General features: G+C 41.6%; 4 protein-coding genes across 6 annotated transcripts; 3 read left to right on the top strand and 1 right to left on the bottom strand.

Annotated features, from left to right (window-relative positions):
- The first annotated feature begins 46,786 nt into the window (after positions 1-46,786).
- LOC118784532 (protein Jumonji-like) lies at positions 46,787-146,170 on the top strand. Of its 2 annotated transcripts, none has more exons than XM_036538808.1 (18): positions 46,787-47,323; positions 96,826-96,961; positions 103,087-103,231; positions 117,779-117,948; positions 126,594-126,776; positions 131,654-131,871; positions 135,710-137,036; positions 138,056-138,555; positions 139,212-139,304; positions 139,837-139,955; positions 140,445-140,515; positions 141,232-141,346; positions 142,066-142,171; positions 142,851-143,033; positions 143,487-143,617; positions 144,297-144,477; positions 145,131-145,238; positions 145,959-146,170. In XM_036538808.1, the coding sequence occupies exons 1-18, from the start codon at positions 47,279-47,281 to the stop codon at positions 146,145-146,147; spliced, it is 4,020 nt and encodes a 1,339-aa protein (XP_036394701.1). In that variant the 5' UTR covers positions 46,787-47,278; the 3' UTR covers positions 146,148-146,170. The 2 variants fall into 2 exon arrangements, with proteins under 2 accessions (XP_036394701.1, XP_036394700.1); XM_036538807.1 differs by having other exon boundaries at positions 140,445-140,632.
- Positions 146,171-148,533: 2,363 nt separating this feature from the next.
- Positions 148,534-203,752, bottom strand: dtnbp1a (dystrobrevin binding protein 1a). 2 transcript variants are annotated; one of them, XM_036538809.1, is made up of 10 exons: positions 203,419-203,752; positions 201,829-201,882; positions 201,636-201,686; positions 196,197-196,257; positions 195,333-195,465; positions 190,275-190,407; positions 183,955-183,977; positions 152,480-152,635; positions 149,071-149,214; positions 148,534-148,805 (listed from the first exon to the last, which is right to left on the bottom strand). In XM_036538809.1, exons 1-10 carry the CDS (start codon positions 203,472-203,474, stop codon positions 148,552-148,554), a joined length of 1,065 nt encoding a protein of 354 aa, XP_036394702.1. In that variant the 5' UTR covers positions 203,475-203,752; the 3' UTR covers positions 148,534-148,551. The 2 variants fall into 2 exon arrangements, with proteins under 2 accessions (XP_036394702.1, XP_036394703.1); XM_036538810.1 differs by having other exon boundaries at positions 149,071-149,205.
- A 7,821-nt stretch (positions 203,753-211,573) lies between these two features.
- LOC118785112 (E3 ubiquitin-protein ligase MYLIP-A-like) lies at positions 211,574-229,276 on the top strand. Its single transcript, XM_036539650.1, has 7 exons — positions 211,574-211,753; positions 213,334-213,524; positions 224,738-224,923; positions 226,251-226,448; positions 226,861-227,025; positions 227,323-227,731; positions 228,995-229,276. The coding sequence occupies exons 1-7, from the start codon at positions 211,667-211,669 to the stop codon at positions 229,172-229,174; spliced, it is 1,416 nt and encodes a 471-aa protein (XP_036395543.1). The 5' UTR covers positions 211,574-211,666; the 3' UTR covers positions 229,175-229,276.
- Positions 229,277-234,478: 5,202 nt separating this feature from the next.
- On the top strand, positions 234,479-245,779 carry LOC118784660 (GMP reductase 1-like). The gene is made up of 9 exons (XM_036539018.1): positions 234,479-234,669; positions 238,517-238,636; positions 239,376-239,459; positions 239,862-240,035; positions 240,327-240,408; positions 241,154-241,260; positions 241,842-241,884; positions 243,090-243,249; positions 243,853-245,779. Exons 1-9 carry the CDS (start codon positions 234,583-234,585, stop codon positions 244,031-244,033), a joined length of 1,038 nt encoding a protein of 345 aa, XP_036394911.1. The 5' UTR covers positions 234,479-234,582; the 3' UTR covers positions 244,034-245,779.
- Positions 245,780-251,631: the final 5,852 nt, after the last annotated feature.

The following is a 251,631-nucleotide window of genomic DNA, read 5'->3' as shown; positions in this document are numbered from 1 at the left end:
ATGAAGCAGAGACATATTGATATAATAAACAGTGCATTGTAAGACTATTTGTAGGGCTTATAATTTTGCAGTGAGTGTAAAATTAATGTCAGTAGAATAACTGCAACAAGCAAAAACGTTATAAAATGATGACTATCCCCTAAGAGCAGGGCCCTATGCTTGAAAGGAAATGGGCAGGACTAGTCACCCTTGTCCTGGTGGGTCACTGTGTCTGCAAGTCTAGCTATTCATTGTCTTGGAGGGCTGCTGTGTCTTTAAGGCTACTCCACCCTGGTCCTGGAGGACTTAGTGTCTGCAAGGCTACTCAACCTTGGACCTGGAGAGCTGCAGTGTAGGGGTAGGGGTACTCAGCCATTATGCTGGGGGGCTATAGTGTCTACAGGGCTGGTCAGAGGTTGTTGTGGAGGGCTGCAGTATCTACAGAGCTAATTAACTCTGATTCTTGAGGGCCACATTGTCTGCAAGGCTGCTCAGCCCTGGGAAAATGGTAGTTGATTTTATGAGCTTTAAAATGATATTTAGCACACAAATTATATAATACAATCTTACAATCTTTCTATAAATTATTTAACAGCCCTACAAGTTCAGCTGATAGTGGGTAGGGTTAACCCTTCGCCTACAATGTCAAACCAATGGTCATAGTACCTTCATTCAGTACTTATTATGGCCAGCAGAGGGAGAGCATGTTACACAGAACAGAGCATGCTCTTAAAACAGGGGGTCCCAAATTGGTGTTTTCTGAAAGGCGCTAAAATGGGCTACAAGGTGCCTGTGAGAAGCACATATGTTACATATTCTACATACAGTTATTATTGAAGAGTAAACATCAAATGTGTAGGATTTATACTACATTATGGTGTAATTTTGCTATGTATACATAAAACAAAACATGAATGAGGGATCTGAAGTGTTACTGTATGACAGAAGGTGGGAAGGGGGGTGGGGTGGCTGGGCAACATTTTTGTTTGTCTATTAATGATTGAAATATCTTTTTCAAGCAGGTAGGTCAGGGATTTGCTGGTGTGGTTGGTTTGCCCAATAATGCAGCAACTTGGTACTGAAATTAAAACCAGCATGTCATAGGTCATAAATTCCAGTTTGGAGTACTACCATTATTATACAGAAGGCACTCAACCTGAACTGCCTCAGTAAATATTCAGGTGTACAAATGGATCATTTGGTAAGTTGCTAAGTCATCCAGGATTAGTGCGTCTGCTCTGCAAATCAATGTACACAATGTCAGTGTACAGCTGAGCAGCATTGGAAATGACATTATTAACTGAGAACAGTCCTTCAGCAAGAACATTGCAGTCTGAATTCCTGAGGTTCTCATTAGACAAAAGTCTCACAGAGCAATTGTTCTGTAACTGTAAGATTCTCCTTTTTATTTATTATTATTTTTTTTTTTTGGAAACTGAAAGATTAACTTCTCAGGTTACAGAAAAAAATATAAGTAATCAGCCCTGGGGGGATCTTAAATGAACATCCTGAAATATTTATTGGACTCTTACACCGAGCTGGTGCCAGAGACGTCAGGAGCACTTGGAAAAAAAGAAAAGTCAAAATTAGGCCTGTACTTTTGCTGATTAAAGAGGTCTTGGCATGAAATTTCAACTTTAAGTCAAACAGATGTTCTCAGGGAGAATAAACAGGAATTCCACAACACAAACTGAGCTATACTCTTATTACAGACATCTGTTATTGAGACCATATTTGTCAGGAGTTTGTGCTGGCTGCTGTTCAGCTTTGCTCACCAGCTATCTGCCAGGTTTGGCTGAGAGAGGTAGACTTGACACTTAGCTGACCAGTGATGCTATCTGCTGTGTGTTTCCACATTCCCATGGTGTGGTCTGCTGTTCCTGGCAGGGTGCACTGTGTTGTCCTTTCTCACTCACTCACAGGTAATGCTGAATGTTCTCAAGATGGGCACATGGCCAAACCTTTTATCCTTTTATTTGGTTTTGTCTGGGCAGATGGACCGACATGGCGAAGTTGTGCGATATCGGATTAGCAGTGTGCAGTACTGTATATAGCCTGAGCGGTTCTATTTGAAATCCTGACCCTCCCTCTTTCAGGCAGACCCTTACTATACCTCTATGGTGCTTTTAAGTACAGTCTTTATTTCATTTGTATTAATCATAGCTCAGCAGTGTTTATTCCAGTTAATATGCATAAAAATATGTATGGTTAATATGTGAATTAGTGTCCTGTTATTCTTATCATCATATGAACCTGAACATATTATTTGTGTGTTGCAGGCAGCTGAGCTAACATAAAACAACAAATGACGCGGTCCATTTTGCTTAGGTGTGGCGTACTCTATGTAGGTGTTGACAGTTTTCACATTTAGCAAACCTATGCCAGACCTTGATCTATATATTGTATAGCATAAGGCAGAGGTCTTACATTTAAATGGATACTGTCCAAAAAAAAAACAAATTTCGTTGTCCTGAACAATGACAATAAAGCTCTCTTATTGTATCTTATCTTTTTCAATCTTATTTTTTGTTAAAAAGCAGCATATGTGTAAGATGTGAGATACACAAATGTGAGATACACAAAGGCAGAGCTACCACAAACAAGTGAAAATCATCTTTAATAATAATTTCAGGGGCATAAAAGCTTTGTCCCTCACCCACCCTTTGCAGCCCTCCATCACTATTCTCCCCAGTGTAATCCCCTCCCCCTAGCTCACACTTGTCACCCCACTCAGTGGTCACTGAGTTCAATAGCTGTCAGCAGGCCCCGCCTCCCAGCCACTTGCTCTGTCTGTGCCCTTGGGCCACCAGTGATTGGGTCTTGAACTCCCTAGCACTAGGCCCCTAACTAATTCAATAGCAAGTTTTTTGTAACTTGCCATTAGCCCCTATAGCCTATAGACCCTGAGTCTTTGGAGTGGTCCTGAAATAGTTCTGCTTTCAGGGGCTTAGTTGTTTGGGGTCAGAATGGACATTTGAAGAGCTTTAAGAAGCGGGGTGGGGGTCTGCAGATGTAGGTTCTAAAGGGCTCAGAGGCTTGCCTCAGAGAGGGGTTTTATATATGCAGGAAAAAAAGCTTCTGGAACAAGACTGTCTCATTGACACTAAAATGTTTGTCAACACAAAAGAGTACAACATGGTTTCATGATGTCCTAGAAACATGTATCCAGCTGAGCATTAGTGAAAAGGCAAATGATTTATTATATAATAAACGCAAGCAGTTTTGTGTGCAGTATTCCCAGTAAACCTTTTCTATGTCTACACTAGCACTGTCACTTGACCACAAGTTTTTAATTTTTCCCTGCACGTGTCTGAGTTATCCCTTCTGTTGTCAGACATTATTTTTATAGAAAATGAATACATCGTGAACAGAGGAGGGGTAAGAGATTTTAACAAAGTGTTATTACTGCTACAGTCCAGAGGAATATAAGTGACACCAACCAGGGTTTCCATTAAACACAAAGTCCTTGACAGCACACCCAAAGGAATGGCCTCCTGTCTGCTCTTCATGCAGTCAGATCCCCGAGGTCCGGTCTGACTTTGATGAAGGGACCAGCGTTAACTGTCCATCCCCCTGGCCAGACCTAATGTATGCTAGGATTAGGGCCACACACACACCTCACAGTCACACACCTTTGGTTTTGTTTGTTTATCGTTTGTTTCTTTGAGTTGGTGTGCGCTCCTCACATCATTGCACAGCAAGGCAGAGCCCCCCGCCAATGATAAAAGTAGACATATGATGACAACTTTGAATGAAAGGAGCAAAAGGAGGAAAAATCTGAAATTCTGGCCTATTGTATTCTGGGTTTCTTTTTTTTTTTTTTTTGCTATGCGGAATATTGGTGCAGATTTGGTACAAGACCAAGTTTTGGAGCCATGACTTATTTATTATTTAACCCAGCTTTATGTCATTCAGGCACTCCATAGGTTGCTGTGGTCTCAATGTGGAAGCACCAGCCCAGCAGCACCTCCTCTATCTTCCCCAATATGGACACTCTTGGGGCAGTATGCCATCACTTTTTTCCATTTCCCATCCATGAGACTGGTGAGTCACCTGTTCAACTGTCTGTCTCAGCAAACATGCCATTTTTCTTCTTTTTTTTTGCATTTACACCACATGCACACAACATACATGTAGGTTAGGCCTTTTCCCTCTACTGCCAGCTTACTGGTTAGCTTCCTTAGGCTATATAAGGACCAGGACCAGGCACTCACTTTGAGGGAATAGGGCTGTAACAAGCGCAAACATCTTCTTCCAAAGACAGTAGACATCCTGCCATGATTGATCCCTGAAATAGGTTGTTCTGTCCTTTCTCCAGCCGAAGTCCTTGACAGCCTCATACTCCTAGCCCCAATGGAGTATGATAAAAGCTCTCTCTTGCCTTCACCACCCCTTTCACCTCCTTATTCTGCTGCTGCACATATAATCAACACCAAACTGCAGCCTCTCCTGTCTCATGCTGTACTGCTCCAATCATTTGGGTGCTGTGCAGTTTTTACGGCGGCATAAAAAAGCAGAAGGAATCATTTACAGAGGGGAAGAGCTGTGCCAGACTTGCTAGGACGTGAGGGTGCATTCCAGCTTCGCGGCTCTTAAATCTTACCCAGGCAAAAGTGCAGCTAAAAGCTACTGTCAGGAAAGTTAACAAGGGACAGCCAGTGTAACCACTGAGTGCACCCTAAGCCGCAGAGCAGACGCAAGAGGCATGGATCACTTCAGGTTCTAACTCTTACAATATTTGCCATGTAAGCAAAGGTGCTTTCAGCCAGAAAGTGAAGGATCAGTGAAGGCAAAAGCATTGCATATCCATTGAAAATTTAAAAGGAGTTGAAAGGAATTAATTCTTTCTCAAGCTTTGACACGTTCGACACGCTTTGACGACTCAATCAGCAGCTCCTAGTGCATTGTGGTCTTTTGACACACCTCCATGATAAAGGGTTATGCATGTCACCAGCCCTGGAGGAGATAATTCTAACTGCTGTTCTGACAAGGCATGGAAACACAGAGAGAACAGGTGTAAACAAGTTTGCCTCTCATGTTTCCTCTTCCCTCCTTTCCATTGTCTTCCATCAGGTCCCTTTCTCTCCTCCTTTCTTCTCTTTGGTTGTGGTGGTAACACTTTTTAGCTATACAGTATCAGTTATCACAGAGATGCTCAAAAATAATTAACATGGTCTAAATTATTTTATACTTGAATTTAGTTAAGGATATTGACCACACCATATCACTGTAGTCCAAACAGGTGCTGCAGTTTGCACAGTGACATTAACATAGTAATGCAACATTATTATTTCAACTTCATCAAATAAATTAATGAATGTAATATTGTGCATTCAGATATGTTTGCTGTAGTTTTTTGGTTGAAGAATTTAGTTTAGGACATTTCTCCGGCGAAAAAATGGATGTGATTCTTTGCATGCAATTTGTCAGGACATGCCTTCGTCCTGCTACATCCTTAACGGATGCTATCAAAATCTCTTCCAGTTTCATGGTTAATTATTGAATATAAGACGTGTTATTCTGTTATTGTTATCTTATTACTGCAACTGGTTTTGATTAGACAGCTCAGAAAACATCCTTCTGAAATTGTTCTCAGATGGACAAGGTTAACATAGCCCCAAAAACGTGGGCACACTGGGTCATTGGGTATGAAAAATGAAACAGAATCCACATTTCAACCACAAATGTATATTCTCCCAAAGACAAATTCATGACCAACAGAAAACAATATGTTACGCTCATTTAAAATCATGTTTTTTTTTTTTTTGCTATGAAATATAATTCCAAACAGACATTTTTAGTGACACAGTTTGAGATTTGAGGTAATCGATATATACTGCAGATTATGACCAAGATACAAAGTACCTTCAGGACCCACATTCAAATCAAAAGCAGCCACACTGGCACCTAGCCATACACTGAACAACAACTTACAGATGTACTAACAATGGACATAATTTGCAAAATATGTCATTTTTAAAAAGAGATTTACAACATGCACCCAATTAGTTGTGCATCATCTAAAACAAGTCATCATCTGGCATTTTAGCAGTAGGTCTACTTCTACTGCTTAAAATATTACAGTCTAATCTATTGTCTGCAGTTGTTGCATTTATTGGCCAGCAATCCATTTATCATCATACATGCCCATAGTAATTTGCTTTAGTGTTAGTGTTTAATTTATGTTCTGCCATGACATTTTACACAATGCACTTGCAAAGCAATCTGCAATTGCATCAATTTATACAAATCATTGTATTCAGTTTGTAAGGGCTGGGCCCTGCAGAGACTGCATATGAAATCCATCAATCCTCATTTAATACCCCTAGTAATCATATCATGTTCATGTATTCACTTTGTAATTTTTATTAATGTTTGTTTTATCTACGCATGTATTATATAAAGCAGCAGGAATTTACCTATAATCCATCCACTGTGGGCCTGTGATCTTGACAACGCTCCCCTGTGAACGATTTGAGAGCTTGAGAGAGGTCTATGGTTAGAAATCATTAGGTGTCATTAATAATTCCCTCTAAATAGCATTTCTTCTAAATGATAAGATTAGCTGCATACAACTACAGTAACTGTACTCCTATGTCTGAACAGATGTTATCAACAAAACTCTCACTTGCTGAAGCTGACGCTTATCTGTTTCAGTAGATTACTGAAATTGATCGTTAGTTCATATTTGTTTCAGTCAAACTGACCAGCTCTTTGTCCCTCTTTTTTTAACAAATGACATAGACAGATTCAAGTATATAAGCTTTGTTATCTATGGTATTTGATATCATTTGACACTTTCTAGACTCTTGTGGTTTTTATACCCTGTCCATGGTGTAACATCAGAAGTCCATGTGTATTGCGCTGACCTCATTACCAGTAACCAAACACAAACTCCCAAAGTTTCCTCAAACACGCTGTGACATCCAAAAACACGAAGCAATAGCAGGACAAGGAAAATCACATCAGCGGAAATAACAAGATGTGTGATCTTTTAAATTGAACGAAATTACACCCTTAGAGTTCTGACACCTAACATGGAGCATGCAATTTCCATATTTTCAGCCTGACTACCTTCAATGCGCATTCACAGTGACACAATGAGACTGTGATTTACAGATCCTGTGTTTTCCCCATACCCTAACCTATGGAGGAAAGCAATAAATTATGTGTCTTATTCACTGAGTATTTGCATGCCCAGGATGGTGGCTTAACCATTCCTGGCACACTGCAGCACATAACATTCTTAGGTAATAAATTTCACAGCCACCAAGGTGTTACAGGAGTTAGAGAAGGGCTCACTGATCCCCTTGCATCGCATTTTACACCCGCTTGAAACCTGCCCCACACATCCAGATCGCATTATGGGAAATAGGGGATAGAGGAAACTTTGTTTCACTGTCTAAATGTTTCCATAGATAGGAGGAAAAAAAGGCCCAGCACTGAATGTTTTCATGACACAAGTAGTCCCAACTGAATAGCCCTCAAAATATTTACCTTACTTCAAAATACATTTTAATAACCAATATTTGTTATAATGGTAATTAGTAATATTGTTATTATTTGAAAATATTTTAACTAAATAATTAACACATTCTGCTGAAAGAAATATTTAAAGAAAAGAAAAATGGGGCAGAATAAGAAGAACTACAGTATGAAGCCGAGGTTAGTAGACTAAACTCAAGGCCAAAAGGTTATGTGTTTAAATCCCAGATTTCCTAGATTATCCCAAATCTTACATTCAACATTAATTGTTTTGGCAGTGCCTGTCCTAAGGAGAATCTACTTAGCATTTATAAATAAACCCCTTATATTCATGTCAGCAGCTTAATTAAACTCCAGATGGATTCAGACATTGGTCTTCTCTCTGTCCCTCCCACAACTGGTCTCTCCTACCAATCCCCTTCTGTTATTTAGCTCCAGTGCATGATTTGGGAAACAGCTTTGTATATTACAGGTAAAAGTCCCAATGTCCTGACAACACTGTGATGACGTTCACCACTAGGATAAAGCACAGTGGAGGTTGGTCCAGCTGGTTCAGAAAATCACGTGCTGTAGATGACACACAATACCATGCTTCAGAACTGACAAGTTTTACTGAGAATTGATTTAACAGTAGTGGGGAGCAGAAGCTGACTTCACACTGGGCAAGAAAAGGATCAGGGTGCTGGCAGACCTGTCCAAAGAAGTATTGTCCATGGATATGGCCTAGCCATAAAATTAACCCCAGCTCAAAGTTAATCTGCTGAGGCTCCCCGCAAGGACATTTCAGGCATGGATGGGATTGTTACCAGGACAAGGTTACATTTACAGACAGGTCTAGTAATGGGCTTTGCAGCCAGCACCTCTTAAATGGGACCTATTAATCCCTTTTTGAGCCAGGTGGTCTCAAACAGCAAACCTCTAGTCTAATCCAAGGGATTGAGCTAAACCTGAGAACAATACTAAAGGACTCTGGCAGGAACCGCCACACAGAGGACACACAGACAGTGACACACCAAAGGAATATCAGACTGATGCTATTCTGACCAGCTGGGTTCAACACAATATCAAGCAGAATAGCCAAAACCACACAGAACACCCCAACATTAATATGATGCTTGACACTGCTGACACAAATACTGTTCAAAGGAGAAGTCTTCCAGCCAGAAAGTGTGAAGTGTAAACTTTGCCTGTAAAGACATAAATCTCTGGTAATAACACAACTGTGACTGTTTTCTCCCCTGAAGTAGCAGATTATAGAGTACACATTGCTGGAGGCTTTGTCCCCTTTCATCTACTTTAGGGAAGGTTATACCTACATGGGTATAAATGGTTTCCATGAGAGTAAGGTTACCGAAGCACCACTCACCAACCACCACTTAAGTCATATACTGTATGACTCTGTTCTGTGTCAAGGTGAAAGAGTCACCAATAATGTAAACATGAGAACATCTTATCAAAAAAGTGCAGCAGTGACTCTGCATTGAAACTTGTAATAATCAAAGTGTAAATACAATGAGGAATCAAAATTTGAGATTTTCCTTTTATAGCAAAGTACGGCAAATGGCGTCATTGTGGTAGGACTGAATTTGGGCCTGCAATTTGAAATCTGTCTTTTTGCAGATGCCAGCACTGAATTTTTTAAAACTTAAATACAAGTTTTCATGGCATTCAGCCATCTGGAATCTAAAAATGAATGATCAAATTGTCACATACTTATGTTGTATATTATAGTGTGCCCCATAATGCCAAGATAAGGAAATTTTCAGAATACCAGTTTCAGTCTCTCCAGAACCTGTGCTGGGCAACAGCAAAGGCAGCATTCAAACTGAGAAATATAAATAAAAATCCCACTCACAGCCACTGCTGTGCGTGTGTGTGTGTGTGTGTGTGTGTGTGTGCACGCATTAGGTCCTTCATTTTGTTGTCAAAAGCAGGGACATGCAGGGCCAAGCTGTCAGACCCTTCAGATCAGTTGCTAATGCCCTGTACTGTTGCTCATCCTATTGCCCTCTCTGTGCCTAACGAGTGCCCATCTCCATGGCAACAGAATAGCAACACTGCACACCTCTCCATAATTTTCCCTTTCTGACAAAGCTTGACAAATCCCATGTAACATGCAGAGACTTTAGCACCGGGAACAGCGTCAGTCTCCATGCAATTCTCACATGGACCTGCACCTCAAAACCCGACCCAAAACACAGTGCCTTTTTATAAGGCAGTGTTGCAGAGGTCCTGTTGGTTTGTTGGTGTTGGATCACACGTGTGCCCTAGGAAGACAGGGTGCCAATAACATGTGGGAGCAGGGAGGGTGTGTGGATGGTTTTTAGCGCTTGCTTTTGCGTCCACATTCCAAATGCCTGCTTGAAACCTCAGAGATGGAAAATGTGAAATGGAAATAACATTTGAGGCCATGTATGAAACCAACATACCAAACATGTAGACACGTGTGTGGAAAGGAATGTTAGGTCATCTATTCATAGAAACTCTAAATACTGTCTCAGGCAGTTTCAAAGATCATGTTCTGAGTTTGTTCTGTACAGATCAACACAAAAGACACATAAGGCTGTTCTCTAAAAAACTTTTTTGAGTGAAGCAAGGTTTGACTTCAGCAGACTCCCTAATACCAATGTGTTAAGATTGTGATGAAAGATATGTTCTGTAATGGGAAAAGGTCTTTCCTGGAATTTTCTACTAATATGCAATAAAATATATATATATATTTTTTTTTACTCAGCCAGGAATCTGAAAGGTAAAATGAGTTTAGGTTACTAACCCCTATCTTTTCAAATTACAATAACACATCAGTATAGGGATCTGTAGCAGTTGCTAAGGATGTTTCTTTGAAAGTTACATTCCATATGAAAACCCCCATTATATACCTTAATCATTTTGTAAATAAAGACTCTTTCTTTCCAAGATCATTTCAAGAAAAGCCAGTGGTATGCAGATACAAATACTGTGCAAGATAACCCTGGTATTTGGTACCAAGACATCCATCATCAGCATCATCATCATAACCATCAATGTTTCCAGCAATCTACATTCAGTGAAAACATGTATACTACAAGATTTTGGAACACCCAAGAATATTTTTGTTGTGTTTTTGCACCTCGTTGCATGTTATGAACTGTACAGACAGCACTGCTATTTGTCTTTCTCTCTCTCTCAAAAGTCTCAAGCTTTCAAATGTAAACTTGAAATGAACTTGGCCTTTATCTTATGATAAAAAGGTTGGGTGATTAAAGATACGGGTAATTCTTCTGTAAAAATCTAGGTCTAACAAATTTAGTAGGATTTTGCTGGATAAGCCTGGCTCCAGGCCTCTTTCCCAACCTGTTAAAATAAATGCCAGACAGACACTGTTGACAGACTCATACTCTGCCAAGTATAACTGACCTCTCACTGCTTCTAGCACAATTATTTCACGCACATGATGAAGAGACCCAAAAAAAAAACTTCCATCTTACCAAGGCATGCAGGGCATCCTTTGAGTGCCTTTCATCAAACAAAGAGTGTCTATAATCACAAGATTTGGACTCCCCAGCAGACTTACAACCCTGTAACTCTCTCCTGTCTGATGGCTGAAGCAAAATTGGGCTCAGCTTGGTTAGTTCTTGGACAGGAGGCCTCCTGTGTGTAATGTCCTTTAACGTGAGATACCCAGAGGCTAAAATTTTGTTTGTAATTGCTATTCATTGAAGGAACAAAACAAAATCTCCCAGTCAGAGTTACCCATTCTAAGGTTCCTGTGTGCCAACGATTTTACACCACTGTGGGAAAACCAGATAGCTGTTGGAAGTAGTTTTAATAGGTGCAGGGGCAGTCTTCCTTCTGTACAAAGCAGAAGAGCAATGCTACAGCCCAGTGATGGGGCCATTAAAAAAGACATTGCCTTCCAGAAGATCCCTTAATGGGAGGTCCTGCCTCAACGCACATGATAAAGACTCTATGCCGCTTATTGCAAACAAACAGAGGGTGTCCCGGTCAATTCTCCAAAAATTTCTCAATGTGCCCATCTAATAATCCTCCAGTGTAAGTAGCTAAATAAATCTCTCCCTCTTCACCTCAGGTGATGTGTGATGAGTCACCCACCAACACGTGAAAGGTGCAATTTAAATTCCATTCCTCATCATTCATCATTCTTCTTCTTCTTCTTCTTCTTTCTCTCCTTTTTCTTGTTCTTGTTCTTGTTCTTGTTCTTCTTCTTTTTATTATTATTATTATTATGGGAACAAGCACTTCAGGTTGTACAGAATTTTTACTTTTCTCTTTTTGTATCTACAAAACCCAGACTGTTTATCAAAAGCTTGGCAGACTTGGCAAATACCAAAAATTTGGCAGATATGTAGAGCCCTCCAGGTTCTGAGTCTTACATGCCTGAATTAGTGAATCCCAAACAGGCTTAAACAGGGTGGCAGAATTTCTTTACACAGTTCAAAGAGCACTATTTCTCTGTGGCTGTGCAAGTGTTGACACAAACACACACAAGCAAGAAAATGAGATATGTCAATCAAGAGTAGCCCACTTCAGAAATGTACAGATAGAAATAGATCTGTTAATATAGCACTGTGTAGGTTCTTGTTCTTGGCATCAGATCCCTGTTGGTCTAATCCAAGCTTAATGACTGAAATATTTGATTCAAGACCCCCCATTCAGCATGTTCAGAAAACAGTGGGTATCTCAGTTGAACATATCCACACACTGCGGATTCTGGCATCCCAGCCCTTATCTCAAAGAAGAAACATCCAAAAATAAAGTGATAATTGAAAGGATACAAATGACAAGCACCTAAGCTTCTTTGTTTCCTGCTCAGAAGTAAATAACTTTGAATCAGTTGTCTTCCAATTCTTAATCTGCTTATTTGTACAGTCCCAGGGTAGCAGCAATGTCAAGAGAGCTTTGGTACATACCTGCAAGGCTGAATTAGTGTTTTCTTTCAGTGAATCAGTGGGAAATTAGCCTGAATTATGGCTAAAAATAAAGTATGGTTAAGTATGGTAAAGTATTTTATATATTTAAAGTATTTGACTGCGCCACATAATTTCAACTGTATTTTTTCCTTTTTTATGAATCTCAGTTCTCTCCAACAATGAACATACTACACTTAATATATAAACCAACAAAGATACAAAATATGAAAATATTACTTGAGTGAAACCAGATTTTATGTATCAAGATTAAAAATGTAGGAAAGGATCAGTGTGTCTCCAGCTCCAACTGGCAGGAATTGCAAAAGAGGAATTCTGAGTTGAAAAGTTCAAATCAAACCTGTGTGTGAAGGCTTTCACCACTCATATGAGGAGAACTGGAGAGTCACCAACATCTTTGATCCCTGTGGGCTTGTGAACTGAACTCCACAGAAGTGCGTAACTGCACAGATGGAGTGTAGATTCGCTTAAAATGTTACAAGGAAACGGATTTAACAAAGAGATAAAAAGGAATTGACTCACATAACTGTAAAATATTAAAAATTTGGCCCTTGACAGAGCTTAAAGAGAAATAGTGTTCTCAGTCATGTGCCATCAATATTAAATTGATATTCATAAGCCATGATTGCTGAGAGCTGAGAGTGAAAATGGCCTTTTACGCTCCACAGAGTAAAAATCCAACATCTGAATTCTCAGGAGTTACAGGAAATATCTGTACTACCCCAATGAAGGAAAGCTAGTGAGGCTAACATAAAGGAGAGAAGTGGTCTATTTTAGCAAAGCGTACAGTTAAATGTCCTTTTGGGGAGAGGTACTGTATGTGTGTGCATGTGTGTGTGTGTACACATATGAGCTTTTACATGTGGTCTGAGGGTCTTGAAAATGGACCTCTCAGCAGAGCAGAGGAATTTACTGGACACTCTAATGAGCTGCAGGAGGGCTACACTAGAGTTAACTTCATTCTGACATCGCTCAAGACAAAAGTTCAACACTTGTAGCACCCCCCCCCCGAGTACAAGTCCAGCTCCCCCCTGGCTTAAAATTTCAGTGAAACTGTATAGTGCAGTTTCTTTATAACAGTGACAAGAAAAGACTTTATAACAGAACAGTGACAAGCACATCACTGTTAATTTATAACACCTGCTATTACAGTAATATCTAGATGACTTTCCAAGGGTAAAATCTGTCTTTATTTTAAAACAAGTTCAACTCACACCATTATGAGATAGGACTGTTGTTTGTGTGTGGATGGTGGTGTCTTTGCTTTGGAAATATGATGTGTCGTTTTGTTAAAAGCCCTTTGTGCTTAACTTTTAGTGTTTCTCTACATAAGAGCATCTGCTAGATGTTGGCAATGTACTGTAAATGGTAAATGTAATGTTAAATGTACTCACATCTGGTATGTTTGTTTAGATAAGAGCATCTGCTGGATGTCAGAAATATAAATAATATGTGAAATTTACTCATCTTGTAAGTCGCTCTAGATAAGAGCGTCTGCTAAATGAGAAATGTAATGTGATGTAATGCTGCCATCGTTCATATTTGACTGGTCCTTGCAGAAAGAGGTTAAAAGAATAAAAAGAATATTCCGTACAAGGCAGGTTGAGGTGCCACAGGACGGCCTAGGTGGTGAAATAAAGTCCTGTATAAACCAGTATCATGTGCATCCTACTCAACTTAGCAGATGAGACATGGAAATACTATGGACAGCATCATTATACTTAATATAATAGATGCTCCCACAGTTGTGGGGTGCTAAGATTGGCCCCAAAACCTTCCTAAATAGTATAAAATAAATTTGATACCAATCTTGCTATTTTTATAAAACTATACTTGGCATTGTTGTTTAGCATCCTCTCCACTCATTTTGGCACACTCTTATGATATGAGATCATTTTGGGCATCACAAAAGTGGAGTCTCTCAGTTTTATTGGAGAGAGCAAAGCATTGTGACTTTTTTCAAGAGATTATTGTCATTGTTAGCTCACAAGATGCATTGGTTGCTAGCTTTTTAGTCTGATAGTCATGTTTCATTTTTTGTTCAAACCTGATAAGTTACCAAGCATCCCTCTAGCTTCCACACCATATAAAAATAAATTGCAAAATCTTCAGCTGATCGAGTGATCAAGATGTCAGTCTCTGTATACATCATATTGAAAGTTCAGTCTGTTGTTGAACATGAAGTTCCATCAGCAATCTAAATGCAACCCATAGGAACTCACTGTGTGGTCTCCATAGTGATAAAAGGTCTCTGATCGTTTGTGAAAGGCAGTTCGTTTTCTCTGCCTGTATTCTGGAATGTGGGCTGTGAGCGTTCCTCTGCTGCCTTTCATGTGTCTGGCATGTGGATCAAGTCTTTCTCCCTACTCTGTGGTTCCCAAAGGGAACAAAAGGAAATTTGGCAGAGTGCGGCTGTCTATCGCCACAATCTGGCACAACTTAACAGGAGCCAGAACTTCAGATTGAATGTATAAAGAGGCAGTGTAGGATGGTAGCTTGGGTACTTGGTGTGTAACCAGATGGATTGCAGGTATGATTCTCAGGTGGGGAACGAGCACTGCACCATAAAGCACTATGTTTTACCTGCATTGCTTCAGAAAACATCCCCCTGAAAATAAATGGACGATATGTAAAAATGTAATTTATGTAATTCATCATGAATAGGGACAATTGCTGAGAACATAAAAATGACTCAAAGACTAGTGAACTGCTGTTTTTTGGATCAAACTTTGTCCTTTTTAAACAACCTGACGCAACAATTCTGATGAATCACCATGATGGTTATTGGCCTTGTACAATCAATTGCTTTTCTGATCAGTGCAATGACTTTGGAGAAATAAATCATGCATTTTTTTTTATGTAGGCATGCAGTAAATGGGAATTTTAGTGCCAGCATGTGCATGTAAATGTTGTTCGTAAATGTTGTAGTATGGTAAAAGCAGAGTTGTGAGGTTTTTTTCTAAAGTTCTCATAAACTTGGAAAGAAGAATTCTACAGAAGAATTGTCTGTTACAATTGCTTCATCTTGTTGCTATGTAATTACTAGTTTGACTACATTGACAAAATGAAGAGCCGTAGTTTGAGTTCACTGAATATTGAAGGACAGGGTGTAAAATAAGGGTAATAGGACAGAGACCAGGAGAAGTGCTATCGTTCTAGGCACTCTCTGGCTGACAAGTTGGCTCGCTTCTTATGGCAGTATTTCTGCCATCATAAATGAGGAAAATGTGTTCACTGAGATAATAAACAAGACAAAAAACCTTTGAAATGTCACATGTTTCAGCCACTCTTGGCACCTTCCACCAGGAAAATTGGGGTAATGTAGTCACAATTGGTGTTATTGTGCACTTTAGACAGCAAAACACCACATGCTCATCCTTTACCCTTATATTCATCAATAAAAAGGGTGCACATATGCTTTTGGTGTTAAATATGAAGATGATAATTCAGTTCAATGGTGTTGTAAATTTAGGAGCACCCATGTCCTGGTTCACAGGTGACAGCTGTGTAGGCCAATCAAAGCATTGTGTAGGCTTCAACACTACTGAAGCAATTCAATTCTATGAGGCAATGTAGAGCACACTGTTTACCTGTCTAGATGTACTGGCAATCTGCCACACTGAGACTCCCTTGTAGTCATTTTTAATAAAGTGCTGTAATCAGCACAGCAAATCAATGAATGTGTTTTTTAATCATTGAACATAATGAAATACTGAATATATGTAAGCTATATATAATACTGACATATATATAAGTTGTGAAATTGTGTCTCTTCTTTTAAATACAGTCTTGAGGTGCATAATGTCACCCTCACAATAAAATGGGGATTAATCATGCACCTCATAATGGCCCATCAGTGCACCACTCTTAACCAGTAAATAGTCAGATGGTATCAATCATTTGGTGACCAAAAATTCGTTTCAGGCAGCTGAAATTTCAGTATTTACTTTCTACTGCAAATACAAGTAGGGAATCCTTAAATGTATGTTACCTTGAACATCACTCAAAATCCTTTCTCTAGCAGGTGTTTGATAAAACATTTACATATATAATTGATTAAATGTTAAATTAATTCTTCTGAACTAGCTATCCATATAATGTGAAAAAATGGAATTTATAATTCTGATAGTATATGGATTTCAGATTATTTGGAATGACTCATGTTTTAATGCTTTAACCAAAAACCAAAAAAGTGTTACAAAACAGTTATGTCTTCCATGGTGGCTGAGTGGCCTTATTAAAGATACCTGGGAGGTATTAGAGCCTGAATGAGCCATAAAATATAATGAGATAAGCAACAGACAAACATAACGGACAGCTGGAACTGAGATGTCAGGCATGTTGGGGAATTAAGCTTCCACAAGACAGAAGGGGATCACTAACTTCCAGTCTTTGAGCCCTTTGGGTCAAAGGTCATCATGTGGATTCTGTTTCATCTTTTTTAAGTGCCTGTTGCATTGATGAAGGGCTTGGAAGAAGTACAAAGCTGCAACCTTCAACCCTCTTCAGGTTGTTTGGTCATGCTAGCTTTCAAACAGCCTTAGGTGCTTTTTTGACACTAAACTTTTGAACTTTTTCTTCCTTTCTGGTAAAACCGAGGCTCAATGAGTGTGCACCATAATAATCACGAAAGCATTATGACTTTACAAGGAGAATTTCTTGTTCTTTTTTCCCTTTCAGAATGGACAGCTCCAATGAAGCGCAAACGGCACCCCAGAGTTGGCAAGGTGTTCAAACTGTGAGTGCTGAGGGTGGTCTGTAGGCCTGTGAAACACATTAAAACCTGCAGTCTGTCAATGATGGGTTTGCTTTGGCCTAGTACTTCATCCTGTAGATGCCTCCTCACCAGACTTACAATAGGAACAATGTAGAGGCCAAGAGAGAGGTGTTATCCCTGACGTTACAAAACTGATGATAAGACAACACTGCCAGAATGGCCAGTTGTTTCAGTATTCTAATTGCTCACATTTTGTCTGGCAAACAAACCCTTTACCTGTACATTAAATTACATTACATTACATTATTTAGCAGACGCTCTTACCCAGAGTGACTTACATAGGTTACAGGTCTTTAAAATGTTATCCATTTATACAGCTGGATATTTGCCTGTGCCACAGAAAACAAAACACTTTGAACCTTTGAACCATTGAACCTTTCTCTTTGGTTTGTTGTGTTACCTTAACTGTGTGTGACAAGTGCAAGCATTGGGAATGAACAATGACTTCTTGACATCTGATCATCTCTCCAGCACATTTCAATGAGTTGTGAGTAAAATGTTGGCCATGCTTTAATTTGGCATACAGAATTTATGTTCTAAATGAGCTCTTATTTTTTATTGTTTTGTCTTTGTATGGGATGAGTTCAATATATCTTGACATACTGTACTTTGGAACTTGCTTTTGGCAAGTTTATAGAACTTCGTGTATATAGACACTGGTTTAAAAGAATGGTTTGGACAGGAAAAGTATTGCATTCATTACAAAGTAATACAATTTTTAATATTTTCTATTAAAATTAATCCAAAGTTTGTAATATATTTATCAAGTCCTTTTTCACAGGAATGACAAAATAAGAGGAAAATGGGAAGGGTCCTTATTAAGGAGATTACCATGTGGGCTGTAAAATTTCTGGACAGCACTTTTCAGGTGCATAAAAGGGGAGCATTAAAATTCATGACTCAGATGAAAAACAGGATTTTACCAACCCAATCGTTTTAGTCAATGCTCCAGATCATTTTTATAATAGTTCTGACATCAACTCATACACACCCACCACTGTACAGTTTGTATGAACCCTTAATGGAGCAGAATTTCTATATGAAACACACTGTGGTCTGAGGAGACAGTGCTCCTCACTGGAAAAGATCATAAGTATCAGGGAAAGATCTGGGATGGGAGTTTTGTATTTGCAACCAAATGGGTTTTGTACACTGTGATTCAGGACAGCAAGAGCCAGAGGCCACACTGGATTATGTCTAAATACAATAGCTGGCAGTCCAGGGAGGCCCTTCTGTTCTTGTTTTTACAGAAGGGTCATGTCTGACTTGTAGCTGCTTTTGGGAGGGGAAGATCACTTTGAGGAGAGTGCACTGGGGCACTGATGGCTTTTATTTAATTTTTCTTAAGAGTTCAATGGGAAGTAGATGGGCTGCCACCAGCTGAGTTAGAGTTAGAGCACACACACACACACACACACACACACACACACCTCGTGTTTGTATGCGTCCTGCTCATAGAGCCACCTTTAATTTAGTTAATAGAATCTAATTAAACATTTAAAGGAATTTGGCTTAGTTCCAATTTTAACCATTTTCCAAGTTCAATTTTGCCATGAAGAATTTTGCTTGACTTTAGTAACCCATCCCACCTGGTGTAGCCAGTCTCCCGTGGGCAATACTTGGTTTTACACAGATGTGAGGGGTGTACACCATTTCTCTTCAGACTCTACCTCTGTGGAGACATAGGGCAATGGCACAGCTGGCCAGTTTTAGGCAATATATTCTTATTCCCAATCCTGCATATAAGGTAGACACAGACAGCACAGGCAGTCCTTCTATCCTATCCAGCTCTTCCCATTTTGAAAGATTTTCCAAGATGTGCCATAAAAAACATCTGTAATAAAAAAAATGACGTGGATGCTTGTTCATAAAACATAAAAGCTCAATACAGGCACTAAAGTGAAATAAAAGAGCCTTAGGTCTTAAGACTGTGTTTGACATCATCTGTTTCATCATCTGTTTGTCTACCTATTATACGTAATCTATAATTATTTGGTATAAAACGTATGCTTCTGTGTATACTTATCTGCTTTCATGCTATTTCTATGTCAGGCTTAGTCTAGAAATTTACATGTTCCTCCATAAAATCAACTTCCTTCTGAGATAAAAAGTGGGGACTCAAAGAAGTGATTTTTTCTGTATTTATGAGCTGTGGGGTTCCTCCAAATTGGAGAGAAGTTATTGATGAACTCTGTTGCTATCACTATGCTGATCTTCAGAGGACCCAACCTGCAGGAGTACTCCAGGATTTGTAGGGGAGCAGTGTGCTGGATGATGCATTAAAACCCCATGCCGCAATTCCTACTTCATTACCAAACTCTACATGAACCCAGCAGCCGCCAGACACAGCCCAAGGAGCAGAGCGCATGAGAGACAGCTCACTGCCTGCTCGGATACCATCTCTAATTAGAAAAATACAAAGCTAATAAAATTGGAACATCAAAAACACCAGGAACTCTTCCCACTCTCAATGCTTCCAATGTCTGAGTCTTATACTACTGTCGGAGTATATATATATACATTTTTTTTACAGTAATTGGTGCCAGTAAAGTACAAGCCCTGTAATCTACACAGTCAGAACCTCTCATAAAAATGTATTAGTTCTCTTCTAAAATGTGTGTCAGAACGAATTGATGGCTTTATTTGTAAACCATACTGAGCTTTGAAAATCTTTACTAGCTCACAAGCAGGAACAACAGAATGGAGTGAAAGACAACAGAGAACAACTGAGTCTCATTAACTGCAGATTACTTAAAATACCTTTCTTCTTCCCTCATCATATTAAAGCATTTTGTATGCTTGTGTGTAAACAAGGATGCTTTGTCAAAAGCTTTCTAGAGCATTTGAAAAAGCAAGCTATTTCAAATGCTTAAATAAACCAGCAATAAAAATATTCTTTATTTTCTCTTCACTGTTTATAGTGAAAGATGAGAGTTAATAAAAACTTGTTTTCTGGTTACAGAGAATACTGAATATCCCCAGAGAGTTACTAAACAAATTCAGTTTTGTTGATGGTTTCAGCTGGACAATGGCTCACATTTCTATTTTACATCATAAAACAAATTCACCTCTTTGATGTAAGAACAGTTTAGATTCATTTGCAGTACCATAGTTGCACAGCAATTTTATTCCTCTTTGACAGAAGGAAAGAATAGAATCCAAAAACTAGATGGATATGTGGTGCACTCTAAGGGTTAAAGGGGACATTGTAAATCAGAATGTCATATAAAGTACATTGCTTAAAAACATGCAATACAGCGCATTTTTATCATTGTCTTAGTTTTAACACTATGGACTAAGTCAAATCTTTGACTCATCAGCTGATAATAGGATCATCCCAATAAAATATTAGTTTCAGAACAATCATCTGTCAGGAACCGCTAATGTTTGATTTGAAATTACATATTAATGCAAGGGTCAAACATTAAATATAACTCCTTCTTTTATGTACTACCACTTTAAGCAACTGTAACAAGTGGTGTATACAGGTCTAATGGTGAGCAGACGAACTTGTTTAGGGCAGACAGGGAGCTAGTGTGACACATTCAAATCCAGCTGTCTTAGTAATTAAAATAGATCTAGACCGTTTATTGCTGTGGTTGAACTGTTGGACTCAACAGGCCATTCATACTTGCAGGTAAATGAATTGCACAACAGGAATTAATGATGTACTAATATTGTATATGCCAGCCTACGAAAATTCTTCAAGCTTTTCACATTTTTCTGGGTTTTTTCATTTTTCACATTTTGAAATGGCTGCAATGTGGTATCAGTAGTGAAGTCCCAAAACACACAGCTGATGAAAATACCACGATGGATGGGGGAAAAAAATCAGACAAATGTTCTTAAAAGCAAGACATTAGAAAGCGGTGACTGCTCTTCGCTGACATACGCAGTCAACGCCTGTACATGCTCATATGATGTTGTATATGGCTGTCTGGACTGATCGCTTCATATTTCTCACCGAATAAAGGTTGCTGCATTGGACAGTGCCTCCTGTTCTGAAGACAGAACAGACCAAGAAATGCCCTTGTCTCCCAGCTCAACTGCTGGAACCCCCCACTGCCAGACAGATTATGCATAAAACAGGAAACTAATGTTGGCTAATAATGGCCCCAAAGCCTCTTAGCCAGTCTAATGAAAAGCCGGCACTCAGATTCCAGCTCCGCAGGATATAAATGCAAATCATGTGTCACCCGCTATCCCCTTCAAAAAAACCAGCTTGCCGCTCTGAATAAGAACAAATAATGACATCTGAAGATGTTGATATTATCCAGAAAATCGGAATGACATGTTGATTAGTTCTCAATTAAGCCACACCGTTTGTTCTCTACGATATGGTGCTGGAATTTAGCTCAAAGATGTCCTTCTCAAAAGGCATTTTTGTTACGTTGGATTCGGAAGTATTTAAGGCCACACATTAAAGACAGACGTCCATATTGTAAACTACTGCATTTTACAGGAATAAAACAGGCATGCCAAACAAAAATGTATTTCACGTGTTTAAATGTTAAAATTACAATTCCTTGTCATTTATATTTGTCATAAGCCTGAGGGAGGTGTTGACCTCCAGTATACTGCCAACTCATGTAGCAGCATTGGATCATAAGTGGAATGTAGTTTACAAAGGAACGCACGGCAAGAACTGAGGAAAGACAAAGACATATCTTTCAAATTGCTTGATTCACACTTTGTATTTCTTCCCAACTGCAGTTAGAGCTACAGATCATGAGATAGCAATAAAAATAAACTGCATTCATCTCAAAATGCAGTGTAATTAAGCTTGTATAAAACATTGTTGGACTATTACACATATATGACATCTATACATATCTGACCGTAACATATAAGGTGATTTTCCTCTTATGAATCATTGGTAGATGATGGCTACTATGGAGATGAATCCTCAAGCCCTGAGGTAGCACACCTGTCTACTGGCAACTTGACCCCAGGTGGTTGGCTAATTGATCCTAAATTGGCCATTGACTGCTATTTACATGCAGTGATTCACTTCCCACAGCAGACCTAATGTGTCATTTTTCACTGGTATCCCTGATGAAACCCATCCCCTCCTAGTGGTTTTCCCTGTGTGTGTGGTGTAAGTGAATATGTGCCTTATCATGTTGTAGGGTGCTGGAACACAGGGGCTGTGATTATATCTCTCCTCACGTGTGTGTGTGTGTGTGTGTGTGTGTGTGTGTGTGTGTGTGTGTGTGTACTTGCTGGGAGAGCAGGAGAGCAGCTGTGACAGCGCATGGAGATGTTCTGCTCTGATTCTATGCATGGCCCTGAATTTCTTTTCTCTTAGTCTGGACAAGCAGGTCAGAGGGCACCCAAGGTCAAGCACAACACAACAAAGATAGGGTAAACATGTGATGCTCCAGGAAAATTTCTCCCCTAATACACGTTTTTTCCAAACATGTTGTCTATATTTTCCACTGGATGTAAAAGTGTCCAACCTGGGAATGAAACCTCTGCACAAATCAATGTACTGTAACAACAGTTATAACTCTGTAAAACCACAAAAGCTTCTCCTTTCAAACCCATTTGAAAAACAGTAAATTTGACACATTGGTGCCATTGGCACTGGTAAGTCCTTTACCCTGCTTTCTCTCTCTCTCTCTCTCTCTCTCTCTCTTTCCTGTCTTTCTTTCTCTCTCTCTCTCTGAATCACAGGATTTTTCCACACATGGCAATCATCGTTCTGGCGAGGTGATCCCACTGTAATGAATTGGACGCTCTAGCAGCATTTCACCCCTGATACCTATTCAGTTTATTTATAACCCTGTCCCAATTAAAGCTGGCCCATCTGCCCCCCAGCCCCATGCTAAATGGTGAGAGATAACATTACTTCTGCGTGTTGCCCCAGGCGATACAAAAATCAGGCAATAACCAACACAATGAGGTACGAATCTCCAAGGGGAACCTCCTACAACTGAACAGAACATGAGATTGTCTGCCAGTCCTACTCAACACAAAAGAAGGTAATACATGTGCAGGTTGTGCAGAGAATTAAGAGCCAATAAGATATTGTTGACAAACAACCTATTTTGAGAGATGATTTGCCATGCATTGAATGAAAGAATAATAATAATTATTCCAGGATAAATGTTTTGGGACAGGGTGAAGTCTAGCCCTTTCTGTTCTGTGTGGTGATTGCTGTCCCAGGAGAGGGAGATTGTGACCTTGTGTTAAAAGACCTTGGTTGTAGTTTCAGTGTGCTAACCAGCAGCAGACCCATACAACCAATAATAACAATTTACCCAAGCTGCATTGTGCTTTGGTTAAAAGTATCATGTTACTAATCTTTTTAGACTGTTCTCTGAACTACTACTGGTTAGTTCCATTACAATGATAATTTTACACATCTGTCTAATAACTTCATGTCATATTTGCAGAGAAAAACAAGTATTCAAAAATTCACCCCAGTGACCCACCAAGTGCACACCAAGATAAGTACAATGCTGATTCATTTATGCGTGGTACATTCAACCACCTACATTTAACCGTCCCATGTACCACTGACATCAGGAAAAAAGGTACTGTCAATCATATACATTCTGTAAAACCTATTCTGTATAAGCACCGAATGCCTTATAGGATATTAATTCATTCGTGCACAGTGATTAATTACAAATAAAGGCACCCTTTCTCTGGATAGAATATATTTGGCCAATAATCTCACATGGGTTGTTACAGACATGACTGTTCGCTAACAGACATCTCATTGTCCAATGCCTCTAAGAGCTAAATCCTCCCTTTAAATGCATTCCTTTGCATTTAATGTGCACAATGCATTTTGTGTACGCATCATTTGTGAACTATCACATTCTATCACATTTGTTATCTGACCAAATGCAGCAGTAGCTCCAGGGTTTGACTCAGGGATGTGATTCAGGGATGGACCTGATTTTAACATTGGTAAAAAGAGCCTTCTATGTAGGCACGCTGCCTCTCAGGCTGTCATAGGACTCCTCAGCCTCTCCCCATTCCTTTGGTGCACTTAGATGTACCAAGTGGGCAAGCGTAATGACAGAAAACATACACAGAAGCAGAGCCACTCAGTGAATGGGGTACAATAGCAACCATATACAATCATCTGGATGATAGGAGACATTTTTCGGGTTATTGAATATTATAAACTGGACCCCCCCAACCATAGATTGTTGAGTTAATGCTCAAATTATCACAGGTAGGGGCTAGAGATGCCACCCTAGGGGGTTGGGGGGTCAGTTAGTGTTATAATGTGTTATTTCTACTCATGCTCTTATATTGTGAAGGAGATTAAACACCTATTAAGTCTCTTGAGTCCTACAAGCACAAAATTGTTCTTTACTGCTTTTGTGTGCTAAGCAGGAACATCACACGACATGGTACATCAGGATTAACGGTGGGATTAGTGCACGTTTTGCTTATCTGATGGTATTTGCGGATCATGAGAGCTGGACATATGGCTTTCTAGCTCTTTGTCTTACAACTCCCATCACTGGCCACCGCAGCCTAAGATGGAAAATTCAAATGATACTACGACTTGAGGAGTTGGTAAACATTCATTCATTTGGCAGCCATTCGTATGCAGAACAATTTACAGAAAGTGCATTTGATCCGGTTAGGGAAGCAGCCATATACACTCTGACTCATTAGTTCTGTTCTTGATATATAGGGCTGTTTTTGGAAACATTGCCATAAAGGGAATGAGTGCTGCCATTAGGTGTACAAATGTATACCACCACCAATTTCAAATAACATAGACTATCCGTTTGTCGAATAAACATTACTGTATGGAATGACACTGACAGTTGCATATCATACTGTTAATGAAATGGCTGTGTACTTATTTGCTTGTAATAGTGGTACCATGGCAGTATCCCAAAAGACATCTGAATATACAAACCCTTTGACCGCAACTTCAGTGCCGTAACTGTCGCTTTGGTCAGGTTTAATGGAAGCCCAAGTAATAAACGGTATAAATACAGTGTATCACATAGTTTTGGTGTGACTGTGATCCTGCCATGGCAATTGAACCAGAACATTTCGTCCTTCCTTTTTCTCCCAGCACAAAAAGGCAAAGAGGACTGTGCAAAATTCCACAGTAACGTGCTTAATTACAGGGCGAACACGACAGCACACACAATGGCAAAACTAAATAAATCTTTTTCAGCTCCCCCCTCAGGTTTAGTGAATGAAAACAACAAACTAAACAACAGACGTGTCTTTCTGGGGGCCCTTACCATTCCCTTCTTTTAGCCTATATCATGTAATAGCTGTGGCAAGACTCACAGAGACACAGTGAGGAGTTTGATCATCCATCCATACTCCTAGGATCCTCTGTTTCTGCAAGAAGATCAAAATCCTGATGTATGCTGCATGACATATGCTGTATGACAAATGTATGCTGTATGGATAGTTGCCTCCCACTTAAATTCCAATATCTTGTTTTTATCTTCTAATACCCTCTTCATAGTGGTATCAGCCATCAGCAAGTTTTGTGCAGTTTCAGTGTTTGACCTGCCATTGTCTAATTTAATTATTGTATGTTTTAATTCAAAACATACATGCTTCCTATTATATTTCATTGTAAAAACAATGCCATTTTAATGACTTTAAATGCAAAGCTAATGAAATATACATAACATTGAGAATGACTCTGTGAGGCAAGTCCAGGCTAACCTCAATATTCAAAGATTTAATTCCTTTGATAGTTTCACGAGATGAAACAGTTGGCTGGAAACTGTGGGTGGACAGCTAACGTATCACTGTTTAACAACTAGATTAATACACTAAATTGCAATATGATGTAATACAAGACAGCCAAATGTAATGTCTTAGGAAAGATATATTGAAATTCTAACAGAAAAGAGGAATGCACTTTTCTATGAATGTTTGGCTGTTGAGAGAATTATCAAATGAGCCACAGACCTGCCTTATGAGGAATATTTTTCATTTGAGCCCACAGACAGATCCTTACCAGTTACCAGAGCAGCTTATACAGAAAAGTCTTGTCAGACTATGGGTTACACAAAGAGAGGTACTATACTTAATTGAATTTCCCCACGTTTTTTGTTTTCTCTGTCATTTAATTGCAGCTTTTTAGGGTTAAGATGTTTTTTTATTGGCAGTTTATTGACAGGCCCTTTACAATGAAGTGTGAACGACATTCCACGGTCACTACTTACTGCTGGAAACCCATCATTTTATTAGAGTAAAAACAACCCTCTCTGAGACTATACATATTAAAGGTTATCTGCATTAAGTAGCCAGTAACTGAGATGAATTCTGTCATGTAATGCTAGATGTACTGCTCATGAGCACATGAATGCAAACACTTTGCACATTCGTCAAATCAGATTGTAACAGGATTCTGGATTATGTTCTCATCTGAATAAAAAGGGGTGGTACTGTATTTCAATTGGTCTGTTTTCCAATTAATTAATCATTCCCAAATAAAAATTAACCTCAAATTTGGCATCCCTTCTCTGTTATACTTTAGCAACCAACTGTCACATGAGTGTTCATCCTTCAGAAGTGGATCCCTTGCTGAAAAAAAAACCCTAGCACAAACCATTCTACCATTATATCAAGCATAAATGAAAAAGGGGCAAAAGCCTTAGTTGCATCCTGAATTTGTCATCCTGGCTGTTCACTGCCTGGTGAGCCAGGGAGGTGTGCTCATGTGCTACCTCCACCCATAATGCCCCAAAGTGTTTCCACACCCCTTTCCTACCTCCATCAGCTCTCTGTCCTTGTGAATTGGGGGGTCTGGTATCAGCTGCTCCCTACACCCAGCTGCTGCTGGGCAGGTATATTGCTCAGATCAGCATTCTAACTGATAAGGACCCTTGAAGAGTTTGGTGAATACCACAGGTCTAGAATTAAAGAAGAGTTTCATATTTACTGGTTGAGTTGTCAATGATGATTTGTTTGTATGGAGTTAAATTAATCTGCTAGACGACAAGCTTTAAATACAAAAATAGGTTGAGTACCATCATATATAAACTTGAGGGCACTTTAATTTTTACACTAGAAAAAAGGAAAGAAAATTATATATCAGACCCTCTTACAAGGATTTTTTTTTTATTCTGAAAGAGCAGTTTGAACAGAAATGGCCAGTCAGGTTTGTATGCAATGTGTTCACTGAAAATGACCTCATTTATTGGGTGTGATACGATGCCAGTTGTGCCTGCATCAGATGTTCTGGCACTTAAATCACAGCCCATGATCCCTGCCATTGAAACTGCAGCATGTCTTCCTCCACATCTCTCTCCAAATCTACCAAGGTTGGAGTAATCCTCACACTGATGGGCTGGCCATAATTATTCTTAATCTTGATGACAGAAATCCCCCTGAAGCGATTTGATGTATTTTTTTTCCAAGCAGCCAGGAGAGCATATGCTCAATGAGCAGAGTGACAGAGACCTGTTCCTCTCTCCAGCGCTACATTAATCATGTATGAAGAGAAATGCCTCGAGTTGTGGTGGAGTTCCCTCCAGACAGCCGTCTACCTTTAAATTCTAACTGCTGCTGGCGCCTTATAGGCCAATGTGAAATTAATCCCCCAATGAAATATAAACCTGCTGTCACATGATGAATTACAGGTATAGCACTTTATGTATTGTCCTCTCTTGAAACATGTTTTTAAAAGGGTCACTCTTATGCACCCTGCAATACTTGCATCCATAATCTATTTATAAGTGTCCATAAGTGTTTTTATCAGGGAGATTGTGGTGTCTGGTTATCTTACTTGATTAGTTTTCTTTGCGTGGCCCACACTCATGTGAAAATGGCCAGGAGTGTTGTTGCTAGATGATACTATTCAACATTCATTGTTATCAAACTCTAGAAAGGGATTTGTTTAATCCAAACCTTACCAACATGCTAAAACTGCAGTTGCACTTAGTCCTTACTGAAGCGTTCTTTTGTACCACCAAAGTAGTGAGTTCCTTCTTTAAATGAGGATTTTCAGGCCTTTGTACACATTATCATGGACCTCAGCTCCAAGTTAATAATATCAGAGGCTGGAACAATATCTAAGACACTCCGCTTAATCATTCATTCAATTTGTTTACATTATCTCTGACATAAGTCTCTCCTGGCTCTCTCCGTCAACACTGCAAACACTAAACTAAACCCTTCAGAGAGATCGGCAAGAATCAAAAACATCCCCTTTCATTTACGTTTCCTTGCTGGGCAAATTTAAAATAGCATATCTAAATCCAGTATATCTAAAGAGATTTTTAATCTAAAATAGCGAGCCTGGTTTATATGGTGTTAATCACTGGTTGTACACCCATTTGCTGGTGTGATCTACTTCAGTGGCCCAAAGCCTGCTAAATGCTAAGCTGCCGTTTTTAATGGTAAAATGCACATGCATAAAGTGCATCAGACACAAGAACTGTTTATATGATGACTCAGCCATTGTATTCATAGGACGGCCAGTATCTTTTGCTGGCTGTAAATGTACTGTCATATCTGTATCATGAAATAATGATATGACCCTGAATGAAATGACCCTGTAAATGGGTTCATCCAAACAAAATGTAGAATTGTTAACTGTGGATCTCTTCCCTATAAAAGCTAATTTGTTTCACTAACAGCAGACTGTGTATTTGGCCAATACTGTGTGAATACATACATAACCAGTACATTTAAATTACCCAATTTTTGATTGACCAAGGTACCCATAAGTCCTACGCAGAATATTAGTCTCCCAGTGAGAAGGGTATAGCCTCAGGACAGAGTTGAAAGCCAAGGCTACTGGCTACTACACACACAGCATGTGTGAACATACAACCATCAGTGTTGACCATCACTGTGTCCCGAACAGTTCAAAACTATGGGTTGCCCCCCTCACGTGATCTTGATTTGGTCTGAACACAATGAAGACATTTATAGAAGCTCTGCAAGCAAGAGCCTGGCAAGAGCTCAGCCTCCACCCTGCAGCCAGATATACTCCTTTCACACAGATGAAAACGTGGGGAGGGCAGATTTTAGGCCATTATGCTGCCGGATTCTCCAGTTTTGTCATCCTGCTGATCGGCTGCTCGTAGTTTAACAAGTGCTCTTTCATCCACTGCCAGTGCAAGCGGACATTAAAGGGAAAATCAGCCCACATCTCTGTATCCTGTTTGGGACTAGGAAGGGAAAACCACAACCAGACATCCTGATAAGATCAAACGGTAAACTACAGCACCAGACTGTGTGTATGTGTGCGTATGTGTGTGTCTGTGTTTGTGTGTGGTGGGGCGGGGGTGGGAGCTGGGGGGACAGGTAAAGCTGCAAGTAAATGACAACTCATGACTTGAAAGTACCCAGATCCATTACAGATCCATTCTATAACTCAATATTGCTGAGCGAAGACATGGTTCTTCAAGGATACACTGTGTACTGGATGTGTACTTTGATCTGAGATCAGAGGTAGTGTTGTGTTTTAGCTTTCTGGCTGGTCTTTAAGACTCCCCCCCTACACATACACCTCCTTTCCATCACCTACCCAACCCTTCCCTCTCTTCTGCTATTAAGCGGAGAAAGAAGAGGCACTCCTAATCGCCCATGACCTCATGCACAAAGACACAGGAATGATTACTTTAATACCACATTAAAAAATCCACTTAGTTCCGCTTATAAAAATATGCCCTTGTTATGTTTTTTTTAACAACCACTTAAAAACTCTGTAAAACCCTTGCTGCTTCACCACAGACTAATTGTTTACCTGTATCTAAAATATACTATACAACTATACTCCAGCAGCCAGGAGAAGAAGAGTGGATATTCAAAAGAACATCAACCATTGGCTCAAACACTTTCAGGATGCATTTGAGTAAAACCTTAACGAGCTCTGGCATAGGTCTTTTCTGACATATTCTGTGTATTGGAGGCAAGATTTGGCTGATGTTTTTGTTACAACCCCTATAAGCCCTATAAAGACAAGGGTACAGTATTTAATGATGTTTTCAGAGTCTGTTTGGTATTTTCCCTTCAGAGGAAAGTTAGTGTTGAAACAGACTGATGGATGGATTGGTGGACTTCTGAACAAAGGCCTGGATTCAATCAACATCTGCCCTTAACTCCACAATGAACCACAATGAGATGCAAGTATTATTTTTCAATACAAAGACATTTTTTTGTTCACTATGGTGATTTCTGAACTTGCTGAACTGTGTTTGTGAATGAAAAACAAGTAACACTTGCATTTAATTGTGTGCCAAAGTTAAGCACACAAGCTGATCGAATCCAGGCCAGTAACTCCTGCTCGGGCTGTTTTATCAAATCATAAAGTATAACAAGCATCTGCTGTAGATCATCCAACATGCCATTCATTATATTTACTGTACTGGGCATTTATCAAAGTAAGAACACTGTGCTGTATCTGTACATCAGTAAAGAGACAGTAAGTCTTCATGAGCCCCAGAATGAGTGGTCCATTATGGAGTTCATGAAGCCCCACTCTAGTTGTTTCAATGTCATTCTAAGAACAATGAGCCCATGTCAAAAATGGAATGGTTTCTTCAGCAGTGTAAGCCCTTCTGGTCAAGCTTCCATGTATGCATCACAGTGATCGAGGAGGAAATAACAGAGACCTTATGCTGCCGTTTTAGATAACAGTTGTCCTGAAGGCATTGAATGATTTTCACTATTACAATTTTTCTTAATGAAGCAAGAATCAACCAACATCCACTATTTTCTATTTTCGCTAATGGTTTCTAATTTGTAATCATACACTTGAATTACATCGCCTTTGTACTCAATTTTTTCTAAATACAACAAAGAGATTGCAGTTTACTTTGAACCCAAGGCTTCAAAGCTCCCTTTTTGTAGATTACTGACCATTATATCACCTTTTATTTCCACTTAAATTCTGTGAGCACCCCTGTAAATGTTCATTAATTAACACATTTTAGCCCAAAACACAAGATAAAGCCATTGGTTTATAAGATAAAGCTCATTTTCCTTATTTTTTGCCTCGTAAATAGAATAAAACACTAAAAAAAACAACATTTAAAAAATGCTTGTATACTGGAAGGTCATTGTGCTGTATACCTAACAGAAAAATGCAACGTGATATTTGAGAGAGGTCATTATAAAAACATTAGTGGTTGTGCTTCTGTGTTTCTCTGGATCTTTTGTGTGACATAATTTGATTCCATTGAAGAAGACAGAATATCTCTCATGGTGAAAGAGGAGTGTGTAACACTGATGCAGAGAATCAGAACAGGTTTTTCAGGTTTCCAGCAATGACACTGGTTACTGTTTCAAACTCACTGAGGTTTCTGCTTTGCATTACGTCCCAGTAGGGAAATTAAAAGCAAAGTGTATTGACAATGCTTGAGCATAACCACATACGATAGCTACATGTAAGCTAATTGTTCTAATATGCCTTTTAAGTATAAATTAGAGGCAGTTAAGCAGGAGTGCTGTTCCTAAAAATCACACTTATCTTACACTTAATTGGATACATAGTGAATTCCACCTGCACAGACATCAGTGCATGTGAGCGTGCTGTCAGGAACATCTGTGAGTTTATTTCACTGAATCTACAGGAACACAAACACAGCTGGGGAGCGAAGCGATCCAGTATTAATCAAAACATGACACACTGTGTGTTTTCAGCAATGCACCACTTCTGAGCAGTTACAGAAAAGCAGAATGTTTGCAGTGTAACTGGGTCTCTAGCAGGCATTAGGGATGAAACCAAACATCCAAACAATCCACCTTGAGATCACTAATTGATTACTTTGATCAATATTCAAATTCTTGTTAATTAACAAATAATGAAGGAGTTTTATTCTTACTCATCAATATTCATGAGGAGGAGTCCACAAACCGTGCATGTGAAATAGGATTATTCATTGATATCATTAGCGTCTCTGCCTGAAAATGAGTGTGAATAAAGATCTCTTTGCAGAAAATCATTATTTACACAGAAAGAGCTGAAGTTTTGTGGATTGTTTGGGAACAAAGAGAAGGCTTGGGGAATTTGAATATTCAGTTCTGGAAGCCTTCCAGCTTTGAAAAGTAAGACTGTTTGAAGCCCACCTCCTTAGCAGACAAACTAATATTGCTAATATTTCAATAACCTAGAACACAGCAGTAGCCACACTGATGTCACTTAAAAATGCTGCACCCTTCACAGCTAAAACCTTGATGGCATAATTATAGAAGGACACTTATGCATGTCTTTATATTGTGGTTATAAGTCTGTCAGAATACAATAAATTACAAATTACACAGCACCATAAAAATGACACGCAGGCAAAAAAATTTGGTGATGTAATATAGTTTTGGTTTCTAAGAACTAACAAAACATTTTTTTAAAGAAGCTGAAAACCATTAAATAGAAAACAAATAACCCTAACAATAAATATTGGAGAACTGCAAAATTAATATGATATACATATTTGTGTATTTGAAAAGCTTCATGTCGAAAATAATTAGGATAATTCAAAAATGGTTTCTTCTCATGTGGCAAACATATTCCTTTTGATGAAAAATGAACAAAATGATGAGACACACCTCCCAGTACAGCAGACCTTTGAGATGAAAAAGTGCTGCCTTTATAAACCACCCACCCATATTATCATCAGCAGTTGGAAGGTAAACGACACACTGCTCTTTCATGCTGGCTGTGCAATTTTTGATAGAACTACATAGTGTAGTCCCATTGTATCTCTGAGTTGGTTGTATCACACCTTAGAGTTCAGTTCGGACAGAGATAAGGAAAAAGTACTTCCAATATCAAATTAGTACTCTCTATACATATACATTTGTATACATATATATACAATTGAAATGAATGAATATAATTATACAAGACAATTTCTTTAGTGTGCACAACAAGCGCACACACCCCCCCACCACACTGTATTGTGAATTGTCTAGATAATTCATTGTCAAGTACCATTTACCAAGTATCATTGTCAAGTTCCTAGATACCAGTAAACTGATATCACAGACCACCTGCTCCAGTAAAATTAATAAAAAGAAACCATCGTAAGCATAGGTCAAAGGACTCACCAGTTGCCCCTCTTCTCCAGAGGGCCCTCTAACCAGCAAGATACAGAGATGTAAAATCTTTTTTTCCCTGGAACAAATTCAATGGTGTGCATTAAACATCATGCTAATCACCCCGATTGGTGCTGCACTGCCAGTTGCCTCTCCTGGTCCCGGCAACTTTTTTGATGCATGGCCAGCGTGGGATTTTCCTCTGTGAAACCTTATCTAAATCCTGGCTCAAGAGCTAGTGGAGAAAGTGTCCGGTCAAGTGCTGTAAAACAACGTAACAGCCAATCTCATTCTGTAGAGTGGCATCCTGTTCCATCATTCACCAGAGGCCTGTTTCACAGAGATCTCAGGCTCCCTGTATGTTTCCAATCACCCCTTCAATTCTAACAACCCTGGTATAAATCTTTGACAATATTGTCCAGAATCCCTGTCCTGATTGCTATCTCCTAGGCTCAAATGCTTGAAGAAGGGATATTTAAGCAGCTTGTAACAGGGCCAAAGTGATTTTCCACAGGTTTCATGCTGTACACTAACTGCATGGCATTTTGTATAATACTCTGTGCCACTACTGATAATAGCTTTGGTTGCGCTATGTGGACTACTTCTTGTCTCCTCTCTGTATGGCTAATGAGATGAATAGCCTCTGCAGAAAGAATAAACTGAGCATAGCGTTCAGTTGATGTCTTACTCTCCTGCAACATCATTGTAAGCAAAAAAAAAAACTTGTTTACATTTTTTTAAATGTAGTAGTTATCTCAAAATCACCAATATCACACCTGTTAGTGATGATAAGAAATCAATTGAGTGTGGTATGTTGCTGTGGAATTAGCAGGCTAACTAATGACAATGATAACAAAATGACAAAAAGTGAAAGTGAAGTTCGTGTTTTGCCGTAGACTGAACGCTTTCTATGGTGCTGTGAACCTCTGCTGCATACAAAGGTATGAACAGCACAGTGCACCACAGGTTAAGTTCATGCATACGGTATGGAACACACAGCAGCACATTGCATTTGACCTTGAGGACCATTCCACCGTGCTTCTCCAACAGACGCAGGCATTGACTCTGACACACTTCAGCCTTCGCCCGCACCCCTCTTTGGGGACATGCCGCAAGAGAGGCGACGTAATTAAAAGTAAAAACGCCCCTGCTGCACGCAAGATTAAACGCTGTGTGTTTTCTCTTCTCTGGCCTATTTCTGGCAGTCGTATAGCCAGAGAAGCTCCAGCCAGCATTGGCCGTCTTACTGTTCCACATTTTCAGTGTATTCCCTGTATGCTTATTCCCCAAATTTTACAGTCATGTTAAAATTATTGCATGAGCTCCATAACATTAATCCTCCAAGAAGTATAACTTGGATGTGGAGCTTCACTAGTTATTTGTAATCAGAGCAGGCATCTAAAAAAAAATGCAAAAAGCTGTCAGCACTGCTCATTCTCACTATCTCAATAAGGTGTCAAGTTTCACTTCTCCTTGGATACAACCTTGCAGGAACGTGCCTGCTGAATTACATTAGATGATAAATGTGGGGTAAGGTTCGATTTATTTTAGTTAGAACATCTTGATATAAAAAAAACACATTCATGTGCATCCCCCGATTCACACACACACACACACAAACACCTCCTCAGCCCAGCCTTCACAAGTATGCTTTTAATTTGGAAATAAAAACTAAAGGGCTCATTTTGATGGGCTTTGAGGCCCTGCCAAACATTTGCTCGCATTGTGCGTGTGCAGCTGGGTTTGCTTTCCTGAGCCTTCCTTTCTCTCTCGTCTCCCCTCTCTCTCTTTCTGCGATTTCTTTAAGGCACGACTGTGAGGAGGGGTGAGGTTGGTACTTTCGCTGCACCTGTCGACAGGCGAGAGTTTTCATGCTTCTAGCACGTTACCTTGTACAAGGACAGACCGAAATGAAAAAACCTCTCGCGCTCTCCCGGTCTTTGGGTCTGCGCCCCGTTGGCTTAACCATTTCCTTCCAAGTTCTCGTGTGTTGCTGGAGGAACACAGGCAGCGTGTGGTGAGTGTGGTCTGGTCCAACTCCACAAAGGAACAGTTCTGACAGAAACTGAATTGTTAGAGGAAAAATCTCAGATAGTCTCTGTGTAATGGAAAGTCTAGCTCTAGCTCTTTACAAAATACCCATGGTGACCTGATGTTTTTGCACGTATCAGATCACTCGTCTGATCTTTTCAAATAAAGAAATAAATGTTTCAATCCCAGAATGTCAAAATACTTGCATACTTGCATGCAAATATGTTTTTTTTTTCCAGAGCTTTCTAAACTCCCTCAATAAAAGCCATCTTTAACTTTAACCAGACTTTAACCAGACTCACACTCGTGGCAACAATCTCAATATCAATGAGCTATATTAACACATTTATTTAGTTAATCTGGCACTATAGAATTTTAAATCAATATTATATTCTTATTTATGAATATAATGTTCTCTCCATTCTTGTATGGGTAGCATTATGGAATTTCAGTCATGCCTGCAATTATTGGTGAACATCTGATGTATTTAAATTTGAAGCTCATAACTGATATGACTTTGGAATAAGTGACATTTGCATTCATCTAAATTCAAGGTAAAAGATATTTTAAGACAAACTGATACTGTACTCAACATTTTTGATGTAATGTTTTTGTTGTTTCCTCAATAATTTAGTTTTTGGTTTCAAAAAGAAGAGACTCTTCCTAGCAGCCATTTGTTGCTTCATTATGATAAAAAAATGCACTCTATGTTGCTGCATTCATGATAGTTAATGCAAAGCACCTCTGTTCAAATTTTCATAATTAATTTGAATAACAAATTTATTCTTTTTGTTAGGAGCTCCTCAATTTTTCAAATGTGTCTTCATAATGAATTGAATGCCAAGAGAGCACTTTGCTTGGATAAAGGTCACATCTCCATGACAACTTAAAAAGCTCAGGGAAAGAAGGTTGATTCAGAACTCAGGCAGGGAAAACGATGGGTGTACTGCTATTGATGGATTGACCAATAAGGAGATAAATGAATCATATTACATCATTGTGGGCTGGTTTAAATGTATAGATTGCTGCTATTTGACAGGGACACATCCATTTAAACTGAAAAAAAGGAGTGGGTAATGGTGATTCTGGGATCCTCACAACCCTCACTGTCCCAGAAATTATGGCTGTATCGAATCTCTGGGCTTCAATACATGGCTGACTTAATGCCTCATGCAGCTAAATCGAGCAAAACATTTACATGACACCATGATGCGTAACATGGGAGTAACTAAACCAATATGTGTCCCTAAACCACCGAAACAGAGGCAGAGCACGTCCGGATTATAAATCCTGGAGGAGGAGTGACCTCTTAGCTGCTTACACCAGCTTCTGCGCCATCACCTGATCATTTGAGAAAACAGGAAACTGCGGCTGGGAAAACGTAATGTCTACGGTTCGGGACAATTCACTGAGATCCGGCCTTCTTTCCACCCCATTGATTGAGCATGCTCAGCGATGATGCTTTGGCCCTCATTCGCTAAGGAAAACCTGTTGTCAATTTGTCTGTCTGCCCTCTTCGTGGACTCTAAGAAATAATGGTTATGTGATCAAAGGGAAAGTCCATAAATGATACTACCCTGTTCAGCAGAGAACTGAAGGCAGTTTTGACGGGGGCAGCACATACTGAGTTTGGTCTGAGTATGAGTGTCATGATAAGAGCATTTTTCAGTTACTCACTAGTTTGTTTCCCTTAAATGCTCAGGGTCTCTTTTTTGGACTCTCTTTCTCAGAAATGTTGAACAAAACCTGAACAACTAGGAACTTCATGTCATTCATAATGCAGTTGCCATATTGGATTCATTGAGGTGACATGTCAATAGCTACAGTGATAAAAAAGTCTCTTATCCTGATGATGCATGTGACAGTGGCATGGCATAAAAGCTGCAAGATATTACAGGTAAAAGCTACCTACAAACTTTGCAACTGACTGCGTCAGCCCACTTATATGTATGCATGTATGTGTGTAAGCACTTTGGAAACATCCCTGTGGGAACACAAAAAATGTAACATGATAATCATTTAAATCTGGAATCCTCTGGTCATTTAGTCATTTGAAAATGTACAGAGCTTTAGACATTACAGTGGAGAATGCAAATGACAATACACTATATCCTGTAGCATGCAGCTACACAGTGCCATCTTATGCAATTTAAATGCTAATACTTAAGTGTAATTCCAGTATGAGTCATGATCAATGTAAAAAAAATAACATCACTGTACCACTTCACTTTGGACGTGGATGGTGCTATACCTGTAGCACACCTTATGACAGTCTCTGTTGGTTTGCATAAGTGTTGTAAATATATATGTGCATATGCAAGGGCAATACGTTGTTGCTTATGTGCAGGATCACTAAGTAGTATTAAAGATTAAATGTTCATAACATTTACACCTGAAAGTAGAAATTATTTATTTGGTATCATTGACATTTGTATTTTTGTCCATTGATGTCACTTTCTGATTGATGAAGAATTCAGAGTTCTACAAACCAGTTCTAGGCCACTGATCTTTCTACACTTTCTCATTTTTTTAAGTCAACACACCAGAGATAAGATGATCTAGGTTGCTACCCCCTAGGGACCTCTCAGCAAAAGATTTTTCTTATTATTCTATTTCAAAAAACAAACATTCTACATGAATAAATGGGTATCTTGTTTCTTTGTGCATACAGGTTGTCTCATTGTTATCATTTGACAGAGTAACCTGTGATAAGCCTTGTACTCTTGGACAAACTCTTACAGTGGTATTTTTTCTCCTTTTTGTGTCTGCAGACAGCTGTGATGGGAAGACCTTATCTCTTCCACTGAAAAAAACGGACAGGAATGTTGAGGATGTCTCCTTGCAGCTGGTCCTTTTGACATGGGTTTGATGCTTTATGTGTTCATGCAGCATTATTGACCAAACAAAAGGATGCACACCAGTTTTAATGAGGTTCAGCATTAAAACACGTGACATATCTTGAAAAAGTAACCTTCTGTACCTTCTATACCACTACACATATTGAAACACAAAGGAATCTTCTGATAACTTTTCAGATGCACACAGGAGGTAAGTCCAGGGATGAGTCCATTTCACAACTGCTCCATCTTTTTCCAGTATATTCAGTGGGTATTTTTTCCAGGGAAATTCAGGGATATTCTGCTTTGGATCAGAATGGCTTCTCTTTCCAAATGAAACTGCCCTTCTGCCCCAGCTAACTGTCAGACCATCAGATGTGGTTGTAGGTTTACATTACTCACCCTTATGTAGGGCATCTGAAGTATTGCCCATTTATACAAATGGATATTTCCTGAAACAAGTTACAGGTGCTTTTCTCAATGGCACAATGGCACAACCCAATACAAGCTTAGGCCTGCAAACTTCTGGTAATAAACTCTGCTCCTTCACACCTATGCCACCCACTAACAAACCAAGTGTACCACAGTAGCTGCCACTCGGCCTGAGCAAACCCCAACGTGGCATGCTGTGTGAGACTCGGCCAGCGCAGATGTGATGATAACATGGCCTCTGCAATTACAAAAATATTCCACTGGAAAAGGTTCAGACACATGATTGATCTTTGGAAAAGGCAGGCTCGGTCATGCTGTGTTTTACAGAAAGTTACAAATCCAATACGTACTGTGCTTTCAAAAATAACCAAGCATAAAACAAAATAGGGCTTCAGTAATATGACACAGTAGTTTTATTAGGTGAATTATTTGCCTACTAGATGGCCAGTTGGGTGTATAACATCACTTATTTTGTACATTATATCCACTAAAACTGGACATGTTGCAGAAGCAATTCAGGTTAAGAACTGTACATAAGGGCATAAGAGCAGTACCCATTTTTGAGGGAGCAACTTTCTGGTAATAAGTTAATGTTCATAACCACTATGTCAAAGGGTTATGAGAAACAACCCTCAAGGAATGCAGGGCACTGACATAATGCAGCATAGCGACCTTAATGGTAAATGGTATGTGATATTCTCAAATGAAAGTCCCTCTGTGTTTGCAGCTTATCTACAGTCAGTGCATGTTTATCACTGTTATTAGATTAGTGTAGACTTGGCCAGAGATGCAGAGTAGTGGGGAAGATTGGATTGTATGTTATATTGGATTGTACTGGATTTATATATTTTTGGATTTTAAACTAGAAGGTTGCAGGTTTGAATCCTGGCTGTGACACTGCTGTTGCACCCTTCAGCTGAATTGCACCAATAAATATCCAGCCGTACTGGAGAGTATATTGAATGTCATGCATCTTGTGCTAATTTGTGCGTCTTATGTTACCTTAAACCCGTGCTAATTTTCCCAGTGAATGCATGCACAAATCCTCAGAAAGGTATTTCACCACTTGCATTAGCACTGTGGGGAGTGTGAAACTAAGAAGCGTTACAGTTGGTGTTCATAATAGAAAAGGGCTCTTGGTTGCTCATAAGGACTGTAATGTGTCCTCTGAACAGGCGGTGTTGAGTTGCACAGACGGCTTAAGCATGTCTGTGGGCGGGGGAAACTGAGCCTTCGTTTCACTGACAGGAAACCAAATACCCATTTCATAGCATCACATATACACCATGGCGTGACACTATAAAGATCCCCAGGAACAGAGTATCGGTATATATGGTGTTCTGCAGGGTGCCATTTATTCTGGTACAGATGATGCTGTCAGCACGGCAGAGAGGTGTCACTACTCAGAATTGCAGACAGGAGTGACCACATTATTTCTCTCAGCTGTCTTGGAGTTGAGCACAGAGCTCCCTGGGTCTCACACCTGTCTTCACGTCTCTCGGCTGCATTAAGAGAAGCTCAGGGATTAGTATTCTCTTACTCTGCTTTTGTGCTCAATTCAAGAGCTGATGCACACTGTGCCCTATGCCTTCATTAATCTCAATAAACTCTACTGCGCCATACCTGTGGCCCTTGAGGAGGGTGCATTTTAAACAGCTTGTACTATCTCCAAATATTTTTAAATGTCTTTTCTGTGGATATGAATTTTCCACTAAGCTACTAAGGGAAATATTAAACAGTTTGCATTATTTGTTTGCACTGCTGATTTGGTTGCTGTTACTGTTTCATGAGCAACATGTCATACATGCTTAAGGGACCAATGGGCAATTCCAGTCTAGCAAATTAGCAACTATGGTGCTTTTGCTTTAACACTGCGTAAACAAATTTGGACAAGTGTTAGCCCAGTTTTTTTTTTTTTCCAAATTTTCCACATAATTGTAAAATTAAACAATCTCATTTCATCAGCCACTGAAGTCAACAAAAATATAAAAAATATTGTGGAAAAAAATACAAAAATGTACTACTTGCTTAAATGAATTGCTCAAAACTAAAGACAAATTGCTAAAGCCGTAAAATTAAATACTTCATCATTTTATTCAACTGACCGCATTTCAATTTTCAAATAACATTTATAACACAAGCTTAAGAATACGGAGCATTCTAATATAGTAATTATATTGCACATGCCACGAGTTTTTACATAACAATAATAACACGTAAATTACATTTACATTGGAATGTGCACACGCGCGTAAAACGTAACCACAAGCGTTTGAGAACATGTTCATTAACAAAGTCTTTAAGAGTGCATATTTCCCGCATGCCATATGATTTTACTCAAAAAAAGAGTCATTTAGTGTACATTGCGAACCGGTCGTCAAAGCAGCTCCAAGTTTTCCTTTCTCTTTTCATTTAATGTGACATTATGTAGACTATATTTATTAATCCTACTAGGAAAAGCTTTTCTCTGAAAACACTGCGGTCGAGGTATATCACCTCGGTCAAGTGGTCGCAGTTTAAAATGTGTGTGCCCTGTTGAATGAATTAATTCTGCAGTCGCCACCTAACAACGACTACCATTCGGTCTTCTGTCATTTTGTTTTAGATAGAATCTGCATGATTTTTTGACATTTACAGGAGTAGAGCTATCTCTCACGCTCACCAGCAGAATCCAGACCCGATCGTCAGGCTAATTTAAGATCATAAACGCACCACATCTCTCTCCCTACTGCCCACCTAGCGATTATTCAATTAGCCCAAACACAGACACGTCTCTTTTCATGTGGAACTAAACAGCTAACAAAGACAAAAAAAAAAAAAAAAAGTTAAGAAAGGGGCGCGTGCAACTAAATTACAAAGTCTTAGGGGAAATGTAAATCGGATGAACCTCAGCAATTTCACAAAACAGCGATTCTTTTCTAATTTTGCAAACCACACGGATTAGGTAAGCACCTTCAAAAAATTATCACGCTTAAAAATATTTCACTTGTGAGGTTAAGTGAGTGTTCTGAATTGTGTTCAGTGAAAAACAGATTTAGCCACCTTTAATAAACCTAAAGAAATTTGGTCTTAAGATAAAACTTTCTGAACTGCCAATGTTTTTAATAACAGGGCTTTACAATTGTCTTTCAATAAATGGAAGCATCCTCTAAGTCTTAACTCTCTGTAAGGCATAAAGCAGAATTTTCAGATGGCTAAAGTCTTCAAACACTAATGATGTACCAACTGTCGAAGTTAAAAACAATAATTACAGGGGAGCTTAGTTGGTGTTGACTAGTGAGGGCTTTAGACCCTTTTAGGATGACAGTAGGTACTCTCTGAAACACTTCCCAGCAGCCAAAACAATCACAGCAATCTACTGGCATCCCCACTCTGTCTACTACGCTCAAGTTCATCTACTGTTAATTCAAAAGTTGCTATAGAGGTTCAGCTAAAGAGCTGTAACTGTTGAGGTGTTAAGTGGTTTTCAGTGATTAAACTTCTCATTCAACAATAGGATTGAGAGAAATTTCCATGTGAAGCACATAGAGTTGTATATTCTGCTGCAATAGAAACTTTCATAAAAGTTGCCTCTCTCTCTACCTCACACCCATGCTAAAATTAAGGCATGGGTATTGTGTCTGCTGCATGTGTTTTCCTCCATGAAAGGGTCATTGGTCAAAGGTCAGTCTCTGAGAAGTTAATCCCACCATGCCAGTAGTTTGCACCATACCACCAACAAGGTCGCTGAAATACACCTCTCTTATCTTCTTTCATACTGCTGTTGTCTTGTGCTTTAATTCAGATGTCGAGGGATTTGCTTTGTAAAATACATGGGAAAAGAAGAAGTTTAACCAAAGGTATGGTACATGGGAGCCTCCTTTCTGGATCTGAACCCACATCCAGGCTGATAAATGTCTAGTGGGACTCCCAAGCTTTTGGATCTGTCCTTTTGTCTCACCCCCTTTATGGCGAATGAGTACTGACCTTCCACTTATACCCATACTTTATGAGTGTGGGATTGTGGAATTGTTTTTGGAATAAACACATTGCACTGTGTCTGGTTTCAGCACTGGGTTAGTCTGATGCAATTACAAAATGTGCTTTTTATTTCACAAAGGACTTTTATTCTCAAGATACTCAGTCATTTGTGGTGTCATACTTATATGAGACCCCCACAGTTCCCACTGTAGATGGGAAGTGTGATATAATGAACAGTGCTTGTGATCTTTTCTGAATTCTAGGCAGAGCATGGCCAAAATAATCAGCATAAGCAAAATAAGCAAAATAAATAACACAAGGTTTTGCATCACTCGGGTCATTTAATGACAGTGAAGGCTCTGCATACTTCCAGATGTGCATGTGTGTATCTATCTGTGTCTATTTGTGTATTGTGAATATTTTGTTTTCATGTGTTTTCTGGGCATTTAAGTTTTTCATCCATTTGTGAAACACTACTCATCACACTGGCCTCACTGATATATGGCAGATTCACTTTGATCACTTACTTTTGACTGCCAACCTTCAGGGTTGTGCTTTGAAAAAATAAACCTAAGGAAAGTGATCAAGTTTTGCAATGGCCACCCACTTTGTTTGGACTTGGTGCATCTAATGAAATACTTTTCCCTGGTTTAAGAACTTTTTGCCTTTTCCAGATAATTTACAATAAAGTTTACATCACTAATTAGATATTCATGTTAAAGATTAGTAGTGGGGTCATATATTCCTGATGTTTGCCGTATATTTAACTTAAGAATGTGACCTAAACCCAACCTTAAGCCCAAATCTTAAACACACTGTTTTATAAATAGAGCTACAAAAATAAGCACTATAAATATGATTCATGTGAGAAAGTGTTTATGCGGTTAAGGAGTACACAAATAAATGGTAAAAGGAAAAAAGTCATTTTTGGATGAGCGATATAACTCACTATGAGTCAGCTAGGATGGTGCATCCAAGCTGGTCAAAAAAACCCCAAGATAATCAAAACCACAACACTACTAACACATGGAAAAAGTAAATACAACGAGTGATTAAGGATTCAATTTTTTTGTTTTGTTTTAGAATGGCAGCTACAATGACAGATATATTAATGAATAGTCAAACTTGAAATGAGGACATGAAGATGGAAAAATACTTTTTGCATTCAACATGAATTGCTATGAAGACTAGGAAATACAACAATTTTTTCTTTTAAGTTAAAGCAAAGCTCTCTCTAAGAGTCATAAGAGTGACTATTCAAAAACAGTTTCTAAATGTGTAGACCTTGTGTAAAGAGAGTAAAGGTATATGTTGTGGTTACGGTGTGGAAGTCTTTCACCATGTTTTCTACGGCACTAATGGGCATACTCTGGCCATAATTAACTTATAATTTCATCAATACTGTTAGAAATTCATCAATTCCCAAATGAACACATGCTGTATGGTATAAAATAAAAAAAACACTGAAACACAAAAATGGCATAACTTACATTAAATAAAATTATAAAATTTTACATTCGAGATAACAGTAGAGTAATGTACTTTATCAATTAGAAGACACATAACACATATCACAATGGAAGAAAGACCAACCATAAGGAAAGCTCCTTTCACATAACCTAGCCAGATTGCTAAACATTTTATCATCAAATGGACAGGAGTGGCTTTCTATGTGATGGACAGATTTGCCTATCATGTTGTATACTGCAGTGTGTTCACAGAATTGTTGTCCGCAATTCACTAGTTTCAATATGCTGCTGTAGATCAACAATGAAAGGCACAACAAAGAGTGTTACATTAAATGAATGACCTTTCCCTCAGGAAATAAATTTCAGGTCTCGTACTTGTCAGTAGGGGAAGGAAGGGGATAGTCGGCCAGCGGTAATAACCATTTGGCTGCACGAATCATCTATCAGGACAGATAGGGATCTATCAGAACAAGAGATGATGAAAACTCCTTTTTACTGCCAAGCCAAAGACATTCTATTGATTATTTTGCTATCTCACAGAACACAGATGAATTACCTACTCTAACAGATAGAAGTGACAACATTTCAATGGCCAGCTGTGGGTAAAAAACAAGAATGTCTGCTTGACTTTGATGTGCTGAATCACTAAAGTGTCATTTATACAAGCAATACAAGAAAGGCCGTTAAAGTGATCAGTGGTAAGCCTCTACTTAGGCTCATGTATCAGCCAAGTGTCAGACCTGCCTTACATACATCTGGTGACAATTGTGCACTTAAGTATGCATGGACTGCCCCTAATTGCAGGGAGGAGCATTGCTTGTTATCCACTTGTCTTGAGAAATGCTGACTACATGCTGATTGAGTGGGTGAAGTACCCATTGCCTCTGATTGTTCAGCCGTCGTGCATACATTTTCAGTTTAGAGCATGCTGTCACCAGTCATGCGTAAGACATAGCTGGTAAGCGAGGGAAGCTGTACTGACCCATTTAAACTGAACATTGATTTCTATCATCTGAAATTCAGAAGACATGTCTGTGAGACCCAAGTGTGACCGTCTATACTACCATATTGCCACTCTCCTCTCTTTGGAAGTGTGCCCATTGTGTTATTCAGAGAACTTGGGGAGGGGGGAGTATCTGGTGGTGTAGGCTAAAACCGTCTGTCTTGGAAGCTTTGGATTATGATTTGTTGTACAAGTAGAGATCTTCAGGATACACACATTAATACTTGGGAAGACCTGTGGGTCAGAGGGATGAGTGGAGAAAAAGTTAGGTGTCAGTGTTATGTTTTAGAATACCTCCTCACTGCTCCCTTGGCAGCTGACTTTCCGCAATGGACCTTTTCCCCTCTGCATGTCCTCACAGCACAGACATTTTTTGGAGTCTATTCACAATTTCAGTATAGACACCACTCTGTTGCTGCACTAACACATTCTGTGGCCAAACCATCATGCGTTTTTCCCCTCTGCTTCAGCCTCTGTCCACCTCAGCCTTGGCTTGGCCTCTTAAAGATAAGTATGCAACTCCCTTCCCATACGTTGCCCAGATTGGGATCCCAGGTGCTCCCCCACACTGAGATTACACTGCACTGCAAAGCCAATGAACCCGTTACACAGTCTTCGATATCACTGTTAACAGTGGTTACACCTATTTTAAATGGTACAACTGAAACATATATAATTCATATAATAATAATATATATAATTTATATAAACTTCGGTCAAATATAATTTTGTAAAAATCAACATTATTCAAGTAATCTATATAGAATACATTTTTTACCCATAAATCTTTTACCCATAAATTTTATATTTTCTGCCCTGTCACATCAGGCATGTTACATATGCCTAGCCTAGTGAGAAGTCACTGTCTCAAGTCAACAGTCTAAGCTAATAGCTGAGCTCTGACCAGAAAATTCACGAAGAATTGTGGAAAACAGAGATATACCACACCTGCACCTGGCTGCAAAAATTGTTTTAAAAGGCAAACTTGTATACCACTGCTTACCTTTTAAAGTGCCTGTTTCTTGGTCACTACAACACACACTAGGAAGTAGGTATGGCATCCACCAAGTTACGCGTTGGTTGGGCACAATGAGCACGACACAGTATCAAGAGTAAGGCCCGTTTTGGACTGTCCCATAGAAATAATCACAATGACCCTGACGTCTAACACCTTACAAACATTTACTTCTGTACCATTTAACCTATTGTTAACACACAGAATTCAGATACAACTTCGTATTGGCTCACAAAAAGTGGTCAACTTCCAGCCATTTTGCAGTTCTGTTCTTTTATGGCTTCTTCTGAATACTGAGACATAAGCTATCACTTTTCACTGAAACTGAGGTAGGCGTCTCCACATCACAGGGACCAGTGTCTAAACAGCCCAGCCACTGTTTCATAATTGCCACCACAGTGGTTTTGTGTCTTGGACCACCTGGTGTCCTATGAAATTAAAGCATAACTTTCATTGCCTGGTGTTCTGGAACACTTGGGCACATGTCTCAGAACAGGCAGGTTGGTGTCTCAGAACAGCCCAGCCCAGTGGAAATGACACTTCTGTTGTGCCTAGTGTTTCAGAATACGTCATGCTACAGCTCCTGCTATTTAATGTTGAAAGTGGGATCTTGAATACTGCAATCTTTGTGTTACAATTCTAGTTCCTTAACTACTATGCCACACCACTGTGTATCATTTCCAACCAATTTTTCTACATGGTGCGACACCTGAGTGCGGATTTGCTCACGGCAAAGAAAACGGTTTTGTATTGTTACCCGGTCCCTAAAGCAGAAGTCCTTTTAAAGTTACCGCTGAACATGGTCTCGACTGTGATTGGCCAAGGGTGTAGAAGAAAGAAGCCTGCTGAGTGCAGTTTATTAGCGGCGCTGGAGAGTTCAATCATCTACTGGTAGCTCCAGCCAAAACGTGACTCCAGACCTTTTATTTATTTTGTTAGCTAGCTACCTTTGAATTCATTTCTCGCACAAGATGTAACTTCCCACAGTGCACAGAAAAACGCTTCATAATACTCCTCGGTTTTATTGGATCCAGGAGAGTAGATGACGTGCTGTTTTTGCCACTAATGGAAGATATTGTTATGCACTACTATGAATACGTTATGCCGAGGTGATTTTTGTTTTGATTAATTTTCTTCTCTATTTTGTTAGTGAATCTCAATTTTTGGATTTACCATCACATCGTGGAGAAGGAAATACATTAGAGGAATAAAACATTTTATTTAGCGAGCTAGCTATCTTGCTAGTTAGCTATCGCCGGGGATTTAAATAATCTGACGTGTTCCAAGAAAATAGGAAGGAGAAAATACCGAAAAAGATTGATGTGGCGATTCTTTCTTTGCCAAATATAACTGGGATTGCAGAATGAGCAAGGAAAGACCCAAGAGGAATATTATTCAAAAGAAATACGTAAGTGAATCTTTACTTCATCTTCCGTAACGCTGACCTTAGGTTTAGCCAGCCAGCTCGCTAGCAAGTTTGTAGCTATGTCTGATTTGCTTGTTTAATGAAAATGCATTGCCTATCGCGTTCATCTTGGGCTTTAATGGGTAGTCTTTAATAACGTCCCCATTTCTGTTTTTATGTCTGACCCATGAAAAGTTGTTTTCTGCAGCTGTACATAATCATGTCCTTGTTTTAATGGGCACTGATTTGGGGTACGCGTGCCTTTCACATCATATCGAACCAGAAAGCTAGGTAGTTTAGTTGATCACTTACTGATCTTCCTTGCAAATAAAATGACCATGTTTAAGAATAATGTTACAATGCACGATGTTTGTTTATTTCGGTTTATTAGTCAACATAACAAGTGTTTTAAATACCCCGAATTCTCCCAATATTTGTTTCCAGAAATGGCTTTGTTTGCTATTCATGGGTCTAGTTCACAGGCGTGCAGACAGCCATATATCGCCTCTGGCTTTTTCCGGGTTTCCTTTCCAAATGCAAAACATTTTCTGTCCTCTAACTATAACAGCCTAACACAGTCATCGATATTTCAGCCACTGTTGATGATGATTGGAATGCATGTGTGTGTTGTGGTTAGAATTCACTTACAGGTTTGCAGAAATCGACAGGCTAATTGCAGCGAGCGTGTAGTATTTGATCTTTATTTTTCTCACTGCACGGGAAGGGGAAGGGCCCGATCTTTAATTCTTCTTTTTTAATTTACCAGACTTGTAGGTGTAATCCTTAATGTGCAATATGTGTTTAATAGCACAGGCTGTGAAGCAGTTAAAATATCGGGATGCGTGATGCAAGTTTTTTTTCGTGTCTCTGTGTGACCTCCGTCTGGACTGATGGGAGATATTGAGGCAGCTGGGTTGGTTAGCTACATATTTGGGCATTCTCTGTACTGTTCAAACACATGAGCTGAGGGATTATTCGTTTAGGAATGCCCTCGTATGCTTGCCGCACAAAATATCCAATGGTACCCACCTTTGATTAGGCACAAGGACACGGGGGATCGTTTTAAGAAGGCACTCGTTCCAGTCGCATTGCAGAGGTTCGGTACACGTTGTGTGAACGAACAGCAACCATTTTTTTTCTTTAGAAGAAAGAATAAAAGTCTGCCATATGAGAGAAGCCGGGGTTATGCACGCTGTCATCCTTCACATAAACAATGTTTACTCGCTTTTTGTGAGTACTTAAAGCTACGTGAGGGGATTTCAAGAATGTGTAACCTAAACAAAGAGTCGGTGCTGTTTCACTGCACAGTTCTGTATAACCTTATTTAGCATTTAACCCTTACTAGCCATGCCCTCGTGCATTTGTGTTTATTAGTTGTATCCACTTATTTGCCTGGAGCTAGCTGTATTTCGTAAACCAGTAGGAATATGCAAATAATATGTATATTATCTGGCTAATTAAGATAGATGAACCTAAACTATGGTCTTTATCAGCCGTGATCTCGCTGGACATCTATCTTTTGCAATGCCATCAATGGTCTTCCTGCATCGTGAGCTAAGGGTCGGCTAGCACAAAGCTAAAGATCTGGGGATGCCGCACGATGTCTCCTAGACGGAATTTGGCCTACTAAGCCATTTGGCGACACAAATAACGCGTTATTTTGTTAATGGAATCCGCTGTGTAGCTGCTTCGCTAGCCTGATCAATTTTGCTTTCAACTGATTAGAATTCCAAAGCAACAGGTTAAATTCTAACAATGGAGTACCCCGGGTAGCACATCAGCCCATCTATTCACCATGATGTCACTAAGGGCGAGATTCTTAAATATTAATGAAGTGCTTTAAAAGTGTGGCGTGGACCATTATATTTCTATAGAATGAATGGATAAACCCCTAGTTACTCTGGTGGAAAAATATGTCCTTGGCTTTTTAATACTTAAGAATGACGTAATAGGGTGGCCCATGTGGACATTTTTATAGCAGTAGTAATAATATAGGCTGGAGTATAATGTAATCCAGTCTAGAGTTTTTCCACATCTCTATAACATATTGGGTCAAACAGGGAACTCAGTTAACATCAGGAGAATTTTACCGAGGTTCACAGGGGAGAGAGGGCATTTAAGAAACAATAATAATCAGCTCGTTCACTCAGGATCTTGCTTTTTATGTTTTCTGTAAACTGGTGCAGATATTAATGAGTTGTTGTAGATAAGATGAGCTGTTGCTGAAGCACTGTCAGCACAGCATCAAGTCTTTATCAAATGTGTTTTTGTTGCTGTAGATTTTGACTTGAATGGTACTTTCAGATTTCAGATTGTCCAGCTGAGTTAACACTTACGGCAGGTTGAAGTTTCTTTGTGGATAAGTTGCTTTTTGGGATCATAACTTGACATGTCTCAATTGACATTGAGGTTTGCCAGAGAAAAATATGATTGCAGACATTTTAGGGCCTTTTTTGCGGCACCAGAAACACAGGATCAGCGTTCCTATGTGGGAATTGAACAGGGTGTCTCTTCCAATCCCTAATTAGATTGCTAAACATACAATGCTGTGTGGGCTGAGGCTGTCATTAAAACCTCCTCAGGACTTCACATGGGATTTGGCAAGAGCTGAGACAGGCTTGAGCTGCTGTCACAGATTCTCAAGGCTTGTTGGATGGCATTGGTGTATGCTGAAACAGGTTAGGAATTGGGCTTATAACTGGAATGTTACAGGTTTGATTTCCAGTGTGCTACCGTAACCTTGGTCATGGTACTTAGACTGAATTGTTGCAGTATATGTCCAACTGTGTAAGTGGATAAGTTTTGTTGTGTTTTTTTTTTGTTTGTTTTTTAAATTTATGCTATGTAAACCTCCCTCTTTTTCTGTTTCTCTTGTGTGAAAGGATACTCTTACAGATTCATGTGTATGTATATCTAGGGATTTATTTACTGAAAGTATTTTTCTGAAAAGCTGCTGTATTCAAGGAGCTGCTTCTTACTGTACTTTATATGAATAAGTGTATTTGAATGTGTAAGTGCACTTAAACATTATTAATATTCTGTAGGTATTTAACTCAGTCACAAATTTATCTTGCTTTTTGTGGAATATACAATTTCTAGCCCAATCTTGGAAACATACCCCCGCTTATAACATCTGTGGGAAGATAGGATTCAATTCATAGTATTCACTTCATGATCATCTGGTTTATGACAGGGTTTTCAGGAATGTGATGTTTGGTAGAAGGGGAGACCACATTTAATTATTGTGCACACACATTATTATAACTTAATTTGTTTTTTATTGGCTTGATTTTGTTTGATTTGGCTCCCAGTTCAGTTCAGGGCCAAATGGGAATCATGTAGGCCTACTTTATGATACATTTGGCCCAGTTAAAGTACATGCATTTGTTAAACAGTGGTTATTATAACAAAGCACTTAGTACCCTTGGATTTAACAGAATTCAAAGTGCAACTATGGACTCAGTCTGTCAAAACAAAGGTGTGGTATGGAGGGAAGATATACTTTCTTTGAGAAAAGATGGGCTTTGGGTAGGAATGGGAATTTATTGTTGTCTTGGGGCGCTTTATGGATGTGGGCCTCTTTGTTTCTGTTCTCCTTCTTACCACACTCCATCTTGCATAATTCTTCTGTCTAAACTAAACATAAACTTAACATCTGCATCTGAGTGAAATCAGAATGTTTGCAGAGCCGGGTGAGGGTGATTGTGCTAGCATGTTTGTTTCAGTATTATTTTGAAATATTGAAACGGGAGAAAAATGTGTGCCTTTTAAAGTCAATTATTTGCCATGGTTTTGTATTTTTGTGCAGAGTAGACTTTACATTTTTAAAAAATTTAAATTCAGTACAGTGTCTTTTCTCCTTCTTGGAAGTTTTTTCAGAACAAGATGGTAAGAAGGATCTTTGGGGTTATCACATCTGTTGAGGTTTGGCAGCAATTTGGTGAAATATCGTTGACACAAACTACACTGGAGAAGATGTAGCCCACACACTGAGCAGAACCCCTGCCCCTCTAATTCAACCTTTCCTCAATTAGTATAGGACAATTATACAAGCTTGGTGCTGGAACAAGGTTTCAGCATCCTTTTCCTGCTTGCAGCAGGGGTTTGTCGTAATTCATCTTTGGAATAAAACAATGAATAAATAAACGCAAGGAAATGAAACTACGGGGCCATGATTGATATAATGGGGACTGCATAAAGGGAGGAGAAGTTGACCTTTTAATAGATTGTTTCTGTTGATGTAGTTTTAGATATGATTGGGATGGTTGCATGTTGAATATGTCAGCACCGCTGCCTCTTTCTGACTCTTGTGATGGCCAGCTATGTTAGGACCTTTCACATTTCCAGTGTCCTTAAATGCCACAGTCCCCTCAATACTTCAGACCTAAGTCCTCTACAGACTTTAGGCTACTGTGTATATGAGACCATGATGTTGGCCTTGATAATTTCCTTGTTTGTAGCTGTGGTGAATTGTTTTTGAGCTGGAGTACAGAGTGAAGACAGTTAATGCTACTAGTCTGAGGAAGTAGATGTGAGAACAAACATAAAAGTTCTCCTCAGGGTGAAAATGTGCTCTTGTCCCTGTCTGACAGCAGCACTTGAATTCTACAGGTTTTTGTGAGTCAACAATGACATCTCTAATAATTATAGTTCAGTGTTAATTTTAAGAATTATATCTTCTGTGTTAATCATTCATGTTCCAGTAATTTCTGTAAAATGAATTGGCTTGTTGTTTTTATTTGCACTGCGGACTCAGGTGCCATAAAATTCCTAATACAAAGTGCAATATAAAATATTTCAAACAGAGCCAGAGTATGGCTGTTTAGATGAATTGGCACCAGTGATCTTTGCCAGTCATTTGTCATCAATAACTTTAGAGGCACAGAAAGTGGCACAGTTGCAGTTTCAGTCATTTAATATTTTTGTGTCTATGTGACACAAACATATGTTGTGGAGTGACAAATATGAGGACGGTGCCAGGCACAGTAACGGAGAACACATTTCTATGTAGAAAATGACAGCGAGGGCAGTGTTGGCTTTTTATGAAAAACAGGCCTCTGTTAAGGCTCAGCTGGTCCTGGACTCTAATTCATGGCTCTGTGTGTGTGTGTGTGTGTGTGTGTGTGTGTGTTGAAGGGAGGGGGGGGGGGGGGGTCAGCACAGCTGCTGTGGAGGTCTTTACAAATGTAAAGAGGCTGTCAGTGTTTGTTTCATCAGGCGTACAACTGATGAGGCCAAGCTGAAGAATCCACTTCAGTGTGCGGCACACAGAAAAGAAAGAAAACAGACCATGGCTGGAGCCTGCAAAGGCCGCCTGAGCCCTGCAGCTTTAACATTTAAATACAGGCCCTAGACAGACCCCTCCAGGTTGCTTATGTTTTGTGCTCGAGCCCAAATGGGCTTCGTTTAACCTTATGTTTTCATGCAGAAAGTTCTGTAATATGCTAATGTCGACATTCCAGCGCTCACTGCTTCATCTCCTGGAGGCGTGGCGTCATCGCAGTGGGGCAGATGTGATTGCCTTTGAGGTGTTAAAGTACAAGAACTATGTGAATTAATTTCATACATCATTCGTTTTCTGTTTCCCTACTCAAGAGGAAGTGCATTGGGATTGCAATGGTGTCTCCCCTCTGGAGAAATGTTTGATTTTTGTTCATGACTAATGTTTACCTCACGGTTCAGTGCATAATGGTACATTCCTCCGTCACAAGGACGTGGTTGAATCTTCTGATCTTTCTTTTTTTTCCCAGGATCTTTATAAACCTAAACCTGAGCAGGCTGAATTATCTCTGAATGCTTTATTGAATGCTGCCTTGGTTTTTTGTATACTGCTATTCTCCATGTGTTTTAATGCTTGTCAACATAGTTGCCTCTTTGGTAACTTATTTGAATGGAAGATATACTGTAAACAGTGTCTTCCTGAATATAATGGGTTCAGTGTCAACTTATTTGGCATTCTGTGAGTCTGTCCTTACTTTTCAATATGTTTTAAATCTGTAACAATAAACTAAGTTCAGACAGATAACATCAATTGACATTCTGTAAGTTATTAACATATTTCCATTTCTACATATGATTCCTTTACAGCTGGATTTACTGAAGCAGTTAAGATTAATTACCTTGTTAAGGGTACAAATCTGCTGGCAACTGAACCTGCAACCTTTGGGTTACAAGCCCAGCTCCTTATCCACATTTTAATGTCTTGCATTTAAAATGCCACAAACTGCACATTATCACTGAGAGGCTACCTTTTAGTGTAATAAATAACAGTGTTCAAAATTTGATTAAGTTGAGTTTGATGTTTCCAAAGCAGCAGTTTCACAACGGGTGAAAATGACAGGAGTTTTCGGAAAAATTTCTTTGATGGGGTAAAGTTTTGTGTTGTCTCTTTGACAGCAGATTAATTGCACCCTGTTTGGCTGGTGCACTGTTAAGTGAGGATCGATATTATACCACTTAGTCAACACATGAATTTGCCATTATTGGATGTTTCAGCAAAATGTACATGCATTTACTTAAACACTTCATTTTGTACCCATTATGTGTTCATCCTACAGAATTAAGTAGAAGCAGTAATAAAAGGCCTTTTAAGTTTATGCAGTGGGTAATTTGTAGTGGCGGTGAGAGAATTGCACAGGCAAGTGCCGTGTTCGCCCAGACTGTTCGGGATCTGAATGTGGCTCTGGCCCCAGGTCAGCAGAATCGTTCAGGGTGTTCTGTGTGCAGTGAACAAGGTCTCTTGGAAGGCAGCGAGAAAGACAGACGGGTCTTTGAACAAGGCCGAGATGCTAGAGGAGCTTTTCTTTCCCCTTTTGAACAGCTTATTGCATCTGCCAACAGGCAATGTCCCTCTCCGCTGGTGCCTGAGCAGGAGCTGCACTCAGCGAGACCTGCAGTAGACTGATCTTTCTGTGTATCTCTTTTGTTTACTTTGGTTTATTGCCCAGCAGTAACACAACTGCGGCCTGTTATGTAATCTGCCCTTCGGATGTTGTCCTTAATTATGGCGTTAACCTCGGTGCATGATCATAGTTCTGAGTGATGCTGACAATAACCTGACACACTGCATACTAACAGTTGCCGTGTATGTGGCAATGTGCTTCTATTTTAGTTTAGCAGGCGTCCTTAAATGGCTTAAATATTAGTTTGAACAGCTAAGTTTACTGAAGCAATTCAATTGAAGTGCCTCGCTCAAGGTTAAATCAGCAGAGTACCACCTCTTTGAACTTGAACTGAAAGCCTTCTGGCTGCAAGTGTGGTACCTCAGTCACTACCACTATAGTGCTGCCTTGAGGTAGCCTTGGAGTGGGCTGCAGTGATATCTCTGAAATGTCATTCAACGGTGCTCGATTCGGCATGATCAGTAGACTGACTATGACCAGGAAAGAGCAGGATTTTTAACTTGCCGAGGGTTATGTGACACACTTTTGGTTGACTGTTCAGATAATGCTCCAGCTTACCAAAAACGTTAACTTGAACAATCGTGAGGCAGAATTGTCAATGTTAGGCTCACACTTGCAAGTTTAATTCTAAATGAGCTCAATGAGGAGAGTCCAGAACCCCCCCCCCCTGCTATTTTCCTGTTTCTTCTGTGTTACGGTAGGTACAGGCAGAAAATGCAACTAAAGTCCTGTGCAGACCTGGGGTTGACGTGTGGATAGCAGGCATGTTGCAGTCTCTTTTGTGACAAAGAACAGCATCTACTGACCATGTGCCTCCTAGTGTGTGTTCCACAAAGCAGGCGCTCTCTCAGATGCAGCATTCTGAAAGATCCCCTTGGGTATTTTGAAGGGAAAGGACTCGCACACTGGCCCATATTTCTCTGCAAGGAGCTGAGAGTCTGCCTCTCCCTCTCACTGTAATTTACAGTCTCTGCCCTCCTGCTGTGGCGCAGACATGGCCTGCTCCGTCCAGGATCCCCATGGCGCTGAATCAACACCTTTCACTTCTCCTCCGGCTGGGCTACCCATGGGATTAAGGCTGAAGCTGTTCTGGAGAGGAAGAGGGAGGACTCGAAATTCCTCCGGAGCATGTGAAAGACATTTGCTTCTGCCCTGAAAGGGACCAGAGCCAAATCGTTCCTCAGCCCACAGAACCTGGGGTGGCTTTTTCTTCAGCACAGTCGGGCCTTCAAATATTGGTCGCACAGCTATACTGTGCTCTTCTATGGCTGACCTCTGACAGACAGGAGGGAGCTCTTGTGTCATCTTCTAATGTTTTGGGAATTTGAGGGAATCAGCCAGTCCCAAAAATTGAATAGCACACATCTGTAATTTTTTTTCAGGACTGAGAAATGAAGCAGATTCTAGAAACCTCCTAGAAATGTAATGATTAATAATTCAAGGAATTTATTGTAACAGCCTGTTATGTTCATATGCAGTTGTGTCCTTACCACTGAAGGTTTCGGGCTGAGGATCCAGCCAAGTCACACCAAAGCTTTTTAGGCTCAGCCAGCAAAGCATTCTTTTTTGCACAGGCTGAGCCCTATTGCCTGGGTTCTGATGTAGACATGTAATTTACCGACATTACTGACTGAGATCCTACAGAGGAGGAACAAATTGTCTTTGTTTTACCACGGACAGGGGATGCTCGTTTCTCCTCTTTCTGACACTGTCTCTCTCTGCAGCTCATCAGGCAGAACGGCACCTATGATCCATGGAGCACCTTCTCCACTATTGTGCGTTGTGTGAACTGTAGTGCAATAAATAGCCATTTGCTGCACACAAATATGGGAGGTTCGCATTTGTCGCTTTGGTGCTCCCACTCAAGTACAGAGGTTGTTGTGGTGCCACATGCCTAATGTACAGTTCCAAAACAGGGTTGGAAAAATTGGTAATAGCTGTTACATGCGAAAGAAGTCATGATGACCTTAAAGCCTTTCACCCTGGTCTTGAACATGGCATACAGAGATCATTAGAGCATCACTGACATGTATCATCTCTCTGAGAATAATTATGTTGCAGTTTCACTCCCAAAGCTACTTTAGTGTCTGAAAAAGAGAGAAGCTGGAATTTTGGAATTCTGCCCTACCTGTACGGTCTTCTATTCAAACAGGCTTAGTGGTGTGTCTAGCTTTCAGTGTGTGACAGTTTTTATAAATAGATATGGTGTGATTACACTTGCGAAGTGTCAGCAGAAAGACACTTCACTCAGCCCTCTGGTCATCTACAACAGGTTCATGCCAATTTTTGTCAGTTTATTCTCAGGAAACCTTTGTTTCTAGATGTCTTTTGCTCTGTACTATAGAATAGTAATTTGTTTTGTGCAATTTCAGAGCAGCTGACCCCTTGTTTTACCAAGTCTACATGTCCATTTACACACATCTAGCCATTTGTAATGCACTGTATTAGCTTTCTAAGCAGAAGGACTTAATTCTGTCTAGCAGTTGTCTTTGGTTTTACAAAGTAATGAAGTCATGGGTGGTGATGGTTCTTAACAGCAGTGTTTGTTGTGTTATTAATCTGAAGCAGGAACTGCATGTGTGCAGTGTGTGAACAGCATTACAGATGAGAGGGGTGCTTTCTTAAAACGCTGTTTTATTTTGTCATTAATTCAGAAGCTGTGTTACCGTATTTTATTTCGTCATTAATTCAGACGGGTTAATCGGCTCAATTGGCACAGAACGGAATCTGCTGCAAGAAAAGTATTGATTTCCTGCTCTGTCTTTGTGGCTTGTCATGAGCTAAAAGAGCAGCAGTGTGTTTTGTACACGATCAATGGAACATTATTCAGCGGCTGACAAGACAGGCCCAGATATGAGGGTTATGAACCGCCCTTTAGTAATGGGTGGAACCAGAGCCTTTTTCTGATACAGTTGATAGGCCGGAGGATTGTTTATGTCACAGACAGGATGGTGATTTCAGCATGCTCTTTGCTCTTGTGTCACAAGTCTATTTATCACAACATTCCTCTTGAAAGAACAGATTCTTTTCAGGAAATGTGCTCTTATTGTTATGCTGTTCAGATTGTGCGTGCTGCTGTCAGTGGTGGTAGTGCTGTAGTTTTTGTTAAGGGTTGCCAAAGGGAATGTTAGCCTCCAGTTGTCTCCAAACTGTGAGGTTTACTTTCTCCTTTGTGCGTTTGCTTCTCAAGTGCCACATTCCAAGACCGGAAAAGGATCTCCCTAAATAGATGGGGTCTATACAGTACTTCATATTGCTTTACACTGATCTTTGTTTTATCATAGGGCTGTTTTGTGAATAACCCAGTGTGTGCCATGTACAAGTCTATTGTTACACCTGAGTTTTATGTCATTTTCATGCAGTGCCACCATGCGGCATAGTGCCTTGATTGGTACATTTATGTTCCCTTTCTGGTGTATTACTGGGTGAAGTTGTGGCCTACACTTAAGATGCATGGCTTTGTAGGTTGACGAGATATGTGTTTGTTGGACTACATTTTGTTTTCTCATACAAAGATCCCACTAGACTGCAGTAGGGGAGTTTAGTGTGGACAATATTTAGGGTGGGGTGAGCTGAAGTCAGGCGTGAAAGGCTAGCCAGACCCGGTATCGCATGACAGTCCTCAGTGAAACCTTCAGCAAACTGGACTGATATATTTTATGCCTGTTTTGAGCTTTATGCTGTGATTGTGTCATGTATTTTAAAATAGTTTTTTTTTTAATTGAAAAATTGACTGTTTGTTTTTTTTATCTTGTATTGTGTTTGCTCTACCCTTGCAGAATAGTTGTCCCTATTAAACTAATTGAAATAATGCTAATCATTCAATCAAGTAATAATATGTCTGTGACTATCATGGGTGTACTCAGGCTACTTTGCAAGGAATAATTAAGTGAAACGTATTGGCCTCGGTTCCATATCACATCTGATGATGCACCAGGTTTTGTAAGATAAATGGATATATATATATATGTTGCTATAAAAATCAGGTATTTGTGGATCATGGCCTATTAATCTTGAACATTTTGAGATTGGACTTTCCTAATAAAGTGGAGGAAGTGTTATGTGTGTGTAACATATGAGCAATTCATTTCCCTTATATATAAATTCATTTGTTTTCACTCCAGTGCTTGTTGGAAATCACATTTCATTTAAGAAGTCACCTCAAAGAAAAGGGTTGCCATAGTGAGCAAAAAAGTGCTTCAACAGTGGGGCCAAGCCACCCCATTTCCATGGCAACTGCAGTGGCCCCAGAACTGAGTTTCTTTCAGCCTTCTCAGAATCTGCACTCAAGTTCTCCAGTCGAGCGAAGTCCTGAAGTGGTACTAAAATCAGAAGAATAAAAAACAGTAGTTGCTCACTTATCAGGGATACTTACAATGGAACTATGCACGCAAAGTACAAAATACAAGGTTTGTTGTCACTAACAGTTTTGCTTAGAGACAGATGCACAAGAAACATGTCAAGTGGGTCAAAGCATGCTGTAATGATGCCAGTATGATATTTTATTCCACCAACACTCTGACATAAGCACTCTTTCATAAGATGTGGCTGTAGCACATGCTACTTTTCAAGCTTTTTGACACAAGAGCTTGTTCAGCGTGAAACGGCTTGAACACGTACCTTATGCACTAGTGTCACTGTAGGAGATTCTTGTGTTCGCTGAATGTGAACTGAATCACTCAACTAGGATTACAGTGGGGGGAAAAAAGTGCTGGAATTGGAAGGAGGAGCTGCTCGAAAAAGTTCACAAGCCACCTCTTGAGATAACCTGTATAGAGATGATCTACTTGCCCTTCATCAATGTTAAGGAGAAACCTTTTCATGGCCCACAAGGATTTTGTGTAAAACCAAATTATTAAAAATATCTGCGTTATCCATGGTGTATTTCAGTACTAATTACTATTCATTTTTACCATCAGTCTTGTAAAGAGTAGCCACCCTAAAAACAAGACTCCACATCGAAAACTTGATTCTCTTTGATAAGGCAGGCTATCAGCAAGATAATCTGCTTGATAGCTGTGTCATGCTCCACAACTGCTTTTGCGTCTACCAGACATTGAGTTACGCAACATTATTGTCAACATCAGGGTTCCCTGATATTGCAGCTGCTCCTAGATGGAGATGCAGCATGTTTTCAGGGCTCCGGGTCAGACAGACTGAGGAATGTCACAGTTGCGGGCTCCTGAGAAAGAAACAGTGCCAAGATCAGATTAGATGAGATGATTTGTGGTGTAAAGCAGAGCCATAACAATGATAAATAACTTGGTTTGGAACGGCACTGTTCGGGGCTGGAGTCACTTTTGTGACTCAAAAGTTACAAATGTCACTTGTTGTTCTCTGTCTATCAGTGCAACCTAGGACCCATTGCCTGCCTGTACATAATGCAATCTGTGGTAGGATTCTGTTAGAGTCTGTATGTGTTTGTGGACATGTGTGTTGCTGTTGTTTCTGTGTGCTTTTGTTCAGAAAGGAATTGAAGAATTTCATTGAAGTGAGATGTTACTACAGCTGTGCTAGGGCTATGTGAGTGAAGAACCACATAAGGTAGAATAAAAAAATATCTAATACATTTTGGTGGCTAAAATTGTTTAAATAGCTGAAAGGCTTGGCAATGTCACCAGGTGCCAGAGTATAGGAGTTGGTGAGTGATAGGGATATCAGGGGCGTGGTTTACTGTTTCTATGAATGCTGAAGTCATCCTCAGCTTTAGTATGTGTGCTGTCAGTATTCAGCTCACATTGCACTGTAACATGTAATCTTATCTCCTTGTCCCTTCACTTTGCACTCAGTGATCCCTCTTACCTCAGTTAACTCCCTAGATTCCACAGCTCAGCTTAAATATTGCCTATGTGTGTTGGATTATTGTGAGAGAAAAGGTGCATGCTGGGAAAATAAATCTAGTACCATAAGAAACACACACGGGAAGCTAGTTCTGGGGGCCTGAGTAGACCGTTTCCTGATGAGATTTACGTGGTTTTGGTAATGGAAACAGAATGATTTTTTTCATGCATTTAATTGTCGATTATACCAAACTATAGTACCACTTGGACAACAAGGTCTCAGGTCTATTAGTGGTGATTCCTACACTGACCCTGATCCCCAGTAAAAAGCACTGTACAAAAGCCTGGCCAGGTTAGCCCTGCCCCAGAAATAACAATGACCTTTCTCTCCCCACAGGGTTTGTAGGCTCTGCACACAAACTGCAGTTAATGCACACATCTTGACTGTGAGGTATAGCTTCATTTTGATCCCCAGACCTCTGAGAGTATGCTTAGTCTAAGAAGAAAATATGTAAAATATTTAATATATGTAAAATATGTAATCCATTTTACATATATTAAATATTTTACATATTTTCTTAGCAGACACCCATATCAAAAATTATTTACATAGTGGTTTACCCATTTACAGCTGGAACTTTCTTGAAGCAATCCAGGGAGGCACCCTTATCTAGTGGGTAAATATGAAGCCCAGATGGGGCATTCATAACCTTTCTGGTAGGGCGGTTTCTGAAAGCACTGCACCATACTTCTCCACTGATGAGGGTGGGGCGTGTCCTGAAGTCCTGTATTCAGTATTTCTTTGAGCAGGTCTGAGAACAGCCTGTTGTTGGCACCCGCCTCCTGTGCCACTGAAATCAGTCATGGGGTGTAGTTGTAATTATGGGCTGTGAGCTCTCTGTGTGTGCAGAATGCCCCTCTGTTTGGGTGTGTGGGGATGGAGGCCAGCTTTTCCACAGCAGGAGCCAAGCTCTAATAGACTGGCCAGAGCGCCTTCCCTGGGCTGTCAATCTCTCTGTTTCAGCACTGAGTGGCAGGTACTCAGCCAGCCCTGTCGTCGGACGGCAGGAGAAATCGTCACCAGGATGGTATCTAAATATTCATATCTGTGTTTGTATTAATTTCACCACTCAATTTTTTAAGCCTCTGCAAGGTACGGGTGATGAACAATTTAATTAAAGTTCATGCTAGCTGTTCTCTGTCTCACAAGAAAAAAAAAACACAGCATAACAATTGATTTGTTAGAGTTAATGGTTTTATGAAACAAACTAATGGAAAATATAAGGTTTTTTTCTCTCTCCCGAGCACAAATTCCTGAGAGACATTTCCCAAAGTGAGCTTATTAATATTTAAATAACCTGTCAAAAGACTGATTGATTCTAAAAGCTCCCAGCGTGTCTGGTTCTACTCTGCTGAAGCACACTGAGGTTCTCAGAGCCTACGCTGATTGTTGGTGAAATGGAGGAAATTGAGTTTGGACATTTTAACATTCAGGTTTCGGTGTTCACTGGGGCAGTACAGGGGATAGTTGTTTTCAACAGTCAGTTGCTGTTATGTGAAACGAGCAAATATTGGATTTAATGTACACTCAGGCAAAAAGTACTTGGAGATCTCTGTTTCAACCAGAAACACTGTGAAGGTTTTCTTTAGGCTATATTTTCTCAAAGCTACAGCTGCTCTTCATTTCTCTAATGCTGGCTGTTTCTTTGTCCAGTCTCCCTGCAGTCTGCATAAGGCACAGGTCATCATTAGTTAAGTGTGATGATACCAGTAATACTCTTAATTTATAAAGGTCACATTAAACCTTTTTACCTAAAAGGATTTAATGTAAAAGGACAACTTGCAACATTTTAGCTTAATAGCTTAATCAATTAAAAACTGGACAGCTATTCTACTCTGGTGATATCCTGACGGCAGTATGCAAGTAACTTCCACAACTTGACTAAAATGGATTTATGAATGCTTTTTCCACTAGTTTGGAACCATCGGTTGTATACAGTGGTAGGATTGTCTCATCGTGACAACCTCTGCACTCATGTAGGAGTACTTATGCAAATCTGCAGTCACCTGATGAGTATCAAGGTCCCTGAGAGCAGTGAAACAAATAACCTCTGCTGACATACCCCTACCGCCCCTTTCCTGGCAGAACTAAGCCAGTTTGTTCTGCAACTGTGGGCTCCCAGCCATCATCACATGATGCCATAGCTTAACCGCTGAGCTTCTCAAGAGCCCTAAAATCATCAATTAAAAAAAAAATGCATATGATGTTTGTTTCATTGTCTATCCCCCAGAGGTAATTCTTCTGAGTCCATGAGTCCAGCACCCATTTGCAGAAGCAGAGGTAGCTCTCCACTGAGCTAGGGCTGGGCGATATAGCCGTCGCCATATATATCGAATAGCTATTTTTAGCGCAATAACAGCTATCCCTGGTATGTGGCGTTAGGTTTCTTCCCGTATTTTTTTTCCTCTTAAGTCATACCTGATGCGGGAGCACACCTCCAGTTTTCCGAGGCCATGTGAAATGCTTCTGGGGGAAAAAACGCCACTCGTATCTATTCAATGTTGATATCACAGCAACAGCACTACGCTGCTTCCATGTGGTAGATAGAAACACATGGCTATAAAGATAAAGAGTGAAAACATATGCTATGTGTTTTTCAAAGCTAATAGGTAAGTTAACCAACATATAGATACAAGCGATATTTTTCTATCCCGGAAGCACTTCACTGAAGTTTAGAGGTGTGCTTCTGCATCAGGTATGACTAAAGGGAAAAAATACAGGAAGAAACCTAACGCCACATACCGGGGATAGCTGTTATTGCGCTAAAAATAGCTTTTCGATATATCGCGACAGCTATATCATGCAGTCCTACACTGAGCTGTACAGCAGTTTGTTCCACATCACTAACAGCAATTGGAGAGAGCAATTATCAGTGTGAGACATGAAAACATTTGAGCTGTGTTCTTTTTTCATGTGCCTGAAAGACAAACTCTGGTGGCAGCCATTTACCCTCTGTTCACAGAAACCCAAACTGATCTGCCCAGTAGAGCTGTGGGATGATCTTGGATCTAAAAATTTATGTTAGCTATGCCTTAGGAGGCTAATGCCCTGGATTAATCTTTGCTTGAGGATCCTAGTGGATCTACTGGATTTCCACTTGATCTGATCTAACACTGGAATGGGCAGTGAGATGGGCAGAAATTCCTGATCACTTTTCCTCCTGACTCCTTGCTTGCACAGCTTCACTCTGCAGTGATATATAAAAACTCTGTCGAGGTGTGCTTGCCCGGAGTTGGTATATAAAACAAACATTGAGCTATTTCTTTGCAGCTCTTCCTCTAGCTACAGTGAATGATTCGGGGTTGAAGTGATCTGATGGAGTCCTGCAGATAAGAAAGCTGTTTTTCTCTGAAGAGAGCTGTTTTTCTCTGAAAGGCATATTGTAGTAAGGCAAATGCTCTTGACTGACAGCCCAGTTTGTTGTATGTATTGGTGGTTTTGCAGGGTAATTTTGCCATTAGATGACAATTGTAACTGTGGGGTGAGGGGAAGGAGGAATTGAGTTGGCAAATAAGGAGATTTGTTCCGGTCAATGCTGACCGCTTTTGAGTATCGGAAACCTCAGTCTGAAGCAGCTGACAATTGTGAAGGGAATTCCATAGACCTGACTCAAGAAATATTCAGTTGTTCTGTTTAAACAAAGATAGATTGCTGAGCATGTCAACTGACATGAAGAGGTCAACAATGCAGTAATTGCAAGTTTGCACTTTCAGAGAACTGTGTGGCATGAGGTTTTCTTCCATACTAAAATGAGTAACATTTGCGTGGGGAGTTTGCACTTAGTATGTTTCATTTTGAGTGCACTGTTATGCATGACAAATTTTTTGATCTGGTAATTGAAAAACTGATAAATGTGAATCCTGAACGAATCTTAGAGACCCCTGAAACTGGAGGACATAGGAACAGCAACTTGCTCTGCGTCACATGGAGATCAAAAGTTGAGATGTCTGAAAGTAAGCCTGGCAAGGCACAGAAATGCCAAAAGAAAATTACTTAATAGAATCATATTTGTGCTTTAATATAACACATATTACATTTCACCATAGCCTTAACCACAATAGGAGAAGTGTGCAAGCTTTGAAGACAATGTGAGAATTGAGGTGAAATGAAGTTCATGTGAAATGAAACGACCTCTTGTGTTTGATAGCTTATAATAGTCATTCTTTCTGTACAGTATATTAGAAAATGGTGTCTCAGTCCTGGTGGACCACTGTTAATGGTGTTTACCGCTGTTCTACTTTTGCTCAGTTTGGGTGGCAGTGTAGTATAGTAGTAAGGAACAGGGCTTGTAATCGAAAGGTTGCTGGCTCAATTCCCTGCTGGGGCACTGTTGCTGTGCCCTTGAGCAAGGTACTTAACCCAGAATTGCCTCAGGAAACATCCAGCTGTGTAAACGGATAACATGTAAAAATTCTAACCTGTGTACATTGCTCTAAGTGTGCCTGATGAATGACATTAATGTAATTTATCTAGGTTGACTTAGCCTTTACTGATTCTGGTCATTTGGATATTTCATCATTTCACTTATTGTCACTTTGGAAGACATTTGTTGTTGGAGGTTTTTATGATACTACAATGGTACAGCCTATAGGATACAGTGAAATAGGATATAGGATTTTTGTCTGTAACTGCAGAACAGATTACATTCAAAGGAAATAATCATGATTAATTAACTGCTCAATTGATTTCTATAGAGGGTTGAACAATTACAGCTGAAATAAGTGTGTTGAACATTGACCACTGCTGTCGTACTCAAGTAGATATAAAAAAAAAAAAAAACATTTTTCTTTCAGTTCACACACCTCTAACCGTCCATTTCTTTCACTGTTAACAGATAACTGTCAAGAGATGTAAAATTCAGATCACTACTCAATTCAAAACCGATCAATCTAGCCCAACTTGAGCAGCAGCTGGCATACATAACATGTTCAGAAGTGGGAACAACCTCTTTAAGTTAAGTGCAACTTCTGTGGATGTATAAATGCTGATATGCCACATGTAATTGCATTAAATTTAGCAAACCCACATTAATTGGGCATCCCCCTCCCACCTTCAACAGCCAATATTTTCAATGACTAATTTCCTGAAATGTATACTGTCAAATTGTGTTAAGTTGCTGTAGGCCTTTTGGGTGAAGAGTCCGTTTAGGAGGCAACTACCATTTTAAGTTCCTCAAGACCAATAGAGTGATATATGTGAATCGCATATATCTGATTAATGGATACTAGTTGGCCAGATAAGAACATTAATAAATTCTTGAAGGGATGGTTGAATACATTGCGAATGTCACACTAAGCAGTGACTGCCTGGACAGTCTTCTAAAATTTGTGCATTGTATGAGGACTGTGTTTACAATCAAGCAACAAAAGTGATTTGTTCCACACTTCTGTACACCTGCAACAACTTGTTTGTCATTGAGAAAATCTGCTTGTTGATGTAGGCGACAGGACTTACAGATATCACACCCACATGAATGTTAAGCACTTTGTTTTTTTTGTTTGCTTTGTGCTTCTTAAATCTTTGTATTCAAATGTAGACTAGTTCTCAAAGCTCATCTTTATTTTTTTTTTCAGTGTTTTTTTTTTCTGCATTAAGGGATTTTTGCTGTAGCGACATGTCACACACTGAAAAGCCCAGAGAAGGCTCTGGCATAGCTCCTGACTGCTGAGCTTTTTTAGTGTGCTGTGAACACCTCTCCTTTTCGAAGGGGGCCTCCTTGTTGTCATGCAGATTGACAAGGAGAAAGGGCTGAAGCTGTGAGTGGAAAGGGTATGAAAACTCAACGACCCCCACCGCCCTGCCCCATATGGAAGCAGAGGGTCAATCCCCTTTACTTTGAGAGAGACTGTACAGGTATTAGTCAGATTTTTTTTTTTCCTGTCTCTTCTCATTCTCCTTCCTAAGAAGATGTTTGAAAAGTAGGTCAGAGCGGGGTCCTCGTGCAACTGTCTGCTGAGAGAACTGACTGCGGTGGTGTGCTGCCTGTTCAGCGCACAGCTGAGTGACGGCATGGAGTTGCCGTCGAGTCTGGCTGGCTCGTAGATTATCCTCACTTCTGTGGAGGGGAAGCAGCTTGATATACAATCGCACTTCTTGGACAGGAAGCCGGTCTACTGCAGGACACTTAACCCCAGTCTGTCTCTCTCAATGCAGAGGGCCAAACAAAGGGCATTAGGCACCAAGATTTATGTATGATCTAGCTGAGGATTGAACTCATAAACTTCCATGTCTGCGGACCCACAGTGTGCCATGACCTACCGTTAAAGCTGTCCCATCATTGGTTTTTGGGGCCTAGTTAAAGGTAGTCTGTGGGGTGTTATTCAGTAGGGGGAGTGGGGGCAGGGAGGCTGTTGTTCTACCACAGTCACAAGGCATTCGTTAAAACGGACAGCAAATGGGTACGATGAGGTCTGCAGTGCCTTGGCCTCCCAGTGCAGGGAAAGAGTTAACCATGCATGTTGGGGACAGAGAGAGAGAGGGAGAAGAGAGAGGGGGAGATGAGCGAGCAGCATGCTGCTGTTGTTAGGGAGAGGGGGGAGAAGGGGTGGAGCTTTGTACTGCTTTGGCCCAGTCCGCTGGCCTGTTATAGCTCCGAGGCCCCTGATTGGATGGAGCTGTTCTTAGAGAACAAAGTGCTTTTGATAAGCAAACTGCAAATCCCTTAGCGGTGTAATTGGACTCGTAGGGAGTCCCCTGAGCGTTGTCTATTGTGTTTATATGGCTAATAACGGCAGGATCCGGAGCTAGGGGTTGCATTGCACTGCTCCATAACTCTGCGGGTTTGCTTTACAGGCAGCTTGACAGGAAAGGAGGAGAAAATGTGTCCATCTGTTTCTTTCATTTAACAAAAAAATACATTTGTCTATCACAGTATTGCTTTCTCTAAGAGCCCTAGCGTCCTTAACAAATTAAGATGAATAGAGGTCAGAATCTAATAAAACAATCTACTATGCTTCCAGTGGAAATGGAGTTTAAATAATGACCCATCAAAAATGCATTTACATGGGTGCTTCCTGGGGTGGAGTTTTACATTTTCTATTACTTGAATCAGCTCCTGAGTGCATTCAAACTGTTATTCCTTGCAAGCTGATATTGAATTCATTCTTTCCCATGTTCTTGTATACCCTTTATGGAGGCTGTCACCTCAGCCTGTCTCAACAAATGTCACCTGTAGTAGAAGTGTGCCAGTCCTGTGTGTGAGGTACTTACATGAAGTTCTATGACGGTTTATTTGAAAGCCCCTTTTCAGATGATTTCACATATGTTTGATTAGGGAAAATGCAAGTCAGTCAAATTGACAGCTAACGTTTATCAAATTACCCAGTGATTTTTTTTTAAGTAACCAAGAGGGAGATGCAGCTCCACTCACGTTGCCGAACCATTGGCTGCCTGATGAAAATTTGCATATTGTTAAAGTATTTGCTTGGCAGGCATCCTCATCTGGGGTGGTTTGCATACTTCATGTAGTTATATATGAGTAATTTCTGTAGCTGGATAGTGAAACTATTCAGGCTAAGTACCTCTCTTCAAAGGTGCAAGAGTGCTACGTCACCTGCAAAATGAATCTGCAGCTTTGCAGCACTGCTGCTCTGTGGTGTTTCCAGGATACACACGGCTGAAAGAGAGCCAATTGAGCATGTCTGTTGGGTTTGGTGAGTCTCAATGTGACTTTTGCAGGCCCTGTGGCGACTGTGTGTATGTGTTTTTTTTTTTTTGTCTCTTAACTGACAGTCTGAATTCATCAGGCTCGCAGCGGTATTTGTAACCGTCAGAGCAGAATCAGCTAAACGCTCCCCGTGTTACATGTTTGACAAGATGGGGATCAAAAGCATGACGGCGCAAAAAAAAAAAAAAAACGAAGCACTAAACCTGATAAAAAAAAAAAAAAAAATTCACTGAAGCAGAACCAGGGAAAATGTTGCGAAAAGTGTAGGCTAAATGACTTTCAATAACCCACTGAAAAAGCAACTTGAATTATTCATAGCCTTTTAGAGACCTCAGAGCTGAGATAGGAGTGGTACATCTCCAAGATGGTTTACTTTAATGTCATGTAATGAAATATATCACCTCTTTGAAAATGAGGCAGTGCAGGGCACTCAGACTTTTTATAGAGAGCTACAGCTCCACAGCTGCTCAACTGCTTACTTACTCATCTGCTTCTTCTTGACTATTTTTGCTCATAGATGTTTAGTGGTGTTTTTGACATGTGGTCATTTACTTTGTATTTCAGATTAGTTTATAGTGTATCCGTGTTACATACAAGTACTGTGAGGATCACAAAAGTATGAAGTTATGTTATACATATTGTAAAAGGCAAAATGCAAATTTTTGGTTTAAAAGGGAACAGTTTAATAGTGATGGTGTAGACTTTCAATTTACACATTTTAAAAAATACCCTAGAAATAGTCCATTTAGTAGGCAATTATCAATAAAGACCTCAATGAAGAACTTTTTTCTTTTATCAATAAAGACCTTTGTGCCTTTTTTAAATGGACCTGGATTTAAATGGAGCTCAAAATGTGTCAATGTGCCATGAGCCTTCTCTTCTGACAGTCATTTACAGTGAAGCACCTGAAATCTGGGTCATTCCATATCAAATCACTCTCAGACTCCCCTGAAAAAATTCACAGGTGCTCCTATACCAAACTTATGGAGAAATCCCAAATATTAGGTCTGTATTTCAATAGTTTTGAAACTACAGCCCTTTGCAATTTTAATTAATTTTATGCATTTTGCCGAACGAGCCATTCAGTACAAATTCCGACATTCATAGCTCCTTTGATATGGCATGTACAGCTTTGAAACTTTGAGACTGGGTAGCTCTTCCATGAATTGTGTAAAAATATTGGCCTAGTGTGATTAAAGCATGTTGTGAAATATGATGGTAAATGTTTTTTTTTTTTTTGAAATGACAGGTTGTGGAAGAAAAGAGAACCACATGCAGTCTTCCAAATGGCCCTTTGTATGGATATTCTGCTGTTAAAGAACTGTACACACTTTCCTATGCATGTTGAGAGATTTGGATAGAAAATATGGCTACCATGTCTCTATTCTCTCTCCCTCACACTCTCTCCCTAAGTCTAACCCGAACTCACACATACTTATAAAGCCCCAGAACCCCGAGCAGTTTAATTGTGCTTTTCTTTAAAAATAAAAATAAAAAAACGCATCTGACTGCTTTGGCACAAAAGTGAGATCAATGTAACTGCTAAATATGTATAGTGGTTGTTTAGGCCTGGCTTTCTCTCGCCTGTTTCCTGTGTATGCAGAGAGTTAACGCATGTTTATTCAGCTCAAAGTGCCGGTGTTTGCAGTGTTCGCTCAAGATGCATCCACACGTGCAGTCAGTAGGAGTGAACCTGCATGGCACGTTGACTCTGCCCCCGTAACTTGTCTCTGATGTCCCGCCGGTGTTACTGCTTTCACAGCACTGCATTTGTGAATGAGGCCAGCAGAGAGGGTGTGTGGTTAGTCATCCTGTGTCTGAGTGGCGGTTTACCCAGAACGCACTGCTCTCATCACGCTGCTCTGCTTCCAACCCACACCATTGAGCTGTCACCTTTATCACAGAGCGGTTTCTCACTCCTGGTGTGTCTGTCTGTGTAGTACGTGTGAGTGAGTGTACACAGGTGTTAAATGCTTGTTTAGACTGACTATTAAGGGGGAAATTTATTTTCAATGTGAAGCAATGATTATGGTTACATTAATCCCGTAGTTTTACATATGACTATGAACTTGAGTTATTGCCATGGAGGCAGAGATATTGTGGAATACAAGTGATACATTACATATTTGAATGCAAATCTGCTGTAGCAACACTGTGGTTCTAAGCTGTCTTGTTCCTGGACCATCTCAACGCGTAGTCCAGACAGCACTGTGCTGGTTTATAACATTATTTTTAACCGCATTTAATGCTAAATGACAAAAATGTCAAGAACATAAAATTAAATTTAAGTCAATTTCTATTGCATAGTTTCCTTAATTAATTCATTTTTCCTGTTGTCGTATTATGGCATGGGAGACATTGCCTTTAGGTTGATTTTTTTGGTCCGAGCTTGCACCCAGTCATGCTCCTGCGAATAGCCACATTCTCATCAACCACACAGCTCATCAACAAGAGAAGAGTTTGTCTTCCTCATAAATCTTCTCTGCTGGCTTACTGCTGTGGTGTGAAATGTTTGTGTTAAACTCAGCAGAGGTGTTTAGAAGGAGGAACATAAGTAGCTATGGCCATGAGGAACAGCTTGATTTCAGATAAGCAATTTTGTACTTGTATTAGCACATGTAACAGCAATATTTAAATTGCTTTACAGGACTAAAAATATGTTGTCTGCATTGCTTAAGTTGCCTGGTTAAAATAAGGTTCTTTTTCAGTGGGAAAATGTTTATCTTGGTCCTTTAATTTATTAATACAAAGGTTTGGATGCTGTACCCATTACTGTACATATATTTGGACCTCTTAATCAGATTATGACAGAAATGGGATTACTTCAGGCAGCAGAATTTGGCTGAACAGCTTCAGAGCCATATTTTCTGTAGGTACAGATGGTACTGTTTTTGAAAAGCTTTTTATAGAATACAAAAAGCCATTAATCAAACCAGTTGGCTTTCAGGTCATAACATTATGAAATATTTCAGCAGTGTATTTCAGCAATAGTTCAGGTTCACATTCAAGTTCCAGTCATAATTTGGGGGGGGGGGGGGGGTGTTCTCTCTGGAGTACATTGAAGAAATTGCATTGCATTCAACATTGTATGAGTGATTGAATGACATTACATCCGCTCAGGTGAAGAGAACCTCTCTTTTGAATGTGATCCTTGGAATGTAATTTGAACATCATTTTTTTGTTTACCTCATTTTTTCTTATTTCAGAGGTACGCCTGCATCATATAGGTCCTGTGGGTACAAGTTAATTGGTTTCAAAACCTTTTGAACTTCTGCACACTGATCACTGTTGACGCTGAGTGCTAAGCTTTATTCAGTCATCTATAGGAGAGCATGGTAAACCAAGGCCAGTGGTCTAGTAAGTATTATGAGCTCAGGGGCTTTTATTGCCCCTGTTGATCTAAAGAATGAAGGGTAAGTGATTTGGCACTTTGGTCAAAATCTGTCACTATATATGTTGGATTATATTCATAACACACGGATGACTGAGAATGATGCTTCCGAAGTTCAAGGCTCCATCCCAAATGCTGAAGGCATAACGGGGAATAAAGGCAGTTCAGAACTGCTGCTCTTACCCGAGGAAGCTGAAATATTTGAAAACCAATATTTGACAGATGTCTTAACCAGCCGTCAAGGTTTCATATTATTCAGCATTAAATGATTTTGAATGGAGTGGAGTGCCCTGTTAAATTTGTTCATAATTGTCCTCATTCTGGGCCACAGAAACAGGCACAGTTGCTTTGTGGGATGCTTGCTGACATCTATTCTAGAAAAAACCATTGTTTGTTCATATTTAACAAGAATCTTTAGGAAGCTACAAATATATGTCTAGTTCTGTGTATTTAATTAATAGGCCTGTATAAAAGTACAGTTTTGAGACATGGCGAATATACACCGATGAGCCAAAACATTATGGCCACTCACAGGTGAACCAAATAACATTGATCATCTCCAAACAAGGGCACATGTCAAGGTCGGTAGATTATATGGTAAGCGAACAATAAGTTCTCGTAGTCAATGTGTTGGATGCAGGAGAAATGGGCAGGAGTAAAGCCCTGAGTGACTTTGAGGGGCCACATTGTTATGGCCAGACGACTGGGTCAGAGCATTTCTGAAACGGCAAGGCTTGTGGGGTGCTCCCAGTCAGCAGTGGTGAGTACCTACAGACAGTGGTCCGAGGAGGGACAAACCACAAACCGACGACAGGGTGTTGGGTGCCCAAGGCTCATCGATGCACAAGGGCAATGAAGGCTATTCCGTCTGGTCCAAACCGACAGAAGGTCTACTGTGGCACAAGTCACAGAAAATTTTAATGATGGTTACAGGATGAATGTGTCACAATGCACAGTGCATCACACCCTGCAGTGTATGGGGCTGCGTAGCTGCAGACCAGTCAGAGTGCTTTTAGATCATGTGGATGGCTGTGTACGTGTGCGCCGTTTAACTGGGGAACTGATTGCACCAAGATGCACTGTGGGAAGACGACAAGCTGGTGGAGGGAGTGTGATGCTCTGGGCAATGTTCTGCTGGGAAACCCTGGGTCCGGCCATTCATGTGGACATCAATTTGACATGTGCCACCTCTCTAAACATTGTTGCAGACCAGGTACACCCCTTCATAGCAATGGTATTCCCTGATGGCAGTGGCCTCTTTCAGCTGGATAATGCACCCTGCCACACTGCAGACGTTGCTCGGGAATGGTTTGAGGAATATGATAAAGTGTGCAAGGTGTTGCCCTGGCCTCCAAATTCTCCAGATCTCAATCCGATTGAGCATCTGTGGGATGTGCTGGACTGACAAGTCTGATCCACAGCGGCTCTACCTCTCAACCTACAGGACTTGAAGGATCTGCTGCTAATGTTTTGGTGCCGGATACCACAGGACACCTTCAGGGGTCTTGTAGAGTTCATGCCGCGGCGGGTCAGCGCTGTTTTGGCTGCACACGGAGGACTAACCACATATTAGGCAGGTGGTCATAATGTTTTGGCTCATCGGTGTACAGGGGCCTGCACCACACCCTTTGCCTTTAGAGATAAGTACAGTATGCACTGTGGAATTTGGATCCTTCACGTGTCATTGAGTAAAATCTCCAAGGATGCCTCTAAGCTCATGAATAACTCAGGGACTCTGGCAGTCCTCCAAAACCTGCAAAAGAAGGCAGGTGATTTTAAAAAAATGACAGAAGGAAGAGCCTTCTGTTTTGACAAGGAAGTGTCTGGGACTAGTCAGATTTCTGAATGTTCCCAAAGAGCTCAGGTACAAGGCTCCTTTCCATGTGTCTAGGTTCATGTCGGGTACTTCTGAATTTCTATGGTCAAAATGTTAACCATGTCAACTGTACTGTTATGGCACTGTAGATAAGGAGGTCCAGGAATGGAATGTTTTATAAGCAGTGTGATGATTGTGATGAAAGATTGTGGATGTGCATCTCTGGTGTAAATAAGTGACAGGCTATCTTTGAATTCTCAAACACCTTCACAGCTTAATGATCCTCAAATTCTTTTTTTACGACTTGTCAAGCAGGAATGTGTGATCCTGTGTGAACCAACCCTGTTCAGGATGAGGGAAGTATTTTTATATGAGCTGCAGCTGGTGGTTTTGTGATGTTTTGGGAGACTCTGTGGAGAGGAAGCTACATTCTGTGATCAAGGACTGCATACTCTCTTGTGCTCATACTCTGGCATCGGGCACCCTCCTGGAATTTCCCTGCCCACCCTGAATACGTGGTCACAGCAGGAAATTTATAGTGTGCATAGTCTGAAGTATGCTGAGGTGATTATGGTATGTACATTACAAACAAAAGATTGTGCTTTTGAGTCCTGTGTGGGATTGTGTCCTTGACCAGGGTACTGAGCCTGAATAACTTCAGTGAATTCTCAACTTTACGAAGTCGGTGACATGAAAAATGTGAGCAATGTAAGTCTTTCAGGATATGAGTGTCTGCTAATCTGCTTAATCAAATAATAAGGATAGCAACAGGATAGAAAATGCTGATTTATCTCAAACATACTACCACAGAAGCGGTCAGGAAATTAGGATTAAATTATATCTTTAATTTTAAGAGATGGGTCATTTTTCTCCAAGGAGGAAATATGCAATTTGCTGAAATGTCTTTGAATGACCCAAGTGCTTTATGAGTAAAAGGGGATCTTAATGATGGTGACTTTGAGGGGCAGAGAGAGAAGCTCTGGGAAGCCGGGCAGACTGTGGTCAATATAGATTTTGGATATAAATTAACCACCTCTTTGGCAGCTTTTGAAAAACAATACACAGGCCACATGCTGGTGACAGAATGCTGACTTATGTTTTGAATCAGTGGACTACAGGCCTAAAACACCTCAGAGAATCCAAAGGAAGAACTCTAAGCAGGTTTGTTATTTGCCTTCTGCCTTCTGCTTCTAAAGAAGGATTTACAAGAGAGGGGTACTTACTACCCCCACCATAGCACTAGTCCTTCAGAGAAGGAATTTGATCTTGCTCACATGTGATTAGCCCTTTAGCGTGTATGCTGAAACCAGTGCGATTAGAAAACTAGATTGGAAAAATTGTAGCAAATTTTAGCTTGGAGGAAACAACGATTTAACATTAAAAAACATAGCAAACGCTTACTGAAAACTATGAGAAGCTTGATAACGCTCATGAAAACATAGCGAACCATGTAACGTAACACACATGCTACATAGCAATATAAGTTGCATGCGAAAGGGTTAGGCGAACTAAACTTTAGCAACTTTGAGCGAATTATAATTCCTTTGTTATTCTAAATACTCACATTTAAACTTTTGCACAAAGTTGCACTTTAAATTTCATTTTGAATGTTTGAATGGTGCTGACCAATCAAAAATTCTGCTAAAAGTTCTGTGTGTGAAAAAGTTTAAATAAAAAGAAGCAGCAGTATTGCATAACTGAGTCATGTTGTGGGCTATGTATTTCTTCCTTTAGGGGAGTAGAATATTTGTTTCACAGTTTGAGCATGATGTTTTTTAGATGGCTAGGTTAAGCAAAGTGCATTCAAACAAATGTGTTATTAACAGCTTAGTTGTTTAAGAGAGGGAAAAAGACGGTATTGGATTGGTATCGGTATCGGCAGATACTCAAGGTTGCGGTATCGGTATTGGTATTGGACATGAAAAATTGGTATCGAGCCATCCCTAATTTACATGGTTGGACATTTACCGAAGCAGTTCAGGTGAAGGTCAACAGCAGTGCCCCACCACCTCACCCAGTAAATTAAGCTAGCAGTGTCTGTTGTTTGACTTTGTATTAAGGTCAATATCTCCCTTTCCTCAGACTGACCTGTAGGTATGCTTGACCTTTATGTTTAATGCAAAGTAAGAGACTGTGAGAGATAAAACGTTTGACATCATACAGTGTCAGTAAAAACTACTGTAATAGACTTGCATCTGGGTTTGCACCACTGGCTAGAAATGAGCAAATCTGGAAATGTTGTCGGCCCTGTTCGGCGGTCTGGCTGGTCTGTTTCCTGCGTGTAAGTGGCTTTGGAACGGACACCAGCGTAGAGTGATTGCAGATGCCAAGGGCAGTCAGAATCATCTTCAGGCAAACCCAGGCCTGTGTTTTTGAGGCTTCCGGACAGTGATGACACACTTCTGCCAAATTTTGCCCTAATAATTATGTCATTTCCTCTCATTCCCATGTGCACTGTAATTTTGGGGTGACCTTGCATGTTTTGACTGCCGATTGGAGCTTCCGTTGGGCAAAGCTTGGGAATTAGCTCAAGTAATGTGCCCTGCCCATCTCTTGGGCGACACAGATGCCATTCTTAGGATTTAACCCTCAGAGTGCTCTCTGCTGACTTTTGTAGTGACTCAGCTGAGAGACAGATTTTATTTCTGTGTTTTTATTTTACCAGCTAGAATTAAAGGACTCTGCTGAGCTCTGCCAAGCTATAGACAACTATGCCACTTCAAGGGCTTGGCAGGTTGCCATGTGACTTTGCCATCATACTATGTGTGGCTGTGTTCTTGATGGAGCAACACAACAGAATTGCAGTTTGGATCTACTGAAAGTTATTAAGGCATCTCTAAGGCATTAAGGGTGTGAAATGTAAATACTGCAGTAAATGGGAATGTGTAACCTCACAATGTCCACAGTCATGTCACAATGTGACACCATTATGCTGTGTTACCCCCACACTGAAACCTTTGTCTAAGTAGCAGAGCTGTCTACCCATATACAGAATTTAAGTATTGAAATATTTTTTTTTTTTCCTTGTGGTGCTCCTTTCTGTTTCCTGTCAATCAGCAGACCGTGATTTAACAGCCCAAATTTCAGAGATACAACATTCCCATGTAGACCCCACCTCCCATGTCAGGATGTCTTGTGTTATCGGCTGCAGCTGGAGGAAGCAGACCTAAATGGACTCACTCACTGACTGTCGACATGTCAACTCCTACTTCACTAATGCTCATGGCTCGCTCACTCATTTCAGTTTTGGTAATGAACATAAATCTCTCCTCTCTGCTGGTCTCAGTATCCTTTGCCCACTGAACCAGCAGTTCACATTTGGCAATGGCATTATGTTGGAACTGAGGCCTGTGGAATGTCAGCTGTTGCTAGTGTTCAGTTTATCCTGGCTAAGTAAATCACCAGGAATTAAAAAAAATCCAAGTAAGTGTTCATTACCATTAGCACTTATTTTGTTCTCCAAATCTACCGTCTTTGAGTAACTGCTTGAATTAGCTTTAAAAAGCCGTCATCTTAATTGAAGCTCATTAGTCATGATTAAAACATAAATTTGTGTTTGCACATTAGACACTCATAAACAGCTAATTACCATTCCTAGTCATTCTCTAGGAGATGTATGGCGTTTTGTCGAGGGAAGGTTTCCAGCCGTCTGCAGTGTGGCCTGTTGCCACTATGTAATGCTGTCACACAGCAATTTCACCATATGTGGTTAAAATAGAAGTAACTCTATGAAACTTAAAGTGAACCCTACCATAAAAGTCAGCTGGATGTGTAAGTGAGGAATTGGCAGAATATCATGTAAACCAGGAGACAATTGTAATGGGCTGCCTCATATATTATTTACAACCTTTCAGCGTTGTAGACAATGATGCGTGATGCAATAAGGAAGTCTTAAGCGGCCAGCGATCAGTGATGCTTTTCAGAGACTGATCTCAAAAAGGAGTTCATTGCTGCATAATGCTGTTTCAGACCTTTTGATATATCTCAGGAACTTGTGATAATATGAGCTTTGCTGTTGATTTCCTGTGGATCGGGTCGCTGTTTGGTCACATAATTGACACATTCTTTAATGACGGTGTCTGGGTTTCGGGTAGGCAGTGTAATCCTCTCATCAGGGACAGCTGTTTGTTGAGATTGTTGTACAGTTCAGATTAATGTAATTGAGAAAAGCTGAGATACTTGGTCTGTTGAGAGAATTCGTTGCATTGAGTTACATTGATAAAATTTCCATATGATTTTGCATTACACTGAGATAGCAGAATAGTTGTTGGAACGATATTGGTGTGGAGTTTGTCAGCTGGACACAAGCGCCACAGGTATATCTGATATATTGTCATCCATCACTCTTTTCTTACGACATGAGTTAGGCTACAGACTGAGCACAGTATGAGATGGAGCCTTGTCTTGGGGTTTTGCCCATGTCTAACATCAAGAGTGGTGTGCGTGTCTGTGTGGGTGTGGGTGTGTGTGTGTGTGTGTGTGTGTGTGTGGGGGGGGGGGGGGGGGGGGAGGGTTTCTATTTCTTTTTTTTCTTGAAGTGTTGTATATTCTTGGCTTACTGTAGGTTTGTCATTGGACATTATTGCACATTCAACAGAAGAGATGTAATGATTGTGAATATGGACCAGAAGTTTATGCTATTTTCTCCTTTTTGTTCAAGACCTAATACTCTAGAGGCCAGTTTGATTAAATCACTAGGAGACATTTTAGGAACAGTGCTTTAAAGAAATGGGCAGTTCTCTGGACTGCCCTCATACATGATTACTGCTGTTTCTAGTAATTATAATTTCTAGTGATGAAAGTTTTCACAAATGATTGGGTTGTCAAATATTCATTGATCTATTTATAATAATGAATAATTTTTACTATATAAGCACCTGTACATGCAAATAAACTTGCATGAAGTACAGTATAAATATTCTGTATTATGATTTGGCATGACATGGCATGATTGTTCAGGGATGACATGTGTCATAATGCTCATCTATTATATTTCCCCATGATGTCCATTCTTGAGAGTTTGTGCTACCCACCCTCTGAACTGACACACAATGCTTTCTGCTAGCTTGGCCAGCATTGTCTCTTTCCCCCCTGACGGGGATTTTCCTTTTCACTTTTGCATTTTATAGTGCTCTGTAAACCTGTTTTTCCTCATGGTCTTTCCTCATGGCTGTATGACTTTTTCTGGCTTCCCCGAAGGGTCAGATCAGCAAACGCTGCTGCTTAATGAGAAGTCCTCTGTTCTGACAGGCGCTGTGTACCTTATTGGCTGGCCTGATTTTGGACAGGAAATCAGGAGATCTAGATTTTGTAGCCACTCCCAAGGCAGCAGGGTGCTAGAGGAGGGCAAAGCAGATCAGGCTTCAGTCAGGTAGGGGCCAGAGATGTGAGGTCCCAGTGGAAATGGGTGGTCAGAGTATTGAGACCTAAGGTCCCTTCTGCTAATGCATTACGACCGCAATGTGGTGTAATATTTAGTGAACTTGATTTATTTGTAGGTCTGAGGCCCTGTGTTGCTGTACCTCCTGGGCAGGGTAGTCACCTGAATTGTATCAGTAAATATCCTGTCGTAGGTGAACAAAACATAAAAACGAGTAACCCTTGTATCAAGTAAGTGTTCCCTAAATTCATGTTTCAAACATGCATTCTTATACACTAAACTCAATTCACCAGTACAATGTTAAGTACTAAAAATGACAGATCACAGATTGAAAAGTAATTCAAGTACATTGTGATGTATTACAAATTGATTAAATATTTTGTCTGTAATAATATGTTGCTGTCAGTAATAGTAAGGAACTTGGATGATTTCGCATAAAAGATGTGATAAAGTGGTTGCAGTGACTGAGTGATTGGGTAGTCCTAGTGAACAGTTACAGAAAATGTCAGGGGAGTCTGTCATCTTTCATTGTGCTTGAATGTGCGTGAAATGTTGAATTAAGGATGTACAATTGGTGATTCCACAAGGAAATATTAGGTGGCTTGACTTTAAAACAGTTTTGATGTACTGCCCTGCTTACCTGTAAGTGTTCTTTTAAGGAAAAACAATTATAATGAAAGCTATTAAAAAATAATAAAAAGTACAGACACTGTACATCAAGTAAAGCTATCAGTTTATGTTAAGAGTCCATTAGGATCTCTGTCAGCTGTTTTACAAGTAGACATTAATATACTTCAAATGGACATCAAGGCCTGATGAAATGGATAGATTATCTCCTATGCACAGAGGTACTTGGCTCCAGTCCTAGTGGGCCGTAATGCAGTTTTCAACTCTCTTTAAACCATTAGCAGTCTGAGAACTGAGGAGAGAAGCAAAGCCGGTTCAATCAACACAATTGTTAGTTGAAGCTGCTTAAGTGGTGTGCTGGAACAAGAGGTCGCAAACATTGGGGCCCGTCTGGACCAGTGTTGAGTATGTTTGCCATAGTGCAGCAAATGGCCTTTTAAACATTTTTTTTCTCTTGACAAATTCATGTCGGGCCTCATTAAACAGGATTGTTTTCAGAAATGTGAAGAAGGCATTTGGTATGTTTGCTTTAATGACTTTCTTTTCTTTGAGACAAATAGGCCTATATGTACTGCCTTCTGTGCTACCCGGCAAAGAGTCTCTGCCATAAGAAATGAATGAATAAAAGATAATACATGAGGAATACATTAAATACATACTACTGAGTGGGAAATCCATGCTGAAGTGAATGGCAGTTTCACCTCTAGAGGTCGGTTCCACTGTTCTTTCTGATTCCATTTAAAGAATCCCATGTATGGTCATTTCTGTAAGAGCAGGATTCAATCATAAGCTCCCACCAGTGCAACAGACATCCAGCACATAAATTGGCAGCACCTGTCTCTACTGCATGTACTCACAACAGACAGGGAGACACAGACAGTTGCACAGAGACAAAAAACATGTTTTTTTTTACACAGATGCAGAGGGAGGGAAACACAAGGGGAGGCACAGTGCAAAGACAAAGGAACATCGGGTCCACCCTGGTCCCAGTGGCAGTGTTATAGAAACACACCAGTCTGTGGTCAGCCTGCTCAGTCTAAATCAGAACTTTAGCAATGCTTTATTTGTCTTTTTTTTTCAAACTTTGCATTTGAAAGGGGATTTTATACCTGCATGTTACTGTGAAGAGCTGTAATGTCTGTGCTGTGTGTGTGGACAGGTTTTTGTTTCCAGCAATTGGAAGTAAATAATACAGATAACTAAAGAGGTAAAAAAAGAGCTGGCCCTTTTCAGATGTTGATGTTCATAAGAGTATTTGACTGGCGGAGATTGAGAGTTGTAGCTGTCACAATCTCTTCTTTCCCTACGGTGGAATCTTAATGTATCTCCAGCAGCTCTTTTTTTTTTTTTTTAGCTCTCTATGGACAACTGCCGCTCAAGGCTGAGAAGGGAGCTAAACTGAAGTGATCAAGGGTGGTTTTAAATGCAGGGGTTAGGTGCCTCACTACACAACAGTGTCAGATCCTGGTCTTTAATGGGTTAAAGCAAAAGACAAGGGGGAGGACACCACACAGCACTTAAGTCCAACAGAGGTCTGTGTTTTCCTGTTCATCCAGTCAGCCATTAAACCAGAACAACTAACTATTGATTTTGGAAGGGTGAGTGGGGAATAAACCAGTGGGAAATGAAGTGGTGAGAGAGAAACGCACAGTCTCCGTCTGCATTTTCTCAGCGGAGCCAGGATCTCCAGGGCACAGTTTCACATTCACACTTGGATATTTGTGAGTGTTGTGTCTCCCAGACGGCCCTATCCAAACTGACAGTTTTGATGCAGTCTCCTCCACTTCCGTGGAGCGTCGTGTCTGATCAGACTGTGCCTCTCTGCCAGCGTATGACGTATCCTGCTAGCTGTGTCTGTGAGCACAGTTAATCACGCGCAAACCAAGCCCCTTTGTTTGAATGTTGCAGACATATCGGCCTTACATACTTCTTTAGAAATGATCTTTGGCAGTTTAATTCAGCCTTCTCCAAGTCATTTCTTTAATGCATCATTTTGCAGAGACATAAAAAATCAACTCCGAGCAATGTGCCAAATGAGGCTAACTGATTGATTGCAGTCTAGTTTCTGTGGTATGAGAGGTGTTTGTGGTGGAGATTAATAGTCAGAAGTACAGCGGTTATAATTCAGCGGTTCATAATGAGGTGTCTACTGATTAGTGCTCACACAGATACACATCACCAAGGGTATCCTTCCACCTCAATGTCTTATAGGCCAATGCTGTCAAGGCAGGAAATGCTGGTTATCAGTCGATTGACTGGTTGATATTAATTTTCCTACCCAAAAGTGAGAGTGAAAGCCGATCTCTTAGAAGTAAGTTCTTTATTCAGAGAAAACTGAAGTTTCTAGAACTTTCATCACTAGCTGAGGGTCAGGTCAAATGTCATCCATTGCAAACTTTAACATACACTACTGTCTCTAGATTCACCCTCAAGGAAGAGCATGATGGGGAAAAAAATAGAAAGAGGAGACAAGCAGTGCATGCCATTCTTGTCCTTCTTTTCTGCTTTGTGTCCCTCTTTGTGGCGCTGCACAGTCCCGTGGTATCGCGGCATTATCTTCACGGGGCGGGGCGCTGTCAGGGGAGCCCCGGCCTCTCTGTGTTTTTGGAGTGCGGAATAATGAAAACCTTCCCGCAGACTGGCGGGCCTCCAAGGTGATTATGAGGTAGGGTACAGCTGGGGAGGAGTGGTACACAGAGAGGTGAGCACGCCTGTGCAGACGGACACACAGGCAGTGTGGGAGAGTGCCCGTGTGCTCCAGCCAGCGCCCAGCTGCGCTTGAGGCCCTGCGCCTTGGTGCAGGACAAACCTTTTTAAACTCCGCACCGTTGCATTGTGGGAGATGACCCCTGAAACACTCCTTTGTGGGAGAAGCTGTGCCGGCTAAACGGCTTCATGTCAATAGGCACAAAATTGATCAGCTGCTTCAGCTGCACACGGGATGTAGTAACGCATTGCTATGTGTGTTGTTAGAGGCAATCAGTAGATTAACACTCTAGGAAGGTTTTTCGATCAAATTAATCAAGCCATCCCCTGAAATAAGGCCATGTCTTAGATGCACATTTTTAAAGGAAACCAAATCCGGAATATGTGCCAACCATATACACACAACAAATCTATTACAGTGGGTCATGTGGGTATTGAGGTGCTTTGTACATTTTCACAATGTGATGACTCTGGTTTTGTTCTGCAAATCAGACACATGAAAGTATCAGTATTACCACAAGACCAGTAAAATGCAACACCTACTGAGCATGCTGCTTCACCACCTCTCCGCTCTCTTTGTCCGTTAAAAGCTGCCAGTTTACATAAATGCAGTGCTGCAGTTCCCAACAGCAGCATTTTAGAATAGACATTATCAAAGGGTTGGGGGTTTTACTGTAATGGTGTCAAATCAACAAGTTACAACTACCATTTTCTTTTCTTTTTTCAATTTAATGGGTACATCCTGTTTTATGTGAAGGACAGATGTTGAAAGGGTGAATGAAAAAGAAATGCTGCATGTTGTGAGATCTATAAATCTAAATGCATTTACAGTGTAATATACTGACAGCTGATTTGCAGTTGGAAATGATGTCTGTTTTCTGTTGGAGAACTCAGAGCAAGTCTTTGATTGGACATAGACTCTGAAAATATAAGTGTGCCTCTGGCTTCTCACTTGTATGAGTTGTTTGGACTGTATTTTGTTATATTGATGCAATACTGAGAGTAAATAAAATTGAAAATTGGTGCCAAATTGACCTTTTAATTGCTTGTGAGAATTTTAGCTTTGCTACAAATGACTTCTCTGGTTGTGTAACTCTTTCAGTTCTGTGGTTTTCAAATCTTTCTGCTTTCATTACTTTCATATCTCTTGTTCCCCGCTTAATATTAAATTCTCTGCTTTTGAGTCTGACTGTGTGAATAAATCTTATTTTGTTATACTAACGCCCATGAACTGTAACATTAAAATAATTGCATGCGATAATGAAATTCAAATTTGTTTCAGAGAAGTTTTAAATTGCCCTCTTTTTCAGGAGGACTCCACATGAGGATTTGTAGTGACTAGTTAGATTCACATTGGTGTCATAACACAGCATTAACTATAGGGTGCCAGTTTCTGTGAAAGTATGTGATAAGTGTGACACAGTTTCTGGTTTAGGTAGATTGTACTCACACTCTGGATCAGTTAGAATTCCGCTATTGAACAAGCTGATCCAGGATTTATTGTTAGGGGAAGAAGAGTGCTGAAGGCTTCTCTGTCTTCCTGGCAAACATCCTAACAGACAGACCCTCTGTGGTCAGCGCTAAGTGTGTCCTCCTTCAGTAAGGACAGTACTGTGTAAGGCAACAAAGGCCTTAAATCTCTTCATTCTTGGCATTTTGTGGATAGCTTTTGCTTTCTCGTGGTGAAATACATCAGAGCCATGTAATGGGTAATGGATAATGGTAATTGTTGCTGACAAGCAATTACATTCTGTACTTTTGCTAATTGGTGCTGAATGATTTTATAGATTTGAGATGTACCAAACATCTTTTTGCTAGTGTGAAGGAAAATCGCATAGCACAGCTGAGTTTTTTGCAAATCTGGGTTGTGACTGAGAGCAGCCTGGGTGAGGTCTGCTGTGCAGTGTCCCCGTTTTCTTTGTCAGTGTTTCTTCCTTTTTAGTGTGTGTGCGTGTCTGTGTGAAAGAGTGGGTGCATGTATGCATGCATGTGCGTATGTACGCACACATGCAGACGGTTACATATGTATGCATGCCAGATCATGCAAGAGTGTAGTGAGCTCTTGTTCAGATGTTGTCATAACTAGCTGTAATCTTCTGGTTGGTTTTGATGTAGGCTTTCCGAAAGCTTTGCCAAAGGCTGCTGAATACTTCAGTACCTGTGAACAAACTTGAGCCATCTGCCGCTCACCAGGGGATTAGTTCAACTGTCTGCCTCAGCCACACTGGGTTGCCCTTTTGTAATAGAAAAAATAAAGTTAAGTTAATAAGTTTAAAAGCCAGGTTTTGAAGTTGGGACCATTTAACCAAGTGCCTTTAAATGTGCAGTGCCTGCTTGGTCAAGTGAAGCAAACAGCACTGGATATGTGCTTATTGTGGAGTGCGTCTGCCTTAATGAAGATCCTACTTATGTGCTTTCACCACTTCCTTTATTAACCACAAAGAATGGCTATGAGCCAAATCGTAACAAGCTTGTTATACAGCACTGATTACTTTATTTTAAGCATGCACACTTAAATATAACTTCATTGTATAGATTGGCTACCATCTGAAGTTACTGACAAGGGGCACATAAAAAGATTTGAATGGTCAGTAGAATGCTGGCCACATGGCTTCTGCTACTTTGGACAATCCCTGTTCAGTCACTGGGGTTGGCTGGCTGTGTGGAACATTCTATGTCTTTTATGACTACAGTTCTGACAGGTAAAATGAAATTGCAAGTGTTCTCACAGTTCATTTAGTTTTAAAGTATGAAAATGCACATTGCTTAATGGCACTCCTGGCATTCTTCCATTCTGGGAGACCAGCACTATAAACTAAGACGGAAAAGTTCCTGAGTGCTGCTGAAGCAGTCGAGTAATGATAATGTGTAGAAATCATGCATGCGAAAAATGCAAATCTGTGAAAGTGTCGCCATCACCGTATGTTGGCTGTGACCCACAATTCTCTCTGTTCAGTCACCTTCTAGTCTTTCGCAGCATGGAAACGATTCATTTGTTGTACAGTGTAGCTTGCAAAACACATTGGAGGTGATTATTCAGAGTTACAGTTTTTCATAATGAGTGCAAAAATGCAGTGATAAACGTTTCTGATAGCATTTTTTTTCTGAATGTATAGTCACATTTTTATACTTTTTTCATACAACTTTTGAGCAGAAACGCACTAGTAGAGTTTGTATTTTGAACCACAATATAGAAGAATGTGCCATTTTGTCTCTGAGACTTTTTTTTTTTTTAATGCATTATGTTCCTCTGGTGCACAAAAGCATCATTTTTCATTGCCATTCACAGATGCTACATTAAGTGTACCCTGAAGAGGCTTTTTTTCCTGGATGCCGTAAATTGGAGGACCTCTATCTTCCTGGTACCTTGGTGATTGACTCAGACATAAATTCCCATGAATTAATTTTTGTCCTCCAAACCATCTTACAGTTTCTCCTAGCTGTATCCATTTAATAGCAGTCTGTTCAGGTTCAGTTGACGAGTGAAAGCCTCATCCCGTTGAATGCTACACAGTGAACGGCCTGGTAGCTAGTGGTTTAGCTCTGCATAGTTCCACTGAAACAGTGCCCCACTCTGAATGGGTTTTTTGGCTCCATAAAACAAAATGGCCTTAGTGTGCTATTGCCCTGTGTCAGTCATAAGGAACGTGAGAGCGACCATTAGGGTCGTCTGACTGACAGTCAGCAATGGTCGACATTCTAAAACTGTCAAAGTCGAGTGGAACGCATGAGGGGGGACGTGTTGCACAGTTGTGTGAAAAGAGCAATAAGCCAATTTTTTTTAATTGTTTTTAAAAATGACAGGCCTGAGATGTTTTTTATTCCTTGTCAAACGATTCTATTTGTCAAACAGTTGTAACGTGTGCCACACAAGAGTTTGTGAAACTATTTTCGGCATCTGGTATTTTCAGAAACCTAGGTCGCCTGGTTGACATCATGACCGTATTTTGAGAAGACAATAATCCTGTCACCCCCAAAGCACAAGTATGTCCTGTCATTTTGAGAAGCTGTGGTGAATGACATGCTGTCCTTTTTCTTCCTTCTTAAGAGTGCGGGATAAGCATGAAACAGACATTGTTTATGCTATTATGTGTCAGGAGTGTGTTTCAGAGCTGTTTTAATTGACAGGTTGATGCAAAACTAATCATCGCGCGCATGGTGTACAATGGACATCCGCGGTAATCACCTTTAATCCATGAAGGAGTCTGCTGTGAAACAGCTGCCTTTTATCTTCTGTCTTTACTCTGTATTTCATTGCTCTGTTTTCCCTTCATGACGTGATCTTAAATGCCACACAAGATGTATAATGGAGGCTGGAGAGGGATCCAAACCGCAGCCGAGAGTTTCCAAATCTCTGAGTCAAGCTCGATAATTTCTGCATCCCTCAGAGATGACGAGGGTAAAATGTCTGTGGTGAGGCAAACTGAAACAGTGATTGTGTTGGGTAAACTGCTGCGGGCCACGGTCTTATTTAATCCCAGCCTTCAGAGGTCCGAGAGCTCCAGAAGGCATATGCGTATGTACTTGCTTTTGTCTAAACACAGTTGAGTCATTTCCGCAACGAAGGAGCAAAAAGAGAGAGCTTTTCACCCAATCAAAATATTTTGGAATTTTGTGAGGTGACCCAAAATTGACAGCTGAGTCATTGTGTCAGACTGGTCCAAAGGACTTCTGGTTTGGATTGATCTCCCTCCAGGACAGCAACAGTTGCTCTAATTTATCTGCTCTTATTTTGTGATGACATAATTTACAATGCTGGCAACCAGACATTTTGCACACACACGCACACCCACACACCCGCACACACACATACACACATGCACACAAAGGTGAGCATCTTCAGTGCAAGAGCCTGGATCTTAGTACCACAGGGGGATTTCATGACTGTGTTGTGATTCCCATGCCCCCACCCATACCCCGCCTCCATTGGATTAAGTCAGAATGGGTTTCTGTACCTCATCTTAATTTTCATAGATGAATCCCTCCAGGCATCTTTTCCAGGCCGCCATGTGGACCGGACCTACCTGCTCTTCAGGGAGACATTTATTAGGTTTGCTATCAGGCCTTTTCTCTTGTGATTGATTAAAGCAATCACAAGCTAACAAGATTGTGTTTTGGCCAGGCTCCTGCCTGCCATCTGAACGGTTTTGGGCTGAATAGCGCTAAGGCGTTATCGTAAGGCTCACATTGGCACCGCTGCTGCAGTTCAGGTTTTGTTTCCCCTGCTGGAGGATGGCTTTACTCTTGGAAGAGGCAGGTGGAATGGAACATGCAGCATGTTAGGCTTGCTGTGACTGCCCCTGTAAATGCCAGTAGAATGACGGTGAATTTTTTCATTTGTCTCTGGTTAAATATTGGAGAGTGAGACTTTTTTTCTGAGATTAAACGTGTGGTTTAAATTGTGGACGTCACCTCTCACTCTCATTTTTCATCAGGATCAAAAGGATGTGGCTCCTTCGACCTTTTGGAATTATCTGCACGATAAATCCGCAAATCCCTCTGTACCTGGATTATCATCTACCTCATATCGTATTGCGAATAGAGAGCTGTTTTTGCTGTCATAAAATGAAAACATATTTTATCTCCTTTTTTTAATTCACTGTGAAAGACATCAAGCATGTGTATGTAGAAAAGGGTCATTTTTAGATGATGTTTTCTCAGATTAATGTTTTGATTTAAATGAAGAATAAGCAGTGGATGGTTACAGTTGGCTGATTGGCTGTCCTGTCACATTCACACAAACAATTCACAACCCACTTCCAACTGGCAGTATGTGAAGTGACAAGTTACTCTAAGTTTGTGTGTGGGGGGGGGGGTAGTAAGAGGGGGAGAGAAAGAAAGAGATCAGACCGGCCTTAGTTGAAGCCAACATTACATTGCAACTGATTCATTAAAGTTCCACCTGATTTTCATATACTTAAAATCCAAGAGGGTCCATCAGAGCCTTTGTATGAATTTATTAACTTATCAATGAAAAACACGGGCAATTATTTTGACTGCACGGGGACTTTCAATAATACATATTTTATGCCATCAACTGCTGCACAAAAGAAGATGTGCTGTCCACCTCTTCAAAGCGCAGACATTAATTATAATGCAGGCATTAGTATTCTCTGTCCTTCTTTTCTAGACAGCAGAGTTTTAGATGATTCTCGAGCAATGAAGAGGCAAGCCTGGTGGGTTTGCATGAAAACCACTTAGACTCTTCTGTGAGTGCTGATTCATTCAGCTATTTACAGAAGCAACCTCAGAAGACCCTGGATCAGTCAGCCGCTGGCAGTTGCCTCAGCACATGGGCTGAATTCAAGCACAACAACTTTCCTCTGTGTGGGCTGAGCTCTCACAGCTGAAAGGATGAATGTGGTGCTCAAAGACGTTTTATCATCCTTGTCATGACTCAAAATGGCAATACCTTTTTTGTCAATATTGGTATTTTTTTTTCCCTCGTGTAGGTACCTTTATGCAGGGCAACTGACAATCTTAGACAACACATATTATCCATTTATGCATGTGAAGCTTACCCACAATGCCGTTCTGTCTGAGCATCCTGTGGCACTCACAATGCCTTTATGTCAACACTGGTTTTGCTTGTACTCAGTGGAGGAGGATTCATTGCTGAGAAGCCTACAGATACATAGGAAGGTTGATGGGACCACTGTGCTTGTGCTCCACAGTCCTGTTTTGGATCATTTGTCTAAAATGACAGATGGGAAAGACACCAGCTCATGTCTTTGAGTCTTTGTCCAGGAAGAGACGTGTGGAATAATTTTTACTGACTGTTACTGAAGTTTTTGTCATAGTTAGTTTGTGTTTCTGGCATTCGTCCGAACTGTAACTGAGGGCTGAACACAGATCTAAAGCCTGCAGGTTTTCATGCTCAGCTGCGCATGTTAGCTTCCCTGCTATGGACAAAAGAAACCTTCACTTTGCAGTCTTGCCAGTGAGCTGTTATGGTTTGATGACAAACACAAGGATCACATCGATGTACTGTTTATTCAGTGGAGCAGCAGTACTCTTGCTGTGTGGTGTTTTCAGTTAGCCAGCCTTTAAACAACAAAGTGAATTGAACAAACTAGAGTTTTCTTGTCTGGTTAACTATTGTTTTTGGCAGTGTGCAGAATCCAGCAGTTTCTCTTAGTCAGGGCATCTGGTAATAATGAAGGAATGACCTTTTACTTCCTGTTGGTCTCCAGCCATTTCCTGTCGCCCCCTGGGCCATACTGGGGCCCTTTGTGCGAGTGTCCTTACTCCTTGTGCTGTGATGATGCTAGGTGAGCAGAAAGAATAATGCTTATCTTTTCCTTGGTTCCAAGTTATTATAATTCTGGGACCCCCCCCCCTCCCCCCCAGCTGACAAGTTGCTAGGAGGTGTGGAACCCTGACTGGTAAACCCAGGCTACACAGGACAAAGCTAATTATGTCCTGCTGTAGAGGACTGCTGGTCATAGTTGGCTAATAGCATAGTCCAGTAGTTCAAAGTAGTGATGTCTGGGCTTTAGGGCTCAGCCTGTGCTCAAAAAGACTGCCTTCACAGAGTGAACCACTCTTGCTGCTCCCTTGTGGCTGTTCTGAACCTATTCAGTTGCTCTTGTTATTCTTGAATTAAATGTATCATGTTCTGTTAGCCCCAGGAGTCACTGTGGGGTATGATAGAACTAGTATGATAAGAACATCAACTATAAGTTAATTAGTTGCGATTAGATGTATGAAAAATATTTGCTCTATTTGCAATTAGATGTATGAAAAATATTTGCTCTATTTATAAATGTCACAAGTTAGCTGTGGATAAATATGATCTTTTTTTTGCCTCAGGTTTTGGTAACACTATCCCTTGAATGGGTGAGAAGTGCCACAGCGTGTGGGTAATGTGATGAAGAGTACAGAGGGAATGTAACTTGTTAGTGAAGATGCATGTGGCCAGTGTACACTTTACACTGTACATTCAGTTTCTCTGCTTTTGTGACCTGAGTAAGATTCTGAAATGTAGTTTGTGCTTAAGAGGGGGAATGAAATGAGCTACTAAAGCCCTCAGGCAAAATAATAGACTTTATCAGTGATGCAGTGAGAAAAAGTGGCTGCCATTTCCAACGAGGTCATTTTTACTGGGTTGAGGACATTAATTGCTTTATCTATAAAGCCAGGGATATTTTATTCCCTAAAAAGCCACTTGTTGAAGTTACAGGGATGTAAAACATTGCCAATTAAAAGTATTATAAATAACAGCTTTTGCTGGCCTTCATAAGTTGTTACAGGAAATTGAAATGAACTTTTAATTTCATTCTGAACTGTTTCGTGATATACTTGGATATTTATATCAAACAACGTGACATAAAACAAACCTCGTTGGGCTTTCTAATTGCTTTGGCTTCGGTCAACCTAGTTTCATATTGTAAATTCTGGGTGGATGGTCAGAGCTGATTCCACATTGTATGGAGGGTGGGGATCTCAATGGTCTGGGGTCAGCTGCGGTCTGTTAGACAGCATGGAGCATGTGTCTTAGCCGCATTGCTATGGAGACTGGGAGTACGAGTGTAGATGTAATGGAGTTAGTCTTTTATTTATTTTTATGGAAGAAAACATCCCTTTAAAAGTTATACTGGCTCTCCAAGTTATTGACGTAATCCAATTATTTGACAGTGCTAAATTCCGCTGCCATACAGGCATATTGTGCAGTTAGCCTTGGGCAGGATATGCGCTTTAAATGCAGTTACACAGAGCACTGCTTTACACAGTGTTGACCCAGAGGATGAGTACGAACAGAATATGAACTGTGATGTGATGGCTGTGAAGACTTTGCTCAAGGGGCCTTTCCAGTCCTTTGACATGACTGAAATTACCTAGAGGGAAACTTTTGACCTGAGAGCTATGTTAAGGCCAGCATAATTTGGATCGCTGTAGCAGAAAGAGTATTAAGTGTGCTGCTCTGGTGGTCCAGGTTTCAGCACCACCTCACTGTTTTTTGTAGACTTTATTTTTATGGGGGAAAATAATCTATCCAGAGGTCTGTTGGACCTCAGTGGAAGAAAAGGTTCGGTTTATTTTTTAGGCAGTGGTGCATTGGCTTTATTATATCCGCTTTAATATAATATTTTGTTCCTTATTTTAAGGTTGGTCAGCTTGCATATTGGCAAAAGCAAAGAGCACAACAGAGAAATTTCTGTCCCTTCACCCAAGATGCAATATATGAGTGGACACTTGATTTTTTCTTCACCATCTCCATATAAGCCTTAAAAGTATGTTCAGATGTCTGCCTGGAATCATGTAGGCCATTCACCTATTGAAACAGCACATGGTCCTACTGTGTCCTTTTTTTGCTTCAGGTCTCCAGCATGCATGAGGTTATGGTAGCATACTGTAAAAATGGATTTCCGCACAATGACAAACAAACAAGCAAACAGTAGACTATAAGCTATATAAACTTCAGCATTATATAAAGCATATATAAAGCTCAGCATTTTTTCATGCAGTTATTGTAGTGATTCAAAATTTTTAAACGAGTAAAAACTCCATTAGCTAATGAAATTTTTTATACTCCATGCAGAACAGGTGATGCATTCTGGGTTTTTTATGAACGCGAGAGAGCCTGATGTAGGTTGCAGAGATTTTCATTACAAGGAAAGACTTACAATTGTAGACATATGGTGAAGTTACCCTTTAACCTCCAAGTTGTGATCTTAAAATGAAGTTGATATAGAACGTCTTCACCCATGTCCATAACAAACACAGTGGAACCTATTGGTGTGTAAGCTGTGTCTGAAGTATCATTGAGATTGGAATTGTTTACTTGGCTGTTCTGTGTGTGTGTTTGTGCCACAGACTCGTATGAACTAGCTCTGGGGGTAGACTGTACAGCTGGGAGACATGTGTTAAGCCAGGGGCGGGGGTGACCCAAACCCGAACCGCTTCTGGAAGAGGAATGTGTTCCGTAAAAACAACACAGTTCATTTTCAGGGAATGTGTGCTATAATAACACAGCTCAGCATGTTAAAGTCTTTTGACACGTGCCTGCATTTTTCACAGATGAAATCCAGGCAATCGCCCCAACCGCTCTATTTATAGCCAGGCCGTGTGAGTGCCTTTGTTCCTCTGTTTTTCATCTCAAGCCTTCCTTCTTCACTCCTGTGAATTTTACCTCATCTCCACTGAATTAATTGTTGTGGATATTACTGAAAGAATTAAATTAAAAATGACTTATTCAAAAAAAAAAAATTACTTGTTGGTTTCTTCCCTAACCTGTAGTTATTAAATAACCCCTTCTGGTCTTATCATCGTACACTGCGAGGAAGGCAATGCGGTTGCATGGGTGACGGTAAGGAACCTATTGCTTATTGATGACAAAGCTTCTCTAATGAAGATCATCCTGCTGTCGCTCTGATTTGTAAGATGGTGGCATATGTTCCATTAGCGACACGTTTGCACCCCCGCTGTCATTGGTTGTGTCCACTTCTGCTGTCATTTGCCTCAGTATGGCATAGCTGAACCTTGCATCTAGACCCTTAAGATATGTTTGCTCCTTATGTAGGGGAACAATTGATCTGTGTGAAGGGACCTGAGAGAACATTTGATAAAGGATATGAGGTTTGATGGGTAGGGTAGAAATACAGTGGTAGAATGTAGAAATAAGGTGGTAGCTGGTCACTCACTGAGTCAGTCAGTCAGTCAGCCAGTCAGACAGTGACACTACCATTGCTAGGGCTGCATCCTTTGGTCCCAGCTGGAAATATCCCAGTAGATTTGTGGTCAGCTCCCTGACTTAGCACAGAAGCCAGTATAACATGACTCACTACTACTCCCCTTCGCTGTGGGGCTGGTGGAGCACTGAGCCATGTGGAGAACCGATAGCAGTGTTCACTTAATTGCACAGCATGTGCCATTAGGTCCCCCACTGTCTTTCTCTCCATTTCCTGGAGGTTCTGTGGAATGTCTCTGTGACCGAATGCTGTCACTACTACGGCTGAGTATGAGTCTGACTGCCATACCAACAAGCCTGGCTCTTTGGCGTTGCGGTCAAGCTGCAGGTATAGTACCCCATAGACCCGGGTTTGAGGCCGGGTGGGGTGACTGCTCTCGCCCTTCGCTACAGTCTCTGTCGAATGTAATTCTCTCTCCAGCCCTGTTCATTGACGAACATTCATTCTGTCTTACCCTCTGCTACCATCAGTGCCTCCAGCCTTGTCTTGTTAATCATTTTTCTGTGAATTTGAACCCCCATCCCCGCTCCCCCGGACAGTGTACAATATGTGTAACTTTTGTGCGAACAGCTCTGTTGAATTCCTCCTTGTAGTGTTCTGCGGAGTGTGGCAGATTACAGAAGGTGAAATGTGCTCTAATGATTGAATGAGTGAAACTCAGGAGGTGTTACAGTCTACACACTTAGCAGCAGCACCATGCTGTCAGTGTTAATGGCGCTGATACGTACTGACTATGCACTGAGACATGAGGCTGCGTACCAAACGGTCATGTCCAAAGCACTTCTTCATTAGAAATCCAGGGTGTTATACAGGTTATTACTTTTGCTGTAAAGATTGTTTTCAAATGAGGTACTATAGCTGCAGAAGGTTGCTGTTTGTTTTAGTGAACTCATGAAAAATGTCTCAATTTTTTTTTTTTAAATTTTGTTTAAATATGCGTTGCTCATTCATTGAAAATATGCACTGGTAGGCAATCACAGGTTGGTTACAACTTTTCCCTAAAACATTAAGTGCCAGACTGTCATGATTTCATCAACTTTGTTTGTGACAGCAATGACTGACACTGCTTACAGTGGAAGAATTTAATTTCTAATAGACTTCTACTTTCCATCTTGGTCTCTGTTTGAGGTGTCAATCATTAGTTTTCTGATCACCATACTGTCTGCAAATATTTCAATTTGTGCTTCCATTTTCATGGATTTGTGGTCATTTTACACTCAATGGTTCAGCTGTGATGCACTAGCTTACACATTTGTAATGCTCTGTTAAATGATATTCTGTTAAATGGTATATTGATCTTTCTAAATATGTAATCAATAAACATCAATTACTTTCTGCATATTATACATGTGCAGTGTCTTTGTGCAATGTGAAAAATGTCCCTGTACATATGGAGAGCATTTTATGCTGATGTAGACACTATGACCAACAAGTGAGACAAATTATACTCCACATAGGCAATACAGCCAATGGATACACAGAAAATTATGTTTCTCAACAAATAAATTACTAAGAATAGTAAATTCTAATTTTCCAGTAATTATGATCATTTTAGTATGATTAGCAAATTAGCATAAAATGTGTGGCATGATTTAATAGGCACTAGTACACTTCAGTTATTTAAATGGATTCACTTAGTCATGAAAAGCTGTTGCATCAGGACAGATAGCAGTTTAACATTCCATTTTTCTCCATCCACAGTTTCACACTCAAAAGCCTTAATTGATCTGCTGGTGTAGAGCTTTTAAAACATGTCTTTTTTGTGGTTCCTCTTGGATTTTTTTTAGAACTGATGAGGCCTTGGCTGCACTTCAACACTATAGCATGTCACATGTGCGTCCCTCTTCAGAAGAAGCTCAAAGCTCTCCTGTCTGTCTCTTGTTCCATAGCATAGATAGATGTATAATATGTAATGCAGTACTCATAGCCTATTATGACAAACTACGGACAGAGCCTTCAGAAAGTCTTAGAACAGTCAAGCCTAAAGGCTTGTGCTTACAGGGCACACTGCAGGCATCCAGCAGGAAGGCCCAGAAAATCTGCCATGTCTGCACCTTCAGCATTCACTATCCAGAAATGAAGAAAAGTAACTGAATATTTGAAGCATCAGTTGAATTTTTGTAAATTTCCAGGGCTATACATAGCAGCTCGAGTACAGACTCAAACTCATGGTTAGAGATTTACATTAGAAATGTCAGTTAGCCTCACTTTAACACATTTCACCCATGAACAGTGAATTATCTTGTTGTGGCTCCTTTATTACTTGTTATGATATGAATTGTTGTGGCTGTTATCTGATATCTGGTATTGTCCAAGATAGTTGTGTTGTGCATTTTAAGCAATAATTTTAGCTATATGGTGGTACCTGACCTAGGATAGGTTTCAGCCCATCCTCCTATCCTATCTCCTATCCTCCTATGGGCTGAAAGAAAAAGCAACTGGCAAACGTGTGGAAAATGGTAGACAATTCAGAATTGTTGTAATTTCACAGTTACTGAAACAAATTCAGTATGGCAGAGCTGTCAGTGCAGCACAGATGAATTTGTGGTCAATTTACAGACACACTCTATAATGGTGCACTCTGAGATTTTCTGTCCAGTTGTACAGTTTCAAAACTGATATTCATTATCATTATTATACAGCATGAGTTTCCTGCCTGGGAATAAGCCCTGTAACCTTCTGGTTACAAATGCTTCAAATCACCTTATTCACTGCATTTTACACAGATGGTGTGACTGTTCTCCAGGAGTGAGGAGGAGAGGAGGGATGTGGTGGGGGAGAGAGGGAGATAAGTGAAAAGTCTGAATGCAGCTTTCTGCGTAAATAATTGGATTTGGGCAGATTATGGTAAAGGTCACTATTGTTGTGTATGTCTCTAGGTGGTAATACTCTCCTCTCTAGATGCACAATGGATAGTAGACAACCAAAACAGACCCCACTCTCTTATCCAGTCATCACAAATGAGTGATCAGAGTCATCAGCTGGTCCTTTGCAATCGTTTATGTTTGAGGGTAAAATATCTTTAGTGACTTAATCAGGATGCAGTGTAATAAACAGTGTCCTGCAAACTGCCGAATATTAGCAGTGCAAGAGAGGAAACGCTGCCAATATCCTGTAGACATTAACTGTCAAGCCAGCCTGCTTGTCCAGGCCTGTATGTTTAAGTATAATGGCAAATGCTAATTTCCTACTGTGATGTAGCTATGGTTTATTAAATATTGAACACACTAGCAGCAGGGATTTTACGCTGTGATATATAAAACAATGAGAAGCTCTTCTGTCAGGCTTTTTGAAAAGGGAAAAAGAAATGAGCTGATTTTAGTGAGTGTAAGTAAACTTTTTCTATTTAAAGGGTTGTCTGACTCTGATGGAATAAAATCTGATCTGTTTGCCCTCTATACTGTTTAGATGTAGCTTCACGCTGGCAGCCCTCTGTTAGTTTTTGTAAAAGATGTTTATGTAAGTCCAAGATAACAGATGGGGGGGAAAGGATGCTGAGTACAGTGTGTGAAATGGTTCTATAACTCGCTGGAACAATAACATCCTCTCCATCTCCCCCGTCGGAAATGGAACCTTATGGATTGTTCGTGGGAGTTCCCCTCATGGTGTCCGGAGCCAGAAATCTGCTTCCCAGGATTTCATTAGATGCGTTTTACTGGTTCAGTTCTGTGTCCAGCGAGCTGGGTGTTACGTGCCAGAGCAGCCTTATGTCCTTATTGAAGGTTTCATTCCACTTACTAATTTATTCTGCAGAAATGTGTACGTTGTGATTCCACCTATCTCGCTCCCTCCCTTTCCCCCCCTCTTTATTTCTCACCTTCATCTCCCTTACCTCTCTCCCTCTCCCCTTTCCTTGCCAGTGATGCCTTGGTTGTTGTTGCTTAGTGTGCTGTGCTCGGAGCTGGCCACTCCGTGCTAAGCATTACATTATGTTACACTACATGCATTTACTACAGCACTACAGCATACACTACAACATTGGTTACTGGTGTATATGTCCTAAATGATGAAGAGAGAGTGGAGCTGAATTTTTTGAACACAGTTAAAAAGAATGTTCTACTCTGCAGCTGATTTTGTTTCAAGTGGCTGTGGTGCTTTTGCATGTTTTTCTGTCAAAGTGAATAGATTGTTAATTAACTATGGCTGTGCTTAGCCTTCTGTTGTTTCCCAATGATAGTTCCCACACTCAAGACTATGTGTTGTGTTATGTTGTAGATAAAACAAATCACTCAGGTTAGCCTCTTGAAAGGGTGGTTCTAGTCTTGCTTTTCAAGTGATATGCCCTTAATATCCACACTATAAGAGCCTGTCTTTGGCTGCCCTGTCCCTGATTGATTTGTATTGATTGTACCTTCTATATGGACATAAGGACATAAGGCTACTCTGCTTTGCTCTGACCACATTGACCCCTCTCTGGTGACTGTTCATGCTGACCGCTCTGGCTGATCCAGGCTGACTGTGCTTCCCCTGTGCTCTTGATTGCAGGACGACAGCGATGGGATCCCTTGGTCAGAGGAGCGAGTTGTGCGCAAGGTGCTGTATCTCTCCTTGAAGGAGTTTAAGAGCGCACAGAAGAGACAGCTGGGAGATGGCCTGGACTCAGGAATCAAAAACCCAAATGGTGAGTGAGCTTCCCCTATAGACAAGGGCAGTACAGTTTAATTTTATCTTTGTGTCCATCTTTAATTTTAACTAACACTGCGTGACAAATCAGCTACATCTGCTTTCAGGTCAAAAGGAGCTCCTGTATATACTTGTTATAAATGAGTGACAGACTTTTAAAAATTGAAGTGAACGGTGAGTTTATTGTATGATACATCTAGAAGAACGAGGAGGAGGAGAGTTCATGTCATTCTGCTGTGGTTTAACACACTCGTTAGCTTTACCTACTAGTTTGTACCTTGCCTGGCCAACCTTTGGAACTTTGTCATGCAGTGCTTCTAATATTGTTGACTCTGTGTGGTTTTTTGCTTGTGTTGTATTCTACCTCACTTGTAAGTTGCTTTGGATAAAAGCATCTGCCAAATAAATAAATGTAAATGTAAATGTTAATTTAGGTGAGCACAAACAGCTCAAGTCAATCTAACTGTAGGGCCACAGGACCATCTCCCTGCCCTCTCTGTCCCATTAGAATGGCGACCGTATCAGGAGAGAAATAAGCCGATGTTGTCCCATCCTTATTGTTTTTAGCTCTATTGTGTATACTCTGCCACTCCTGAAATATAGCAAAATAATGATATACAATTTGATGTATTTAACCCCAAAGTGCACAAAACATCAAAACATGTTTGTTCATATGATCTGCTAGTATGTGCATGAACAAATTGAGTTTCTTTATATATTCACACAGTGTATGATTCTAAGTATATTGCTTGATCGTTTCAGCATTTGGCCATGATGTTGTATTGAGTTTGGATCTGCCACAGTTTCATGAAATGGAGGCTGTTAAGCTCAGTGCCCACTGGGAAAAGGGTCAGTGTGGGCTCAAGGTCTCCATATGGTAACATGTGATGACATGCTAGTCCATTTTGGATTGTATTTGATAATTTTCTGGTGTTTTGGCTGAATGCAAAAAAAAAAAAAAAATCACATTCAGAGGTTCATGCCTACATACTGACATTTATTTTTAAGTACCTCTTTTGTAACATTATGGATTTACTTGGAATATTTGGAATGAAGGAATCATCTATAATGCTGTAATGGAGTTACCCCTTATTTTCCACAATAGAGTTCCTCTTCATTTTTTCTACTTGGGATTCTCACAAAAGCTAAAAAAATACAGTTAAACATATTTGCCTGAAAATGAAAATGATTGGTTAAAATTTTATTATTTTGCAAGTAGTTTTTTTGTGATATCCCTAGATTGCCAGTCTAGGCAGGTCCGTGGGTTGGTCCGTGCAACCCAACTGAAGAACCTGATATGGTAGAAATCGCCTAGCAATAGACTGGACTGGATATCAACCAGCACCACATAGCAGGTTGATGGCGTGAATAGTATGGAAGACAACATTGACTATAATTGGATGAGACTTAAAACCAGAAATTTCCCCTCATCATGGAAGGCCTGTTAGTCAGGTTTCCTCTTTGATAGAATAGAATACAGTCAATGGCAGTTGGTGTGTGTAGAGATTTACACAAAATATAGTCTCTTCAGCACTCTGAGATTGCTTTTTTTCCCATTTTATTGGGCAGACTGTTTGGTGAAAAAGAGATCGGTAACAGAAGGCAGTCAATTTATTTGTGTTAGTTGGTGCTGTCACAGAAACATTGCGTTTCTCATGAAAGGACTAGAATTGGCTCTTTTGAAACGCAACGGGAATCATGTCTTGCAAGTCTAAAATTTCCACTGTGTGAGTGCCTTGTCTCAGATGGAAAAGTTGGAGGATGTGTTCCTGTGAAAGAGACCTGCTGGGCTGTCACCACGCAGACAGGCAGACAGGCTGTGTCTGTTCAGTTGGGACACACTGTACTGTGTGCAGCAGACACTCAGCGCACAATGAGGGGGGTGGGGTGGGGGAGAGAGAGGAAAAAAAAAACCCTCTAGACTGCAGCATGCATCAGTCTGAAGTCTCTTTCCCATTACATAACCATTGATCACAGCATCCCCTTGCGTTTTCTTAGTAATTTGATGTATATTGGTTATTACTTATTTATTATCTAGATATTTGCTGATGAAATTCAGGCCAAGAGCCTCCTCTACGATATCAACAGCAGTGATTCATCCGAGTGGTTATACCTGCAGTTGTCTGATAACCGCTCCTCGCTTTCTCTGTCTCTGCTCATCCTGCCGTCAGGTTGCCCTCCTCTCTGTCCTCTCTCTCTTTGTTCTCTCCATTACAGCTCTCAGCTTCCTCTCTCTTTCTGGTTCTCTCTCCCTCCCCTCTGTCCAGCTTCCCATCCCTCTGTCCCTCTCAGTCTCAGTTTGCTTTTTTGGCATGGACCAACACACACTTGTGTTGCCAAAACACATACCATATGAAACAGATGAAGCAGTAGTAATTCAAGTATTGCCATAGATGATCAGGAGAAATGTTTTCAGCAATATTTTATTTGGCATTTTGATTTGGTGTGTTAGGAGTGTTGCGTCATATGGTGTAGAAACGGCTTCATGCTCTCGCATTCAGTTTGATCACTGCCCAGATTTGAAGGTGCTTGTAGAGATTATTATTAGCCACAGATGTAGTGTTTACAGCAATCTAGTGTTTTACATCCCTGTGTGAGTATGAGTCTGATTCCCTGATATCTGGTTCATTTTAGGAGTAGCCTATCCAAGGCTGAGGCCAGGCTGTAGTTCAGCCTCCTATGAATTGGGTCATTTGCATTAAGTATTAATTTTCTCTCTTTGTCATGAAGAATGAAGTCAGGGGCTGTAGATTGTTCCAACATCCTGGCTAGTTCCTGTAAATGGTGAACAGTGTTGGACTTGAGCTGTGGGCTGGTCCCGTTCCATGTGTGTAGTGTAGCGTCTGTTGAATACATGATATTAATGATACCGCAGACTTAGCCCAATATATCTTTGTAAATTTGTAATTTGCAAATCCGTCAGGCCAAATTGATTCTCTTTCTTCTTTTTAAGTTCCATTTCTCAGTCAGCAGTTAGTTGGGCAAAGAGGCCACTCTCCTGACAGACTCTCAGCATGTGTTAATCCAGCACAGGAAACTGAGGGCAACAGGAACACGGGTCACACCTGCACCACACCAGAGAAGTCGATGGAAGGTGGGCGGGGGGCCTCTTTTCCATGTAGCCCCAGGGGTTTCTGTGCAGCCCACTGATGGATGTGTTGACCTGCAGACGGGGCTCTTTGATGGATGGCCAGCCCAGTGACAGGGTTGATGTGCCTCGTAGCCCTGTGGCTGCAGCCAGGCCCAACAGCCATTACAAAAATCTGAGACAAAGAGGCTGTTTTGCTGATACAGCTATGAAATGTTCAACAATTTCAAGCTTCCACAATTTTGTGTGAGTCTTGAGAACCTAGTGCTGCTAGTGATTGATAGAATTCAGTCTCCACAGACCTTATTTACATGTGTTGTTTTATTTTAAATCAGTTTTAACTTTTAAAATGAATTTGATTTGTGTAAGCTGTGTTTTATATTCTTGCTTGCCAAAATCACTTCACTTCTTTTCTTTTGAATTCTTTGTCAGTGATGTTTTGTCTTATAGAATTTTAGAAGATATTTAGGGTCCTGCTGGCAATGTAATTGTTTCCCATACTGAATTTTGAAATGTGTGAATTTTGAAATGACTTACTGATGTTGTTACTCTGTACTAAATTTTAATTTGTAAAAGAGTTGGGTAAGCTCCCACTTTCTCATGCCAGACAGGAGCTTGGTAAGTTGTTCTTTGCTTACTGTGCAATGGCAGGACAGCCCTGGAGAATGCAGGGTACCGAGTTCTGTTATTTGTGTGGACAGCTGAGTGGTCCAATAGGAATGTTGCAATTCAGTGTGATTCATCTGGAAATTTTTATTTTGGAACCAAAAAATAATAATCATAATGCGACACTTGCTAGGATTAGCAACTCTGTCCATAAATGGGTAGAGTGTCCTTAACCGAGTGGCTAATTTCAGCATCACATTAGTGTCACATTATTACTTTTTTGGTTCTCACACAAGTTTTCTTTCATTTCAGTGCCTGCCAAACTAATAATGCTCTGCAAGTGTGTGAGTAAGTGAGTAAGTACATCTTACTCATCTTACTCATTACTCAGATTAAAGCAGAAGCATATGGCAGTTGGATTGAATAGAGGACTGAATAATAACTGTTTGCTTTGGTTTTCTTGCTCCCAGTCACTTGTGTCCTGATGTCCTGACATTTCTGCTGCACAGTCTGTCTGTTTAGCCACGGTCCACGTCCTGTTCACTGTCTGCCAGCTATCTGGAGAGCAGGAATGGAACAGGAACGTGGCCATTGGCTTAGTTAAACACACATAAATCTCACAGGGGACCAAAAGGACATTATTGTGATAAATCACTCTTACATGTAACACAACGGGCCCAGGAGGTATCAGTAGTCTGGGTAGTGCAGTACGCCTCTCCCCTGAAAGCCACTCGCATGAAACCAACTCGCAGTACATAAAATGGAGCAGGGGAGCGACCGTGGATGAAAATGCCTTCATAAAGCTGGACTGGGGGTGTTTGCTGAGTATGATTTATGCTGACCGTGTGTGAAATTGAAGCGAATAAAATATGAATCATTGTTGTAGCTGCAAAATGAAGGACACTGATCAGCGACGCTAAACTTTATAGTCTATGATTCGCTTTATCGTAAAGGATCATACATCTGGGGTCTGAAATGCACAATTAACCATATACTTTGTTCATATTCTCGCAGTGATTGCATGTATCCTTTACTCATTAAATTTAACTTTTCAGTGGTTCTAATTGTTCAAAGCACATTCTGCATGTATACCTCTGAAAAAAATGCTCGCTAGTCCACCATATTTGTCAGTATTTGCCATTATTTTACAATGTTTGAGAGCAATTTACTGAAATATGTTAAATGATACTCAGGGAAAGGATTTAGTTGGACATACCGAAGAAGCAGCGCATTATCGGCAGATTGTGGTACTGTACAGCCAACCGAGTTTCATTATTTCAGAAAGGAATGCTTGATGCCCTGTATGATCAGGCATTTTGTTATTGGTTGCTTTAAAGGTGTGTATTTCTGCAGTACGCTGTATGTGGGTCTGTGCGCATGGGTCTGTACAGAACAGTACAGTTCAGTTCAGATTCAAAATTAGGGTGAAGATGAGCCATTTGTAGGCACCACAATGATGTGAAGTTTGTATTTCACAACTATAAAGCTGTTGGAGCTACAATTATATCTGTCCTAAGTGTGCTTGTGTTTGTGTGTGCGTGCGTGCCTGTTTGTGTTTTTGTTTGTGTGTCTCTGCTGTTGTGAGCTTAGCTGTACAATGAGCATTGGCGAGCCTGCGTGGATTGCACTCAGTATTTACTCAGAGGTTCAGTATAGCTGACTGTCTATATTGTAAACTGGTATAATGAGTCAAATTAATGTTCTTAACAATAAACTGCTTCCTTAAGTAATGGATTACCCTGAGTGCTGTAACCCACACAATCTGAAGGTGAAGTGCACATTTTCTTGTGCAGCAGGTGTTTCCAGTGACATGCATTTGCTTCATTATTTCAATGCTAAATATGAATCAGATGGTCTGGACTTGCCTTCTAAGAGGTTTCCAGATGAGTCAAACTGCTCCTTTTGCCACTTGTGGTTTGTGGCCCATAATTTCAAGCGGTCCATTTCTGAGCGCATGACGGTTGATGTAATAGGTTATTGTAACACATGGTTGACAGGTATGAAAAGGTTGTGGCTGCTTGTTATTAAAAAGATTTCTATTAAAATGAATCAATCCAGTGAATGCAGCCTCATTGTTTTGGCAGTTTTCCTGCCTTGTTATTTGTGCCTGATTAGTGTGCGGACCTCTACGGGTCAGTACATTTGAAATTGGACCGGGTCCAGCACAAAAATTTGAAAGTGAAAATGAGCCCTTTTTGAAGACCTTAGTGATGCAAAGTGTGTTTTTTCTGCTCACACCTATTAAGCTCACTCTGCCAAATTCTCATCTGTGTGTGAGAGTGTGGGTGTGCGTACAGTGCGTGTGTGCATACTGTGTGTGTGCGCCCATGTGGGTCATGTTCTGAGAGGAGTGTAGCTGAGTGTAGCTCTCAGTCCTCCACATGTTTATTCTGGCTGCCTGAACAAAATGTCCCCTCTTCCATCTGCAGGGTCTTTGTCAAATGGCCAGCTGAAAGGATCGGGGCTGAAGGCAGGGTCGCTGGCTGGACACGGTAAAGACGATGGGTCAGGGGGGTCATCGCAAAGCACAGACGGCAGCAGCGACTACTCTGAGGACGCGCCTGTCAGGAAGAGGTGAGTGTCTGCGGCCTGCTCCAACTGTGACAGATGGATCGGCAGGCGAGCGCATCCCCGGTGTCGCAAGTGGGAATGAGAGGAAGAAATGACATTACGCTGCACACAAAAGATGTGTTTTTTTTTTTAATGGGATTGCTTTGCAGTGCTGAGTTCAGAGTGTGCTTTTGTCTCTGTAAATCCGTCAGTAGCCTGGGTGTGAGTATCTGTGATTACGTTGACAGTGGGTGGTAGCCAAAGCGTAAGACTGCTCTGTATTGTGCAGTACTCTTGTTGTATGTACTCCCCAGCCCTGACCGTTATGAGTCCAGTCCAGGCCCGGCACTTTGGGGGATGCTTAAGGGTGTATTGCATCCCCAGGCGGACCTCAGCACACCCCCAGTTGTCTCCTTATATCCCTGATGTCTACATAGTATTTATGACTTTTTGTGCACCCCCGTGGATTGCAGTTGCACCCTTCTGTATTTTCTGCTGGTGCCAAGCCTAGTCCAGTCCCCAGCAGTGTCATAACAAATGCACCCACTGCCTCTCTGCTTGGTAACTCAGCATTAGAAAGATGGATCATGGGCAATGGCCCTGTGAGAGAACAGTGTCCTTTCTAGGGGATTCACCTGCACCCCAGCTGCCTACCTCAGCAGAAATGTGGACACACACTGCCTCATTGAGCTATTCAGGTGTGGATGCAGCTTCCATTGTAAACAAGGCATGACAGTGAGGCGGAAGAGTGGACTAACATGTTGGTTTGATGTGGGTTGCATCAAAACTTGTTTATTCAGTGTTTAAAATCCAAGAGCTTTGGAAATGAAGAACTGCTGAGCCATTTTGTGTGGACACAAGTGGTTTGTTATAAAGCTGCCAAAATTCATATTTGAACTGAGCACATACACCCAGTTGGTCACATCATAATCATATTGCTTATGTGGTTTCTGAAATAACAGTGAACATTTCTGGATGGGAGTAGATGTTTATGAAGAGGGAAATAAAACAGAGTCCTGTCTGACATTGTGGAAGAAATTCTCTCATTGCATTGTGAAGGCAGTAATATGTATAAGTCAGTCATTTCTAATCAGTGAATTTCCAGGAAAGCAATCCTATGAATAATTCAAAGAAATGTTCATGCAGTCAAGCACAAGATGCAATTAACTTGTTGCTGTATAATGTAAACAAGTGATTTGTAAACTGTATGTAAATGTAAATAAATAATGTAAATAATATTTAAGGAAATATTAAAGGCTTTGTTTGTCAAGACATTTCCACATTTATACTATTCTGCCTACGAAGCCATGAAGCAGACACCCCAGGAAAAGAATTGTCTTTGGCAAAGTGATAGGGTGAGCATTCTGCAAACTTTTTTATGTGCCATATTAAGTACAAGTAATTGTTCATCTGTATGATTAAATTGCAGAGGTTTTTGAATGGTCCTCTCACCCAGTTAATCCTCTCGGGTGTCTTGAGCAATGTTTGGGTCAAGCTTCGGGGTGATGTGGTGTAGACGTGTGGGAAGTTGAACGTGGAGCTCGTTCCTAGTGTTCTTGATGTCTCTAGCTCTGATTCTGGCTGGTGTTGGGATGCAGGTAAAAGCACTGTCTGTTCACTCATGAGCAGAGGCCTAAGAAGGAAAAAATGCCACTCGTATCTATTCAGTGTTGATATCACAGCAACAGCACTACGCTGCTTCCATGTGGTAGATAGAAACACATGGCTACAAAGATAAAGAATGAAAACATATGCTATGTGTTTTTCAAAGCTAATAGATAAGTTAACCAACATATAGATACAAGTGATATTTTTCTGCCCCGGAAGCATTTCACTGAAGTTTAGAGGTGTGCTCCTGCATCAAGTATGACTAAAGCGAAAAAAATACAGGAAGAAACCTAACGCCACATACCGGGGATAGCTGTTATTGCGCTAAAAATAGCTATTCAATATATCGCGACAGCTATATAGCCCAGCCCCAGGCATGATGTGGCTAGACATATCTGGCTTGCCTCCATCCAAGCCTTGAGCAGAGAGGCCTCAGGGAGTACAACGCTGTGAGTGCTGTGTTTGGGCCACAGTCAGATTTATCCCATATAACACCCAAAATCTTGTGCTCAGTTCGTCCATGGAATAAAATACAAATAGACAAATTTTGAGGCTGTTATCATAATTCCCTCTTCCTTTAAAAAAGATTCTATACTGACACACTTTTTCCTTGTATATCCTCTTTAAAAAAAGCAAAAGTACAGTTGAACAGACTCTGTGGGACCAATAGCCAAACTGTTATCCAGGAGTCATAGTGTAGCCTGGTCATTAATTTCTGTCAAAAGCTCTGCCTTGCTCTACACTTGTAATAAATACGTTCTCATTGCATAAGGTTGGAGGGCAAGTGAACACAGGAGCTCTCAGTAGAAAGAACAAGACTGTAATATAGGCACAGGCAGCAGTGGAAACTCGCTGGAGAAGCTGAAAATGAGCCCTTTTCCTCCAGCCCCCCCCTTACCTGCCATGGTCTCTGTGCAGGTCTTTGATTGCTCATTAAATGGGAGATGTCACGTTAATTGTGCGACTGGTACAACTGTTCTCCTACTTCCGAAATATCACTTGCTCCCTCTGTGCTCTGCCTCTCAATGATTAATGCCCAATGAAAAGGACAGATTCTCTCTGTACTGAACTCCATGGCACTCACACTGCAGAAAAGAACTGGACCCAAAAAGAGCAGAGTCTCCTGTTTTAGCACCTCCTGCTGTCCCTGTTGGGCCAGAGGCCATTTTTTAAACCTGCCTCAATGCAAGGACAGCGTGTGTGAAAAGAGTAGTGGAATCTGGATCTGGTTGTGGGTTTCAGTGCCAGGTCTGACACTCCTGTACCCTGAGTAAAGTTTCTAAGCTATTAAAAACAATGCTATGCTCATGTTTTGAAAGCCCTGTGACTGCTGTAGTTATGCTCACACTATGTTTATTTTCCTCAAGCGGTTTAGACCTTGTTCTGATATCTCAATAAGAAATTCTACATCAAGTATTTGCATCATCAAGCTGTTTTAATGAACTTTAGTATAATTTCAGTTACAAGTGGCAGATCTCGGTGGGGTAGGTGAACCAATAGCGCAAGTTCCATATAGCATAACACTCAGTGAAGGAAACATGGGAGTAGAAGGGTCAAAGGGTTTGATTTCTACATGTAAACAAATACCATCTCATGTACTGTAACATAGCAGAGGGAAAGGGAGATTCGTAATTAAAGCTTCTTTTGTTTATAGAACTTCCTCGGGAATCGTCTTTGTTCTAAAGATGATAAAGAAGAATGAAAATCATATGTTTCCCTGGGGAACCTCTTAAAACGTATTTTCTTGTATAGAATTTTAGGTTCCCATTAGCTGGCTTGTTTTTGGTCCTCCCGCTTCACACAGACGTCTCTGTGAAGGCGCATTTGTCCTTGTTATTCTGGTACTCTGGGATTAAAGATGGCTTTTCCCCCCACTCACATCTTTTGTTAACCGTAAAAGATAAGTTATTTTCTCTAATAAAAGAGGTATAGTTGCAATGGATAGGAAGCCATAGAGTTCCATTAAACACATAGTTATTGGTTCTAGTCCTGGGCTGGGCAATGCTGTTTTATTATTAAGTCAAAGTATCTCAAGTTATGTAACATTAAATTATTGTCATTTAGCAGACGCTCTTATGCAGAGTGACTTACAATTTAATCCATTTATATAGCTGGATATTTACTGAGGACATTGTGGGTCAAGTTCCTTGCCCAAGGGTGCAACAGCAATGCCCCAGAGGGGACTCGAACTGACATCCTTTTGGTTGTGAGCACTACCCCTTACCACTATGCTACACTGCTGCTGCAGGGAAAGTACAGAATTGCCTTTGTAAATTTCCACTTGTATCAATGAATCAGATGTCATCGTGGATGAGGAGTAATGCAAATAATGTATTCTGATTTCTTTCTGTTCCAGCATATTTTTGTACTACCTGAATTTAACTAATTTCATATTTTACTGTGTGCTCCAATACAAATGTATGTGTATGCTTGAAAAGATAAAATAAACACCTGCGACTGTTCCAGGATCACATCACCAAATTCTGCTCCTGACCCTTACTATTTCCATGAACAATGTGAAAACTGACTCACAGTCAGCTCCTGAAGGGTAGAATCTACAGTTATACCTTTGTGTGGGGGGAAGAGTAGGGGAGGCGCCAGGGAGGCTTGGAGGTGTTATGGGTTTTGGTCAGAGAGTTGTGAAGTAGCGTTCACTCAGAGGATATTAGTCAGAGGTTGCCCATGGGCAGCTGCAGAGCCTTGAGATCACCTGGATATTTTTGCTCTGCCGTAACTCTTTTCAGCGCATCACTAGTAACACAGCTCATGTGCTGTGAACAGTCATTTTCACCCAGTGTGTGAAATTGAATCCCACCCGTAGCTGTTAATACCCAATTCAGCGTGTCACTCCAGATAGCATTTACTTAAAACTTAACATCTAGTTTCAACTGGTGGGCGATGGTGACCTAATGTTGAGTTTTCTATAGCCTTTGGCTTTGTTGTTACATCATAGAGAGTGGTGTAGTGTTAATAAGCGTGTAACCTGTGGGAAACGTGAAGGTGTTGGCTTGAATCCTGGGTGCATTGTTGCTATTGAACCCTTGACCAAGGTACTTAACCTGAATTGCCTCAGTAAAATATTCCACTGTAAAAATGGATAGAGCATAAAAATGTGAGCCATGTAAATATGTCTGGATAAGTGGATCAGGCCATCTGCTGAGCAAATAAATAATAATTTAATCTGTGTCTTGGCAAGAATGACAGGCTAATCAGAGCGGTACTGCAGTGCCTTTCTCTTATGGGACACGTTTCATGATTCAGTCGTTGGGGTATGTGTGTTGTGTGTATCAGTCACAGGAGAGCTGTGACCTCTATTATTTCAGGAAGTTCTAATATTTGAAAGAGTCTCAACCAGGCACTATCTGTTCTAAAAATAGTAGGGGGTGTGAGAAAGGAAGCCTTTCACTGTTTTCTTCTGTGTTGGTGTGATTTCGGCTGTACTATCCGGCAGCTACAGCAACTCTCATGAGTCAATAATTGTTTAAGTGCATGGCCAAACCAGATAACGGATATAAGGCACACAGTCTTTCTACTCTATTTCATTTACAGTTCACGGATGATACAGTGCAAATGAATTGAGAGTTGAGGTCATGTGTAAATTTCATTGAAACATGAAATTTGAATTCTGCCATTCAGACCCCTCTGACAAAGTGTGAATATGCATTACAGCCTGGATGTACCAAATTCTTCTTGAGTTCTGTTTCACAGTTGCCTTTTGGTTTGACCTTATTGTAACCACAGTTATCATTTTCATTTCAGTAGTGTATTGTATCACTTGTATTGTATCTGGACTTGTATTTGTATTGCAGATGGGCAAAAGGTCAATAATGCCTTAGTAGCAAAAATAATTTGAGATTGAAGCAAGTAGGGCATGAACAGTGATGTTGTGAATACATTATGCATTATATTATTATAATGATGAAGATTGTTTTTGTCCTTGTTGTTATTATTCTTTCTCATCTTCTCATTATTATTTAATATTATTCACATCATTTAAAATAGTTTTGTTTCACAGATCCCTTGATGAAGATGAATTGCATAGCTCACATAGTATGCATTTATACAGCTGGGTTTATTTAGTGTAGTGTTTTGGGTGAAGTCCCTTGTTTAAAAGTACATTAAACAACAGTGCTGCACTGGGGAGATGAATCTGCTACTTTCCAGATATTAAGAGAAGGGACATTGACTAGGTTAAGGCCTTCTCTGGACATCTTTCATGGTTTGAAAGCCCAGTTATGAACCAGCGCTTTACAGACTCTGCTGTTGTGCATTTAGGGTGTGTAATTAGTTGTATTTTTTCAGTTGCTTTATATTAGTAATGGGTATGTACTGTAACAGGAACAAATTTTACATAAGCAGGGCTGCTGTTAATTGAATATTAATGCAATGCAAATCTGTTTTGGACACTGCCAGACTCATTCACAGTATACCAAAGATATCCCTCTTTTGATATCCTTACAGGAATGTTCAGATATAGTGGTGAGTGATGTGTACCCAGCTTTTAAATTATATAAGTACACACTCACACACACACACACACACACACATACATATTTAATTTAAAAGCTGGGTAATGACAGATCTCTATGTCTGTCTCCATTAAAAGGAGATCTGGACTCACTATGGACATGAAAGACCCATGGTGCTTATCAAAGTGTAGATGTTAACCCCAGTATACTGGGCAAGCTCCCAAACTTGTATTTTATCCCATGGGTTCTAATCAGAAATGAGAAATGAGTTCTTAATTGTCCTTTATCTTTATATAAAGGTTAAATAAAAAAAAAACAAGACCTGAAGGTGAAAAATGGAAGCGGTTTATCTCCATTGTGCAGCTTCCTGCTGTTTGATACTGAGATTTGGACGTGTGGTAGGTTTGTTTCAGACATGCCCAGATGGCTTTCGCAGTCAGAGTGCTGCTCGCCCAGGTGGGTGCTTTAAGCCAGGCATGACCCTCAGTTGAAAGAATCATGACATTGAACAAGGCAGCGTAACTGCTGCTACCTCTGTCAAATGCCCTTAGCCCTGTCTTGAAGAGAACCATATATATACCCACCAGCACCAGCCCCACCCCCCACCACCCCCAACCACCCCCCATGCCCCAACTTGCTGATGAATCAAAAGATCTCTTTGGAGTTGCTCTGCTCGTGAAGGGGGATGGGGGTGTTGGTCATTTTACCTGGGTTTCTGGAATTAAGTTTAGTTAGGAGGTCAGGCAATACCGGCTACCTCTGGGAAGGTCTGATAAATGACCAGCAAAGTCAGGCGTCAGCAGAGAGGGGGGAGGGATCGTGTGACCCCAGCTGACCCCACAGACAACACCATTTCATTCCAAAAGACTGAAAGCTATAAAGTCACTGTGCTAAAAAGGCAGTGATGGATAGCCTATGTAACAACGGAGGACAAACCCGACACTGCTTTAAGGCAGTTCTTTATACAGGATTCAGTGATGTTTGGATTGATCATGATGCTTTGTCAACACAAAAGTATCTCATCTTCTACTGCTTTATTATACAGCAGAAAGGTGTACATTTCCCACTGATGAAACAGTATGAATGTAGTGCTAGCAACATGGCCTAGGTGTCATTTGAATGGTGTTCTTATATCCCAGAAAGTTCTGTTAACCTCTTCCCCGAATTCCTTTTATAAGAAGTCTAACACATAGCATCCAGGTTGACTAGTTCAGAATCATTTGAAATCTACTGGGGGCAGTTTGGATGCCAAATCAGTGTCTTAAATTATTGGCATGCAGAGAAAAGCAGAGGGGGCTTTTAAATAATTGGACAAAGCAGTGTGAAGGAGCAAGAAGATAGCTGCTGCACTGTAGTACAGTGTATATCTGTTACAGTAAGAATTAGTATGATATTAGTCATGAAACTGAGATATTGTGTTGATTTTCTGAGAAGAGCAATGTCCTCTACAGTGTCCCAAATTATAATCTCCTTATATTCATCTTTTATTCATTATTCCATGCAACCTTGGCTCCTTCAACTTGCTGCACATAGAGTGTGTGGAGGGGGTGGACTTGGCAAGATCAAATCAGGTTTAAGGGTCAATTCAAGGACACAGATCTGTCAAGGAGCTAGACACAGTCAGACTGAAAGGAAATGCACCACTCGAGCTGTGCTGATAATGGCAGGTATCGGGTTCAAATCCTGTCATGAGTACTGGTCATATAATTTTAACTGGAATTAAACCTTAACTGTTTACGTAAATATCTGGCTGTATAAATGGAAAATGTGTTTAATGATAGCTATGTTAAGTTGCTGAGGATAAACATACCTGAGAATAATGTAAAGACAGAGGTCCATCCCAAATTTTTTAGCCAAGCAGATTCCTGAGGAATATTAATGGCACTGTATATTAGCTGACTGTTCATAACTTAACATTACATTATTATCATTTAGCAAATGCTCTCATCCACAGTGACTTACATAACCTACAGTATTGACATGTTATCCATTTATGTAACTGGATATTTACTGAGGCAATTGAGGGTTAAGTACCTTGCCCAAGGATATAACGGCAGTGCCTCAGTGGAAAATCGACCCAACAACCTTTTGGTTAGGATCCGCTCCTTTCCACTATACTACATTGCCGTCCCTTACAGCAATTTTTAATGACACATAGCCTTATTCCTCCATATGCCACATGAGCCCTGCTAACTTACCTGTTTCTTAGAGGTTTTTCTGAATATGAATGGAATGTGGGCCATTCTTTTCCATAGATGATGGGTGTGTTCATAAGACTGAGTCGGGATCGGAGAGTTCCCATCAGAGTGCATCAGAGCGAGGAATTATATCATTATTTTCGAATGACCTAAATGTGTTGGTAGGTGGCAGGATTCAAGAAAACAGCTGTCACATTATACAGAGACCAGGTTTCAGTAAGGGTTTCTGTAAAAGCACCGATGGCCCTGTTTCCGTCCACTTTAAACTTGCTAAAAGCTGAGCTTGCATATGTAAAAAATGTAAAAAAGCATGGTTTATTTGAATAATCATATATTATGTATTGTAACATTGTATTTATATTTTAATCTCATTCCCATGTATGTTTATTTTACTGAAGTTCCTACAGCACTATGTGTGTGGTCATCACACATATTGTCATTTAATATAAGTAAGCATTGTACTGACATTAAAAATAAGCATTTTAATGACGTTTTTCTCATTTTCTTGTGATGGAAAGTATGTCTAGGGGCCATATTCACGATACAGAAGTGTGAGATAATCATTTTAGGCATGTATTGTACAGCATTTGGATTTGGACTGACTTGCACTTACTCCTATTGGTTGCAGATTATGTCCTTTTCACAGTTGCATATGTACATACATTATGGACACTTACTCTCAATGTTGAACCAGTAGCTTTGCATTCAGACTCATGTTGCTGTAGGGATAGAAGTTAACCAACAACATATGGGTCATCTGGAATTGTTTAAGCCAGAGGAAAGTTGTGAATGTATGATTGTACTGTATGTTGACAGCATCTATCCCATAACTCTTTGCTCTGTAGGATATCGAATGCCAAGCATACCCAAATGTATGCTTTCCCATTAACGTTATTAAAATAAATGACATTTAAATGATTACTTTTTTGCCTACAGCATGAAATGAAGGAGCCATGACTTTTTGACCCAAAAAAAGAAGTAACGTACATCTGAACAGCAGCTGGTTTGCTGGACATCATTTTTAGTAAGGTACAGGTCTTCATTCTGGCTGCTGGAATTAGGAATTAGGAATTAGGCTGAGGCAGCCAGGATCAAAAATGTATGTTTCAGTGAATCATTTTCAGAATATGTAGTTTTGTTACATGTCTGCCCGGCCTTTGTACAGAGCCCATCCATTTCTCACAGTACAAAACTGAAAAATACACATTTGGTGTAAAGGTTTCGCCTTTAATCCAGCCAGCAGCAAAAGACATTCAGCAGATAACGTGTGGATTGAAGCTAGATTAAAACCAACAGTGGTGAATCATTATGATTTACTGTCATTCCCGAGGATTAAAAGTTATGGTCAAATGTGTCAGTGTAGATTGCTATTTTTGAAATACTATTAATTGGGCAGTACATTTGTTCTTAAACTGAGGGGTGTCTAGAGCTTTTATGATACCTTACTCTTATTGTAAGGTGTTTCATTTAGACATCTCCCTGCCTCAAGCATGGTGTAATCACATTGTTTTTTTTTGCTGTTGCCAGTCTAGGTGATTTCTGTTGTCAAAGCATCGTTGCTCTTCTTTTCATTGCTCCTCTTTGTATCTTATGCAGTTCAGAATGTTTTGTGAAATGTTCTCTGAGGATTCATTGATTGAGAGCACTATGTCAAGGCAAATAACAGTTGTGGACCACATACATTTCACGAATATCTTGCTGTAAGTAATAACACTGCAAAGGCCTCAGTAGTATTGCTGCAATACCCACACTGTATTCACACAAAGACCATACCCTTTCTCCCCTTCTAATTCAGAGCTGGAGCCAGTCTGACTAATTATACCTCTTTACCATAATAAATCTGGGACCAGTCTGACTTATACACCTTTAACATTGTAGAGCTGGGACCAGCCTGGCTAATTTCATTTCCTACCACAGCCTGGCTTGTCAAAGACCTTTACTGTAGTAGAACTGGGACAAGGCTGGCTCAATCAGTTCAGCTTTGGGGTGGTTTTTCTTGATCTTTATCATACTAATTTGTATGATATGAATGTTACTAGGGCTCCCTGTACAGTTGAGCTGTAGGCAGAAATCGCAAGCTGCATCTGTGTTGCGTCCATTGGTGTCTGAGGAGATTAGCACAGGCAGTTGGTGATGCCCACCTTCCCGATCACTGCAGTCAGATGTAGGTGGAACTACTACAGAGTCAGAAGTCAGAATCAAGGTGGTCATTTCAATCTGAGCACACACCAGCATCCAGTGTGATGTCATGTGTCACAGCTCTAGTTGTGGGTGGTACAATGGGGGGAACAATGGGCAGTTTTGTGTGTCATTGTGAAAGAGGCTAACCTGGAGTAATTTGACTATGGAAATAAACCTGCAGTGGCTGCACTGCCCTCTGTGTCCCCTCAGTTTTGGCTATTGGATTAGGAGGCTTGGGCAGGGGTCAGGGAGGGGTTAGGGGAGACTCCAGTCCAGCTCTTCAGAAATGCCTTTGATTCTGGAGGGGGCACTGACCCAAGGACAGGGGGACACCTCTAATGTGTACAATCAGTACCCAATGTCATTTCTGAACAGAAGATAGGATCTGCGTGGTTTTGCAGGACCACGGTGATGTGTTTCATACATTTAACTGACCCCAAAAGCCTATATTTGGTTCTATTTCAGGTGATTACAGTACGTACCTATTACATAAGACTTTAAAGGTAATTGCCCAAGCCTTCATTACCTAAAATGTAACAAGTTAAATCATTTTTTCATCTGGATGGTAGTGTGGTATGGTGCTTTAGGAACTGGGTTTCGTTGTCAGTACATTGCTGAACTGATTCCTGGTTGGGGTACTGTTGAGCAAGGTTCCCTACTTGAATTGCTTCAGTAAATACTCAGTTGTACCAGTGGATATGGTGGCTCAGCATGGAGAGGCTATCTCATGCTGAGCAAATAAAGTACATATGTTAAATATTATCATTATTTTTGACAAAGTATTGAGAAGTCTGTTCCCAGAGAAATCGAGCTTGACAATTTTGTGTGTTCTGCATCTGTATTTACTTATCGCCCTGTGTGTTTCTAATGAAGGGTTGCATTATGTAGACAGATGTTTATGGATTCACATCTAAAGGCTAAAATATATAGGGAATATGCAGGTTTTGAAGTTTGACATACACCTGTACATGTCTTTTGGCTCAAAATGCATACAAATTTTCGATAGATTTGCATGTTAAATTGTAATTTTTAGGTACTTTGTTGGCAATATTTCGGTGCCCTTTAAATGGGGCACTTCTTGATGAGTGTCACATGAATTTCCCAATAAAATTTAGTGGTCATCAGAGTACATCTGTCTAGACAGGAACTTAGCCCTCCCAATCGCACGCCCCCCGCCACCTTGTGTCAATGGCCCACTTCTCTGTTGAACATTGCCCAGCCTTATTACACGTTATCTTTTATTGAACAAGCTTTGGCTCTCTCATAAGGCCTGTGCCTCTTTTTCATGTCCCCTGGAAGTGAAAATCATAGCGATGATGTTTGTGCTAATCAGAAGCGAACATCTTGCAGTATTCCTTAAGGATGGAGAGAATGGGGAAGTCAGTTGTTTTATCTCCACCAGAAAAAAAAAGTTTGGGGAAAGAAAAAGGTTTACCAAAGGCAAACAAACCACAAATGTACTGTATAGTGCTGCTATACGATAGCTTTAAACAGAGTATGGAATCTTTCCAGTTTGTAATGACTGTCACAGGCTGTTATGTGACATAGGCACACTACATGATCATTTGTGTGGCCCCACCTACTACAGCTGACCTTAGAGTTCACTTGATTGAGCTTATTTTACAAGAATAAGATTGCAGGTAGACAACAACAATGTAGATGATACAGCATCAAGGGATGTATGTTATCCATGACATTTAAATTTAGGGGTTTTGAGCTATCGGGAGTGAGTTGTAGTGAACATCATGCTACTTGGAACCAGGTTTTTACAGCTGAACAGCTGGGTTTTAAATTGGCGGCAGAAGACTGTGTGATTATGAAGTTATAATGATGACAGAGTGCAGATATTGTGTTTATGTGTCTGTGTGTGTGTGTGTCTGTGTGTCTGTGTGTCTGTGTGTCTGTGTGTCTGTGTGTCTGTGTGTGTGTGTGTGTGTGTGTGTGTGTCTGTGTGTGTCTGTGTGTGTCTGTGTGTGTCTGTGTCTGTGTCTGTGTGTGTGTGTGTGTGTGTGTGTGTGTTGGGGGGTTCCAATGGACTGACTGTTTGGAGGAGTTGTACATGTGGTTTACATTTTGTCATGTAACAGATTTATCCAGAACAATTACAATGTGGGTATAGCAATATTAACGCACGTTAATATTGTCACAGGCTGCACATGTCAGCCTATCACAGTGCCCTGATAACGAATGTGATTGTAAACATCTAAGCGCTACAGTAAATTCACAAGTGCAATACAGCATTCCCTACAGTAATAGTACTGTACCTTTGCCTTTGTACATTTTTATGCATATACCCCACTGTGCATAAATTGGTTGCCAGTGTTACCTGTGTGTTATTTTTAACCTTCCCCCAAATGAAAGTAATCTTGTGAGTGAACGCCTGGGCAGACAACTGGATAGAATCAGGATTATGGAGTAATGGAGCTATAGCTGGAGGATATGTGACAAAACCACTGAAAAATAATTCTCAAATCTAAAGTCACGCTTTGGCACATAGATAAAGCTGGAGGCATGGAATGCAGGGAGAGGACGCAGTCTTCGGCAGAGGTCCAGCGCTCATCTCGAGACACAAAGTCTTTAGTATTCCTGGAATGTCAGCCAGGCAACCTCCATGAAATCTAAAAAATTAATCTCACCGTGGGGATAGAGAGAGATCTTAAAACGGAACAGGCCCTGTGTGTCTGCTTAAGAAGGCGGCCTTGAAAGTCAGTCTGCAAACAGACACATCCTTGGGGCTCTTTATACTTTTATCAGCTGTCAGCTGCTTCAGAGGCCTTGGCTGTGTTTAATAGAGAGCTTAATTACATTTTATAGACTCGACATGAATCAAAAGTTGGCGATGGAGGCATTCGCCGGACAGCTGCTGGCAGGGGCTGCCGGGTTGTGCCGTAGAAAACAAATGTTTCACATCATGTTATTGTTTCAGCAGCGCGCCATCATTTCAGTGAGAATTATGTAGAGATGGATAAAAGTATGTCAGATTGTATGTCTGGATTCAGTATAGAATGTCACTAGATAAATGAAAGTGTTGAAAAAGATGCTGGATTTTTTTTTATTATTATTATTACATGACAGTGACTGGGGCTGATTTAGAGCTTGAAACTGAATATCTGAGCAGAAGAAAAAGAATGAAAAGAGTCAGATCCATCAAATAGCCTACTTGTATTCTTGCATGGTAAAGAATACCAGTAAGTGAAACTTTGACGTTCGAAAAGATTTCCAGGTAATTCATAAATGCATGTTTGCAAAACTTGGCAATGCAATAATTTGGTGAGTAATTCATTTGTGACATTGTACTATTGGTGAGGTTTAATGATATTATGATATGGAAACATGATCTTTTCAATTAAATTAGTTTCATATGAATGAGGGGAAGAAAGAAGCTGTGAGTGTGCATGTGTTTAATAGCGATCAAATTGGATTTGCTGGATTACTATTTCATCCATCTGATGTAAGGTGACTATGAAAAAAAATACAGGTGAAAATGATGGGTTTTATAAAATACAAAAAATCATTGTATAATATCAGCAAGGATAATTAACTGAGGTTGGTAATGAGCACTAGCTGTCTCCACATGGGCTGCACAAAGTAAAGTTTTTACTTTGTTAACCAGAGCCGCATTGTAAATGTGGAGGGTATTGCTGAAGGTCTACAACATTCTAAAAGGAACTAAATTGCCATCAGTTACATAAATGCCCTTTGAAAACGTGGTGCACAAATCTGAAGTGGTTTAACTGCACAACTCCAGAAACACAGTAATACACTTAAACCCTTGAGAATAAAAGAGTTGTGTAATTTTTCCAATTGTACACACTTTATACACACTTTAATCACTTATACATCATAATGGTTTGGCTCACTGGTAGCCTCGGTCCAGCACCGAGCTTTTTGGAGTGTCATTTCGTTTGAGTTCAGTTCTGAATCTAAATTCTCCAGTACTTTTGTAGACCATGATTGAAATCAATATTTGTTTTGAAAACAGACCTCAAATGAAGGCAGTGATAATGTCATATTTCCATTGCACAATGGTGCTTTTTTCCATTATTCATCAAGAAGGGTTCAGTGAAATGCTTATCTTGCTGACTGATTTTCTTCTCCCTTCTGTGTTCTCATAGGCCAAGGCTGCAAGCACAAAGGAAGTTCGCTCAGTCTCAGCCCAACTCGCCCAGCAGCACCCCGGTGAAGTTGTCAGAGGTGGTACTGCCCACCCCCACGTCCCAGATCAGTGACCTCTCCAAGCGCAAGCCCAGGACTGAGGACTTCCTGACATTTCTTTGTCTGCGAGGTGGGTTATTAATGCACCCAGAACTGAGCATTGCCTAGCCCCCCCTCCCCCCCAAGCACTTATTTGATAGTCTAAATTTGTACAGTTTAGATGGAGCATCTCATGCAAATATAGACTTGTATGAGATTCTCCAGATTTTTTCTGCACTACAGAATGGTCACAATGCAGCAAGAAGCATGCTGTAGTTGTTGAGTGTTTGTTTGTCAGAACAGTTCAGCAGCCGGGGATACTGAAAGGGCCAGGAAATACTAGAAGACTTAGAATTTGAAACTCATTGGAGCCAAACATAGATTTTCCTGCTCAGAAACCGTTATGCCTTTTTCTCATGTTTGGCCGCATGTAGGAAATGGTTTAATTGATGTGTTAGAGGGGGGTCTGAAGGTAAGCATTTTTGATTAAATAATGCCAGCCTATAGGAAAGGATATGTGATCCTGCCTGCTATGGTGGTGATTTGTGTACCTTTGGGACTGTAAAGTTAAGATGAACATTTTGTTGGGAATCCTAGTACTTTCCAAGATTGATCTTTCAGGGGATTAGGTGACAGCCGTTATATCCGGGTGCTGGTTCATTACATTACATTGGCTTAGCAGGTGCTCTTATGCAGAACAGTTCATATAGCTTACATTTTTTCTTGGTAACCGTTTATGTAGGTGGATATTTACTAAAAGCAGATAAGCACCTCACCCAAGGGTGCAATAGCAGTGCCTCACCTTGGAATTGAACCGGCAACCTTGAGTTACAAGTCCTACACCTACACCATCACTGCACTTTACCAGAACACCTGCAGTATGCTATGGAACTGCCCACCACAGTTGTTCTCTCAGGCCTAGATTCAGTCTGTCCTTTTGTAAGCTTTGTCTGAATTGAAATAAAGAAATATGGGCATGTTTCACCTTATTCAAGCGAGGCTGACCTGTGACCTTAAATTTTTTTTCTAAAATTTTGGTGATTCATTAAAAAAAAAAAAAACACTTGCATAAATTTGCAATTCAGTGGTAAAGACAAAGTACTATGCAGTTAAATTTAATTGGAGGGCCTTTGAGATTAGAGCACTTGAATCAGTCCTTCTCTTGCATATTTCTTCAAGAATGGTAATTAGAAAATAAGTAATTATCTTCTTTCCCAGCTGTCAATCACACTATTTAATTTAGTGCTGTTGTCAAGATTAACAGATTGCAGGTTATAATAGATGTATGAAAAATACTATCACACTAATAATTTGGAGCAAATCATCTGAAACAATACCATTAAAAACAAAGAGATGTGGTCAAGCCATGCAGAGTTATGTTCAAAGCCGTGTCCTGACCTTACGCTACGTTTCTCTTTCAGAAGCTGAGCTTAGTGGTTTTTGCAGTAATATTGCCCTGCTATCTAATACATTTCCAAAAACACTGGGACAAGATCCCAAGCAATACTGCAGCTACAAACTATGTTTCAGCTGGACTGATGCAGTGCTTCCATTAACACTGGCCTATATGATTGGACCAGTCACAGAATGAAGGCATTCCATGTAATAAAGAGCACTCAGAGTCAAAGCTCAGCATTAACAGTGGGAGCAAACAGATGGAAATAGTACATTGAAGCAGTCTTCCAAATAAAGTGCACCTTGTCCTTGGCTGGAAAGCTTGAGATTGACTCTTCAGGCCATTGTAACATGCTGAAAGCATCAGAGCTCTGTGATTATATCCATGACAAAGAAGGTGCCGAGTATTGTTTAGATTTTGACGTATTCCTGGTGGCTCTCCCAGTGCACAGCAAGATTACAGGGGAAACGCAGTGGTGGTTTGGTTTGCCATAAGCCTCGATCTTATTTTTGCTAAATTAAAAACACAAACGAGGGCTTTTTTTCCCCTCATCCATTCCAGGAGCAGCGCTAGCTGTCAGTGTGTGTCTTTTTTTGGCTTATTTGATTATGTTGGTGTTAAAGGGCTTGGAATGTCCATTCCTCCCACCTCGTCTCTGTCCTGTGGCCTCCTGTGCCAGCAGTGTGCTCAGAATGCTCCCCTGCACACATAGTCGTAAAGACATTCTCATTCGCTGAGGGTGCTCCTTTTTATCCAGTTTTACTGAATGACTTTAGAAGGAAACTGTGGGAAGAAAGCCATGACAGAATAATGGGAGGTAGTGTTAGGCCCTAGATCTAAGAATTTACAACTTTTTAACTTTAACGTTCTGTATCTCAAAGGATGTGCAGCCTTGATTTCCACTAAAGGTTTCTCCAGTGGAGTGTGTGTGTGTGTGTGTGTGTGTGTGTGTGTGTGTGTGTGTGTGTGAGAAATAAAGGAAAACAATGAAAATAATGAGGGTCATAACTGAATTTAGGAGATCAAAAATGAACAGGACTTTCTGTTGCCTCCAGCGTAAAGATCACCTCTTTTGATTGATCAAACAGGCTCATTGAGTGATTATGGCTGAGCTTAATTTGTTTTCACTGAATTTTCCCTTGAGATGGTTTGGTGGTGTTGATTGAATCCCGCCCTCTGTGTTTATCTCTCCAGACAGACACATATCACACATTCCTCTCAAAGTCGTGAAATGAATCTTAAGGTTTTGTTATACAGCTGTTGTTTTATTTAGCTGAGATTTAAAAATGCATTATAAATTTGTAGATGTTTCTCCTTTATCACAATAGATATGATTTAATACCCTAGAAGAGCACTTCTTTCTCTGATGCAACTTGTTGTAATGTGCGTTGCCCACAAAAAGGATCACAACACAGTATTACAGTACTTTGTTAATACCACATAAGCCCATTTAAATCCTTTTTTAATATCAGTGTTTTTCCCAGTGGATTTTGACTGACAACATCATCAGACTGACCTGAGCAGTGAGTGGATGGCTGTGAATGTCATTTTTGACGTGTCACCATGACGACTGTAGAACCTTTGATGGCAAGAGAGTAAAATGCAAAAGATCCACTGTGTTCTGAATGCTCTGCAGCTGATAATAATGAAAGGAGTTTCCTTGGAGCAAACTGAGCTTCTCAGGGCAAAAAATGAAGCTGTACAATTTATATCTTTCATAAAACTCAGATAACTTATTGAAGTAACTTATTGTTACTTCCAGGAGTCCTCTGGAGGGTTACTATGGTACCTTAGAGGGCCTAATGTACTAGTCTGAGGTTAGTTGTAAGATTCTGGGTTTTTCATTGTTGCTGACATGCAGGAAAGAATCCCAAGGACTCTTGTAGAATCAGGTTTTTACAATATTCTTTCAGAAGATTTTACTTCTTTTTAATTCATCTGTTCCTGTTTTACTGAGAGTTGATTGGTCTCTGTCTCTGTGTTTTCCAACATTACGGGAACAACAGGCATTAAAACACATATATGTATACACTGACTTACACGCGCATAATACAAGTAACAAAATGACACAGACAGTATGCTATGTGTAAAGGTGTCAGAGAAAGATGTGTGGCTCCTTCACTGCACTAGTGGATCCTACTGTAAATAACCACTGTATTTGGACGTTTGGCAAGGATTTGTTCTGAAAGTAAGATGTTCAGGTTTAATGTAGTCTGAGGGGAGGATTCCAAAAAGCTGGCCTGCTGTTTGTGACTAGTCCGAAGCTATTTTATCTGTTTTGGTATGACCGAGATGGAAATAAAACAGGCCATTCCCAGCCAATGCTTTTGGCAGCAGTTTTAATTGCTCTGTCGGTAATTTTCACTTTTCTCACTGAGTGCTTTTAGCCTATCAAATAGTGATGGAGGAGGTGAGAACATGTTCCAGAACAAACCTGTAAAGCTGGGTCTCACCTTATCGGCCTCTCTGAATGTTGTAATCCTTCTACGAAAGCACACCCTTTGCATAACCTTTTGAATTATCACCTTTATGTTTGTCACTCACTTTAGTGTGCACACCAGTGAACCTTGTCCCTGGATTGTACTATTTTTAAAATGATTTTTTCTGTAGCAGACGCCCTTCTCCAGGATTATCTGCATTGCTCTACATACATTTCTGCAGCTGGGGGCATGCAGAAGCAGTTCAGGTTGCTGAAGGATGCAACTGCTGTAGCTCACCTGGGAGTCCAGTCTGTGGCCTTGGGGGAAGCTTAAGGCCTTAACCAGTACACCACGCTGCCCCCTGTATACAGTTTCATCCATGTGTTACCACCCAGCATGCCTTGCTCTCTCCATCTGCCATCCACATCTGCCACCATCCTATTAGGGGAGCGTTACGACACTGAAACGAGACGGCCGATTCAAATCAAATTAACTCCGCTTGTGGCTGGTGTGGAGGCAGGAGAATGACTGATTAAATTTGCTGCTGACTCTGTGACCGAAGTCAGACTGGGTTAATGGATTTCTGGTATTAAGAATGTAAATCAGGGAGTAGTTTTTGTTAAAGCTTTGTGGCCCATTCCTTGTCGTAATCTGCAGTTGTCTTGCGTTATTTCTTGCATTTGCTTCCCATTCACTCTGGACTCTAAGTGATTGGCATGTGGGGCAGCAGTTGCTTTACTTCTGTTGCTCCTGGTGTAAATGAACTTGACAGGAGTAGTACACCACATTAAGTAGTGTCATTGATGGTTTTGCCAGGAGAGCGCCAGTCTCATCGTTAAAGCTGGGCACACCAGGTTTGCATGGTTGCGGAACTGGACTACAAAGGCGGTTGCAGATTCAAATTGTTCAACTGCTTCTGTGCCTCAGTGCTCCTTGTTTACCAACATGTAGGAGAGAGCCATTATGTTGTCAAAGGAAAAATGGCACAGGGCTCCCATTTTTGTGCTGGCATCAAAAGGCATAGGCATTTGGCTCACCAGTCTGAGGATGAGGTGTGGTATATTTGAATATCTCTCCAGTTCAGAGTTAGATTACATAGTGCAGACATGGACCCTCCCGTATTAGAGCATCTATTCATTGAGATGCATAAGGTTTTCCCGCAGAAATCTGAATGCAGAATGAATGGTTACAGCACTAGATCCCCAGTTTGGGGTTCACACACCCACTGCACCCCCAGCAAACCCCCCCCCCACACCGTTTTAACTACTGCCCCAGGACCTGCCAGTGATTTTCCCTTGACCCTTTTCCTGTCATATGACCCCTCTAAATGGCACGGTGATTAAAGTCGTTTTCTCAATTAACTGGGTCATTTAAAGTAAGGACCTTTTTGGTGACCTTTTTCTTGCTTGTTTTTTCTGTAATTCACTCCTGTTGCACTCATCATTAGAGCCCTGTGTAGCTGTTGGCAGCACAGAAATGGCTGCTGCTGATGAGTGCTGGGGGGTGCTTTCCTCTTTAATCAATCCTCAGACTGTGAAGTGCTGCAGGAGGGCATTGCCCAGGAGATCTAGGGCATACCTGAACAGCAATATCAGTGCACTAATCAACTTGGTGTAAAAAGAAATGTGCAATTAGAAGGAAATGTTTGTATAAGTGTGATTAACTACCTTGGTTTCTGTGTGGCTTATGTACCTCTCTGGTTTATGTGATTGTTTCATTCCCCATGCTTTCCATTATGTGGAGATGTTTTTGACTGCCCCAAGATCTTCTTACACTTACATTTTTAACATCAGGTCTCATTTTGGTATGCCATAAGCAAGCTGCCTCACAGTTGCATTGAGCCTGAGCGAAAAATGCACAACATTCCGGGTGAAGTACTCATACACGCTCACTCTTTCACATACACATAGAGCTGACATGCTGGCTAAAGACATGTTGCACTGGACATTTAACTCTGATGGTTTTTAAAATCTATAATGCGTCGTCTCTCTGGCTCTGTTGAGTGTCCTGAATAAGTAAGAGATGACAGGAGGATCAAGAGTGTGTGTTCAGTCATCTGATTCTACAATGCCTGTCCGATTCTACAGTGATTCTAACCATGATTTAAATGTGAAGATTTCCATCACTGTTTTCTTCAGTCCGTTGTCTGTGGAACTAATGCTAGCACTACTGTACATTTAATTGCAGGATACTGTACCTGGCACAATGAAGGTTAGTCACATTTTAAGACTTTTGTATTTAGATTGAAAAGTAGATAGATGCCTAACTGCACATTGCACAACTAATAGTTACACTTTTAATTTTTAATCTTTAAATTCTTATAAATGTAATACATTTTTGCTGTACATATTTTATATATGTATCATCCTTGTGAAGTTGTTATTAAGGAAACAAATGGGTAGAATTTGTAATAATGCATTTTGTGACTTTTGTTCCATTTATGTTTTATTTCTTAGTTTTAGAAAGGGTATGACTGCTGAACTAAAAATTAGCATACTAAGATTTAAGAGTGCCATTTTCAGCTGACAGCAGTGGGTGTTTTTTTTTTTTTTTTTTTTTTTTTTAACCATTTGACTTTCAGACCAGTTCAGTAGCCCTGTGGGTTACAGTCATAATGCTGAACCTAGAATGCTGTGGGTTCAATGCCCAGCAGACTCACCAAAGATGCCCTGAGATGGATTCTGGATAGTAGCCCTGCAATACACAGATACATGTATACCTACATGTCCCCTTCCTGGCTAACGTCCCAGTCCGTCTGTCTAAACTGTCTGTCAAATCATTCCCCAGTTTAATTGGCTAAATGAATCCCACCACATCAGCTGATAAGTTGTGGTGAAAATGTCTGCCTTTCATCACCCAGGGGGGAGATGCATATTGGTGGTAGTTGAAGTGAGACACCCCCATACCTTTCACTGTAAAAAGCTCTCAGATCTTTGAAAGGGATGAGAGGCACTATATTAAACCACTTCGACATTATTACTTATTGTTATCATTGTAATAGTACAACAATCTACTTCACTTTAGTGAAGGAGGGATAAGCTCCAGCTGTGTTAGCAGCCTAGCCTCAGATACAGCCGTCCGTCACAGTAGCTTCAAGTCACAGGGCCAAGTCTCTCCCCTGGCTCTCCAGTCAGAACACCTCCCAGTTGTTGGAGATAAACCTGATCCCCGTGTTCCAGCCTCCGCCAGGCTCCCACTGAAATGTGCCCGTCACACTGATGCAGGCAGTGCCTCGTGCTCGAAGAACATGAATGTCAGTCCTAGCTTTGAGCAGCGAGTCTCAAACAGGCCTTCCATTGTGAGCGTGAGGGTCTCTGGTGTGTGCTGAGGCAGAGAAGTAGCTGTGTTGTCTTTGCGGAGCACTGTGGTTGCCTGATCTACCCACTGGGCAACTGCAACATGAAGACTGCAACTACAGCCAATGTAGATTCCTGAAGAATTTCAAAATGTAAAAGGCTTTGATGTTTTTTCTTTGAGTTTAGGCCTTTTTTAAGACTGTATGTGTAAAACTATTTGGTCTTTATCTATATCACTTGTCCTTTTCAACAAAGCAATTACATTATTCATATCTGATTTCTCTCTGGTGGGACAGAGTTTGCAGGTGAATCTTAGTCTACATAGTGAGGTGGTCTGTGTGCAGTTGAACAGTCCTCTGCACAGTCATGTCATCAGCTGTGTTCTCTATAAGCTTTTACCACAGAGAACATCATCAGCAACAGCCAGGAAAATAGAAACAAGAACTATTTAGCTGGGTAATGAGTCCACAATTCTTTTCTTTTGCCAGTGAATTTAATGTGGTTATGCTTAATTTATGAGAGCGTTCCGACATGCAGGCACCTAATCATAATTGTTACCCACATAAAAGCACTGAGGGTGTTTTTCCTGCAGAGTGGAGCGATGAGGGGAAAGAGAGACATTCAGTGCGAGATTAGATTTTGCACCACATCCAAGCGTTTAATGAGCACTGGTGTTTTTACGGGTTGGCTTCTGAGTGGTTTGTGAGAAAGACTGAGCTGTAGATTGTGTTGTTTTTGTTGTTTCCGATTACGTGTAATTTGTCAAATTGTTTGAAATACTGCTCCATCTATCTTGTTAGAAATATCTATTCAGTCTGAATGCGCTCTGTCATCAAATTTCAGCAAATTTCGGTGTTGCTGTTTGTTTTTCCCGTTTGTGACACTCCATTATGGGTTTGGCAGTCATTGAAATGAATGAAAATGGGTACAAAAAAGACAAATAACAAAACTGGTGCTTAACTTGTTACTCCAATATCTTGGATTATAGAGCTCATTGCAGTTTGAGTAGATTCTCTCAGGTGAATTTAGTACTGCATTCCTTTCAAACAAGCCTTGTTGTCAAAGACCCCAGTGCCATTCGTGTTGACACAAAGTGAGTATTTCGAAATGTGCCGCTAAAGTCAAGTCTATTGTGGGAATAAAACAGAAAAGGGTGATCCGATGTTTAAAATCGCTGCCCTTCAGGAGGAAGAATGCTAATCCAGTTTAAATTTTAAAGCTGCAGATTTGGGGGGATTTACTTTTGCAGCTTGTGGAGCCAGTCTGAGTTATGAACACTTAGGTAAGCCAGTCCCTTTTGCCTGAGCTGGCCTGTTCACACAGTTTTTTCAGCTTTTAACAGCAGTCAACCCTTTTCCTCTTTTCTTTCCTCTCTCCCCCTCCCTCTTCCTCCATCTCACCTTCACTCCCTTTCTCTGTCTTCTCTGGTCTCCTCTCCCATCTCTTTGTACTTTCTCACTCCATCATAACCCCTATCATTCTCTTCCTCTCTCTCTATTCCCGTGACTTCTCTGTATTCTCTGTTTCTTTCTCCCTTTCTTTCTCTTTTTCTCTCCCACTCTTTCCCCTCCCTTCCACTCCACTCTGTCTGTCTCTACTTCTCTCTCACTCCCTCCATTTTCAGGCTCTGCAGCGTTGCCCAGCAACATGGCGTACTTCGGGAGCTCCCAGGATGAAGATGACCTCGAAGATGATGATGAGGAGGAGTGTGAGGACGTGAAGCCAGCTGCCAATGTAGCATCGTCATCCTGCCAGTCCACGCCACGGAAAGGCAAACCGCCCATGAAGCACATAGTCAATGGACACGGTACACCACCCTCCTCCACCTGCCACACACTCTCGTGTGCATGCTCACATGCGCTCACACACACACACACACACACACACACACACACACACACACACACACACACATTTTCAGCACGTGATGTGGTGTGTTACACAAGCAAGCTCGTGGCCACTTGGTCTCTTTGTTTTCACACCTTTTGTTGGGATTATTTGTTCTACCAAAATGGCTATTTGGAAAAACTTCACCCATGGCAAATGCACACTGAAAGCCCCATAGTACACCACAGAGAGATAACACCAATTTTTAGGGTGAGGATAACAACATGTACCTGATGAGGTGCTGAAGAGAAGTGAGTTGAGGAACACTGGCAGACCGTAACCCTTCCCCCGCAGTGGCACCAACCCAACGATGTCCCACCATCATGGACTGCCAATCGATCAAAGGCAGTCTGTGACGTTGCAATCCGACAATCCGACTTGCAACGGCGAGTCTATATGTGTCAGCCTGTGCTCAAAGCAAGTGCTTTAATTGGCTGAGCCACTCTGTACCTCCTATTTTGTAACACTTTACATTAACAGCATTTTCATAATGCAGGCATAACATATTCACATGTATAACATAAAAAGTGACATTATAGCTGTATAAAATATGTGTCATGTATCATTACATGTTTGCTGGAGCACATCAGACATAATGATTGGTAAAATCTCAAAATGCACAATGTGTGTTGTAGTCATGATCCAGATTGTTTAAATCATTTACCAAATCATTATTTATGGTATGTTCTGCAAAGTGTGTAATAAGGCAATAGTTTATTTGGCTGTTATGTCTGTTTTCTCTTTTTTTCCCTTGTTGATCTGTGTCTGCTCAGCCCACTTGTGCTACTGGTGCTGGGCCTTACAAGCACTTTGTAGGTGAAGTTGGCAAGAGGCATGGCTGTGGTGCTTCTGTCGGCTCTAAAAGCTGGTAAAGGCAGATGAAAGAATGGCCTCTTTTCATTATCAGTGATCACAGGAAATAACCAGACCCACACAGAAGTAACATGAGGCTTTTTATAGAGAAATGCCTTAGCCTTGGATTGCGATCTAAATCCAGACAGTCCTCTCAACGTAGGCAGACTCCAGCTTTCAGCATGATGTTGCGCTGCAGCTGCGGGGGCACAGTGGAAAAGCAGTTGTGCTGATTTAGGTCGGTCAGTTTTTCGGCTCCAGCTGGGTCCCGGCTCCGCTGTGGAAAGGCCTGTAAAGATTGACACAGACAGAAACACTGTAATTCAGCCGTGGGTCTCTCGTTCTGTAGCCCCTCTCTGTGAGGCTGGGTAGAGCATGCCTTATGGACATTAAAAAAAGGCACAGGGATTTGCTCCACTGTTGGTCTGGTCGATCAAATGGAGCAATGGGAGGATTAGCGTTTCCCTGACTAGGATGACTCTCTGTGCCAGCGAGTTTATGCGCTAACGTGATGATAGTGGAATGTGACTCACAGTTCCTTTTCTAAAGGATGCTTGGCTGTTCAGAAGCGTCACAAGTAGCTCAGTAGGATTGCCTACGAAATGCTCTGCATCCTTGCAAGCACACCTGCTGTGTTGTCTGCTTTCCCACAATCTTCTCTGCTCTCCCAGAGTCCTCTCTGCTCAGCAACTGCTTCCTGTTTTTAACTTCCCAGGCCAGGCTAAAACCTTGCCTTATGAGGGCTGAAAGTGAGGGTTGCATTTATTGTACTTGTATATGTGTTTAGTTCGGTTTTCATTCCCATGTCTCATTTGCACATATAAAGCATTTTTAACAGTAGTAAAAATTCAGGGGAATTGTAAAACTGCTGATAAATGTATGAAAGCTGATGGTAAACAGAGAAATTTTGTTTAAAGCTTGGACTTTCACTTATGTTGATAATAATTTAAATTTAGAAGAAGAGATTTTGATATAGATTCCTGAGCATTACACATGTACTCTAGGGAAGGTATTTCAGGGTGTATTTATACTTCCTGTTTTTTTTTTCTTCTTCATTACACCTATGTCCTCATCCTGGGTTGCACGATACATTAAATTGTAAAGGCTCAGGTACAGATACAGACACTGTGCATAAACAGGTATAATACAGACAAGGAGGACATAACTGAAGCAAAATGTTCTTTTGAGGTAAATATAATGGCCTTCATGAAAGCATGATTTATATCAACATGTTGCCATTGAGTTAATGTGCTGTTTATATGTAAAGCAGAATCTCAGGCTTTTGATTTTTGAGAGATAGATTAATAAAAAGTACCATAATTCTTGCTATTGTGTAGTATGGTATGAATTACACTCAACTAGAAATTGAATAATCGTTGAAGTACTGTCGGAAGGATTTTGTGTATCTTGTATGGCAAGCGGCAGAAAGCATCCGAGATGCTTTCTTTTTGAGTTTACCAGCAGTTTTGCCTCTGCAACAAAATTTTCTCGGGTTTCCTGAAGTTGGATTTTACATCTGCCAGCGAGTTGTTTTGAGTTCAAGCAGCCGTACATTTACAGGCAAAATTTAAAATGTTTGCAGGCAGTTGGACATTACATTTGCATGCCTACAAATAGAGAGCAGAGTTCTGTCCTGAGTCTCGCCCACAGAGCACAGCAGAGCGGTCCTTTGGCCTACAGTAGTGACCCTGTCAGGTCTGCTGAATAAGTGAAGAGTTATGGCCCTGCCGTTCTCCACAGTAAGCTGCTAATGACCCAGGTCCATAAACAGTGCTCTCTCATTCCGCCCGCACAAACCCTACTATTCAGCTCAGCTGAAGGGAATTGTGCATACACTGCATTCCCACAGGGGAGGCAAAAGTTTTCTCAGCTATGTGGATATTCGATACGCAGATTGAGCCATATAGATCGCATACGCAGAGATGCAGTATTTAAACCCCACATTGCTGAGAGAAGTATTGTTTATTCATATTCTTTTCATTGCAGATGTCAGTATCCAAGTTACTTGAGAACATTAGCTCATATTTTGTGTTGTCGATCGATAAGGCTGGATTTTCACAGACTTAATTTAAATTGAGTATGAAAAATACAACAGGAGGTCCCCATCCAAGACCCTAAAACCTAACACATGGAGTTTGGTAATCTGTGCACCACAGTACCACGATTTCAGGGTTTTTATGCTTTCAATGTTTAAAGTACTGTAAAACTTTTAAAATCCCACATGATTGGGGGAGCTTCTCTTGACATTTATCACACCAGAAGAATGTCCATCAGACATTCTCTCTCTCTCTTGCTCTCTCTGCGTTTGCTTTATAGACATTGTTCAAGCACATTAAGGAACAGGGCTTCTAAACAGAAGTTTGCCGGTTTGACTCCCAGGTACATCCAGGGCTGCACCCTCGATCTGCATACTTCATTTGAATTGAACCTGAGCTGAAGTGACTCGTGTGAACTGCAGTGAAAGTGCAGTCTTCTTCCTCAGTCCCTGAACTCTGTCTCCTCTTTGCAACTTATCAATAAATACCTGCTAATCTACAACTAAACCACAGAGCTGTGCATTGCAACAGAGCAAGAGAGCCTCATACTCCATGCTGTTGTCATTGGATGTGCATGCACGCACACACGTACGCATGCACGCACACACGTACGCATGCACAGAAACACAGACAATCTTGGGTTTGACCCAGTTTTAAAATGCCAGCCACCCACCTTGAGAACACAACTGGCTGCAGGCAGGGGCTTCCTGTCCCTTTGGCTCAGCATACAGATGGAAGGAGTGCCCAGCTGCTGGAAAGCAGTGACCCGGCTCTGGCACAGGCACCCCTTTTTATTCCATTTTAATTTGTTTAATTTAACCTTCATTTACCAAGGCAGGTAAGCTGAGAACTCACTGCCTTTTTACAGTGATGAGTGTGGAAAGAGGGCAGGCTGTGGAATGCAAGGAATTGAGCCCCCCACACAAAAATCCTGGGGGAAACATTGCACTGAGACCCTGATGGTTGTGTGAATTCAGTGTTTCCCAGTGAGCCTTGGTGCTGAGAGAGAGACCAGGGGGAAGCAGCTGACTGAGCCTGCATACAAACCCATGTAGAACAGCCTGAAACCGCAGACCTCTCTCAATATTAGTCTATGTCAAACGAGACAAGTTCATATGCCCTGCTGGCTGGAAACCAACTGGTGTATGTGACCTTATTTGTGGTGTATGTGGCCCTTGGTGCGGCTGTAAAATATAGTTGTCATTAAAAATGAACCTGGAGAGTACTTCAGTAATGTGAAATATTTCTCTTTTTAAAAAAGTAACGCTTTCATTGACTTTAGTCGTGGGTAACTTTTAAGAGGGTGGCCTCACTTTGAAAGCTGTCGCTGTGCTTCTTTGTTTTTTCACGGTCAATGTGGGTGGTGATTTTGAGGAAATCTTGGTGCCTGCTGCTATAAAAACATAGTAAAAATGAAACTGACCTTTGACAAAACCATTACTGTGAAAATAAATAGGTGTTAAAGAACATTACATGGCTGAGATGAACTTCCTATTCAAATTAATATTTTTGGCTGTAATTCTCGTTATTGGAATTAGTGAATCAAATATTTTACAAATATTTCCATGTTATTCCTGTTGGTAGAACCAGCAGCATCACACAGTTTGTGACCATAGGCTAGACTCAGTCTAACCACAGAGCTTCTTTTACTTTATGCTGGATCGTAGAATCACACTTATATTTGTGAATTTTCTTATTGTGGTCACCTATTTTTTGTTCATTTGTAAATCAACCACCATATTTACAATGTGACTTGTTTGGCATCATTATTCAAAGTTTGGGGCGAAGCACACTACAGTAAAATAGAATCTTGTGCAAGGCCTGGCCCTGTCACTAGAAGCTTGTTTTACTGGTCATTGTATGCCAGTTCGTCAGTGGTCATTTTTTACCCTCCGTCTCCCTTATGCAGTTTGTAACGGTCATGCGAAGGTAACGGGGGACAAGGACTCTGCTCTCAAACACAAAAGCAAGGAGGCCACGCCCGGGAGGGAGAGGGCTGAGCGTGCCGAGGGCCGACGGGAGCATTCCTCACCCCCAGCTGCCGCTGACTCTCCAGCGGCCCCGCCCAGGGGCCCTGCGGCCAACGGCCTCCGTCACAGCAGGCCTGCCCAGGAGCTCCGCAAGCAGGTAACCTGCCTCCCCCAACATTGCTTTCATTTAGCATATAAATGGATAACAGGTTACAGTTTTTACCTGTTATCCATTTATATAGCTGGATATTTGCTGGGGCAATTGTGGATTAAGTACCTTGCCCAAGGGTTACACCAGCAGTGCCCTTGCGGGGAATTGACCCAGCAAACTTTCAGTTACCAGCCATGCTTCGAACAACTTCTAACCACTATGCTACGCTACCACATCCTGAGGTATCACCACCTGGTCCCTCCTACTGTTAGGTGTGTCACAGCTTTGCCCCACCATTACCCTGGCCGTTTGCTTCAGGGAGTGAATTGGTCACATTTATATCAGTGAGCAAAAGGCAGCCTGCAGCCATCAAATCAATTTAGCCATAACATGTAGAAAATGCTAACAGTACACTGGGCATATGATTGAGCACCTCATTTGCTTTGACCCTCAGTTAGCCTTCACGTCGCATATTACAAATTCATACATATTTACTGAAGCAGAGTAAGTGCCGTACTCAAGGGAAAATATTTGTGTTCCACATGAGATCTGAACCCATAACCTTCTGTGTAACTGGAGTTCTCAACCCAGCAATTACCTTGCTGCCCAATTGCAAGTGCCATTGCAAAGAAAGACAGTTAACTGTAAGTGTTGGATAACAGTGTTTGCTGTAGTTATACTTGAATAGCAGGGACTTCATCTAGCCTCATTATTTGTGAAACAAGAACTGGTGTGCAACCTCGCTTCCCCGTCAGCAGTCAGAATGCAGGATGATTATGAGAAACAAGTAAACTGCAGTTCAGTGTTCGGATGCATTCAGTGGTAGTGCACCATACTCAGTGTTTAGAGCAGCAACTGATTATACATAACCCAGCTGTCTTTTTGTTGTGAAGGTTGTGGTTTTATGTCTTATCTGGGTGGATATCAACAAAACCATGAATGCTGTGGGATTTTGGTGTCCAAATACAATGCAGCAGTTGTGGTTATCATACGTTGTTTCAAACTAACTTTGTTGTTGAAATCCTGTTAGCATCACTCAATAAACATTGTCAAGGTCTGCCTCAGCGCCCAGATGGTGAACCTGCCGTCATCATTGGGTAGGGATTTTCCTTGATAATGATCGATTTTGGCAAGAAGTCTCCTGTCACTTTCAGGAGCTTAACGTTTTCCAGCTGTTGATGTTATTTTAACTGTATGCAACAGGAAGTCCATTGTGGAATGGAATTGCAGACTCATTGCTCTAGTATCCTACAGCTCTTAAAGGCATTAGCCAAATGATTGATCTAGTGATTGAAAAATAGCTGACTCCATAAAAATAAACAAGCTTTTCCTTTTATCTTTGGAGAAGCCCTTGTGTAATTTGAGACTCATGTTCCTCAAGGTTATCAAGCCTTTGTTAAAGTAGGCAGACATGAGTGCCTTCGTTCAAACGCATAGCATTCATGTAATACTTGCTGTCATCTGCCTTGAAATGTGTAACAGCACATAGATGGGTGCTGACGTCAGATGACAATTATTTTTCTCTCAGTAAAAAATGCGTAGAGATTATGGTTGAAGGGCCCAGGGCACAGGAGAAATAAACAGCAAATTAAAATGAATTGCAGTACAATTCTGAGCAGTGAGTTTGGGGGGCAGGGCAGTGGAGTAGACCCCCGTGGCTCGGTTCGCTCTCAGGCTGGTCTCCTTTGTGCCAAACTGCAGTGTAGGCTGTCCATGCGCTGGGCTGCAGTGTTCAGCAGTGAAATGGTTACTATATGTTTTCTCTTCCTCTCCCAGATCTTCCTGTGAGCTGCGGCGATGCAGATGTTTGTTTTTAATCTTCCTGCCCTACCGCAGCTGGGCTATAGCAACACATGATGTCATCTCAGCTGATCCCCCCAACCCCCCCCCCCCCCAATCCACTCCCTACCTCCTCCTCCCTTTCGGTGCTCACGTGTATCCAAATGAAATTCAGAGTCCTGCCTGTTTTTTTTTTTTTTTTTTTTGTTGTTGACTTAAATGCTTCCCTAATCACAGCGCAGGGCTCCCAGGCTGTCCCAGGCATGCGTTTGTCTGCGTGTGCTCGCTTCAACGGGCACACGCTGGTGCCAGGCACCACAGCTGGGAGGGTCCCCACCACCCCCCACCCCCACCCCACCTTCTCAGACTGAACAATCGTGGTACGAGACTGGGCTCACGTGCGCCAGCTCTCCCCGGCAGAGATATGGCTTGGTGGCAGTGAGTCATCTTGTGGCCAGACAGAGTACTGTAGCTTCCTGAAAAGCCTGAAGCGCTTTCGAATAAAAAAAAAAAAAAATGCAGACGTGGTGGTCGATGGAACAAGTGATAATGAATGCAGTTACAAAGGTGAAGTAGTGAAGGGGTAAGAGAGGGGATTGGGGTGGTGCTGATGGGGGTTGGAAGAGCAGAGCAGCAGAAAGAGTGAAGGGTCTCACAGTGCAGGGTCCTGTCCTTTCTGCCCGGACGTGTGTTTTGAAGCCGGCGACTGCTTCGCATAATGCGATCTTCCTCTGATAATTAGCAGAATACAGTGGGTTTGATTAATGCATGCAGGCCTTCACAGGGTATGCGGGGGAAATGAGGAAGGTGAGGGGCGGGGGCAGGAGAAGGGACGGTGTGTGCTGCGATTGGCCGCGGATTCAGAGAGAACAGTGGGGCTTTTGGCTGAGGCGTGTTCCTTGCCAGACCTCCTCGTGAGACTGGTCTCCTCACCTGCCGAGCAGGGTAATTAATGTGCAGCGCTCCGCCCCTTGCTCGCTGTCCGCTCTCGTGTCCTGCGACAGGAGATGATGGCGTGATTGAGGTCATGTTTTCCATCCCCCCTCCCCTTTTCTTTTGAACAGTTTGTCTTTGTGCTCACGGTGAGCTACGCTGAACACACAGTACCGCAACAACAGTGCCAAGTCACTTTTTATGGTGAAATTGCTTTAAAACAGATGACAGGTGGTTTGTAAAATTTTTATCTGCTCTCCTACCCTACCTGCTTCAATAAAGGTAAGCTCCCTCCCACCTCATCGTTCAAAACAAAGCAATTATGAACAATATGATGACTTCGATGCACATTTTTTTCGCAATGCAGGCAGCACTCAGTGGCACAGAAGAGAATTTATGATAGAGGAGAATGGGATGGGTAGGGATGGAGCAGAGGACTGATGAAAAGTAAATCAATAAAACAGATGCTGCATAACCTGTGTGGTCTGAGGAGGGCTTGAACACGCAACCTTCAGCGAACTCCAGTGAAAATCCCAGATCCAGCTCAGGGGGGGACTAGCTGAGCTATTGTCTTGATCCGTCCATACAAACACAGCAAGCTCTGTTATAGTGTTGTAATCAGACATGGCGGTCTTCACATTGTCGTGTTATGTAACAATAACAGAGAGTGAATTGAAAATGCTTTTGAGACTGTGTTTCAAATCGTCAAATTGAATAGTGACAAAGAGGCTAAATTCATGTGAAAACAGATGTCTTGTACGCCAACTGAGACAGGTGTGTGCCAATGTAAAGACATTTCCTACAAAAGGGTTCTTAAGCTGTGTAAGCCATCAGCCACCTGCCATGTTACGTTCCCTGTGCTTTTGTATTGATTGCAATCTGTTGTGCAGCTGCATGTACCGTAGTTTGCACAGAGGAAAGTGTATGCATTTATGCAGACTCTAAGACTGTCTGTGCATCAGTGTGTTTTTGGGGTGAAGACACTTGAAACAAGATTCAGCTTTTTTCCTACTGTACATTAAAAACATAAAGTTTAATTGCTAGAACAAGCCATCCAGCCCCTAATATAGGCCTACCACTTGTACTGCCTCATTTTGGGAAAAACTCACTCTGGTTTTCTTTCCTCTGGCAGATTTCGAAAGTGAATGGAGTGACACGGGCCTCCTCCGTCAGAGCGCGCCCGCCCAGTGCCAAGAGGGCGCGGGGGTTCCGCCCACTGCCATCCAAAACTGTGAAGTACACAGCCACCGTGACCAAGGGCCACGTCACCTACACCAAAGCAAAACGAGAGCTGGTCAAGGAAGCCAAACTCAGCCGCGGGAAGGCCGCTGTCACTCACTCGCCCCGCCCCAGCAGTCATCGCCGTAACCACAGCAACCGGCTCCACCACGCCAATGGCGCCGCCCATCCTCGCCTCCACCACTCCAACTCAGGAAAAGCCCGGAGCAGCAATGCAAAAACCCGCAAACAGGTGCTATTACCCAACGGGCTGCACAAGGTGGCCAACGGGGGCTGCGCGCCGCCCAGGGGGCGGCTCAACGGGCAGCTGTGCGCCAGGGCAGAGTGCCGCCCCGGCCGCGAGGGCCTCCGCACTTCCAGGAGGCGTCTCGAGGCAGCAGGGGGCGCTGCTGTGACTGAGAAACCAGCCCCAGCTGACGTCGGAAAGGTCAAAGTACAGGTCAGCGGCACTCTGGAGACGCGCAGGAAGAGGGCCACTCAGGAGAAGGCTGAACCCAGCAGCCACGTCACCAAGGAGGCCGCACCCCCCAGCTCTGAGCAGCCGAGCCCGGCTCCACTTGGCCCGGCTCAGCCCAGCTTGACTCAGCCCAGCCTGACTCAGCCCAGCCCAGCTCCGCCCGCTTTGACTCAGCCCAGCCCCGAGCGCCAGCGGCCCAAGCGGGCGTCGGCTGGCAGGCTGATGTTCACCAGACAAGCACAGCACAAGGTGCAGGCCGCCCCCGCCGAAAAAAACTCCTCTACCTCAGCCAGCGAGCCCTCCCCCACGCCAGTGAAACCAGCAGAGTCTAAAGCCGAGACGGAGCAGGAGAGGGAGAGAGAAAGGGAGAGGGAGAGGGAGAGGGAGCGAGAGCGTGAGCGTGAGCGAGAGCGTGAGCGGGAGAGAGAGAGGGAGAGGGAGAGGGAGCGGGAGCGGAGCCGGATGGTCTGGGGCTCCATGACAGAGGTGCCGGTGTTCAGGCCCAGCCAGCGGGAGTTCCAGGACCCGCTGGTGTACGTGGAGTCGGTGCGGGAGCAGGTGGAGCCGTACGGGCTGTGCCGGGTCATCCCGCCCTCGGACTGGCGGCCCGAGTGCAAGCTGAACGAGGACATGCGCTTTGTCACACAGGTGCAGCACATTCACAAGCTGGGCCGGCGCTGGGGCCCCAATGTGCAGCGCCTGGCCTGCATCAGGAAGCACCTCAAATCTCAGGGCATCACCATGGACGAGGCCCCGCTAATAGGTCTGTCGACAGGCGGCTTCTTCTTGTTGCCTTTTTTCTTTGAGTAGGATTTATCAGTGCAAAACAGGTCCAGTGAGTGTTTTTCAAGATTTCTGGCATTTCCTCATGCAGGTTTCACAGGGTTTGTGCAAGAACAGCCCCCACACAGCTCCTCTTCCATAAGCCACTGTTTTATTTTCACGGAAATGGCTAATGTTCCAGCCACACAGACCTCCATCAGGGCAGTGGTGTGTCATGCAGGAAGCTGTGGCGTATTATCATTAACTGCAAGGATATTCTCAGGGTATTTTCTCCCACACGCTGACCAAAAGCCGCCCGTGTGTAAATGTTATGTAAAATGAAACTGCCATTTCCCTGCTGTCTGCTGGGGATTAGGTCAGAGACATGGGGTGCTTTGTTTTAAACAGACACACGTCATTCCAGAACTCTGCTACACCCAGGTCTGAGACTTTACTTTCAGTGTGCGTCCAGCTCCCTCAGTGTGATGTATGTGGCCCGATCAATGACCTGGTCCAGCTGTGTGAGCCTGTGTGCAGGGCTGTGACCAGATCATAACCTGGTCTGGCTGTGTCACAGTGGCATCCCTTACTTGTGCAGGTCCTGTGAATGTATCTGGCAAACCACAGTGATGCAGGATGGAGGTAAAAAGAGAGAAAAACAAGAGTAGAGCAGAGTTTGCATTTTTTTCCCCATCTTTGCTCCCTTCATCTTTGGGTTCATAAATGCACAGAACACGCACACATTCACTGACACACAAATGCACACAGAAACCCACAGTCAGCCCCCATGCACATATTCAGTGTAACACTCATTCACAAATATGTAGTCAGTGTTAGTCATTCACTATGCGTGAACTCTCACTTATATACTTCATGCGTACATGTTTCACTCTCTCTCTCTCTATCTCTCTCTCTCTCTCTATGACACACGCGCACACACACACTCACATACACCCACAGTTATGCCTCACACTCCCTGTCTCTCTCACACATGTGCTTCCTGTGACATGCCCCCCTCAGGTGGCTGCGAGCTGGACCTGGCACGCTTCTTCCAGCTCATCAACGACATGGGCGGCATGCAGCAGGTGACGGACCTCAAGAAGTGGAGCAAGCTGGCGGACCTGCTGCGCGTGCCCAAGTCGGCCCAGGACCGGCTGGCCAAGCTGCAGGAGGCCTACTGCCAGTACCTGCTGTCTTACGACTCGCTGTCGCCTGAGGAGCGCCGGCGGCTGGAGGAGGAGGTGCTGGCTGAGAAGGAGAACCTGGAGCGACGGAGAGGGCCCCTGGAGGGCCACTCGGAGAGCGCCCAGCGGACCCTGCTGCTGCCTCGCTACGAGCCCAAGAACGGCCTGGTCAACGGCCTGCAGCACAGCAATGGCGTCCGCGGCAACCTGAGGGAGCTGGATGCCCCGGTCAAGAGCTACCGGCGGCGACCCTTCGCTCAGGAAAAGAAGGGCGATGGGGAAGAGGAAGAGGACGCGGAGGGTGTTCTTGGCGACCAGCACAAGTGCATATACAAGGTATGGGTTTCGCCCCGCTCTCTGACCTTTTTCACCATCGGTTTTTTCTATGTGCCGTTTGCTGTGAATGAAATTTCTACCTGTGTGTTTGTGACAGGTGGAAATAAAGCTAACGGATTTGTTGCTATTTGTGAACTTTGTGTGTGTCTGTGTGTACGCGTGTGCATGGATGCAGGTTCTCATGCTTATTGTTTGTCTCTCACTTACTGAGAGGTTCCTGTAGTAGCAGAGTTTTACCACTAGGGGTCAAATTAAGCAAGCAAGGTAGTCTCCTGGTTGCTCTGCCTCCCTGTCTAGATGGTGTACACTGGTTTACAATACAGGGAAATCTGCTGTAGACAACCTGACTGACTCCAGAGTAATTTCAGTGTACCAAAAGTGTTATTATATAGCCCAGTCTGTCTGTTTTGCTTGGCAGCAGTGTGTGACAGCTAAGATAGCAGAATTAGAGTGTGCGTATGCTCTCAGTCAGCGGGTTCAGGGCTGTCCATCTGCTAAACACAGACTTGGGTCAGCATTAGCTTAGCAGTCCATTGTGGTGACTGTAATAAAGGTCACTGCACAGCTGTGATCTGCATGACCACACACATGGACATATGTGTATTTTGTTGTTGTGTTGGCCGACTCTAATGATCTCCTGTCTCTCTCTCTTTCAGGGCAGGTCGGTGTCTTTAACCACCTTCTACAGGACAGCGAGGAACACCATGAACATGTGCTTTAACAAGGAGCCAGGGGCAGCTGAAGTAGAGGTACAGGGCACTTCTTCTCTGTCTGTATTCTAAGGGAAACAAAACACCCAGAGGATTGCGCTTTCATATCCTAGGCGGGGTACTGCTGCTTAATCTAAGTCTTTAAACTGATTGTTTCAGTCAACATGCAGCTCTGTGTGTGTGTGTGCTTGTGTGTGTTCATATGCACATATATACGTACAAGTATATGTACATGTATGTATGTGTGTGTGTATGTGTATGTGTGTATATTTGAAGTTAAATTTAAATTAATATGTTGCTCTGAATTGAGGATGTTTTGGTAACAAATACAAAATGTAATTAACGGCATTCAGAACTGTTCATAGTCTTATTGCCCCACAATGTTATAGTAATAAAGGTCTGTGTATGTTTCTTAATGACTTTAAATTATTTAAGGAGTTGCATAAATCCAAATGAATGGTTATGGATGCTGTGTATGGCTATGTGCTATGAAGCTTTTAGTAAGGCACTATGAAACTGTACCTTACTGTGTGGAAACTTGATGCTAATACCCCCCTTTCCATCATTACAGCAAGAGTACTGGAGGATAGTGGAGCAGAAGGAATGCCATGTTGCAGTGCATTATGGGAAAGCAGACACCAACACACATGGAAGTGGTTTCCCTGTGGGAAAATCAGAGCCATTTTCAAAGTGAGGAGGGGTGCTGTGATTCTGTCCAGGTGGTTCTGTGTCTGAATAAAACCTAGGGAGAGAGTGTGTGTGTATGTGTGTGTGTGTGTGTGTGTGTGTGTGGACATAGTGTACCTTTAAAAAGAAGCCTCTTAGGGGCTCTTTTGGTGCATAAACAGTATGTTCGCTTAGATGCTTTCACTAGGTTTTCATTGTAGCATACTTATTGACCTTTTTCTTGAAACCTTACAATTAATTTGAAACCTTAATGGGACGTACATGTTATATGATCATGTGAAGATAAGCAAATGATGTCAGAAGTCATCACTAGATGTCTTTTTTCTGATTAGTTTAAAATGAACAATTGACAAAAATGAAAATAAAAAAGTAGGTAGCAGAATGGATTATTCTCCCACCATTGTTCCCCATTGGCTGAGAACTAAAGATTTGAGTTGACCTGGGGACCCTGTGTGTTGTCTCATCGAAGGTTCTGCTCTCTCCCCTCTCCAGGCACGGATGGAACCTCACTGTCCTTCCCAATAATTCAGCGTCCATCCTGCGACACCTCGGGGCTGTACCTGGTATGTCCCTCACCCAGCCAGGACCTACCTTTGTCAGTGATGCGCAGAAAGCCTACCCTGACCTCACCTTCTTCTGTTGCAGTCTGAGAATAAAACAACTTAGTTCATTAACATTCAGTAAGCAATTAGATGACTTTCTCATGGACTTGCATTGGTTTTGTTCCTGTGAGAAAAAGTAAAACAGTAATTTGCTGTGAATGTATGAAGTATTTTTCCTTCAGCTGTGTGGTAGGACTTTTGAAATGTATGGTGACTGATGTTGGTGTTAGCAAGCGCATGTAGCTCCATAGAACTATTGACTGTCTTTACAGTAATTGTGGTTCTCTTTATTCCTACTCTGTCTTTCTCTCCCTCGTTCCTCATCCTTCTCTCTGACTTGCCCCCCTCTCCTGGAGTTTTCTCAATTAAATTCAGGGTGTACAAACCCCTTGCTCATATTGTGTCTTTAAATAAATGTGGACAACACGCAGCTCTCCCCTGGGCTGTGTGTAGGGTTATTAGGCACCTGCATTGCAATGAGGCAAAAAAAAATTAAAACTGTTTAATTAAAATGTCCCTTACACTCCAATTTTAAATATCTACATGTTACTTTACTGCACCATTTTATTGTTGCCTGCCTTATTTCTTACAAGTTATGGAGAGAATGTCCTCATTAGAGAACAAAGCGATGTCATTTTTTTCTTCTGTCTTCCTCTCCTATCTGTCTCTCTCCCCAGGAGTGACCATTCCCTGGCTGAATATCGGCATGGTATTTTCTACCTCCTGCTGGTTTCGAGACCATAATGGCCTTCCATACATAGATTACTTACACACTGGTGCTGACTGTATTTGGTAAGTGTTCCTTCCTTTTTGTCATTCATTATTCTCACACAGTTTCAAAGCCTGTTGGCACAAATCGGAAGTCTGATCAAGTCGGTCATTCAGTTTTACATGCTTTAAATAGAAATAGTGAATATCCTGTACAAAAACTGAAAAGCTACAAAGTTTTTCCAACAGTCTGTTGTGTCTTTGATTGGCCTCACTAATATTGTGCATGTAATTTATTATAGTTCTGAAACTGATTACCTTAACTGGAAGTGTCACAGTATGAGACTGAAAATGTTTTGATATCTTGAAGCAAAAATGTTTTCTTTTGAATAGAGCCAGATTAGCTGAAATCTCAGACTGCCGGATGACTGTTCAGTTTATCTCAGCCTGTCCCCTAAAGACTTATTAGCGCTATAGCTTCCCACACAGTCTGCTCCACTAATACATACGGTTGACTCCAGCGTTGATTCTTCATTCTTCATTTTATTGTCTCCTTGTACCAGGATGTGCATGGTGCTTTGAGATTAAGACTGGCAGTGAAAAGCATGTTGGGTTATGTAGGCAACAGGTCAAAATGTACAAAAGAAACAAAACCAGTGGATTATCATGTATGAGATTGTGCAGGGTTGCCTGGGAAACCAAAACTATTGTTCACACCGGCGGGTGAAGGTGGTGCCGTCGGCTGCTGTCTGTGTTCCTCGGTTTGAGGCTTGGTTGACCCCCGCTCCTACCCCACCCCACAGGTACTGCATTCCTGCTGAGGAGAAGGCGAAACTGGACAAAGTGGTGCATACATTGCTGCAGGCCAATGGGACTCCAGGGCTGGAGATGCTGGAGAAGAACATCATGGTGAGAACTGACAGACAAACGCCCACATGCGTACTCTTGCACACACCCACACACAGATACGCGTACACCCGGTTAAAAAGAGGCGCTTGGTAATTATCAGAAGTGAGTTGTCTGCCTCCTGCTCTGTGTGCCGCTCTGCGGTCACCGCTGCCCACACTGTGCCCCTTTAACCCCGGACTGTCCCAGCTCTCTGAAGTGCTGTTCACTCAGTGCAAGTGAGGCTGGGCAGAGGTACCAGCTGAGCCCATCAGTGGTAATGGGGATTAGAATAGAGCATAGAAATCTGGATCTCCTGATGTTGGAGTGCAAGAGACAGCCCTGCGGCCATCATTCCTGCTCCACAGGGTAGGTGCACAGAAAGCACTTACTCACAGTCAATCAGAATGTATTTTCAGTTGAGGTCATTTCGCTTGGACTGTTTTTAGTGAACTGTATGTTGGTTGTAGGTCCTTACCTCACTTTTTATCATTTGCACTATTTTTTCCCCACTTGGGTTTTGAAGAGTAACTGAATTAGGCATTTAAATCTAAAGTTAACCCACTCTGCCAGTACAAATCCAGGTGTAAATAGGTAAACACTGAGCAAATGCAAGTTGCTCTGGTTCAGAGTGAGCGCCTCCAATAAGGATCTAATGTGAGAACTTTATCACACCCTAATTTCTGCCCCCCCCATTGCCTAGATCTCTCCGGAGGTTCTCCATCGGGAGGGGATCAAGGTCCACCGAACCGTCCAGCGAAGCGGCCAGTTCATCGTCTGTTTCCCGGGCGCCTTCGTGTCCAGGGTCTGCTGCGGGTACAGTGTCTCGGAGACCGTGAACTTTGCCACCCCCCAGTGGATGAACCTGGGATATCAGGCTGCCAAGGTGAGGGTCGAAATGCCGATACCCTTCAGAAGCCCGGTGTTTTGGCGGCCGCTTCATCCCAGAATTCCACAGTGCACCTGACAGATTGTGGGGGGATGTGCCGCATGCCAGCTCTCGCTGTGTCACTGGCACCGCGTGTGCAGAGAGCCGCAGCAACACAGTAGCTGTAATCTGTCTCTCACACACTCTCACACATAAGAGCTGCCATCCCTGCCCACCTTACCCAAACAAGAGCAGCCTTTCTCTTCTGCTCCTCCTCCTCCAGGAGGGAAACATACCTGACACTGCTGCCAAGGATGCTTGGGCTTGGAATGCAAATTTTTAAAATAATAATAAAAAAAACATTTATTTTTCAGCTAGAGCACATCCATGTTAATATCTAAAAGTGATCTGGAGTTTCCTTTTGTGTCGTATAATACTCTGCTGTGGTTATTACTCTATATTGTTTCGCAGGACCTGAAGTGTCGGCGGATCGAAAAACCGTTTTCCATGGAGAAGTTGCTGTACCAGATTGCGACGTCAGAGTCCAAACGAGAGAACGGACACATTCTGAGTACAATCTCCACACTCATCAAAGATCTCAGGTTGGTCACTAGATGACAAACTATTGATACTGTGCCATCATGAGTGGAAGTTCATTCACACATGAATTTATCTGAAGCAGGTTTGATGGCTGTTGTCACACCTGCTGTCCCAGTTACATCTGTGAAGTAAGAGGTTGGTGGGATATACCCCATTCTCTTGTTACAAAAGTTCGACCCTGTTTGGGATTTCCTACAGCAATAACCACAATGACCCTGAAGTCTGACTCATTACAAACATTACCTTCAAAACTGGCCATGTCATCCGCTGACCAGAAAACCACAGCAGTGGAACAAATTGGCTTCATTTGGCCATGGCTGCGGTTTCCTAATCTCACCAACCTCAGACACCCTGTGATTTGTCAAGTAGAATGGCTTGCATAGGACCACACTGAAAGGGTTTTCTGTGTTCAATTTAGTAGATGTGACTGTATAATAAAGTTTTCCTTTGACAGTTTATCCTAGCCACATTTGTACCTTGTTACCATGTTGTGCCTGTATATAATACAGTGTTTGTGCATAATTGCGTAGTACATGCAGTTTTGGGGATGGTCTGTAGGTTGATCAGCTGGGCTACAGATAGATTCCTACCTTGGTACGGTTGAGGAAAACCAAGCCGTGTGATCACAGAGGTAGCAATGTGGTACACCTAGGCAGTGCTCGGTTTCTTCTGTTCTCACAGGGATATAGAGATGAAACAACGGCAGGAACTGTACAGGGCGGGGCTGCTGTGCTCCGCCCGCTACGGCACACACGACACCCAGACGCCCGCCGAGGGGAAGAAGAAGCCCCGCAAGTGGCTGGCGCTGGAGACGTCGGAGAGGCGGTGCCAGGTCTGCCAACACCTCTGTTACCTCTCCATGGTGAGTCTGTTCGCGGGCTGTACGGAGTGCTGACGTGTCAGGAAAAGGATTATGGATTCTTGTCGGCGCAGGTCACAGCTGTTAGGACTTTAAGCTCAAATGGGAAACGAATTTGACACGGGGGCTGTGATTACTAGGCAGCCATATATATATTTTTTGCGCTCAGGATCATGCACCAACGCCCTCTACTGTACAGTACAGCAAAGGCTGCACTCATGAGAAAACTGCAGCCTTTTAATGTTGACAGCACCATTTTTCTGTTTTATAGCAGTTTTTTGCACAGCACCGTAATCTTTTGTGCACAGATCAGGGGTGGGACATTGTCCATCCAAAACAAGAATAAACTCATTAGTCATGTCTGCAAGGTTTCCTCTTTCCAGTTCCCAAACATCACAGCTCCAAGTGAAAAATTCTCACAGAGGACCTCACATCCTGTTCTCTCAATACACTCAGCTGCCATGCAGCCACAAGTAACTGGAAACTATCTGCCCATGCTATTTTTCTAGTTTCATTTCGGTTTCATTACACTTTTGCCATTAAATGGTAGGGAATTTACTTTGCGGGTGGTCCTCATATCAGCAATGTCAGCATAATGTTAATGTAGATCAAATAAATGTTTTAATGTTGTTTGCATGTGTTCCTCTTCCTTGCAGGTGGTCCAGGAGAATGAGAATGTGGTCTTCTGTTTGGAGTGTGCACTGCGCCATGTAGAGAAACACAAGTCCTGTCGCGGGCTCAAGATGATGTACCGCTACGATGAGGTGAGCCGCCCTGATCTTCTGATGGTATTGTGCTACTGAGATAAACTGCCCCATTCTGTTGATGCACCTCTGTGATGAGGTAAGCTGCCCCATTCCGTTGATGTGAAACTATGTGACGGGTAAGCAGAGCTATCCTTCTACTACCCAGTCAATAGACAATAGCAACACAGTGCACTGAGCGGCCCAGGTCTAGGTAAGCAGAGGGCTTTGGTTTGATTTGGTTCTGCATGGGATGATGCAGATGTGGCTGGGTATGAGTGTCCGATGGCTTGGGTCTCAGGAATGCAGTCTCTCTAAAGTAAGGACAGTACTGAAGTTACCATGAACTAAAGACTACCAGTTTTTTCTACATTAAATCATAATAAATAAAATGAAATAGAAAATATCTTCCTATTCGCAATTCTGAAGTGCTTTTTTAAGACATCTCTCATTTCTTTGTTGATTTTACTCTTATTTTAATAGTTTAACTGAAATGGGTTCTTTTAAGTGCATTGTAACACCCTTAAAAATGGATTTTCACATCAAATAAAATTTGACTTACTGAGTCCTGATAGGTTTGGAAATGAGGCTGCTCAGAACATCGTTGCTGTCTTTCCCTGCAGTTACATAATGTTACTGGTCTTTATACTGTTCAGTGTAATGAATCAGTAAGCAAGTCTTATCTAAAGTGCTTTGGTTTTTTCCCCCTTATTTACACATGTGGCATGTTGGACACATCAGGACCAAATCAACAATTTGGTGAATCAGGTGTGTGGGAAAGCGACCATAAAGAACGGAGAGAACTGCAACGGCGCGGCTCTCGGCCGAACGTTGACCCGGCGCGGGCCCCGAAAACGTGCCACGGTCCAGGTGTCACTCTCCCGCCTCTCCTCCTCTCACCTCTCCACTAGCGTCTCCAGTTCCTCCTGAAGGCGTTGACTCAGCGCGCCTGGAATCACATTGTTTGGTTTTTATATGTTTGTTTCTCTTCCTTCCTCTCTCTTCCTGTAGTATGGATAACTTGCTATAGAGAGCAAGATGTCTTTTGCACTAGCTGGAAAGAAACTTGTTTGGTTTTTAGAGAAGTATTTTTTTGGTTGTTTTTAGCATTAAATAAATGTACAAACAGACACACGTACATGCCCACACACAGACACACACATACACTCTTATATAGCCTTCACCTAATGTAGCGGCTGTTTGCCATCTTTGCCGCTGTACACACACAGGCTAAAGGGCTGACCTCTCCAGATTTATTAATGTTTCTGTCCATACCCATCAGCCCATGGACTGCACTCTCACTTGTCCTGGATTGTGAACAAGTTCAACGGCAGAAGTGAAACCTTGGCTATTTTAAACAACATGAATCAGTAACACAGTTTTCACCTGCAAAGATGATTTAGCTCGAATTTGTTTTGTCTGCAAGCAGCTATTTCGGGAGAACACTTTGTAACTTAAACTTGAAAGGCTTGCCTGCCTTTGCTTTATGAGTTAATTTTTTACATTTTTATTTTATCCACAACATCATTCTTTGACATGATGAACATAAGGAGGTGACCATGAGAAAAGGTAAATATGACAGGTCCAAAACATGGACCTGCAGGGCGGGGGAGGGGGGTTGTTGAGGGCTGCTTTTTTATGTGTGAAAATACCTGATTTTAACAGGAAATACACACCATTGTTTTTTTGTTTGTTCTTGGTGCTGTTGGTTAAAACAAACAAAAGAGAAGTCAGATTCTGGCATTGTTTTGAACCAGAAAAAAAGTCCACATGCTGCTTTTTTCTGGTTCTACATGTGCAATCTTATGAACATTCCATTCTGCTAGTTGTTTCATCTGTATCAGACATCAATAAGCATTATGTTATTATATTTTTGTTTTATTGTTTATTTTATAATTTGTTCGAATGATATATGTAGAGCCACTAGTCAGAGAGTAAAATGTGAAAAATGAATCCTTGTTTTCCGGTTATTTTTCCCCACTTTTTCCCAGGTGTATTATGAAATATGGAAAACAAAATATCTCAACATAGGAAAAAACAAAACACAAAAAAACCTTTGTAAATACATCTGTAAATTTCTTTAAATACTTGAGCCTTTTGGAGGGGGGTGGGGGGTGGGGGGAGGAGTAGCAGGAAGAAGAAACAGCCTTACATTTGAGTTTCTTCATCTGTGCAAGAGCAATGCTTACAGGGTTCTCTTGTAACATTTATAAATAAGTGCTGCTTACATCACTGAAGAAATATGGAGTAGCAGTGGCCCCTTAGTTTTTTTAGCTTTACTTTTTTAATGAAAAGGGAAGATATGGTGACAAAAAAAGGTTTTTACATTTTCATTACTGAAAATTGGACAATGTAGTAGCCACTCATGTTGCACTGAGCATGGCAGTTGGTCCTAGATGGCATCTATAATCCAGTTGGTTGGTTGGTTGGTTGTCCCTTACAGAAGACTAAACTGTTTCAGGCGTATTTAATGAAAACAAAGTTGTGTTTTCAAACAAAAATGTGGTTGTCGAGTTTTTAATGGCCTTATGATGTATTTTATTATGATTTTTGTTGTGATTTTTCTAGTTGAAACTTGCTTACAGTCTGATTTAATTTATTAGCCCTGATTTGGAAAGGATCATGTTGGTTATTGCCAGTTTTGTTCTTTTGTTTTTTACTTTACACATTTGTACTTTTAAGGTTTAATAAAAACTTAAGGACAATTCACTGTCACTTTTTTCCAAAATGCCAGTGTCAGTTGGTCTTTGTGTTTGCTGCTGGGTGCTGAGTCATATGGAGAGCGCTCTGTGTCCACTTTACTGTGGGGCAGGAATGGGCATTCCCTGTCCAGGAGGGCAACAGGGTCTGCTGATTTTCATTTTGATGGCACATCTCCTTGTGTTCGCTGTATTTCTCTAAGCTACACCAGCAACAAATGATATTTGATTGAAGGAGGCAGTGGGTGGCTGGACCCATAGACTACATGACTTAAGGGATCTTGTATTCGTGTGGATTATGTTCCAGGTGCCTTGCTGCCATCTTACTCCTTTACTCCTTACTACGTCTCTCAGTGTGGATGCCAAGTTACTGGTAATGTACTTGTCCAGCATTTGTCTAAGGCTCGAGTTCTAGTGAATGACAGCTGCAGTACACAGAAAGTGAACCTGGGGAAAAGATTGTTTATTGTTACAAGGGCTGTTTCCACACAATGCTAAAGTGCCACATGAGGGGTTTCCTTAAAAAAAGCATGAAACGCAAAGATGATTGAAGATTATTTCCTCTGTCTCCCAGGCGCAGTTGGTCGTTTCTAAAATATGTCACCTATCCAGTCCTTTCCAGCGGCCCCGCGGCTCTATGTGGCCTGAGAGTCGCTGTCGTCAGAGTTCTTGAGCGGCTCGGGCTCGGGCAGCGCCGTCAGCACGGTGTCGGCCTGCACCTCCTCCTCGTCGGACTGCACCACTGGCGAGTCCCCGCTCTCCTCGCTGGTCTCCTGGCTGGCCGAGTCGGTGCAGGTGGAGGAGACGGAGGAGAGCTTGTGCCGGAGCTCCGCCTGTGTGGGCACCTGGAGCGTGATCTCCGAAGGGAAGGGCTCCAGACCTGATCCGGCTGGGGGTTCGAGATCGGTCAGTCAGTCTTTTGACAGCCCATCAGCTCATACTTACTTAAGATTTACATGGGGTCACATTAGTCAAGGATGGATCTGACAGGCAGACCTCTGTCCAGAAAGAAAGTCTTTCTTACAAAGAAATTTAAGGCATCCTGTCCCTGAGGTATTCCTAACTTAACCACATTTTTAGGGACTACAGTGTTACAAATCTGCACTGGATTGCCTGGATGAGGTTGCCTTTTCTAGAGAGATTTGATAACCTACCCTGCACTGGGGATGCTGCGCTGTTATCCTCTCCCCCGGAGTTCAGGAAGACATCCAGGGCCTCCTGGTCGGACACGTCCATCAAATCCATCTGCTCCAGCATGTCCACGTTCACTTCCATTGAAGACATGCTTCCTATAGGCTCTGATGACGAGGAAGACACGGCTAGAGTCAGTGTGGTCATGGGACTCCATTACCCATGCTGCAACAGTGAGCATCTGAATCCAGGCAGGGCACTTCAGAGGTCTTACTCCCCGGCTGCTGAGAAGAGCATTCTGCCAGGCACCGCTGCATTCCCTGTCCCCCTGTGACCTGCTGCAGCACAGCTCTGTTTATCAGCCGTGTGTCAGGCCTGCCTCCTTCACTCAGCCTTCCACGGGTCTCCTCACAGCTGTGCATGGGCTGTCCTAGCTGCCAAAAGGAATGGTGCTCATTACCCATTCCTTTCTTTATTCAAAAGCCAAGCAGAATTCAACTGAAAACGTGGTTTCAGGGCTTGTGGAACACCCAGCCAGAGGTAAACCAGGGTACAGTTCATAACATCCACATACAGGAGTTGGGTGATACCGCTTTCACAGCTGCTGAATGCAGTGTCAGAAAACGTATGCTGCTTTCTGGTCTAGTTAGTGCAGTTTCACAGTTAGCACAGCTCACCATTTCCTATTAAAATGTGCATACTGAAATTCATTAAAGCACTTTCTGAAATCGGTTACAGAACCAATGATATTTTGAGATACCACAGCTATTGGCGTAACCCTTCTGCATACCTATACAGACTGTATATAACGTGGGCTTTGCTAGCAATATTGAGTTTATTAGTGCAGGTGAAAGAGCAAATAGCTGGAAGGACTGCATATATCCTGTGCAGCAACTTCAACAACACTGTCCTGGATCTTTGTGGTGCACAGGTTGGTTGGCAGAAAATTAAGGTGGACAACTAACAGGTAAACAGGAGAACTCATGGGTTGGGATTAAGGCAGATCTGCCTGTCAGTCAAACCAAAGTTGAATGTTATTGAGACATGCACCCTGCACAGTGACTGAGCAGGTTAAGCACTGCTGATGCTTGCTCAGCCTTTGTGAAGGCTTTGAAATGCATACAGGTCCAGCAGGATGCTCCTCCAGCATTCATCTCTCAGGTTCCACCTGTGACTTGAAACAGCTTTATAATAATAACCACATGTGGTCTGACTAGGTTGGTTTATCTAGATTAACTACCCCACCTTCTACCCAAAGGAGCAAAATGCTGTCTGATTTAAAGCTGGCCACGATGTATAGACCTCATTACTGACCTTGTTGCCTGGAAACATTGCCTTACAGCTTTTACTGTGGTCATTTATGCACAGACAATGCTCACAGTTTTGAGGACTCAGTTACACCTTTAACAGCACCATCACCTTCACAATTTACATCTCCACTCTTCATTACGATAGTGCTGACAATAGTGCTGAAGAATCAGCAGAATCCTTGTTGAAACCCCCCATGAATGAATACTGGACAGAAAGTAAGACTGCTGTGCCTCAATAACATTTACCAATGTGTAAAGATACATGGGTATTAACAGTATCAATCCCACATCATGCACTCACCTCTAAGAAAAGGCAGTATTAGTGCAGGCACTTGCAAATAATGGTCAACTATGACATGTAAAGTAACGGCTAATGCTACAGCATTTATACTGGTAGGTAAGTGGGAGGGCCTAAGTCATAAGTAACAATATCACAGGGTTGGGGGCATTCCATCTGAGCACCATGGCACTTTTTCCCTCAACACTAAATGAAGTTTAAAGTCGAGGTTTAGAGTTAAGTGGTACTAGTGTTCCTTCTTCTGCCATTCGTGCACAGTATTTCTCACGCATATTTGTGACTGCTGAACTTTCATGCCATGATGTATGATAATCAAATGTCATACTTGTTCGGATGCATTTCTCAAAGTGCCAATAGCAGCTTGATTGAATCCCCCCCTCAGACAGGATTAATATGTATATGAGTGAGTGCACTTTGACTCACTGAAACAGAGATTTGGGGAAGACAGGTGTGCCCCAGCATACCTCAGGAATAGTGAAGGCAGGGCAGCACAGTGATGCGCAATTAAGAGAGAGAGGAGGCTGTTAGATATACAGGTTAGAGTCACCTCTCCACACACACACACACACGCAAAAAAATACTGAAATACATGTTGAACGTTATTAAAAGTCACTAAAAGCTCTCACATAAACCCAGGACGAGCACACGACAAACCCAAAGAGAGCACAATAGTGTGGTACACAACACACACACACACGTTGTTTCACGCCTTACACGGAGTACGCAGGGAGAAAAATGACGTGGACCACATAATTCCAAGGCCATTCACAGTTCACTTTTCACTGCGAGGTCCCCAGCCTGACACCCCATTATTAAAGGGGGCTATGTGCAGACACAGTGCAGGGCCATGTTTTTGGTGCCTGCTCTCATTTTCAGACATAGTTTGCAGCTGTGCTGTGGTTTCAGTTCATGCAGAGGGGGAGTGCACATAGCCAAGACAGTATAGTACAATGGTACCCACAATGCAGTGCAACAAGGACAGCTTCGCCACATCAGCAGACAGGGAGGCTAATATTTTCTCAAAACAATCAACATTAGAATAACCAACATTTACTACATGATGCTATATATATTGGCTATATTATATATAATCTACAACAGTTTGGAACATTACTTTTCCACAATAAGAGTGGCTCAATACGATATATGGGGGGAACAGCTGACTTTTGGACCTCCGTTGCCCCCCGACCCTGCCTTCTCAAGAGAGTGGATTAGTCTTTTTATGGAACATCCCTAGGGATTTGTGCAATTCCGACAACTTGGGTCAGCAATTCAAGGGATTTGTCATGGTAACGTATTAAGGGGTATGTGAGTACTTGAAGCACCAAAGTTGGTTCAACTATTAAGTTAACATCACACATTAGGAAGAAACAACTACACTATCTACGAATTACACAGAAAGAGCTCAGTGCATTGGATTAATTCTCCCGGTGTGTGGAAATTAAAGGAAAATGATGTAGCTCAGAGCACTGGATTAATTCCATGACCCTGAAAATGAACCAAGTTTCTATCTTATTCAGTTTTTTCCTCAATTTCTGCATACTTCACGAACTAATTTACTTTTACTATCAAATGATGTTTCCAGCGGCAGAGAAAGAAAGCATGAGAATGGCATAAAATTATCATAGTATATGCTGTTGTCTGCTCCACTGCATACAACTACAATACAGTTAATATATAAGAATGATATATGATAGAGCAGTGTGATTTGAGAGATGGGGGTAGTCCTAACTGTTCTACACTGTCATTCCCCCTAGCTTCTCCCCCAATTTCGCTGCCTGCCCCACTCAGCCCTCCCCAGCCAGCACCGGCTGCTGGACTCACCTCTCCTCTCGGCGATCTGTAGGTACCCCGTGGACAGGTACTGCTCCATGTCCTGCTGGAACGCCTCCTCGAAAAACTTCTGCCGCTCCTTCAGCTTCACCTGCTGAGCGTGCTCCATCTCCAGCACCTTCTGAGCATGCTCAGCATCCAGCTCCGCTACGGGGGAACAGGCAGACAGTCAGCACCGCGCTTACAAATGGACTCAACTGTCTCTCAAGGATTTTTCTCAGAAGACAAATTATGAAACAATCTTATTACATTGCAAAAGATACACCCTCCTCCAAATTAATTCAGAGATGCCATTAAAAATATTTTGGAAAGGCCTAGGCAAGATTTTGTGTATACACACCGCACGTAATGAGAGTAATCATGCAATATAAGCTGTATGGTGATAACTGCTGAAGGAGAATTATCTTAACTGCCATTGTTCTGTAGAAGGTCTAGATTAAAGTTGTGCACATACATCATGAAACAAGGGTACGCTTTGATCCTTAATTTCAGAATGCAGCCCCCTTTACAGCTATAACTGTTCACATTTCCTGTACTAAAGACTACATCTGATTTCTTTTTTCCTCAGTGAAAACGCTGTCTTTAAATTTGAGGAAGCAACACACCAGTACCCCATGGGGCAGAGGACTGAACAGTGCCAAGGTTCAAGGACAGGAAGATGCAAGGCACAAAATAAAAACACATGTATAAGCAGAACAGTCCGTTTGTGTTCCAGCATACGAAGACAAAGGCCTCAATCTTCACCGCAAAAAATAACCCACAGGTGTTGGCAGTAATCATTGTTCTGCATTTCCTGTCTCTTTCTCACTCTGGAAAGGAAACACTTATTCCCTCTCTTTACTGTGAGAATCTCAGTCTTAGATTCTTTGTTCGACCATTTCGGCACATTGATGGTGATATTTAATCTTCCTGCTCTGTTGTAAGGAATACTTCTTGATTGGTTTTCTTAAAAATTCTTGTATCAGTTTTGTATGATATACCAAAGTCACTTACATTTAAACATACAGTCAATTGCCCATATCTGATCAGTAATGTTTACATCGAAACATTTCCCTTAAGGCATATTATCATGTGTTACATTTTGCTTAGCAGACACTCTAATCCAGACTGACTAAAACATGTTTACGATTTTTGTTTTCCATTTATGCAGCTGGATGTTTATCCAGGAAATTCAGGTTAAGTACCTTCCTAAGGTACACTTGGGAATAAAAACAGCAACCTCTGGGATGTGAGTCCTTCTCTTTCCCACTGCTGCCCCACGTTAAGCAATCATAAGTAAGTAAATTGTGCAGTCATGTAGTAGTGAGTCCTGACCCTACGTCCACCCGAGTCATCCTCTGCTTGCTGCTGTATGATGGTGAATCTTCTGATACTGGCATTTGAAAACCAGCAAGGAGTGTGAGGCCACGTGGAATCACTGGCGAGGGAATGTCTCGAGGTGTGATCCCACAAGCCTCGGACACAGCCTCCTGTGGACTCACCTACTCCACGCTAGTGTCGCTTGTCTGCTGCGTTCAGGGCAACATCAGCGGAACAGCAGCAGCGAACAGCAGTGACTGATGATGCCATTAACAGTCTTTCTTTACCACACAGAAAAACAGCTGCCACTATTCTCTTGATTTCTGAATAATTAAATATTTTGTGCTGTTTTTTTTTTTTTTTTTTTTACTTCATTCTGTTAACCAAAATGAAAAACACATTTGTAAAGAGCATAAATCCATTACTTATTCAGCCCTGAGCATAATGGATCTGCTTAAAATTAAACTGCATAATTACAGAGAAACTAGACCAAGGAAGTGCATCAAATACACACAGTCAAAATGCAAATGAAGACACCAGGGAGGAAAAGATCACCATTGTGAGGCCTTGTTTGCTGTAATGATTTCTACTCTACGTCCTTAAAAAGGCAACAAATTCACAATGATTACAGAGGTGACTAGCAGTACATGTACAGTGAGCACCGTTCTTTAGCCAAACTGCAGTACCACAGTTGCAATGTCTCAACATTAACTTTACAGAACTCCACAGCAGATGGCTGTAGCTATCACTGAGATAGCTTTCCATTGACCACCAAAAATAGCATTTTGTCTAACCGATAATCAATAAGCGTCACAAGAGATGAGGTCATGATGGAGACAAACTTCTTGATTATATGGTGTGATGGGGGAAAAAATGAACTCAATCAATGCCCTATGTAGGTGATAACAACCAGGAGAAGTAACACCACTGACATCCTACAGTCCAAGTTATCCAGTTGTCTGAGTGGAAATGAAAGACAGTCAAAAGAACAATAGACACACCATCTGAACTTAACTCTTGAGTTCAATTTTGCCCCCAGCCTTCAGGCCTGAAATATCCACATACTGAACTATGTGAAAAAATGACATTATTTATTGACTTATCACACACCCTTTCACATATTGTACATGATATCAGCATGGGCACTGCAATGCTGGTTAAATAATCTTGCCAAAGTGTACAACATGAGTAGCTAATCAGGGTTTCAAAACATGGATATTCTGGTTATATGTATAGGTCTCAATCCAATTCAGTTCCAGCCACCTATTAGTAATGTAGTCCACAAAGACACAGATGTAGAAGAGATTTTTCAAATCTCAGACATTGCTTCCCTTTCTAATCCTGTCTCAATCCACGGCTAACATTACAGAAATGTGCTTAATCTCATGACCCCCAACCTATTCAAGTAACAAAAACCAATAAACAATTTACCAAAACCAATAAAAACCCCAAAAAACAAAGACCCACTCTTAAAACGCGCCTGCAGGAAAAAAATGAGCCTAGTGTGCTGACACCCCAAAACTGTTCTCACAAAGTAGACAAGGACAGCTCGGCCACACTGTGCTTCCCCGCCTACCGTTTGCCACGACCCGGCTTGTGTCCTCTCCCTAAAACAGCTCAGTGATTGGTGAGAATGTTTCAGGATGGGGTCTGCTGGACTTACCTGTCAGATCAGAAAATACTCCGTGCCTTCCCCTTGTGTGTGCAGGCCTGCAATCTGACCCACACACCTCTGATCGACTAAGACAGGAAGAACACGCCACTGAGCAGCAGGAAGTGGCTTTGTTTTGAGTGAGTGTGCATGGTGTGCGTGTGTGTGTGTGTGCATGTGTGTGAGGAGGAAAGACATGTCTGCAAGTACTACTTCCTGTTTCATTCTCACACAAAAAATAAATGTCTTACCATGGCTACATTTGTACTAGTTACAGCCTTGATTTTATTTCATAGTGAAAATTGAGACTGAACATAGAATATTAAAATTTCATATTCTGTTCAGTGTTTACTTAAAAAACTAAACCAAAAAAGCAAAGAAATGGACTTTTAGCAAGTAAATCTCAATGAAGCAGATTGGTAATCTCTGTGACATTATTATCCATTTCCTTCAGATAGTATCAGTACAAAAGGGAGAGCCCCTGTTTGTAACAAGAACAGTCATACCGCAAAAAGCTCCTGAGACAATAAAGGTTCCTGTTTGACTCTAGCGATGCCATCACATGCTATCATATCCAGAGAGACCCCCTTGCCTGGATATAGTATGGATCCCAGGTTTTAGAAGCAATGTCACAATGGTGGTGGATGGAGACAATGCATGAGGTGAGAGAGGTACAGGACATACTGTAGCATCTTATTGCATACTTTGTATACCCACAGATGCCCTCCTTAGTGTGCAGATATTCAGCAATGTATGCTTAACAAAGAAAACAGCAATTTCTGTGCAATTTTTTTTCTGAACTGCTCTCATAAATACGCACGAAGGAGCCAGAACAAAGACCAATCATCCATATCTGGTACACATGAAGGTTAGGACCAGAACATCCTAGACACGAACGTTACGAGAAGGAACAAAAGGAACACAGCTGACAGTCTCCTGTTTTACAGTCTGATGCAGCTGCTGAAGTAACGAGGATACACAGCTGACCCGTTCTGCCTCCTGCCCTCCTACGGGCTGCTCATTATGCCACCCAGAAGGCCCGGAGTCTCCCTCTCCCTTAACCCCGTTTCACAGGAAGGATGTGGATCACTCCCTCTGATGGGTTCCATTCATTACATTCATTTCCTAGCCGGTTACAAGTTTTGAACAACAGCCTATTAAGCCGGAGACACACACTCCGCTGAGCCTCGGTGGGCCCAAGTCAGTGCACTGACCCTGGACCAGTACAAAGACAGCCAACCTTGGGTTCCGTGACTGCTGGGAGCGGAGGTTCTGGACAGATCTGGCTGCATGGCAGAGTGGATAGGGAACTGAAGTGCAGCCAGAGGGGATATTATCATCACTGGGGAACTGTTTTTCTACCTTTACTCAAGTTGCTGACCCTGAAATGCATCAGTGAATACTGAGCAGTAATAATAGATAATATGTAAAAATGTGAGGCATGGAAGCCATCCTGGGAAAGGGCGAAGGTTGGCTCTTCTGCCAGTGAGAACAGATTGTGCGATGCCCTCAGGTCACAGAAACACACACAATCCAATGCTTACAGTGCTCAGCCAACAGAGAACTGCGTAAGTCCTCTGTGTCATGACGACGGAGAAAGGATGTTGATGGGATGAGGGGAAAGATGAGAAAATGAAGTGAGAAAATATACAGGAAGAGGAGGGGGAAGTAAAGATGTGTAAGACACAAAGGGCCCAGCAGTCCTCATTAAAGGGCTCTCCGTTAGCTGTCTGCTTAAAGGGGTGTTGAGGCTGACTGATCTGGGTACAGTTTTAGAGGCCTGGTCTTCCCCCCTGAGTAGCACATAACAGACACCCTACAGTAATAGCACAAGAGCAAGAAAGCCACTTGCTTCAGCTGAATCCACCCCCGAATTTTAATGTAATCTGTTGCACTGGACTTCTTAGAAGCGGATTCAAATAATGACTCTACTTCAAACACCCACCCTGTGAATCTTCATCATCAGAAGATGGGGGGGAAGCAGCAGAGCCCATTCCTCGGTGCGGCAGAGTTCAACGGTAAGGAAAGCAGATATAGCTCCTAATTCTGACCAGAAAACTGAAGGGCTCAGGTACATACATGCACACATGAAACCTGCAAGAAATACTGGACAACTGGGTCATATTTACATCTACATTCACATTTATTCATTTGGCAGATGCCGTTATCTAAAGCTATTTACAAGTGAGGCAGAGTACAACACAAACAAAAAAAGTCAAAGTCAAAGTCAACTTTACTGTCAATTCTCCAATATGCACAGGACATACAGAGGATTGAAGCCGTGTTTCTCTCAGGCCCACGGTATCAATACAACAGTTAGACATAACACAGTGACACTGAGAGACAAGAACAAGAATTTTCACAGATATACAATAAACACAAACAGCTCAACCATAAGGAGTCAACAATATTATAAGCGCTGCATGACCAGGTTTCAATGGTTGGCCAGACAAGGTACAAGGTAGCCTGTAGAGATAACGAGTGCATTAAACCATTAGATTGTCTCCTCTTTTTTTCAATAGAGACGCAGCTTTGAGACATGAGAAATTCCTTTAGATGGTAGTGATTCAGGGGCTCAGGTGAGAGTGGAAGAGCTGTGTCTTCAGATGTTTCTTGAAGACAGAGAGTGACTCAGCAGAATAAATGAAGTGTGGAAGTTAATTCCACCAGTGGGGGACAACGGTGGAGCAAGTCCTAGATAGTGATAGTCGGGAGGGAACATAGGCTTGTAGTAGTGAGTTCAGATGGGTAGGTGCAGTTTTGTTGGTCATCCTGAACGGAAGCATCAAGGCCTTGAACTTGATGTGGGCAGCTACAGGGAGCCAGTGGGGTCAGACAAAGAGGTGTAATGTGAGCCCTTTGTGTGGCAGAAAACCAGACGTGCAGCCGCATTCTGTGTCACCTGCAGAGGCTTAAGGGTGCACGCAGGTAGGCCAGCCAAGAGAGCATTACAGTAGTCCAGCCTTGAGATAACAAGAACCTGGACAAAGAGCTGAGCAGCATACTTAAATAGGTAGGGCCTGATTTTCCTGATGTTGGGTCATATTTGCATCCTTCACACAAGTTCTAAGTCTGCCACGATTTAGCCTGTATTTGCAAAGACATAATGAACAGAACAATGAAGGTGCAATGAAAAACAATGAGTAAAGCTCGAAATAATAGAGGTTGTTATGGCGACATCAGCTCCTCTTATAAATGTCTACAGGCAGGGTGGGGCTGAAGAGTACTGCAGGAAAAACAATGCTGTCTGATACAGTACCGCTTCATAACATTTAATGCTTCACTGCATTTCTTAATGCATAGGAAAAGGAGACCCTAGCAGGCCATCAATGAATGCTTTGAAACAGGCCATTGAAACAGAGGATTGTTATGAAATGTGAGAAACCACTATGTTGTTACAGTCGGAAGCTAGTCATCTGAGGTTCTGAGAATCAAAGAATGACAAAACTGAACAAGATGATGGCATCAACTGACAGTCTGTATCGTTTGATGTCAGAATAGCATAATTAGTCTGCCTGGAGCCGCTCAAATCCAGAGACAGTGTGAAGCCTCACAGGGTCCCTTCTCCCCAAAGCAGCAGTATGTCTGACTCCTTGCTTGGGACACAGCCGTTAATACCTTTGTGCAAGGTACCTAATCTGAAGTTCTACAGCATGCATCTAGCTGTATAAATGGTTACATGTAAGCAAAGAAAACACATTTCGGAGAGAGTGTAGTTTATGCAGGACAAACTGAACCTTGCAGGCACCACCGCTGTTAGGAAGAGGCTTTCAGTCTGTTTCATTAGCAGATGAGTGCACAGCAGCAGACAGCTCTTACTGCTTTACTCTACCTGCAGCCATTTTATATATCCTCTTCTCTAAACTCCTTCTGTCTTCAGCTCTACCACCACAGCCACATCACATGCTTTATCTGCCTCTCAACAGGCAGAGGTGCATTCTCCATCACTGGACCCACCCAGTTTCAGAGGAGTTAACACAACAACATATCCACCAGAGTTAAAAATAACCTTTGAATATGCACACAAATACACATAAATATACTCACCTGTGCCTGTGCATTTTTTTTTTAATCTTGTGTGAGGTGAGATAATCAGACCCAACATTTGAACTGCAGCCTTTTAATTCATTTGTGCTAGAAGAATTCTTGATGGGGAGGACCTGGTTATTAATTATGTCAGTGCTGATGGACAGGCAGTAGAACAGAACCATACAACTAATGACCCAGTTGGCAGCTGCTGCTAGCTATGAACTTCCTGTTGGCCTTTTGATCACTGAAAAGCAAAACCATGATTCTTAAGAGGCATGAAACATTGTGATCACTCTGAACTCTGGCATAATGATATTATGTTTATAAATACAGTCACCTTATCTTATTTGTACATTGTTTCACCAATAAGAAGTGGGGGAAATACATATTTTATGTGTCCTACTAAAAAGCATAACAAGAGCAGCCCTGGCAAAAACTCTGTCTTCCATCTCTACGGGCAGTTTTCTGGCAACCGGCTTGTTTTGATTCATGCTCGGTCATTTGGAGATTTCTATTCTGTGAGGATATGAATCTGTAAGTAGCATCATGGATCAATCCCAGAGTCATGCGTACCAGGACATTCTGGTATGGAGACAATGCAGCATGTTGGTGAATTCACAAGATGCCAAAGACATTCTCCTTAAAGAAAATAATTACATACATGTGAAGGGCTGGCCCATGCCAGAGAAATGGGTGTGGTATGTTTAGAAAGTCTGACAGAAACTCTGACAGTGTCTTTTTGAATTACATTACAATTTCCCTAGCAGACTCTGTTATCCAGAGCAACACAGCTTACACTTTTACATTGATTTGTTCAGCTGGATATTTCCAGAGGCAGTTAAGGTTAAGCATCTTACCCAAGGATACAACAGCAATGCCCCATCATGCAATTGAACTGGTGACCTTTCTGTTGTGAGCCCTACTCCTTACCACACCAACACACTATTGCCTCACCACACTGTAAGCTTTGCCAGTGAGAGGAGGTAATGGAATAATATGAGTCTGACAGGAGCAGATATAAAAGGCTTATTCATCCTATATAATTACTTAAACACTATGGCATGAAATGCTTCTTTCTCCTCTCACTATTTTAAGACTCAGTGCCAGCTCCTTCACACAGTGTAGCACATCTTCCTGCTCAAGGAAGTTACTAAGGTATCCTAGCAACAGGTTACTACGTCACATTTAAAGTGGCACTTCCTGTAGCAAGCCTCAGTGTAGATAGGTCAAAACCTCATATCAGCAACCGTTATTTTAAATACTGCCCAAAAACAGGAAACGCATATTTATGGTACCGTTTTCGGATGTCGGGGAAAGAATAGACTCAGTGTTGCTATCTTGTTTAGGACTATCAGTGAGAGCTACTACTGAGCTAAGTGTCTCATTAAAAATAAACAAGACCGCAAATTTAATTACTGAGATGTGCCTGATAAGAAACCAGTTAACTACAGGTCCAAGTCAAAAGAAGTCCATGACGGCACAGTTGCATGCTGCCATTTGTCCGACGAACATCTTCATAATGTCATAGAATTTTACTGCCGTGAAAGTTTTGCGGGGTTGCATAAAGGGGAAAAACATACAAAGTGTGGAAAAAGTGTCCTCTTGCTGAGATGACTTCCTGCCCAAACAGTGACTTCAATTCAAATGATTAAGAGCTGATGTGGAAATAAATCCATTAGTCCCTGGTAATTAAGCTGGAAACTAAACATCCTCCGATGCCACTTCAGGAGTGAACAGTTGGAGTGAATGTGTCCATATGCTGGCTCTGTGACTAGCTTGTGTGAGGCTCTACAGATATATCAAAAGAACAGACTTGCACGCATTTACGGTGGGAGGCAGCTGAATCCTGAAACGTCACCCAACATCCAGCCACCTTCACACTACTCTGTTGGTTTTTCCCTACTCAAGCTATCAGCTTAGACACACTTAAACCGTTCTGCCATTTCCAATTACTGAACTCTCAGTATTACCTACTGTAATACCACACTCTCTAAGTTTAATATGGAATTACACAAATCGATACTGGGTGGTGCTGGACTGAAGGAAACTCTGTCTGGTGTGTGTGTGGGTGTGTGGGTGTGTGTGAGTGCGTGCATATGCGTGTCAATTGGGGAGGAAGAAAAAAGAAAATCTATCCCCAAATTTCCAGGATTCAGCAGATGGGTGGCCCGCGTGAGTGGGTGGGCTGTGGTTCCAGGAGAGAGACGAGGAGACACAGCGTAAGAGCTGATCTGAGCTGCATACCTTGCCACACAGATGGGGAAAACAGGTCTCCAAAGTTCCCACTTTGCATTCACAGAGTGAGAGCCAGAGAGCAGGAGAGCGGGAGAGCGGGAGCGAGACACAGAGAGTGGCGCTCTCAGTCGCGGGCCTAAATGGCAGCACACGCCTGAGGGAAATGTCTGTTTACAATGAGGAGCATTTGCATACTATACCGCTTCATTAGAAAGGGGCTGTCATTAAAGCACTGCACTTCTGGATAATGGGTGTAAAAGCACTCATGGATGGAGCGTGTCCTGAGTACTGCAACGTGAAGCCGCCGGATGTGAGAGTGCAACCCCCAGACACAATCCAAGTCCACTGTGAGGCCAGTACCCACAGTGCACCTTGGTGATGCTGAGTACCAACAGCTTACACAGGCCACAGGCCACAGTATAATACTCTGCACAAACTTACAATTCATTGTGAAATGGATTGCTAAGAATTGAAGACCCCTGTCCTACTGACACAGCACTGTAAGAGGAAGTTATGTCCCTGAACAAGGGCTAGAAAACAATTTTTGCAAAAAAATCTAAACAAAATTTAAAAAAAAAATCTGATGGAAATGTGGTATTAAGTCAAACATTCATAAAGTATTCATTCTGTGTAACAATGTTTGTACATTTAAACACAAAGTGTTGCATAAATATTTCATATTGTGAAAGATATTAAAAAATGATGCATGATGTTTATGGCCTTGATGTTTATTCACAGAGAGCACACATGCCTTAGGGACAAAGTAAATAAATCCTCTTCAGCTCCAACTCATGGGTGCAATGAAAACTACAAGCTAAAACAAAAACAACATAACACACTGGTGTGAGATAGTTATTTTCAGTCATTTCAAAAGGGTTATTACTGTAAGTTAAAAGAAAGAAAGGCAATGTCACATACAAAACAACAGTCAGGTTCAAGTGCAAGTGCATACTGACCCTAATGACCCTAATGATATGCTCCTTTAAAATTATGGTTGTGGACCATAATTTAGTGCCTTAACACAATTTTAATGGCAGCAATGCTTCTATATTTCATGTGCTCCATGTAAATGAGATCCAGAAACAGACAGGCTGTAATTCTACGAACTTTCACAAAATTTTGCCCCACAAAATTTTTTATGTTGTCTAAATGTTCCATTAACAGCACATGTGAAAGTCTCACCAATAACCTTGCTTGTCCACATTTGGAAAAATGGTGCTCACAACATTACATTTTATGCTTAAAGCCCATACCACGACCTTTGCCAGGCTGTTTCTTAATTAGCGGCAAGATGAGTGACTTCATCTTGAGAAATCCTGTGCATTTGCAAAGAGAGGGGGAGAGCACACAAGGGAAGAACAAAGAAGTATTGACCTGCAGGCCAGCTGAGTCATAGACTCGTATCACAACCAGTCAGCATCCAGAAGACTACAGCACCAAAGCACCAACACATTCTCATTCAAGGCAACTATTAGCAAACCTGCTTGTCTATTTTCAAGTAAATGCACTCTGAGTATGGATGTAGGGATGTAACGATATATCGAATTTTGCAATATCGCTATAAAAAAAAGTGTCGATGCCTTCGTGGGACTGTGACGAAATCAACCAAGATATTACATGGTTATTTCGCTAGCATAGCTGCGTTCTACTATCTCTCCTTGACACGCTGACACACACCTCTCAAACCAAAGGTCACCTGCAACCATTCATTTTCCATGATTTCCCATTCTTCTCCAATACCAAAAACACACAACCTAAGCAACTTGAGGGAGAGTCCATGGGTTGGTCACTGAGCACTGAATGGATTGTCACCCTAATGGGACAGAAACACAGAACTGCAGGATGCAGTAGAACAATGTAGGAAACTACATACAGAAATTACCGTGGCACTGCTGAAAGCATCCACACTGCTGCCCGGGAGCCGTTTTGCTGGGATTCGTTTTATTTCCCTCCCCGCGAACAGAGCTTTTAGAGGGGTTTTTAGTGCTTTTGTTGTGCTGTCAAGCCAAATGAAAAAGCACAGATAAGCCTCGGCAGGGAGCTGGGAAGAATATTATTACTGGAAATTCAACAAGTAACTAGGCAACAGGAGAATACAAACGACAGAACAGTAATAAAATTCCGCAGTTCAGCTGTGCTCCTCTGACTCATTCAGGAGCTCAGTGGAAGGTGCCTGTTAGTCAGTGTGTGCTGGGAACGGCAATTAGACTGGTCTCGTCCTCAGGCAGTGTTTGCTTGTTAGAGGGAGGGAGTATGCAAACTTCCAGCTGTACTAGAGCCTGACTGGAGGAATCATCTGAAAGTGGCAAAACACCACTGTCCAGGTTTAAGAGTGTTTCACATGACTGTGGCAGCAGTGTGGTGTAGTGGAAAGAAGCAGGACTTGTATCTACAAGATTGCCGTTCCGATTCCCTGCTGGGGCACTGCTGTTGTACCCTCAGAAAAGGTACCTAGTCCACAACTGCCTCAGTATATATCCAGCTGTAAAAATTGGAACCTAGTATGCAAGTCACTCTGGATAAGAGCATCTGCTAAATGACAATAATGTAATGTAATGTTAGCTGTGCATCTCTAGCACTGAGAATGTGATAAAACTATGTTGTGACAATCTGTCCTTTGCACTGTAAATGATCTATATCCATTACATCTCTGCTACATTGAAAATCTTAAGGAAGCACAATTTACATGCATGAAAAACACGTAGGAAAAGGTGGGCTGGTATTTAATCAGTGAGACGAATGTGTGAGTGTACTGACCTGTCAGTTAACAGCTGAAAGACCTACTCATATCAGGGGAAATCTAACCTGATACATTTGCCTTAGTGGACAATGAAGAGGACTGTCACTATCACCTTCCCCATATTCATATCATGTTTCCAGCTGTGATCGAAATGGAGACTCAGGATACGCATTCTCAACAGCTTTCAACACTCTGTTTGAAGAGTCTACTAAAGGTACAAAGATGTATTTGACATCAGGTCTTTTGTCCCCAAACCCAGTGATCTTAATGTCATATGCAACAATATAAGAAATAACACTATACTTTTCCCTCTGAGTAAACTGTAGACTTAAAATGGCATGTGTTGTCCTAGTCTATATTATCTGTAAATTTTGCATGACAAATTTCCATCTTGGAAGCAATACAATATTTTAGTCTGTACTCTGCATGTGCCTCTGAATGTATGAAAAGCCTTTCACACGAGACAGCTCCTAGAGCCTGATCCACCGAAGGCTGTTCTTGGCAACACTTTCCCTGTGGCTTTTCTGCATGTAGGAATGGGGAGTATTTTTAGACCTGACCCCCGCACTGCATCTGCTTACCATAATAGCCCTCACTCGAATCCTCCCCAACCCCTGGTTCAGAACAGTGCCGCTTCGTCAAAGAAACGAGATGAGGCAAGCTGCCTGGGGTCAGGAGGGAGAAATAGTCTGCAAAGTCATTCAGATCTGCTTCCTGTCCCACATTATTAATTGGTCCATTGCTTCTTTTTAGAGCAGGACTGTGTCATTACTTATCCTGATAATATGCAAAAAAAAAAAATCACAAAATGGCACAGTAAAATGTACATCAAAGGTTTCAGTAAAGTACTAGAGGTTTTCTGCTACATTCTGCAAGCTCCATTCCTCCATATGCAACTAGTAAAAACAGACAATGTGTTAAAACACAGCAGCCGATATTTATGCAAATTAAAAACAAAACATCTCACCAGAAATCCTTTATTAAGCACCGCGACAACAAATATAGCATCATTAAAATTCAAGCTAACAAACAAAACAGTATCCAATTAAATTTACTTTGAAATGAATAAATTCCACTAGATATGGGATGAAAAATTCTACAGCGCTTTTAAATGTCATCTCAAAGACTGAGGGCACTAAGAATTTGACAAGGTCAAGGTCAGTTTTGCTGATGGTTAAACAGGATATCAAGACATACTCAGTTCAAATGAAGAAAAGCCACAATTAACATCCTTTAGTGGCTAGTTCCACATTAGAATCACATAAAAACAAATATTTTAACAAGGTTGTCTTTCAATACCAAAACACATTTTGCTGATATTACAAATATTACAAAGATAAGCACAAAATTACCATCTGTAAGTGGAAAATTCAGGCTAATTTCATAAAAAAAGATCTACACTCAACATTTGAATTGAAATGAGGCCAAGACTAAGAAATGTCATTAATGATGGCAGTTTGCCAAAACATTTGCCTCTTTTAGCCTCTTTGAACACTGAATGTGACTCTTTGGAAAAGCAGTTTCTTAAAGTCTGTGTACCCCCATTTAATTTGAAATACATTCAATCCATTCCTTTAGAAAAAAATGCTGCTACTAGCATATACCTCCAAACAGATCTTAATGAAAAAAGCACAAGTCTCAGCAGTGTTTGAGCAGAGAGCGCTCTTACCATTCTTACCAGTCACAACAGGCCATAACTCAGTTATGCATCTATCGAGACATAAGAGCAAAGTCATCTACAGCCTCTCGAGGAAAGGCGTTTTTCATATTACTGGTACAATGCCTCTAATAATAACATCAACCTGTCAATCAGCCATCCTCCCCTGAGCCGCCCTGCCTCTGTGGTTTAGTGAGGGGAGAAACAAATGCCCGGCAGCTGAGCTCGGCCAATGGCTTCAGCGGACGGGGTAATACAGTAGGAGCCTACCACTTTAGGTCTGCGGGGAGCTCTGAGATGTTTGCTCACCTCGCCCATCTGTTTCAGTAAAACAGGGAGAGCAGACGTGTAAAAGCCACATGATGCCCTGGATGCAGTCTCTAAGCGGAGCAATGTGAGAGGAGGGTGTGAAAGTGAGTCATGGTTTGGTTTTTATAAAAGTGAAGGTAGATGAATTATGAATATTCATTGGTTGGTAGGACTGCTGTCTGCTTTGTTCTGATCCTCGCAGACATCACTGAAAAGAGGAGAGCAGAACACTCTAGCAGGGACAGGAAGACATGCAGGGCGAGGCATCTTGCGAGTGATTAGTGGTTTGTATATGCCCATCTGTGCAGTGAGTGTGGAGAGTGTGAACAGGAAAGGGGAGTTAGCACTCAGACTCAGGGGCAGGAAGTAACTTTGCCACTAGGTTTAAGCAGGGTAAAAAATTAAATAGATTTTAAACAAATTAAAATACTACGTTTGAATTCTCATCGACTAATAACTGGGAAAACATTCCCTCCTAAGTTTAGAAAGATAACTGAGATCCCAAGTGGCTCATCTGGCAAGGTGCTTGCCTTGAGTGCCAGCCAAGCACTGTCATAGCCCATAGTGGCGGAGCAAACTGGGGATAGGGGCGGGAAGGGTTTCCTCATCTCTGCTCTCAGAAGCTGTACGAGGTGCCTGTCGGTAGCTTGGATGTTGTCAGCAGAGTAGTGCATATCCTCCAATTAGCACCCAATTCACTGTGGTGCACTCTGTGACCTGCACTGTACAAAATATCCACTGCTGCTGTGTGAGTGTCATAGAACTGCATTCATCTTCAGCACTCCTGCAAAGCAGAGAGGTTGTCACGGTTTTACAGAGGTTCCTTGGCAGATGATATTCTATCACAAGTATTAACTTGTTGTTGACTACCTTCAGACAACTGTAAGTGGAGAATGGGATGCCATTCTCAACTTCTCCTTATGACACAATGTGGGCCATCACAGCAACTGAAGAACATTACCATTACTGCACAACCTGCAGCAAAAAGTACAATAGATACATATGTAGAACAATACACAAATTCCACAGGCTAAAGTCCCCAACCAAACAGCATTCCTGAGTTTGATATTCAAACATTTATGACTTTTCCACACAATTTCCAACACCTTTTAAACCACATATGTTCATGGCTATATTCAGTGAGATCCAACCCAATATATTCTGTACATTATGCAGATATTTAATGAAAAATACCAGGGAAACAAATTACAGCCAGGTCAAAGCTTGCACCTAAGAGCTCTCAAGCAAATGACAAAAATGGCTAAATTTAATTGTACTATATTGTGTATTGCTTTAAAGGAAAACAAACCCAGGGGAAGTGTTGAACAATAAATTCCAATTAGACAGTGTTAAATAAACTCTGTTTGGAACTCTATTGATGTTTCCAATAAGAGCAGTCCTTAATGTGCGTTAAGTGGGATAAATGAAAAACTGAAAATCCACAAAGTGATAAGTCTTGTCTAAAGGTCAGCTGGATCCAGGCACTCCTCATTAAAAGCAGCTTTGGCAATTGCAGGAGAGTAGAGACCTCTTCCCTTGACAGGTTTCACTCCTCAGTAAGAGGGGTTTTGGGCACTAAGGAGGGGGTTGAGACCTCTTCCCTTTTAACAGTAAAGGAGCAAATGCCGCATGTCAGTGATGCCTCTTCCCCCACCACAGCACCTCCTCATCTGTTCACTGCCAATTAACCTCCCAGAGCCTTATCTCCCAGAACAGTGAGGCCTTGGTACTAAATGCTTGACAGCTTTTCCTTCTGTCAAGCTGAAGAGACTGAAATTACAGTTAGGCTCTGCCCATGAGAGGAAGAGGAAACAAATGCTGTGTAAGGATAATCTCTCAAACAGGCTTCCCACTACTGTGCCTAACAATGCCACGCACCGTCAGAGTGTCAGTATTTAGGCTATACATAGCAAGAACTATGTGCGAGTGCTTGGAGCAACACTGTGCAAAATTCTCTAATTATAAATGCTGTCTACATTTAAGATTAAAAATATTGAATGCCAATGACTCATCTAACAGGCTCTGTAGACTATTATGACATGTATGTTGCTCTTAAGGACCACTTGAAGGCATTATGTATGAATTTATGTTGTATTAAGTTTATTATGTTAAGTATTATGTCTTTAAGCTTGACACTTACTGTATATACTGTGTTGCTTTTCATTTTGTGTTTCCTTGCTGCTTCTGTGATGTACAAAGTGTATCTTGCCATGATAACCCTGTATGTCCCACTGAATCAGAGTACCTACCAAACAAATTAATTGAAATGAATGAAAACAAAGTCCAGGAGGTCACAGACCATACACTAACAGCATGCTTGGCAATGCTCAGTTACAGTATTATCAAACAGGAGGGAGCTAATGAGAGGGCTTTTGAGCATTTCATTGCCATGGTTCTGTTCAGCGACCTGCATCCAACAGGGAAAATGAAAGCCTGCAGCCCCGTAGACAGACACTGACAATCAACTCGGTTGTCAACCCAATTTGCTCAGCTGTCGTCCTGCTCCCCCTCTCTGATCTGCGTGGTGGCGGGTCGCCGCCACGTTTGCTGTCACGCCGCCGCTCCCCCACAAACGCGCGTGGGACCGCGCAGAAGGCTGCGGACGCGTCTCCTCAGAAGGCGCGCCCCGCTCCGGCACGCCCACGTCACGCTCCGTGCGCTGCACAGGGAAGCAGGGCACATCTACACGCACAGCTCGCGCTTCTGTCAGGGTTTTCCGCCCCACCTTCGGCTTGGCCCTTCAAAGAGCAGCAAAGCCACAAGCGCAGACACACACACATACACACACCGTGTCTACAGTAACCTTACACTAACCCCAGCTGCAGCTACACCTCAGTGTGGGTTGCGGTCGCTGCAGCAGTTACAGAAGCTTGCAAACGTAGCTTTGCCTGGGCCAGAACAGAAGTAGGCTTTTTTTTCCAGATTTAACTTTCTTGAATGAGCACATAGGATGTTTTACTTTGAACGTACTTTCCATAGGCTCTCAAGTGGCTCAGACAGTAAAAATGCTTGTTTCAAGCAAAGGTTGAGCCCCATGTCCCAGGTTCGAAACCAGCTGTGTCATTTGCCAACAATACCCAAACTGGCTTTCTTCTGTCAGCGATATGGTTGGATAGGTTGGCCAGGGTCCCCTTGTTGTTCTGCCCTCGACACCCTGGGAGTCACATGGGTGCCTACGAGTCATTCAGACAGCATCAAGAAGATGCGCCTTTCCGGTTTGCCTCCTGGTGCACTTGCAGTGTGAAAAATAGATGTGGTGGGCGTGTATGTGCAATGGAGAATTGCATGCGCCTTGCACTCCTGAGTAGGTTCATTAAATTGTCATTGAGGTGGTGATGAGCTTGCATATTATTTAACGACTAGAAGTTGGATGAACAAGGGGGAAAAATGCAATAAATAAATAAACATACTTTCTCTACAGGAAAATGCAGAATAGCTAAGCATATGCCCATTGTCTAACACTAAGTACAGTGGAAACATGTGTCATCTACTAAGGACCCAAATCCAACACACAAGTGAGGTCCATACAATTCAGGATACACAGGAAGAGTGCATACTTCCAGATCCCCCTACAAAGATCAGATACAGCAATAAAGTTCAAATATAGACAATTTATAAAAACAGCTTTAGATTCCCAGAGGGGGACAGAGATGAGGCCATTTTAAGATATATGTAAAACGATGTTGCATTACGTAGACTATTTTAAAAGGTTGCGGTGTATCATGTAACTCATGCATGGACAATATGAGCACAGCAGAAGCGTAAAGACCTCCATAAAATAATTACAGTAATGAAAGGCTCAGTTTGCAGGTGACATTTTGAAAAATACAAAAACGTACTGTTCCTTGCATCTTGCCTGATGATTAATACAATCATTTCCACACCAATGAAAGACTCTGGGTTGAATCACATTCAGTAAATTACTCTGCAAGGCCTTCCAACAGAGAGGCTTGTCAGTTAATTCTGATTTTAAAGACTTACATTGAAGAACCTGCTCACTTTATGAAAAAAGAAGTCTTATTTTCAAAGCTGTCACTGTTAATAAAAAAATATTATGATGTAGGCTATTCACTAGGCTAATTACAGACCCCATGGGAGTCACTGATAGACACACTAAATTCATATGGTAATAGGACTTTATGAGATTACTGTTAGAACAGTCATTTACTTCATGAGAACTCCTCAAAGGCTATACATACATTGTCATTATTAAGTATTATTATGTGTTCTGGACTGTAATTGGTAGCCATTACATGTATGGAAAAACCATTACTGTTCTATGCTTATATGCAATATGCTATGTGTAATATAGCATGCATGTAAGCCTGAACATTGGTTTGGATAAGAGTGTCTTCAAAATAAATAATATTACATCAATACAGATAACAATAATATGGGCTGTTGTGCTGAAATAAAAACACTTACTGCATTCTAATGAACAACGGTCTTGTCCACGACAGTGGTTACCTCCTGGTGTTTAGCTCACAGCCCTGTAGTAACCAAGGCTGTGGTATTCACTCCAAGAGGAGCCTTCCATTCAAATACTCACTCTCAAAATGGTGGAATGGTGAGAGTCATCAGACAGCTCTCCTAGATTTCCATGGGGGTTTGAATCCCACACAGGACAGTGCTGCTCTACCTTGAACAGAGGTACTAAGCTTGATTGTTTTTTTTTTTTTTTGAAAAATCCAGTGGCATAAACCAGGGTTATCAAATATGCGTGAATCGGGAGCATGTACAAATGAACCTGCTCCTCGCAGGGCCATCTGCTCCTCAGATGATGGTCTGTACTGTGGCGTACCAAATGCATGTGAGGTAGCTGTGACACAGGAGCCCCAGCTGTTTTATTGGATTAAAGCAGTTATGCAACAGAGGGGTTTAATGCCAAATATATATTTAAATGACACACACACATAAGTAGCCTATACACATGTATAGGCTACTTTCTTTAACAGTACTCTGTTGCAGACTATGCAAAGTCTCTGTGAAGACTAAGAGTCTGAATGCCACCAGTAAGGAACTTGCATGTTAATGTCATTAAAAACAGTCCTGTCCATGTTCTCATGAGGCAGACAAGGTGTAACAGATGGTAAAAATGGGAGAAAGAAACAAGAAACACAGTGAGCCTGTTATCACACACCAATGAGGCCCTAGGATCTATCTGGGGGAAACATGCTTTCCCAGACAAAAAATTACATATTGGTCCCATCTCCCATATAAGCACATGGAGCTATGTGTGTAATATGCACGCACGCACACACACACACACACACACGCACACGCACACGCACACGCACACGCACACGCACACGCACACACGTTTCATATTTCCCTTTTATCACATCCTAATAAAAGCCCATATTTTGTTCACAATGCATGCATTTCTGTCGTATACCTTTATATATGGGGGAAATAAGAAAATAACATGCCATAAACCTAGACAGACTTCTTCCTAGGAAAGAAAAATCAAGTCTCAGAAAGTTCATCATTCCCTGGTATTGAGTTGCGGGAGACCTTTATCAAAAGCTTACCAGCAACATGTACCATAATACTCCTGCACTCCACAATCTTTCTCTCCAAGATTACTTTTGCAAGAGTGAATGTCTGGCAATGGAAATCCTTAGTGATGGAAATTCCTATTTCCCTTTCAGCGTTCATTGAATGCTTTTGTTTTGTCTTTCCCTCTCTCTTCCCTTCTCTGTCTACAAAATTACTGCACACACAAATAAGATTTTTGGCAAACTTCTAAACCAGGTGGCAATGTGTGATAAATTGGTAGGTTTTTTGTTGCTATGCAGAATTCTGATGAGTTTTTGTTTATCATATTTTGTGTTTTTTGTTTTTGTTCTTTCTTTTTCCATTCAGCTTATATTGTTATTATGGTCTTCATTAAATGACAGCTGTTTGTGAAATAAAGGGCTTTTAAAAGTCTCTCCTTCTTTTCTCTCTCTCCCACTCACCCACTCCCTTTCCCTGTCCTCCCACTTACTGTCCAATTCTCTTCTCATTCTCTCTCCCATTCGCCCACTCCCTTTGTGTGTTCCATGTGCGCCCAATTATTCACACACACACACACACACACACACACACACACACACACACACACACCCCCATACCCAGTCTACAACTGTGGGTTAACTAAGTTGGACAGAGATGATACAATGTAGATTGGTTCTGTTTCATCAAGATTTCCATCAGTTTTTCGATCCATACGGAATTTCCTTCCTCAGGAAAAGCCATGGTCCTACAATGGTAACAGAGATTTCAGCAGCCATTAAGACTCCAAACCGCTGTGTGGTGCATAATACTACTATTAAACTACTATCTTTATGTGAGGAAGAAGAGCTGTTTGTCCTCATCCTCATAAAAAAAGATTCTAACTTTGCTACAACATCATGCCATCTGGAAGACTACTGCTCACTACACTAGTCTTATATTCATCATAGATAATCAAAAATAGAGCCCTTATGACCTAATGCATCAAAATCCCAGCACTTGACCAGGCTGGTAAGGTAAGCAACGGTCAAAATTGAGAATTCCCTCCAGAAACATAGAAAAGGACATAAAATAGAATAAGGATTATTTCATGGATAACATTTGCTCATGAAAACTTGAAACCCCTTTATAGTGTTGTGTGAACTTTTGGGTATCTCTGCAATAGAACATGTCACATCCAAAAAAAAATTACCTTAATTTATTGCTGTAAACACTATAAGTCACCATATATTCTAATTTGTGGTATACCTAGCTAGATAGCTAATTAATCTCAGCTTGCTACTTGTTTATCTATGACACCACCATACACAGGCTTGATGGGCTTCATTCATCTTTCTTCAATGCACGGAACTGGCTAATGGCATTAATGCAATCTACATGAAGTGCCCTGAATACGCCCATCTGGAGAGCGCATTAGTCATAATTAATATAGAGACATTTATATGCAGGGCATACATTGGGTACAAATGAACACCATAATGCCATGCAAGCAGCCTAAACTCTGTCTCGATTAATGAGCATATCTGCAAATCTGCTCATTAACCAACACAAGGGAGATCACTGTGAGGAGGAGAGAAGCTGCAATCAATAATGTCAACATCATATGGCCGTTCTTAATTCTGCTGTGGGTGTTGATTATACCCCTTCCACTGCTGTGACCGTGCTTTTAACGATGCACACCCAGAGCCAGCAAGGATACAAGTCTATCCTTCCATGCCAATTGGCAGAGAGACCTTTCTCTGCCTGGCAGTTTGCAGGGTGCAAGGTTCCATTCAGGCAGAGGGAAGAACGTGAACACATTATGCTAACCTACATGCATGTGAACATAACCGACAATCTGACAATCCGATACAGGGGGGAAGAACTAGGGACATGGCAGTGCAGCAATTACCATCTACAGGATATGGATGCATATTTTACATTACATTACATTACATTAATTTAGCAGATGCTCTTATCCAGAGCGACTTCCAGCACAAAAGAACAGAAGTGTATCCATTCAGGTTGAATGAGCAACAGTGTCAGACCAGGCTAACAACACTCCCAGAGCAGTGAGTGTGAGCATAGCATTATTCAAGCCCTACCACAAGTTAACTTGACTAGACAAGTGAAGCCAAGTATACTACCATACATCAGTCACTAGATCACAGAATCCAAAACACATTGCGCTGGGGAATCAAAAACACATTGCGCTGGGGACTGAGGTGGAACCAAGATGCAGTCTGAAGAGCTAGATCTTCAGTCTACGTCAGAAGATGGCCAGTGATTCCGCCGTCCGGACCCTGTATTTGTAGCATGTATTTGTAGCTATCACACTACAGCTATCAGGAAATTGACAACTACACAATACTAAAAAAAGTACCGGCCACCGGGAATCAACAGCCTTACACATACACAGGAATGCCAACAAACGCACGCATGCAACCCTTGGAGCTGCAGAACAGATCAGCAAATGTTTCCTTTACACCTGGAGGTCATCATTCTGGCAGAGCAACAGGCGACACTATTTGTACTGTCTGCAGGCCAGAGTCATGATTCAGTATAATGAGGCTACTGTCACCATTCACATTGCCCTGATGGCAAATACCTTTCCTATTGTAACAGCAAAGGACCTACATAGGCTTTCCAGCTAACATGTCGTGCTTTAAAATGTGTAAACAACTAAACCTACCATACTGTTAATTCGTGTATGAAGCATGAATGCATGACACATTTTAATGAGCACTTAATAATTGGAGAAAAATCACACAGTGGCAGCAGTGTAGCTGTAATGACACACGAGTTATCTCAATCTGAAAGAAGGAAATTTCACAAAGTAGCACATCCTCCAATACAGTAGTGCTAAACAGCCCCCCCCCCCCCCCCCCACCTCCACCGCCCCACCTCCAACCATACACCGCTGCTTTTTAAACATACACAAACACATTTTAAAATCCCTACATTACAATGCGACTCTTCAAAGCAGCAGATGAAGACAGAATGGACATTATGGAATAATTACTGCATGATAAACGCCCTGTAATCCGGAAGAGTAAAATTCAGAGCCAACATTCATTGAGCCGTCGAATAATGCCCGTAGGATGCAGAGCAAAAGCTAATCACTTCTTCACCAGTCAGCTGTTTTCTGCATTAATATTTAATCTGAACTGAAGTAATCCCAGTTACTGAGACGAAGAGTTCCCAAGAATGCACACAGCTGCACTGCCAGCAGCAGGAGGAAAAGTAGGAAATACGTTTTCAACCAGTGAGGAACAGCACTCTCTATGCAGTATGCTGTGTTTTATTGTAATAATCATTACTAATACCAGAATGAGTTCTAATCTGATGTAGCACAGCCAGTGACCACCATCTTCAGACACAGTATCACCACAAAGAAATAATTCAAAATAAATGTATAGAGACTGAATGATCTAAAAGTACCTTACATCAGTAGTGATTTAATTTAAGCACTTTATCACTCTGAATTCAATGTTTCCATTTGATTCCTTTCCTTGGTAGCCTTGCCGACCACCGTAAGTATATGTAGCCAAAATGCACACCCATGGAATGGCTGCCATGTCCACAAGTGTCATCAACAAAATATTGAATGTGCAGTTATGTAGATGCAGCGACTCTGCAGTCATCGCCCAGGTCACACTGGGTGTATTGAAAGCTGAACAGGGAAAACTGATGATCACCTTGGTTGCTGTGGGTAAAGATTCCTTGCCAAACCTCTGCTGCATGACCAGAAACCCCCTGAGGTCACAGAGGGGTTAAACACAACCCCATAGCGGGGAGGGTGCTGTAATAATACTAACAGCAATGAAAGGCAACCTATTCCGCTAAATTCAATCAATACCGCCGCCAGTCTGAGCTCTTTCTCGCTTGGAGGTCCTGGGCCTCGTGCACTGTAATCACAGTGAGTCATATCGTTCCATCAATCATCGACACCAAGATCAGGCCGAGGTCTGCCCCAGCATCCCAGTCCTGTCCTTCTCTCTTCAGTGTAGGAATAAAATAATCTAACCCTGTGAAGACATCATGTAGTCAGAACAGGGCCACTCAACCCTGGTCCTGGGGGGCCGCAATCCCTCAGGTTTCCTCTGCTACACCCACTCAGAACTGGGAAGGGAGGTAAAAAGCGGTTCAGTCACGACACTAATGAATGTAACATGGCCCAACAAAAGCCTGCAGGAGGCTGCATCCTTCCAGGAACACAGCTGAGTAACAGGAATTCAGAGGAACGGAGAAGACAAATAGCTATTTCTTTGCATGTCGTCTCTTTCTAGCAGAGAGGAAACAGCAGTGACAATCTGAGCAGACAGAAATCACTGCAAATCCATCAGATTGGCGGAAACCACAGATACACACAGTACAAATATCACATTGCGTGTACAATATCATTGCAATAATATTCTATTATTTTCCCAGCACACATCGTTCTATGACAAAGCTCACTTTTGATATACTATCCATGTATGCATTTGGATATTTACTGAACATAACCAGGTTAAGTACCTTGAGAGCACAACAGCAATGCCTCATGGGAATCGCACCTGCAACCTCTGGGATATATACCCAGCATGCCACACTGTTGCATTTAAACACAGCAGCTACCTCTCTCAGCAACAGCGCGGTGCAGTCTCTGATTGCCTCACATGCCAGCTTGATTTGCACAGCTGTATGCAGCGCAACACAACAGCAGGAGCTCCACAGATCACAGAGAGAAAGCAATATCTGCTCAAGTAACACACTGATCCTCTAACATGCTGTCAGGTCCTCAAACATATGTTTACAGAACATACCTTTTGTAATTAAAACACAGTTTAACTCTCATTCCTAGTGAGCGGAGTGCTGGCAAAGACAACCTAGCAACCCTGTGAGGCTCATCAATGCATCTGATGTTTTACAACAGATCCCAGTGCAGAGAGACATCTCCCAGACCAAAAATGAACAGAGGCAAAGGCACAGATGTGAACGGATTGGCACCGCTGACAACAACGCCAAACTGGCACATGAAGCGAAAGACTTTAAGACGCAGTTAAGACCTACAGGAGCTTCGCTTGCTGCTATCTGTGGATCCTGGAGAAGACATCCCTGTGTGGAGAGCTGGTGGAGAGCTAGGATGTGTGGCGCGGCGCAGGGTGGTGCTGGGCGGCGTGAGACTACCGTTTACCACTCAGTCTGCCCCTCGTTCATCCTCCTCTTCCTCAGCTGGGGAAGGACAGGGCAGGAGAAGACCCCCTCTCTCTCTCTCTCTTTCCCTCACGCACGCTGCCTTACACACTAGCGGCAAGGGCTTCTCTCTGGTGCTGCCTGTGTTCTCTCTGGTGCTGCCTGTGGACTGACTGCACTGAGGAGACGCTGCCGTAGTAGCAAGGCGTGCGCCCGGAACGTACCACTCGCTTGCCTCAGACAGGGGGAGGGAGAGCGAGCTCTGATCAGGGAAAGAGGCAGGGAAAGGCGTGCCAGCCATCCAGCGATGTGATTCAGAGCAGCACAAGGCTGAGCTGTAATTCCCACCCATACAATGCTCTGGGAGTGGGACCTGCAGCTCATGTGCACTCGTTAATGATGGGCAGAACGCAGCTGCACCTCTGACCTTTACCCCGAGAGGCAAGAGCTTCATACAGGCATGAAGACTCACAGGCACGTACACATGCATGCAGCACGCACACACACGCACACACACACACACGCTAACAAACAGCTATACACATAATCAGGCAGGCTCATCAAACACCCACATCGAAAAACACATGCATGTACATACACACACAAACACACAGATGTCTCAAGCAGGGATAAAGCCCATCAGTAACCACCTCCCATATGGGTGTTTGAGTTCCCCACATTGACAATGTTGACAAGTGTCCTCAGAAAAACACCACAACAGCCTTGACCACAGTCTGTTAGACAAACCCTGGCCTACTACAGCCTTTACTTACAGGAAAAACAGCACAGCACAAGTGGCTATGGCACAATAATTACCATTAACGTGACACCAACATGTTAGATTTACAGAATGGTCACAGTGCTGCTGATTGGCCTTTAGACATAATACAAAATTCAAAGGACTGAAGTCTGAAAGTCCGCACCTTCTTAAATGAGAAACAAAACACAGCATCAAAAGATTACAGAAATAAAAAGATGACAGTCCATTAGCATTGCATCTGCCCTGTACAAGCTATTACTCCAGTTTAATTATTGTCTCTTCCCGGAGTGGCACAGCTCGAATAAACCCACACCACAAAGTTATTAAAAATGTGTCATCCTCACTGCAGGCGGAATTGAAATGGCTTCTCTCATGGTTGAGAAAAGGGAATATTTATTTATCTGTAAATCCCTCTTTTTAAATATAAGAAACCTGAAATCCCTCTGGCTAGCAATGTGAAAACGTACAAAATATTTCAGAGAAACAAAGCAGATGGAAACTGAATTGATTTAAATCTGCCTGGCTGTATAGCCAAGGATCCTTTAGCCAAGGATACAGTCTGGGACTGAGGTTTGGAGGGGGTTTTGGGGGGGGGGGGGGGGGGGTGTAGACCCACTGGGAGTGTTGGCAAGGCTAGCTTCCCTTGAGGTGCGAAAGTGGAGACAGCACTGCACAGCAGTTAAATGCAAATAATAACCCTTTTTCTAACCCTTCCTAAGTGTCCATACCAGCTTGATTTCTACAGTGCTGCCAAAGCGGAGACAACGTAAAATGTGTTATAATGAAGGTTGGCTGGAGCAGGAGCTGATTGGACCCCATGAGGTGCTACTCTGAGGCCTCCAGCTCCTTTATTCTCTGCACCTCATAATGCAAAACACTGGCACCATCTCACACTCAGCATGGAGGACTGTGCAGTGCTGCTGCCAAAACAACACTGCCGTGCCATCTGAATCATTCTAATAGAGAATGCATAACACTCAATAACAGCGGAGGCTGTCTGCATGTCTACATGAAAAAAGAGGCAACAACCTGATGTGAGCAGCCCTGATTAAGGAATTTATCATCCAGGTGTATCACAGCAACCGACAGTACGAGTTCCCTCTTCCAGCAGATACGGCCAAGGACAGCAGCTGTCAGCTGACAATTTTGATACTGAATCAACCTTTTGAACAGCTTTCATAATGACCTTTATTCTCATTACAATTTGGCCTGAAGTTCATCACCAGCTTTGTGAAAGGCATAAGTACAGTCAGAAATGCTACCAGGTCACTGTGAGGTCTATATTAAACTTCAATGCCTTTACAGTTAACTGATATGAATAAATTGCATACCATGATGGAAACTGCAAGGCTCTGTTAAATGGGTTTAATATTCTACATGGCTATTAACTTTATTTATACAGATCATTACCAGAAAGTTCCTTTGAAGTTGGTGTCATATTTCTGTTTTATGTTTTTTGCCCAAAGACATGAGAATGAACATATGATGAAAGCTGTGAATTATATCATTTTCATATCTGATATCCTTTATCCTGCATATAGATATTGCTGTAGATGACTCAGTAAAAGGACACAGGACAGTAGAGTGGTAATTACCATCTCAAAAGGAGGTTATTTTCCTCAGGAACAACTCTAGCATGGAGAATTTTAAACCGTTTTGCTCCAGGGCAAAATCCTCAGCTTCAGTCCACTGCCCTTCCTTCAAATTAAAACTGTAGGAAAATAATCCGCTGCAGAAATAAGAGCCAAATTCTAGACTTTTGACTTCAGTTGGAGCCAATGGTTCAGTCTGAACATTCAAATGTTTTCACTCCATCTCCCAAAGAAATCCCATGTTTTCAAAGACTGAACTGCACCAACTACCAACCACCTCTGCAGACATCGATTGGGTTATAATATTTATAGCCTTAGAATGCAACCCTGCATAGCAACATGTTCTGGGGGGGGAAGCTGCTCTCCAATGGGCACTTCACTATGCAATACGACTGGGCTCTAACACCTCTGTCTTCTGTCTCCACACATCACTGATTTTGCCATCCTTTCTTATTCTCTTTAAGAGTGAAAAAGGGGATCCATGGGACCTGTGGTATTTTTTAGGTGGAGGGAGTGCTAGCATGAAGACCTGACTAAAGCCCTCATGGCTATGACCTCTATGATCTCTGCACCATGTTGACAGAATGAATGTTTACCCTTATTCACAGCAGTAAGTGAATGTATCTGCATGGCAGATGTCATTTTAAAAGGTAATTTGCAGATCTTTTTTCATCTCTGTATACATTTTGATATTTACTGAAGTAATCCATCCACCTTGCCCAAGATAATAGCTTTGTTTTCCCAAGAGAGTCAAACCTGACAGATTATGATTCTGTTCTCATGGCGCATTCCTAAAACTTACACATACGACACTGTCCCTAAAGCACTTCCGACACAAATCCTCAACTGTTATTGCCTGAACACCAAAACACTGCTGACACAAACAGCAGATCCAAGCCTTTGGCAAAGCAATTTCCTTGAGGGTAGTCTGATAAATACTGCACCCTTGGGATCTTACCTCCACTGTAAAATCTACACGCAGTGAACGGTTCATCATAAACAAAATCCTTCACAAACTACCCATCATAAACACGCCATCATAAATGTTCGTAAAGGTTAATTAAGCTGTAACTGGGTGGATAAGTAATTTGTACTAATCAACTGTTCGCATTGTTTAGCCGTTAATGAGGCCGACGGGAGAAAATCCATGCAATCTATCAGAGGCAAGACACACACAGGCCCGTCTCTCCACGCCAGGCTCCTTTCTTTAATTACACAGGGTTAACACTGTGGCAGACACATGCACATACACAGACTGCCTTTTCTTACAGTGAATGGGATCTCTCTACCATCAACCCACCAAGTCTGATGCCTGATGGTCATATTAGTTTCTGTGAACAACATGTGATAAACTGCTGACAACAGCCTCATGGAAAGCTCATGTTCTAGTAGTATAAGGACACTGCAGTCTGGCTGCACTGAAACAATCAGGGCCCTTCGAGTGATTTTGCTCCGTCCATCGATAAACTTGGACTGTTCTTCAGTGAGCCTTAATGCAACAGAATTCAGAAATATGCTTCAGTTCATTTGTCTTTGTATATTGTTTGTATAAGCCAAATATCACTCATGAGCCATGATGTAGGCTGGGTTGGGAGATTTTCATGGCAAATAAAGCCAAAGCAATTTCGCTTTGTCAGTAGGCAGTGCTGCGAGACTGACTCTGCTCTACATTATTGATGCCATATAATAACACGTTCTCTAGTGAGGCTAACCTCATGCCCTGTGCCTTGCCCCATGAGACTGCTCCAAACAGCCTGGGGTGGGGGTAGAAGGCTCCATTACTCCATTCACTCAGGATATACCATTCAGAAAACTGCAATGAGGGGGATATTCTTAGCAGCCACAGGTAGACAAGTAAGACCTACTTCTCCAATAGCAATACTACATGAGAAAAAGATTTACTAATCCAGTATAACTAGAATAGTACACACCAAAACCTTTACTAATACAAGACACCAAATTCTGACCTCAGAATCCATAGGTAATGTCACCGTCTACACCATCTTAGGGTTTCCTAGTCCTATTCTGATTAAACAGTAGTTAAATTTTCAAGCTCTTGACATCAACCAGGGATTCTAAACATTGATTACTACTACAGCTTGCATGCTGTTTAACAGTTATTCAGTGGTCATAAAAAGTAAGGGAATCCCATATTTTGTTTGCAACATGGACACAAACAGTATTATAAAAATCGAAAACATCATAGCTACAAAGTCATTTTCAGCATTGATGTTTGGCTCCACTAGAAGCTGTCTAAACAGAAATGTTTTATAGATAAAATAATGTTCTTAAATTTGGTGGGAAAATGTCCATTTAATGATACTTGTCTAGAGGATAAAAAATGTAAACACAGAGTCAGAAGTGGATGACAGGAATTCACGATGCACCGTTTGTTGTTTAAATATTGATCTTTCTAACACGGCGGAAGAGCTCTTTGGTTTGCTGACGCCTTTACGTTTACCACTATGAGATACCCACATGCCCCACAGTGTAGCCGGCTAAGGGAGGCAGGCTTAAGTTAGGAAGTCTAAAACAAGCTAACGTGCTAGCTTGGTCAGCTTTCTGCGGTGAGCTCCTATTTGACATCTAGTTGGCTGTCTTGACAACTATATGAAAATAAAAAATTGCAATTAAAATTCACAAAGACTATCATTTCTTTATAGAGGAAAAACACAGCACAGCATGTTTGACTTTACTCCACCTTTACTCTGGTATAAAAAGAATAATTTAACATTATGATGTAGATTTCTAGCAAATTAATGCTACAATGGTCTTCTCAGTCCCCAGACCCCTTGTCCTTTGTATGTACATTTCATTTGTATGTACATCTCATTTTCTTTCTGCCTTTTACCCCTGTGCCTGTAGCTAAGCCCCATTTTATAGAAACTCATGTCAGTTGGGAGAGGTATATGTGGAGGTTAGGTACGCATTATGCAAAAATGCACACAAGCGGTGGGGGGGGGGGGGGGGGTGCTCACCATAGCATCTGCATTAACATGTATTCAAATTCATTGTCTGAAGGGTTATAAATGGTCTTCCTCATTTTGAACATTCTGAAGATTCCCCATTGTTCATCTTATGAGACCAACCACACGCAAGCATGCTCTGAAAGGGATCCCTCTGGCCAAAAGGAAATGTGGGCGGCAATCCACCATTCCTCACAACTCACCACAGCACTGCAGAACATATTTAATTACAAGGAAATTACAGTCAAGGACTAAATAGTTTTCACAAAAGCCACAACATCAGAACAGAAAGACGCATAATGATAACTGAAATTGGTGTGAACTTCATTTCTGTTGTACTGTCCTTTTATCACTGTCTCTTTATCCCATTATAGAACCACAGCCTGTTTTCTGTTAAAAAGACAATCATGGCTCCTGATCATTCTGACCGAAAACACCCTCAGCTGAGAGGGTCCAGTTGTAATTAGACGTCAAATACTGAGAACAGAGAAAACATAAAAGCTTGACGCAGACATATGGAATGGTTTACCAAGGCATTTGACAGCTCTAAGACTATTTATTTATTTGGAAAAATCTTTGGCTATTCCTTTGTTGCATGACTGTAACAGAATGCGTGTAAAGTATGTGGCTGTTGTGTGTGTCTCTGTATTCTTTACTTCTTGAGCAGGACCACCTGTACCAAGATGTACAGTGACAACAGGTTGTATTCTTTAGCCAAAAGTACATTAAATATGAAAGAAATGACCCATGCACTTTCCTGATTCAATGAGCTAAAATAGGAGAGACAATGAAAATACCTCATCGTAAGTGTTCAACACCTTTTGAAACCACTTTCAAATTCACTCAGTTTGCATTCATCTGAGGACCATAGCATCTTTAAGGTTGGAATATGAATTAACTGAGGGAAAATGAGTCATTTTTTTCTTTCTGGCATCAGAAGCATAGTGCATGTTTATTTATAGGTAAAGCATAAGTATCTCAAAAATGTAATTATTAATTTCCCTATATATTTTAAGTATTGATATTTTCCTATACAATACATCCTCAGTGGTACATGATCTCCATTCCTAAGTTATGAGGAAAGGAAAATTTTACAGTAACACATCAACAGAAAACATTAGACTGTTACCCATAGCTGTACTGGGCACCTCAGGTCTGAATGAATAACAGTCTCGCTAAAACTGAGAGCTTCCACCATGAATCACACAAGTCCATAATCAATCAATTTTGTGGGTGCACCACATAAGTGTGTCATTTCTCATATGGGGATATTAACTGCTGAAGAATCCTTTGTGCACAACAAATGCAGTAAGGCCTGAAGCAAAGAGCTGAGTGACATAGCTATCCCCTGCCATCTGTAGCACACCTGAGTAATAAACCTTCCTAGAGGCAAACACATTAGAGCCTTTTACTCTCCTCTTCCTTTCTGAAAGCCAACAAAGGTCTCCGATTACCATGACAGAAAGCAGGAGGACGCTCACAAAGGACAGCTGTACTGAAGAGACCTGCACATTTGTGAAATGTCAGCAGATATCAGTCATCTCCAGAGCAGAAGAAAACCTCAGACAGGTCTCTTACCTTTGAAGGACTCCAGCTCTTTCCTGTGGAAGTAGAAAGGATACGATGTTAGAATGTGAGAGAGAAATTATTCATGTCTCCCAGGTGTGTTGTATAAAGGTAATTCACCTAACATCCAAAGCTATTATTGGGGGTATGGACATTAATGTTTGGGGATGAAAAGCTTCTTCATGTTGTTTACCATACTTTAAACAAAGAACCTTCATTCAGGAATAATATCATGATGTTACATCACAGCTTGGAAAAATAACAGATGCTGATTGGTGGACAGGATGTTTATTTACTTCTAGCAACAGCATTGCAAAAACATTTAATGCACAGCTATAACATAACACTGCTGAAATTATGAGTTTGAAATGTATATACATATATATATATACATATATATATATATATATATATATATATATATATATATATATATACATATATATATATATATATACATATATATATATATATACTTTACAAGTATAAATCTAACTGACATTTCACAAAATGCTGACTTGACAGTAACTTATCTAGCCAACATCGACACATTTTAGTGGACAGCTAATGTCTGCCCCCAAATGAGTGACTTTTAAATCCAGCCTCCTTGAGAACAGATGCAGAAACATGCGTACACATCTCTGTGCACTGTCCCAACAATCCTTCCAGAGGATTCTGGAGGAGACACCACAAGGAGGTCACTGGTTCACATCAATGCAGTTAGAGCAGTAGAGTAAAGGCCCGTCCACATTTAAAGCAATTCACTCATCGCCCATCACTTTGTTGCTGACAGTTGGTCGCTAGTGGACATTCCAGGCTGTGGTTGCCTAGGTATCCCTCTTGTATATTTCCCACCCCAAATGTTTCCGAGTGAAACAAACAGTAGCTGGCTAATTCTATAAGACCATAAATATATCACTAGTGTATGCATATGGACAGAGCTACGCTTCAACAGTGACAACACACCCACGTTTAATTTCTTTTAGTTCACAGATAGTACAGTTTTTAGACCAAAGCCGTAGCGGTAGGAACCAAAGTCGTGGACGTTGTCACCTTGTGGTAAACGTTTGGGGAACTCAGTGTTGGCGTTATCTGTCACTCAAAGGTATCCTTCGTTCCCTTTGGTAGTCACCTCAATCGCGTTGCCTCAAAGTTGAGATTAGTTTAACTCGGAACCCTCCCCCTTTGCGTTGCCAACTGTCATTTCGCCTGACATCGCTGCAAGTCACCGAATTTCATTAACATTCCATGGTCTCTCGTTGCTTAGTCTCTTCTAGTGTGTACGGGGCTTAATGGAGCAGAAAAATGTAAATCTCTTTGTTAAATATGTGCATCTTTATTCCAATAACAAGTAGCCATGTCATAAGTGGAACAGCCACTCTCAGTTGTGCTGAGGTGTTGCTGGCTCTGCTTCAGTCACAGCTTGCTGTGGGTTATTCCTTACATGATTAACTGGCTGTCTATGATCCACACTGGTAAGAAAGATGTGAGAATGTTCTCTTCTTGATATTATTTTTTGTTTACTTACATGTGTCTGAATACTGATTTGTTCACTAATTAGTGATGGCTGAATATTTGATGAATTTTATTTTATGGTCACATAACGACTACAAGTGTGTACCTTTTAATGCTGTTTTAGAAGATGACAGCAAATGGAGTCATGGCCCAACAGGAGCACTGTCTAAGGGTAAACTGTGTAAACTGGAATTTTACTGAAGAATGGAATGAAAGATGGTTGCCAGGTAACAGTACACTGCAGCTTTTATTGCAAATTTATGCTTTTATTTCCACATTCAGTGAAAGCCTAAAATCCACGGGATTACAGGCTTGAATCAAAACTATGCCACGCAAACAAAACTGGAGACAGAGGGGTGGAGTTGCCCACCAGAACCTCCTTTTTTGTGCCTGTTGGTACTAATAATGAATAAGCTAGTGTTGTCACACAGCCTCCTGGAGTGGATTGTCTCACAATTTGTTGTAGAACATGGGAAAACTGAATAAGCCTCATGACTGAGGATGTCCATCTGTGCCACTTGTTTTGTTCAAACAGCTGGACAGCTTTGATTTCAACCCCTCATTTGGAACCCAAGAGCCCACCCTGTGTATCAGGTGTGCCTGTGAAGAAGCATGGAATACCCCCCACCCCTCTCTCTCGCTCAACAATGTCAAGAATGTAGGGGCAGATTCACTTTTGTCAAGGCACACTCAGGGAGACCGGCTCTCAGTATTCAAATCTCGATTTTGGTTCCAGTCAGAGGATGAGTCTCCCATAATCCTTCACTGTGGATAAAACATGAGTAACCCAGCGCCTTTTCTGCGAATCAGCCTCCAAATTCACTGGAGCGGAGAGACAACTGCCTCGCCCTGTAACAATTGAGCGTGGAGAATGAAATGGAACGACCCCAAAACCTTTTTACAAAAGCACCTCGTCTCCCCTCTCAAAATCTGAAGGGGCTCCTCGGTTCCTTCACTGTGAAGCATCACTGTTTCCGCAGGGGCAGAGTGGCATTCCTGGCTCGATTTGCACTAATTTGCAGGGATAAACACATCTGGCCCGCAGGCTGGTGTGCGAGAATATTAATAAACTCCAGGAGAGGCAAGTCAGCGGGGTCAAATGAAGCTTGTTAGATTAGAAAATGCTGGGTGCTGCTGTAGAAACACACTGTTAACACTGAGTTACACTGACCCGAGGCCATTTCAATAATAAGGCTGACATCAGCAGTGTGGAGTCTATACAACCTGCTTACTGAGCCTGATTTGGAGGGACCCACTGTGTGCTGCTTTTTACCCTAACTGAGCACTCAATTAATATTGTTTAACTCAGCTGTTAACTGTATGCTGATTTGGATTAGGCATTTCTTTGATAGCTATCTACCACTAGTTCATTACATACAAAAATAAATGTGTTTTTGGCCAAGATGTGTTAATGCTACTAAAATGTAAAAGGTTACCTTTGTGTTTTTTTTGTATTCAGCTGATTAATCCTGATGCGTCCTAAAAACAAATTAATTAGAATAATGAATGTGTCTTATCCACTAGTCTGGAATCTAAAAATGTGCATCAAATTTTTGTTCAAGTACCACACATCTCAGGCAAATCTCAACTCTGTGAACAGCTCAGTCAAACTGGATTAACTGAGAGCTCAGCTGAAATGCAAACCAGCACTCACTGGGAAACACTGCCCTAGCACACTGGCCATGTGACCCATGGGCTGTGGCCCTGAGTCCCAGCTCAGGGAGTGATGTTCAATCAGTGATATTTTATTTGATGCTGTACTTTTTTTTTTTTTTTTTTTTTTTAAAGCATCCCATAATACTTCACAGAGTTACATTATTGAAAAAAGTAAGTTCTAGCAGATGCAGCCTGAAAGGGGAGTGATGCAACAGAGAGCAAATCACCCAGAGTAATAGCATTCTTAGAAGCAATGATATGTGCCAAACTGTGCTGGTCAACGGACAGAGGATATCCTAATGGAATACCTTAGAATTACATACAGTTAGGCATCACATGAAGGATTTGCTTGACAGGACCAAAAACCCCCACAAAAAATAACAATAACACACAAAAAACATGTACATTGGAAAAGTATACCTTCCTTAAGAAAGACTTCAAGAGTTCTCCTGAAAGTTTATTTGCAAGTATTTGCAAATTAACCCCAGTGACAGTGTTAAGATGGATCATGGATGTGTAAAGTACTAACAAGACTACCAGGGTTTACCAGGCTGGTGCAGAAACGGTTCTCAGATCCTGGATTTTTGTTCTTCATTTTCCTGTATCCTCTACTTCTAAGGCCAGAGCTATTCAGTTCACATAAAAAATATAAATAGAAATATTACAGTTCCCATCCCGCACATCAGGATCTAGTGTAAAGTGCAGTCCGTTGAGAATGTTAAATTTTTGTAGTTTACTCCTTGTGAATCTGGATGAAGCCTTGCAGCGCCTCATATGGATGTCCAATTGCTGGTCAGCTGCCCACCGTGATGTTCAAATGAAACGCCTGATGTTCTGTTTATTAGTATACATAGCTACACTCTTTCCTTTAATTTCTTTCTGCGTCCATCAGTTCTGATATATATTGATAAGGTTCTTTACACAGACTGTTCAATGAAATGGATTTGGTGGTTAGACTTCTAAAACTAGAGTTTTGCATAAAGTTTCTTGTGCTGTTCTGTCTGCTAAGATTATAATCAGATGAACTATAGAATCCAATACGTTTACTAGATTATTCTTGTCTGTGATGGAGAAGGCATCTATGTTTTCCTTATACTTTACAAGCTAACAAGCTCAAACTGCTCAATGTCAAGCCACTGGCAGTGATCCCTTTAAAGTAGAAGGGAAACATTTCAATTTCAATTATGCTGAAAAAAATAAAGCACTCCTTAGTTTGGGATATCTGCTTGGACCACAGCTGTTACTGAAACAAAAACATTTAACAAAACTGGACCTTCCAAGGACCTACAACTACAACGAGGGGAAATCTTGTTATAAAAATAGGAGCTTTTTACATGCAAAGGCCCATATATGCAAATAACTAACCTATGACTATCTCTCTCCTGATTACAGAACTGGAAGGGGGTCACTGCAGTATGGCCGACTGAGCTGATATTTACATTAGGCAGCTGAGACACGAAATGAGCAGGGAAAAGGTTTGAATGCAGTGAAGCTGCACTTGGTCCATGTTATTACCATGAGCACGCGACCTACTTTTCTTTAAGTAACAGTTAAGTAATAGGAGCTGCAGGGATGCTTCTATGCAGGACTCCGCTTTCAGATGCAGTTCTGGTCCACCGGCTACTGCTGGAGCCAGAGGTGTTTCAGCGTATTTGTGCTGTGCATGATGCTGCCAGCTGCACCAACAAGATGATGGTAGGCGATCTATGAATATTCTGAAAGATTTCACTCGCTGACGCTTGACAGATTTTTAATCTGAACTGCATTTAATTCCCTGCAGGCAAATTTACTCAATTTACTTCTACCTAGACGTACTGTAAAATCTTCAAATGGTGTTATCCTTTTTTTCCCACATATCGTAGGGTACACGAGGTATAAGGGTGTCTCCAAAATGACATGAGAAGAGGAAGCAGAATAAGAAACGCACTGATGTTACACAGCCTCTAGGAAAGGCCAATTAATTGGTAGTTCATGATGCAGAACCTCATAGTGCCCTGAGTAAAGCTTCAGACATGAGGAGCTCTTTCGTGCTTCTCGAGCAGACTCCACTCTTTCCAGCAACCTTAAAGACACCATTTTGTCTGGCCTTTTCCTTCCATGCTATTTTTAGGTGAGATTTCCAGAAAGGAGTGATCAACCAGCCTCAGCCACAAAGGGAGAGACATATGAGAGGGCACAGGAAAATGTGAGATGCGAAAAAAGCCAAATGTGCAACACAGAGACTGCGAGAGAGACCATGAGAGACAGACAGGGTGACCAGAAGACGCTGCTGGAGGGACAGGAAGAGAGTCAGTACGACAGACTGCAAGTGGACAGGAGAAACCACGAGGGAAAGAGAGCACAAGAGAGACTGTGAAAGGGAGAGAAAAAAAACAGAGAGACAGAGAGAAACACAAAGCTCTCTGGAGAGAAGTCTTTTCTTCCTGCATTTAATTAGTAAAATGGAAATCCCTTTACAGAGGGCTAGCTACAGAGCATAGAGATGGAGACTGCAGTTAGCCAGCAAAGAGGATAAGGGAGATTAACCTCAGGGCCACAAGATTGCTTTGTCAATATTGCCACACACTTGCAAGGGGTTACACACACCTGATGACTGCTTCCTCGTTCTACTCCCAGTCCCACCGCTTCCCTTGCCTTTCTTTCCTTAACTAACCCCACCCAATTCAGTCTGATGATCAGGTCTGGTCAGGGTTAACAACAGCTCTTTTGTCTTAAACAATTCAGTTTCATGGGTCCCAGTGGCTGTTCAAATTTTTCCTCTGCGTTCCTAATATAAATCTGAGTTACAATGGAGCTAGTTTGGACTTCTGAACCAACTGTAGCAGTAAAAAAAAATTATTAAAAAAATATGGATCCCGAATGATCGTGACTATATGAACTTTGGAATTGTGATGGATTCTTTCTTTCAGTCTTTGACTGAATGTTACGCAGTTTATTAACTCACCATATGCGTGACCATCAAATTCTGAGATCAGTTTGCAGCCTCTCCCAAACTGTTTCACACTGCTGTCTTGCATTGTGGTTCTTAATGCCCCATCAGTAACATTGGATAAGGATGTATACATACTGTATGTATACATACTAAGATATTAAAGCGGTAATAATAATAGCAGTAGTCATAGTAGTACATGGTTATTTCCAACAGGGCGGCGCTACTGTACCTCTTCTTCTTCTTATAGTTCTCCAGCTGCAGTATGTGGTAGTGTTTGACACGCTGCTGCTCACACTGGTCACACAGGTCTTCCAGATGCAGCAGACGGCTCTCCATCTCCTCAAAGTCCCCTTCCAGCTGTGCTGTGAGACGGGGGGGGGGCAGATGTCAGGGGTCAGTGGGTCAGGTGTTACGCAACAGAGCAGGAGATGCATGGGGAAAGCACGCGAGTGCGGGATGCAGCCTGGTACAGACTGGCACCCGGCGTCTCGCTTCGCCATTTCACCTCGCTTCCACTCACACGACAGCTGATTTGTGGCTCTGCTTGACAGCCTGCTTTCCACCTCTGAAACACACTTTCTCGTCTTTACAGCCATGTGTTCACTCCTTTTTCTCCCCTCACTGGTGCCATTCTGTCATAAGGAGCTTTATCACTGTAACCGTAGTGTGGCTACCCTGGCCAAGTACCACAGTTACCACAATTTGCTGCTCTCACTAATGAAAGTACAAGAAAATGATGAAAATGACTTGAATGATAATGATACTAACAATAAAGAAAGTGCCTCTTCATCTATTACCAATACCAGTTCTGCTAATACTAATACTAATCCTACTAATAATCATAATAATAACAGCCACCACCAATCAGACCATGTGTTCTTCATCTCTCCCCTAGCAGTCTGTGTCTTTTTTCAGAAATCTTGCATGGCATAATTAAAACAGTGGGCACAGCCTCCATACAGTGAAGTCTCTGATATTTCATGGCCCTGCCGTCCTCCCACACAGAGAAAATGAAGGGTTAGACTTGGCTGAGTGTCAGGAAGGCCTGGCCGAGCCTAATTAAAAGCCCACAATCATGGAGCCTGTCATACTGCTTGAGAGCACTCCCCTAACGAACAAATTTTAGACTGCATGCAGCATAACATATCCCATCTGAGGCTGACAACATGGAGCAGTATGCTGCCCCCTTGTGTACATACAGCAAAGCTGCACCTGGCTAACATGATGGGAATGCAACCAAAAACAGTAAGTGAAAATGCTCCCACGACAGCACACAGAATCATTCAAATGGCCCGAAACAAAATCGCTACTGAAGACAATTTTTTGATGCCTTGAATTAAACAAGCGTTGTTACTTGAAGATGATATATTCATTATGTAACACAACATAGAAATAGTGCAATCAATTAACTTTTATACATTTTGTCATCCTGTAACCCACTGTCTGAAGTACACCTGGAAGTCTAGGCTTGACATCTAGCAAGGAAGACATAACCTGAAGGGACAGGAGCACTACAATAATGCTGAATTCTAGGACTACCACTCATCCTATGTCAGTAGCCAGAAGCAAGTATATAAAAGACCATTGAAGTTAACCTGCCCACACTCCGAAATCTTTTCAATACCAGAGCCAGGAAATGGGCAGGCAAAATCATTGCTGACCCCTTGCATCCTGGCCACCACATATTTGAACTCCTTCCCTCTGGCAGGCGCTTCAGATCACTATCCACCAAAACAAGCCGCCACCGGCATAGCTTCTTCCCACACACCATCACACTCTTGAACTGTTAAACTGACAACGTTTCAGCCGAATCTCTGTTCTGCGTGCTCACACTGCAACAGTTGTACAACTACAGTTATACATATCCATAGCCTGCACTCAGGTACACTTTATCTCATACTCATTGTGCAGTATAAAGCAGTGCAATAGTTGTCTCTAAAAATTGTTGGGAAGACCCACAGCCTGCACTAATTTACACTTTAACTTATTGTACGGTATGTGTTCATATTTATTTTGAAATACCTCATTCATTCCGTCGTTACTCCACTCCATGTAAGTGTCATGCACTACTGTTGTTTGTTGTACCACTGTTGTTGGATGGTCTTTGTTGTTGTCACACTGACATTGTGTGAAAGCACTAGGAGAGACACTGGAACTGGTGTCCAAATTCCTTGTATGTGTAAAAGCATTCTTGGCCAATAAAACCTGATTCTGATTCTGAAGCATGGGGTAATTATGTGTTTGTGTGCCCCCTAGTGGAGTCGCAAAGGAAAGCACAGACTTCTAAATGTGTATTCTACCTGAGGCCAGACTTACTTTCAGTTGCTTAACAGAGATGCTCTTATCCAGAGCAACGTACATGCATGACAGTTCCTATATGTATATATACAGCTGGGCTTTTACTGAGACTATTTTGGATAAAGTACTTTGACCAGGGGTGCAACAAAAATGCACCTGCGGGTAGCAGTACTGACAGCCTTTGAGTTACAAGCTGCACTTATTACTATACCACCCTGCTGCCCCCAAACATATTTTAATATTTTCATTCGGTATTGCTGTAATGCCGAGGTCAACTGTGAATGCAGCAGAAACATTGGGTAGTAATTTCTGTACTTCTCTGCTCCCGTCACGTATGATCTATTGCAGACCAGTCCAGTTCCGTGTGAGGAATGTAATGACTCAGAGCCTCTTGCTGAATAGGAATTATAATTCCCTGTTGTTCCTGGTGATAATCAGCAGCTGGACGAAAGGTGCCTCTAAGCCCCAGAGGACTACAGACCATGAGGACCAGGTGTGGACATCAACTGCTCTACTAAATGCTTACGACCTGACCTCTCATCTTTTCATTTGAAGTCTTTATCTTACATTCTTTACACAGCTGAAAAAAGAAGAATAAACTTGACCCACATACTCCTAAAAACTAAAACCCATGCTTAACACATGCACAGTAATAATGCCGAATGGCTAAGAGACTGCTACCTGCCCGTCTCTGTAATACCTATCAGTCTGGACACATCCAATTAGCAGCCTCATGCCATATTACCCTTTCAATTTTCACTGACATCACAGAAGTTGCCTTCGTACTACCTCTCTGCTCAATAACTCAAAAGAGTGTACATCAGCAGCTCCCCACCAAGGACTTAAACCTGTGACTGTCTGGTTACAACCCAGGATTCCTAATTACTACTTCACACTTGCGCTTCAATAAAGCAGAAATGTGTCCAATCTTCCACCCAGCCAGAGTAGGAGGCTGTTATAGGCATACTGTGTCTCCATGTGCACTTCTCCCCATAACAGAAGCTGCAGTGAGCCTGAACAGCACAAAGGGGGCGCTGTACATCTAAGTTATCTAATTAAAACAATGCCAGCATGCCCGCTAAGACAGCATAGGTAAACAATATGTTTATCATAGTCTACAACGGATCAGGAATTTAGCAATAAATGGAAGAGGACTTGCAGATCTGTTTCCCAGCAAGATTCTTACCCTAACCTATGCTGCTTTAGTCTCTCAACATTCTAGTCGACCAATCAAATCAACAATAAATCTTTTAATGATTTCTAGCATGAAAATATGGTCACACAAAATGTGCCTCACTTTCATTGGAGCTGCATTGCCTTGAATATACATTTTATGAGCACAGTAATGTTTTAGGGTTTAAAAAAAAACAGGAAACACTGTCTGACCGTGATCTGATTGGTAAACAGCAGTAACACAAGTGTAGATAGCCTGCAGGAGGAACAATCATGGTTCTCCACAGAGCAGTCAAAGCGTCACATTGTTAAAAATAATCCTTTGTGGCTCGTACTCTGAGGAAGCTGCCTGGAGTTTCACATTTGTTTAACAGAATGTGCACTGCGCTGACCCAGAAAAGGACTGCTGCATTTTTAAATTCAAACTACAACTGACATGCCCTCTAATTATCCTTCTTCTGTAAAAAAAATACTATCCATGACCATCTCTAGCAAGATATTCACAATCCAATCCAATCCAGAGCTATATTATGTTGCATAGCAGGATCCTATACCTATATATAGCTGGACATACTAAAGCAACATCAAGTGTGCATATTACTCCAAGATGTAATGGCAGTCCCATGGACTCAAACCCACAGCCTTCCTACTGCACCCACAACCTTCTGTAGTTCCCCTACACCACACTGCTGGCTAAAAATAAGGCTGTGATGAACGCCTCGCAGAACTACTAAAAATAAAGCCTAATTTTTGATCCTTCCATACTGTGCTTTGCAACCTGGTGGACATCTGGTGAACCAGCAGGAAGTGTTTAGAGATGGAGAGAGTGTCCACCAGCACCCATCATGGAGTAAATCATTCCTGGGGCAACATCTGCTGGGTGTTTCTGATTCCAACAGAAACCTTTTTGAGAAGAAGCTCTGCTTGAATCTGGTGTTCATTTTTTTCCTGAACCTGAAAAAGCTACAGAATGAGGGGTAGGGGCCACGCACCTCCTAAATTTCTAATGCCACGGAAATAATGGACAAATGCATAATAATCACATGCAATTTGTTCCAAGCTATGAGTGCATCCTTTATGCAGAAACAGAAAAGCTTTCCCCAACTGGCTTTGTTTCTGAAGTAAAACAGGAGGGAGAATGCAGGGGTTAGTCATGGCTTTTTGGAGTGTGTCTAATTCTCCGCAAATCCCCCACTGGTGCTGCCAGACTCAGTTGGCACAGGGCAGCTGCGATGGTCCTGTTGCCAGCTGAACCCCCACAGGGGTCCACTCCTGACCCGTCCCGTCAGTCCGTGCCAGACAGCACTGCGAACGAGGGCGAGAAGAACGCGTGGGGAGGGGTCCCTCAAGGAAGAAAGAAAAAAAAAAACAGTCCCCTGTCAGAGTGGACCAAGCCCTCTTCTTACAACTACCAGAGCAGAGCGACAGCTGAATAATGAAAAAATAACGCAGAAAAATAACACTGCAGTGTAAATAAAGTAGATGCGTTCTGTCTGAACCACAGGGCTTCCTGTGAGAAGTAGCAGCCAAACACACTCATTTTATTTCTCCTTGCCATCACAATTTCCACACAGCAACCAGCACCCAGCACATTTGCTGGCTAGAATACCACTGCATCAAAGAGCACGAGACTAAGCAGCTTACTGCAGTTATATCCTACTATAAGGTCCCTTATTTTAACTTCGGGAAACAGGCAGCTATATCACTGAATTTTGGGCTGCAGTCCTCTCTCCTGACCCATGAGACTCAGACACTCAAACTCACAGGCAGAAGGTAGAGGGCTTAGACTCTGAAAAAGAGGGATAATGAGACCTACCAATGCGGGAGGTGACAGACTCCAGGTCAGTGAGGAAAGCTGGGATCTGCTGCAGCTGCTCCTGAAGGTCGATCAGTGCCGTCCGCCTCCTCTCCCAGTGGGCTGACAGCATCACCACCTCTCCGTCCACCGTCTGCTCGAGTGAGCGCAGTACAACGGGTCAACACTACTACCTGTTGCCCTGGCTCTAAAAATGGCCTAGCAGTATCTGATACCTTAGATTCTAAAAACTGACAGGAAGAATGGTTTAATGCAAAACTCATACAAATGATATATGAGTCTCTCTAGACTTTGTGACCTCATTTTGTATGAATCATGCAAAAGACATTTCATTTTATCAAAATGTCATCAGGATCAAGGGCTGCTGACATTCTCAGTCATCATTCATAAATCACAGTGAAGCGGTTCGTAATCTGACACGGGATCCCAAGACGGTATTCCCATAAAGATGCCCCCTCCCCTCAAACAAAGAGGCATTGGATGATTCACAATGCGCTGCAGTGAGGATACTCCACAGTACTGAAACTGGGTAAGAGGGAAATCACTTGACCTGCTGGCCTCCATGAGCTGAGTTTGTAGGCCATATGGTGGAGAGGCCGTTGAAAGGGTCTGAAAGTGATTCTCAGAGATCTAGGCAAAAGTGCAATCCAGTCTCACCTGCAGCTATAACCTGTTAGTGTTCCAACATGTTTCAAACAGCCCCACAGAGACACTGCTGCAGTTCTGGTGTTACCTCAGATAAAAGCCCCACCACAGCTGTGTTACATCTTATTACTTATCCAGTCCTTGCTGTGACCGAGCACTATTACAAGCCATAGTAAAGACAACAGAAATGACACAGATCCGGTTATGAACAGGTCCCACCTCTCCTGCTTTTGCGCATTCTTTAGCTCTTTTGTGGAGGGTCACCCAGGTGTCTTCATACCTGCAGAACAGAAGAACAAGTCAACTCAAGCGCTTCCGGGACCATTTTTAGGTAATGCAGTCAAATGCTGGTCTGACCATTAAGCATCTTTACAAAAGCTCTATCATTACAAAAGCTCCACACTACTTCCACTACATTGACTGCTCTTAGCTTAGTAAGACCTTGTGTAACCACAAACGATTCTTGAAAAATCAAGATTACATGAGTCACATGACCACGAGTCCCTTTTACATTACAGTAACCGGAACTCACAGGAATTAGGACTAATTAGCACAAAAACTCAGAGGTTGAAATCTCAGAATCAGAATGTTTATGACTTTGCAGCAGACATGACATCCAGAGCTTTGCAGACCTGCAAACTGAAAGATTAATAACAAACTATAAACGGTAAGTGATAGAAGGTGGGATGAATAGATTACAAGGAACAAAATCAGAAACAGACATGTATGGATGTCACTTAAGAAGAATTTAATCCTGCTGTGCCATATAGCTGCCAACTGTCTAGTCAGCCTGCTGGCTGGGCAATCAAACTGCAGCCTGCACTGCCAACTAGTTAGCATGAGAGCATATAAGACATATCAAGTAATAGTAATCATTGATTGTGTTAGCCGGACCCACGGTCTATCTAATCAAGTGTGTGAGCTGTCAAAACAGTAAATCTCTGCAGATACACTTGAGTGTGTGGGGAAAAAAACACTTTGCTGTGTTGAGATACATTTCGTAAATTAGCCTTTAGCTATGTTTTCATTTCACCTCATTGCCTAAGGTTGTCTAGTCTGTACAGTAACCTGACAGAAAAGGCAACCATATTTCCTTATTCTGTTCAAAAATGGTAACAATGTTGTATTATGGATTGTGTATACACACACACACACACACACACACATGCATGCAAGCACACACACACACAATCATCTCTGTCAATAAAATAGGACAGAGCTTGTATTCCAAATACAGAAAATAACACCATGCACTTAAATTAATGTTTAGCCCACAGCCATGACTTGTGAATCTCTTTCATGCTTTTTTAAATCACAGTGTCAATTATGGACATTTTTCATTATGTCTCTCAAACACCCATGTGCAACCTAAACCTTAAAAAGGATTGTTGACACACTGCCAGAAAACAGTGGCCTACATTTTTCAAACAACATGCTGTTAACACAACCCAAATTCTGTATACCGTATGTCTTAATCTTTGGACTGATAAGAGTCGGGTTTTCGTCTGATCATCACTTGAGTGCCAGTATTGTTTGAAAATGTGTCAATTCATTTCTACCATTTGGATTTTTTTTTTCTCAGATTAAGCATTAGGGATAATCCTTGAACTTCAATCAGTGTCTCTCAAATGCTCAGTATTTAACACAACAAAGGTGCAATCAATTTATCCTGTCTGTCTGGAAGTAAAGATTAAACACTAACAGGGACAGAGACAGCGGGATTCAAAAGTGTTACACCTTGCTAAACAATGCCTGTAAAGTGTATACATGAAACAGTAACACCATGGAAGTAATTCCACTTGACAACCACTCACAGTGCAACACTGGCCGTGTCCCCCTGCCACCAAGGTGCAACAGAGCTGGAGATTACTAAGAAAAGATGAGTTCAAGCAGAGAAGAAAGACAGAAGACTAGGACCCTTGGAGCAGGGTACTGCTTTCTGACCCATTAATCTCTCATGCAAGTACAGTAAATTTATCTTCTGCGTTGTACACGCGTCACTGAGACGAGATGAACTGAGGTAGGCTTCCGTTGTCCGTCATTTTGGCGTTCCTCAGCACAGATATCCACAGTTTTTTTTTTTTGCAACTTTTTACAAAATTTAACTTTTTTATGGTATCAAACCATGTATTAATATTACACATTATGACTTACTAAACTTTTTTACGTTTTCTTTACTTTTCGTCTGCTACGCACGTCATCTGCAGTGCAGAATTGTTTGTTGCCGACTCGTGAAAAATTGAAGCCGCAATGTGGAAAGCCACAATGTGGGAGGGCCAACTGTACATGCATGATGATACATTCTGCAACCCCTTAAAGTCATCTCTTCCATCAAAAGCTTTTCATCAAACTACAATATTTGGCCACTATGTAATGTGGAGGATCCACGGTCTTCAAATGTTGTCTCTTTGTCTGCACACTGATAAATCACTTTCTGGGAGATTCAGCATGTTGGTACCAGTGTGTAATTCCTTAAAATATAAAACATGAAGACATATAATACATATTTTAAAAAGCAATTGTATTTATTTTGAACTTGGAAATAGAATGAATTCCAACAGCAGACAAAAATAAATTAATTTAATATTTGTCAGACTTGGTTTCAATGCAATTAGAGAAGAACAAATACACCCGAATAAAAACCAAATCCAGCATAATGGTCTAAGATCTGTCAGGTATTAAGACTAATGTTATTTTGTTGCAATATTGATGCTAAAATACATGCAAAAAATTCAGTTTTTTGCAGCAACATCAAAGACATACTACAGTAATCTGAATTTGCCAAACCTTAATGACATTGGATAGGAAACAGAAAAAAATTACACAGCTGAATACAAAAGACTGGACATAATTAAACATCCTCCAGCAAGCGCAACCACCGGAGGCATAAACCTACTAATTAACCTATTTTTTTTCAGCCATCCTCAGCTTGTTCAGTCGACTGCAGCAATCCTTCTCAGCTGCCAGCCTCATCAGAACATAAGCTTGGAGCACAGAGGGAAAACTTACATTTTAACCATGCACCCATGAGGTTGGCCTCATGTACGTGCACAACAGCATACTTATGTGGACTCATGTGTGCTGTGGGCCTGAATGACATCACCGTCACTCACATATCCCCTCTGTCACTGTGCAATGGCTGGTGCTCACAAGAGGTAAGAAAAGTAAACAGTTCTCAAATGGTGGGTAGGACAAAATGTTCCATATGACCCTGGGCCTCACAATTGGGTATTACAGGAAGAGAAAGTCGAACCTTCCCGTCAGCCAATGTCCACATGCTCACATACTTCGACTCCAAACTAAACCTCAGGTGGAGTTAGCTGACATAACTGCAAAAAAGACATGGTAAAATTTATCTCAGTGCGAGTTTCATTTGAAGCCCTCTCTGTATAACCCTGAGAAGAAAACCTGATGGATCAGAAAGTCATATTGCAGACTGCCTTGATTCCATTACAAATAAACAGATCACCTTGCCACACTGCCATGTTTGATCACTAAGGCTTCACCTGACAGAGGTTTTAGGAAAGTGACCTAAACGTACATGTATCTCGAAATAAAATACACTGTGTAACAGCCAGGACCAGGACTGACACGAACGTCGGACAGCCATGATGCAGTTCAGGTTCTTGCTTTAAACATAATTACCAGTCAATATTTTCTCAGAGGGCAGCCTCATTTCACATGCTCTTGCAGAATCTTGCGGCTTGTCACAGCTAAGCAATACTCATTGGTCAAAACAAACGTCTGACATCAGAAAAGCCTCAGAGTTTGTCTAAGCTAGGGAGCTAGATAGGCTCATCTGCTCACCATCTCTGGGACAAGTGCACTACAAGCTTGGTCAATACTCTCAGTACGTGCATGCCAACACCCACACATGCACCCCACACAAGAGATATTCCACACTCCAGCTCACCATGGTGACTCTGCATTCCAAAATACAAAGCACCATATTCAAAGAAATGTTTTGTTTTCACTCCCAGAGTACAGGGTTAGGCCGGTTTGCAGAGTAAAAAAAAAAACACAGCAAGCATCAACAGACTCAATTATTCATACTACCAGGTGGCCTAATTTAAATTGTATGATTTATGAAAAAAATGATGTGTATGTGTACTTACAATTATTGTGACTGAACACCATCCAAGTTACTTGGAACAACATGGGTCTGCTATCTAGCACCTTCAAGCATATTAATTTACCCACCATTTGCACAAAAGAGAAATGTAGTTGTGCCTCCAATCATCCTACTGTGAAGTAATGTTATGGAACCTTTCCATCAGGGTGACGTCATTAGTAAGGGCTTTGTAGCAGAACATTCCACAATGTCAAAATGACAAAAACTGCATACTGCATTCAAAGTGATTAGGCTGCCAAGGAAATTTCTGGACAACAGAACCAACTAAAATTTTTCCTTTGTTGATATTAAGATCTGTCTTGTAATTCAGGCAAAGCAAATTTGACAGATAATAAAGTCACTTGCAATAATCCAGTTAAGGGTCTATATTTTGTTAATGGTCAAAAAAGATGGTGTTCAATTCACAGTTCAAAATGAGATGAGCAACCAAATTAAGACTATAGAAACTGGAGTCAGTGTCTTTCATGGGAAAAGGCTCAAACAGACAGAGCTATGATATTGTTTCAACAAGTTGCCAATCTAAAAAAATTACAGTGCTTCCCTATGGAGAGCAACATCTTTCAACTGGTTCATGAGTCAATGATTGATGGAAGACTGACAGCTCCGCCAATTATTTGGTTCATGAGACATCATTAGACATCACTGGACAGCAGTACCTTGACTTTAACAAGGTCAGCAAAGCTTTTTTTAAACTATTTTTAGAGATATGACTACCTTGAGTTGTGTCAGAATGAGAGCTGATTTGTATTATGTCCATGTCTGTTCTTTTTTCATAAACCAAGCTGCACCCCAAGGGCCAGGCAATACAGCATCATATTAGGGTTGCTTATTGTACACACAATCTTACCTTTTGACTCCCTGACATTTACCACGGGCCAAAAACACAATTTTTTCACAGAAACATCACCACACAGTTTGACACACTAAAAACAAGTACCTGGCAGGAAGCTACACATGTAGCACACTGCTCAGCGTTAACAGGTACCCACAGGGGGCATATAAAATGTGCTACTCTGATGCAGTTCAATTTATAATACTGAGAGACGAATAACTGTGCAATGTGCATGCCGAGTCATGTAATTAGACTCCTGGAAAAGTAGAAACAAAGCCATATGATTGCATTACTTCTCTTTTAAATACACAGAACTGAATCATTTTACTGAGATAAAAAGCACAACATTCCACAAACACAACCCTAATGGGAGAAAAGCTCATGTGTCTGGGTGATGCTATAAATGTGAATCTGTCATATGCATTTTGGCAATATGACTCAAAAAACTATGAGAAAATATCCCTCTTCAAACAACAAACAAAAGTCAAATTTTTTTTCTTTTTTTTAGTGGAGTGTTTCTATGATGTGATTATATATTGATTATGCCTAAATACCGAGTCTACCTATAAATGTGAACTCTATTTCACTACAAGTGGTGGAGCATATAAAAGGTCTCATGTTTTACGGTTTCTTTTTACACGGTATTACAGAAGTCCAACGTGCAAAAGAGGAACTGTTTCCTTTTGAAACATACCGGCTGAGCAAGTCCACCCCTGCTGAGTATTGTGGTGGACTTTCTTCTCTCCTGTGATGAAACACAGAACACAGGTTAGACAGAACTGGTGCTCATACGCACAAATAAACACTGTCAAACAAAAGAATGAACTGCGTCATGTCCTGTCCTGTACAGAAAAATGTGTTTTGGGAACAAACTGCCCAGTGCATACCTCTGTGTCTTCTTTATTTTGGCCTCCTTCGATTTGTCACTCAGCGTCTTTATCCTGAAATTATCCAAATAGTTGGATATGAGTAGGTACTGAAGCATTTAAATGTCAGATTTATAAATGACAGGTCCCGTTAGTAGCATTATCTTTGTAAGGTTTGGACCAATAAACAATGCTTGAGGGGAAGTAGCTTACTCTGGGAAAAACAGATGTATATCTTGGCTGCAAATGTAAAAAGCTAAAGTGATATCATAGATGTAAATGTGAAAATACTGTATGTAGGTGTACTTGCAGCCTACTGTGTACTTTTGTAAATGGTTCTGTACAAAAGTGTAGACTTCATGGCTAAATGTAAATGTATTAGGCATTCTGTTCAGTTGACACTGTAGTTTGACAGCCCCTAGGTAATCAGCATGCAATTTCAATGTTAATCTGCACTTTCTGACCCAAGCAAACTAACTGCACGACCTGCCAAAGCACCTACTAACACGTGCATGTCATTCACTCTGTTCAAAACGAAATTTTCGTCTAAATGTTTTCGAACACAACAAATTAAGTCTTAACTAGAATCACTGGCAGCTGTATTAAAATATGCACTCAAAATAAACCCCTGTTTTGCGTGTTAAACAACTCAATACTTCGACACAAACCAATTGTTTCGAGATCAAAAATCATTTTGTACACCAGTTTGGCACTTTCCTGCATTTTATCGTCGGTATCTTTTTGTGTTTACATGGTAATTGACTGATACTTGACCACACATGCCACGTATTTGATAGCAGAGCTCCGACAACTTACATCGTTGACGTAGCTACATTCTGATTACCCTACGAGATGATCTACTTGTATTTTTTTCAGTCTTACTCTCTCCATTTTTCAGATGTTATGGCATTCCTTACTGATGACTGCTGATCAACAAGACCGTGATGCAAAAAGACGAATTTTCAACATGCAAAACAGTCGTTTCCCTGTAGTACCAAAATAGCGTTACTTTCATAGATCCAACAAGACATGACAGATTTTCACTTTTGGTTCCCCAACAAGTTGCTGCTTAGGCAATCAGAGTCAATTAACTCGCTAGACAACTACGTTTTTCGTTACATAGATAGCTAGCTAATAGAGTCACATAAGCAGTTAGCCAAGTCCACAGTGAAGCCTAACTCCACAAAAAAATAGCTTCTACCCAGATACTGCAATTTAGCGAAAACCAGCCAGCCAAATAATGTTAGATATCTAGAAACGCTATTGCTGTTAAAGTTCGATTTGGCTTCCGTGATTTGTCTGCACCGAACATTATGTACCAACTAAGGTCCATATTTTCACTTAGATAACTGTCTGATGTTGGTTAGTTAGACTAGTTAGCTAGTAAGCTGACTAGTGAGACTTACTGGCTACTGCTAATTCACTGCGTTCACTTCAGAAATATTCTAGAGGTACCTACTATGCATCATTTTTATAACTCAACCTCTTCAAGCAAGAATACCCAAGTAGCTATCAAACTATTAGCTATATCATGCAACACATGCTGTCAGATGACAAAAAGCAAACAATATGTTTGGCTTGCTAATCAAAAATTCATAACATTATACTAACCCCGTTGTAAAGTCCTGATGCACCGTCTGTAACCTCTCTCTGAAATTCTCAAACATGTCCAGTTCCTTTTTTGTGCTAGCTAACAAGTTAGACTCTAGCTAACAGGACAGCTAGCTATCTTAACTCGGTTTTGTTTTATATAGTTAGCTATCAAGCTAACAGTTCGTTACCTATTTCCATATATTTAATACACTAGTTAAAACCCCTTATCAACCATTTTACTTTAGATACGATATTGGTTTTCAGCAGGTCCCGTACGAGAGTTTCTGGTAGCTAAACACTTGTTTTTTTTCCTCTCTTGTGTCTGCTCAGCTCTTTCGGGAGCCCGTTTCGTTTTCCACATGACCTTCCGTTTACTTCCTGCTTCCATCACACGGAAGAGTCAAGCACCGCCTATATGTCGTCATACAATGTGTAGAGCTGGAACTACAAAAGATGCGATCGTCCAGACTCTGAAGTTGATGAATGAGGGCTAAATTTACAGGTATGTTAAGACAGCTCTGTGTGCAAAGAAAGTACCTCTTTCTACATTCTTCCCAAGAGATTAATAAAAATCACAGTTGCATTGGGAATGTACACATTTTCCAAAAATGTGTTCATGGAAGTACATGTTTATATTGCATTGTAACTTACATATGCCCAAGTATTTGTGTCCTGAGTTGGTTCATTTTCTTTATCATATGAACAAACACTAGCAGAATCAACCAATGTTTAAACTAGACACTGCTATATTATATCCAAGGTTCCCACTGCCGCATTGGCAACCTTTGAGGGTCTTTCAAACATAATCCATATTTGGCCCTACACCACTATTGTGTGAAAGGATTACTTGTTTTATTTGCACTACACAAAGTTCAGATGACTTACTGTCATGAATTGTAAGGTAGTGATAATTTTTTTCTTGCCTAGTTTACGTCACATTACATTATTGTCATTTAGCAGACGCTCTTATCCAGAGTGACTTACATAGGTTAACATAGGTTACATTTTCTCATATTATCCATTTATACAGCTGGGTATTTTCTGAGGTAGCTGTGGGTTAAGCACCTTGCCCCAGGGTTCAGCAGCAGTCATGAGATGTGAACACATAGTATTATTGTTCTCATCTGCTGACTTCACGACCCTGGGCTCAGTGATTCTGGATGTACTTTCCTGATTTGAGCCCCATTGTAGCCTACTCCATAGTTTTACTTAAGAGACATGTTGAGACTGTCAAAGTAGAACATTTCATTTTTATTGCTGCATCATGGATGTTAATACTAAACATGTTTGTCTACTGTACATAAGTTGACCTAGAGAAGGAAATCTGCTTGCCAGACATACTGTAATGTAATTGGAGGTACTGTGACCTTGCTATATAATCGTAAAAGTAATAACATCTGTAATCTACTTTTTTTTTTCATTTCATCCTGGACCATGTTTTGTGCTGAGCTCATTCTTCTCTGCATTTGTATTTGAGTTGTCAGTTGAGAGAGTGTTGTGAATCTCTCTAAAACATGCAGCTGTTGGTATGCAAGCTGCTGACTGGACAGTACTGCTACTGTGTTGAAATGTAACCAGCTGCCTCACCTGGGCCTGCCTGGCCATATGCAGAGATGCTGTGGGGTGGGTGCTGTCCCTTCCTACTGCGTATGCGGTGCTGATTTCATATTCCCTCAGAAAAGACAGAACCTTGCTTTAAGGGGCTCCCGAGTGGCTCAGTCGGTAAAAACACTCGTTCCAAGTGTAGACTGAACGATACGGCCCAGGTTCGATCCCGGCCGTGTCACTAGCCGACAGTGACCGGGAGCTCACAGGCGGAGCACATTGGCCGGGGATAGGGGTGGGTACGTTGGCAGGGCTTCGGTCCCATTAGCAACAGCGACCCCTACTGGTCGATCGGGTGCCTGTGGTCCATGTGCCAAAGCTGCATATGAAATGTCTTCCTCTGACTCATCTCTGTGCTAGCTTAGCTTGTGGACCGCAGTGCGAAAAGAAGCAGCGGCTGACATCACCTGTCTCAGAGGAGGGCACGTGCTTGTCCACGCTCTCCCTGATTGGCAGTGGAGGTTGTGCAATGGGACCAAACATCGATGACAAATTGGGCATTCCAAAAAATTCGGGGAATTGGCCATTTCAAATTGGGGAGAAAATGGAAAAATGACAAAAAAAAAAGAACTGTGCTTAAAGCAGGGTCACAGTGATTTAGATCCAGCCTGGTGTCTGCACAAATGATGAATTACTTGTTACATCTGACATAGTGATGAAACACCCACACAGGAGAAAAGCAAACTCAGCTGCTGATCAAAAAACACAGTGCACAGTGTTGAGTATGCTAGGTCATGTATTTGTTTGTAATTGCATTTATTCAGTGATGGTGTGCAGATCACCTTCCACTTAATATTTGTACAATGCTGGCTTTATTATTTGTTTGTCTGCAAACAATTTGAAGAACTTCTGAATGAGAAGAGTCTCATTCATTCAAATAATGATCTGACATTCAAGAGAGAAAAGAGCATCTCAGGATTGGTGATACATCTGCCTCCACTCTTGATTAGATCCATGCAGCGGGGTGCAATGAGCTGTCCGCCATGAAGAGATGAATGATTTCAGTACAGTGTGCTGGTGCGGCTGGACTCAGATGGCCAATGACAGCAGGCGCTGAGAGGCCGTCAATCTTTCCCTCTGCTGCCCCACCCAATTCCTTCAGACTTCCACAGAGCTGGGGGAAGACGAAAAAGAAGAAATCAGTGAAGATGGGGTCCCAGCAGCTCCTGCAAGGTCAACGGTCAACATGCACCATATATGGTCCCACCCTCAGCACTACACAAGCATTATGAGTAGCATGACACATTCTCAGCTTGACCAGGGGAGACTGTGACAAATACTGCTATTAAAGGGATGACATCACCATAACAGGCCGATTAGCTGAGAATGAGTGCCTTTGCAAAAAAACCATGTGAGGATATTCAGTAGCTGGAAGTGTCAGTCAGTGTTTGTCTTCGTGAGGCATGGGGATGAATCCTTCACAATCCAGAGATAGTGTGATTAGGGACACTGCACTTTCAGACCCATTTTTCTTTTACAGTAGGTGACATGAAAAAGGCTCCTTACCCAAAGGTCATTAATGATATGTTAATAGATGGCCATGCTGTGCACGTCGTATGTCGTTGCCACAATCTTGTAATGCAAGCTGTTTTGTGGTTGGTCAATAGGCTGATCTATGAACACTGTTTGCATGTTTAGTCTAGTAGTGGGGCTGAAATTGCCAAAGGCACACGTGTGGCAGGGAGAAGGTTGTGTAACTACAGCAGGGGTGATGTGGAAGACACTACTGATGATAATGTGAAAGCAACTTTTAAAAAAAACCCAGCACAAATCGACCATGGGTACAGAAGCCCTGTAACAGTGTATAGCCCTTTCTGTGCTTATGCCACAAAATTCCACATTGAATCCACCCTAGATGTAGATCCCAGTATTCTCTGACTCTCCGTACACATACATCCTTGACCCCTGACTAATGTGACATGAATGCTAAATGATTTTGAAAAGCTTGCAAATGTTTCACTGTGTCCTCTGAATTACTGCAGAAAATGTCAACATGATGAACAATGCATCAGTCAGGTTTTGCTCATCTCAGATAGGCCACAGTTATTACGAACTATACTCACTTCCCATCAATAGATTCACCTTTGATATAGAGGGTCAGCAGTTTACAAAGTGTACATATAAATATAAAAAGAAGAGAATAAATTCTCTGAGATGGTCCCAGAACAATGCCTTAATGAATCTTTATTCATGACTCCAGCAGATTTTAAAATGTGCATAAATAGTCAGTTTCAATGTGTGGCTCAATGTGTGAAACTGGCTTTCCAAATCAGTTGAAGGAATATTTCACTTGAATACAACACTTCACTTACAACACTGTCTGGTCAACACAGTGATAGCTGTTACCCCTCAGGCTACAGTTTGTTTCTAACAACCCAAAGCCTCACAATCACTAGGATTACCCAGGGTGTACATACAAGCCTTTCAGTTTAAGTACTTTTCCAAAGGGCGCATCAGTAATAGGGCACAACCTTTGACCTTTTTCAAGACCTTTTATCTTTTACTCTAACCACTCAAGAAAGATCCCACAACTGAACACACAACTAACCTCTACAAAACATTTATGTCCTCACATTATTCGTGTGTATAACTGAATGGTTACTGAGGAAACATGGAAGTGCCTCTACTAGGGAAACCAAACCTGAAACCCTCTGATTATAAAAGCAGTCCCTTAATCACAAGCAATCAACTCACAGCACCACGCTGCCACAATGTGTTTTGAATGTATGATGAAGAGTCATTCCTCTTACCTGAACAAGTTTTCATTTGACTGTCCTGGAGAGCCAGATGCCTGTTCCCAGCAGCCTAGAACCCTCTAAGAGTTCCCACTCGACCCTGTACTTCGGCTCGCCATGGCCCAACCCCAAGTCCCACAGCTCCACACGTAACACCACATCCCTTTCCCAGGGGGTGGCGCCAGCCTCTATGCCATGCTGTACCCTTATTGGGTTATACTGACTGGAGGGGCGCACCCCAGTGAGAAGGAGAGGGACTGTCTCCTTTCTGTCCTCCACTGGTAGTGGCAGGCCACAAGTGCTGGGAAGAGTAAGGGACCCTCCACTGGCCTCTCGAGCACAGGGTTGAAGGGAGATTTGTCTCACAGGGGTGCTGTACGTGTCACTTGAACGCTGGATTTTTGAGAGCGGGACTTCCTGACTCTCCCACGTGTTGTTCAACTTCACCCTCGAGATGCGCTTGGAACAGTAGAAGGACCAGCACAAGGAGAGACATTCAGGCAGAAACGGACGACATCTTCCTGCTGTTGGCTCACAGCACCAGAAGGATGTGGGTTTGATTAACTTTTCTTTCCCAGATGTATTGTCCTCCTCTTGTTCTCCATGCTCAGTATTCCTTAGTTCTGTTTCTGATATATGTTCATTTGATCTGTCGGCTGTCTCTTCTGTCATTTCCCCCAGTTCTGTCATTTCTCTCACTGTAGAGTTTTAAAACAGTTTTCTGCCTTCTTGTTATTGTGCTGAACAGCCTGGTCCAAGATGCTTTTCTCAGAAAAGAAAGACACTGAATGTTACTAGGGATCCAGCAGCCTGCATGCTTTGCCCGGTAGTTAATGACATCATCTCTGCTATCAGTGATACATCTCCTATGGAAATGTGGGTGACATCACAGCATCTTTGTGCTCGAGTGTTCTATTCCTGTGCATACCTTCAGGGGGATGGAGTCACTGGGGTTGATGTAATGAGCAGTCCATCTGACACATGGATTTTAATCAGCATGGGGCTGTGATTTATGTATCACTTCAATACAACGCAGACAACACAAGCGGAAAATCATCTAAGAGCATAAAACAATATAAAAGACTTTATATTGATTGCTGGTAAGAGCTCTGTGAAATGTAATGTCCTTCAGGTTGAAAAATCAATAACATTTTATATAGTAATATCAGTGACATGAGGTGATATAGTGTGGGATTCTCCCTTTGAACGCCAGATGGTGAGTTAATTTGTGTGGACAGAAAAGACAGAACTAGGCTGTTGTATTTTCTGAGTTTTTTTTTTTTTTTTTTTTCAGTACAGGTGTTTGCTTTGTTTGCTTAGCTGAAAAATGTTTCAATATTTTCCCTGTGCTACAGTTTGAAGGTCATTTTACAGCAACGATTATTGTATTTAAGCAAAAATATCATATTTAAAGAAGATAAATATTAAGAAAAGTTTCCTCCAGCTAAAAGCAAAATCATTTTACACTGGGTAACACGAGGGTTTTGTTATCCATGGGAGATAATACTGAAATAACAGGGATTGTCGTGTGTGATAAAGAACAAAAGTTGAATGATCTGGTACCGAACCACTGCTTTTCAGTTGTATTACCTGCAAACCAACCAGAGTTGTAGTAGCCTACCTGACATCCCACTCAGTCCTGATGTCTGCCCAGATTGAGATGACTGCATGGACTCTGTCTGCTGGTCAAGGCTGGGGTTTTTCAGGAAGAAAAAACATTACATTTGGCATTAGTCCTAACTGCCCTCCTGGTTGTTTGTTATGATGGTGACATGCTCCTTTCTAGTATGGGTTTATACCCTCAGTTTTTAAGGCCTACAATGATGTAAGCAAAGTACACAACTTTCCAAGTCCATCCACAGCACTTTGGTAAGTAGGGCAACACCAGCAGCAGCGCTAGTGGGCTGAGTAGACAGGGGCTGACACTTTAATAAAGATAAACCGAAAACCACTCTGAACCACCTGGGCCAGACTGGACCCCAGGTCTTCAGATGAAAATATAAGCTGCAAAAGGGGGATTAGTGAACCAGTCTGATCTTAACACAGTGGAAAGGAAGCATTTCAGAGCACCGAGAGAGTTTCAGTCATATGCCTGTTTGTATTACACACAGTGCAAACATGGAGCCTATGCAGGCAGACTTTCACCAGCCCTCCTCCTGGCCTGTCATACCTGATCATTTCACAGAGGTGGGCAGCTATAGCCCATGGCCTCATTGCATACTACCTCCTTCTCCTCAAACTCCTTTTATTTTATTGTAATTTCAGCAGGCTGAAATGAGAATGTCAAGCGAAAAGAGCACGACACATTGATCTGCGGTCTAAAGATACTGTGCACCTCTACCCACACATCCCCACCTTGAGGGCAGCTGGAAGCCAGTCATTAGGAGATGATCCCTGTCAGGCAGTTCGTAATGGCTGCTGAAGGAGCATGGGATGACATAATGAACAGAGACAGTAATTCCCCGATCACTCAGTGACCTTTGGAAGGGGACAGGGGGCCTGTTGCATACTGGATACCTCAGCAGTACCTTCACATCAGGAATATAGATATCCAGCTCATGGGTGTTACTGTTATAGAAAAGGCATTTCAGCTAAAGGAGGAAATGTGAAATAAAACTCCAACTTTATTGCATACACATTAAAACCCTATTAGCCTCCGTTCACCCATTCAAAGTGTTTAGTGGTTAAGGAGCTGGACCCACAACCTAGACTGCAAAAAAGGCATTTGCTAAGCCAACCAATAACTTTGAAATTGGGGGTCATGGTCCAGTATATTAGTTATGGGAAATAGTTTTGCATACCAAATGAAAAATAGCCTTTTCTAGGGATTGACTGTACTGCTTCAGGCAAAAACGCTCTCCTTCAATTCCTTCAGATCCATTTCAATTTTCACTATTTCAGGGCTTTTTACTTTAATACATTAATTCTTGAAAAGTCTATACACTCTCAGTCAGTACCTTTGCAAAGCCAACACGAGTAATGCAAGAGGAATAAAAATCAATTTCAGTGGCTTTATTCTATGTCATGAGCAGCAATAGTTCATTGTCAATTTATTTCAATTCAGCTTTCACCACAAATCTCCCTGTAAGTGCCGTAATATATTTTTACAAACATCAGGTATGAAGGAAATGATACATTTACAATGGTCTTGCTATTGGTGGGCCCCTTGTCCTACTTACTGAAAGCGAGGTTTGCAGTATTGGTTTACTTGTCATTGGCTTGTCTTCTGTCAGCGTGAATATGGTATAAGTAGTGCAAAAACCCGTTTGCGCAGTTTAGCTAAGTCCATGGAAGCAAGTTCACACGAAGAAAATAAGAAAGACGCTTTAAACTGACAAAAACGCTGTCTTTGAGTCGTATTAATACTTTATTTAATAAAGGATTGTATAAGAATACTTAACAATTATTCAATTAAGGATTGTATAAGAATACTTAATACTTCAAATACACTCTGTTCTGTTTCGTGAATTTATTAACTAAGAGTAAACGTTTAAAACATAAAGGTCCATTTTACATCACACATTTAAGACTCGCTTGACAAATCAATCGCTTATAAGAATAAAATCGTCCTGAACCGATGCGTTTCGTGATGGTGCGACAAATGTAAGGCGACAATTTTCAGAATTTACCAGAGGGGGGCTCCAAGATATTAGCTACCACGCTGTCAGTTGGAATAGATTGTTCGGTGTGGGAAGTATTACATGTCGTCACTGCCTTTGGTAAAGCTCTCTGACGTTTCAAAGCAGGCGGTGTTTCTTCGCAACGCAATGCATTGAAATAGCGCTGCCTAAGTGCAGTTCAGTAAGACAGACTCTGGAAGTGGCGGACGTCTTGATGTAGGCTTTTTAGAGAACGGCGCACAGTCTCGTCCATTCACTTTCCTTTAAGGAAGGCAAAACCAAAGATAAAAATTGTTGAAAGCCAAAATGCTTTGCCATGTAACACGTCCCGATTCGGTGGTAATGGAGATAGAAGTTGATGCAAAGGCAAATGGAGAAGACTGTCTGAATAAGGTAACGTTATTGTGTGCTATTCATTGGCTTGGTTTCTCGTTTTTCGAAACCAAACGCCGATCGATTTTGTGGTCATAATAATTCTGTTTAATTGTCATGACTGGTTGCTCCCTTCACGGATAAATATGATACGTGAATTATTGAAAGTTACTAGGCTATATTGTTGAAAGTTCACGATCAGTCGGCTCGTTGCGCGATAGCTTCTGAAAAGTGTAGCTAACTTGTTTTTTATTTTGGTTAAAATACATACATTAATAAATACGAAAGTGTGCTTTGCAAAACGCATCTATATGTACGAAGTCGTTCGTTTTATAGAATCAAAAGGGAATCGGTCCTTTGTTCTGGGCATGCATCGTTAGAAACGCCTTTGTTAACTTGCTGACTTTTAAAAGTAAATGTGATCATTGTTGCCAGACTTATTAGTGCAAAAAGTGTGTTTTACTCTTTACAGATACATGAGAAATGTATTTGCCTACGTTCAATTGGTCGTATAAACAGGAAACGGTGGGTTTTGCAGCGAAGACGCACTGTAACACAATCCAATGAGAATCTGGAGGCATCATTGTAACTTTAGCTCAAGGTTACTTTGTTTACATACTGATTTATTTTATTTATTTATTTATTTTGAGAATTGAATTTTTATCTTGTATTTATTGTTTAAGGTGCTTAACATTTGGAATTGTCTCTACTTTTATAATCAATTTTATAGCTTAATATATGTTAACATTGAAAATTAAATGCAGAAGTATTTAGATTAATGGGATATTTACCATAATTGCCCCTGTTGCATGAACTTTGGTTTGGAGTTGATGGGTATTTTACTGTACGTCGCAAGTGAATTATCTCCATGTACGCACTGGATTAGCAGATCTGATGTTTTCAATTAATAAACGGGCGACAACGGTTATGACTATTTTTAGCAAAGCCTTGCAGCTTCAAACGCGTGGATGTCTCATTAAATATGAATGCCCATGCCGAGCGCGTGAAATGCTATTCCAGTAGAATTTCATTCACAGATCGCGGCCCCATCTGAAGGCATGCTCTTGGTTACGTAATAGCCCCGTTTTTTTCAAACGCGGCGTAGGAGCGGGGACTACGGGACTTCATGGGGTAAAAAAGTACTTTGGGAACTCTTTCAGTGGTAGCTCATGTATGAAGTACAAGGGGTAGGTACATATCGAACACTGAAGAATGTATAATTGCACTGTTTACAGCCAAAGGTATGTCGAATAGATTGTTTGTAACCATGAATAATTATTTAAGTATTTTTCACTAATGAAAGTCTGTATCAGTACTTTACTGAGTTTAATCCTCGACTGGTCCAGAGCATTTATCTAATGTTTATTAGATTATTCGTTTGCTTTGGAGCTGCTGTTACATTTCTATCTTCCATGTCATATACATATTATCTTTTTGTGTATCTGTACATTTGATCTCAGCAGCTCTGGTTAAGTAACTTGCTTAAGAGGTACACAAGACGTGCTCCACTGGGGATCTGAATTTGTGACTTTTTAGTTCCAAAGCCAGTTTCCAGGCCACTGCATCACAGGCACACCTTTCTTTCCTTTTTGTATTTTTAGGTGTGCCGAAAGCTGGGGATCATTGAGACAGACTACTTTGGTCTGCAGTTCACTGGCAGCAAAGGCGAGAACCTGTGGCTGAATCTGAGGAACAGGATCTCCCAGCAGATGGACAACCTGACGCCCTGCAGACTGAGGCTGAGGGTCAAGTTCTTCGTGGAGCCACACCTCATCCTGCAGGAACATACGAGGTATACGGGTACACATTGATCCAAGGACAACTTGTATAACTTAAGTTTCATTAATAACCCATCAATACTAATGGAAATTTACCAATGCAGTTATTTTCTAGAACCTTCCTATACATGCAAATTGAACTGGTTAGAAGTCTTTAACCATTAAACCAAGGGTACCTTAGTTCCATTTAATGCCATCCCATGCAATGTTCTTGCTAATTTTTTCATGGATAACCAACCAAAATGACAATACAAAATTATAAAGGTCACGCCAAAACTTTTTGTCCTCCCACAGTCAAATGTAACTGAAGAAAGATAAACCTTAACTGCTGGGAGAATTTGATGACTCAGATATTAGTTTTAATATAAATGTTACTTTCTGGGTGAAACTTGTAGTAAGCCTGCCATGTCCAGGTCTAGGGCACCTTTGCTATCTGTGCTGTGACACTGTGTCTGCTGACAGCATTCTCAGGAACTGAGAGGATGACTGTTGAGAGTGGCAATGGGTGTTTTCCATTTACAGTACAATGCCCGATGGTAACCTAGTGCCAGGCAGTTACTGTTGCTCATTGTTGAGAGCTACAGCCTGTGGGTGACAGGAAATGATGTCTCTGTTTCTCTCTCATACACCCCTAGGGTCCCAAAGCCCACTGTATTTCTTGCCATTGTCAAAAGTTTCTTTGTTCTGGAGATTTGTGGCATGTAATTGTCTTTTTTTTCTTTTTGAAATTAATTCTTCTTTTTAAGTTTAACCAGATGAAATATGCAAGCCCTTTAACAAGCACTCTCTGACTGTTGCATTGCAACTATACTGGATAAACCATTCCTGATGATGAGTTGACCAGTTAGGATCAAATATGTTTGAATAGAATCATAACAGTGGGATTGGATAGAAATTGATAGGTTGGTTATTATCAGGAGACAACATTTTTTATCTGAAGTGCAATTTTGAGCAATTCCTGAAAGTGCCTCTGTTGCATTTTCAGTGAAAGCCTTCTTTACTTATTGAAAAGGGAAGCAGTGTTGGTTGGAAGACTAAAGTATTATGAATGCCTTGCATGAAGTCTCCATGCAGTGTCTTCCAGTGGCACAGTGACAGGCAGGGACATTTTGAACTGGGCTGAGGGAAGAGATCTGCTCAGTTATTCTTCCTCTGAGATTTCCCACTTTGACCTCTGAACTTATAAGCAAATAGTGTGTTGAGCTGGCACAGTAGGATATGGTCAGACTCAAAAAGAGAGATCTGTAATTAAACTCACATGGTGTGCACATTGTACATGTTTTTGTTGGCGCACAATGGCTCCATATTCTCATCAGTACACTAAATGGAGATGTGCTGTCTTGGTCTGTCAGGGGTTGTTCTCTTGTAATCACCTGTGGTCATTCTGTTGTGTTTCAAACAGTGTGAGCATTGATACTCTGGAAACGTGCAGATACCTGTAGAATGAAAAAACATGAGCAATTCTGCTTAACATGTCCAAGACGTTATTTCCAGTAATGTTTGATGAAATTTTGACTCATAAAGGGCTGCAACATTGTGATATGGAACACATAATAGCCCAGTTAGAGGGCCCCATTGCCATGAAAACCATTGTTTCCCCAGCTGTAGCATATGTGAAGAACTACGACACATCTGGGTCTGTCCAGGGCAGGCAAGTCAACCCCCCCACACACACACACACTCTCTCACCTTTGACCTACTTCTGCACACACCAGACAGACAGTCACACACCCTGCAGCAGCCCCAAAGAAAATGTTTTGGCACAAATTTCTTTCTTTTTTTTTTTTTTATTAGTTTATTAGTATTTTTTTTTACCAACTTCTGACAGCTAGTAGTGCTGTCTTTTTTGGAAGAGTTTAAGCTCTGCTTGGTGTCAGCCTGTTCAAACTCCCATGCTGTGAATTCATATGTTCCCTTCACGTTCTGTGCGTGCAGATGAATATCCTAAAGGCTGTGAGAGTGGGGCCCCTCTGATGACGTAAGACTCTATAGGGTCCGGCTCGCATACAGTGCAGAGCACATTCTGTTCCCGGAGAGGGAAAGGGAGGGGGACGGGAGTGTGTGGACGCAGGGGACACGTGCAGACTTTACACGCCTGCATCCCGCCACAGGCATGCCTCGGCAGGGTGGGTGGGATGGTGCCTCAGCGCCGGTGTGGAGTGCTGACAGAGCGTTTCTGTCTCCCTCTGTGGTTATGTAACTCCATTGTGGGGTCTCAGATAGTTACACAAAAAGGCATTATATAACCCCCTGGTAGCATTGAATGTCTTGTTAACAGATTCTCCTGCTTGGTTAAGTTTTGCATTTTTCATTCCTCATTCTGCATTGCCAGACAGGAGAATGTTGCTCCATTTTTGTCTGCAGGGACCCATGGAGGCAGTTCTTTAGTGTATGAGCTGCATAATGTGATTGAATTTGAATGTGAATGTGACTGAACATGTAAATATGCTCTGTGACTGGCATTTTGCTGTCAGTCTTCCTCTGCCGTAATTTGGCAATATACACAGTGATTTGTAGTCAGTATCGTAGCTTTTATTTTTAATGTATTTGCTCATTCTTGCAGCAATGAAGTCTTGATGAGAGACTTGAAATCCATTGATGCACAGCAGGGACCTAGAAACTGTCATTCCGTCCATGTTGCATTTCAATGTGGAGGTGAACGCCTCTGTTACTTTGTTTTATCTCTTATCAATATGAGGTGTACCCCTTCCTCACTGCCTGTCAGCTGCAGTGAAGTTGGCCTAGTTCAGTCAGATGAAGACTGCAGTTCTGTCCCGCAGATGTTGCTGGGCTCCTCTATAATCATTGCCGTGCCTGCCAAGGGTGTGTCAGCCTGACAACAATTCTAGCGACAAACGTGCTCTATTTTAAGGTGATGCTTGCACAACGACTGTCACGAACAGTATCAGTGATCAATCAGTACACAGGTGGGACGTCTCATTACATTAGGAACTAGTTGGTAACAAGCAATGTATCTCCCTGCAATTAGTGGACGTCCTTGTGTACCTATCCAGGTTAACTGTATGATTATAACTAGATGTATGGTTGACTGAAGGAGGAAGGCCAGACACATGGCTGGGAAGTGACATTCATATAATCACATCACTGGTACATTCCATCTGTATGGCTAGAATGTGTATGGTGTTTCCTGTGCTTTAATGTAATTGTATACAAGATTCGAAAAGAAAATAAGTTGAATGTATAACTCATTGGTTGTTCTGAAATCCTGGATAATGTTTGACTGGCTATATTATCATTGATCTCCTTTGGCCAGTCAGCTGTCCAAGATGTGTGTACATTTTACATTACATTATTACATTATGTGCATATAGCAGACACTCTTATCCAGAACGATTTACATAGGTTACAGTTTTTTTTATACAGCTGGATATGGATCATATCCAGCCAGAAAATGATCAGGCCCTAAATGCTACACTATACCACACTGATCTTAGTTTGTATCAGTGGAATCTATACGTGGCTCAAGGGGGAAGTGTTGGCAAGGGGAGACTTTAAAGGCAGAGTAGAACAGAAAGTTGCCCTGGCTGTAGAGTGGCTCTGCCTCATTGACTCCGGTCCAAGCTAGCCTGCCATTAATGTTTTCCAGTGCTATTAAAACACTCAGTCTTTTCCCTGTTTGCATACTGTTTAACATTCTGATCAGGGCTCTGGGGTTAAACGGAGCATCCATACTTTTATTGCAGCCTCTGTTTGCTGAAACAAGCAACTAATTAGTCATCTGAAACATTTTCCAGCCCCCACATAGTAACAGCTTTCACATCCCCATTTTTGCAAAGCACTTGGTAAATGATTTATTTCCTCCACTGTATGGAGGGTTTGATGTAGAAGACTCCTTTCATGTAGAAGAGGCCGCACATGTTTGGAACAGCAGCTGCGTAGTGTGTGGCCTGGCCAAGTGATGCATGATGGGAAACTATGAACGCAGCTATGCAGCAGAAGGTTTGGATTCTGGGATAAAACAGCTGCCCTTTCACCTACTGAAATGCCCTTGCATACAGTAGGTGCTCTCTCTCTTCTTCGGTTTTTACAAGCTAAAATATTTGGTAGTTGGCAGTTTTACTTCATTTTATTGTGTAAAAATGTTTAATTGCCCAGTTTCTCAGGTAGGCTCTCCAATTTATTTATATTTTTCTTCTAACTGTAGTTTTAAGGATATAGTGGAGTGCTTTGTTGAATTAAAGGAAGGATTTTTTTTAAAGTGGACACTGCTTCTCTTAACTTGGCCTGCTGGCTTTCAGGGAAAAATTACACATGCGTACATGACCCAGTTGCTAGCTTTGCAGTTTCGTGCTTTGACCAGAATGGTCTTCAGGCAATCATTAACGTACTTTTAATACATTAGGCTGTATTTACAGTGGCCATTTTGACATATAGGGAGTCCAATGTCCTGTGTGATGCATAAGTTCATAGCCATTCAGTTAAATAAAGTTAAATAAAATAAACATTACATTTTATATTTCTACCTACTGGGTAGACTGGTAATCTATTTATAGCATTTAATATTTTGAAGCAATTCCATTTAAGTACAATGCTGAAGAGAGCAACACCAGTTCTCCATCGGGGAATTGAACCTGCAGCTTTCCAGTTACAAGCCAGTTTCTGAATCATTTTTCAAGTTAATCATTGCGTCTTAACAAAGGCCTTAAATATCAGCAGGGAAGTTTTCTTGGACTGCTTAGCACATTTCTTCTCTATATTGCCAATGAGTAAGAGCCATTGTGATAAGAAGTGTACTGATTGAACTTGTAATAAAGGAAGAGGTTAGGCTTTACTCCCTGCAATTCTACCAACTTTAGAGTTATAGGAGTTTTCCTTCCTTCTGCTTTTAACAAAACTACCCCACTGTCCAGTTCTGAACTAAGCACATTCTTTATGGAATACAGGATGTCATGGGAAACCAAGGCATATTTGCGAAAAAAAAAAAAAAAACATTCACATGAAGGAGCAATCCTAAGGGAAAAAAAATCCAAGGTGCAGAGCCACTTATTGTAAAACTATTGGTGGAATTCAGTCCCACTTTGTTTCGAGGAATGTAAGGAATTGCTATTTTTTAGGTTGTAACTGTCCTTTTGTTTAATGCTGAAATTAGAAAGAAGGTTGTGTGGTTAAATGGCACGTCCTTGAATGTATTATTCCGGCTTGGGTCCAAAGCGTAGAGGAAGAAGACTGAATTCCATCACGTACATTTTGTATTTGCTGTTTGCTGGATTTACAGTTGCCTCCAGTAGTTTGGGTGGGTGAACTCCTCTGAGGTTACTGCCGTTCATTGACTCAGAGTAACCTTCGGCAAACCATTCCAATCATGTCATCAGGCATCACACACATACTTACAGTATCACCACATAGTTTACACAGCCAATGAACTGGCTGACAGTTGTACACTTGTCCTCAGGGAGAGATATGTAGTTAAACTTAGAGGACATTTTGGTTTTCACAGGAAGTCAGATTTCAAGTGCTGACTTCTACATTTGTGTGCCAGAGGAGAACTTATAAAAGAGCTGTAGGAATAGACAGTGAAGGCAGCAGTAAACGTTAATTGGATTTCCAAAATGTTGAACATCAAGGTAGATGTGTATTTCTGAAATTTGATCACACCTCAGTAAAGTGCATCTCAGGTGTTATGCGTTATTCAGACCCCTCCAGCATAGTGTCTTTCAGAAGCACATTTGCAATCTATTTGCATGTCACACAAAACCGAATAGCAGGGACCGCTGTTCCCAGATGCATATTCATGCAGGAATGCCTCAAGGCTTGTTTAAATCCTTTCTAAAGGCATAACCAGCCTTGTCCTAGGAAGAGAGCACTGAGAAATGCAAAGTCTGACAAATGATAGCATTGAAAATAAAGGTAAAAATCCAAGCCTCATGATTCTGGTAGGAAGGAACTTTTTTATTTGTTTATTTATTTATTTTTTGCCAGTCTCTTTCAGCCTCCTTGAACACCCCCTCTCTTTCCGTCTTAAGCATTGACCAGTGACCCATTTTCCACTGGTGTAAGATTATGAGCTTTGTAATTAAATTATTCCTGCTCCAGGAGCAAGCCCTTTGTATCCCTCGCTGTGTAAAAGCTGACTATTGTCAGAACGCATCAGCTCTGCCAGGGGCCATTCACAGCCATGTTTCAGGGCCAATCTGAAACACATCAAAATTAGTTCAGTGCATTTTTAGCTTCCCTCACAAAGATTTTTCTCATGGAAATCAATTGAATTTTCTAAATTGCAGTAAAAAGGCTTAAATTAAAACAATAGTGTTCTATGTTATTGTTAATATATTACTCAGTGGTTTTTTCCACATACCCCACACTGGCTTTCTCTCTTCTTTATTTGATTTCTTGCTTAATGCTGATTTGTAACCCATGAGGGAGCCAATCCACAGATCTAACCCAAAATTGGGTTTGCTTTAAGCTGCTATGCTCTGGATGCACAATACAAAATCATGCCCATCATAACTAGATTGCTGCAGGTGAACTTAAATTTGGGTGCCATGCCATGTAATGTTACTTTAAGATGAAGGGGTTGTGGTGGAGGGTGAATTTGGAGGAATGTCTCCCCTGGTTTGTTTCAGGTTCATATCCCCGCAGCAGGTTTGACGATGTGTCCTCGGTCACTGCCTCTGCCTGTCCATCCGAGGTGCCCTATTCCCAGCTGCCATTTCCCCAAAGTTGGCATATCGGATCCGGCCAGTTCATCTGGAACAGTGATTTGTGTGTGTGTGTGTGTGTGTATGTGTGTGTGCGCTTGCCTGTGCTTTGGTGAGCCTGATGTGCCCTGGCATGTTTTTTACCTCGGTTGGACATCCTCAGAGGGCGTAGTGATATGACCCTGTCTGTCAGAGGCCCACCTCCAAACAGCAGTCAGAAGACTGTAAACACAAAGCATGCAGGTGAAAGTAATGAACGACTTCCCTCCATGGTGAACAGTCAGTGTCTGTTTTTGAAAACCCTCAAACGTTATCAAGGATGTACTTCAGATACCCTCTTTCAGTGCCCCTGCCAGCCCCCTCACCCCACCCCCCCAGCATAAACACCCTTGTTTAGATTAAAATGTATAGCTGTGATGGCAAATACTGACAGAAATAGACTGCTGATTTTATACACCCCCCCCAGGGAACAAAAGGAAGGAATGAAAACATCCCTTGTTTTTGTAGAAGCATGGATTTAGATGTACAGGTGTTTAGAGAACCCCCATGGGTTTGGAGAACAAACACAGAAGAGAGGGGGGAATGACAGAGCCAACACCTCCCTCTGATATGGCAGAGTGTGACTCGTTAGACTTGTTATCTCCACATACAGGGTTCTAACACTGTTCCTGACACACGCAGAGAGACAATGTAGCAACTTGCTCTGTAAAGGAAGCTGCCAAAATCTTTAATCAGTTTCCTGGGGAGAGAAATGAGTTATTCCTTTAGGGCAGAGAATTGCATGGTGTCTACACCCTCTGCGTGGATAGCTTGACTCATATCTCATACATCAGACTGTTTGCTCAGTTTTTAGATTCTGAAATACTGTTTTGTACATAATTCATAGACAGCAATTTTCATTGCCATTGAAATGTTGTCAACAGGGGCGTTTCTAGCTATTGAAAAGATCAGGGGCTAAGTCAAGTTTGCTGGGGCTTGTCTTTTTTTGAAGGGAGATCGGCATGGGTAGGTTGGGGAGGTTATATCTACCTTTATAATAAATAAATATTATCACACCTTTGGACGTTGCAAGTCAGGTTCCGCTCTGTTACACAGTCAGTCTGTTGTTTTGCTATAAACACCTCCTTTTTCAGGGCGAAAATATTCAGGGCTATAGCCCAGAATGATCGGACCTAATGACACCACTGGTTGTCAGTCCTTGTTATTTGTACTTCTTGGTTGTCTGTATAGACCCACAAGTTTATCCAGTGGCTTAAGAGACTACTCCATAGTCTATGCTGAATGAGTGGATCAGTAGAGTGACCCCCCCCCCCCCCCCCCCCCCCCCGTGATATATGAGAAATGTTCTGTAAATGTGTGTTGGAGTGCAAGGCATGGAGGCCCATGATCGGTCCATCTGTGGCTGAAAAGGAGCCAGAATGACAGAGTGGCCCATCTCATGCTGGGAACTGTGGAGCGGGGGGTCCACTGAATGTCATGATTCTCGACAGGGCCCTTTTTAGCAGAGGCAACAGACAGTGGAGTTAAATGAGCAGTGACTGCTGCTCATTCATGCTGTGAAAGAGACATAGTGTTAAAGTAACCTTTAACCCTCCACCCCGAGTAAGCGGGTAATGGATATGCCCTGGTGCACACGCTCAGGGATGGGAGAGAGCTTTTGGTGTCAGAGTTCATGAAGCCCAAGCTGTACCTGTACTTAAGACTGTAGTGAAACATATATCAGAATCAGAAGAAAAACTACAGTCTCACTCTTGTTTCCTGCACAGCTTATGTATCATACCATTGGTAGTGCAATATTCATGCGTCACTTGTTACATTTTACATACCAGATGCAACGTCTCAGGATATGTTGTGGTTTAACATGAACCCTGATTAGCTCATTTTTCGAGAACTACATTTTGTTATTTACATCAGATCAGAGAAATAATTTGGTGCAATCTAAAACTCCACTCACACAGAAGTCATTTCTGAGTGGCTTTGGCTTTAATTAGATGAATCACAGGTGCACTAGAGTGGTGGTCAGTGTTTTTGATCCACTCACTTTATAGCCTTGTGGTTTGAAAACAGCCGAAGGTCAGTCCAGGAATTCCCATTAGGCACAAAAGCTTCTTGTTTGTATAATGGCTTAATAGAAAACAGACTTTGGCTATATTGGTGAGATGATCTGAAAGTTTCCAAGGTTTGGCAGGATCTCAACCCTTTAAGGTTCATTAATACATTTTGTATTTTAGCTCACAGTTTTTGAAGCTCTACTTAAATGATGGAAGTTTTGAACAGATTATCCCAGCTGCACCAAACCTAAGCTGAAACATGTGTAGTAATTCATTTAAAGAGCAAAATCGCCACCGCAAACAACAGCCAAGAACGTGTATGGAGCTTTGCTCACTTGTGCTCCTGCCCTTAGTCAGTTGCAAAGTGTCCGGTAGTAACCTCCAGGTAATCCCTTTGTTTGCGAGTCATGCAGTTCTGCGGGTTGCAGTAGGATCAGATTTGTCTTACTAAGAGTCACATTGTACAGTCAGATTCCTATTGTTCTGACTAACAAATGAAGTCATACACCCAAGGTCATGTGCTTTTTTTGTTGTTTTTAACCTTATCGTTTCTGTGCTGTCTAAAGCAATATTTCCTCCCTTAGGAATACAGTGTGATGTTTTTCCAAGAAGATATATTTGCAAAGGATTCTGTTACCACATGTGATAAAAAGTACACTGCCCCTGTCTGTTTGCATGCAGTGTGACCAGATCAGGAAGTGTGTGATAAGTGTGTTAGGGGAAGTCTAATGAACCAAGCAGTTGGTGTTTTGCATTTGTCCTGGCATCATGAAACGAAGACATGTCTGGAACTGTAACAAGCTGTAAACAGACAGTACAAGTTACTTTACTACATATTCTTTACTTCTACCACCAGTTGGTGGAGAGGAGATAATGTGATTACCCCTCTCTGTTTATCTACTGCACAATTATATGAAGTTATGGAAAGATTTGTATGAACCTCTTGCCCATAGGACAAGGAGGAAATGGTTTGAATCTAGTATATATATATAATGTATATTGTATCTAGTATGTAATGTATTTATATATGAACTTACTCAGAATATTTTGTATAATCCTTGTCACTTTTTAAGATTTGATAAAATGTTTTAGTATTTGGGCTCAAGGTCATCCCTTAAAGCCTCCATAAACTTAAGATGAAATTTCGGTTTATTGATCGGATGTCCTTGAGAGGACAGTGCAGTAGTCTGCTCACAGAGCAAAAACAATAGCTTCTTGGGAGCCACAATTTGGCACACATCCAATCAAAACACAATGGGCTTTGTACTAGAGATAGAAAATCAGACAACTGTGAAATGCTTAGGCTTTTTTTTTTTTTTTACTTAGATTTCAAAGCAAAATGCATCACATTTAGGAACATTGAAACTGGGCTTTCGGTGTACCTGAATGGAGATGAAGGAAGAAAACGGAAGCATTCATGAACAGGCCCGTTTCCTCAGACGCCACTGTGCTTAAGAACAAAGGGGCAGCAGCAGATGCAGCACTGCCCAGGCCCGCCGTAAATCTCAGCATGGGGGGAGGGCAGCTTTCGGGGTTAGGTCTGCTGTGTCGACGATGATCTCTGAGCGGAAAGCCCCAGCATGCCGCTCTTCAGAAATGGCCTGCGGCGACAGAGCTGCCCCTCTTGCTTATCACTTGACAGCACACCTCTGAGGTCACGAACCGCCAGCAGTACATTGCCGATGCTGTGCCTCCCATAGCACTCAGCGCAGCTCTCTGAGGTCGTGTTTCAAGAACAAGTGGCATCGTAAACATCCAGAAAATCTGTCCTTATCTGTAACCCCTATTTTTATGCGCTCTCAATGGTCTAAATTCCTCATTGCTCCAGCAGTGATATGACGTTGTAAAATGCAGACAGCCAGCACGCATTATCTTTTGTTTCCCAGAAGTGATGGAGTTTAAAAGAAACATGTAGTTCATTACAGTAATGATGGGTACATCACAGTAATGATGCAATGTGCTTATTGAGCCAGAGCTTGAAATACATTCAGTGTTTACTGGGATGTTATGTTTCTATCAAGTATTTAAAAATGAATTTTGTGGTTTACTTTTGTAGTTCTGCATTGTAACCAGAGATTTCAAGGCTTAGAAGGCTAATTCATAAATGCTTAGTGTGTCTAACAAGGTACTAGCTGCATGTTATTTTGTCATGAAACCTCTCTTGGAACATTGTAACAAAAGATAAGACAAAATATTTGCTTATTTGAATGTTCATCCGTGAGATCATTAATCACTTGGATCAGCTTTCAAATTCTTGTTCAAGAACAAATAATGAAGAAAAAAAGTTTCCTTCTTCCTAAGTAAGAGTCATGAATAGGGGCGTAAAACCCTGCATGAAGTAGCAGATACCACACTGGAATTAACTTTACTGGAGTAAATGGGAGAGTGACTAAATGCAGATCTCAGTCAGGTTGTGGGCTGAGTATTCACATATGTGGTCTTTGGAGCCATATATTTGTCAAACATCAGACTTTTCTGATTCTAATTTTCATGCTTCTCCATGTTGTGTCCTGTCAGGCACCTCTTCTTCCTGCACATGAAACAAGAAGCCCACAGCGGGAGGCTGCAGATGAGCGCTGAGCAGGCAGAGGAGCTGAGCGCCCTCCTAGCGCAGGCCGAGTTCGGGGACTACAACCAGAACACTGCCGAGTACTGCTACTCCCAGTTGTGTGGGAAGGAGCCCAGCCACATCCCCATCAACAGGTAAGACTGAAAGAGTAGGATAGGGTCCCATGACAACAAGGCCAGCCCCAGTGCTGAATCAAAACTAGTGCAGACATAGGGATCCTAATCTTTTAGGCCTTTGTCAAGGAAAGAACAACCATTTACAGCAAGTTCCATTTTTTTAATAAGTGATGATTGGGTAGATCTCAGTGCAACACCTGAAATGTGTTTTATGTTTTATTTTGCAAGCTTTAGTTAAGTTTACTACAGCTGCACCAACCTTTCAACTAGAGGCCTAGTTACTTTGCCATTGCTCTCCTCTTTGGCCATCTACTGTTTGTCTTCACTGTGTGTAGCTGGGGAAGGGAAAGAGGAGGGGTTTGAGATTGTGTAGGAAAGTGGCACAGCTTTACTTGCAGCATACCCCATAGTTCTGTGTAGAGCCAAGTGATCTCTCCCTGTAGCAGAATATGTTTTGGCGAACTGCTCATTAGCAGGGAAATAACACCCCGAGCTTCACTAAAAATAGAACAATTGGGTGAATAGGCCAACAAGCAAGAGCTAAGCTGCACTAACTGTAAAGCAAAAACATTGTGTAAAACATTCTGTGAGGTGTTTCACCTCTTGGATGAAATGTGACAATTTCAGACGTGTGTTCAAAACATGAACAAAAAAGAGGTGTTGTTTAAGGCTTGTAAGCTTTTCAAGGAAACGATTGCAAAGTTCTCATCAGTTTATTATTTTCAAAGTGAAAATGAGGCAAGCATGTTGATAAGACTGCAGTGTTTACAGCTTGAGGGAAAGATTGCTTTCAGATGTCAGTCAAGAAAAACGAAAGCTGATATTATCTAGGGTAAAGGGCAGGTCTAGTGCCTTGTTTAGTTCCACTCCTTGTTCCTACTCCTACAGACCGTTCCTTAAGTCTGAAGTACATGAGGACATGATTCACAAAAAGTAAATATTACCTTAATAAATGCTAGCTTGTTGACATTGTGTAATTTGTTTGGTGTTAATTCATTTTTATTTGTTCTCTGAGGGTTTAAAAATGAAGACTTGGATATTATTATAGCAGCTCAAGAAACTCCTTGTTCCTGCTTACTGAACTGACAAAATGATTTTAGCATCCGCACATGCCATACTCTGTCTCAATATGTGATAACAAAGGCAATTAGTTTTTTTGGCAAGTAGGCAGAGGGTTGTTGGGGTTGCCTTGAATGGAGGTTAAGAATAACTGTGTACTTGAAGTTTGTGTGGAAAACGTGAAGGGAAAAAAGGGCTGTCTGTCAAATCAGCCTGCTTATATGTGATGAATACCTTGTGATTTTGTGACTTGTGTGTTGATTGTGTGTGTGTCCTGTGTGGGCAGCATCATCGCGAGGCATCGGGCTCTGGAAGGAATGAGCCCAGGTTCCGTGGAGTACCAGGTTCTGCAGCTTGTGTCCTCGCTGGAGCATTATGGGGTGGAGTGGCACTGGGCCAGAGACAGTGACGGGCAGAAACTGGCCATCGGGGTTGGTCCAGAGGGAATCTTCATCTGCAAAGAGGACTTCAGTCTTATAAGCAGGTAAAACAACATTGACAATCTCATTCAAGACATATGTAAGGCCATTCTGTACGTTATAGAGGAAAATGAATCTTCATGCAATCCGAAATAGTTCGACCTACCATGTGCTGTCAGAGATGAACCGCTGAACCAATGAAAAGACTACTATCCATAGCATAACACTGATGGGTCAACTTTTTAAGATTGCTTCAACCTAACTACATTGCTCTTAGTCCTTAACAAATTTAAATATTTCAGTTTTTACATGTTGTCAGTAAGAAATAGAAAAATAGCACTTTTAAACTTGACTCAGAGCTAAGCAGAAGTCAAACTGCATTCAAATTGAATAGAGGCCTAAGCATTTATTTTTGGGTGTTGTTGTAATCCCTTATCTTAAATTCTTTTGCACTCCCATCCCCTCTCATTGTTTAAGGATCACATACCCGATTGTCCAAATAGCAACCCAATCGGGAAAGAATGTGTATTTGACCATCACTAAGGAAACCACCAACAGCGTAGTCCTGCTCTTCAAGCTGATCAGCACCAGAGCGGCCAGCGGCCTTTACAGGGCAATTACTGAGACACACGCATTCTACAGGTGAGGGACTGTCCACCAGTTACCTTTCCAAGCCTACAAACTGCTGTAGTCTTCATGATCATATTTCATTTCATGATCACACTGCCATTTAAGTTACTGCTATGCTCCTTTGAATGACTGCAGATGTTTTTAAGCAGGGAATTTTGTTTAAATTGAGTTTAATATGTCATTCATGACATTATTTGCTTAGCAGACACTCTTATTCAGGGTTATTACTTTGTGCAATGATACAGTTACCAGCAAACCAGTACACAGCCACCTGACAATAGTGCTTAATAACTCCCTTACCATCCTTAGGTGTGACACGGTGACAAATGCAGTCATGATGCAATACAGCCGTGACTTTAAGGGCCATCTGGCATCCCTCTTCCTCAACGAGAACATCAGCCTGGGCAAGAAGTACGTCTTCGATATTCGGCGCACGTCCAAGGAGGTGTACGACCACGCGAGGCGGACACTCTACAACGCTGGCTTTGTGGACTTCATGTCCCGCGCCCACGAGCGCAGCTCCGCCCACTCGCCTGCCAAGGCCCCAGAGGGCGGGGCCAACTGCACCAGCTGCCAGCAGAGCCGGATTCTGCAGGAGAAGGTGCAGCGCCTGAAGGAGGCGCTGTTGTGCATGCTCTGCTGCGAGGAGCAAATCGACTCTGCCTTCTGCCCCTGCGGCCATATGGTCAGCTGTCAGAACTGCGCTTCCCAGCTGCAGGTGAATGTGATTCTCATAACCTGTACCAGCCTCTTTCTGAAAATGTATTCATCACCTTTACCAGGCTCCTACTTCATAGATAATAATCACTACACCTCTGTTTGTTGTACATATTCATCACAAACACCCATCTTACTACATATATTTGAGAAATTTCCTTCATAGGCTATGAATAACCCTGATTATTGTAAGTTCTCTGGTGCCAGCAGGGAGTGATTTTCTTAGACTTTCTTTGGACTAGATTTTCTTCGAATACTTTATTATCCTGTCACGATACTGCAGAAGTTCCCCATTAAGCTCCCTCTATGATTGTCCCCCTCCACCAAATTTTAGAAAATGTTCATACAGACGAGTTCATCAAATTGAAGAATTAATCCTCTTAAGTAATACTATTACATTAAATCCAAAATACAGTAGGAAATTCTGAACAAACTATTTGTCAAAAGAAATTGCCTACATTATCTCCACTTTTTTTCTGTCCAACATTATGCATTTCACTGCATGCTTGCTCTTCTGGAACAAAGCTTTTTACACCTTACAGAAATCTAAAGGTGCCTTTTCTTTCATCTTTTCTCATCATACGTGTTCAGTGTTTCTTTCCTTTGATAAAATGGCAGGTTATTTTATTTTATTCATCCTGGTGTGTGAGATTATAAGACCTCTTCTAGTGTGTAGAGGAGACTGGTGGTGACGTGCATATGCTTGGTTTTAGGTGCATAGTGAAATGAACCTGAAAATGCCTGAAGTTTTAGGTCATTTAAGTTGCTGTCCACAACACTAGAACTTAGTCATTCCCAACGACTGTTCAGTAACCAGGAATGATTACTGAACAGCCATTCCTGTTCAGTATATGTAGGTTTCCTATACCTGATTCCTACAGCATATGTAACCATCACCTATACATGCTTCCTACTGCACACATATTCCCCAGATATGAATATCTATAGAGGAGAAAGTTTATGAGAATCAGACAAAAAATATAGCAGCTGCTTAAACTTCTCTCTCAAAGTTAAGCCCCGTGAGGGTTATATTGAACAACCCCACCGTCACCACCACAGCCATACCAAAAGTGATTTGCTGTAGTGTAATCGGCCACCATATTATTTTTTATCAGTCAATTTCAATATCTTTCATTTTTACATAGGATCTTCCTTTTATATTACATACAGATGTCTGCAGGGCTTGTCCTCCTTTGCTGCTTAGAAATGAGTGATGTGTCCTGGTGGAGACATGGGTTAACATGCGGTACTGTTCTCTCCACAGTCCTGCCCTGTCTGCCGGTCAGAAGTGGACCACGTTCAACACATCTACCTGCCCACCTGTGCAAGCTTGCTGAACCTGGCTGTAACGGGTAGTGCCCACCTTGCCATTCACAGGGGGTTGGCATCACATAACTGCCCGAGCAAGGACTACTCCACCAGTGAGAAACTCTGCCACACATAAAGGAGGCATCTTAACCTGGCTTTGTGTGTGTGTGTGTGTGTGTGTGTGTGCGCGCGTGCGTGCCCACGGTTGTGTGATTGCTTCTTAGTTCCAAGTGTTCACAGTGACCCCTACCTGTCACATTGAAATGTTACAGAAATCTTTTCCTGAAATGAGTTGGATTTTTTTCCCCTTAAATACATATCTAATTAAAAACATGTATAATTATATAAATTTTAAAAACAAAATCCTATCAGTTGATCTGATAAGAATCAACATTTTTGTTTTTTTATTTTATTGTGTGTGTGTGTGTGTGTGTATATGTGTGTGTGTAATATTGACAGAACCTTGCATTTTATATTTTTGGCACACTGCCTGACATTTTTGTATAAGAGGGAATACTACTATATTGTTTTACTAGATACATATTCCATGCATAACCCTATTTTTGATTTTTATATTTTTAAAGCCATGTTATTCACAGTCACCCATTTATGCTTGTGAAGTATTTTATTGTTGTCATATTTGCCTTGTGGACTTGAATGCTGGTTTTTGTTCTTCATGCCAGTGTAAAAACTGTTTGGGCAAGAGGGTACAAAGCTGCTATAACAGTATACATTCTTAATGGTGCAGGTGTACTCTAGCAGTGTGGTATTCATTTTTATGTTCATGCTATGGAAGAAGGGTTCTGTTCACTGGCTCTCGCACACTCCAGGTGGATATATAACGGACCCTGATTGGCACTGATCGAGGTGTAAACCCTCAGTTTCCAACACCCCCCCCCAAATAAAAAGATGGCAGCCTTCCTGTAGCTGACAAAAATAACCAAAGGTTTACAGACAAACTTACATGGGGCTGAGTCTTTTTCAGTGACATTATTGTAGGTAGCAGATTCACTGATGCTGGTCCTTGATGGCTCATCTCGTGAAGCCCAGTATATCAGCCAATCCGCACAGTATAAATATCAGTGAATATCCATAATATATGCTGCAGTGCGATGCCATAGTACATGGCCAACACATCCTGAAAGCATTAGAGAAGAAATCAAAACTCTAAGCGCAACAGTGGAGGCAAAAAGGCTTTAAATTGGCTACATTTCAAGCATCAAGAGGATAGCAGAAGAAATTTATGGATCAAAGAGAAGCTCCCCTTGTATCAATATTTAGCTATGGGTTTAACGTGTTTTCCAGGTTGTACTCTTTGGTGTTCTAAATTGATTTTTATGTGGTTGACTAGTGAATTCTTTACAGTTTAAAGGGTGCTAGTAGATCTGCCAGTGCAATATTAGCTGCATTTGAAGACTAGAGGTTTTTCGTGAAAGGAAAAAACAAAAAACAAAAATGACTACACTGTCACTTTAAGATGGGAGTTGCTTTGTGGATTCTTAGGACTTGCCTTAAAATAAAAACAATGAGTCCTGTGTGCATTCTGTTTGTTTGCACAGATGTTGTAGTATATATGAATGAAATGGACAAAGAAAATTTGCATTTTCTTTTGATTTTTTTTTTTCTTATGTATAAAAGCACACCATCACTGCAAATGCACATCTTATGTGTTTAGTGTAGACAAGGCTTTTTCAGGTCTCTCTGAAGCAAAAATGAGTCCGTAAAATTCATAAATAACCTATCTTTTGTATTTCTTTGAAAAAAAAGTTAATAAAATGTTTTTATATATCATAATTGTGAGTGTGTTCATGCATATGATCTCTTCATGTGTTGTGGTAGATTTCTCTATTGTAACCCATTTTTTCGGTTTTGTGAGGGTTCACAGGTCAAAGGTTAAGTGTTGCATTAGGTTGCTGATAAAAGGTGGGTCAAATGCGTACACACAGAGCAGGAAATGCTCAGCACAGGCAGGGTGAGTCCGTCTGAATGATGGTTCTGTGCATGTGAACACTGCACCAATAGTGAAGGTGGCAAGACCTTCCTGTAAGCATTATATTGATTTCTGCCTGTGTAAAGCACAGGGTCAATGGTCAACATGTATTGATCAAGTCTATGTACATACTATAATCTTTCTGGGCATGCAAGGGACATAGGCACCAATAACCATCACCAGCTGTTAAAAAAAGCCCGTTGAAGGACTTTGTGCCAGCTGGTCTGTTCATAGTGACACTGTTCAAGCTCTCAAGTCAGTGTCAATCGCTCTGTGCAGGAATCAAGGCTGCAAACGTACAGAAGCCGGACATGTCTATAGCAGGAGTGTTGGAAGGGGGAAGACTAAAGGTCACAGTACAAACTGTTCTGGAGGTAAAGCGTGCAATACATTCGTCACACACACCCAGTCACTCAGAAAGTGCATAGGTTACTGTGGCAATAGCATGAATCAGGGCTTCAACCGCTATCTACTTGTTACCGTCAATGGTTTACAAATCATCATGTCATGAGGCTGGTTCAGGTTGGGGTGTTCAGCAGGTGTGTTATGTAATGTGCAGGCCTTCAGGCTGTGGTAGAGCTTATGTAAAGCCTTGGCTGGTTTCAAAAGGTGAGTGACTGATCTGTGGCAAGGATTCTGTCTGTACAGTACAGTGCTGTCTCTCTTCCTTGTGACGTGGACATTACAGGGCAGTTACATGTGTGTAACATAGGTTGAAGGTGTGTTCCAGATGTACAGTCCCTGTCAGTCAGTATTCTCTTAGAAGAGCCTGCCTCCACCCTTAACAGAGGGAGGTGTGGGACTGCGAGGTTGGGTTACCAAATGGATGGTAGGGATCTGCTCTCATTATGAGATACTAGGAGAATATGTTCAAAAGGAAAATAAGTCAGTTTCAGCTATGAACGATTAAGTTTGATTTGGTAAACGACAAACAAAATAAAGAAGCATTCTTGTAGGGCCTCTGTAGAAATTCAGTGTATACTCCATTACTCCATAGACAACAAAGCAATATAATTATACTAATATATTTAGTGTTATTTTAGTGAATTGTGTCTGTTTAAATGAACCTCAAGACATCATTTAAACAGAGCCCCATCAATGATGTTAAAGTGTTAGACAGTAAGCTTGCGAGTTACTATGCATTTTCTTTTTTATACTTTTGTCCCTTTATGCAACCGTATTTTCTAACTGCCAACTGCATGTTAGGCTTGTCTCACTTTGACAACCTCTGCACTCGTATAGATGTGCTCAGGCAAGACTAATGCCATCCTCTGATACACTTGCACATGGCCAATAGCTATTTTTCATGGTGAAATGGGTGCTAATTGGAGGAGGGGTGCCACTCCATTGATGTCATCACAGCAACTTGCATGGCATGAGTGCTTGATGACTCACAGGGTGCCTGAGAACACTGAGACTAGGAGACCCTGACGACATACCCACCACTATCCCTGCCGGGAGCTCCCAGTCATTGCTAGCTGAACAGCAGTTGGACTAGACTTCAAAATGTGCACTCAAAAGGAGCACACTGCTGACTGCTGACAATGAAACTCTACTGTGCATTTTCACATTGTGAAATTAAGATCAGTTGCAAGAAGACAAGAGCAACCACATTAAACATTATGAAAAATCAATGTGACCACTTTTAAATGATGTCTTTTAAGGTAAATCACTATGGCATACTAGGTGTACATATTTTTGTACTCCAGGTCTCTTAAAAACTGGGATATGTTTGCAACAAATATTCAGCACAGAGCTTTCAGAATTTGAACATTTACCTATAACAGTATTACTTGCCATGGCAAAGAAGAAAACTGCTGGTTGTTTATATAACATGAATGTGATACGAAAATATAAGATGGTCATAAGTATTGAATAGAAAACGATTTACAGTCAGCTTTAGTCTTTGAACAACTAGCTGTCTGTCTTCTCTTGCAAAAAAATCGACGATTCAATAATGAGATCTTTACTAAAATGAATGGGTCAATCAGTCAATCATGTTTTACCTGACATAGAGAATTTTAGAAATTTGTGTCAGAGAGCTTTACAGAAACAAGATCCGCATACAAGCACAGACAAATGATACCAATACAGACATGATGATAAAACAAGGCTGAAATTTTCCTTTTGAAGAGCCCCCAAAGTGCAAAAGGAGACCTTTCAGACCTACTCAGGCCTATAATCTTCTGGTTAAGAGTCCAGTTCTCTGACCACTAATCTACAGTGCCACCTACAAAGGTTTCAGTGCAAGTAGAGTGCTTCAGGGAGAGTTTATCCTTTTTCAGCTGAAGAAAGGAACTGAGCCATCATAATACAAATGCCACAAAAACATTACATTTGTGCAACAGTGTGTGCTTCCTCAAACCTGAATCTTTACCTTTGTTAAGTGTTCTTATCCATTATGAAGTTATGTGATAATAAGGTGAGAATTTAAAAGTGACTGGGGGATTGTAAAAAGCTGGTTTTTCAGTCATACTGAGTGGTTTGGGTGGTTATTCTTTTCTGCCATCTTGTGGTCAAATGTGGTATGCTAATGTAAAGAATTTATCCTTTCCTTTAGGTCTATTGAAACAACAGTCTGGAGGGGTTTTAATGGGTGTTAGCAGAGGATTTCATTTGTTATATAAAAAACAGGTATCATTATCTTTGTTGTTATTGCATTATGCACAATACCCAACTTGTGAATTTCAGCAATGGGCCACATGCTTGGACACACAAGCACAGGCAGACATGAATAAAGCAATACATACATGTGATCTATTTGTACATATGTGTCATACTTTTACACTTCACCAAAGGAGAGGGAACTAGTGAAATGCTGTATGTGTGTGTGTGTGTGTGTGTGTGTGTGTGTGTGTGTGTGTATCTGTAGGTGTCCCTTACTGTGTGTCTCCTTATGCTCTGTAAATAAAAGTAGATGCGTCATGCTCTCCCTCTCTCCCTTTCTCACCCCCCCTTTCCCCCTCCCTCTCTCTTTCTCTCTCTCTCTCTCCCCCCCTCCCTCTCGCTCTCTGCAGGGTATTGATTTCAGCAGGTTCCGCTTGGTGAAGCCGCTCCTTGGCCGGACTGTTCCTGCAGATGTGCTGCGCTGTACTGCGGCTCTGGGATCACGGACACACAGGAGCTGCGGCTCTGGGATCACGGACACACAGGAGCTGCTGCTCTGGGATCACGGACACACAGGAGCTGCGGCTCTGGGATCACGGACACACAGGAGCTGCTGCTCTGGGATCACGGACACACAGGAGCTGCTGCTCTGGGATCACGGACACACAGGAGCTGCGGCTCTGGGATCACGGACACACAGGAGCTGCGGCTCTGGGATCACGGACACACAGGAGCTGCTGCCGCGCTGCCCCATGCTGCGAACGGGACAGAAGGAGAGCTAGAGCCCGTCCCACCCGGTGAAGACATGGGGGCTCGGTTTGGGGTGCCCACCTGCCCCTGCGCCCGCTAAATCCCTCCGCTTGCAGCCGGGTTCCAACTCGGATTCGGTGGCGGCGTCCATCGTTGCCAGGCTCCGCAGGACTGCCCAGTGCCTCAGGTATGCCATAATGCCGAGGGTGGACGTGGACCTCAAGCTGGACTTTAAAGACGTCCTGGTCCGGCCAAAGAGGAGCAGCCTGCAGAGCAGAGCAGAGGTAAGGCATCTCCGTCTCCTCAGCACAACTCAGACCTGCCTTTAACTATCATTACTGTCATTATCAGTCCTTTACCTGGCAGATGCAAATGACAGTGCAGTACAAATAGCATATAAGCAAGTGTACATGAAAGAGTACAATGTAATGCAAAGATTGCAGCTACCAAAATGGCAACAAGGAGGCACCTTATCCAATTAAAGCCAAAATTCCTAATCATTATAGTCATAATTAGTCAGTTTAACCAGAATATCTTGCAACCCTCCTCCCAGTTACAGTAACTCATATAATATTCTAAGAAAATGAGTGTGTCAGCTCCAAGAGACGGGAGTTGTGCAGTCCTTCAGATGGCTACGCTGTGTGGGACAGGAAGATAGGGATTATGCTGCATTATCCCCAACCAGCACGCTTCCTCTGGGCTTGTGACTTATATGTGTGTAAATGTAGACGGCCCTCTCAGGGTCAAGAGCTGCATTTTCACTCACCCGCCTTAGCTGTAGGTATACTATCAGAGACCATAGCAAATTTCCCCAGGCAAAAAGCGCATCCTCCCGCCACATATGCAATGGCAGGTTCAGTGGGAGCCCAGGTGAATACAGCCAAGTAGGTGTGTTCATCCAGTAAAATATCATAGCTAAAATGTGTTCAGTAATGCTACCTTCACACTCGGTAGCATAGTCTTATTCATATATCATTGATAATTCACACTATAGAATAAACATTTTACCTCCCATTCTTTAGAATACATGCACATTTAGTCAGTATCACTTGGAACTTTTTTGGATGTCTCTACAAAACAGGAAATGTTAGCAAGCAAATGCATTATTTGGAGGAGGAGCATCTCTCCTTCACTGCAATGAAATGTAAGATTAAAACAGTCAACTGTGAAGAGGGGGTCTGAAGCACTTGTGCAGCAGGAGGGATCAGATCAGTTAAAATGCAATCCGTCATATTGGGTGACATTAGGAAGTGGAACCCACGCAGTTGAGGCACGTCAGTTAAAAGACAGTAAGCCAGGTTTTGAGCTTGTTCAGAGAGTTCTGTCGCAGATCATAGTGTCCAGCTGGTGGTGGAATGGACAGGATGTCCCTGTGACCAGCTACAAGTGGAAGGCCCAGGTTAAACGACCGAGGACAGGCATTCAGAGGAAGGGTGTAAACACAGGGGTGTACAGAGCTCTGTTATGATACACAAAGCATAGTCTGCAGTGCAGCTCTCTCCTGCAGTCTGATACAGGTGCTGCTCACTGAAGTCAACCAGGGGAGATGGCCTCATTCTGGACTTCCACCCTGGGCCTTAGAGCCACATCCTTGTGTTCTAACTCCCCTTGTGCAGTGGACCCAATGTTCTGTCTGCTGTGTCCTACATTGAAAGTTTCAGGCCGAGTGAACTCGTTGCACCTGGTCGCCTGCATAGCGAATGCATATTACATCCAAGTGAAAAAGCAACTGTTTCAATCCAATCACTGAGTGCTGTCCAAGCCACATAGTTGTTCATGCAAACAAAGCAGACATCACCGCTTTTCACAAACAAAAGAGTCCCTCTCCTGATGACCATTAATATTCAATATATTCACTTTAAGAGAGCTATTTAGTACATATAAGATAACAATATTAATAGTGTTTATTGGCCGTATTGTTTTAAAGACTACTTCATGGTTCAAATGGGTAAGTAAACCCAGAGATGTGGAACGAGAGTAGTGGTGTGTGGCCACTCCCTGTTCTCCCAATGCGGCATGATGACATCACAGAGTAATCATGCCATGTCTTGGTCTGCTGATTTTAATGGCTCCGCTCCCCCTGCCATGTGCAGTTCCGCTGCAGAGCCTGGATGATAAACAGGCAAGTCTCTCTGAAAGGGAACTGCAGATGATATCATTTGATGGGTCAGCTTGCTTTCCAGGCCATCGATCCATGTTAAACACGAGCCAAGAAGGCACAGAAGTCCCTATCCAGCAATGCTCAGTTTATAACTGCAGCAAAAATATTAAATTTCTCCCCCCCCATTTTGGTAAATGATCTCAGAGCAGATGATCTTCTGTGTAAAGTGACCCAGCCCAAACAAAATCCTTTTCAAAGAAAAGGACAGTCAGTCCCTTAGTCTCACGCCTTCATTTCACCACGAGCTGACCTCTAAGGTGGGCATTATCGTCTGTTTCAGTGGAATCCATCAGTGTAAATCATTGCCGCTGTCAGTGCTGGAGGAAAGAGGCAGTGTTGCAGAGGAGCACCAGATGCAGGTTTCTTACAGGGATGTCAGGCAGAATGAAGAACATGAAATTCTCTCCGCAAAGAGATGCGACGGTGGTGCGAACATTCAGCAAAATGAAAACATTCCGATGAGATTCCTTTATTGCTCTGAGACAAGTGCTCTTTTACTCACATAGTAGGGCAGATTGAAGCTGGTCTGTTGAAATGAGAAGTCACACATTATAAAAAAAAAGTATAATGCCATTCTCAAAGTGGCATTTACTCTTTCTGGGAAATATGTCTCATTTCCCCCTCAAGAATTATATGTTATGAAATATTTTTTTCTTTTTGCCCAAAATCAACATTTATGGCCATACTCTCTCACATAGTGTGCATACTCTCTGCAGCAGCAATGGCTGTCCCAAGATTATCTGCACTCTCCAGGCTCTAACAATGGGCCTTGCCAGCATGACCCAGCAACAGGGATTAAGATGAGCCTAATGAGCTGAACTTTAGTGCTTGGGGTTGAATCCCAAGAGGGAGCGGTGGATGCACCTTTGTGAAAGGTAGTTCACATGAATGGCTTCAGCATCCAACTGTATAAACTCACAACACATAAAATGTGATCTAAATCACTCTGAATGTGAGATGCTATATCAATGTAACATACTTGTGTATGCAATGCTGTGCCCATGTGTGATGTAGTCACACTTTGTTGTAAGATTCAGATTAGAGCGCTGCCAGATCTGATTTCTGTCCTGAATGGTGTCTCATATTACAGCTTCAATTTCACCTGCATTTCTGAATGATTCAGTGAGCCTTTAGAATAATGATCCCTGCCTTGAAACTTTCATGATCAAAACAGAACAACTTGTTCAGAGAGATTGCTACTGTTACCCGTTTCCAAGTAATAAACACAGAGAAAATTATTTCTTGGTATAATCTGAAACAAGAAGAGTTTGACAAAAGATAAACTGAACATGTATTCTAAAGTGCATCCAGTAAGTGAGGACTTAATTATGCTAACTGTGCTTTCACAAATGTCGTAAAATACTTTTAATGCACCAACACGATAAAGAAAGGTTAGGTGCTTGATGTTGTTATTTTCCTGATACAATTCTATACTACATGACAAATGACTGGGCATTAAAGGTAGCTGTTACTCTTTTAGTAACCATATGTTACATTGGGTAGTATCTGTTCTGACACTAAGTTTTGTAAATGAATAAATGAATATAAATCATGATGACTTAGTAACAATAATTTGAAATTTGACCTTTCCTCACATTGCAATTCTATGACACTTCTCTGCTCTGTAAATTACATTGTATAAGTAGCAACAAATAGTGGACAAATTGACTCTCCTCTGTTCATTCATGGACCTGAAGCTAATGGGGACCCCTCACAGCTTAACATTAGGGACAGTTGGGAGGGCTGTGTCCTCAAGAGAGGAGAGGTCCCCTTCAGAGTGTCAGGTCTAGCCTGTGAAGTAAAAAGGTGAAGGGGGAAAAAGTCATATATCACAAATGAAATTAATGCTTTGAATAAGAGAGATACCAGCTCTTCCTTTTTAACCTTGCTTTGTCTTATATTGTTATGTGGATCAATGGTCTCACAGTAGGATGTTCCCTAAATCCAGTCACCTGACCTGTTCTACACAGGTAGACCTGCAAAGAACCTTCACGTTCCGCAACTCCAGGCAGACCTACCGTGGAATCCCCATCATTGCTGCAAACATGGACACCACTGGTACTTTCGAAATCGCTCAGGCCCTGAGCAGGGTGAGTACTGTCTCCTGTTCGCCTGACTGAAGGGGCCAGTGATTACAGTCAAACACACTGGGCAAACACATAGCAGACATGCACACATAGCAATGACTGTCTCAGGGGGTTTCATCTTGGGCTTGAACCGCTAGGCTACTAGAATGCTAATAAAACTGGCTGTCTGTAGTCTCACAGAGCTCAGTGGTCCAGTCTAAACCAATGGATAAAACCCTCTGCTGAAGTTTTTGCCATTGGATATCATGTTCAAAGCTGACAGTAAAAATTTCAGTTTTTCTTTCTGCCTTGGGGTTGGTTAATAGCTTTTACTTTTTCAAAATCCTGGGTCTTGTTCCTTGTCCCACAACACATGCACACGTAACATGTGTTGTGGCTCAACTTAACATGCAGTGTTTACCAATGAAAATTTTTGAAATAATCTCAACTAGTATAATGAGTAAAAATGATGTGAAAAGACTTACTCATTGAAAATGTAATGGTTTCGTGTAAACCACTCCCTCATGTAGTTTTTTCTAGCAACTGCTGTAATAAATGGGTGAACTGTGGGATTTCATATGAAATGCCTGTGAAATTGTAACTGTAAACTTCTCTAGCTTCAATTAAGCCAGTCACATCATTAAAATTAAACTTGATTCTGAACATCAGAGGTTTGAATGGTTGGGACACTACTGAGACAGAAGCAGTTGAAGCTAGTAGATCACAGAACCGTCATCCCTCTCTGTCCTAATTTTTGTACCAGCACACATTGTTCACAGCCATTCAGAAGCATTACTCAGTGGAGGAGTGGAAAGCCTTTGCAGCCAAGAGTCCAGAGTGTCTGGAGGTGAGTCATCATAACCAATCTGACCCCTCTGAGAGGAAAACTACCTGTTCTCAGTAAAGCAGTCAGAGACAGGGGTTTTCATGTGGTATGTATGTCATGGTCAATACATAGGGTGGGAGTGTGTTTGACTGCTGTCAATATCTTGCACAATGTAAGTGCGTGATGTTTGGTCACTTAGTAAAAACTATATCCGTCTGGGTATGTGTGCAGGCAGTATAAGTCCTTACGCTTAGTGAATTGTGTCACTAAGTTCAGGTACCCTTGTACACGGTCAATATGTGTCTTTGTAGTTAAAAAACAGTTTTGTAGTTTTGTAGTTAATACTATTCCACATATGTGTCTATACAGTAAATAATTTCCATTCATTTACAGTCATATTGTCTTGTGATCACATTTCCCCAGTACGTAGCAGCCAGCTCAGGAAGTGGTCAGACAGACCTGGAGAGGCTATGTAGCATTCTGGCCGTTGTTCCAGAGGTCAGGTACATCTGCCTGGACGTGGCTAACGGCTACTCGGAGCACTTTGTGGAGTTTGTTAAGACTGTCCGGGGCAAGTTCCCTGAGCACACCATCATGGTGAGGTCATGGGCTCTCATTTAATACTCAGAATGCTTTCAAAATCCTTTCTATCATATATGTCTAACAGCATTTGCATCTAAATAAAGGACAGAAGCAGATATAAGGGGATATTTTCTCCTAATACCAAGGCTTACTGTGCAAAACTTCAGTTTAATTTACTTTATAAATATCATCCATTTATACAGCTGGATATTATGTAACAGAAGTTCAGGTAAAGTACTTTGCTCAAAATTACACCATCACTGTCTCACCCCAATCCCATGATGCTCTTATGACGCTGTGTGACAGGCAGGCAATGTGGTGACAGGGGAAATGGTGGAGGAACTGATCCTCTCTGGGGCTGACATCGTCAAGGTGGGCATTGGACCAGGTGAGTGCACCACTCTCTATATTCTGTTGTATGCTCATTCTGCTCTTTAAGCATTGGTCCTAGACCAATATTCTCTCTCTAACCCAAAATGGTTGCTGTTGGGATTAGCAGTGGATAAACTGATCCTGATCTGTTGTCATGAGCAGAATACTGTAGGAGCACATATTCTCTGAGATGATACATCTTTATGGACAACCTTACTATTTGTCTGTCTAAAACCTACCCACATATTACTTCTTTTTAAGCAAATAAATCCTTCAGTCATTATTAGCTGTAATGTTTAATGTAATGACAAATATTAAAGGGAAAACTGTTCTCTTAAAAATAATCTATATAATAATCATAGTCATATAATCATATAATAATCTATATAATCTATATCGAAGTCTATATAAGAGTTGAAGTTAAGTTTCTGAAAATTGACTCTGCTGGAAGTACCAAGCACATACCAAGAAAACCTGCACCAAGCTGACTTTTAAATGACTGGTGCCGAAGGAACTTTTCTGCTGGGTTTCATTGTCTTGTAGAACAACATCACGTGCCATTTAAACATGAGTCTGTTGATGGAGTTTTTATCCCCAGAGTCTCATTGTGAAATGAAAATGCAGTATGTGTTGGGAGTTTCACATTGCCAAGCTGGGATGATGCAATGTCATCGCAGAGACATAACGTAACTGGATGTTATAAAGCGCATTGATGACACAAAGCACAGAATGTTTGTACGAATACAACGTGTCATCTGCAGGCTCTGTGTGTACCACACGTATCAAGACCGGGGTGGGGTACCCTCAGCTCAGTGCTGTCATGGAGTGCGCTGACTCTGCCCATGGACTCAAAGGTCACATCATCTCGGTGAGTCCCCTCATGACCCCCCCCGTCACTGAGGTCACAGCCAGGAGCTCTAAACAGGATTTAATAAATAACACAGAGTAACTCCATAGAGTGCATGAACACATGGCAAATACTTTTCATAATGTAAGATGCATGGAGATCACTAATGGCCCTCCAGAGGGCAGCGATGACTTCTCAGAGGTCTCTGGGTTTACTTCTTAATGATTGATTTGTTTAGCAGAGTCACTGGATTGCACGTGGCTCACGAAGCCAATGCACTATGTAGCCTGTTTATACAGCTGAATTTTACACTGGCGCAGCTGTGGAAAAGTATCTTCCCCAAGAGTTCAAACAGCACTTTCTCACCTTGAATTCAAACCCACAAACCTCAGGCCCAGGGACTAGTATTAGCTGGACTAATTACCTGCACACACTCAAAAAGCAAACATTTATACTTGCATTTTCAAAACATATTGAGCGGTGCTTTTGTGGTCCTGCTCAGTCAAGTTGCATTTATTCAAACTGACCGCAGAGTGTTGTCTCTGACAGTCTAATGACCAGAGAACAGTTGGGGTTTACTCACGGTCTGTTTGCTCCACCAGGACGGAGGATGCAACTGCCCGGGGGATGTGGCTAAAGCGTTCGGTAAGCACAGTGTTTCTGTCTGACCATTAATGCCCCTCTGTGTTCAGGTCAAACGTCCAGGTCAAAGTCTGTTTCCACACTAAGGTCATTCAGACAAGATGCGTCAGAGGTGGTTTTTTTTCATACTCTTTTTCAGACTCTAAGATTGAACTGTGGTTGTTAAACCATCCTAAAGAGGAGGGCTGAGAAAATAATATTATTATATAACAACATCATAGCATAGCAAATGTCCTTACGCATTCCATCTGCTGTATTTCATTGTACATCATAACTCATTAAGTTCAATAAATTTACTGAAGCAATTCAGTGAAATGCTTACAAAGGACTTTCTGTCTGCAAGTCTAGTTCTGCAGCCAAAATGCTACACTACTACTCTATTTGACCATAGACTGTCAATCTCAGATTTCTGAGTTTAGAAGTTGGTACCAGGATATATTACTTCTGTGAAACTTCAGATTGTAGGCTGCCCTCTTTAGGTCTTAAGTCTTTCTTCCAATACCTGACAGCCACTTTGGGAAATGGGAGCATAGACTGTGATTGGAGCGTATGCCCCCCATCTCCAAGAGGTTGTGTGGTCAATCTTACAGTTGAATTCTACTAAATTGCTGGTCACTTTGCATTGAGTAGATGAGAAGTGAAGGCCATACAACCAAATGGCACTCTATCCACAGAAACTCTGAGCTGCCCAGCCAGGATGCGCCTTGTTTATTTACATCTAAGCCAGGCTGGGTGGGCAGCATAACTTTGACGAACGGCAAACAACATATTGATCCAGCAAGTGGAAACCTGTGAAGGATGCGACAGCTTCTTACTGCCCGCTGTGTTGCTATGGTTACCAGGTACAGATTGATGCCGCAGTGCCATCTGTGTGGGTGGAGCACGATCACAGATAGGCTGGCAGCACCAATAATGTGGGCGGGGGTACAGCCTCGGCTGGAGGTTTGATTAATTCGCGAGAAAGGAGTGTAATTATTTTGACTGGCAGCAGGATTGAAATTAGGCTTGGCTCGTGTGAACAGCTTAGCCACTCATTAAAGTGCATATGACACAAGACAACATTTACAAATTCAATTATCCACAGCGTCGGTCAGTTTCTTTCATTTCTTCATAGATAGAGAAGGTACAGTATCTAAATTTGGATTCACTGCATTTAGCCCCCCCCCCCCTCCAATCACCTCTCCTTCTCGGCTTGTGAATGTCTGCAGGGGCAGGAGCAGATTTTGTGATGCTAGGGGGCATGCTGGCGGGGCATGACCAGTGCGCTGGTGACATCATCGAGAGAAATGGGGCGAAGGTGAAGCTGTTTTACGGGATGAGTTCTGACACGGCGATGAAGAAATATGTGGGAGGAGTGGCAGAGTACAGGTGAGGAAGAGTCCTACGGTCCTACCAACAGAAGCACTCAGTTCCCACTTACATCTGTGCGTGTACAAATGTATTTGAGCTATGACTAAGACAATATAACAGCAAAGTACATTTTTCCTTGTGTATTGCACTATGAACCATTGTACATCCTTATATTTCAGAAATGTAGATTTTGTTCCTATTTTAAATTTGTTTTGGTATTTTCTCACTCTAGAGATTAATTGTAAAAAAAAACTAGAAACTAAATTTTCTTGGCAAAATATAACTTAAATTGTAAATACTAACCTGCTTAGCTCTGTCACCATGTAGAACACACTTTATCAATCTGACACTCCTTCAAGGAGCTTTGTTGGATTGTATAGGTCTATAAAGGAAAGTGTTTGGCATTGACTGTATGAATCTGACTGTCCAGTGGCATGTCACTCACCTGACAGGCAGATAGTATCAACATTTCTCATTCCTTACTATGACACATCGAAGGGAAGCACCTACAGCTGTTGTACGATAGTAGTCTGTCGATCCCCATATGCCAGGAGGAACGAATGACGTCTTCAGGTGTGATGTGGTTCAGTCCTTCATTGCAGTGTACTTCTCTTCCAACAGGGCCTCTGAAGGCAGAACAGTGGAGGTGCCCTATAAGGGTGATGTGGAAGATACCATTCTAGACATTCTGGGGGGTTTGCGGTCCACCTGCACCTATGTGGGGGCAGCTGAACTGAAGGAGCTGAGTCGCCGGACCACGTTCATCCGAGTCACACAGCAATCCAGCAGTATGTTCACCTAAAACACAGACAGACAGAAACACACAAATGCGCAAATACACATACCTACACACATTCACACTAATGCACTTTCATTCGAGTAAGGCAGCAGTCCTGGAATATGTTCTCCTAAAACACGCAGACACACGAGCAGAAACACACATACACAAACAATCAAACAAAACAGAGTTTCATCAGCATTGGTTGGGGGTCTGACAACCTGTTGACCTAATTGTGCTGCGCACATGCATGCACACTCCCACACCTTCACGTTTATACAGCAATCCAGCACATTGAGCTCACTGACAGACAGACAGGCGGACAGATATGTGCACCTTCCTCAGGATTACACAACAGTTTAGAATCAAGTTCCTGTAATTAAACATACATATACATACAGGCACAAAGGCACACACACGTACACATGCATGTTTGCATGCACACACACACACACACACACACACACCACACCCTCCTTTCTATCCACTGCAGGGGGCTTTTCCCAGGCTTCAGGTGTGTACAGACCTTTTAACAGGTGGACACATATGGACAGTTCACATTTCAGTGACACAGATTTCTCAACCAGTTTTTTCCACAGACCTTGTGGGAGGAGTCATATATCCCCCATTTGACCTCTGCGCATCAGTGAAAAACAAGCCCCTCTTTTTTATGCAAGTCTACTGTTGCTACTTCTAAGCCATACATTGATAATACAAACACATTTCCTTCTCTCAGGACTTCCATTAACTGTGACTTTGAGCTCACTTGCTTTATTACAACCTACAAGCTTGACTCAGCCTTCTTAAAAGCTAAACTGATTAAAAAGGCATGTACAAGATTGTGGGCAGCTCTTCATCGGGATACCAAACAGATTAAAAAAAAACAGCTTTATTTTGATGAACTGAATGCATGATGCAAGATATGCCCAGACATGATCATACTATGGTGCTTTCACTAACCTCGCTCACAGACGTATGTCAGACCTGCCTCGGTACATACAGGTAGCCTTACTGTACAGCTGGAAAATCATTGCTGTTGATGCCATCCTCTTTCCACCTTCCCCTTCACTGAAGATGGCCAGCGGTTGAGAGTTGAAGACCATTTTTATTTATATTAATATTATGAATGTATTTGTCAGATGCTCTTTATGCAAGGATGAGTTTAAGGCTAATACAGTATGATAGACAAAATATGTCTTAGAAGAAAAGAGAACAACAGCAATTTAGATTGCCTGAATTACATAAAATAGCATTTAAAAAGAAATATTGTGTGAGAACTAAGCTAACCATAAGCATAGGGGATATTGTGTTAACTCATTTTTCAAAACAATCATCTGCATGTGAACCTACATTGCATATAAAAATTGGCAAACTAGCAAAACTGAACATGTGGGGGTTATTGATGAAGGAATTTCATAGGGGGAAAAAAGTGGATGGTGCTGTGTGAAAAAGGGCCTTTTGAGTTGAGGTAGGAAGAACCAGCTTTATGATAATGGCATGGCAGGCAACAGAGCTCAGCTCACAAAGGGGCCATTCCTATTGCAGCTTTGAGTGAGGTCATTCTATTCATTAATACAGCTGGATAGGACATAAACTATCCAGCTGTATTAATGAATAATACTGTATGCGAAAATGTAACATCATATAATTCATGTAATGTGTGCTAGCTAGTTCAAAATTTCTCTGTAGGAATGAATGACAGACATTTTTATTTTTTATTTTTCAGTATCATATATGCAGTGTGTACGATGTGTTGCTCTGTGTATGCTGCTATCATGGCCATTCAGACTGATCTTCATTAGAACTTAAAGGGTTAACAGCTCTCTTTATTCTGTGGGTGGGTTCCTGTACTGAACGTGGCATCTTTAGCAGAGTCTGAGGACAATAACAATGTGAATGTTTGTCTGGAACAGTAATGACAAAGAAATAAAGTGTTGAAAACAGCAATGTGCTGTTATGCTTAAGGAACTGGGCTTACAACCACTACATTCCTGGGTCGAAATGCCATTCCCCTCAGCAATTTCAATTGCTTCAGTAAATAACCGGCTGTGTAAATGGATGTGTAAATGGATGTTAAAAACATTAGCTATGTAGGTCACTGTGGATAAGGGTGCCAAACAAATAGAAGCATTGCAAAAAAAATGTATTCATTAGTAATTTTTAGAGATATGCTTTTAGGTGATGATAGAAAATGCATATTTTTAATGGCAAGGCTGCAACAACAAAGTCCAAATAACATATGTAACTTAAAAATATAATCCTGCCAGGAGGAACAAATGAAGTCTTCAGTCTTCCAAACATTAGCATAACATTCTCAGAGATTTGAAAAAACAGACATTACACACATGGGCCAGCGGTCAGGTGTTCTGACAGAACATCATTTATAATCTATATGAATGATACTGAAGTCCAACCCTCTAGACTTGAACCAGAATACTGCGTAGAACAAAGCTCCTTGTGTAATTACTGTGCCAAACAATATTTTAGCACACCTGAGCTCAGCTGGAAAGTGTCCATGTGTGTGTGCTCATGATCCGGTCCTGTTACTGTGATGTTTAATAAGGTGGCATCATAGCTGACATTTATTGAAAAAAGAGGCCTCTTAAATCAATAATTCAATGTTTGAGATTTTGTAATTACAAAAATATCCAACATTTTGTAAAAAATGACATTCAACCTCTTGATTGGTGAGCTCACATTCACTGTCAAAAGCAGTCATTAATCATTTCGTGCTTGATTAGGCGCAGTTTTCATTTCCATGGTAATTCTTAACAATATCAGCACTACCTACATTCCAATCAACCACCATGAAGGCATTTGTAACAAAAGAATGTTAATGAAGGGGAAGGCCAAGTGCCAGACACCAGGTGTTTCTCTGTATGCGTATGAACCAGGAAGTTCCAGAAGCGCTAATTCTTTACTACATGCCTTAAAAGTCCTTTGCACCAAATCCAGTGGTTACGCACTCAAAAAAGAATGTCAAATGAGCTCATTTTATCGCATACAAATTAAAGCCTCCACTGTGTGGATTCCTACAATGGTAAAGGTGAGGAACAATATCACTGTAAATTGGACTGCAACTAGGTTGTACTTTTCCGTCACTGTCATCTGCAAAATGACAGACATTTTAGCTATAACTGACACTAGCCAGAACTGTTACAAATCCCTCAGGGGCCCCTTTTGGAGCAGATGAAGAAAACATACACAATAAGAAAGATCAGAAATAAAAGATAAAAGACAATTGCAATTGGCACTGTTATTTTATTAGTACGAGTATACTCAAACAATAAACTTGTACTGGTATACAGACATTTTTTTTTCTTTTTTTTTTAAACAAATTTGTTCAAATTCTGAATCAAATATTGTTTTATTATTCATTATAATGAAATAATTTCTAACTAGAAAACCTGCAAGCACCATCAAAGAAAGGGACCATAAAATCCAATAAACAGACTTGAGTGTATCCTACAAATAGACACACCACGATTAGAAAATAGAACTTGAATTCTTCCATTTTTTATATTTGTTGTTTTTTTATATAAAAAGCTAGTGCAAGTACAATATATTACACTGAAATGACAGAGTTTGCACGCATATGGGGGGAAAGAAAACATAAGAGAAAAAGATTTCCTTTCACAATACAAGCTCATAGCTGTGTCTGTACTCAGGCTGTTTCTGCTTTTATTAGTAAGGTGTAAAGCATATTCCCTCTTTTATGACCCCTTGCCATTGGTCAGAGCTGTTTGTGTTACATCACCTCTGTTCAATGGTAAGCGAGGAGAGACCAGACATGACCTCTGTACCTTTCCTGATGGAAGACTTCATCTCATCACATCAACACCTGCACTTTATAGCCCATGGCTGTGGCAGTTTCGTGGGGTTCCTATGAAATGAGCATGGCTTCCTTTTACATACAATACAATCTGTCTATCACTTTACCCAACATATCCAATAAAAGGTAAGAAACCCAAAACTGACTTCAGTGAATAAACAAGAACTAAAACTACAACACCATATCATTCCTCTGACCAGCAAAGAGACAAGAGAGATGCCCTGCCATTTCAGAAAGCTGCCACGAGGGGGAGCTCCTATGCTTAGGTTATAATTATAATGACCGAAACAGAAGTCACAACATACTTGTTGCAGTTTGTTCTCAGATTAACATGTTTACATCCTATACCCTTACTGCTTTTGGTTTTGGACACACAGGGTCTATATGCATCATAGGCTAGGGGTGAATGATCAGACAATGCAAAACTGAACTTTTAAACAATTGTCCATGTAGATTAATCATGTTTTCTAAAAAACATGCTATATTTACCAATATTGAGAGAGGAAAACAATTTGGCTGCATTTTGGGAGGTGTGTAGGCCTGCCTGTGCACACTTGGTGGGTACTGTTTGGAGGTTTTAGTCTACGATAGCTTCTCGCTTGTCCGCAATGCTGGCCCGTTTTCATTTTAAAGCTGAGGATGGGTGTCCAGATGACACCGAAGCATGTCAAGACTGAAACAAACAATATAATTCAATAACGACCTTCGCACAAAGTGTCTGCTGTTTGGAGTCGCCTGCAAAGCAACGACTCGGAGTGGAATGGTTTCATATGACCGGGCCGATAAACAGTCACACTGTGTTAGCTGAGCTCCTCGCTAACTCTCCCCTTGGAAACAGCACGGTATGACTTTAATGGGGGCCTAAAACAGGAGGGCAGACAGTCAATCAAAGGGGAAGAAAACAGCTATCTCATGATGACCTCTGTGGTATAAACACAACCAGACTGTCAAGTCAACTTGTGTTCACACATGAGTATCAGCGCAATGTCCTAAGTGACCTTGTTTTGACTATGGTTCACCTTTAGCCATTTCCAGCAGTTTCAATACATTATTAATAATGAGAACGCTAATCATTTTATGATGATAACACACATCTAAAGAAAACAGCCCACATACAATGAGCAGGGTTAAAGGAAACTGCATGGTGGGCCTGTCTGTATCGGAGCCTGAGTGAGGTTTAGGGCAGTCTGCCTAAAAGGTTGACGAGACGTCAACAACAACAGTCGAGTTGAACAGAGGGATTCTTGGATTTGTAGTCAGTCAGTTTTAAAAAAGTGCCAGATTCATTGCAAATTCATTCATTTAAAAAAAGCAAGAAAAAAAAAACCATACCATTTTTTCCTCCAAATACTGAACCTCGCATCAACATTCATGTTTCATTTGTGCAACAGAAAATGAAAACAAAGATAAAACAACCACAACAGACACCATGACTTGCACATCTCATATGAGAACGTTTTCAAACAAATCCACAGCCACTCCAGTTAGTGAAAACTTTCATAAAACAGGTCTGTATGTCTCTACCAAAAGGTTAGAGTGCTACACATAAAATAATAACAATAGAGATCCTATCAGTAACACAACATATTTGAAGTGAGATTGATTACCAAAAAAAGAACCCAATAAAATCAAGACCAAACAAAAAAACTACAAAGTACGCCCGAGAGAAAAGGTGTCCGATTTCCTCTGAATCGGTGACCCACGTGTTTACAGCAACCGCCCTCACACACAAACCCCTCTCACTGGACCAAGGAATGAACGGACCAGGGGTGAGGGGAGGAGGGGAGGGGACTGAGAGGGGCAGCGGGGGTTGCGTCTGCACAGAAACTCTGCCGCTTCCTCTTACAGCGCACAACGCACAGAGCGCACTTCCCCTTAGCCTTACCCCTCTCTTTTTTGCTCTTTCTCTCTCTCTTTCTCTCACTCTCATATCTTTGAAATGAGACTCTGACCCAAAAAGGACCTGGCCTTAAAAACGGCAGGCCAAGCCCTTTTTTGGCTTTGAAAGTGCATAAGCAGTATTATTAAACCTACCCTAAAAAAGGATTAAATGTGCATTTTTTTAAAGTGGTCCCCACTTTGAGGTTATTTTTTGTCATTCTCTCACTACCATCACAACATCACAATTCACGAGGGTCGTCAACAAATACTACCAGGTTCTGGGGTTTTCAACAAATTATTGCAGTGACATAGGATGCTCACTACAAGCACCGCAGAGGTGGAGACAGACTCTCCCAGGAGGGAATCTGCTCATTGCCAAAATGCTCAACACTTTGCTTGAGGTCTCCTGTCCGGGATAAGTCTTAACAACTAATAACCAGATCAAAGCTTGGTTAAAAATTGAGATAATCCAAATTTGTTGTTTTTTTGTTGTCTTTTATATGAAGGATTAAGAGGAACACCTCTGCTCCCGGGCCTTAAAAGTGCTGCTTCTGGTCACACCCATGTACCACATCCTTGCATGCATGCACACACACATACACACACACACGCGCGCGCACACACACGCACACACACACATATGCACACACACACCAACCCCTTCCCTGAGTAAGAGCTATGAAATCTTTTTGGCCTTCAGTGGGGAGTGAGGGATGGTGTCACTTTCAACTGCCTCTGTCATGTGACATACAACTTATGGACTACGATAACGAGGAGAGCATGCAAAGGTGCTAAATCATAAAGGGATAACAGAAGGGACCAAACACCACAGTCAACAGGAGAGACTCTACTGTCTGCCTCCTGGCATCTACCATGCTGCTAGCCTCTTCACAGGGAGACCAGCGTTGCCGAACATGCACCTTGGCAGGTGACATCATGTGCCAACTCCCTATGGCATTGTCCCAGATAAAAAAAAATAAATAATAATAATAATTTCAGCTCTTGCCAGGAACAAAGTGTCTTTTTCTTTCTCTCTACTTTCTTTCCTTTTTAAAAAAGTATCAAATTGGAAAAGCCTGTCGAGATGACTTACAAAGACTTATAAAGACATTATCTAGAACTTACAATGGACAGAAAGTCATGTTGCAAGTTCATTTTAAGATGGGATGTAGTGTCCTTCGGATGTATTACGAGCTGGACATGATAAAGAGGCACATGTCTAACCAGACAAAGTTCACTCCCTGTCTGCATAGTCTCCAGCTTGAGCAAGAGCTTGTTCTGTGGACTGTAAAATGAAGCATCTCCAAAAGGAAACAAGGGAGAAATAAAATACAAAAAAGGAGAAGGCAACAAATAATGTGGAAGGAAAAAAACAGTGGATAATGATGCTACACTTGCCACTCTGAGTTGGCACAATGGGAAAAAAAGATGGGTATTGCACATACTACAAACAAAACCAAAGGGTTGACCTGATGCCACAATAGAGACAGTCTTACTATCCCAGATTTCCTTTTCAAAAGTATTCCGCTGTTGGAACTTGAGCAGACTAATAGAGGAAGAATAAAATACTAAATGCTGCTTTATTGAATAGCGTCATATTACTGCACATCCAATCAGCTGTTAAAACCTGCACTGGCACAATATCAGCGATCTGCTCTGTCCTGCATCTCAGTGTCACTCAAGCCTTGGCCAGCTACTGTATGAGACGGCCACAAATAACACCCCCCCCCCGCTTCATAACACCTCCCTCCAGCCACCAAACACTGCTGTTATGGTTACGGCCCAGCCAGAGGTGTAGCTAAACTGAGAGGCTGACTGCTACCAGAGTGCTGAGGAGCGGGCTGAAGGATGGGACAGCTCCAGACCCTACCAGATCTTGTCATGGTCAACACAAGTAAACAAAAGTGGC

The sequence above is a fragment of the Megalops cyprinoides genome, chromosome 10 (assembly GCF_013368585.1).
Source record: "Megalops cyprinoides isolate fMegCyp1 chromosome 10, fMegCyp1.pri, whole genome shotgun sequence".
Classification (NCBI taxonomy): Eukaryota; Metazoa; Chordata; class Actinopteri; order Elopiformes; family Megalopidae; genus Megalops; species Megalops cyprinoides.
This window is presented reverse-complemented; position numbering and strand designations above follow the sequence as displayed.

Bases quoted from the DNA above. Each gene is read 5' to 3' on its own strand.
- LOC118785112 (XM_036539650.1), top strand. From the start codon at position 211,667: ATGCTTTGCCATGTAACACGTCCCGATTCGGTGGTAATGGAGATAGAA. The intron at 213,525-224,737 runs GTATACGGGTAC...GTGTCCTGTCAG, and splicing joins ATCCTGCAGGAACATACGAG to GCACCTCTTCTTCCTGCACA. The intron at 227,732-228,994 runs GTGAATGTGATT...TTCTCTCCACAG, and splicing joins ACTGCGCTTCCCAGCTGCAG to TCCTGCCCTGTCTGCCGGTC.
- LOC118784660 (XM_036539018.1), top strand. From the start codon at position 234,583: ATGCCGAGGGTGGACGTGGACCTCAAGCTGGACTTTAAAGACGTCCTG. The intron at 240,036-240,326 runs GTGAGGTCATGG...GCTGTGTGACAG, and splicing joins TCCCTGAGCACACCATCATG to GCAGGCAATGTGGTGACAGG. The intron at 241,261-241,841 runs GTGAGTCCCCTC...TTGCTCCACCAG, and splicing joins TCAAAGGTCACATCATCTCG to GACGGAGGATGCAACTGCCC.
- LOC118784532 (XM_036538807.1), top strand. From the start codon at position 47,279: ATGAGCAAGGAAAGACCCAAGAGGAATATTATTCAAAAGAAATAC. The intron at 96,962-103,086 runs GTGAGTGAGCTT...TTCCATCTGCAG, and splicing joins AGGAATCAAAAACCCAAATG to GGTCTTTGTCAAATGGCCAG. The intron at 103,232-117,778 runs GTGAGTGTCTGC...GTGTTCTCATAG, and splicing joins GACGCGCCTGTCAGGAAGAG to GCCAAGGCTGCAAGCACAAA.
- dtnbp1a (XM_036538809.1), bottom strand. From the start codon at position 203,474: ATGTTTGAGAATTTCAGAGAGAGGTTACAGACGGTGCATCAGGACTTT. The intron at 201,687-201,828 runs GTATGCACTGGG...GTTTCATCACAG, and splicing joins AAAATAAAGAAGACACAGAG to GAGAGAAGAAAGTCCACCAC. The intron at 152,636-183,954 runs GTAAGAGACCTG...GTTCCCCCGTAG, and splicing joins AGAGCTGGAGTCCTTCAAAG to CGGAGCTGGATGCTGAGCAT.